This window comes from Equus caballus, chromosome X (genome assembly GCF_041296265.1).
Source record: "Equus caballus isolate H_3958 breed thoroughbred chromosome X, TB-T2T, whole genome shotgun sequence".
Taxonomy (NCBI): domain Eukaryota; kingdom Metazoa; phylum Chordata; class Mammalia; order Perissodactyla; family Equidae; genus Equus; species Equus caballus.
The window spans coordinates 15367658-15656015 of NC_091715.1; the positions used below are offsets into that span (position 1 = coordinate 15367658).

At 41.0% G+C, this 288358-nt stretch overlaps 4 protein-coding genes across 50 annotated transcripts in view; all 4 read right to left on the reverse strand.

Moving 5' to 3' along the window:
* Positions 1–16664: 16664 nt before the first annotated feature.
* On the reverse strand, positions 16665–76870 carry BCLAF3 (BCLAF1 and THRAP3 family member 3). 8 transcript variants are annotated; one of them, XM_070256737.1, is made up of 13 exons: positions 76676–76854; positions 55514–55588; positions 51769–52326; positions 50733–51395; positions 42904–43019; positions 41290–41404; positions 40518–40581; positions 38694–38809; positions 31603–31717; positions 29967–30062; positions 27186–27341; positions 18458–18485; positions 16665–17727 (listed from the first exon to the last, which is right to left on the reverse strand). In XM_070256737.1, the coding sequence occupies exons 2-12, from the start codon at positions 55552–55554 to the stop codon at positions 18480–18482; spliced, it is 2046 nt and encodes a 681-aa protein (XP_070112838.1). In that variant the 5' UTR covers positions 55555–55588; positions 76676–76854; the 3' UTR covers positions 16665–17727; positions 18458–18479. The 8 variants fall into 8 exon arrangements, with proteins under 8 accessions (XP_070112838.1, XP_023490022.1, XP_070112836.1 ...); XM_023634254.2 differs by having other exon boundaries at positions 42904–43079; XM_070256735.1 differs by lacking the exon at positions 76676–76854 and adding an exon at positions 76249–76653 and having other exon boundaries at positions 42904–43079.
* Positions 76871–87889: 11019 nt separating this feature from the next.
* On the reverse strand, positions 87890–185551 carry MAP7D2 (MAP7 domain containing 2). 23 transcript variants are annotated; one of them, XM_023634487.2, is made up of 18 exons: positions 185079–185499; positions 141823–141900; positions 140524–140687; positions 133912–134023; positions 132961–133026; positions 130442–130552; positions 128483–128605; positions 122684–122838; positions 120851–120978; positions 106258–106526; positions 105522–105654; positions 97637–97862; positions 96748–96852; positions 95665–95721; positions 95138–95216; positions 93944–94130; positions 91210–91485; positions 87890–89390 (listed from the first exon to the last, which is right to left on the reverse strand). In XM_023634487.2, exons 1-17 carry the CDS (start codon positions 185203–185205, stop codon positions 91236–91238), a joined length of 2370 nt encoding a protein of 789 aa, XP_023490255.2. In that variant the 5' UTR covers positions 185206–185499; the 3' UTR covers positions 87890–89390; positions 91210–91235. The 23 variants fall into 23 exon arrangements, with proteins under 23 accessions (XP_023490255.2, XP_023490253.2, XP_070112841.1 ...); XM_023634485.2 differs by having other exon boundaries at positions 132961–133059; positions 185079–185428; XM_070256740.1 differs by lacking the exon at positions 185079–185499 and adding an exon at positions 184849–184946 and having other exon boundaries at positions 132961–133059.
* Positions 185552–191576: 6025 nt separating this feature from the next.
* EIF1AX (eukaryotic translation initiation factor 1A X-linked) lies at positions 191577–210307 on the reverse strand. The gene is made up of 7 exons (XM_001492728.5): positions 209646–210307; positions 203450–203533; positions 201411–201514; positions 200280–200330; positions 198745–198826; positions 197483–197574; positions 191577–195414 (listed from the first exon to the last, which is right to left on the reverse strand). Exons 1-7 carry the CDS (start codon positions 209659–209661, stop codon positions 195409–195411), a joined length of 435 nt encoding a protein of 144 aa, XP_001492778.1. The 5' UTR covers positions 209662–210307; the 3' UTR covers positions 191577–195408.
* Positions 210308–214857: 4550 nt separating this feature from the next.
* RPS6KA3 (ribosomal protein S6 kinase A3) overlaps positions 214858–288358 on the reverse strand; it is a 112069-nt gene continuing 38568 nt past the window's right edge. For 17 of the 18 annotated variants that reach the window (XM_070256757.1, XM_070256762.1, XM_070256767.1 and 14 more), the window contains 20 exons: positions 269060–269176; positions 263993–264074; positions 256421–256501; positions 255529–255608; positions 254827–254933; positions 250883–250920; positions 250538–250680; positions 250289–250359; positions 241166–241254; positions 240938–241002; positions 240758–240860; positions 238718–238842; positions 236431–236556; positions 233926–234015; positions 231777–231935; positions 229830–229991; positions 226274–226350; positions 225654–225771; positions 220880–221020; positions 214858–220248 (listed from right to left, as the gene is read on the reverse strand). In XM_070256757.1, coding sequence (XP_070112858.1) covers positions 220126–220248; positions 220880–221020; positions 225654–225771; positions 226274–226350; positions 229830–229991; positions 231777–231935; positions 233926–234015; positions 236431–236556; positions 238718–238842; positions 240758–240860; positions 240938–241002; positions 241166–241254; positions 250289–250359; positions 250538–250680; positions 250883–250920; positions 254827–254933; positions 255529–255608; positions 256421–256501; positions 263993–264074; positions 269060–269176 — 2097 coding nt within the window. In that variant the 3' untranslated portion in view covers positions 214858–220125. Of the gene's footprint in view, positions 220249–220879; positions 221021–225653; positions 225772–226273; positions 226351–229829; positions 229992–231776; positions 231936–233925; positions 234016–236430; positions 236557–238717; positions 238843–240757; positions 240861–240937; positions 241003–241165; positions 241255–250288; positions 250360–250537; positions 250681–250882; positions 250921–254826; positions 254934–255528; positions 255609–256420; positions 256502–263992; positions 264075–269059; positions 269177–277794; positions 278285–288358 lie in introns of those variants that run through there. The other variant, XM_023633597.2, reaches the window with a different exon arrangement.

Here is a 288358-nt window from a genome sequence, read left to right on the forward strand (position 1 = left end):
CAGAGCCCCCGCAGGCTCATAGGATGACCAAAAGGCTTTCAGGTGCCTCAGTGTTCAATATCAACAGTGAAAGATCACCAGACACTTGAGGAGCATTTCCAATGTAAAAGAAAGAGACAAAAAAGGAACTAAGAAAAAAATAAGTATATAGGGAACAAGAGAAGACTTCAGCATCAATGACCAAAACACTAAAAGATTCTCAGAATATTAAAAGAAGATACTGCATCCATGAAACAAGGACAATACATGAATAAAAATAGAGAGAGAGAAAGCGAGGGGGGAAATGGAAAGGGAGGACGGGGAAGAGGAGGCAAAGTTGTTACAATTCAAAGGACAAGAAAGATCTTGGAAATTTGAAATATGAGGGCCAAAATTTAAAAACTGAATAAAAGAGTTGTCAGATAAAGTCAAGGAAATCTCCCAGGAAGTAGAATAAAAGACAATGAGATGGAAAATAGAACAGAAAAGACAGAAAATATAGAGGATCATTCCAGAAGGTCCAATATGCAACTTACAGGCAGTCCAGACAAAAAGTAAACAACAAAATGGAAGGACTGGAATTACCAAATTAATAATACAAGAAAGTGTCCCTAAACTGAAGGACAATTGTTTCCACATAGAAAGGGCCCACCAAATGTCCAGGACAATTAATGAAAAAAGACTCACCAAGGCATATTATCATGAAATTCAGAGCACCAGTGAGAAATCCTAAAAGCTTCCAGAGCGAACAAGCAAGTTGCATAACAAAGGATTGGGAATCAGAACAGTATCAGACTTCTCAATAAGGTCTCTAGAAACTGGAAGATAACGGAGCAATACCTTCAAACTTCTGAGAGTAAACAATCCTCAACCCAGAATTCTACAATGAACCAAACCATCAATAAAATATGAAGGGGGAAGAACGACATCTTCAGACACGTAAGGACTTCAAGTGCACGTACTCTTTCTTCAGAAACATCAGGAAGATGCACTCCAGCAAAAGAAAGGAATGCACTAAGAAAATGGAAGACACAAGACCCAGGAAACAAAGGATGCCATACAAGAGAGCAATGAGAGGAAAATTCCTGGATGATTCGGTTTAGCAGGACCAGAGGGCAGTCAGTCCACCTTGAATAGCATGGAGAGCTCTAAGAGGGAGGTCTGACTTAATTGAGTATGCGGAACATGTTATCAATAAGCTTTGGCAGATTTGGTGGAGGATGTGCCGGGAAGAATAATGGAACCCCAAAGATGCCCACGTTCTAATCTCCAGAACCTGTGAATATGTTAGGTTATATGGAAGAGAGAAATTAAGGTTGCAGATGGAATTAAGGTTGCTAATCATCCAACTTTGGGATGGGGAGATTGTCCTGGATTATCCAGGTGGGCCTAATGTAATCACAGAGGTCCTTAAATATGGAACAGGGAGGCAGAAAAAGAGTCAGTGTGAGAGTGATGCAGCTTGGGAAAGATGTGACCAGCCATTACTGGCTTGGAAGATGGAAGGAGCCATGAGCCAAGGAATGCAGGCAACCTCTCAAAGCCGGAAAAGACAAGGAAATGGATTCTCCCCTAGAGCTTCCAGAAGGAATGCAACCCTACCAACACCTTGATTTTAGCCCAGTGAGACCCATTTTGGACTTCTGGCCTTATTACAGCAGCAATAGGACACTAATACAGAGGATCTGAATGAGTGCCTAAAACTAAGCAAATAAGAAAATCAAGACAGTCATTAACATCAGGAAAAACAATAAGTTGTAAAAAAAGGAAACACTCTCTAGTATAACCTAGAACCTATGTGGTTCATCAAAAAACAATGGTTATGTGATCATATCATGTAAAGCAATTAATAGTGATTAACAAAAAAATATGACAATAATATATTGGGAGACTTTGGGGTTGGAAGTTGGGGAAAGTAATGTAGGAGAGCTAAATCTTCATCTATTATAAGAGAAACTCAATAGATAGTGCCTAAAATTAATTAATCAAGAAATAGCAGTACAGGCGTATTATTTAGATGTAGGGAGGTAAATCTAGAAGAAACAGATAAAAGAGTTGAAACTGGCTCCCCTTGGGGAGTGGAACTGAGGAACACAAGGGGCTAGAGCGGGGACCGCTGCATAGGGAGATAAGCCTTATTTAGGACAATTGTTTAAACTATGTGTGTGCCAGTTTCCTATTGCTGCTGTAATGAATTATCACAAATTTAGTGGCTTAAAACATTATAAATTTATTATCTTACAGTTCTGGAGGTCGGAGGTCCAAATGGGTCTCACAGGGCTGAAATCAAGATATTGGCAGAGCTGAACTCCCTCTAGAGGCTCTAGGGGAGAACCCATTTCCTTGACTTTTCTAGCTTTCAGATGTCACTGACTAACTGCCCCCAAGTAACTCAAAGGAGGTTTCGAAAGCACTTAACTGTTTCTCAAAGTTGTTTTTCAGTTATGTTAAGAGATGCAATCACCAACTGCCCCAAACCAGTTCAAACCCCGCCACAAGAGTGATGCCTATGCAGATGGGCCAAGAAGTGTCCAAAAGTTACCTTTGCTTAATTTTAATGTTAAGATCTCTGCCCCAGGAGGAGCTTAAGCCTTATTAGCATAACACGCAATGTATATGAAAGCATGTTTTCAAACTACGCTTGCGTGAGCTTATACCCACCTCTACATGTAATGATGAAACTCCCCTTTTGAATATTCATTCTCCATCTGAAATAAAAGGTCCCTGCTTTCCCTTGTTTGGGGAGCCACAGTTTTGGGCATGATTCCCTGTGATCTCCTTATTTGCTACAAATAAAATTTACGTTGTGTGACAACTACTTCTGGTGAAGCCTTTGATTTTAACTCACCAAGACGTGAACTCATGTTGGTTTGGTAACACAGAGACTAGAAGCTGCTGGAATTCCTGAGTTCATGGCCTTTTTCCAGTCAGCAATCCCATCACTCTGAACTCTGCTTCCATCATCACATCTCCTTCTGTGTCTCTCTTGTCTCCCAGTTTCTCTAATAAGGACCTTTGTGATTATATTGGGCCCACATGGATAATCCAGAACAATCTCCCTATCTCAAGATCATTAACTTAATCACATCTGCAAAATTCCTTTTGCCAGGTAAGGTAACATAGTTGCAGGTTCCAGGCAATAGGACATCTTTGGTGGAGTGGCTTATTCTGCTTACCCCAATGTGTCTGTATTACTTTAATAAAAATGTTCTAAGATTTTATTTTTTCCTTTTTCTCCCAAAAGCCTCCCGGTACATAGTTGTATAGTCTTAGTTGTGGGTCCTACTAGTTGTGGCATGTGGGATGCCGCCTCAGCATGGCTTGATGCCATGTCCATGCCCAGGATCCGAACCGGTGAAACGCTGGGCCGCCGCAGCGGAGCATGCAAACTTAACCACTCAGCCACGGGACCAGCCCCCAAAAAATGTTTTTTTAAACATGCACTCTTTGACCCAGCACTTCTACTTCTAGGAATTAATGCTAACAGAATAATTAGTCATGTGAATAAAAATCTATGTTCATAGACACTGTTTATGATGCTGAAAAATGATAACTATGTGTTTATGATAAAAAGGCTTAAGGAATAGCCATAAAAGACTACTATGTAGCAATTAACTCATGCTCTACAGCTTTATAACGAATAGAAAAAGAAGTTCATTATATATGTTAAGTGACAAAAGCAAAATATGAAATGGTAAGTTCACTGCTATCTAATTTTTGTAAAAAAACAAGTGTGTATGGGGGCTGGCCCCGTGGCCAAGTGGTTAAGCTCGCAGGCTCCGCTGCAGGCGGCCCAGTGTTTCATTGGTTCGAATCCTCGGCGCGGACATGGCACTGCTCATCAGACCACGCTGAGGCAGCGTCCCACATGCCACAACTAGAAGAACCCACAACGAAGAATACACAACTATGTACCGGGGGGCTTTGGGGAGAAAAAGGAAAAAATAAAATCTTTTTTAAAAAAAAAGCAAGTGTGTATGTTATGTGTAGAAAATGTGAGCGTTTTTGTATATGTATGTACATATATATGTGTGTGAGTACATATATAGAGAGAGAGAGAGGAGAAAAGTGTGTGTGTGTGTGTGTGTGTGTGTGTGTCCGTGTGCACAGTGGGTATATATGTGCCAAAAGCCCATAAGGATTGAGACTGAGCTGTTAACTGTGGTTATCCCTGAGTGGTGGGAGTACAGGTAATTTTAATTTTCTCCTTTATGCTTTCCTGTAATTTCTAGAAGTCTTTTCTGCCGTCAAGCATGCATTGCTCTTATAACCAGAAAAAATGTTATTTCCATTTTGCATAAATAAATAAATAACTTTTAAAAACGAGCATCTGAGGCCCTAGAGACTAACCATAGCAACAGCTGTCACCAAAGATTACACATGTAGCAATTAGGACAGCTAAAAAAGAAGTCAACTACCCTTATTAATTAACACTCTCTAAGACATGGTTTAGCTATATGTGCTCTAGAAGTGTGTTGAAGCCATGAGTATAAATCTCCATCTCTTGTTCTCTTTAGAATCTTGTTTTATGCTAAGGTCCGTGAGGCCAGAACATCTTGGTGGGTGCTGAATCTCAACTGGTTTCCAGGCAGCATTTGAAAAAGGCAACTCAGTTCCCCTCCTTGCCCATTAGGTGGGGCCAGAAAGCTTTAGAAAAGTCCCTCCCAGCTAAAATACGAACAGGAAGAGACCAAATTGCAGAGAAAAACAGGTAGAAAGCCTCAGAAGTCACCCTGGTCCATTTGGGTGGGATGTGTGCTAAAATTTTTCTAGGATAAAAACTATTTCCAGAGAGTTCTCTAGAGAATACCAAGTGGAGAGTCTATAAAACGTGTTTCAGTACCTGATAATCACACCTGTAAACAAGACTTTTTTCTAACATTTTAAAATTAACTCTGGTTGAAATGTAAATTAAACAACACTGAGATACCATCCTTCATAGATCAGATTAGCAGAACTTCAGAAGCTTGTTAGTACACTCCATGGGCCAGGCTGCGGGGAAAGAGGCAGTCTCTGGCATTGCTGGAAGAAAAGGGAACTGGCACAACTCCTATGGAGAAGAGCCGGCAATCTCTAAGAATGTTCCAGCAATCTCATTTCTTGGAATTTACCCTAAAGATTCACTTTCAACAAGATAACAATAAATATGCACAAGTTATTGATTACAGTATTTATTTAAATGGCAAAATATTAGAACTTACCTAAATGTCCCAATATAAGAACATGGTTGGATAATGGCACAGCTACAAGCGGAGTACTGGGCAGCTGCAGGGAAGAATGGGCAGAATCCTACAGTCTGATATGGAGCAATCTCCAGGATTTCTTAAGTGAACAGAGCAAAGTACAAAGGAGGAGATAGAGGATGCTACCTTCTGTGTAAGGAAAAAGGGGAAATAAGAAAGCATACATCTATCTGCTTGTCTTTACCAAAAGAAACACAGGAAGGAGAAGCCAGAAGTTGATCCCCTACAAGGAGTGGGAGGGGGCAGTGTTGAAGGAATACAGGAGGCAGCGACACTTCTCTGAGTATATATTTTGTATAGTTTTGATTTGTGGAAGTATGTTAATGTCCTACATATTCAAACAATCAAATCAAATCAACAAGGATGGGAAGGGGAAAAAAGCTAAAACTGAAAGCCAATCGAAGAAAAAAATCCCAACTGTATTTCAAATGAACAACAAAGCTACCTTCTGGGGGGCCGAGGGAGGGAGAACTAATCCAAGGTATGGAGAACGCAGTGTTGATCTATACACCTTCTGTGTTTAGGGATGTCGGGGGCGGGGAGGACTGCCAACAAATCCGGAACTATTTTTAGTAGGTTTCTTTCCCGTAGTGGTATGAGTGAAGCAGTTCTGAAACTAATTTAGATGTACTGTGGGATTGAGCAAATGACTCAATGATTTGATGTTGTTGGGAGCCAGGATCCTCACTGTGGAAGAGGGACATATAAATATGAAATAGGGGAGGCAAAGAAGAACCCTATGGGGATGGACGAGAGGTATCAGGGTAGGCTCATCATTTCTAAAATATATATGTATATATAATATGCATGTGTGTGTGTGTGTTTCCTAGGTATGGCGGCTGAAAAGGCTTAGAAGCAAAGACACTCCAGTAGCAATGGGCACTAGTGCCCAAATCTTTGTTTCTAATACTATTCCCCACTGAAAGGAAGTGAGGCTCCATGGAGAAATGGCCAATTTCAAGGCAGCGCTTAGGGAATGTCCAAGAAGAGCCTGGAGCATCTTGTTATTCCGCAAAGTAAGAAAGTGCTAAAAATAGTTATGGGGGCATAGCAAGAAGACACAGCAATCAGCTTAAAGGGGCTCCCACTGGCCAAAGCTGGGATAAGTTGAGCACCAAAATAATCAAGGATAATAATGAATCATAAACCACTGAGAAAGTAGGAATGAATCCATATCCACAATAAATAGGCAAATAAATCTGAGAAAAAGGAGGACTCTTGCTTACAGGAGAATGCCAACGCCAGCTGGTAACCGTTGAGGGAGTACTGGAGTTGGAAAATCATCATTTTGCAACCATAACTGTAAAGATTGGTTCAGACAAGAATCATCAATAGATACCAAATCTATGTGGCAATTTCGATGAAGGGCAACATATTTCAAAGTCTGAAAGTGTCTCTTCATAGATTGCTCATTTATTGCAAGGCAAAAAAACACCCAGTAATTATATAGCAGAAAGAATGGACAACTCTTTGACCAGGTGATGGAAATTAAGATCACCAATGAGAGGCAGATGGGCATGGATGTGATACCCTGAGAGGAACACAACATTATTTACATAGTGTTCTGGCCGGGAATACAGTCCGGCCAATACCTCGACTTTAGCCCAGTGAGCCCCATTTCGGACTCGTGACTTCAGAACTATATGAGAATAAATTTGTGTTGTTTTAAATCACTAAGTCTGTGGTAATTTGTTACAGCAGCAATAGAAAACTAAGACACCTGAAATATGGACCAAAAACTACATAAAAGTAATCAATGTTAAATTTTCTGATGTTGATAATTACTATGGTTATGTAAGAGAATGTCCTTGGTCTTAGGAAATATTCACTGAGGTATTTAGAGGTAAATGGGTATGACGTATAAAACTTACTCTCAAATGATTAAAAAAATGTGTGCATATGTATGCATACACACACACAGAACAAATGATAAAGCAAATGGAAAATGTTAATAGGTGAATCTGGGTAAATGGTATATGGATGTTCCTTGTACTATTCTTGCAACTTTCCTGTAAGTTTGAAATTATTTCCAAAAAAAAAAAATTTTAGATAGACAACTGGTTGAAATGTATAATGTCATCAGTTTCTAACTTTGGTGGAGATAAAAAATAACCATACCATCAGACTTTGTCTTCTTGAAAATAACAAGGATTGTTTCCCACCACCAATACTGATCTACTACGAAAAAAATAAATTTCTCTAGATTTCATTGCTCTTTTTAACACCTATAACACTTACCGAGGACTGCTCTGTGGCTGGTAGCCTCCACGCCTAGCAGCGTAAGGGAAATTGCAAGATGTCTGCTCTTGAGATGTTAAGAATCTGATGTGGGGAAAGGTAGATTAAAGTATTGATAGACAGGCCCATCTGGAAAAATAGACTTGGACTGGTGGCAAGGAGGGAAGAGGCCAGGGAGGAGAATGAAGAAGCCGAGGCTTGGGTTCAGGAGAAAGCCTATTGAGGGTGACAAGTGAGACAACTTACCACCGAGCACCTAATACCTGGCACCAAGCAGACACCCAGAGTTGAATGGTTCCCTTCATGCTTCATCTCCTTGTCTTCAGGAAATGGTGAAAGAGAGCTCCTGGGAGAACTCTGGGAGATAAATTTGGGTAAGCAGGAAACCTGAAAAGCAGCCCACCTTCCTGCCTTTCTCTCCAAGTATTTCATAAGCCAGGTGCTGGAATTTGGACATTTTTTCTCGGGTACTGAGAAGCCACTATAAGGTTTTGGTTAATATGGAGGCCTTTAGTCATTCAACAAGTATTTTTTGAGCTGCTCCCATATGTCAGGCAATGAGCTAGACGGAGGGAAGAGAGAAACAGGCTGTGATCCCTATTCAGTGTGCTTAAGGGCTTAAGCAGGGGTGCGTTTAGGTATTCTGAGAGCCCAGAGGAGGGGCAGCTAACCCAGTAAGGCTGGATTGGGAGAACGGCCAATCTGAGTCTTCAGGGTCAGGTATGGAGCAATTAACTAGGCAGATACAGGGAAAGGGCATTCAGGACACTGGAAACCGGGAAGAGCCTATGGCAGGTATACAGGCAGGAGAGTGCGGAACATTTGAGGGGACTTCCGGTGGTTTGGTCCACTGGCTGGAAGAGAGACTAGTGGAGTGGGTAAGAGTGCTGGCAAATAAACACACGAAAAGATGCCCAATGGCATTCGTCATTAGAGAAATGCACATGTAGACCACAATGAGATGCCACTTCACACCTACTAGAATGGCTAAAAACAAACGAAATAGGTGAAACTGGTGAGGATGTGGAGCCACTGGAACTCTCATACACTGCTCGTGAAAGTGTCAAATGATATGGCAACTTAGGACAACGGTTTGGTCATTTCTGACAAAGTTAGACATCTACTTACCATACGACCCGGCAATCTGACTTCTAGGTATGTGCTCAAGTGAAATACCAAGGTATGCCCACATAAAGCTCTGTACTTGATTCAAAATCGCCAAAAGGTAGAAGCAACAACTGTCCATCAAGTAGTGAATGGATAAGGAAATTATGGTACATCCAGACAATGGGATACGACTTAGCAATAAAGACGAATGAATTAGTGAGACACATACAACAACAGGGACAAAGCTTAAAAGCATTACATTAAGTGAAAGAAGGCAGACACAACAGCTACATACCATATGATTCCATTTATATGGCATTCTGGAAAAGGCAGAATTACAGGGCTAGAAAACACATCCTTGTTTGTTTGGGGTGGGAGAGGAGACTGCCCAAAAGAGGCACAAAGGAACCTTTTGGGGCAATAAGAATATTCTGTATTTTGACTGTGGTGGTGTTTACATGACTGTATAGGTTTGTCAAAACTTATTGAACTGTATGCCTAACAAGGGTGAATTTTACTACATATAAATCATACCTTAATAAACCTGACTTTAAGAAACTCTGCCTGGGTCTGAATCCCAACTCTGGCACTTATTAGCTGGTGACCTGGGGCAAGTTACTTACCTCCTCTGTGCCTCAGTTTCCTCATCTGTATAATGGAGACAATGGTAGTACCTACATCAGAGGGTTTCTGTGAGGATGAAATGTTAGTATATGGAGAGTGCTAGAACGTTGCCTGACACAGAGTAAGTGCTTAGTAGACTGAACTGTTATGGTCAGAACAGACGAGTCTGAGGCTGAAGGCTTGGCTGCCAGTTTCACCACTCATTACCTACATAACTTTGGGAAAGTCATTTGGCCACGGAGAGCCTCAGGTAATCTCAAAGCTGTGGCAATGTTATCAGCCACCTACCCTGCACACCACACTGGATATTTACAAAGATCAGATGGGAAAAAAGTGAGATTGAGTGATGGCTGGTCATTCAAGGATGGGTTTTTTTCAAAAATTGGAAAAAGCGGAATCTGAGAGGACTGCCTGGATTCTGAGCCTCTCTGTGAATTAGGGGGCTGTTAACTGAGATCACGAACAGAGGAAGAACACTTTTGGCATTCAGTTCAGTTTCAGACAGGATGAGTCTGAGATGGTTGTAGGACATTCAGGTGGAAATTTCTTCATGACAAATGGAACTAAGTGTGTCGAGCTCAGGAAGAGAGGTCAGGGGTGAAGATAACTGTTTTTTAAACATTAGTGAACACGTGGTATCAAAAGATATGAATCTAAATTAAATCATCCGAGAAAACTGTGGAGGGAGAGAAGAGAGCCAGGGTCTGGGCTCTCAGGGACATCAGCACAAGAGGGCAGACAGACGGCGAGAGGCCTCGGAGGAGATGGAGGAGAGAGGTCCAGGGAAGAATGCCAGGTAGGGGAAACCAAGGGCAGAGGAAAGAATTGAATTCAACAAACAGGAAAACAGCTGGGGGCTATCCAAGATACAAAAATGAATAAAAAATAGCAAAGGGGATGAGACGAGTAAACAAGTGAAAAAGGACCCAGATAGTCAAGTGCTGCCCTGAGGGTTGGGAGGTACGGACAGAGCCTCAGAAGAGAGCTAAGGCAGAAGGGAGAAAATTATCACAGAACGGAGGGCCTAAGTCTCCAGATGGAAGGGGCCCATCAGCAGCTCAGCACAACAAATAAAAGATCCATACCAAAAAGACTCATCGCTGATAAATTTCAGAATATCAGAGAAAAAGAGAAAACCCTAAATCTTTCAGAGATTAAAAAAGGCAAGCAGTTCACGTATACGGAATAGGAGCCAAAGCAATGGAGAAATGTTTTTAAAATAGAAAGAAAATGATTTCCAACCTATTCTAGATATTGCATATAAGTGGAATCCTCTATTTGTCCTTTTGTGACCAGCTTATTTGACTTAGCATGGTGTTTTCAAGGCTCAGGCGCGTTGCAGCATATGTCAGCACTTCATTTCTTTTTATGGCTGAATAAGATTCCATTGTCAGGATAGAGCCCAGTTTGTTTATCCATTCATCTGCTGACGGACACTTGGGTGGTTTCCATCTTTCGGCTATTGGGTGATGCCACAATGAACGTTGATCGACGTATAGTATGTGACTCCGTTTTTTATTATCTGAGTATATATCTAAGAGTGGAATTGCTGTGTCCTATGGTCATTCTATATTTAGCTTTTTGAGGAACCTCTTGGCAGTGTTTTACACCATAGTTGTTACGAGACCATTAAGTTAGCAGCACTGTGTTCCCTGCAATCCCTTGCAGAAATTGTCATCAGTGAGAACTGCCCAACATTAAAGTCAATTTCTTCTTTAATAAATATTAAGTATCATTAGAAGAGATTAGAATTTGAGGTAACAATTTACTTTAGAAAATTATCTGTAAAATTTAATGTAGTTTTGAGTATCTTAAATGATGTGTACAGCAAAAAAACCCAAACAAGCCCTCTAAACCTTAATAATTCAGGATTTAATAGACATTTATAGCTTTCTGGGACTGGAATTCTACCTCTTGTTCTCTAAAATATGTAAACTTGAGGGCCAGCGCTGGTGGCCCAGTGATTAAGTTCAGTGTGCTCTGCTTTGGCATCTGGGTTTGGTTCTGGACACAGACCTAAACCACTGATTCGTCAGCGGGCATGCTGTGGCAGCGACTCGCACACAAAAAGAGGAAAACTGGCAACAGATGTTAGCTCAGGGCGAGTCTTCCTCAGCAAAAAAAGAAAAGATAAGTAAAATATGTAAACTTGAATGTCATACAAACTGCAAACATGTTTTAAACATGTACGTGACTAACTGTAAAGACTGAATATACATACATAAAATATTATCTCAAGTACCAAAAAACAGCTCAAAAAGATTAAGGAAAAATACCAAAATGTTAGTCTACACTAAATATATATGAGCAATGTGATTATGCATAAATTTTTCTTCTTTTTACATACTATTCTATGGACTTTTCATTGTTAGAGAAAAACGGTTGTTTCTTTTTTAAAAAAAGCAGTAAAATGAATTATAATATGTAATTATGTTAAATATTAGAAATCAATAATTTTTATTAAAAAGTCAACACAACACATACTTAAATCAACTTACCCACATCTTATGATGTGGGAGGAAGAATGGCAGGGAGTAAGACCCCTCTGGACTAAGGTGAAGGAGTCAGCCCTTGGAGGTAATGCTGTCTATGTGGCTTTTAATAACGATCTACAATGGACAGGATGAATATCCTTACCATTTTTTTAAAAGAATGACTTTATTTTATGAAAATGATACAATGTTCATTATAGTCAACCGATACAGAAAAGAACAGAGTCACTCATAATCCTGCCACTTAAAAAATCACCAGTGTTAACAGTGAGTGGGCATTCCAGACTTGTCTATTCATATGTACAGAGAGGACTGATGGTGGGAATTGCTATACTTTTTATTTTTAAAAGCTTTAGAGTTAATTTGAATGCTATAGAAAAAAATTAGAAATGAAACTGAAGGGGCTGTTGAACTTCAGATAAAGGTTTCTCTACCATAAGGGCTCTTGTTCCTAAAAGAGCTAAGGAAACCAGTGATGCTCAAACTTGAGCCTGCGTGAGAATCCTCTGGAGAGTTTGTTGAAACAGACTGCTGGGCCCATCTGGAGAGTTTGTTAAAACAGACTGCTGGGCCCACCCCCAGAAGTTCTGATTCAGCAGGTCTGGGGTGGGGCCAAGAATTTGCATTTCTAACAACTTCATAGGTGATGCTGACGTTGCTGGTTGAGGACCACACTTTGAGAACCACTGTGTTAAGGTCAAGAAAAAGACTGTGAAAAACTTAAGGTTGGTCACTAGGTTTCTTTCTATATTGTATAATACAATCTTAGACAATATAACCTGACAGGACACCTGGCCATGAAAGATGAGGTGGTTAGTTCTTAGTTTTTGTCGAACTGTCTCTGCCCCATGTCCCAATTGATCAATATAAGTTAATTTTTCTTTGTCAAGATTTATAACATTTACATTCTATTCTACAACTATGATTCCTCAGTTTTAAAATCTTAGTTCTGTATTTTAATGGACTCAGAGCTCATACCCATTCCTTTTACTGGAACTCCGCTGGGGAACCTGGTATCCCCTCTCTTCTGGGTTCCCATTAAATGCCTAGAACCGGGGCTCACTGGACCCAAACATGTATTTTATTCTGCAGGCTTTGGCTTCCCCAGGCTGCTCTGCCACCTGGGAAGTGCCTCCACAGAGGAGGAAGGGGAGAAGGCAATGGTATGTGACTTATCTAAATGACTTCTCTTCTACAGTGTTTTGCATTAAAGAATTCAAATTGTTTCCAGTCAATGAAAAAAATGCTATGGATAGCCTTTTGTTTAACCCCCACATGAAAATTAGATATTTAGTTCCTAATTAAACATATTCTATTCATTACTCATTCATTCAACTAATATTTAATGAGTTCTTACTATGTGTCAAGTCGGATGCTGGGAGCTGGGAATATTATGGTGAACAAGACAGACTTGGTCCCTGTCCTTATTTTATACTTGAAATCATAAAGTAAACCTTTCTTTTTAGGCTTTAGATCTTATGCACTTAATGTTTTCTGAATACACCCATGCTACAAATAGGTATTTTGCACATAACATGCTTTGCACTTTGAGACAGTGCCAAAAGTATATCCAAATACACCTAAAGAGGAAATCAGTTGTGGAATGATTAATACTGAATCAACCATATTACCCTTAAGTGCTACAAGAAATAAAAATAGAGCTAGAGAATCAATGCTGTTTACCGAGTTACATTTCCATGTTTAATGTCCATTTTCTCTATTAGACTGTTTGTACCATAAAGGCAGCTTCCATGTGTCTAGTTTTCATCCATTGATGTAATTTTAGCACAGAATCTGTACAATAAATGTGTTAACCAAATGGTTAAATATTCAAAGCTCATAACTGTCCTCTAGAATATGGCAATAAATAGAGTAAATTATTTAAAAATTTAACACAGGGGCTGGCCCCGTGGCCGAGTGGTTAAGTTCGCGCGCTCTGCTGCAGGCGGCCCAGTGTTTCGTTGGTTCAAATCCTGGGCGCAGACATGGCACTGCTCTTCAAACCACGCTGAGGCAGCGTCCCACATGCCACAACTAGAAGGACCCACAACAAAGAATATACAGCTGTGTACCAGGGGAGCTTTGGGGAGAAAAAGGAAAAAAATAAAATCTTAAAAAAAAAAATTTAGCACAGATGTTCTGAGTACCTGACATGATATAAAGTTGTCACACTACTGTGCACATGCATTTCTCTCTGACTGTAAGTGGACTGTCAAATATGTTCGGCAAACCTGGTCTGTAGAGACGGTGCACAGCATAAGACAGGCCGTCTGCCTCAAGCTAGCACCCGATTGTGCTGCAGCAATTGCTCTTGCTCCCTGCTTACTGATGCCTCACTAAGGAAATGGCTGCCCTATCTTTTAAAGATATGTAAAAAAAAAATTAACTGTTTGTAGGAAGAGCTTTCATAATCCAGTCATGAAAAATCAAGTTCCTCTACAGGCCAATATCACTGATGAACATAGATGCAAAAATTCTAAACAAAATTTTGGCAACCAGAATTCAGCAATTCATCAAAAGAATCATACATCAGGATCAGGTGGGATTCATACCAGGGACATAGGGATGGTTCAACATCCGCAAATCAATCAACGTGATACACCACATCAACAAACTGAGGAATAAAAACCACATGATCATCTCAATAGATGCAGAGAAGGCATTTGACAAGATCCAACAGCCATTTATGATAAAAACTCTGAACAAAATGGGCATAGAAGGAAACTACCTCAACATAATAAAGGCCATATACGACAAACCCATAGCCAACATCATACTCAATGGGCAAAAACTGAACCCCATCCCCCTGAAAACAGGAACGAGACAAGGATGCCCTCTATCACCACTCTTATTTAACATAGTACTGGAGGTCCTGGCCAGAGCAATCAGGCAAGAAAAAGGAATCCAAATAGGGAAGAAGTGAAACTCTCGCTGTTTGCAGATGACATGATCTTATATATAGAAAACCCCAAAGAATCCATTGGAAAACTGTTAGAAGTAATCAACAACTACAGCAAAGTTGCTGGGTATAAAATCAATTTGCATAAATCAGTAGCATTTCTATACCCCAGTGATGAACCAACAGAAAAAGAACTCAAGAATACAATACCATTCACAATCGCAACAAAAAGAATAAAATACCTTGGGGTAAATTTAACTAAGGAAGTGAAGGACCTATATAATGAAAATTACAAGGCCTTTCTGAGAGAATTGGATGATGACATAAGGAGATGGAAAGACATTCCATGTACATGGATTGGAAGAATAAACATAGTTAAAATGTCCGTTCTACCTAAAGCAATCTACAGATTCAACGCCATCCCAATCAGAATCTCAATGACATTCTTTACAGAATTAGAACAAAGAATCCTAAAATTCATATGGGGCAACAAAAGACCCCAAATTTCTAAAGCAATCCTGAGAAAAAAGAACAAAACGGGAGGCATCACAATCCCTGACTTCAAAACATACTACAAAGCTACAGTAATCAAAACAGCATGGTACTGGTACAAAAACAGGTGCACAGATCAATGGAACAGAATTGAAAGCCCAGAAATAAAACCACACATCTACAGACAGCTTATCTTTGACAAAGGAGCTGAGAGCATACAATGGAGAAAAGAAAGTCTTTTCAACAAATGGTGCTGGGAAAACTGGAAAGCCATATGTAAAAGAATGAAAATTGACCATTCTTTTTCACCATTCACCAAAATAAACTCAAAATGGATCAAAGACCTAAAGGTGAGACCTGAAACCATAAGGCTTCTGGAAGAAAACGTAGGCAGTACACTCTTTGACATCAGTATTAAAAGGATCTTTTCAGACACCATGCCTTCTCAGAGAAGGGAAACAATAGAAAGAATAAACAAATGGGACTTCATCAGATTAAAGAGCTTCTTCAAGGCAAATGAAAACAGGATTGAAACAAAAAAACAACCCACTAACTGGGAAAAAATATTTGCAAGTCATATATCTGACAAAGGCTTAATATCCATAATATATAAAGAACTCTTACAACTCAACAACAAAACATCAAACAACCCAATCAAAAAATGGGCTGGAGACATGAACAGACATTTCTCCAAAGAAGATATACTGATGGCCAATAGGCACATGAAAAGATGCTCATCATCGCTGATCATCAGGGAAATGCAAATCAAAACTACACTAAGATATCACCTTACACCCGTTAGAATGACAAAAATATCTAAAACTAATAGCAACAAATGTTGGAGAGGTTGCAGAGAAAAAGGAACCCTCATACACTGCTGGTGGGAATGCAAACTGGTGCAGCCACTATGGAAAACAGTATGGAGATTCCTCAAAAAATTAAAAATAGAACTACCATACGATCCAGCCATCCCACTACTGGGTATTTATCCAAAGAGCTTGAAGTCAGCAATCCCAAAAGTCCTATGCACCCCAATGGTTATTGCAGCACTGTTTACAATAGCCAAGACGTGGAAGCAACCTAAGTGTCCAGCAACAGACGAATGGATAAAGAAGATGTGGTACATATATACAATGGAATACTACTCAGCTGCAAAACAGAACAAAATCATTCCATTTGCAATAACATGGATGGACCTTGAGAGAATTATGTTAAGTGAAATAAGCCAGCGAGAGAAGGATAATCTGTGTATGACTCCACTCATATGAGGAATTTAAAATTATGGACTAAGAACAGTTTAGTGGATACCAGGGGAAAGGTGGGGTGGGGGGTGGGCACAAAGGGTGAAGTGGTGCACCTACAACATGACTGACAAACATTAATGTACAAATGAAATTTCACAAAATTGTAACCTATCAATAACTCAATAAAAAAAAAGGCAAAAAAAAAAAAAATTCAAGTTCCTAACAGATTTTGACTTAGAAAGTTCTGTCTTTGTAAGTACAGAACAGTATTTTAAACATCAACAGGTCCTACCTAGGGCTGTAATTCTCCTATGAAATTAAAATAATGTTCTCACAAACTGGCAAGTAAGTTCTTCAAGCAGAAGGAGCAACAATATTTTATTTTATTACAAATAAACATTTCACAAAAATGTAATTGGGAATGTATATGTACTATTAAGCAGAACACAGAAAACAAAGAAAAAAGGTATTGGGACCTAAAATATCATTTAAAATTCCGTCAATTTTCTCTTACACAAAGTAGGTACTCAATACCACTGAACTGAAAAGAAACACTTTATAACATGTGCTTGCAAAATGTAACGCTACAGTAGTAAAGTACAACTTCCAAATATGAGATTTTGTCTGTCAAATTTTTAAAAAGCCTTTAAAAATATGATATGCACAAGCTTGCCCTGAGGGAAAGTAAGATGGAATATAGATTACAAAATCTTTACATATTTTCCACAATAGCTTTTTGAAATTGGAAAAGAGCAGATAGTTGTGGAAAAAACTGAATGAACCAATTCCTAAAAATTCAGTGCACTCATAACTACCTGATGGAAAATTTGAAGCACCTTTTCTCTCGCCTTTTTATGTCATCATATGAAATGTATGAATTATATAGGCCTTGATCTTCAGAAACTTAAGAAAACTTCAAGTTAGAAACCAAGGTGTCATCAGAAAAAGAAAAATCTGGTATAAAATTTGCTAGCATAAGGCCACTGCTTCAAGTTCTTTCATGTACAGACACTATACAGTTCAGATACTTTTGTTTTTTGTTTTTATTACATAAGCAAAACTTTCAACATATAAACGTCTGGATATAACTCAGTTAAATTCTCTATGAAACCATGCTCAGAGAAAAACGCATCAACAAATAATGCCCTTTTGAGACTTTTTGCAAAAGAAACTCCATGTAATACAACTTTTAAATTGAATACTGTAATTTAAAAGCAATTGTTAAGTGTAAAAAAGTTGCAGCATTCCACTACAGAAAAATAAAGTTATTTTATCAAGAAAGTTACAGTATTAGTGCTTTAGTGCCAATTCTAAGTCGTGACAAAAAGAGATGCTCCCAAATATCCTGTAGTGTTGCTTCCATTTGTAACAATTCCAGATTAGACTGCTGTGGCCATGTTCGTATATTCCTATGGAGAGAAAACAAAAGAAATACAGACTTCAAAAGAAGCGTCAGTTATAACACCTGAGCTAGAGTTTTGTTCACATTGCAATTTTCAAAATATTTCAATTTATATAGTACTACTTGCACTCAAGATCCCCACAAAGGTATGTGGAGCCCCAAAGACGCAAAGTAACAAGAGAACACATCAAAGCAGATATCAAATGATAGGTCAGTAGGACAAAGAAAACACATGGCGCTTGATACGCTGGTGTTAGTAAGTTGATGAAAACAGCATTCTGCTATTTGGGTGAGTTTCACTTGGAATACCTGGCCAAAAATCAAGACTCTTAACCCTTAGTCCCTCAAGTACGGAGCCTGACGTGACACACACACAACCTCAAACTGGTATTTGATCTTTGTCATCATAAACTATCTTCTAAAACTATATGGGCTCTTCTAGCTTGGCTGATAACAGCAGAGAAAGCTGTTAGAGGGAAGAAAACAGCTTTCTTGCTTTTGAACGGTGACCTACAACAAAAAGATGTAAGGTTTCAACAAACACAGGAAAAGGAATTCATAAGAACAATAAGACTATGATCAAAAGGTAATGAAAGTTGATTCTATACTGTGATGCTATGCAAAATATTACCAACCACACTGGACATACAACCATGCAACTAACAAAAGAGCAAAAGTGGTAGAATGGCATGTTTTTTGGACATTAAAAAAATTTATTAATATATATATATCCTTACCTTTTACTAGGATCTTACTTTATTAAAACTGAAAGAAATTTAAAAGTCAATTTATTTCTTGGCATTTGTATTAGTATGGAAACGTTTAATTCCAAACAAAAGCAATGCTGATAGAAACTTCTTATTATTCTTTCTATTTTGGTTAATGAAATGTTCAAAATACATGCATATACATTTTTGTCAACATCATTCCTTTAAATAGAGGTAGACTTCATTGCATCCTATTTCTTTACTCATATAAAAATTATATACATTGATCTTCAAATAAAATATCTGTTGCCTACTAAAAACTTTAAAAGGAAACTCTAATAATTCTAAAAATTTTTTTCAACTGAAATATCTTGTTTATCAAAATGTACGATAATTCTGAATCACATTCACCTTGACATAGCTTCTTCCACACCCTCTCTTGGACTGATCCCTCCATTCTTCCAATTATTTGGAAACTTATTTTAAGCAGAATGCTGAACTAGATATACAAGCACCACCCTCATCTGGGTTTTCATAACTTGACACTTGGGTCATTGCAAATGTTCCTGTTGGTCTTCCTGCGTCTCATCACCTCCCCAGAAGTCTGCCTACCCACTGCTCACCAAGCGATCATCCTCAAAACACTGCTTTCTCCTTGTCGGTCTAGGAAGGCGTCCTGCTGCTGCCACATCACATCCTCAATATTTTACCCAGCTTTCCAGGCCCTCCATAACTGGCACACCCCTATCTCTACCCAATTCCACCTTCTACTGCCAAACGGGGATCTCTGGCTATAGCCCCTGCTGTGTCCTGCTCTTCTATATGCCTCAGCTTACAACCTACCTCCTCTGTGAAGAGAATAGAAATCAAAGTACTTAGTATACATTCCCTGACCATTCTTAATATATTGATGTTTCCCTCCACTCTTTAGACATCACCATCTGGGAAATTAAGCTCTTCAAAAACATGGTTGTGCAGGAAAGAGTTAATACAGCATACCTAACTGCTGTCCTTTGAGAGGCCCGCTTACAACGTTGGCCCTTGCCTGGCATCTGGGAACGGAGGTTTCGAGAGGGTTCCCACCATTGATGAATGTCTAAACTGTGCAAACAATATGGTCTATGCTGAACACCTGCTTTTCTTCTGAGAGTCTGGAATTTGGGTCCATGCCTGGCAGGGGGTACCTACATGACCAGCCCCCAGTAAAACCCTGGGCACTGAGTCTCTAATGAGCTTCCCTGGTTGGCAACATTTCACACGTGTTGTCACGGCTCATTGCTGAGGGAATTAAGCACGTCCTGTGTGACTCCACTGGGAGAAGACTCTTGGAAACTGGTACCTGGTGTCCTTTGGACTTAGCCCGAGTGCCAATTCTCTGTGCTGATTGTGCTGTGCAGCCTTCCACTATAACACATCACAGCCATGAGTGCCACCACACGCTGAGTCCTCTGAGTCCTCCTAGCCCATCACCGAACCTGGGGGTGGTCTTGGGGACCCCTGACACAATGGCTGCTCTTCACTAACTTTTTAGAGCTACGGATGCATGTGCGTGCGTGCGTGCGTGTGTGTGTGTCTGTATGATTAGATTTGATTCCCTCTGACAAGCATTTTCTAAAGATGGGCTACATATCTGAAAACATATCTGAAAAGCAACAGAGGAAGATATGAAGACTGATGAGGTACCCTCTATCCTCAAGGAGTCGATCATCTGTTTGGGGAAATAGGAAGATAAAGAGCAATAGTTAGAGACTAAATGAAACAAGAGTTAAAGAAGGGGCTTTGGTAAGGCTCTACAGTGGAAAGCAGGGTTTGATAAGGAAAGAATGGGGAACAAGGGGCTATTTCTAGCCAAGAGAACGGCAGGAACAAAGAGAGAAATACGTGAAAACATGCTACGCTTCAAAAAGCAGAGTCCATGGAGAAATGTGGATAGAAAGGTATCTTAGGGCTGGACCTGACTAACAAGTCTGGCCTCTTTTTTCATGGGCAACAGAATCCTTGGAAAGTGCTTGCACAAGAGTGATATGATTCGATCTGTGTTTCAGGGCAATAACTGTGCTAACAGTGAGCGGACGGAATAAGGGAATCACAGGAAGCCTGGAAACGAGTTAGAGGCTCCAAAGGTTCTGAAAACAGAGCAGGAACACAGAAGAGCGCAGCAGGGAGGAAAGGTGGCGCTTTCAATCAGTGGGGAAAGGACAAATGATTCAATAACTAGTGTCAGAAAAACTGACTATCTATTGGAAACAAAATAGATTCTGACCCCACATTGTATCATAAAAATAAATTCTAAATGGAATAAGTATTTATGTGTTTAAAACATTAACCATAAAACCACTTAAAGGAAGCACAGTAAGGAATTTTTATAAGCATAAGCATGATATGAAATCTAGAAGCCATATAGGACAAACTTGACAGATTCATGAACATTTACAAGTTCTGTAATGTAAAAGCCACCATGAACGGCTGACACACACAAAATAAATACCAGGAAAATGTATGCCAGGTTAATACGCTCAGTCAATCAAGAGCTCTTACAAATCAATAAGAAAAAGTGCCATTACTCAACAGAAACACTGGCAAAGCATAGAAATAAGGAAGCTGAGAGAAGAAACACAAATGGCCAATAGACACATAAAAAGTATGCTCCCATCATTAATAATCAAAGAAAGGCAAATGAGAACCATTTTCTGACAACGAATAATGAAGACTGATAATGTGGAGTGCTGACTAGAGTGTAGGTAAACAGGCACTTTCATGCACTTCTGGTGAGAGTAGAAAGGAGTACAAGGGGCACTATGGCAAGGTAGCAAAATGTCAGCATGCCCAGTGGTATTGCCAAAAATAATGCAAACCCATAAGCTATGCATAAGTCATCAACAGAGGCTTGGTTAAGCCAGTCAGCAATCATCAAACTGGGATACGTATACTCTCATATAAGAGGTGTAAGTATAAGAAGACTTGCCTGGGAGTATGTAGATATCGATAGTTTGGAGGGAATTAATTTGTAGACCTTCAAATTCCCAACGTTTGCTTTTCAAAATTAATCTGTCTGTACAACTGTTAAGGCTGGTTCCCCACCTCTCACTTTATACAAGAAAGATAAACCTTCTCATCCTGAATCTTAGTACTATGTATTATGTGGGGATCCAAAAAAGGGGGCAATTGGAAATATTGGTGACAGTGTCAAAAAAGTGAACCAACTCTAGCAGCTAGTGATAAATAGCATACTTCTGCAGGTCAGATGCTTTCCAATTCTTTGCTTTTATTTAGAATTGAAGGATGGTAAAATCGAGTTTTCAGTGAAAAAACATTCAAAATTCCTTCCTTCCTTCCTTCCTTCCTTTCTTCCTTCCTTCCTCCCTCCCTCCCTCTCTCTCTCTCTCCCTCTTTCTGTCTGTCTTTCTTTTTTTTTTGGTGAGGAAGATTGCCCCTGAGCTGATATCTGTTGCCAATCTTCCTCTTTTTGACCCCACTGGGCTGGCCCCAAAATACTTTCTGACGATAGATTACTAAGCGATTTTTTGGCCTATAATTCAGAGTTCAAAGAACCAAGTGGCATTGCTATAATAAACGTCCTTTCTTTCCCATCTATATAATCATTTAAACAAGGTCTCTCAGGACTTACATCCATATAAATAAAAAATACAATTAGAATGGATACTTGAATACTGTATTATTCTACTAGCAATGTTATATTTATCTATGAATACGTGAACTAACTGAAAAGAGAAATGTATTTCCAATAAAACTTCCTCCGTCTAATCTATACTTAACAAAGTATGTAATATATTTATGCTACTTGGATCAACTGTAATGTTAACTCAATCCAGAGGAATTATTTAACACCTAATATTCACAAAAATTTATCAACACTTTGTGTCAAATTTGATTTGGTGATCAATGAAAGACTTTCAAAGATAAAAGTCTATAGGGGAAATAGAATGGAATCCAAATTCAACGCAAAAATGGAATGATGTAAAATTTCTCACTTTGTTAAAAGAGCTTATTTGCATATTTTTAAAAATGTATGATGTTAGTTATCAAACTCCTGTGGTGTGCAGGTTCCACTAAGAAATTTATAAGAATGATGTAACAGTTTTATTTAAGACTCTCTATTTATAATATACCAGAAATTATATCTTTTATAACAACTTAAACTTACGATAAAAAATATTAGATACCAACCTAAAAATGTACAAGGAGGTAGATAATTTTTCAAAATTTTAGGGTAAGCAAAAAAAAGTTTGAGGAATACTGAAATAAACAATACATCCATAGAGTAGAATAATATGCTGCCATTAAAGTGAATCAATTGAATGGAGTAATGAATGAGTGATAGAAGCAGGAAGACTTGGAACAACTGAAGTTGGCAGGAGAACTGGGAGGGTTAGTAGGACAAGTTTCTAGCACGGCTGGCTAGCTGCGAGAGCTATGGATCATGAGGAGACACCAGTGGTCTGGGGAGGAGAGCAAGTTTGATTTTATTTTTAACAGCTTTACTGAGATATAATTCATACATCATACAGCCCATCCATTTAAAGTGTACAATTCAGGGGCCGGCCCCGTGGTGCAGCGGTTAAGTGCACACGTTCCACTTTGGCAGCCCGGGGTTCGCTGGTTCGGATCCCGAGTGCGGACATGGCACCGCTTGGCAAGCCATGCTGTGGCAGGCATCCCACATATAAAAAGTAAAGCAGGATGGGCACGGATGTTAGCTCAGGGCCAGTCTTCCTCAACAAAAAGAGGAGGGTTGGCAGCAGATGTTAGCTCAGGGCTAATCTTCCTCAAAAAAAAAGTGTACAATTCAATGATTTTGTAGTGTAGTCATAGCATTGTGCAACCATCAGTCACTGCAATCAGTTTTAGAACATTTTTCTTTCTCCAAATAAACCCCATACGTGTTAGCAGTCACAACCAGCCCCCTCCCTTTTCCCCTAACCCCCCAGTTTTTGGCAACCACTGATCTACTTTCAATCTCTACGGCTTGGTTTATTCCGAACATTTCATAAAGATAGAATCACTCTATATGTGGTCTTTTGTGACTGGTTTCTGTTACTTGGCATCATGCCCTTAAGTGTCACCCATGCTGGAGCATGTGTCAGTACAAGTTTGACTTTGAACATGCTGAATTTGAGGTGCCTTCAGGACATCCATGTGAGGGTTCTGGGAGGCTGCTGAAAATCTGGAGCTCTGGAGAGTAGTCAGAGGTGATGGTTGAAACCTTGCGAAGAGGTGAGGGCAATCAGGGCAAGTAGGAGGAATAAATAAAGAGAATACAGAATATAACGCTAGGGAACGCTTAACTTACATTTTTAAAGCATGCATGCACGAAGAGAAACCACCAAATAAGACAGAAGAGTCAGAGAGGTAGGTAGCTCCAGATCCTAAGTGTTTGAAGGCGATGACGCCCCTACACAACCCTTCTTTTGCACCCCAGCACACTTCAGCTCGAGGGACACAGCAAGTGTGTAACAGTATTTTTGATTCATCTGATCTTCGTTCCTTTTCTATCATTGTACTCCATGATTTTCAAGGCTTTTTCCAACCCCAAAAGCCTTGAATCCTGGTCTCTAACTACCTTCCTGCTGCGCCTTTATGCTCTCCTTTCTCCTCTTCCTCTCTGTGGGCAGAGCTCTGGTAGGCACCCAGCTGACAGGCACAGGAGGACTGCTGGAGAATCCGTGATCTAAGGAACTCCATGTCTTCCTGACCAAATGCACAACTGCTAACAGTTTTTCAGAGGCCATGTTCCCAGAGGTGACTTCATGAATTCTTACTAGGTTCTCTGTCCTATTCTGGTACATAGACCAACCCTCAAGAGTTTCTGAAAACTTTCTGTGATGAGCAGAGGATATGTAATGGGGGCCCTTGTGAATAACAGTGGATAAAAGATGAGTCTTATTCCAGGTAGTAACAGACATTCCTCCTGTCTCCTCATCTTTTGGCCCAAGCGCAGAATCCAAGAGAAAGGAAACACAGTAAAAGAGAATCTGGGTGCCAGAATGGGATTAATAAGACAAGTGCATGATGAATGAGGAGGAAGAATTCCAGTTCTGTACTTTCCTAATACAACCTGGGAATCTTACTGCTTTGTAGGCAGTTGGCGAGCCAATGCAGTTTTAGGGAAGCCATGATCGTTCTGGTAAGTGGACAAGAGGACGTATTAGGAGCACACCTAGGATCTCCCCCACCCCTCTCTGAAGCTGTTTGGTGTTGGAGACAGGAAGCACCATCTGAAGGCACAGTACCCAGACGATACCACCGATGAGCATCACAAGACCTTCTAGCCATGAATGATCAGCTTAGGCATTTCAATATGGCAGGGGAGCGAAGAGTCCAGACAAGATCAATCTAAACCTTCCTGGTGGACTTGGAGGCATGTGGGAATATGTAGGTTCATATCTGATTTCAGGCTCCAGAAGTTCCAGGATGCCTAGATTAATTAATCATGCATCCTTAATTAATCTGGGTAGTGGTCTAATCACGAAAATAATGAACTCTCTAGAAGGGCAAAAAGCCAAAGCAGTGCACGATGCTGCCCAGACTAAGGTTTATCTCTAGGGCAGGACCTTCAATGTTCCCTCCAATGCTGAAGCTTGGGATAAAAAGCGACGTAAAAGGTACCTCACACCCAGTAACCCCATTTGAGCAAAAGTGTCCCTAATTTAAAGGGAGGGAAGTAAGCAACGTTGGAAGAAACCAGACTCCAGGCTTTCACCTCTTTTCTTTAGGGCATGAAGGCCAAGGTAAAATGGAATAATAGGTCTGTCATCAGTTTATACACATGGAATGGGGTTCCAGAGTAGCACACTACTGGGACAGCTCGAAGGCCAAGTAAGCCCTAAGCACCTTAGTTCAGACATTGGCAGAAACAGGGTAGCTGCAATGCCTCATTCCTTTCTCTAAAGGTTAGGAGAGTGTGGAGCCCAACTGTTAAGTAGGTGCTCAGAGCAGGGTACCTGATTTCATTTTGTAGAGTTGGGCTCTATTCAAAAACAAATCGATAAAAAGCCTGGCTATGGCTCGCTTGCAGGTACTGACAGTAGGCAGACTGGAAAAGCCCATGTCAAAATAGCTATGATACAAAGATATATGAAGTAGCATCCAGAATGGCAGGCCTAAGAAAAAGAGTAGTAGACACTGATTTTTTAAAAATCCCGTGTGTGGGGATTACTTCTAAAGCACTCAGATGGCACTGAAAGGCAATAGGAAGGCGAAGCCATGACCAGCCCTGGACCCTAACTACAACTGCTGTATTTTTAGATGATACAAAAAGCCTAGGCCCTAAAGATTGGAGCCCACAGCAAGTTGTGGCTCCTTCTAGGACATTCTTCTTGCGTCCTAAGATAAGGCCTGATGTCTGGTTTCTATCTGGTTTCTATCACAGGCTGGTAGGCAATGTGGTCTGGAAGAACTGAGTGGTCAGTTGGCATTGGGCAAGCTGAGGCAAAGAAAAGAATGATGAAATGGAGCAAGTCCAACGAGCATACAGAAACTGCAGGCTGAGGCAGACAGTCACATAAGCACTTGGGAGCCTCAAGTCATCTAAAAACAGAGGTGAAAGTGGAGTTAAGTGAAGCTAACACTCCAAGTTCAGCACAGAGCTAACAAGAGAAACATACAATATGTACCTGCAACTCAACCTTGCAATTGAGGAGAAGGCCTGCCTCAGCCTTCCTCCTCAAGTGGAATGCCTAGCTTCCCTAAGAACTGTCAGGCTGCCACCTGTGAATGGGGACAAATGCCTAGAAGATTTGCTGCAAAGAAACTTGCCACATGAGACAGAAGGAGAAGCAGCACCTCGATCCAAGAGTAGAGAGGTACAGGAGAGGGGAAACTGACTCCAACTACACTCCCGTTTTTAAAGAGATGGCTTTCATAACACAAAGAGTGACATACATGGTGAAATTAGAAATCTCTTCTAAGGTACCCACTTAAAATTAGGGGGTGGAAGAGGCTACAGAAGATATTCTATTTAACTCTAAAACTTCAAAAAAATCAGTCCTCAATTCCATTCTACTGGTCCATCTTTCGAAAAATAAGCTTTACTAAAATCACTAAGCAAGCTCAAAGTAAAGCCTTCACAAGGATGAATATTTAAGGTTACAAAATTTATAAAACCACAGTTAGACTATTTTATAGCAACTCTAGAAATACATACATTTCTCAGAAGAAAAGATTAGCCCAAAATTATCAAAGAAGCAATTTTATTAACATTGAGAATTAGCATATAGTGGTAATTGCATAGCATTATGAATGCAATTAATGTCACTGGAGTGTATACTTAAAGAGGGTTAAAATGGCAAATTTTAATGTTACATATATTTTATCACAATCAAAAAACATATGAATGGGGAAAAAAGAAAAGTTAGTGTATTTTACAATAATCTATCCTTTTTATATAGTCAGTTCAATATTTTTTGGTACTTAGATAATTCACATTGTATAAGGCTAAAATATGTCAGCTAAAAGTCTTTACCTGAATTTCCATTTCAAAGATTAACCATACAACAGAAATTCTAAAGCAAAAAGTTCAAACAGCTGGCATGTTCAAAGTATCTGAGGTATTATTTTAAGATTAAACAGTCTCACAGCTCTGTTACCATGACACCTTGAAGTTTTTCTTCAGCTATCGTGCAATAAGAACACTTTTTAAATCTAAATTGTTTCTTAAGTTAAAATTAAATAAGAAACATAAATAATTTAGGAGTTCAAAAGTCACTCAACATTTTTAAATTATCATAACCCAACTAACCTTTTTTTTCCTCAGGAATTTTTCTCTGAATTTATTAGTGACAAATCCCCTTGGGCCAGCGAACCGTAACTGCTGATATTTAGCCTGAATGTACAAGCTCTTCTGTACTAGGCCTGATTTATAATGGGGCTGGAATCTGCCACCTCTAAAGTTGGTCTGCAAAGGAAAAAATAATTGAATGTTAAAACCACTTCCAAATCTACTTTATTAGTACAAGAAATGGAAAAATGTCTGGTACTTAGAGTTGCTCTTAATTCTAGGCACTACAGATATTAAAAGGGAAAAAGTTAATGATGGTAATAAAGCACGTTTTCCTCAAACTAGCCTCCTAGTTTATTTTATATAATAATAATTTTCAAAAAATATTTTACATAAAACCACTTTTTAAAACTAAGCTAAAATTTCTTGAAATTCTTGAAATTTATCACGCTGAGAAAAGTACAACTTTCAAAACCTCTAACAAGCTAAAATTATCCTTATGATTCATAGTGAAATATGTCAAATCCCACATTGGGGGGGAAGGGAAGACATTAAGTATCAACATCTCTTTAAGAATCAAAAAGTCTCTTAACTTTATTCCTGTCAGTACCTTTGAGCCAATCATTCTTCACCATAAAAATCTCATTACAACAAATATTTTCAAGACAAGAGTTATACTTAAAAAGACTATTTCCTGACCTGCATACTGCCCAGTGTTATAATAGACGTAAGAGGACAATGAATATTTGTGTTTCCCATATGGGAAATGTACAAATAGTATATTACAATGGAGTAATTATAAAAACTAAGTAGATTCTTCTTTCCACAATTAATTAACAAATGAGTATGTTATGCATAATGAAGCACATACATTTATAAAAAAATATTTATGCCAGCCCTATTTTCCAATTATTTTCTTAAAGCTACAAAAAATTTCAGGCAAAACAGAATTATAATGAGACAGTATAATTTTGTTAAAACTATCTGCACAAACTTGATACAGTAGAGCTAATCTTGAGATTTACATTGTCCATTTTTACATATCTAATAAGGTGATTACTATCTGGCTTTGAATTAGTCTAATTCATACAAAAAAGTAAATTTTAATGACATAGCTCCTTTTCTTAGGAAGGATTATTTCTTCCTCCCGTTTTGCTATAAAGAATTGTGAACTTCTAAACAACCATATAACATTACACAGCCTTAAATGATTGGTCAAGAGGGAAGATTATGGCATATATGTTGAAAAACATTTTTAAAATAATTAATGTTAAAAAACTTTTCTTAAGGAGAAAGGGTAACAGGAAGTAGATCTTAAACAATCTTAGAAAAATACTACAATCAACTATATCTGACCAATGAGAAGAGCAACATGCAGGAAGCACTTATATCTGAAAACCCATCTACACTGTCTCTAAGTTATTCAGACATCACATTTTCAGTTGATTTTATGCCTCATTACTCAAGAGACTAAAAGACGGTGTAAAACATTTTTATATAGGGGCCGGCCCGGTGGCGCAGCAGTTAAGTTCGCACGTTCCGCTTCTCGGCGGCCCGGGGTTCGCTGGTTCGGATCCCGGGTGCGGACATGGCACTGCTTGGCAGCCATGCTGTGGTAGGCGTCCCACGTATAAACTAGAGGAAGATGGGCATGGATGTTAGCTCAGAGCCAGGCTTCCTCAGCAAAAAGAGGAGGATTGGCAGTAGTTAGCTGAGGGCTAATCTTCCTCCAAAAAAACAAACAAACAAACAAAACATTTTTATATATTCTATGGCCATAGCTATTTTTGAAAACCTAATGTCACACGTTTTTAGGTACATGAACCATTGGCTAAAAATGTTATCTACACAATGCCTACAAATTACATCACTCTCAATGGAAACAAAATCTTTCGACATGTAGAAATTTGACTCTCAAGAAGCCAGGTCAACTACAGAAGCTCACTTAACTACCCTCCTAGTCTGTGGTGTGGGGATAGTTTACACCACCTCTCTGCTCATACTAACTTCCTCCTAGAGCTAACTACTCGATCCAGCCTGCCTGTCACTTTCACAAAAAAAAAAAACCTCAAACTCTTTTCTTTTCTTTTTTTGGGGGGAGGGGAGGGAAAAGAGACACTGTAGAGTGAAAAATATTAATAAAGTACCTATCATAAGCAGGAAATTCAGTCAAATGGATTTAAAATCACCTCAATTTCTGAGAGCAAGGAGAGAGAAGTATAATACTTTGCACTTAAATTCTCATTCCATTTTGGGGGATGAGGTGTTGTGTATAATCAAACATGTTGGTTGATTAAAATTATCACTTACATCAGACATAGCTGTACAAATTAGAATGCAATGAATATGCTTTAACAAAGTTTGCTGGACCAGAATCTTTCTCTGATGATCCAGAAGGCCTCTGAGGGTTGCATGTCTATAGACATGGTTTTTCAATCTGTGAATGCTGGAGAAGGCTCTGGAGCTATGCACTTACATATTAGAGAGAAAGGGGCAGGCTAAAACAGAGGGTCTGGGACCTTGCCTGCCTCCCAGCTAGAGCCACTCCATCTGTATCTGTTTTATGTATTTGTGTTTCCGTGTAATATTTGAAAAAGGGTTCCACTGGCAAAATATATTCAAGTCCTGAGGAAAGAGATCATCACTAAACTGATTACAGTTAACTATAAATGTCCAAAAATACCAGTTAACAGCTACTATTTGAAATATTACAAAAACAGCTTTTAATTTACTAACACTTAGAACATTATGTTCAAAGCATAAATCCAAAGCTGGAGTTAAATGAAAAATAACACTCAATACCTTAAAAGGTCTTTTAAAGCCTCTTGTGTTTTCACTGTTTTCCTCAACTCCAAAAGGTTTGTCAGTAACGTCTTTTCTCTGCATAGTTTGATAATTCTGCATGAAAAAAGTATTACTATAGGTTAACATACTTTAAAGTTTATTTTTAAAAGTTCATTTTGCCATTTTAAAAACACACATTTTAAATGTATAGAATTAAGAACACAAAACATGTATTATGTAACCTAGCTGTAGGACCATACACACATCTTCCTTCACATAACCCATGGTAGTTTGGGAGGGGCTAGTTTAATTCACGACAGTGAGAAGTGTAAAAAAATACTCCTATATAACACAGTGGGTGACTTTTAGAAAATGGACTGTAAATCTAGTATTTATTCAGGAATCCAGAAGAGAAACAAACCTATTATTATCAGGAGTTGCTAAAGAGTTCCTGCTGCCTAAGAAGAAAACAAATTCTCAACACCGCAGGAGGTGGGTTTTGCTGACTCAGATAACTGATTTGAGTAGATGCCCCTGCTATGACTAGGGAAGTATCACAAGTCAGAGTGTTAAGACTGTAACCACAAAGAACCTGAATCCTTTCACGGGAACAGAAAAGATAGGGCCCATTCTGAAGACAGCTTCATTCTTCCAAAATCAAGTATTATAACCTTCTCCTTATTCCATTTGCTATGGAGTCTGTACTTCTCACAAATCTTCCTCTTTCACACCTTTCTCTCTCTCCTCAGTTAAAAACAAAGTCATGTAAAACCCTTTTTATAGTAGTCATCTTGAATTTATACTTGCTATAAATTTGAAAAAGCACATAAAGATATATGTAATGAGATGAGACTTTGGGGGACCTTTGGAGGGAGAGGGTGTATTTTGCCCACGAAGGGATGTGAATCGTTAGGGACCAGCAGGAGGACTGTAGCAGGCAGCTTCCGACCAGGCTCCTAATCATCCCCACCTTCTAGTACCCAGGCCCCTATGTCATCCCCTTCCTTAGACTGTGGGCTGGACCTAGGGATTTGCTTCTTACAATCGGAGTAAGGGAGAAGTGATGGGATGTCACTTCTGAGATTAGGTTACAAACACACTCTGGCTTCCATCTTTCTAGCTGTCGCTTGCTTGCTCTTTTGGAAGCCAGCTGCCATTTGTGAACTGCCCTATGAAAAGGCAAATCTTTAGGAACAGAAAGTAGATTAGTGGTTAGTTGGGGGTGGGAACAGGGAATAACTAAACAGGCATGAAGGCTCTTATTGGGGTCATGAAAATGTTCTAAAACTGGATTATGGTGATGATTACGCATCTCAGTAAATTTATGAAAAGTCATTAAGTTGTATGTTTAAAATGGGTGAATTTTATGTTATATAAATTATACCTTAATAAAGTTGTTCCAAAAGAATCTTAAGAAAGCTAATACTATAATAAATGCAACAAAATCCTGCCGAATCAACTAAGAGATGACCATTTCTTCCATCACAATAACTGAAAGCCTCAACAGAATCTTAACGTCGAACAACAGAATCATAACATGTACTTAATGAACAGTCACAAACGTGAAAAATATTGGTGATCCTTGTACATACAGGTATATGTGAGAAGAAGAATAGAATGCACAAAAATGAAACATTTTGAACTGAAATCTTACCTCATAAGGTTTCTGAATAAATTTTCTAAAATTGGACTTTATAAAACATGTAGGTTTTTCGAATTCATCAACTTGAGTATTCTTCGACCTTGAAAAATTGGATTGCTGATCATTCCTAATAAAATGAAAGAGAGAAAAATAAGAATCTTCTATTAGTTTACCTTTATCCAACAAATAAACAAGAGAAATCAAATTAACCCCTTCAGGGACAATTAAAGCAGCACAACAGTAAAAAAAAACCCCAATCATCTATCACTACTAAAATTCCAAAGCGTAATTTTATAAAATTACAAATCACGAAAATTACAAATGATAGTTATCAGGGCTAAAACGCCCATTTTTCAACCAACATTATTTAGCTAAGTTGGAAGCTGGCAATAGTGGAAAAACAGTATTCCCTGGACCAAGGTTCTCAATCCAGGGTCCAAGGACAGGCGTCCTGAGACCTGTAAGCCCCTGAAACCATGTGGAGAACGCATGTTTTCGGAGGGAAGTGAGTCACAGCTCTCTAGCCTTTGGCAGCACTGGACCCCCCTTGCCGACAGACTCATCAGTGAAAGCACCGGGGAGACAAGGTGTCTGACTGGCTCAGGCCCTCTCACTGGCAGAGCTGGGGCCTCTGATACTGCTGGGCCACAGGAGCAAAAGACAGCTCCCCTTCTCCTGTCGTCACAAGGTCTGGAGGCCACCAAGGGCTCTTCCCAGGCAGCCCTACCTGGGAGGGAAGTCCTTCCTTGGGCTTCTCCTCTGACCCTGAGGCCTCACTGCCAGAGTCCTTGGGGAGTCCTCTCCCTGTCACATCCCACATCTCCCCAAGATGCTCCTCAGACCCTTCCTTCTCTGTGGTGAACAAATGGCTCACTGCCTCAGCTCTGCTTCAGTCCCTCCCACAGGTCCCCCACTGACATGGGGACAAAATCCACATTCCCCATCAGTGACCCCCAAGACCCTTCCTTCCTGCTCTGGCCTTGCTGCCTCTCCTGGCTGCTTCATTCCAATCTCCCCAACACACACTGAGCTTCGGGAACATCTGGCTACGTGCAGTTCCTGGCACACATCACAATCTCTCCCGCTTCCGCACGTTTGCAAGCGCAGTTTCTTCTATTGTAATTTCCTTCCAACTTAGATCAATCTCAAGATTTAGCTCCTTTTGCACTTATTCTGGAAAGGCTTCCCCAGACCTCTGAGGTGGACTAGATACCCCTGTTCTGTGCACGTGTAGCACTCTGGGGTCTTCAAACATATCACTCGTGTCTGTACAGCTGGCGCACCTGTCTGTCTCACCCAGAAAGCGGCAATCCCTGCAGAGGAGGCACTGTGGATGGTCAACTTTGTGGCCCCAGCTCTGACCCCAACCCCTGACATGGAATAGCCACTCAGGGTTTTCTGAAATGTTAAAAACCCCCATGTTCTATCAAAATGCTCATGATAAGATAGTAAGCCAAAAGAGTAGGGTGCAAAGCCATATATTGAGGTTAATTTCAATTATTTAAAAAATATATATATATATGCCCAGAAAAAACAAATGACAGGAAATGTACTAAATATTAACAGAGGTCATCTCTGGTGAATTAAGCATGCTTTATATTTTTGTTTTTACACTTTTTTATATTTTTCCAAATGTTTACCATTAGCATGTACTACTACTTCTATAAACAAAACAGTGGACTTTAAAAAAATCCTCGCAAAGCAGTATCTGATAAGGGAGTACTATCCAGAATATATAAAGAACTCTTACACCTCAATAATAAAAGGATAATAATCCAATTCAAAAATGGGTAAAGGGGCCGGCCCAGTGGCGCAGGGGTTAAGTGCGCACATTCCACTTCTGCGGCGCGGGGTTCAGTGGTTCGGATCCCAGGTGCGGACATGGCATGGCTTGGCACGCCATGCTGTGGTAGGTGTCCCACATATAAAGTAGAGGAAGATGGGCACGGATGTTAGCTCAGGGCCCGTCCTCCTCAGCAAAAAGAGGAGGATTGGCAGCAGTTAGCTCAGGGCTAATCTTCCTCGAAAATAAATAAATAAATAAAAATGGGTAAAGGATTTGAATAGATATTTCCCTAAAGAAGACACACAATAAGCAAATGAAAAGATGCTCAACATCATTAGTCCTTAGGGAAATGCAAATCAAAACTACGAGATACTACTTTATACTCACTAGGGTGGCTATAATCAAAAAGAGTGACACCCCTAATGTTCACAGCAGCATTATTCACAATAGCCAAAAGACGGAAACAATGCACCAACAGAAAAACAGATAAACAGAATGTGGTATATCCATACAATGAAATATTGTTCAGCCTTATAAAGGAATAAAATTTTTTGAAAAATGGAATTTTGACACATGATACAACGTGCATGAAAACATTATGCTAAGTGAAATCAGCCAGACACAAAAGGACAAATATTCTACTTTGTATGTATAAGTATGATTCTACTTATATATATGAGGTATCTAGAATAGGCAAATTCATAGAGATGGAAAGAAGAGAGTTCATCAGGGGCTGAGGGGCTGTGTGAATAGATAAAAAAGTTCTGAAAGTGGATAGTGGTGACAGTTGCACAACATTGTGAATGCAATTAATGCCAATGAATTATACGCTTAAAAATGGTTAAAATGGTAACATTTATTACATGTATATTTTACCACAACAAAAAAAATTTTAACCCTTTGATATTTGATTTTTGACCAGGCAAAGGGGTATCCAGGTTAAAGAATCTATTTCTCCACAACTAGAAGGATCCACAACTAAAAATGCACAACTATGTACTGGGAGGCTTTGGGGAGAAAAAGGAAAAATAAAATCTTTAAAGAAAAGAATCTATTTCCCAGCCTCCCTGCAGCCAGGCATGGCCATGAGACTAAATTTTGACCAGCGTTGCTGAAGTGTCATGTGTAAATTCCAGGAATCTTTAAAGGAAAGGCTGGAATATAAACATGATGGCTAGAGCACAAACAGCCATCTTGGACCATGAGGCAGAAGTCATGTGCAGAGGATATCTGAGGAGCAAGATCTAAGGAGCCTGGTTCCCTAATGGGTCCACCCTATGATGCTCTGACTTCCCGCCTCTAATCTTTTTTTACGTAAGAAAGAAATGATTTTTTTCTCTAGCTCTTACAGTCCATTCTCAACCCAGCAGGCAGAGTGATCCTTTTAAAATTTAAATGAGATTATGTCTCTTCTTGGGTTAAAACCCAAAATGTTTTCTAATCTTACTTAGAGTAGAGTACAAAGTCTTCATGTCCTTCAAGGCCCTTGTGTGGTTTGCCCTGTCTACTAACTCTCTCCCTTTTTCACTGTGTTACAACCTCAATGGCCCCTTTCTATTCCTTAAACAAGAGCAAGTGTGATCCTGCTGCAGGGTCTTTGCATTTGCTGTTCCCTCTCTTGAAATACTATCTCCTCAAAAAACTTTATGGCTAACTCTCTCACTTAATTCACATCCCTGCTCAATTTTTTAAAAAATCCTAAGTGCATTCCATGACTATCCTAAACAAAATCACACCACACATATCACTCTATTAAACTTCCTCTTCTGCCTTACTTCTCACCTATCACTCACCAACATGTATTTTTTTCTATCTCCTACCATTAAATTGTAAGCTCCACGAGGTCAAGGGCTTTGTGTATAGTTTCTCACTGTGTCCCCAGCGCTTAGAATAGGGACTAGGACACAGAAATTAACATATAAATATTTGCTGAATATATGAATAAAAGATCTCTATAGGGGCTGGCCCTGTGGCCAAGTGGGTAAGTTTTCGTGCTCCACTTCGATGGCCCAGGGTTTCACAGGTTCGGATCCTGGGCACAGACATGGCACCACCCGTCAGGCCACACTGAGGCGGCGTCCCACATGCTACAACTAGATGGACCTACAAATAAAATATACAACTATGTACTGGGGGGTTTGGGGAGAAAAAGCAGAAAAAAAATTTAAAGAAAGAAGAAGATTGGCAACAGTTGTTAGCTCAGGTGCCAACCTTTAAAAAAAAATCTTTATAAAGTTAACTCCAGGTCAGCATAGATTATGCATTGTTAAAACAGCAAAAATAAAAACTGATTTTTTTTCTGTAACCTGCCTAGCTAAAAAGAAAGTCTTGGTAGTTTGATGTCCTCTCGGAGTCTATTGGTACTATTTTTGAAGTTGCTTTATCACAGACACACACACCATGCCTATATAACACAACACTTCAATAACCCTGCAGGGAACTTAGTAATGCTGGTTACAAGAGGGAGAACTAGTGTCAGGGGAAGGCATGGAGACAGGGTAAGAGATTGGTCAGAAGTGGGAGAAAACAGAGAACAGGGTCTTAGAGACAAGACAGAAGGCCCTAGTGTTAGGCTTGCCTGGGAGGGATCCTAAGGTATCAGGGAATACATAGTGATCCAGATCTAAACGCATGACCATTTCAGTATCCTCGGTCCCGCCTGCTCCTGTGGAAAGTCTCCATTCATTCAACAGCTACAGATTGAGCTTGAGGCAGTGGGGATACAATGGCAAGCAAACAGAGACACAGAGCCTGCACACAACTTTTGAGGGAAAAAAAGCCACACCAGGGGGAAATCACTACGTCCTATGATTTATGATTTCATCGGTTCCGAATTTCTATGGAAATCTATACATTAACCTGACTAAAAAGGTTTATGCAAAAATATTGAGGTCAATTTTGATAAACTGATTTTCTAAGATAAAAGGATAAAATAAAATGTTGTTCTTATTTTAACAAAGAAATTGAATTAGGATAAAGTGAGCGATTAAAGGTTCTGTGCCATTGTTTCAAAAAGGTGAACAATAAGAAGTACTGGTGAGGATGTGGAGAAACTGGAGCCCTCACACACTGCGGGTGGAAATGTAAAATGGTGCAGCCGCTGTGGAAAACAGCCTGGCAGTTCATCAAAAAGTTAAACATAGTTATCATACGACCCAGCAATTCCAATCCTATGTATACACACAAGAGAAATGAAAACATATGTCCACACAAAAACTAGCACACAAACGTTCATAGCACCATTATTCACAACAGCCAAAAAGTGGAAACAACCCAAATATCCATCCACTGATGAATGGATAAACAAAAGTATGGTATATCCATACAGTGGAATATTATGCAGCCATAAAAGGAATATTCATGCTACAACATGGAGGAATGTTAAAGACATTATGTTACAGAAAAGAAGTCAGTAACAAAAGTCCACATATTATATGACTGCAATTATATAAAATGTCAAGAATAGGAAAATCCATACAGACAGAAAGTAGATTACTGGTTGCCAGGGGCTGCGAGGTAGGAGAAAAAGGGAGTGACAGCTACTGGGTACAGGGTTTCTTTTTGGGGTGATGAAAATGTTTTGGAATTAGATAGTGGAGACAGTTGCACAACTTTGTGACTATATTTTAAAAACCTACTGAATTGTTCACTTCCAAAGGGTGAATTTTATGGTAAGTAATATCTCAATTAAAAAAAAAAACCCTCATGGCTCTACTATGCCACACCAGCTATCCAGTACAAGTAAAATAGTCTAACAGATCTAGCAAAAGATACCATGCCGGAAGACATTTTGGCACGCTGCAACATCGTCCTTAAAGCTAACATTAATAATACTTCACGCTGACCAGCTACTTTGTACCTTACAGGCATCACCCTACTCAATCTTAGTTACCACTGTGAAGTAAGTATAATTCTTCTCTCTCTTTTCCAGCTGAGAAAACAGAGATGAAGTAACTTTCCCAAGGTCAGTCACATAGCCAGGCATCTACCGAGCCAGGCGCTGAACTCAGGCGTAATGCCAGTGCTCAAGCTCTTAATCACTTCAGAGGGGGAAGATATATTCTGAAGTATTACACGGTCTTTATAATATGCTGACTATCTTACATCTGTTTTAAAAATGTCTTTCTTAGGACACTAAGTTTCTTATACTTGCTGAATCAAGAAAAGCGTAACAGAGAACTTGTGCCACTAAAGAGCACTGTCATGCCATGTCATACTAGGAAACTGGAGACTTTCACCCAGCAAGGGACGAGATTTTAACTATTTTATTTTCAATTGTTTTATATGCCTCAACACACAATTTTGCTACCTTTTAATTAGTCTCAAACTTATTGTCAGAATCAAGTCAGGTTTTAAACAAGCTCCATCTATTTTGACTAAGACCTACTTAGCCATAGACGACTTACAAGTCTAGTCAAATATCTTAGCAATCTGACACTAAAGAATATGAAAGAGAATTAGCGCTGGCCCTTCCTACTCATACATTCTCACTTTCTGAGCGATCCAAATAGTTTGAGGACCCTTGGGTGAACTGGAAATTTTGTCCCATTCAATTATACCTCATAATTATATGGGGTCCTAGAGTTGCCATGAGTTCCACATGGTTTTCAGAACTAGAGAGAAACTGGGGCCAATCCAGAATACTCAGAGCTCCTAAAAAGAGGTGCAGGGCTGGGAAAGAGAAACAAGGATCTACTGACAATCAATGTGCCATGCAAAGCGTAAGTACTTCACATGTGCCAGCTCATTTATTATTTCTAACTTCTCCATCACAAATTGGTTATTCTCATTTTAAAGAGGAAAAGGCTCCAGAAACTAAGCAAGTTTGCTCAAGAGCAAAGAGCTTGTAAACTGGCAGAGGTGAGATTCAAACTTGTATCTCCTCTGCATTTTCTGCTACATCTGCCCCGTATCATGGACACACGTCCACGAAGAGTTCTGAAAGAGAAGAGTACTGACCTCAGGAAATTTTGTAATGTTCAAAGAATACCCGAATCTAAAGGGTAGAATGTGTCAGAGTTTCCATCAGCTCAAGCCAAACAGTCCATAACCTTGCTGGTTCTGGCTCCTCTCTAGAATTACAAAGACCTCAAATATTCACCTACCCCATAATTTTCGTTGTTTAAATCAAACAGCATATGAAGATCACTGAATAACTTTGAACTTTGAGTTAATATATTTCACTTAAACATATAAAATGGATTTGAAGGCTTAAATCCCTAAACTAAAATGAAAATTATCATCACACAGAAAAACTGAAAAATATGCTGAAACCAAAAGCTCCCTGATAACAGGATGTTTTTCATCTACTGATTACCTCTCTGCAGCACTAGCTATGTGAAAAATGTGCTCATCTTCATTCTGTAACCGTTCTTTTCTCCTTCTTTCAATGTCATGTCGTAGGTCATTTGGATCTATTACTTTGACCAGAGTCTGAGGAATTTTGACAGAAGACAAACCATTTACATTACTGTTAGTTGTACAAAGACCATATCTAACAAGAACCTTAAGTAAAAGTCCTAAATAAGTTATCTTGTACTCATCCTACTAATGGTACTATAAACTGATAAAAATATTTTGAGACAATTGATAAAACACAATCAGAAAAGTTTATAACATAGAACCAAGAATCCCACTTCTGGGACTCTATCTCAAAGAAAAGGCTATCTACCCAAAAATATTCAAAGTGTTAAACTTAAAATAACAAAAAAATGGAAGCAACTTAAACGTAAGAAAAAAATTTAAAGGGGAAGGGAAGAATGATTTTATGGTAAATTTAAGTCAAAGGAATGATGTACAAGCATTTAAATTATGGTAATATAGACTACGTGGAGGTAAACATGGAAAAACACGTATTGAAAAAAGTGAATTAAAACCTAAAAAGCCTCAATCATAAAAGGTCATAGGCAGTTCAGAGACTTTTACATAAAAGGAATGTTATTATTGTTTAAGTACAGTCATGTGTTGCTTAACGACGGGGATACCTTCTGAGAAATGTGTTGTTAGGCGATCTCGTCGTTGTGCGAACATCATAGAGTGTACTTACACAAAACTAGATGGTATAGCCTACCACACACCTAGGCTATATGGTACTAATCTTATGGGACCACCGTCGTATATGCGGTCCGTCGTTGACCGAAATGTCGTTATGCGGTGCATGACTGTAAAAAGAAAAAAGCATCCAAAACTACATATACTATGATAGCGACTATGTTAAATGCCAGATGTAAGACTGCAAGATAAGATGATCAAATAATATTTTGTGTTAAGTGGTTGAATTAGAGGTGATTTTTTTTAAATCCTCAAATTTCCTACATGTTGATCACAGTACTTTGATGAGTAGAAATTTTCTGAAAATATCACTTACTAATAAACTAACCTATCTCCATAAGTTCAATAAAAATTGTAACCATTTACAAGTAAAAGAAATTATATATTCTATCAGGAATGTATTAAAATCTCTCCTCTACAAAAATTCTCTACTCTCAATGAATAAATTAGCAGTTTCTTCAGAACTTGATATACTTCTAAAACTAGAGCCGGTTTTCTTCCCCTCTGGCTAGTTAAGTTTTTCTAATTAGCAAAGAAATGGGGGAGCAGGCTAGAGAGGTGTTGGGTGGGAACCACCACACACAACACGTGACAATAAGAAAATTCAAGTATAATTTCCATTATTTTGCTAGTCATATTCCATAGAATCTTTCATACACTCTACAGTAAAGAGAAGGGCAATATCAAATGAAACAAAGTTGCTTTCCATTCATTCCACATACAATTTAAAAATATATTCCATATGACTGCTTTGGGAAAAAATAGGTATCAAACATACTTTCCGCAAGCTTTACAGTGTGAAGTTCTGGAGTGAACATTAAATGCTATAATTTTGTGTAAGTTTTACAAAGCTGTTATCCTTAGGGATTGTCTCTCTTAGGGAATATTTTTGTCTTTTGTCTGTGTTCTCTCTGCAACTGGGCCGATAACTAGAATCACTTGGAGAGCTTTGTAAATTTCAGATTCCTGGGTCTCAATCTTTCTTCCTTACCTACTTTTAACTCCTTTTTTTACTCCCAATCACTGGATCCCTTTACCATTAGTATACCAACAATAAGATAGTTTCTCATCAAAAATTATATTCACTTACCTGATCTGATTCATATACCATAGTTTGTTTACTCTGAAGCTCGGCCAAAGACATATCTATTCTCCTAAAATAATAAAGGCATATTACAATTAAATAATTATGTTACACACTGATACCTTGATTCCATTACTACAGAATGGAATTTGAAATAAAGCTGGTGTGCCTTGGAAGAAGCAAAAGAAACTTGCTACGAGGTGGTTTTTCACCTATGTGGCAGTCTCCCAAGACATACATCTACTGTGAACAACATCACAGTGATGCCTTAGTGGTTCTCAAATCACTAGTCTGTGTAACTTTAAACTTTGCCCCGGTGATCTACTGCATTCTAACATTGATTCAATTCCGCTCACAAGACAGGGTGCACCACGTGCTCAGACAGGTGCCAGGAGAAGAAGATACATGTTGTCATCCGACTGCCCTCAGAACAGCCATTTCTGACCACATGAAGCAACCCATGATTTCAATGGCTCGATAACTGTCTTTCATTCTTCCAGTGATAACTTCAGTAGGCAATTACTATAGACACAGCAGAATCAAAGTTAGGTAGGTAAATATTTTCAAAGTCCTACACATTTAAACAATGCTACTCAATGGCTTCAATACAACCTATTCCGTCAAAGTGCACTGGCCCTTACCTACTTGGGTTAGTCCTGTTTTCACAGAGGAAATGCAGTCCAAGAGTCTACAGCAAGCCCAGGAGACAGCACCTTCCCACATCTGTTCTGAAGCTTATTCCCACGAGTTAAATGGGCATACAATAATCAATCATTACCTGTGAATTTCTGGATCTGAATTCAATTTAATTTCATTTACATCTGCAGCTTGTGTCTCTTTCATTTTTGAGAAACGCTCATGTAGGGTAATGTTAGGTGATGGAAAATAATTTGCTGAAAAAGGAAACAAACGGTTTTATCTCAGTGTGAATTCCACATAAAAGATTCCACATAAAAGATTAAATATAAGTACAGGAAGAAGGGACTATTAAAAAACATTCAATCCGTTTTCTCTTGAAAATACATGGGACCTAAACTTATTCAACAGACTAATTTGTGGTGCTCACAAGCTTTTCCAAGCCCGAGCAACAGTAAAAAACACCGGATTTATGAACCCCAAGATTCTATGCCTGTTTGGCATGCCTGCTTACTTGTCGGGGGCGGAAAAGATAGTGGCTCTCTCAAAGCAAGGACCTTTCTTCTCCAACGTAAGACCTTACTGTATCTGAGAAGTAAAGATGGTACAAGCTCTACAGTTCACCTAGAGTGAAAAATAACTCCAAAAACAACCCTGAAACATGAAAAGGATTCTGAACAAATGCTAAATGTTATGTTTACATATCAAAGAAGGCCTCCTAATGCCATTTTACTTTAATTAGCATTAACTGAAGTTCATGAAGACATTCTGAAAGCAGCCATGCTACAGGCTTTTAACAGGATAGAGAGAAAGATAATACAATTGACCCATCAGAAAGCCACTTAAGCAATCCTTTTCCCTAATTTACCGTTCCTATTCTAGGACAATCTCCTGGATTTCTGCCAAGAATCACACTTCCTTTGGGTGAGAGGGGCTGGAACTGAGAAGGTGAACTATTTCAGACAAACTGCCTGCTTTAAAGTAAATATATGCCTTAGTTTGAGGGATGTAGAGAAAATTCATTTTCGAAATATGTTTTATGAAGGTAAAAAAGATTAATGCAATTTCCTAGTAAGAAATATAAAATAAAAATTTTGAAATCCTTGAAGATCTCTTGTTTATAATACCCACAATTGCCTTATTCATGCAGCATCAATGAGGAAAGTTGTTCTACAGGACTAAATATTCCAATTAATGGAAATTGGCCAGAAGCAAAAACAAAACAAAACAATTCAATGCAAATCTTTAAAGTATTTATTATGCAATTCCCTGATGTCATAAAGTATGCCACGTGAAACCGGAGATCTTTTATTGATCATTTAGCATCACTCTTAAGGCATAAAGCCCCAGTAATGCCCTCGGGGCTTTAAGAATATCACCAGATGACCTAGACTTCCAGATTTCTTGAGTTTCTTGAGTTTCATATTGGCTTTTGTAGTTCCTCCTTCCTGTTTGGTTGTCATGGTTTCTTGCTGCTCTCAGTACGCCTGTCTTTTGCGGCAGCCAACCTTTCCCTTTGTAACTTTCAATATCTAATCTACTATGAGTTGAAGCACCAGGTCACCGGAACTACACATAAAGAACAACTAGGCTTGAATTAATATCTTCTACTCTCTCCAACAGATTTCCTAATTAATGATCTAACATAACAAAATATTAATTAGTATTACAATATCACAGATATTTACCTATATCTCGTGAAAAGTCAGTATATTATTTTTGTGTTATCCCTAATGTATGTGCAAAATATACCAACCTTTAACTTGATGGATTATAGTTATGATTTCCTGAGCAAATTCTCCTGTAGGTTTGTTTTCAGTATTCTGAGTTGAGTCAAGATGTTCAAACACTGGATGAAAGTTTTCACTTTTCCTGCCAACAGCAACCAAATCATGTGACATCTGTCTCTCTGTGGAATAGCTAGAAGCAACCCTAGAATAATTTGTAAATGTTTAACTAAATTTGAAACTACTTTACTGAGAAAAGAACTTATTAAAAATTAATCAAGACAGCTATAAAACTAAAAAGCTGTTTATCTTTTCTTACAATTAAGGCACTAAATTGTATGCCATAAAACATGTACAATAATAAGAAGGAGAAAATAGCTATAGATGCATGGTTTTGCATTCTCCTTTTCAAATCAGTGATCATTAAATATTTGCCACTTTAATAATAAAATCCTCAAAGTTCTAAACAATTTTTACTTCAAAAAATACAGCAAGGCATTAAAGACACTCAATATGTAAAACATAATCAATTAGATTATTTTCTATTCCCAAATGTCCATAAAATTGTAAATCTAGCAAGCTTACACTATCTTGAAATGCTACCACACTTTAATAGCTGATATCAAACATAATAACTTCTCTGATTTCATAAAAATCCTTATACCTTTGTATCAGTAATGAGAAACTAACAATAGTATTTTGAAATCAAATTCTGTTGAGACTGATTTAATCACTTACAAAGTTTCCCTAAACTCTCAGTGTTAGTTAGGAGACTTATGATCATTAGAAGCAATTATAGTGTTTACCCTAAATGCATCCTTAAAGAAATGGTACCAATTATTATATAACCCCAACTATCTCACCACTTTCATGCTTTCTGAATCTTTACAACTTTCGTTAAGAGCTCTCCTGACCTTTAGGTACCATTCTAAAGCCATGACATATACCTAACAATTACTGGGGGCTTACCACATGCCAAACACAGGGGCTTACAGCTTACAAAAATTATCTCACCTAATCTTTACAATAGCCCTATGGGGAAGGTGTCATGACACTGAGACAATGGATATCTTGGTTGTTTGGCTTCATTGTTCCCAGAGGTTAAGCATTCATGTGAACATAATCCTTTCAAATGTCAGAATGGGAAACTATACCTTATTCCAAGATTGCTGCTCTTGCTTAAAACTACTCTCAAATTCTTCATCTGGAGGCAGTTTATGCATCACAGAAGAAAATGTCTCATTATTTTATATTTATACCTCATTTGGAACCCAAAATGGCACCAGCCAGCTTATACCCATCTTACTCCTCTGCACTTAACTCTAAATAGCTTTTGGCTCTTCCCAATATCAAGTTCACCATCCAAAGAATTGAGATTTACAACTGCTAGGGTTCTTTATGAGTACGTTACAGGCTCTGAAGATAAATCCAAAAGAGAGACCTGAAATATGTTTTAAATAATAGCAACACCACCGGGAAAAACACCTCCTCATATAACAAAAATCAATCAGATGGATACATTTTGGGGTGTGGATGTACGCATGCAAATATTTACTTAATTATTTCACTTAAGTCACTTAACAGCCATATATCCAAAACTGCTCCAGGGTTATGAGGGGCTTACAGACATTCCTTAACTGAAAATTTTAACTCCTCAACAAGATGGTTTTAAGTGCCGATTTTTAACTTCTCAGAGGAAAGGCTTCCATCTGCCTGTCCATGCTCCCTGCTCTCAAAGCAGCACTGTTGAGACAGCTCCCTGCCAAGGCTGAAACACGGAAAAGTGACCATGCAGCAGGTTGATGCCACTGCCGCAGTCTTCTTGATTCATTAGAAGAACTTTCATCAGAAGGCCCACTTCCCTTCTTTCCTCCTAATCTGCTCCCCGCTTCCCAGTGCATATCTGATGACTAGCTAAGAGACATCTAGTGATAAAGGCCAGAAGCTAGAATGGCCCTGTAACCTCCACTAAGAAAGAATTATACATGCTCTCTGTTTAAAGGGTTAAGTTTAAGGGTACAAAAAGCCTGTTTCATACAAAAAAAATAGCTTTTAAAAACATTTTAAAGGAGAAAAATAAGATATTTAGATAAAACTATAAAAATGGTCACTCATAAGGGGAAATCAGTTGATAACATTTTTTTTTTTTTTTAAGGAAGATTAGCCCTGAGTTAACATCTGCTGCCAATCCTCCTCTGTTTGCTCAGGAAGACTGGCCCTGAGCTAACATTCGTGCCCATCTTCCTCTACTTTATATGTGGGACGCCTGCCACAGCATGGCTTGCCAAGCGGTGCCATGTCCACACCCAGGATCTGAACCAGCGAATCCCGGGCCGCCAAAGCGGAACGTGCAAACTTAACCGCTGTGCCACCGGGCCGGCCCCAGTTGATAACATTTTTTATTGCAGCATCAGTTTCTCCCAAGAGGAAAACAGTTGATAAAGGCTATCAGTTTTTTACTAGGTAATTATTAAAATGTACTTGTAACTTCTTATTACTGGCATAGCTCCTATCCCCAATCCATGCCCAGCCCTCCATCCATAGAAGTGCTGTGGTATACTTGGAAGCTACACTTAATTCCTGAAATTCCAGTGTTGAAACTTGCTATCAGTTAACAAAAATTATCCTAGATTTACCCCACTGCAAAATTTTTAATAAAAAATATTAAAATGATTATTTTCTAGAAAATCTACATGAAAATAGTATAATCTGAAATTTTAGTTTTTTAAAAATAATTATACTTTTGCTATAAGAAAAATTTCTGCTATAAGAAAAACCTTTGAGAATGCAAAATGTTCTAAGTATTTACATTTGTAAATTTAATCACCTCTTGGTTCACATTTCCTTTTTACTATTTCCTACGACATTATTGATCAATAAGTTAACAATTTCAGGAAATAGCCCCAACACAAGCAGTTAAGCTGAAAAGACCAAATGTTCTTGTTTAAGATGCATTTTAGAGAATTTTAAAAACCAAAATATATCCACACATCTGTATTGTGATACTACTCGTGACACTTGTCTGATTAGATCTCCCAGGCTCCTGTTTCCCCCTACTCCACCTTGTATTTTCCTCTGTTTAAGGATGTTTCCCCTGACATTTTGCCTGAGTGTTGTGCATAATAACTAAGAAAACATAAAAAGCTACATTACACCTTAATTTCCTCTTACACACAGTTAAGAGCCATCAAAGAAAAAAAAACGCATCGCAAAACAACAGTAACAAAAAACCCAATAACAACAAAACCAAAGGATAATCCCCTGCCCTCTGGAGGTTTATAATAGATAACAAAATCCATATGACACATATAAAGTTTTCCTCAGTTTTCTTCCAACTAATAACTAACATTTTGTACAGCATCCTCCAGTTCATAACGCACTTTCCTAACTGTGAATTTGCTCCTGTTTTCCAAAGAACACATTTAGAATTTTTGGAATTGAGGGAAAGTTCTACTCCCTTAATTCAGCATCTCATTACTTTTTTCACAAAAGTCCCCTCACTGACCTTGCCAACCCCAAAGCTTTTCCAAGCCACCTTGCAGAAAGCAGTCCTCGGCTGTCAGAACTGAGCCTCCTGCCCTCTCCTAGCAGCTAATCCCGTCAAATCAGGCAGGGAGAGAGGCAGGCTTACCTTCTCAGCCTCCTGTCCCTCTACTGCCTTTCACTGACCGCCGGGAACCACACAGCTCAAAGTTCCTGCGTGTGTTTCCTGCCCTTGTTAACCTACAAATATAAAACATCTTTCATCTTGTCTCCATGTGTCTAAAACACACCAGCCTTCGAAGCCTGGCTCACATATGTCAACTCCTGAAAGAAGGCTTCCCTGAATCCCCCCGCTTCGGATCGTGTGAGTCACGCACACCTCATGTATCACTGACTGTGCCATAATATTACCAAGGTGGCCCTATTGTCTATAAGACCAGAGGAGAAGAAACTTAATCCTATGCCGATTTATAGTCCCAGGGTACCCCAATGGGCTGTCTCACACAGGGTAGCTTCTCAAAAAAAAAAAAAAAATCCTGCTGAATGAATAAGTGATAAATGGAAAATGACTTGGATAATTTGAAATGAGCGTTTCAGCTAAAGATGACAGACTTCAAAATTCTAAGTGAGGCCAATTTAATTTTGTTTTTTAACTTTCTTGGCTTACTTTTTATTTTCACTTAATTTAGAACAATTTAAATTTTAAATATCTCATTTTTTATAATATAAAATATATACAAAAGTTCAAAGAATCCTATGATAAGCCTGTCAACCTAGCTGCAATAGTTATCAACACACAGCCAATCAAAGCAGACTCATAGAGCCAGGAGGAACTGCAGGTTCATTTGGGCCCAAAAAGCTGTGGCCAGGTGACCTGCCCAATGCCACAGAGCTGCTCAGTGACCCACTGGAAGACAAAAACCTATGTACCTCAACCCCAAACAGAATGTTCACCTCCTTGTACTTGGATCCCTAAGAGACACTGAGAGAAGCGAGGGTGAAAAATAGGAAGGAAGGGGAATTTCCTCTCAAGTTTTGATTTTAAAAAATGTATATGAGAAATACTAGGGGGAAAAAACCTTAGTTTTTTGTGATACATAACAGCAAGGTAGCAGGTTTGTGTATCACAAAAATATCTCCACCCACAGCTTGTTTTACTTCCAGCTGAACAGTGCCCATCATAGGTAAACGTGCGTAATTAGGTTACCTTCCTTCAGTCCTCGCTGCGGTTTCTCACAGTTTCCCCACCTGCGTACGCAGCACCCCTTTCCTTGGAGCATCAGGGCTCCATCACCCACTTCAACCCCTTTCAGAATGGGAAAAGACCCGAGGGCGCTAGGGAGGCCCTCTCTGTGTCTCTTCAGTGGGAAATAAAAGGATTAAATGCAAATGTAGCTCATGTACTCAGTCCAACCTTCCCATACCAGATGCCTAGTACCAGCACCCGGGAGAGGTCAATGGAGCTCCGGGTCCCTCCGCACCAGCTTATTCTTCTCCAGAGACTGGCCCGCCCTCCTCCTCCCTCTCACTCCCTTCCTAGCCTTCCTGCAGTCTCTCACCTACTCAGGCCAACACTAAACTAAAACTCCCTCACCTGTCCCAAGACTTCCGGATGTACACAACAGTTAGTGTTTGGGATTCCTAACAACCTTAGCACAAATTTTCACATTGTGACTCCCTAACTTACATTCTGAAACATATAATTATGACTCATACGTAACTCCTACCTCTGATAATGCTGTTTCTGACAAAATGGGTCACTAGAATATAGTCTTTGTTAACAGACGTATTAACTATGCGGTGAACACTCAAGCAAGTGTCTACCTACTGCTGTTCTAGATACAAACTGGAATCTAGAAAAATCACAAAGTGATAACCATATGTTTTCAACTACATTGATAACTGGAAGAACATATATCAATACTTGACCAAAGCTTTAAAGCAAACAAAGGCACAAAATGAACCGTCTTAGTCTTTCCAAAAAAGCGGGTAAACTCTCTAGATTTTAACCAACAAATCAATCTCTCTCCACTCTATGATTACTTTAATCTTTTCAAGCAGAGGAAAACCTAACTGACAGTAAGAGTTGAGAACATGACTCTATTGCGGGCATTAACTACCTCTGCTTTGTGGGCACTCCATCAGTCCACACAGAATTAAATCCAACTCCACAAAACTCCTCCACAACTCACTCATCAGTAAGTCATTAGAATCAGACAGAAAGATTTTGTGGACTATGATACTTTATCACACTGAAAAGATCCATAAATTTATTAAGTGATTTATTCTTCAGGTCTTTGAATAGAAAGGCTCTGCAGCGGAAGCTCTTTATTACACAAGCCATCCTAAAAGTCCTTGTCGGGCAATTCAAACACGTGCTTACAGGCCCCACTGACAGGTCATGAAATTTCACAAAATTGTAGTTTATAAATTCAAAACAAAAGATACAGCAGTCTTGATTTTAGGAAGCTCATTTTTGTGACACATGATGAAGACCAAGCTTCCATTTCTCAATATCAAATTAAAAGATTAACTGTGTTCAATATCTCTAATGAGGTCTACTAAAATAAAATCCTTCAAAATTGGTATTTCTAGTATTCTTTAAAAGTGCTACAGCCAATTTACTAATTCTCTTTTAAGTATAAAACACTTCATTATTAAATATGAGGGTATCATTACTTTTATTAAAAAATTGAAGATTTTTGTGATTTGATTGTATGTAATTTTATCTCAAAAGAAAAAAAATCCTATAAACAAAAATCAAATACGGAAGTATTTAAAGGGGAGTGCACTGCTATCTACAATTCACTTTGAAATGCACTGAAGAAATAAGGTAGAATGATAGGTGAATAGATGGACAGATACGTGATTGCGAAAGCAGAGTACAATGTTAACTGCAGCCTCTAGGTGGTGCGTATATAGGAGTTTACTGCACAGTTTTTCCAATTTTCTGTATCTTTGAACATTTTCATAATATAATGTTGGAAAGAATAAAAGCCTAAGGTAACATCCTTAAACTTGATGCTTACAGCAGCGTTTGTGCTCTTAAGATTAAGAACTAGTAGAAAATATAATAGCGCAAAATGATTTAAGACACATGAAATAGAATACAAAATTATTAATACGGTATTATGACAACCATGTATAAATATACACAGAATAACAAAAGGAGCTATACTAAAATTTTAATAAAATTGTCCTAGGGTAGTAGGATTATGGGTGATTCTCCCCCCTCTGTCTGTCCAACTTTCTGTAATGTAATCATATTTATAAATGCTTTCTGTGCACATATAAATATACATATGTATATTTAAAAATACTTTTTGCAAGTACAATGAATGTAAGTAAAGCACGAGGGAGGGGGACTGCTAAATCTAACTTGAAGAAAAGAAACAAAATATATTTTGTTTAAAAAACCCCCAAAAGATCAGTTTACCTCTCTCCCTGTCACCCAATCCTAATCTTGGATTTTGTTTGCTCTGGTTTTTGATTCAAATGCAGATATGAGTCAACTGTGAATGGCAAATCAACATGTCCATCACTTTTTCCTTCACATACTGGTAGCGTATGAAGGTAATGAGTAGACTTAGCTGACATAGTCAACTGCAGTGCCTTATTATTCTCAGAATCCATAAACAGAAGGAATATTCATAATGAAACAAAGCATGTGAACTGCTTTAGGAGAATATAACTTATTACAACAGTAGTCTATTTTTTTAAAGAATCATTAAGAGCTAAACCAAATGTCTTTAAAATAGGCCTCTTTCTAGACTCTAGCCTAATTTCCTCTACCTAGGAGAATCTAGTCCATAGAACGTCAGTCATTTTGAGGTGGCAGCAAGAACCACCTTAAGTTATCCATCTCCTTGAGTCACAAGGGGTCACACGGATTTGAAGCCAAGGTGCTCTGACTTAGACAAGTTGCTTCATCTCTCAAGGCCTCTCTTTACTCCTCTATAAAATCAGGGCCTCCTAAGGGCCCTTCCAGGTCAAAATTCTCTGAATTTCAGGCAACAGGAAAACAGGCTCTGAGAAACTGAGCAAGGAATAGGTCCCCTTTAACTCCACCCAGCCTATCTCTGGATACAGAAAACCTGGTAGCACAAAAACAGGTAAATTTATGAAGAGGAACAACTCCATAGAATGTCCTGCACCCAAAAAGCATCTTGATATAAAATGTGGAAACAAGCAGACGTGAGATCACCCCATACTACTAATCACGAGATTCATCCTCATTACAGGGCTTTTTTGAAAAGTCCAGGCAATCCCTCCCCACTAGATGGACTCTAAACACACTATTAATTCCATTTTCAAAGCTTCAAATAAGGGTGACAGAAACAGATATTAATTAACATTAAGAAAAAACAAATAATACCTGGATGTATTTACTGTTTTCTTCACATCTACTTTAACTGTCGTCGATTTCTTCCCAAGAGTGGCAGATGAAGGTTTCACATCGGAAAGTTTTTCACTTTTATCAAGTTGGTTACTGGAAGAGTTGCTCTCTTTTCTGCCATCCCCTTCTTTCTTTATTTTGTCCTTCCGTTTGTCATTACAGGGTCTCAAACCAACATCACTTTTACTTGAATGAGTACAGGCAGTACATTCTTTCTTAGATGGTTTAAAAGGTTCTTTGACTTGCCCACCTTCAGTCTCTCTCCCTCTTCCAGCATTAAAACAACTGGACTCTCTGTTTACAGGGCCTTTTTGCAAACTGTATTTTCTATCTTCCTCCTTAGAGTGCTTCTGAGTTCTTCCATCAGAAAACTCCTGGTCCCCATCTGAGGTCTTATGACGTTTGTAGCGATAGTCACAGGATAGCTTTGTTGCTGAACTGGTCTCTGGGGGTTCCCTCTGAGCATGTCGATGAGTTTGGGGCCCAGGGTACCACTGATCTTTCTTGTCTTGATAATGTGAAAAAGAATGCTCAAACTTCCACTCTGGGTTCCTGGCAGGCTCTCTGTTTTCATATCTCTCCAAGTCTGTAGGTCTTGTTGATGTCTGTCCATACGTTCTGAAATCACGATCCTCAGGATACCTGTGTTGACATAAAGCAGTTTACACTTGCACTAGAGAGAAGAAAGTGAGAATTTATATGTGTGGAATATTGGGCAGCATGGCTTTAGATGCAGAAGGCACTGGCAAGTTAACCTATAATCCCTCAAGCCAACTCATAGAAGCATAAGGTAGTTAAAGAGGAAAATACCACCTTTTACAAAATATTCTAGCTATCAACATGATTTACTCTAAAAGTAAATACTTCACTACTACCAGTAGACCGTAACTACATTACAATGCTTTTTATCTTTTTAGACAAAAGCTTTTCAAGGCGGTTATCTTCAACCATAAAATAAACAGACTTTCACTCGAGGCTTTCTAACAAATTACCCAGGGTTAATGTTTTCCTATACCTCTTCTGAAAAGAGCTCCTTTTCTCAAAATCTTCATAGCCTCTTCTAAATGATAGAGAATAGTTTTCATCTTGTATCCTCTGGTGTCTCAACTCATCTTCATGCCACTTTCCTTCGAATCTAAAAGAATCTGCTATTGACCTCTGAGGCGGTTTCCCTCCTTTTCCACTTCCTCTCACTCTGTAGTCATCAGGAGTATACCTTCCTTGCACTTTCTGGGGATAACAATTGTAGGGTACACCTTCTGAGTAGTTGGGCATACACTGAGATCTTCTGTTACCATCCTCTCTTTCTGGTAAATATCCTCGGTGAGGCTTATAAGTATAAAAATTTTCGAAAGAGTTCCTTCTTATATTTGGGGAAGGTGATCTTTGTTCATAAGATCGGTAATGTATATTGCCACGAGAAGGAATCCTTGGTTTACTCTGTCCGTATTTATCACTGTCCATTCCCCAAGCCACGGGTCTTTGGGGATCCTTCCTATATTCACATCCATAATGCTCAGGAGAATGTCTTTGTTTGTAGTATTCAGAATTTCTAGGTAATGGCGACAAAGACCTATGTAAACAAACACAGAAAATTTAGTTCATTTAAAGACAATAAACTAAGTTTGTCTTAACATGATTTACCTACATAAAACGTTTGCTTTCCATTGCTTCTTCCATTCAAATTAAATTCATCAATGTTTTATCTGCATTCTAAATTATCCATTTGGGGGTCTGATTATGCTTCTGCCCAATGCAACAAGTGTACTCTTTCCATCTGAACTAATGTATCCCATGTGCATATCAAAATGGACTGAGTGAACCACCCTGTTGGAGGAGGACTGGCTTAGTTACGCAGCAAGATCCATTTTGGAAGATTGCTGACAGCAAAGTTCTGGCAAAATGGCCAGTCAGCAAAAGCTTACATCAGGTTCAATGGTCAGGTAAGAAACAAGCAGAAGGAGGGCTAGATTCGCACAAACAAATGTGTAGGAGAGTCTCTGGCAAGCTCAACATAGCCTCTGAAATGAAATTAGATTCTAAGAGTTTATGATGCCACAATAAACCCAAACTCAGATCCCAAACTGACCGCACAGTTTCTCCAGGTGATTGTCTATTCTCTACTAAGGCTATATCAAGGAGCAAAAAGTACATACTTAAACGGTGTGCGTTGTGGGGAGAGGGTCTTAAGACTTGAATCTCATGCTTAGTCCCTCCATAAATACTACTAACATAGATAAGTTGCTTTTCTTTCCCAGACTTGTTCCCTTACATATAAAATGAAAGATAGGCTGTTGAAACAGAGCTTGTAACTTTGGTGAACGCGTGCTTTAATGCAGCTATAATATTCTCCAGGGACAGCGCATCCTTTCTGTAGCTACCTTCTCCAATGCCTCAGCATTGCCAACATTGGGCTTTTCATTCCCACTGAGGAGTAAAGCTCCTGTAGCCAGGGAAACCAGTCTGAGTTGCCCAGACTGCAGGATGAGTGGAGCGTCACTATCTGGAATACAAAAAAATTCCATCTTGCACCTGGGGACCTTTCCCCTAGAAGGCTGACCTATCCAGTCTCCCAATCTCCTCTCTGAGGGTTTGATGTCTTCTAATCAACGAGGCAGCTACCCTTGCAGATTTTGTTATGGTCCCCTCTTCAGAGGCTGCCATGGAGTTGGAGCAACCATGAGTAAAACCTTTCCATTTGGTGACACGTTTGTGTCCTCCCCACAAGAAAGGAGGCAGATTTATCTTCCTCATGTACACAGTGGGATTTATATACTGGACTTGGCAATATCTCCCTCTGGAGTCACCAAGCTAGACATAGTACTAGCTAGTGCTTTATTTAGCTGAAGCAGAAACTGTCACCCCGCTGGTTGTACCTCACCACAGGAAGAAGCAACTGGAGCCTCTGAGGACTTCCTGGAAGATTTCATCTCTTCCACAGCTAAGGAGAAAAGCTGGCAGCCAGAGGCTGAGGTCTTCCAGACTAGACGAAATACTCAATCTCTTACTTGAATCCTTACCTCACATTGAACACTGCTTTGATATTATATTTCATGTCAGGGTTTTATTGTATAGAGCCCCTTTCTTCAGAAGGAGATCGCTGGAACAGTTGCTATCACTTTCAGTTTTCTTAAAGGGACAAAAGAGACCCAAGGAGTCTGTTGGGAGACAGTTCTCCATTGGTCTTTCATGTTCCACCTGCCTTGTGGGCAGAGGCGCTGACAGCGTTTGTTCCGAGGCAAACAGCCTGGGAAGATGCAGATAGGGCCTTCCTCAGGAGCAGAGGGCCGGTCTGTTTGCTGTTCAGGAAAATAGATAAAATCTCCTCCTAGGCAAAGGCTGGGCAGGTCTGCTTGTAGCCCCTGATGGGGCTCGGGTTCCTTAGCTGTGTCATCACCCCACTGCTTCACTCTGCAGTGTCTGCCCTCAGGGGACTGGGAGTGAAGGGAACACAGAAACACAAAGCTCAAGCTGCCTGCTGTAGAATGAGTAATAAAGGCCTTTGTCTCTGATCCAGGAGTGCCTTGTGACAGGCTAATGTGTTAGCTTGCAAGTAGGGTACAATATCAGACCCTTCACCGTTTTGACAAAGAGTCCTGAGAAGGAATCCAGAAATCAGGCACTAAGCTTGGCAGGGTCCTTTGTGCCCCCTCACCAGGGCCTACCACAAAAGGCTAAAACAGAACAGCCTCTGTGATGGTCTCCATGTTAAAATCATTCGCTTCTTTATGTTCCCTTTTCTTTCTGAAGCTCCTCCCCATAACAACTTGGTCTTGTGAACTACGAAATGAAAACTGTTGAAGAAATTATTGATTCATCACTGTAGAGCCATAATGAACAAGCATAACGGCCAAATCATAGTAACATGAAAAATTTGGGTCTGCCTTTTGTGTATGTAATTATGGTCCTTTTTAAGTCCTAGAATGTACTAGTCACTTTCACAGCTCTGTGCCTTTATTCCCGTTGTCCCTCTTAACTGCAACACTTTTCTTCTCTCTTTCTGCCTTTAGAAATTCTACCCATCCTTAAAGGGCCAGCTAAAGTCTCATCTCTTCTTTGAAGACTTTCTTAGTATCCTCCTTTCCCCTCCACAAAGCAGAATTATCCCGTCCCTGTGGATCCAGAATACTTTGTCCCAGTCAGGAGCACCGTACTTTTCCCACCATATCATAATTGGCTATTTGTGTCACTCTCCCTAGCCAGCCTGCATGCTTGCTGAGGCCCCACAATATGTCATATTTGCCTTTGTAGCCCCAGAACCTGCCTGTAGCAGGTACACAATAAATACTGGTTGAAATGTTCCAATCTAATTATATATGCTATTGACACTACCAACCAGGGAAGAGAAGAGTTATTCAAAACTCTTAATTCTGCCATGAAGAAGAAGAAATAGGAACTCTCAATTTTTTAACTCCCTAATTTCTTCAAACATATTATGAAAAAATAAAATACACACTAAAGAGTTCTAAACCACCTTCTGATATAAAAAATGTAACACTCTTAAAGATGTTTCTCACTCTCCCTTCCTATGGCCATTGCATTTCTTTTTATTATGGATTAATTCTATCTGCCAGCCATAATTAAAGAAAGCCGCCAGTTCCTAGAACCTAGAAATACCACCTCTATCACTATAAAGCACCTACTGTGAATAACCAGGTCCCATGAGCTTATTAAAATAGGTTTTTAACAGTACCAGTGAATTTGGAAGCCAAAGCACATCCCAAATCCAAGCTTACTCTGCTAAACTAAGAACTGCTCACCTGTGTTTCCACCTGGGGGATCTAGAGCGTGACCGTGCCATCCTTTGACACGTGAGCCACTATCCACTTTTTACACTGCAAAGAAACACAGTATTAGCAAGTTTGTAGAAAGAGCCTACAATCTGCTCTAAAAATAGTGAATGCCACCAACAAAAAGTCACTTAAGCCCTCTGTGCCTCAGTTTCCTCATCTGTAAAATGGGGCTGATAATAATAGGAGCCACCTTATTGGAATGTTGTAAGGATAAAATGAATTAAATCAGAGGTCAGCAAACATTGTCTGTAAAGGGCCAGATAGTAACTATTTTAGGCTTTGCGGGCTATATAAAGTCTCTACCACATCTTTTTCTTTTTTTAACAACCCTTTAAAAATATAAAAACCATTCTTAGCTTAAGGGCCAGACAAAAACAGGCCCCGAAGGCTAAATGCACTGCAGTTTGATGATCCCTGAGTTAAGTCACGAAAAGAGCTTAGAATAGTGCCTGGCACACAGCAACTGCTAAAAAAGTGTTCCAAAAAGAGGAAAAATTACCCGGAATTCCTCTATCTGAACACAATCACTACTACCTTCCTATCTTTCCTCACATACATAAGCACTTCATATAATCACAGTCAAAATGTTTAGGAATACTTGATGATACATCCTGCTTTTTAAATTATTGAATAATAAGAATTACAATGCCTAATTATGGTACTCAATTGCTGCCTAACTTCCACCAGATAAATATACCAAAACTTAATTAAGCTTGATTAGGCATTTAGTTTGTTTCTGATTTTTTTCTAAAACAGATAATGTCAAATAAAGAAATTTCAAAAGACATGTAAACCTGATTTTTCATATATTCTTCAGTCTTTAAAAGAAACTGATAGCTTTAGGAACTGAATTTTAAAAACACGTGACTAAGGTGTAATCTTCTGTACTAGCTATTATTTACATTTCAGTAATCTTCCTCAGTTCTGATACTATAATTAAGCAGTTCCCAACTTACTGGCCCCAAACCCCTGGTGGCTTTCAAAATTATTGCCATGGGTCCATGACTAGTACCTACAGGCACCATGCACAGACTACAGAGTAAGTATGTCTCATATATTATAACCTCTATTTTGAAAATTTCTGAAGATACTGTGGTGACTGTTAAAATATAAATGGCTTCTTGTCACTATGTAGTTTTTCCACTGACTGATACAGAAAGTACAACTATTATTACATGGATATCAGTTTAAAAAGGGATTCCTGAGCCAGCCCTGAGGCCTAGTGGTTAAAGTTCAGCATACTCCACTTTGGCAGCCCAGGTTTGGTTCCCAGGTGGAGAACTACACCACTCATCTGTCAGTAGCCATGTTGTGGTGGTGGCTCACATGGAAGAACCAGAAGAACTTACAACTATACACAACTACGTACTGGGGCTTTGCAGTGGGGGGCGGGGCACGGAATAAAAAGGAGGAAGATTGGCAGATGTTACTTAGGGCAAATCTTCCCCTGCAAAAAAAAAAAAAAAAAAAAGTAGTCCTCATAGTCAAACATTTGCAAATCATTGTTATAATGAATTTCAGAAGCAATAAAAGCATATAAAGAAAGTCAAAGGACTTGAACCAGATCAGATCCCTCACCAGAAGAAGTACATTCAATTCAATTATTTAGTTATGCACTGCCTCTTTCCAAAAAGAATTGAGGCTAGGAAGAACAATTAATTCAGATGTACTATAAAAACCAATGTTACCTCAATAAAAAAAGAAAGAAATGCATAAAGTAAAAAAAAAAAAAAAAAGAGAGAGAGAGAGAGAGACACTAAAGGGGAAAATGTTCACTTAGTACTAAAAATGTCAAAATGCATTCATTCAACATATGTGACTGAGTACCTATTATTTGCCAGGCACTGTTCTGGGGATACAGCAGTGAACAGAAAAAGGTAAAAATTCCTGCCCTCCTGGAGCTTACATTCTACTGAGGGAGCTTATAATTTAGCCAAAAAAGCTTTGAGTATCAGTTTATACCTATTAAATTCAACAAAAATAATAAATCCAAAGGTTGTGTATGTGTCTGGGGGAGACCCAAATATTAGGAAAAAGCCTAATTTTTCTGGAGGGTAATCTTTTTTTCCACTTTACTTTTTTGAAAAACAGATTCATTGAGAAACAATTCACATACCATACAATTCACCCATTTAAAGTGTACAATTCATGGGGTCAGCCCCGTGGCCGAGTGGTTAAGTTTTCGCGCTCTGCTTAAGTGGCCCAGGGTTTCACCGGTTCAGATCCTGGGCGCGGACATGGCACTGCTCATCAAGCCATGCTGAGGCAGCGTCCTGCATGCCACAACTAGAAGGACCCACAACTAAAAATACACAACTATGTACTGGAGTGCTTTGGGAAGAAAAAGGAAAAATAAAATCTTTAAAAAAAAGTGTACACTTCAGTGTCTTTTAGTATATTCACAGGGATGTACAATCACCACCACAATCTAATTTTAGAACATCTTCATCGCCTTTAAAAGAAACCCCATTAGCAGTCATTCCCCATTCCTCCCCTCCTTTGATTAGCCCCTGACAACCACCAATCTGCTTTCTGTTTCTATAGATTTGCCTATTCTGGACCTTTCATATAAACGGAATTGTACACTATGTGGTGTTTTGTGACTGGCTTCCCTCCCTTAGCATAATGATTTCAAGAGTCATCCCTGTTTGACCATGTGTCAGTACTTCATTCCTTTTTGTGCCAAATAATATACCACTGTGTGAGTACGCTACATTTGTTTATTCATTCAGTTCTCAATGGACATTTGGGTTGTTTCTATTTTTTGGTTATTATGAATAATGCCGCTATGAACATTCGTGTACAAGTTTTTGTGTAGACATGTTTTCATTCCTCTTGGTTATATATCTAGGAATAGGACTGCTGGGTCATATGATAACTCTATGTTTAACTTTTTGAGAGACTGCCAAACTTTTCAAAGCAGCTCCATCATTTTACATTCCCACCAGCAATGTATGAGGATTCCAATTTTTCCACATCCTCATCACCATTTGCTACTCTTTTTTTTTTTTTTTTTTGCAGGGAAAGATCCACCCTGACCTAACATCTGTTGCCAATCTTCCTCTTTTTTTTTCCTCCCCAAAGCACCAGTGCATATCCTAGTTGTAAGTCCTTCTAGTTCTTCTATATGAGCAACCACGACAGCACAGCAACCAACAGACGGGTGGTATGGTTCCACAACTGGGAAACAAACCTGGGCCACCAAAGCAATGACAGCACCGAACTTTAACCACTAGGCCACCAGGGCTGGCTCTTGTCTTTTTGATTATAGCATCCTAGTGGGGGTGAAGTAATACCTCACGATGGTTTTGATTAGCATTTCCCTAATGATGGGTAATCTTCAAATATTTAAGAAATTATGAAACTAATTCTGCCTTCTTTCTTTTAATAATTTCAGTTTAAACTTATTATTCTAATATAATCATTTAAAAGAAAAAAGCAGCTATATATACTAAGATGTTTATATCAGCTTTATTTATAATAGGAAAGAAAAAAAAACACTCAAACTTGTTATACCCCAAATGCCCAACAATCAGTAAAAGGCTAAGCAAATTTAAAATATATACATCTATTTGCTTCCTACCTTTCTCCTAGCCTTATGTATGTCTTCTCCTCCACACATTCCATTCGTCTATCACACCACACTACTTGTTTTTCCCTGATCAGGCCATGCTGTTCCTACCACATAGATGGCCTTCCCTCACTCCACCTGACAAATTCCTGTTCTTTCTGGACTGTTTGATCATCACCTCCCCTGGGATTCTTTCCTTAACTTTCTTTCTGTCCCCTCTGAGTTTCTTTCTTCTTGGGAATTCTGAGCTTAGTCTGTAATTATTTCAATACATTGTGATTATTTGGTTACATAATTGTATTTATCTCAATAGGCAAAAGACTCCAAACAGCATATCAGAGAACACAAAACCCAAATGACCTATGGACATCTGAGATGTTCAACTTCATTAGTAATTGAGTAAACACAAATTAAGATTATAACCATTTCACACTCATCAGATTGACAAAAACAAAAAGTGAAAGTTGCCGATCCTGGAGTGTTGGTGAGGATGTAGAACAACAGGGACCCTCACACTGCTAGGGGCATATACCTGAGTATCACCAGTTACTCAAGGACGGGGCTGGCAGTAGTTGTTAACGTTGAACATGCTCACACCCCACAATCCAGCAGTTTCACTCAGGGGTATATCTTAGACTGGAAGTTCTCAACTTTAGTGTGTGTCAGAAAGGCTGGTCCAAGCACAGACTGCTGGGCCCTACCCCGGGGGGCCCCACTGCCAGCAAGGTCCCAGGTGATGTGGACGCTGTTGGTGCAGGGACTACACAACTACTGGTTTAAAGGGAAAGGTGGAGGTCACTCGGGAGAAAAGATTTACAAGATTTACTGATTATGTGATGAAAAGAGGTATTACTTAGAATAGTTTCCTTTGCTAATATTAAAATTAGCTTTATTAAAATTCAAACTATTCACTCAAAAATGGGTGAAGTTTATTGCATTATAAATTATACCTCAAAGCTGTAAAAAAGTTAGCTTTGGGGTAATGAAAATGCTCTTAGATCAGATATGATGGAGATGGTTTCACAACTCTGCAAACATATGAAAAACCACTGAATTGCACACAAACTCGTAAATTATATCCCAATAAAGCTGTTTTTTAAAAAACTAACTTTGTTTGCAATTGCTTAGTGCACATCAACTAGTAATGAAAAGTACTGGCCCAGGGGCTTAATAAATAAGAGAGGAGAGTTCATTTAAACCCTAGAGTCTGAGCTAAGAATGGTTTTTACATTTTTTTTTTTTTGAGGAAGACTAGCCCTGAGCTAACATCTGCCACCAATCCTCCTCTTTTTGCTGAGGAAGACTGGCCCTGAGCTAACATCTGTGCCCATCTTCCTCTGTTTTATATGTGGGACGCCTGGCACAGCATGGCTTGCCAAGCGGTGCCATGTCCACACCCAGGATTTGAACTGGCGAACCCCGGGACACCGAAGCAGAGCGAGCGCACTTAACCGCTGTGCCACCGGGCCGGCCCCACTTTTTTTTTTTTGAGGAAGATTACTCCTGAGCTAACATCCGCTGCCAATCCTCCTCTTTTTGCTGAGGAAGATTGGCCCTGAGCTAACATCCGTGCCCATCTTCTATTTTATATAACGGACACCTGCCACAGCGTGGCTTGATAAGTGGTGCATACGTCTACACCCAGGATCCAAACCGGTGAGCCCCGGGCTGCTGAAGTGGAACACGCAAACTTAACTACTATGCCACCGGGCTGGCTCCAGTTTTTACATTTTTAAAGAGTCATAAAAAAAAAGAACATGTGACAATGCCTAAAATATTTACTATCTTGTCCTTTACAGAAAAAATTTGCCAAACCCCAATTTAAACTAACTTACTTGTGACTAGCAAAGTTAATCAAAGGAAGCAGCATTAGGAGAGAGAAAGAAAAGGCTGAAACACCAGCAGGGGTTGTGACTGGGGAAGAGATGTCAATAACAAGACAAATTTGTACTGCTACTTCAGAGTGAACTGTACAGGACCAGGGGCAGTGAATGAACCCGTCTGTCTTAGAACACAGAAAGATGACAGGACAGCAGGGGCATCCACTCCCAGGAGGATGCTGAAGAGGATGCCAGCGCCAAAAGAGGCCAACCCTACCAGGACAGCAATGGACCATCCCCTCACCCAGCTGAAAGACCAGCTCCAGCAAACCTTCCTTCCACAACATGGCTTTCCCCTCGCCATTAGATCCTTCCCATCGCCATCTAACCTCTTCTAATGCTCCCAGCTCTCTAGAACCACACCCCCTGGGGCTACCACCCTTGTCTCTCCTTTTACAACCAAATTCCTCAAAGAGCTGCTCCTATACCAGTCATTCTCTCTGATTCTTCTCCTCCCATTCTTGCTTGGCCCTTCACCCTCTACCACTGCACCAAACTGCTCTAGTCAAGGTCACTAATGAAATCCATGTTGCTAAATCCAATAGTTATTTCTCCTCCTCCTCCTGGATCTACCAGCAGCACTTACCAGTCAATCACACCTTCCTCCTAGAAACATTTTCTTCACTTGGATTCCAGAATACTACACTTTCCTGGTTTTCCTCCTACCTCTAACAATTCTTTTGTCTCCTTTGCCAGTCTCTCCTCATCTCCCCCCTTGCCACCATGACCCATAAATGATTAACCCAGTCTTCCTCTAAATAGTGACTTCAGTCTTCGGACTTCTCACTGTCTACACTCTCTCCCCAGTCTACACTCTCATTCAGTCTCATATCTTTAAATACCCTCTATAAACTAACCCCCAAGTTTGTATCTTCAGTCCTTACCTATCCTGGGTACTGCAGTCTTACATAACTAAAAGGCTACTGGATGCTGTAAGCATGTCTAAGAGCAAACTCCTGTCCTCCCTCCAAAATCTGCTCCTCCTACGGTCTGCCCCACTTCAGTAAATGGCAGCTCTATCCTTTGAGTCTTCAACAAAGAGGAAACATAAATATCCAATAAACATATGAAAAGATACTCAACCCTACCTAATCAGGAAGACAAAATTAAAACAATAAGATACCATTTTATACTTGCGAGATTTCTCAAAATTTTAAAGTCTGATGATCCCCATGTGTTTACAAGAAAGTGGAAAAGGAGAATTTCTCAACTGAGGAAAATCCCTCTCCAGAAAATCATGAAGCAGAAGAAAACTCTAAGTCTGTACTCCAAACAGAATTGAATATATCCAACAGCATTTAAGCATATTAAAAACAAATCTCATCTTGAATTAGAAATTGAAAAACTAAGAACAGAAATAGACCCAAAAAACAGTGAAATGACAGAAAAAAGTTAATTGAACTCATGAAAAAATGGGAGAAAAAGGCCAAATTATCTCAGAAATAAAGAATAAATAACAAGGTGCCCAAGGGAGAATAAACTCAAAGGAAAATTTAATAAGGGACATTGAAGAAAGGCAGGAAAACAACCAAGAAAATGAAAATGACATTGAGAGAGAAGGAGAGAGAGAGCTCACATCAGAGAGAAACTAGTGGAAACAGAAGATGATACAGAAGGAATACTATTCCTATTATTGTAGTTTCTGAGAAGAAAAAGCAAACAATAGAACTGCACTAATATTTAAAACTATAATTCAAGAAAACTTTTTCAGAAATGGAAAAATATATGAATCTACACACTGAAAGGCTCACTAGATACCTGGGAAAATTAACCCAAAACAATCAACTCTGAAATATAGCTTAGTAAAAATTATTTGAATTCAAAGATAAAGATAAAAATCCTCAAGACTTCTAGATAAAAATAATAAATAACTTACAAATCCAAAATAATTAAAGTAGCACTAGGTATTTCAAAAACAACATACAAAGCAAGGCAACAATGGATCCACATTTAAAATAAAAAAGTAAAATCAATGAAAGTAAGGGTGAGGAGGAAGGCATCAAGATGGCAGCATAGGAAGACTCTGAACTCATCTCTTCCCATGGACACAACAAATTTACAAGTATTCTTGGAACAATTACCCCTAAGAGAGAACTGAAAACTGGATGAAAAGATCCCCCACAACAAGGGACAGTCCTGACTGAGGTAGAAGAGACAGAAATTCCTTTCTGGAGAGAAAAAAGCCACCTTTGAGCCATGGCGCTTCATGACTGGGAGTGATCTTAAGGTACAAAGCCTTCCCTAGAGGAGTGGGGGATCTGAGTAGCAGAGTATTACCACAATAAGCCACTCAGCACAACTGAGACAAGTGTCATACTATGTGGCTTTGCTAGCTATATACTACAATGGGGAATACCCCCAGAAAAGCGATTGGACATAAGGGGGAAAAAAGTCTGCTCTTAAAGGGCCCACACACAAATTCACCCATTTTGGAAAGCAGCCTAAACTTACCAGAAAGAAAGGTGCACAGACCTTTGTTGAAAAGAGACTCACTTCATAGGCTCTGGGTGCATCTCAGTGAGAGGTGAGACCCTCCCAGGGACTAAGACATTAATGGCAGCCATTATTGTGACCTAGTATAGATGTGCTGACAGAGACCCTGGCAGATGCTGTCGGAGTTCTTCCCCTGGCCTGTTAGTGCAGGGGTCTGCCCCACCCACTAAAGCACTGATTTAATCCAGCTCAGCCAGGGCAGGCAGCCCCCCCCTAGGGACTGGCCCCACCCAACAGCAAGCCCTCGAGTAACTTGTGGGCCCACATAGGCACGGTGCCTGAAACCTTTACAGGGCAGGGTATGCATGAGGAGAGGGCCTGCATTGGTGGAGTGTGTGGGGCCTCTGCAGTGGGGTGAGGGGGTTGGCTTCAGGGGGTCAGGGCACGAGCATGGGGCAGGACTGTGTTGACAGGGTGTGTGGCCCCATGGGTAGTGAGGCTTCTCAGCTGCAGCAGACTTGCACTTCTTAAATAGCCACATGGAGGACTGGCTCCACCTTCCAAAGTCTGAAACAACTGGGTGCTCCCATGCCTGGGACCGGCCCCAGTCAGCTGCAATACTGAGAGAGCTGATAACAGCCTTGCAGCCAAGAGGCCTACAACAAGTGTAACCCCCCTGAGCCTAGCAACCAGCCATGCTGGGCACCTACACACTTAACAGAAAAACTGCAACAGGAACATGCTATTAGACATGGCAGCCAAGTGTGCTGGGGCTCCCCATGCCCGATAAAGTGACTGAAGGTTTCACAGCAGCCACACACAGCTGAGCATTACAACCAGCTGGCCAGGGGGACAGCCTAGGCTTCCCAGGCATCAGCAGCAAGAGCAACTCTGACACAACAGAAGGACACACAACAGAAGGGACACTCCTGGAACATTAGAACTGGTGATGAGAAGAAGCACACTGCTGGGCCTCATAAGGCATCTCTTACATAATGCTACCTCTCCAAGATCAGGAGATGTACCTGACCTATCTAATACATAGTTATAAGCACAGAAAAAGAGGCAAAATGAGGAGACAAAGGAATATGTTCCAAGTAAGAGAACAGGACAAAATCCCAGAAAAAGAACTAAATGAAACAGAGATAAATCTACCTGACAAAGAGCACAAACTAAGAGTCATAAGGATGCTCACTGATCTTGGGAGAATAATGGATGAACTCAGTGAGAACATCAACAGAGAACCGGAAAATATAAAAGAGAACCAATCAGAAATGAAGAATACAATTCTGGAAATGCACAACTCACTGGAGGGACTCAATAGCAAAGTAGATGATACAGAAGAACAAATCAGCAAGCTGGAGGAAAGACTAGAGGAAATCACCTAAGCTGAATAGATAAAAGAAAAAAGAATTTAAAAGAATGAGGACAGTCTAAGGGACCTCTGGGACAAGATCAAGTATACTAACATCCATATTATAGGTGTCCCAGAAGGAGAAGAGAGAGACAAAGGAGCAGAGAATCTATCTGAAGAAATAATAGCTGAAAACTTTCCTAACCTAAGGAAGGAAACAGACATCCAGGTACATGAAGCACAGAGAGTACTAAACAAGATGAACCCAAAGAGGCCCACACCAAGACACATTATAATTAAAATGTCAAGAATTAAAGATAAAGAGAGGATCCTAAAAGCCACAAGAGAAAGGCAACAGGTAACATACAAAGGAAACCACATGAGGCTATCAGCTGACTTCCCAGCAGAAACCTGATAGGCTAGAAGGGAGTGGCACATATATTTAAAGTGCTGAAAGGAAAAAACCTACAGCCAAGAATACTTTACATGGCAAGATTATCATTCAGAGTGGAAGGATAGAGAAAGAGTTTCCCAGACAAGCAAAATTAAAGGAGTTTATCACCAAGAAACCAGCCTTACAAGAAATGCTAAAGGGACTCATTTAACTGGAAAAGAGAAGACTACAAATAGGAATTAAAAAATTATCAAAAAAGCAATAAAATCACTGGTAAAGGAAAATATAAGTAAAGGTAGCAGATCAACCACCTATGAAGCTAATATGAAGGTCAAAATACAAAAGTACTAAAATTATCTATTTCCATGATAAGAGGGTAACAGACACACATGCAAAAAAAAAAAAAAAAAGAGGTTAGATATGATATCAAGAACATGAAATGTGGGAGGAGGAGAGTAAAAGAGTAGAGCTTTTAGAAAAAGGTAAAACTAAAGAGACCATCAACATAATATAGATTGCTATATATAGGTTACTATATACGAACCTCATGGTAATCACAAACCCAAAACCTATAATAAATACATACAAAATTAAAAGAAAGGAACCCAAACATAATACTAAAGAAAGTCATCAAAGCACAAGGGAAGAGAGCAAGAGAAGAAGACAGGAACAGAGAAGAACTACTAAAACACCCTGAAAAAAGTAACAAAATGGCAAAAAGTACATTCTTATCAATAGCTACTTTAAATGTCAATGGACTAAAGGCTCCAATCAAAAGACATAGAGTGGCTGACTGGATGAAAAAACAAGACTCGTACATATGCTGCATACAAGAGACACACTTCTGACCTAAAGACACTGACAAACTGATAGTGAAAGGACAGAAATGATACTCCAGGTAAATGGTAAAGAAAAGAAAGTTGGGGTAGCAATACTTATATCAGACAAAATAGACTTTAAAACAAAAACTGTAACAAGAGACAAAGAAGGGCACTACATAATGATAAAGGGAACACTCCAACAAGAAGATATAACACTTGTAAATATCTATGCACCCAACATAGGAGTATCTAAATATATAAAGCAATTATTAACAGACATAAAAGGAGAAATAGACAGTAACACGACAATAGCAGGGGACTTAAAAATCCACTTACACCAATGCATAGATCATCCAAACAGAAGATCAATAAGGAAACACTGGCCTTAACAACACATTAGACCAGATGGACTTAGTAGATATACATAGAACACCCCATTAAAAACCACAGAATACACATTCTTTTCAAATGTACAAGGAACATTCTCCAGGACTGATCACATATTAGGCCACAAAAGAAGTCTCGATGAATTTAAGAAGATTGAACTAATACCAAGAATCTTTTCTGACCACAAAGGTATGAAACTAGAAATCAACTACAGGAAGAAAATCAGAAAAGCCACAAATATGTGGAGATTAAACAAAATGCTACTGAACGACGATTGGGTCAATGAAGAAATCAAAGGAGAAATCAAAAATTCACTGGAGACAAATGAAAATATGACATGCGAAAATCTATGGGATACAGCAAAAGCGGTTCTAAGAGGGAAGTTCATAGCAATTCAGGCCTACATCAACAAACAAGAAAAATCCCAAATAAAAATCTAACAGTGCACCTAAAGGAACTGGAAAAAGAAGAACAAACAAAGCCCAAAATCAGCAGGAAGGAAGGAAATAATAAAAATCAGAGCAGAAATAAAGACTGAAAAAAAAAATAGCAAAATTCAATGAAACCAAGAGCTGGTTCTTTGAAAAGATAAACAAAATTAATTGACAAACCTTTAGCTAGACTAACCAAGAAAAAAAGAGAGAAGGCTCAAATAAATAAAATCAGAAATGAAAGAGGAGAAATTACAATGGACATCTCACAAATATGAAAGATAAGAAAATACTCTGAAAAGCTATATGTCAACAAATTGGATAATCTAGAAGAAAGGGATGAATTATTAGAATCATCCAACCTTCCAAAACTGAATCAAGAAGAAGTAGAAAATTTGAATAGATTGATCACCAGTAAGGAGATCAAAACAGTAATCAGAAATCTCCCTAAAGACAAAAGTCCAGGACCAGATGGCTTCCCTGGTGAACTCTAACAAAAATTCAAAGACTTAATACCTATCCTTCTCAAACTCTTGCAAAAACTGAAGAGGAGGGAAGGCTTCCTAACTCACTCTATGAAGTCAATATTACCCTGATACCCAAACCAGACAAGGACAACACAAAAAAAGAAAATTACAGGTCAATATCACTGATGAATATTGATGCAAAAATCCTCAACAAAATACTAGCAAAGCAAATAAAACAATACATTAAAAAGATCATAGACTATGATCAAGTGGGACTTATTCCAGGGATGTAGGGATGGTTCAACATCTGCAAATCAATCAACGCGATACACCACATTAACAAAATGAAGAATAAAAACCACACGATCATCTCAACAGATGCAGAGAAAGCATTTGACAAGATACAGCATGCATTTATGATAAAAACTCTGAATAAAATGGGTATAGAAGGAAAGTACCTCAACATAATAAAGGCCATATATGACAAACCCACAGCAAATATCATTCTCAAGGGAGAAAAATTGAAAGCTATCCCTCTAAGAAAAGGAACCAGACAAGGATGCCCACTTTCACCACTCATTTAACACAGTATTGGAAGACCTAGCCAGAGAAATCAGGCAAGAAAAAGAAATAAAAGGGATCCAGATTGGAAAGGAAGAAGTGAAACTGTCACTATTTGCTGATGACATTTTATATATAGAAAACCCTGAAGAATCCACCAAAAATCTTTTAGAAATAATAAATGAATATGGTAAAGTTGCAGGATACAAAATCAACATACAAAAATCAGTTGTGTTTCTATAAGCTAACAACAAAGTAGCAGAAAGAGAAATTAAGAATACAATCCCATTTACAATTGCAACAAAAAGAATAAAATACCTAGGAATAAACTTAACCAAAGAGGTGAAGGACCTGTACACTGAAAACTATAAAACATTGTTGAAAGAAATTGAAGAAGACACAAAGAAATGGAAAGATATGCCATGCTCTTGAACTGTAAGAATTAACATAGTTAAAATGCCCACACTTCCTAAAGCAATCTACATATTCAAGGCAATCCCTATCAAAATTCCAAGGACTTTTTTCAAAGAAATAGAGCAAAGAACCCTAAAATGTACATGGAACAATAAAAGACCCTGAATAGCCAAAGGAACCCTGAGAAAAAAGAACAAACTGGAGGTATCCCACTCCCTGATTTCAAAATATACTACAAAGCCATAGTAATCAAAACAGCATGGCACTGACACAAAAACAGACACACAGATCAATGGAACAGAATTGGGAGCCCAGAAGTAAACCTGCACATCTATGGACAGCTAATTTTCTACAAGGGAGCCAAGAACATACAGTGGAGAAAGGAGAGTCTCTTCAATAAATGTTGGGAAAACTGAACAGCCACGTGCAAAAGAATGAAAGTAGATCATTATCTTACACCATATACAAAAATTAACTCAAAATGGATTAAAGACTTGAATGTAAGACCTGAAACCATTAAACTTCTAGAAGAAAACATAGGGAGTATGCTCTTCAACATCAGTCTTAGCAGCATATTTTCAAGTACCATGTCTGACCGGGCAAGGGAAACAAAAGAAAAAATAAACAAATGGAACTCTATCAAACTAAAAAGCTTCTGCACAGCAAAGGAAACCATCAACAAAATGAAAAGACAACCTAACAATTGGGAGAAGATATTTGCAAACCATATATCTGATAAGGGGTTAATATCTGAAATATATAAAGAATTCATACATCTCAACGACAAAAAAACCTAACAACTCAATTAAAAAATGGGCAAAAGATCTGAACAGACATTTGTCCAGAGAAGACATACACATGGCCAACAGGCACATGAAAAGATGTTCAACATCACTAATTATTAGGGAAATGTAAATCAAATCTACAATGAGGTATCACCTCACACCTATCAGACTGGCTATAATTAACAAGATAGGAAATAAGCGTTGGAGAGGATGTGGAGAAAAGGGAACTCTCATACTCTGCTGGTGGGAGTGCAAACTGGTACAGCCACTATGGGAAACAATATGGAGATTCCTCAGAAAATTAAGAATAGAACTGCCATACAATCCAGCTATTCTACTGCTGAGTATTTATCCAAAGAACATGAAAACATGAATGCATAGAGATATACACACCCCTATGTTCACTGCAGCATTAGTCACAATAGCCAAGACTTGGAAGCAACCTGGGTGCCCATCAAGGGACGAATAGATAAAGAAGATGTGGTATAAATACACAATGGAATACTACTCAGCCATAAGAAACGATGAAATTCAGCCATTTGTGACAACATGGATGGACTTTGAGGGTATTATGCTAAGCGAAATAAGTCAGAGGGAGAAAGTCAAATAGCATATGATGTCACTCATAAATAGAAGATAAAAACAACAACAAACAAACACATAAGAGAGAGAGATTGGACTGGTGGTTACCAGAGGGAAAGGGGGAGGGAGGAGGGCAAAAGGGGTGATTAGGAATATGTGTGTGGTGATGGATTGTAATTAGTCTTTGGGTGGTGAACATGATGTAATTTATACAGAAATCAAAATATAATGATGTACGCCCAAAATTTATATAACGTTACCAACCAATGTTACCACAATAAAAAATAAAATAAAAAGTAAAGAAAATAAGGGGGAACCAAGGATTTTATATCAGCCAAGTTGTCCCTTGATATTTGTCCCTCAAACAACAAGACTACAGAAAAAAATAGTTTTCAGCATACAAGAACATAGGGAAGTTCTGCACTTATTAGTCCTTCCTGAGGAAGCTGCTAGAGCATGAGCTTCATCCAACCAAATGATCACTGAGAAAACGTCAGCAAAGGACTGACAGTAAGCATTTAAAAATATGGAAATGGACATATAAGACATTAAAATAAAGATGCAGATGAAGGTGGAGGGGCTGGCCCGGTGGTGCAGCGGTTAAGTGCACACGTTCCACTTCTCAGAGGCCAAAGGTTCGCCAGTTCGGATTCCGGGTGCGGACATGGCACCGCTTGGCACGCCATGCTGGGGTAGGCGTCCCACATAGAAAGTAGAGGAAGATGGGCACGGATGTTAGCTCAGGGCCAGTCTTCCTCAGCAAAAAGAGGAGGATTGGCAGTAGTTAGCTCAGGGCTGATCTTCCTCAAAAAAAAAAAAAAAAAAGATGAGGGTGGAAGACATGTAAAATTGTTGCATATTATGAGAGCAGAAAAATTGCAACTAAAAAATGGGAGAAGAGACAGGAAAAGAGAATAATAGCAAAAGCTCAATGCTGTCTAGGCTGTAGGTGGATTTAAAGCTTCCTGAGGGAGAAACCTGATTAATCACCTCTTGAGAGGTTAAACAAATCAACATATGGTCCCAGGACAAGTGAAAAGCCACAGCAAAAGAAGACAGTTCAATTCTGCCTCACATCATATACAAAACTTAACTCAAAATGGACCAAAGACCTAAACGTAAGAGCTCAAACTATAAACCTGAGAGGAAAACACAAGGATAAATAATCTTTGGGACCTTGGATTGGGCAATGGTTTCTTAGATATGACATCAAAAACACAAGCAAAAAGAAAAACATAGATAAATTGGGCATCATCAAAATTAAAAACGTTTACACCGTAAAGGATGCTATCAAGAAAGTGAGACGACAACCCATAGAATGTGAGAACATTTTTTGTAAATCATATCTGATAAGGGATTCTATCTAGAACATATAAAAAACTTACAATTCAATAATATAAGACAAATAACCCAATTTAAAAAATGGGCAAAGGAAATGAATAGAAGTTACTCCAAAGAAGATAGACAAAAGCCCAATCAGCACGTGAAAAGACACTCAACATCAGTAATCATTAGGGAAATGCAAATCAAAATCATAATGAGATACCACTTCACACCAACTAGGACAGCTATAATCAAAGATAGATAATAAGTGTCGAAAGGATGAGAGATAATGGAGCCCTCATACACTGCTGGTGGGAAGGGAAAATGATGCGGCCACTTTGGAAAACAATTTAGCAGTTCCTTTAAAAATACATGTCCACACAAAAACTTGCATGCAAATATTCACTGCAGCACCATTCATAACAGCCAAAAAAGTAGAAACAACTGGAAAGTCCATTAAAGATAAATAAATAAACAAAATGTGGTATACACATACAATGGAATATTATTTGGCCATAGAAAGGAATGAAGTACTGACACATGGTCAAACAGGGATGACCCTTGAAATCGTTATGCTAAGGGAAGGAAGCCAGTCACAAAAAACATATACTATATGAATCTGTCTATATGAAAGGTCCAGAAAAGGGAAAGCCATAGAAACAGAAAGTAGATTGGTGGTTGCCTGGGTGAGGTGGGGGGCAATGGGGAGAACAGGCACAGCGTTTCTTTTAGGGGTGATGAACTTTGTGAATATACTACAAGACACTGAATTGCACACTTTTAAATGGGTGAATTGTGTGAGACTCAGCATTTACAAATGCAAAGAATGCCCCAGGAAAGCCTATGCAACAGAGAAGCCACACTCCTAACACAGAACTGGACCAAGTCAGAGCCCACAGAACAAGCAGATCAGCAGATCAGAGGAAGCCAGACCCGAAGAGACCAGAGCATGGATTATTCTCTTGGCTACAGCAGCTAGGTGTCATCACCAGTTCTTCAGCAAGGAGGAGCTGGAAGTGGCTACAGAACCCCACTGTTACCTATCATTATCCTGCTTTGATTTCATGGATACAATGTATTTCTCTCTCACACACAAAAGGTTAAATAAGCAAACAGAGGAGTAAGGGCACTGAACAAGGTGTAAGTACAAAGGTTAACCATTAGAACAAAAATACAAACCTTCCTCAATACCCCTCCCCAATTTTTAAAAATAAAATAGCAAAAAATACACCTCATAGCAAAAGAAACAGCAAATATAACAAAACCCACATAATTATAAAACATTATGATAGAGTTGAGACCAAACATATCAGTCCTAACAATAAATGAAGATGACGATAGAACAAATAAAAACATACACATTCACATGAATATAACATAGCAACCACCTCTACGAAACAAAAACTACAGGAGATGCAAGTAAACATAGTAGAAATACACTAATAATAGGAGACTCTAATATACCACTCTCAGTGGAATAGTTGACAGATTAGGTAAACCAAAGATAAGGAGCTAGACGATTTAAACGGCATAATCACTAGGGTAAATCTCAAGAATATTTATCAAACTCTACACTCTGATACTAGAGAATACACATTCTTCTCAAGAGCTTAGATCTCATTCACCAAAAATAATCATATATTAGGTCACAAAGAAAACATCAGTAACTTCCATAAAATAGAAATATTACAAACAATACTCTCTGATCATAGTGCAATAAAACTAGAATTTACTAACAAAAGCAAAAAACAGAAAGGCTCTTCCACCTAGAAATTTAAAAACCTCCTAGTAAACAACTCCTAGATATTCTATAACTGAAATTATAGATTTTTTAAGAAATGATGATGAAAGCACTATATATCAGATTCTATGGGATGCATTTAAGGCAGTGATCAAAGGAAAATTCATTGCACTAGACACATTTATCAATAAAAATGAAAAGAATAAAAATAAGTAAATTTGTTTCCAAAGTAAAAAAAAAAAAAAAAAGCAACTAAAAAGTAACAAGGTAAACCAAAAGAAAGCACAAGGAAGGAAATAATAAAGGTAAAGGAGTAGAGGAAGAGAATAGAAAACTTAATCTAAGGAATAATTCAAAATTCTGTAGTTTTTGAAAAACTTAAAATAGATAAACCACTATATAACTTGACTAAGAAAAAAGGGAGAAAGCACAAATATACAAAATAAGAAATGGTAAGGGAGAAATAACCATTGAAATACAAGAAAATATTTTAAATCACAAGTGATTACTTTGTAGCCCTCTATCTAATGAACTTGAAAAGCCAGCTGAAAGGGACACTGCCAGAAAAGTACAGATTACTAAAATTGACCCCATTGGAGTTAGAAGGCTTAAACAGATCAATTTCCATAGAGGAAATAGAAAAAGTTATTAAGGAAATATCCCATGAAAAAGCATCAGGCCCAGATGGTTTCACAGGGGAATTCTACCAAACCTTCATGGACAGCATCAATGCTCTATAAATTATTCTAGAACTCATCTATCACCAGAAGGATCAAGCCTACAGGATCAACATTTTGGGGAAGATGAACCAACCAAGGAGACTGAGAAGGAACATCCTCTGAGGAAGGAGGGAACCCTGGAGCATAGAATCTCAGAAACTAAAGGAGGACGTTTCAAGAAAGGTTTTCATGGCAAAAGCTGCACAGAGATCCAATAAAAGGAATGAAATGCCTTGAGGACTAAGTGGAAGGTAAGGAGACTGAGAAAACGAATTATTAACAACAACTAACAGTTTGGCTGGAAGGGGAGGAGAGAGACGGAGTTGTGGCTGGGTGATAGGGGTCTAGGGAGGAGGTTCTGCAATGGAGCAACTTGAGTAGGTTTGTTGTTGATAAGGAGGGACTATGCGCCTGGCATCAGGGATATAACGTAGAATGACAGTCATAGTAAAGACGAGTCTAGGTCCAATTAGTTCAGTGTTTCCTTTGATTCCTTAATATTGACTGCAAATAATGTAGGCAATTTCTCCCAATATTCCACATTTACATATTACCTTCTTTAATGGTCCAAACTAAATTTTTATGAGCAATCATATTTTATGTTAAACATACTAAGTGTCAGTGACTGCTCAGGGCAAGACATATAGAGTTGGAAGAGACCTAGTTTCTTTCCTGGAAAAGCTAAGTCTTCAGTGGGTAAGAAGGGTCACACGAGTGCCAATACCTCCTGGTTCACTAACTATCTTGCAAATTCTATCTCATTTAATCCTCCCAACAAGCCTTTGAGGAAGCTGGAATTACCTCCACTTCATTGGTGAAGAAACCAAGCCTCAAAAAGGTTACCCAATCCACCCCAAGCGACAGACCCCACACTAGAATTCAGGTTCTCAGACTCCAATACTACCACTTCTCCACCTTGCAACTCCTATCTTCAGAAGGATGACCCTGAAGAGAATGCCTGGTCATTTGCGCAGATGCTCGGTCAGCAGAATTGGACTTTAGCACACTCCAGAATAGTTGACATCCTGCATCACATCTAAAATTGCCATCTAAATTTGGAAAGCAGCTTGTACGCCCTCTAGCTGACTGGATATTCTGTAGTCTGCAGGACACAAAGACTATGATTTATTTATCATGATCGCAAGGATTGTCTTTTATTTAGCTTTATACCTGTCCCCCTCAGTTTTATATATAGTGTCTTTAAATATTTTCTCCTTCAACATTTGTGCAGACTCATTCGTTCACCTAATTTCATGACTTTGAAATCGTTTTGAATATAATCTAGGGCAGCAGTATAAAACTTCAAATTTAAGGAGTGAGAGTGTGGGGGCAAAGGGTATCACAGAATAGCTTTTTGAATTGAGAAATTTGCTTTTAAAAAATCAAGATGCTTTTGGGCTCTGAAATTTTTACAAGACGGCAATAATTACCAACAAGACAAAGTGTGCTTAAATGTACTGCCCATAAATGTCTCATATGACTCTTAAAATGACCCTGTAAGAAAGGTAAGGCGAATGCACTATAATTCCTAATCCAGAGTTGAGGAAATAGTCCCTTAGGAAAGGAAGCGACTTGTTCAAGGTAATCAGATATAGTGGAATTCAAGGAAGTCCTGACTTCAAATCTCCTGTTCACTCCATGATGCCTCTGCCTTGCCTAGATAAACTGGTAAAGGTGGAAGAAAAGAAGAGAAACTGAATTGCTATCAACAAATAAAAAAAAAAGTGCTAGCTAGAGAAGGATACCTGTATTGTGTTGGAGAGAAGAACATAAATGGCCCCAAACTGTTCCTATAGAAATCCTTTAAATGTTGCCTTTTGCTAGGGTGTGAAAAAGGACACTCACAGATTGTTGGTGGGAGTGCAAAATAGCACGTCCTTTCCAGAGGGAAATTGAGCAATTCACATTTAGAAAAAACAAACGCAACAATTCTATCATCTAGGAATGTACACTAAGGAAGTAATCATGGATGTGCAGCTTTTACATTTCTCCAACAACATAAGCAGTGAAAAACTGAGAAAAACCAATTAAAGAAATTACTACAGCCATACAACGGCATGCTATGTAGTCAGAAAAATATGGTTACCAAAGAGAATCCACTTTGGAAAAATCATGCATTCATCACTGCATAAAAAAAGATGAGAGGTGTCCACCCAGTGTAACCATCTTCACAATGGTTACTTGGAATGGTGAAACAGTGTATCTACTTCACTGTGGTTTGTATATTTTAGAAATTTTGTATATAAATGTGTTACTAAATGTTTCTATACATAAATGTTTCTAATAAGACGTTTCAAAGGCCTGGGGGGGGGTGAAACAGCAGGGCTTTCAAAAGAACATTTTAGTAGCCATTTCTTAAAATACCATTAAAAAATAAAACATTACCATACCATTACCATTAAAATACCATTGACAAATAAAGTATTCATTACGAATCCACACCAAAGCCTTTTCTTTTCAACTTCCAGTCTTTCATTCATACCAATTCGAATTCAGGAAAATGCTAAAAAGGTTGCCAACTCACAAGTCTGAGAGACCTTCCTGATCTCTACCTGTAGTTTTTACTTGGTTCCAGAAAAGAAAAGCAATCACCTAAGAGGCAGCTCAAAAAGCACAGCGGCAGGAAAACATTTGGGATAAGTGGGATAAGTTTCTCTCCCATTTCTCTCCCTCCCGACACACCGACAGGACAATCCTGACAGTGACTGGCCCAGTCTCCTAATACCCCCTAGAAAAGCACAGGAGATACGCCCATTTTCAGGATACGTTTCTAAAAAGACAAGTTTTACTTTGCATTGCAGGCTAAAGAGCAGCCTTCACGACACATTCTGGACGTTACCCGAGGAAGATGCCGCTGCGCGGCGGAGAGCCTCCGGAGAAGGACAAAGCTGGGGGCTCCTCGGCTCGGGTCCCGCAGGCGACGCGTCCGGGGCCACCTCAGGGACGAGGGCACCGTCCCCTGACACCGCCCCCCGTCCTTAGGACACAGGCTCCTAACCGCCGGGGCCGCAGCCTGCCCGACGACCGGGAAGGATCGAGGCCGCGGCAGCAGGTGCCCGGGTCGCCGAGCCTAACAGAAGGCACTGGCCCAGTGGCCTGAAGTAGCGGCAGGGGAGCGGTTCCCCGGGAGTCCGAGGAGGGCCGCCGCATCCTCCCCGCCGCCCCAACCGCCAGCCCAGGAGCCGCCCCTCCCGGGCCACCGACACGCCTTCGCAGAGAGCCGGGGCCTCCGCGGCCCCCCCCCCCCGCCCCCCAGGCCCGCTCACCCGGCCCAGAAGTCCCCGCCGCCGCCACCGCCGCCACCGGCGCCGCCGTCGCCGCCGCCACCGGCGCCACCGGCGCCACCGGCCTCACCGGCCTCGCCCCTCACTCGGCCGCCGCGTCCCCCCGCGCCGGCACCATAGCTACCCCAACCGGGCCGCGAGACCCGGAACCACTTCCTTCCGGAACCGCCTCGCCCCGCCCCCACCCTGGCCCCGCCCACTGCCCGCGGCCTCGCGCGGAGCCCCCTCTACCCCCGACCTCTGCTTCCAACTCTTTCCCAGCGAGGGTGCCCCGCCCCGGCTGCGCCCGCCAGAGCGCCTGCGCCCTCTGCCGGTCGTTCCCACCTCTGCAGCTCTGTCCAGAGCGCGTGCGCCGTCTACTCCCCGCACCCAACCCGCGGGGAAGGAAGAACCGCAGTGGGCGAACAGGTCCGGGAATCCTGAGGGTCGCGAGTCGGGGGTTGGAGCTCACCTCTCAGTCAGGGGCAGGAGCTTGGTCCCGTGAGCCTTCCAGCCTTGTACGCAGGAGGCAAAGGTGGCGGAGGAGATGAGTCTTGGTCTTCCAACCCCTGGCTTGGCCCTCAAAGCTCTTCCAGATCTAACCCACCAGAACCTGCCCTGCTGTGGCCTCTCTCCCTGCCTACTCAATCTCTAACCATTCCCTATGGCCTCGGAGTAAGCTTCTACCCGGAAAACAAAACCTCCCCTCTGGACCTTCCAAGTAGCTTAATGGTACCAACATCTCTCCACCATCCACTTCAAAACATTGACTCATTTTCGTCTGCTCTCTTGATTTCTCTCCTCCCACACTCCATCCCCCAGCCCCAAAGGTAGTATGTCCTCACTCTTGGAGCTTTCTCACTTGACACTTTGATGTTCTTTTTACCCTTTGCAAGGTTTCTCTTTCGGGGTTCACCCCATCTGGTAGTACCCTCCCTTGTCACTGTCATCTACTGACTGAATTAGTTCTCCTCTCCATCTGAATTACTGCAGTCATCCTGATGACTCCAACGCCCATAACTGAGCCATGTTTCCTTAACCCGGTCAACCCAGATGACTTACTTCTATTCTACTTTATCTACCCTTTCCCAGGTACATACTCTAGAAAAATCTAGACATCCATCACCCTATGCCGCTCCATCTCTAAAATCTAAAGTTTACAAATCCCATTTATTTGGACTCACAGTCCTCATCCTTGCAGTCCTCTCTCTCCCTTGGTCCCAATATGCTTGTTCCTCAAAGACCACAGAGCTCTCACATCCCCGAACCTTCTACCTGACTGAAACCCATGGCTTTTGACTTCAACCACTCTTGTAAGCAAAGCCCCTTGAATGGCCCTTTGAAATATCCTAACATCAAACCACTGCCTTAAAACATCCAGCTATCTGCATTTTCCATTCCTACCCCTGTGTTTCCAAGCACTGCTTGGGAGGAAAAAGCCACACAACTACAATAGAATGCTGCCACTGCAAATTTATGGACACCCACCACAGTGGAGAGCCTTGGTGCCTCCTAGGAATTCTTTTCTGTGACCTCTCTCATTTCCAATAATTGCTGTTACTAACCCTTACCACTCTGTCTAAGCCCCATACCAATGATCATTTTCCTCTCTTCGTATGTGATTTTGCTTCCCGTACTGCAGAGAAAATTCTTCAGCATAGTATATAAGGCCTTTCATTATCTGCTTCATACTTAGCTCTCTAGCCTCTCTCCTGCTTGTACTCGATGCTCTCACTTTTCAAGATGATCCTAAAGAGCTAGAAGCAAGAGTTTTTCTCCACTCTCTTCTTTCACTGAATGCATGCCATAGATATTTTGTCACTGCTGTAAATCTAAAAAGGCTGAAAGAAAGATATTTCTTTAGAGCTGGGCCATACCCAAATGTTTGCAATCGAAGACGAATACTGCTTTTGCTTCTACTCCATCGCATATATTGTCCCTTCTGTCTGGTTAAGAGGTGTGAGACCTTTTAATCTGCATATATATGGCTTCGGTCCAGGAAGGTTCTCTTCCATTCTCCCTTCACGAATTGTTTCTGCTCCATTTGTTCTGGTCTCTCTTTTAGGAGGAGCCATTATCTGAGGTAGTTCTCTGTTTTCTCATTTTCATCTCTTTAACCTTTTTTGGCATTCTGGTAGACCTCAAATTTGCTTTCAATATTACTGATAAGGTTTCCAAAAACATTATTTCTGCCTCTGTTTTTGCTTAAATTCTTTTATTGAGATTTTAGTTTCCTTGCATTGTTTCCTCCTCCCTCCCTCTCTCTCCCTCTCTCCCTCTCTCTCTCTCTCTCTCTCTCTCTCTCTCTCTCTCTTTCTCTCTCTCTCTCTCTCTTTCAAGCCATCCTATTGACTTTCCGTCTCATCCTTTCATTTCCTTGTGAATTTCTGTTTGGTTTTATAGAAGGCCTACCTTCTTTCAAAAGGATGCTAAACTGGTCATAAAATTTTTCTTTTGGATTCCATAGTCAATCATTTTCATAAGTATGTTCTTCTCTCTCTTCCAAGAATAGTTTTTGCCTACTTTATATATATATACATCTTTGAACAAGGTGACCTTTGTTCATACTTGTTGATTAACAGACAGCATAAGTAGATGGCCCTCATCCTGTTTGCTGTCTACTTATGTGGACAGAGAGGTTAAGTAATTTGCACAAGGTCACATAGCTACTGGTGTGTATACGAATAGCATGCACACACACACAGAACAAGCCTAAGAGAAAAGGAATATTATCTGCCTTTCCATTTATTTTATTTTTCTTTGGTTTTCTTGCAAAGCCAAATCTGCTGTAGAATGCCGAGTATGCTTCATACAAGGATTCTGTATCAGTAAGAGTAAGTTATGCAACAATAACAATCCTAAAATCTCAGTGGCTTATGACAACAAATGTTTACTTCTCACCTACATTTCAAGTCCATCATGGGTCAGCTTTGGTTCTTCTGTCGGGGACCCAGGCTGAAGGAAGAGACCCTATCAGAGACATTACTGGTGTCATGTCAGAAGAAAAGGAAGAAGAATGAGACCACATACTAGATCTTAAAGCTTCTGCTTTAAAGCTGAATCAGAAGCTCTGGAGGTGGGGCCCAGCACAGTTTCAGCCCTCCAGGAGATTCTGAAGCAAGCTGAAGTTTGAGAACAACTTCTCCACAGCTTGCATTCCCTGTAACCCAGAAGATGGACAAAGACGCTTGATGAAATTCAGGGAAGTTTTTAAACTACTTTTTCTTTTTTGTTTTTTAAATGTAAATGCTTTTATTTTCCTTAGGTATGCTTTTTGTGTTTTTTGCTGAGGAAGATTGGCTCTGAGCTAACATCTGTTGCCAATCTTCCTCTTTTTTTTTCCTCCCTAAAGCGCCAGTACATAGTTGCAGGTCATTCTAGTTCTCCTACGTAGGATGCCTCCGCAGCATGGCTTGATGAGCAATGTGTAGGTCCACACCCAGGATCCGAACCGGTGAACCCCCAGGTTGCTGAAGCAGAGTGCACAAACTTAACCACTCAGCCATGGGGCTGACCCCTAAACTACTAATTCCTAAACCAGAAAAAAAAGCAAACATGTCAAATTGAAAAAGAAAGAGGGAATCAGGCTTTGATACAGACTTAGACCAAGTGCCCACTGTCATTGTCGTTTTTTTGGAGGGACACTGCTTGTGGGGAAACCTGCCAGCTGACATGTATCTCCAGCCATCCTTCTGGATAGCTTTCCTTTTAAAATGCTGATGTGAGAATAAGATAATCAGGAAGACGTAGGACAAATAGCTTTCTCATCCCTTGACAATGCTGTTGGCCCAGATTTTTCTCATAGTGTTGGTGTAGATGGTTTGTATTGTGTTGGTCATGTCTTCAGCATTCCCATTAGTCCTATAACCCAGGACTGCCAGAAACAGGTGAGTTTCCTCTTTCCTTAACTATCTGATTTGGACTGCACTCCTTGATGCTGTCAATGAACATTGGTGTACAGTGCTTAGCTGGCCCTGTTTCCTGTTCCCTGTCTTCTGGCCCATGAGATAGACATGTTTCTGGTGGACGCTGTTCTTTCTTTACCTTTACTTTTAAGGGCTTTGTCAACAGCGGAGCTCAGACAGAAATGATTTTATTGTTTGGAAGAAAATGGCTTCAGACAGGTTTATGCAGCGGATTCCTTTTTGCTCATTCTAGTCACTGCCTTTATGTCTGTCTTTCTACTGAGATGGAGGACAAGTTCTTAACTGAGATTGGGTAGCTGCTACCAGCCCACTGGTCCCATAAATGATTTCTGATGAACTCTTTTGGGATGTAATATGTGAAGCAGCTTGGCCCTGGTTCTGAAAGTCACATCATGTCTGTGGTTTTAAAACAATGTGTCACAACTCCACAATTATTTTGAATAAAATTTGACTGATGTGAACTCCCTACATTTGATGCAAGGCAAAAGGGAACAAGGAGGTTAGGTTTAAAATTTAATTTTACTGCAAAATAGTTTTTTTCAAGTTCATTATTCCCCTTATTTAAATCTTTAGTGCTCCCCCCAAAGCTCTTCCCCTAAATCCTTGATAGATTTCGTTGATATGCCTCTTCCAACCATAGGCAGTCTGCTTGTATGTCCTGGCACAATCCAGACACCAATTGAAAAGTCATTAAGCTCTCAAAAATTTCATTTGCCTGATAAATTTGCTTTAACCCCATATTTATTAGGTACTCCACAGTTTCTTAATTTTTTATACCAATTCTCACTCTTCCGTAGACTTGTAGGGAAAGAGAACATACTGGACTCTCCGGTAGATTTTATAATAATACAATCAGAATATTTACTGCTCCTCTCTTCCCAGGCCCCCTACTTGAAGAATGAAAATAACATGTGGCTCACATTCTATTCCCGTTGGACAGCTCTGGTCTACGTCACTCATGGCATGGCAGAGACAACTATGCACCAAATCACTTGTGCTCTTCTTTGCATAGTATAGCAATATCTCTGGTAAGCAGCAGACCAGTCAGGGACTACACTTCCCAGCATCTCTTGCATCTACGTGGGACCATGTGACTAGTTCTTGCCAATGAAATATGAGTGGAAATGGTATGCATCCCTTAGAGGCCAAGGTGGTTGGAAAGCAGTGTGTCTTCTCCACACTCTTTCCCTATTCTGTTGACTTGATGCAGAAAAACATGATAAAATTGGAAGATGAGAGAGCTATAAGACGGATGGAGCCTGGTCCCTGAATCACCACTCAGAGGGGAGTTGTAATAAAGAACATCTATTTTGGACTTCACATGAAGGAGAAACAACTTCTATTGTATTTAAGACATTCTGTATCTTGTGGTGGGGGCAGGGGGGTGACATTATAGAAGCTAACCTTACCTTAAACTAATATATGTGACCATCTCCTTCCCTTTAGGCAGTGATTAGCTTAGGGGTCAGTGTAAGAGCTAGTCCTGGTCAACGAGAAGTAGAAATTTGCTGGGAGCTCCTGGGAAAAAGTTTCCTCCCTGATAGAAGGAGAGAGCAGAACAAGGAGCAGCCTGCCACTAACTTCTTCATGCCTTTAACCGTGATGGCGTAAGGATGGGACGCTGGTGCCAGAGCAAAATTCTTAATAGCCAGATACTCAAAGAAGCGCTGCTCCAGAATCCTGACATCATGGAGCTGCCTTTGGAGCTCATTATATATTATGTGTGATTAATACTCTTAATATTGAAGCCACTTTCTGCTGTGTGTAGTGGAACCATCCAAACTTGTATACTTATTCTCAATAAAAAAACCCATTCATTCAACAAAGATTTATTGTGGGGCTACTCTGTGACAGGTGCTGTTGTAGGTGCTGGGGATCCGAAAGCAAACACAAAGCCAGGATCCTTGAGACTATCATCTCATGATAGTATGCGCGTCTGGCAGAAAGATATGCAGATCAGAGGCCATGGATTTTAATTCACAGATTTCCTCAGAAACAACTGGTTGTTCACTCACAAATATTTACTGAATACCTGTGTTAGCTAGTAGGAATATGGCAGCCCTGCCGTCAGGAGGTGTACAGTGAGGGAGAGAGACATTAATCAAAGGATCACACAAATAAATGTCTTGTAACAGCAGACCTGACCACATCACCCATCACAATTGCAAATAATAACTTCTTAAATTATTTGTCTACTGTCTCTCTTCCCTGCTAGACTATGGGCTCCAGGAGGGTGGAAACAATATCTAGGCCCATTCTCTGCTCCATCCCCATCCTTAGCAAAATGCTTGGCATGGAGTAGGGAGTAGGTATCCACACATAGTTGCTTAATAAATGAGCATTTACAACATGGGTTTCCTCCTGGATGAGGAAAAAAATCTCATACCAACTGTCTCTGCTCCAAGATGGAGGGTACAGGTATTCTGCTGGACTCGGCAAGAGAAAGATAGATCAAATGCCCTCAACAGAAAATTCCCAGAGATTTGCAAAGTCAACAACAACTTCTGGAAGGGAAGCTGGTTGAGATCAATTGGGGAACTTGCAAATATAGCTAGATGTGTAGACTGGCAAGAGCCACTCGGGGTTGGGTCTACGTGACTTCCCCAGGCAGGAACAGTGAGGTGCAGTGGGCCAGGGCAAGCAGAGGCTCCAAAGCATACCTTGGGTTTGGAGCCCAGCTGTGCACTTCCTGGCTGTACATGACCTTAGACAAGCGATGTCACCTGTCTTGACCTTCATGATAAAGTGAGCATAGCAACAATAGTGCTTATCTCAGAAAGTCGTTCTCAAGGTTAAGGGAGAGAATGCATGGAAACCCCTTAGCACAATGGCTAACTGGCTCCGGTCTGGTTCTCCAGGAGCAGACTCTGAGAACAATTAGCACTCAGGAAGTGCTGGGGGGGGTGGGGTGGTGGTGGTGAAGGAAGCAGGAGGGAGAACTTGGGCTGCAATGCAGTCTCAACAAAGGCCTCAGGGAAACCCAGGGGAGCTCTGAAGCTGGGACAGCCCTTCCGAGTTCTCACCTTGAGGCAAGGGTCTTTGTACACCTGAATTATCCAGTCATTGGATACAGTGTGCCCAAGCGAGGAGGTTTAACCTTGGTGAGGCAGCCTCCTTCAGTCAAGGGCAATTCTCGCAGAGGAGCTCTACCAACAAGCCTGAGCAACTGCACCTCCAGCATCTGGAAGGAGACATCTGGAAGGACAAATCTCTCTGTCATAAAGGGGAGGTCTGTCCAGGTGGTGCACCATGACATCCACTACACTAGCATTTAATACAGGCCTTTAAAGGTATTACAGCAGCTGTTTAAAATTTCCTAAAGACTGCTGAAGACTTCAAGCTTCCTCATTGTCAAAGCATAACTTCCCAAAGGCTAAAAGCATAATTGTGATGTAAATATACAATGAGCATGTGTCAAAAATGCGTGTAACTCTTTAAGGAGCAGGATGGCAAAGCTGGATCAAGGGAGGATATGGGAACCTATTGTTATGTACACATGGAGGTAGGTATACACACAGCAACTCACATGTGTATTTCATAGGGAGAAGAATAAGATTGCAAAGTTAGATACAAAATTGTTTAGGGCCCTCCAGGGACAAATAAACATAACCTTTGGAGTTACCTTTTCTAAAGGACAAAAGTCATCTGCAATTTTCTGTCTCCAAGTGAATAACTCTAGAGACTGGGTCCTAGTTGACAGCACATGGTCGGCCATATAAAGTTATATCCCTTGAGACTCAGCAGTCCCTTGGGCTGCCTTGTTGGGACCAGGCTCTAGCTGGGCTTTGAAAGGGCTCACAGTGATCTTTTGGCCTCATTTCCACATTCTGGATAATGTCTTATCATCAGTGAACACTGAACTTCATACCAGCCACTGGGGCTGTCACAGCACAGGGGTGGCCCCTGAGAACCCTTCTGAAGGCCAGGTCCACTGAGCAAATGGAATTTATTCTTTTCTCCCAGAGATAACGGTAAGATTCAGTTCGTTCTAAAACAACCTTTGAGTCCCACTGTGGAGACCGCATTCCATCCAACAAGCTCTCACATGTCTACTGTGCAGGACCTAGCACTTTCCTAGCTATCACTTCTTTGTCGACAACCTCCTGGTTGTTTCAAAGGTGAGCTTGCACACACTACTGGGAAGATGTGATTAAAAGACTAGCACAGCCACCAGGGAGCTGCAGGCTCTCATTCAAAAAAGAAGTTACTTTACGCAAAGGTTCAATTCCTTGGGACTCTCTTCCTTGCTTTTTGCATTTCCTGGGATAGGGTGAGATGGGGAAGGCCTGCCTGAAGAGATTCTTAGAAGTCCACAAGGATGGCTGCTTTGGCCCTTTCCCCTGACACCAACCATCCCTCAGTGCCAAGTGAAAGGAGTAAATTTTGGCATTTTCTAACTGCTGCACAGAAGCTTCTCGCTTATTTACTGCAGAGCTGAAGGGAGAGGCGGGGAGTGAATTCTCCAGGTGTGACATCCAAAGACTACTAGCTCCCTCTGCCTTTTGCAAGGTGTCCCTCCAGGCTCTAGGCTGTAGAAGGGGTGACTTCTTTCCATAGTGCAGAATGCCCACTGTCTTGGACCCTGACCTGGACCTTAGGAGCAAAAAAGAGAAAAGCCAGCACTGAAACACTCCCTCCCTCCTGGTGAACACGGGTCACCTGTCCCAGAAACACAAGGGCAAGTAGAGCACATCTCCAAGGGATCAGGACTTTCAAAGAGTTTTAAACACCTTCCACCCACTCCAGGTCTCCCGTCGACCTAGAAGGCCCAGGCTGCGCAGCTGATAGGTGAGCCCATCTTGGGCATTTGATCTGGTATTTATGCACAGAGAATGTGGAACGCCACAAAACAGCCCACGTGAATCAAGTTACATAAACATCACCCTAATCTGGCCTCTCCGAATGGGAAGTAACTGGTTCAGGGAAAACTATTTTCAAATCCCACGTTCTTGCTTCCAGGTATGAGAACTTGAACTCATAATCAAGCCAAGCTCTGCTGCTTTGAGTAGACAGATGGATAAGAAACCCTTGCAAAAGCACACTCAGAGGAAAATGTTCTAGAATTAGATAGTGGTGATGGTTGCACAACTTTGTGAATATACCAAAGATGGAGTTGTATACTTTAAAAGGGGCAATTTTTATTGTATGTGAATGATATCTCACTAGCTTTTTTTTTTTAATAAAAGCACACTCAAAGCTAGTTTCCCATGGGGGTTCTGGCCCTTCTCAGCTACAAGCACCTACTCCAGCAAAACACTTCTGCTCTTCTCAGGGGCAGAAGAGCCTGTCAACTCCCTGGAGGTAGGAAAGCTGTGGCCCTGGAGTCAACCCCAGCTCCGCCCAGTTCCAGCTGAGTGTCCTTGGGGAAGTAACGCTGTCCTACCTACCTCATAGCCTGGAGAAGTCTCAGGACCACCTGACGCACAGCAGGAACTCAGGACGTGCTGATCCTTAAGGTCCACTCCCACAGGAGCAGCTTAACCCTCGCCAAGCAGAGGCCACTGCTTCCCATTGCCTGAGATCATGGCACCTCCCAGGAGGCCCATCAGTTCAGGATCCTCGGAGGCTGCTCCTAAGCCTTGCACCAACATTTCCCCCTGACTTACACCTTGAATCATAATTGGCACCCAAACCTTGGACCCCACTCCTGTCTTTATCATTTCCTCACTGACTTCCAGGCCCTTATCCCCACCCCGTCAGAGATGCTAAACTCAACTGACTTTCAGGAAACACTAGACCTAACGCGCTAGCTTTCTACAGGTACAAATGGCCCACCCCCAGCCCCATCATGCATTGAATTCTTACCTCTTGGATATGTCACTGATCTCTAGTTCTAGTCCAAATCTTGTCTATTTCTTTATCGGACTACACTCTTTTAGTTATGGAAATTTTATCATATATTCTATTTGACAGGGGAAATTCTCCCTTTTTAAAAAAATTCATTTTATAGGTTTCTTAGCTTTGTGTTTTCTTACTTGAACTGTACAGTTATATTTTCAAGTTGCAAAAAAGAAATCCAATTGATTGGAACTTCATTTAATTTACAAATACTGCAGAAACATGAGGGCCACCTATTATTGGTCTTCACACGTACAGGTTTTCCCGTTCGGGGAAATGGCATGTCTATTTACATCTATTCTAACATCCTTTGGTCAAGCGTTTGACATAGCTTGTTATTTCTAGGAATTTTATGAGTTTTGTTAGGATCTACTTCCTGTTTATTGTTAATGTTGAAAAATCTGTTGATTTTTCTTTCTTTAGTAGTTGGCTCCCATGAGAAATTATTTAAGAGTTTTTGTTTCTTTTGGGTTCCCCCAATAAAGACTATCTGTAAAGGCTTCTCTTTTCTAATGTTTCTAAGAGTTCTCACTCCATTTTCTGACATCACTGCGCTTGCTGAATGATGCTGAAGGGTGGAGATGGAGGTCACCCGGTGTTGTGCCCCAGTGTAATGAGCATACCTCTGGAAACAAATTAATTCTTTACATTTGCTTTCTAAATTTAGTTTATAAAAGCATTTGACTAATAGGAAACCTGAACATACTAAGAAAAATTTAGAATGTTCGCAAAATAGAAATTGCTCTTGGGAATGAGTGGCCACCACTGTGACCCTCTGGCCAGAGCTCATGATGACAGAAGCTACTTGTAATGCCACTGTCAAAGGCCAGTATATGGAAAGAGTTAGGATGTCCATGTCCGCACCCTCACCAGAAGCTTTGTCAGCAGAGCTGGGGAGGGCTGCGCTGACTGGACCCTTGGCCTCAGAGATGGCAGCCCAGAAGTTACCATGAGGGTTCCAACATCCCTATTCCAGTCCTGCCCTCACCCCCCGGCTCCTGGTCTCAGCTGGTAGTGTCTCCCAGGCTGCAGACAAGCTGTGAATTAGATACAAAAAGCTGGGCTGGGTTTCAGCTTACTGGAAAATAAGGGTCACCATTCCCATTATAATTCTGTTTAAATGCCAGATTGCTATGTGGAATGTTTTCACAGATTACGCTAAGGTTAACTGCACTTAAGCTAGCTAGAAATCCCGCACACATTAGTGGTATGAGAGTACAGCAAGTTGACTGTACTCAGAAGTTCATCAGGTCCTACAGGCAGCTCATCGATTAAGCTTATTCCCACAGTTGGCTTCACTTGGAACTGACAACAGAGGGATCTTAACAAGTTTGACAGGGAAAGGACACCCACGCAGGATTTTTTTTTCCACATAGGTTTTAAAAAATCTGGTTTGGTTTCAGCACGTCTTCACTGAGCCTACAGAAACAAACAAAACACTAGCACGCCATCAGACTCCTCAATGAAAATGTATTTCACGTTAAACACAACGTACACGTCATGCAAACAAGGCATCACCACAGTCACAACAGTACTGTGAGGTCCAAGAGATCACAACAAAACAGACATTTAGCAAAATAAAGCTGGAAGAAAGATGGTGAGGCAGTTTTTAAAAGTGAGACCATGCTATCATTTCCTGTGTGCTTGTCAGAGCAGGGCTTTTCCCCGATACTTGTCAACATCAATGGCACTGCGTGATTGGAGGCATGTATTTTATTTAGTATATACACATACACGAACATACACAGTTTCCATAGCTAATAAAGTCTTAAACTGTAGCTGGTTTTAGAAGCACATGAACAAGATTACTATTGAGACTTCTTTATATCTCCTAGTTGCAAACCTCAGTCAGAACTATGAATCTTTCCAAACTATTGTACAAGTCAAAAAAAAGTTTCAAAGAAGAAAAGGTTGTTTTAATCAGAAAGTCACATTTCACCACAAGAAACAAAATCAAGAAAACAGATTATTATATGGCATAAAATGCATGGAGTATACATTCTACCGTCATTTGTCCCCCATTCAGATGTTTTTATGTTAAAGTCTGTTAAAGTGACATATTGGGTCCAGTTCAGGGCCCCCTTGTTCCAGAGCACTATGATGTTCATTCGTGCCTGGTTTTATTAGAGTTGAGCAAACAAATAAAGCTCCAAGATCCAAGAGGAAAAGAGCAACAACATGAACACCAAGCACCTGTGCAAGAGACACACAATTCATTCAGTCCAAAAGCCACTTGGAGCGATGGTTCGGAGTGACTACAGCTTGGAGATTTTAAGGTGCAACATGAAAAGGTCCTTGCTAGATTCAGGTGCCCATGTCTACAAGAATAGGCATACGGGCACAGAAATCGTTTCACACTGTTCAATGGCTTCTTTACTCTAGACCCCCAAGGAGTAATGTGGGGCAACGCATTTTGCAGGTGGCTAAGCTTAATAATAAAAAACAGCTTCTTGATAGTAACTTCCAACAAAGAAACCCGGGGGTGGGGGGAACCCTCCTGAATTTCTTCTTCTAAACACAGGGACGTATGCAGCCCAAGTTCAGTATATGTTTAAGTAGAGTCTGGATAAATGTCTAGAATATTTACAAGAAAAGACATCTAAATGCTTACGTGCTCCAACTTTGAGAATAAAATGGTTATAAGGTGAATTTCCAAGCCTGAATCACTGGGGTATTCGGAGGCTCACTATGATAATAGAGTAGTTCAGGAAGCACTTTATCAGCAGCTGAAGCTCATAAATAGAACCGGAACATGAAACTTCGCTAAAGCCCAACAAGGCCAAGGTCTCAAGGTTTCTACCAAGAGTGGCCAGTTATGACATACTAACTAGGAATACAGTTAGATTTCACTCTAATAATTTGGAATCCAGTGGTTAAGGACAACAGAAGCTTCTTCAGAGGGCCGGAAGCTCGGGTTTGACTACCAGAATCTTCACATGTTCTCCAAAGACCACCTGTGTCAATTCAAAAACAGAATCAGGTGAGACCAATGACGAGCCTGAGTATTTCGCAATCTGTAGTATCTAGTCTCTCTTATTAAAGTGATCACACAGTATGGGACTTTCTACCTTCTTAGTAATTCTATTTTCTGCTGAGAGTATCTCTCAATGGAAGTGCTGTAGGATTTTGTGTAGGACTATTCTCTTAGGTGGGCTAAATTGTCTTTGTGTGGAACTGTCCTAAAACCTGCAGGATGTTTACTGTCCCAAGCTTTGCTTTCCAAATGCCAGTGTTGCCCCCAGCCACTGTGACAACCAAAAACCCCAACATATTTCCAAATGCCCCCCAGCGGGGGTTGTACCACCTCTGGTTGAAAAGAATTTGAGAACTAGACTATATGACAAATGAAAATACAAGCAGTGTGAATAAAATTATCTAGCCAAGATTTGTTTTTCCTTTTGGACGGGGATTTTACACTAAAGTTAGAGATGTAGGAAACAGATTTGAGGAGCCATGAATACTCTCCTTGGTTTTGTGGATTTTCCGCTCGTTACTGGATAGCCAGGGCGGTGAACTGAAGGGTTCAAGGTATGCTAACAACAAAAGAAACCTCTTACTAAATATTAAGCCATAGAACTGTCAGGGAAATAGAATGCTCAAGTGAATTGTATTTTTTTTTTTTGTTAGTGTCCAAGAAAGCAGTTGCTCTTCCAAACCAGGGATGTGGTTTACTCTCAAAATTACCTGTCACGCATTCCCTCTCAAGTTTGAAAGGACCACAACTGCTTTCCCGAGAGCCGAGAGAAGCAAACTCTAAAGTGCATTGTCTACAGGCAACACTGAGGCCAGGCAGAAATAAGTACACGAAACACAGCAGCCTTGGCCGTGCGGCCTCCCCAACCTGTTTCCCCATGTAAGAAATAGAAAGGTTGGACTACATCACGGCAGGCACTGAAGTTCTGTTATAGCAGTGGAGCACCATAAAAAATAAAGTGGCTGAGACGATGGGGAGAATAGAAAAATGTTTTTAAGAGTTTAAAGTGGGAGGAGCAACTGGAATTAAGTTATGAAAGGATTTGATGATAGATTCTAAAGATGTTTTCATCATTCAAAAACAAGCCCCACACTGAAGTAAATCCAGTGTGAGCTGTGTATAACTAAGTGCACACAAATGCAGAGTGTTTGTAACTCACAGACATAACTTTTCAAATGAGAAGAGCTTCTAGAACCATTTGGGCTAGAAAAAAGGCCAAAGGCGGGGAAGAAAAGCTTCAGGGTGCAAACTTCAGTTCTTCCCCCGACCCACTCCCTCAGGTACGATCCAAGAACAGACGTTTGCTTTGAAAGAATCCAGAATGGGTCAACAGAACAGCAAATCATTTGGCCCAATACTCATCAATGTTTACGAATGATTCTAGATAGTATGTGGATGTCACTGAGTAAAACTAGGGGAGAAATTCATTCTACTAACGCTGCCTGGTACCACCTATTACGTAGAGCACTCTCTCTCTGCCTCTAAAAAAGATGCTACTTGAGACAGATGGTTGGTCACACTTTTAGCTAGTGCTTCTCAACACACACACCCCAGCCACACATCCCAAACAGCAGGGGCGGGCGGGCATGGTGGGGTGTGGTGCTGAAGGCTCCCATATGAAGGATTTACTGGAAATCTATCTCGATTCTTGTGTGTGCTGCAGTATATACCATATATTCATATTCATGTTTGAATTTTTCAAATAAAACTGACCATCCAGGAGGCTGAGTGATGTTTATCCTATGTTTACAAGCCCCAGTTGGAGAGTTATGGATTTAGACTACCATCCACAGATATACCTTTTATTAAAGAGACACTGTATTTGTCAACAGAAGGTGTTCAGAGTATTTTCTTGGCCAGGACTGTTAAATCCTTCGATCAGGTTTTTGTTACAGTCATCCAGGCTGAGATTTTCACTGGATCTCTTGGGGAACATTGGGGGGCCGGTGAAATCTAAGAGATCTTGAAGTGCCCGGGCATTACCAGTTCCATTTTGGTCCAGAGATACCCCAGGAATCATTTCACTCACTGGTGAAAATTCTGGGATGGAGATAAGCTCTTCTTTTGAAACAGGACTGGAGGGCGGGAGAGAAGGGGAGACAGAGAGAGGGAGGGAGATGGAAAGAGAGAGGAAGACAGACAGACAACTATTAATTCTATTTGTAATATTTTGTTACGCTACTTTTCTTTTCTAGAGAAGATGGACTTAGAGTCAGAGCTTGTGTGTAACACATTGCAAAAACACAAGTTAGTTCCAATCTGGGACCTTGACAGACGCAAGGCCCCCATGGATGAGAGCAAGGGAAGTGGACTAAGCAGGGCTGGGAAGGCCAAGCTCACACTGCCCACAGGAAGAAAGAAAATGAAAACCGTAGGCCCCAGCACCACTACAGGGAAGCCAAGCACTTCCAGAACCTTCAAAATGGGAAACCCAAACTGAAAGCAAATGCTAGAAGTTAAAAGTGAGCAGAGAAAGGGCCCTAATTAGCACCAGGGCTCCTGGCGCTGCCTCTCTGGAGCAGTGCCGTCTTGGGGGAGCTGGTTTTCCTTCCCTGGCCTCAGTTTCCTCCACTGTACAATGGGATGAACCATCATTTCTCCCTCCCAGGGCTCCTGTGAGTGTGATGTGATCATGCCAGGGAAGAGCTTGTGTGGAGCCGCCTGGAGTAAGCGCTGAGTTAAGGTTGGGGCCCTTGTTAACAAGGACCCATCCTCCACACAGTCACCTGCAGCGTGCATCTCCCCACCACTCCCTCTCTAAAGCGAGACTTCCACTCCACCCTGGCTGATCCGGCTCCTGCCCAGCTGGGCCTGGTGTTTCCTCTCTCTCTCTCCTCTCCCTGAGATGGGAGGAGGAGTTTCAAGGCTATTAGCCACAGGCCTGGCTGAGTGGTGGGCTGGGATCTGAGGGCCTGTCTCCTGAAGTCTCTCTCAGCAGCCAGAGTAACTCTGCTGTCAAGCTTCATCTGTTCTTTCTTTCCTCGATAAGATCTTGGAGAAGAATCTAGAAAAACCAGTTGAACTGCAGAAGGTCAGGGGATCCATCTCCCTCACAAGTGAGCTTAGTTAGGGAGCAGCAGCTGACCTAACACCACCTCTGGTGGCTGAAGCCTGGGCAAACTGCCTCATTACCTTGCCCCACCTCCATTCCCTGGGTTTGAACAGCTGGTCAGAGGGTGGGAAGGACAGAAAGCTTGGGTGCCGCCTCCAGGAGTGGCCTCTCTAAAGATAGAGGTGGCCACAGGGAGAACTCAGTGCACACACAAAGCCCCTTCACTTTCTTGAACCCTGGCCAGTGTCACGTCTTGTCCCCTCGCTCAGAGACATAAAGAATAAGAACAGCTGGCTCAACACGGGTGGGGGGGTTTGAGGGGATGTGGTGTTAATCCTTAAGATGCCTCAGCTGTGTTCTTCTGGGGGCAGAGTGGTGCCAGTTAGGGGAAGCCTGCCATGACAGTCGGAGGTGGCAGGGGAGACCCAGGTAAGGGCTGAGGACGCCCTGCTGTCAGTCTGTGCAGGACTTGCTCTACCGGTGATGGAGCTGCTGGACCCTGGGTTTTCACATATCTGGCTCAAGGCCAGGGTGCATGAGGTGGGATATTTACAGTCAACATGCCCTAGGAAAGACCTTTCTCCACTCGCCTCCCCTCTCCAGACTAAGCTGAGAACTGAGCCAAGGAGAGAAGGGTAAACTCTGGCAGGCTGGAGCTCTACAAGACACTGTCATACCCCCCTGACTCAGAGAGCTGCCCCAACTCCAACTGCACTGCCAAGGCTCTCGGTTCCGGTGCCTCTGCCCTAACCCCATGCTGAGTTCTCCTTTCATCTGGAATTAATTTGCCAGGTGATGTCATCCACAAACATACCAATTTAAGAACTCCTTGTTTTTAGGATCTGAAAGCAAGTTAATTTATCAAGTCTCCAATGACAAGTTTAGTTAAGTATGAGACACTGCACATATTTGTCCCATACCCCACCCAGATCCCCTTTACCTGTGGGTACATCCATCTCCCAGCTGTGGAGAGACCCAGCTGCTAAGGACTCATAGCTGCCACGTCTTCTCTGGACAAAAGCCTTTGGCTGACGGGAGCCCTATGTCCACAAAAGTTGTACCTGCATCGCCCACCCTGGGTGGCCCAAAGTCAATGACTGATGGATACAGCGGCAAGAAGGCTACCTCCCTTATCCCAATCAGACCACTCTCTGGTGGAAATTCATCCTCCAGAGCTCCCGTGGGACCAGCTGAGACCGCCTCCTTGCTTAGTGACTTCCCTGCCCCGTTCTGCTTCCCTGCCTCCCCTCTCTCCTGAGAACTCTCTCCCGAGAAATCCCACGGCCTAGAATCCCTGTCCCAGGCTCTGCTTCTAGGGAGCCCAACCCAAACACTGATGTTACAACACTGACAGCTTTCCTGAATGGCAAGCGGACCTACAGTGGGTGATCTGGGTGTGTAAGAGACGAAGACATCAACTAAGAGGCAGTGGAGGTGTCTGGGGAAGAGATGAGACTCAAATGCAAAAGAGATGGACTTACCTCACATCCATAGACTGAACCTCTTCAGTTGAATCATCCAGACTGTTTGACTTCCCATCAAGGGCGTCCAGATGAACAAGGCCCCCAACGGATTTAAGCCCATTGGAGAAAATGTCTCGGGGAAAAGTTTCTGGGGCAGTGTGTCCCACACCATTAACTTCTTGGCAGGTGTTCAATCCATTGATTTCTGATTGAGAACACAAGGTCATGCTGTTAATCATCAAATAGCCAAAACAATTAAATAACAGGGGAAATATATATATATCGAGGCAATTAATCCTCTGCTTTACCAACAATGTAATATCTTTTGCAAAAAGAACCCCATGCAATCACCTTCACACAGGGGAAGATTAGACAAATGACATTAGCAGTGTCTGTGCAAGGCTCATGACCCACCCAGGTGGCTTGGTGTCATATACTGCACAGGTCCCCAGGCTCTGTGTAGCATTTTCTTGAGCCACATTGCAAAAGAGAAATGTGAAGAGTGGTTCTAAGATGGATATGCCTTTTCTGACTTTGGCTGCTATGAAATAGTCAAACCTAAGGAGGTTTTTTTTTTTTTTTTTTTTTTGAGGAAGATTAGTCCTGAGCTAACATCTGCCACCAATCCTCCTCTTTTTTCTGAGGAAGACTGGCCCTGAGCTAACATCTGTGTCCATCTTCCTCTACCTTATATGTGGCACATCTGCCACAGCATTGCTTGCCAAGTGGCCTGTAGGTCCACACCCGGGATCCAAACCAGCAAACCCCAGGCCGCCAAAGCAGAACATGTGAACTTAACTGCTGTGCCACTGGGTCAGCCCAAACCTAAGGAGTTTTAAACATACAAGATAGAAAAGAGCTGGACTACCCAGAAGTCTGGAAGACAGAAGAAACCGCCATAGCACAGGATTCAGTTCTATTAAGTTCTATTAAGAACCTGACCAGCAGTTAAGTGCCCTGCAAGGCAGCATGGGCCAGCAGACGGCCAGCTCCTGTGCTGGGATTATTAGAGTAAGCGAGGAACCCAGGGGTTTCCAAATGGACCTGAGAGACCTGTGCTGGCGATGGAGACTCCACCAGGGAAGGGAAACTGCATAGGCCTCCTGTAGCAATAAACGCTCTTAGCACCCAGGGGTGCTCGTCCCCCACAGGAAGTGCTACAAGCCCTCACCCACTGAAAGGAAGAACCCAAGAACCAGACCTCACTCTCACCTATTTTGTTGGGGACAGCTGGTTTTATCTTATTTTCCACATACACAGTAGGCTGAAGCTCCACTTTCGGGTCTTCTTTCTGAAAACAAACAGAGGAAAGGCTGACTTTACATAGAAAGACAAATGCTTTTGGAAAGCATCGGGGGATATCTGGAACTGTGCGGGGCCATCTGCCTATTTCATGGTAATTCTTTGAATCTTCTGAGCTTATTACAAATCAGCTGGGCTTCCCTTCTTAATATGTCACCAATGTCCTTTCTATTCATGGACTATCGTGCTTCTCCCTGCATCCTCACCCCCATTTCTCTGAAGAAATTTTTTATTACCACCCTATCTCAGAAACTCCTCTCTTAGACTCCTCTTTCCTTTCAGGCACCTACAGCCTCCTTAATCTACCCAAGAACAGAGCAAGAAGAGCCCATTTTTTCTGGCTAATCCTCTCTGAGACCTACAATTTCACTGAATGTACTCTGCCATTCTTTTCTTCTCAGTACATGAACTATTAAAATGGTAATCTGAATGCCTACCTTCACTTCTGGAGTCCCATCACTCTTCCTTGTTCTCTTCATAATTTCATCTATTCTCTGGAAACCAAAAATAACCAGGTAAGAAGACTACAAGACTAATAACACATAAAACTAGCTGGGTCTATATGCAATTTCACATTTCTCAGAAAAATAGTAAAAGAGAAATGTCAGCAGAGGATAATGAGTATAGAATGGCTTTCCACTGGTTTTGCAGATGTATACCTCTGCCCTATGAACAAGGTCAAATGCTTGAGAACTGAATCAGTAAGTATCTAAATCAATATTCAATTTATATCCCATCTTTTTCCTTAGGTTGTCTAGAAATCAACAAATCACCCACCACCTGCCACTTGAGAGAACCACCCTATGGAAAGCCAGGCTGAGGTGCAGGAGGGGAGGCCACAGATTGGGCTCCCGGGCCTACAGCAGCACGAAGCACTGGCTGGAGCTAGGTCCATGAGAATGGACTTTTATAATCAGCCTCCTTAAACACAACTTTATCCATAATTACATTAAATGTAAATGGACTAAACACCCAATTAAAAGACAAAGACTATCAAACTGGACTAAAATAACAAGTCCTGACTATATGCTGTATACAAGGGACACACTTATAAGGACACACATAGGTTCAAGTTAAAAGGATGGAAAAAGATTTGAGATGCAGATGCTAATCATAACAAGGCCGACAAAGCAGACTTTAAGACAGGAAGTATTACTAGAGATAAAGAAGGACATTTCATAATGATAAAGGGGTCAGTTCAACAGGAAAATTTAATAATTTGAATATATATTCATCTAACAGAAGAGTTTCAAAATATATAAAACAAAAACTTATAGAACTGGAAGGAGAAATGGACAAATTCATAATCATAGATGGAACTTCTAACACTCCTCTCTCAGTAACTGATAGAACAAGATGACAGACAACTAATAAAGGTATAGAAGATTTGAACAGTACCACCAATAAACTTGACCTAATTGACAATTCTAAGATCACTCTATCCAACAGCTCCAGAACAGAACTGGATTCACTTCCTGTTCCTGCCTAATCCTAAATCCTCCTGATCTCTTAGCCCTTACCTTCTTTCTCTCCAGGCGCTCCTGCTCAATCTGCAGCATGATCTGCTCTCTTTCTAGACGCATCTGTTTAGCTGCCTCCTGGGCCTTTGCTTCTGCTTCTTCCTTCTGATAGGAACAGTTAAACCAAGGCATAGGCTTTACCAAGCTAAGAAAACACTGTAGTAATTGCCTGGGGTTTGCATACGACCCTCCACCTCATCTTCCACCCCAAAGTAGGTGCTGCTCCAATATTCAATGTGGATTTACACAGCCTGCTCTAGGACACAACAGACATGGTTGGGCCTTCCTCAATAAAACTTTGGTCCACTATGCAAATCACCTGCAGACAGTTCCCATACATGGCCAAGGTCTTTTTATGTCTGAGGGCAGTCTCTGGCCATGAAGTGTGCATGTGTCCAGAAGTTTCAGGATATTAATTTCCCAAGGAATAACTTTCAACCCATGAGAGGTAGGATTTGGTAGATAAATAACTCAGTTTCCTCACCCCTCAAAGGGACAATTCTAAGGCATGATCCACAGTCTCCTAGAGAGTCCCAAAGGGAGTGTGTTCCAGTTGACCACGGTAATTCACTCATCAGCGCACTTACATCATCAGCGCACTTACATCGGCTTTCCTCTCACTCCCTTACCAGCTTCCTGGGATCTTCTCCTAAATCAACTACTGGCACCCAAAGTCTCACCCCAGGGTCTGCCTTGGGGCGAACCCGAACTGACATACAGCAAACATTACCAACTTCGCCTTTATTGCCCAAAGTAACTCATATTTAATAACCAGCCCTGTTAAAGAAAAAATTTCAAGTAAATATTATGAGTCATTCAAAGTTAGCTAATTTTACCTAATATTTACTAAGGCCCTTAAGGAAAGTCTATATGAAGACTCATACAACACCTGCTTTTCAATCATGGCTTTTTCTTGCTTTTCTTTTTCTTGTTTTTCTTTTTCTTGCTCTTCTTTCAACAACAGCTCCTCCTTGGCCTTCCGCTTGGCCTCCTCTTCCGCCTTTCTTTTCTCTTCCTCCTCCTGTCGCTTCTTTTCCTCTTCTTGCTTACGGGCTTCCTCTTCCAGGCGAATTCTTTCCTCCTCTGCCTTCCTTTTCAATTCTTCTCTCTCCAGCCTTTTGAGAACATAACTGTTGTTAGAAGATGACAACATGCTCAAAAGGCAAACTGCCAAGAACCGTGTGCTGCCATAGTATAATGCATGACAGAGACACGTGCACTTGAATTAGTACCCACTTAAGAAAATGACTCATCTTTCCCAGAAAGCCATTTCACTCTGTATATTTACACATAAAAAATATTAACCATGGTTGACTTTAAATTCTGTTATACAAAGAGCAATGATATATTGCTTTCTGAATGTATTGTAATGAAGACACACGTGTTCCCTAGTCAACCTACAAATGACCACAGCCCCATCATTCTTATTTAATGACAATTTTTTAAAAACTAAGCAAAATAAATATATAAAACCAATTTAAGCTAGAAAAAAACTAGAACTGTCTCTCAACAGCCACAACTGTGCCAGTGAGAACTGTGAAAGCAGTGACGATGAGCTCAAAAAGTTCCCTTTGGGTTCTAACTGGTATGCGGCCTCCGAAGCAGCAAATGGAAGACAATGCTCAACAGAAACCTGACATTTAATACAGAAATTAAAGCATCTATTTTCCATTTATTTTAGTAATCTTTAAAAATCTATTTTAGCTTTTATTCTTTGGTATATGAAAATTAAATGGCATTTAGACATTTTTCATCCATAGATGAAAGGTTGGTGATGTAATGATAAAGAGCTCTGAGCAGTGAGGGAAAATTCTGTAAGGTCTAAGCACTTGTTGTTACATTTCTAATGTTCTTCCTGCTCACACGTGTCACTTTCCTCATCTATGAAAAAAATGTGAGTAATCATACTCATCTGGCAGTGTGTTACTGACTGGCAATGTGACATATGGGCAAGACCAAGACTGCATTCTGATTGTGCCACTTGCTGTGTGACCTTTCCTTGGAAAGTCATTCAACATTTCTCATGCCCATTTTAAAAATAGGAATAGCTATACTACTGGCTCCATGACATGCTTGTGAGAATTAAAAGAGAAAATGCATGAGAAGCACTTAGCACAACGCCTGGCCCTAGGTAGATTCTTAAATGCTAGTCTGTTTTACAGTTTAAAATAAATCCTCTCTCCAACTCCCGTCTTTTTAAATGCATCTATAAATCTGTATGTTTTCAGAAATTACCTTTATTTGGAAGCAGGTATCACTGACTTACTAGGTGCTGTTATATTGTTATAAATAGATCAAGACTTAAAAAGAGCATCCTTCCATCCTAATGGTCGGCTTCAGGAATCGTGGAGGCCAACAGCCTATGTGTCACCAAAGAAATATTTTAAAAGGTAAAGAAATACTTAAAGACAGTAGCCTAAGACTGTAACAGTACATGATAATATATTCTGTGTTAGCAGAGGTAGCAGTGCCTAAAAGCCTGGAGATAAATATGCTGGAGAACTCTGGAGATGAGCACTATGGGGTCTAATCAGAAACACCAGTTCTTAGATTCCTCAATGAAAGCCTAAGGACGCCCAACACAGGATCATCAAAAATGGACGTGCCGATAACAAGATGTATCCAAAGGTTAATCAGAGCGCTGTCTCAGTTCTTAGCCCTCTTTGAAGGAGCCGGTTGTGACTGTCCCAGAGAAGAAGTTAACACACAAAGGACACACACTGTGTATGAATTAATGCATAAGCCACTTCAACTTTATCCTCATCTTCTGGATCTGAAAAACCACTCTGCCTCTTCTGTTTTACCATGAGGACTTCAGAGATGCCCAATGCACACATACACAGTAACACATCCTCTCGGCCCCTAAGTCCCCATAATCCTCGCCATCACCCACAACATCAACTCCTCCCCACAGGCCCATTAGCCCCTGCTTGTCCCTCCTGTTAGAGACAAAAGGCCCTCCATTAACCACACTCTGCTTTCCCCAAAGTAGGTAAAAACTGGCTTGCCCTGTATGAAACCAAGTCCCTCAAAATCCTCTCCAAGGATGAACATTCTTCCTCTCCCCGCGTAATGAACCAGAGAGAATGTGGATTTGGTCATTTCCCCACCACCCCTCCCTGCAGGCCCCCCAACCCCACTGCCCTTGCCATCATTACTGAGTTCCCTCCAGAGTTCATGCATGCAACTGTCACCCACCCCCAACCTATCCCTATTCCCTCACCAGGTAGAAAGTACCAGAAAACTGGCCATCATGGTCCATTGAGCATTTAGCAGATGCATCCCTTATCCCCATCATCAGCCATCAGTGAGGGTCTTCTGGTAATGACCCCCATCTCTCAACTTCCAGCACCTCACCTCTTCTTGTCCCACCCTTTCACCACATTCCTGACGTAGGCACAGCCTTCAGTTGTTCCATTTGTGGACTATGACATGGGTTTCACCGTTCTCTCTTCCTTATGTGCTTAAAAGTTTTCATTAAAAAGAGCTTAACTTTCAACATCATAAATCCCAACTTCCTTGCTCTGCTCGTACCCCATCCTTGGCTTCCTGCTCTCCTGCCCGGCCCCAGGTAGTACTGCGCAGTCACTTGGGTCTGCTCCCTCTTCTCCCAGTGTCCCCCAGCCTCTGATCCCCTCGTGGGCATTTCTGGGATGGCATGGAGGCCACTCTGTTGCCCAACTCCAGGCCTGGGTGGGCCCCAGGACCTCTCGGGCCTTTCCTGGGCTGCCAACACTCGTAAGACTAAGGCCCAAACAAGGCTGTCCCTGGGCCTCAGCTACCACTCCAGCCTTTTATCCTCATCCTCCAAATCCCTGTGCCAACAGTCCAAACCTCTACCTACCTTCTCTCCGTCTTCAACATCCTCTTTAGTTGATGGTAGCATCAATCACTTTACAGAGAAGACTGGGGCCACCTGATCTGGCCTTCCTAAACTTCTCTCCTCTGTGGCATTACTGCTCAGAAAGTGTCCCCTTTCTTCCTCCGCTTAGATGCAAAGGACTGTAAATGCCACCACTTGTGCTATTAATTCCACACTCCTGCACCTGTGTTCCTTCCACTATCCCCTCTTCCTTCCATCATTTCACCCTTCTACGCATACCCTTCCACGGCCTGCAAAAATACTCAGGTCTCATGCATCGCAAACCACTCTTGTCAGCCCCCACTCCCCTACCTTCTACTCATGGCCTCTTAACTTTGAGCTGACGTTCAGGGTCTCAGCCCTCTCACCTCTTTCAAGCTGACTTATGTCTCCAGCCTTCTCCACAATTTGCCTCCAAAATCTCAGTTCATTTCCTAAACCCCAAGACCAACAGCCTTTCTTCCACCTTGACACGTCTTGCAGGTGGAGACAGCATTAGAGTCCTCCCGTGAGGACCTCTCCATAACCGTGTGTGAGGCTGTACTGCCCCGGCTCTCTCTTCCTGCCTCGGCTGCCACTGCACCCCACACTGGATGGGCCCTGCCTGCCCTAGCTCTCACCCCAAAAGCTTGCCACCTGGAGGTTCCACCAGTGAGACGCCAGGTCTCAGTGGCATGAAGACCTCTGCCTGCAGTGCCAGGCCTGGGGCTAACTCTTGTGTGGACAGTGAGCTTCAGCGTGGCTATGTGACCTTGCTGGTGGGGGCTGCCTAACTTCAATGTCTTTCTATGTGGGCCCCCAGAAGGTATTTTAGCTTCTTAACATGTCTTAATGTGACTCATTTTGGAATCGCAGTAAAATCTCTTGCTTGCTAGGTTTTGCCAGTGCCTTCCCCAGGGTGGACCCAGGGTCTAGGGTTTCTTGCCCCGACTCCAAGATCCTGATTTACATCTTGGGTTATACACATGTCCAAGGGTTCTGCCCTATTCTGTGTGTTTCCAAGAAAGCCCCGATGTCACTGCTAGTGGGGACTGGACCAGCTTTTGCTCTCCTTCCTGGGTCCCAGCTGTCTGGATTCCTTGTCAGACCTTCTGTTCTGAGTAGTCTCATCCCTGACTTGGACGGCGTTTCCCTCACCAGTTTGTGACAATAATTGGCTTTCCACAGTTTGACTCAAGAATCTTTATTTTTCTCTATACTCTCTCATCTGGCAACCACATTTCTGTGGCTTCAACTATTGACTCTAAGCACAAAACAGACGTGAGGATGATCTTATTCCAAGAGGTGTCCACTGTGTTCCAGCCCCAGGTTGTCTGGTACTTTCCTTTCTCACCTCCCACGTGGTGCTAGCAAAGCTTCACATTCTGGTAAGAGAGAGGAAAACTGGTTTTGGGTCAAGTGTATTGTTGTCATTTCTACCTAGGCTCTAGGCTTCAAGTCCATTTCCAATCACCTGGATGTTCTGCAGGCACCTTACACTTATTTTATTCAAAAATCAAATGGAGGGGCCGGCCGAGTGGCGCAGGGGTTAAGTGCGCACGTTCTGCTTTGGTGGCCCGGGGTTCGCTGGTTCCCATCTCGGGTGCGGACATGGCCCTGCTTGGCAAGCCACGCTGAGGTAGGCGGCCCACGTATAAAGTAGAGGAAGATGGGCACGGATGTTAGCTCACGGCCAGTCTTCCTCAGCAAAAAGAGGAGGATTGGCAGCAGATGTTAGCTCAGGGCTAATCTTCCTCAAAAAAAAAAAATCAAATGGATAGGTTTTACCCTCTAAAACCACCTCCTTCTGTCCTTCTTTTATCTGTTACTGGGTATACCATTGTCCTAAGCCCTTAGAATCAAACCTGAGCATCAACTTTGAGTTGGCCCATTTCAGTTGAGCTGTGTGAGTCCGCAGTTTGGAGCTGGAACCCCCGCGTTGAACTCACCCTCACTTCTCCAGGTCTACCTTCACAGCCTGCGTTAGCTCTTGCCTCCTCTTAACCCATGACTGCAATGGTTTCTTAGTTGTGCCTCTTCCTCCTTCCCTGCCTTTCTCATACATTTACTGAGCACCAGCACAGGCAACGCAAAGACTCTATCCCAGCCTTTTTGAAGTGCTTACTAGGAGGAAGTAGCCTGAACAAACAAGGCTATGTTAGTCAGCTCAACAGCTGGCTTTCAGAAGGGTGAAAAGTGGGAGAGGTCGGTTTTTTCCCAGGTGGAGGGCAGAAAGGCTGCAGAAAGGGAGCAAGGCTTGACCTGAGTGTGGAGAAAGAAAGACGTGTCTGGCGAGCAGATGCCCAAATCCACATGGGGCAGAGGAAAAGCAGAGGTGTAGAAGTGTGGAGCTGTGTGGTGGGGGCATGTCAGGGAGCTCTGCACACCGGCACCCACGATGCTGGAGGTGGAGCGCCAGGTGGTGGCCAGGTCATGGCCAGCCTTGAAGGCCTGTTGACAGGTTTGGATGGAGCCTATGGGCAGGGGAGTCGCTGGCTTGTTAAAGGATGGGAGCAGGACAATGACACTTATTTGAGAACAGTCACTGGGGACACAGTGTGGACAGTGAACAAGCTCCAAGAAGTCTAGAGCAGGGAGCTCAGTTGGGATGCCAAAGACACAGTCCAGGTAAGAGACAACAGGGGCTGGAGGAGAGGAGGGCTAAAGGAGAAGGGAGGGGACAGAGGCCATGAGGCAGCCCAGAAGGACCTGACAACTGACATGCTACCGAGGAGGAAGGAGACGCAAGAGCTGAAAGCTGGCTCTGAGACTTCTGATTTGGGTGCCTGGAGAGAGGAGGGTACGGAGCTTGTGAAAAGAAAAGGAAGTTTGGGAGAAAGAGAATAAGGTCTGCTTTGGAAATGCTCAATTTGAGATGCACAGGGGACACACTCAAAGGAAAGCGTACAGCAATTGGAAATATGGTTTTAGACCAGTGCTATCCCATACAAGTTTCTGTGATGAGGGAAATGTTCTAGAGATTTGTGCTGTCCAATATGGCAGCTACAAGCCATGTAGCTATTGAGCACTTGAAACGTGGCTAGTACAGCTGAGGAACTGAATTTTACTTAATTTTAGTGAATTTACATTTCGGTAGCCACATGGGATGAGAGGCTATGGTACTGGGTAACGCAGCCCTAGGAAGAGACCAGGCCACAGGCACAGATTCAGGAGGCGTCAGTACACGTGTTATGTAGTGCCTCCCTTGTATCAGAATGTATTGAAGGTTTACAAAGCAAGATGAAATTAGCTTCAGAAACAGATGGTGGAAGAAGGCAAAGAGAAAATGAGGTTAGAAAGGGAGAGGAGAGGAGAGTTGGTTTAGCACACCAAATTCTCAACATGAAACCGCTGCGTGGAACGTGAGCCCCAAATCTTTTGAAGCCAGAGGAAACTGGCAGCCTGACCGGGGCACTGGCAGAGCAGGACGGAGCACTGCTGTTCAGGGAGGGGTTGTCAGGCGGAGCTGGCCAAGGACTGAGGGTTGGGAGTCCAGGTGACATGTGAGGGGATGAGGGCTGGACTGAGGAGACTGAGAAGGAGAGGCCAAAGAAGCAAGGGCAAGCTCGACAAGGTCAAAGCCAACAAAGAAATGGATTCAGAGTCTGACAATTAGGAGAAATGGTGAGCGTGAGGTTTGAAGACTGAATGTGATTTGAGGAGATGAAGACAGGGAGTACAAACAATTCTTCAGGAGCTGGGCTGTGAAGGGAATGTGAGAGAGTGTGGCTGCTGGAAGGTACAGAACTTCACCATCCTAAGCACAGAGCTAGAATCATGCTACTTACCTGCTCAGGGCCCACAATTACCAAGGCCTATCATTTGAGGTCCTGTGATTCATCTTCATCTCCTGCAACCTCCTCCATGCATCCTGTGGCCCACCCAAAGCAGCCCAAACCCACTACTCAACAAAAAGATCTACCGCCGTTGAGCAAAAGGGTGTTGGGAGGAAAATCATCAAAGAAGTCCAGAATTTGAACAAAGGACCAGCCAGACCTAACCCCCATCCCTTTTAAAAAAATAAATCAGCAAACTTGTAATCAGAGACCACAAAAGACTTGCCAAGGTCACTCAAAGATCAAGAATATTCTATTATTCATGACTCTAAATTCAGTGCTGGTCTTGAAGTGCTGCAGAACAGCTTGCTTCCTGTCATGTTAATTCTCTAAACAGTATTGGATTGCACTCTGCGATCATCCTAAAAGCTTCCTTGACCAATTTAATGATAAAATTTACCTTGTCCTGTTGAACATGCATTCCTCTCTGAATACAAAGATCAGAAAAGGTGGAACTCTGTATTTTGAAGTGCCCTGGTACTAACAACGCAGTGGTTCTCAAACTTTGGCAAGCTATTGAAGGAGGACAGGGCCTGGGCTGCTTTCCCAGGATGCCTTCCCTGGATGGTTCTGGCCCCCTCCAAAGTTGAGGGACCACAGCCAAGATGTCTTCTGCTATGCTCCGGATGGGAGTCCCTGTACCTTGTATCTTGTGGACTATGAGGTTGGCTTCCACTTCATCTAGGGGCATCTGCTCAACCCTCCTCTCGCACTTGGGGGTGCAAGTTAGGATAATTTGGGGAAAAACACGATTCAGAGAGCAGAATCAAGATCTCTACATCCAGAACCTCCTGTCTTTTCAGGAGAACCTCCTCCTATAACAAAGCTCAAACTCCCTTGATAGTTCTACGAGTCCAAGAGGAGAACAGGCGCTGTTGGTAACATTTAGATTCAGGAACTATGAGTTTCCAGGTCGTCTGAAAAGAGCAAAGTTCCATCGCTGTTAATTACATCTAATAGAAGACACAGTCTGCTGAACACCTGCCATGCTTCTGCCAAGCTTTTATCAATACCCAAATTCCAGAAAGAAAGGCGAGTTGTTCTTCCCACCACAGCCTTTACACAAGATCATGACGAAACTCTGAGCACCCCCATACCTGTCTTGTTCTTCCTTCTCCAGCCGTTCCTGCTCCTCCTGTTCCTTCTGCAGTCGGGCCTGTCGTCTCTTTTCAGCAAGGATTTTTGCAGCCTCTCCTGCATTGGTGGTGCCTGCTGTGGGCTTCCCTGAGGCTGCATCAGAAGAAAAGATGAAGGAAAATGAAACAGTGATTGTACTCCCATGGCAGCTGCCACTTAGAAACGAAAAATCCAATCCAGTGGGTGATGGGAAATGCTGCCAGGACTAGCACAATTAACCATGGAGCAGAGAAGGTGACATGGGCTGGCTGTGACCTCGGATGCATTTCATAGTGGAGGGCAGCAGAAAAGTGAGGAGGAGAGACAGGGTCGCTAGCAAGTCCCATAAGAGCCACCACTGCTGTGCCCAACTGGGTAAACTCACCCCATTCATCAAAGAAGTTTAAAAGACTAAAGGAAGACCCTCTCCATGCGAAGTGCAGATGCTGGCTGGACGGAGCTGAGTACCCCGTGGGCTTCCACAGCCCTGAGCAGTGTCAGCCCCTAAGTCTCCTCCACCAGGGGACCCTCAGAAGACCCAGAGGAAGGACTCAGGGGCAACGCGCAAGCCTGAGAAAGCAGCATGAGGCATGAAGCTGTCTTAGGGAATAAGTCCCCTGCTTTCCCCCAGACACAAGACTCCCACATGGATCGGGTCAGAGGGAGAACTAGCTTGGGAAGCCAAGGTCTGGGGCAGCGTCGGCCAGGAGTGCCTACCTCCACTGCTCTCGGCCTTCCCTCCTGCGGCTGCGTGCTTCTCGGTGGCATGCCTGTCTGCCACGTGCTTCTCTAGGACTTCCTCTCCGTGTGCACTGGCTGCCTGCTGAGCCAGGGCACCTTCCCTTTCCTTGTTGCTCTTCTCTTTCTCAGCTTTCTTCTTGGGTGTTTCCTGGCTGGGAAAAGCAGGAAAGCGGTACTTCACGGGAGACCCGGGGTATGGCTGCTTCACATGCTTTGGAGACTGTGGATACGCTTTTGAAGTTGCCCTGGAAAACCAAAAACACGCCAGCAAATGATTACTGGGCCTGACCACAGAACCGTCTGTTCCTAACACACCTGGTTCCAAGATGTTATACAGTTTCATCCTTCAAGAAGAACAAACCTAAGGTTTCACACACACTCAGAAGTCCCTGAAGTACTCTCACCCTAACAGGAACATACAGTATCTGTAAGACGTCCCTGGTGGAAGGGACAATATTTTAGGAAGCCTAGCTGGGGACGTCATGTCCTAATTTCACTGAAGTTTGATGACAACGTAAGGGTGGAGCGTTAGGCATTTTCCCACCTCCTCTTTTTAGATGACCACCACGGTTGGATCTGGCTATAGCACGGCAATGGACGAGCTGGCTTTTTTCTTCTATTGCACAAAATACATGTAACACAAAATGTACCATCTTAACCATTTTTAAGTGTACAGGTCAGCGTCATTAAGTACATTCAAAGTGTGGTGCGACCATCACCACCATCCATCTCCAGTACTCTGTACCCATTAAACACAAACTCCCTATTCCCGCCTCTCCCAGCCCCTGGCAACCACCCCTCTGCTTTCTGTTTCTAGGAATCTGACTATTCCAGGTACCTACAGTATTTGTCCCTTTGTGTCTGGCTTATCTGGCTCAGCATAACATCTTCAAGGTTCCTGCTTCCTTTTTTAAAAAAAAAATTCACCTATACTGAGGTATATTTGACATCTCGTACCTTTTTAAATACTGAAGACCGAAGTCAGCCAAGAGGTGGGGAGGGTCGGGTGTCTGTTTGGAGGTTCTTAAGGTTTAAAAGAATCTCTCCTGCTACTGGGCAGATTCAAAAGGTGAGGACAAGCCCATTTCTACACAGGGAAACACCGCTTTATTCAAATGCAGACCTTGTCTCATGTCTGTTGGAAGAAGGTCCATTATAGACACGCTGGCCTAGGCCTGGCTCCTGGTGAGCGCTGGGTGCTATGATGTAGGTAACAGCTGCTGGGGCCCAGGACGGGCCACCCCAAACTATCCCACAATGGTATATTGACTGTTTCGAATTAAAGTTATTTGAGAAGCAGCCAATGCAGGAAAAAATCATTTTTGACCCTCCTCTCTCTGCTTCACCTGAAAGCAGGAAATCCATCTCCCCTAGGGAAGGCACTCTCCCTGCGTCCTTATCACCACAGCTGAGGGATTCCGGGTGAGAAGGCTGCAGAAACAAACCTTGCTAATTTACTACCTCAAGCCTGGGCTCTGCGTCAATTCCTTACTAATTACGTACCTCAAACCTAAGTTTCTTTGTCCTGTGATTCCTCACAAATTTATTGTTTCTTTATGTAAAAAGATATAAACACAGCCTGTTTTGCCCATCTCAGAGAGCATCATTTTCATGATTCTCCTATGTGCACATAATTAAATTGGGTTTTTCTCCTGTTAATCAGTCTTGTGTCCATTTTATTATTAGTCCAGCCGTAAGAACACAAGAAGGGTAGAAGGGAGAATTTCTCCTTCTCTGACATAGCCAAGCTTCAGATGCCAAGTTCACCCAGAATTTCACACAGGGATGTGGCATTTGTACAGAGTTCCTGTAAGAAGAACATAAAGTAACCTCTACGTAAATTACAAATTGTCACTCTCAATCCTGTAGCAGGTCGAACCATATGAAATTGCTAAAACAAGCATACCTCGACACATTGCAGGCTCAGTTCCAGACCACTGCAATAAAGCAAATATTGCAATAAAGCGAGTCACACGAATTTTTTGGTTTCCCAATGTATATAAAAGTTATGTTTATAATATACCATAGCCTATTATGTGTGTAATAGCATTATGTCTAAAAAATGTACATACCTTAATTTAAAAATACTTTGTTGCTAAAAAATGCTAACCATAATCTGAAGCTTCAGCAAGTCATAATCTTTTTGCTGGTGAAGGGTCTTTTTTTTTTTTTTTTTTTGAGGAAGACTAGCCCTGAGCTAACATCTGCCAGTCCTCCTCTTTTTGCTGAGGAAGCCTGGCCCTGAGCTAACATCCGTGCCCATCTTCCTCTACTTTATATGTGGGACACCTGCCACAGCATGGTTTTTGCCAAGCGGTGCCATGTCCGCACCCGGAATGCGAACCAGCAAACCCTGGACCACTGAGAAGTGGAATGTGTGAACTTAACCGCTGCGCCACAGGGCCGGCCCCAACTAGTGAAGGGTCTTGCCCTTGATGTACACCTGCACTGATCAGGGTGGTGATTGCTGAAGGTTGGGGTGGCTGTGGCAATTTCTTAAAATAAGACAACAGTGAAGTTTGCTGCGTTGACTGATTTTTTCTTTCACGAATGATTTCTCTGGACTATGCGATGCTGTTTGATACCATTTTACCCAGAACAGAATTTCTTTCAAAATTGGAGTCAATCCTCTCAAACTCTGCCACTGCTGTATCAACTAAGTTTATGTCATATTCTAAATCCTTTGTAGTCATTTCAACAATCTTCACAGCATCTTCACCAGGAGTAGATTCCAATTCCAGAAACCACTTTCTTTGCTCATCCGTAAGAAGCAACACCCATTAAAGTTTTATCATGAGAATGCAGCAATTCAGTCATATCTTCAGGCTCCACTTCTAATTCTAGTTCTCTTGCTATTTCCACCACATCTGCAGTTGCTTTCTCCACTGAAGTCTTGAACCCCTCAAAGTCATCCATGAGGACTGGAATCAACTTCTTCCAAAGTCCTGTTAACGGTGATATTTTGACCTCTTCCCATGGATCACAAATATTCTCAACAGCATGTAGAATGGTGACTCCTGTCCAGAGGTTTTCCATCCACTTTGCCCGGATCCAGCAGAGGAGTCACTATCTATGGCAGCTGTAGCCTTACAAAATACACTTCTTAAGACTTGAAAGTCAGAATTACTCCTTGATCCATGGGCTACAGAATGGATGTTGTGTTAACAGGCATGAAAACAGCATTCATCTTGTACATCTCCATCAGAGTTCTTGGGTGACCACGTGCATTGTCAATGAGCAGTAATATCTGAAAGGAATTTTCTTTTTCTGAGCAGATCTGAATAGTGGGCTTAAAATATTCAGCAAACCGTGTTGTAAACAGATGTGCAGTTATCCAGGCTTTGTTCTTCCATTTATAGAGCACAGGCAGTGTAGATTTAGCATAATTCTTAAGGGCCTTAGAATTTTCGGACGGGTAAATGAGCATGGGCTTCAGCTTAAAGTCACCAGCTGCATTAGCCTCTAACAAGAGAGTCAGGCTATCATTTGAAGCTTTGAAGCTAGACACTGACTTCTCTCGAGTTGTGAAAGTCCCAGATGGCATCTTCTTCCAATGGAAGGCTGTTCTGTCCACATTGAACATCTGTCGCTTAGTGCAGCCACCTTCGTTAACGATCTCAGCTGGATCTTCTGGAGAACTTGCTGCAGCTTCTCCATCAGCACTTGCTGCTTCACCTGGCACTTTTATGTTATGGAGACGGCTTCTTTCCTTAAACCTCACGGAGCAACCTCTGCTAGCTTCAAACTTTTTCTCTGCAGCTTCCTCACCCTCTCAGCCTTCATAGAGATGTAGGGCCTTGCTCTGGATTAGGTTTTGGCTTAAGGGAATGCTGTACTTGGTTTGATCTTCTATTCAGACCACTAAAACTTTCTCCCTATCAGCAATAACGCTGCTTCGCTTTCTTAGCTTCTGAGATCAAACGAGCTCAGGTGTGTTCAGGGTGGTATGGCTGTAGAGTGTTTCGCTTTCTTATTCGTGTGCTCACCAGAGTAGCACTTTTAATTTCCTTCAAGAATTTTTCCTTTGCATTCACACCTTGGCTAACTGGTACAAGAGGCGTGGCTTTCGTCCTATCTCAGGTTTTGACATGCCTTCCTCACTAAGCTTAATCATTTCTAGCTTCTGATTTAAAGTGAGAGACGTGTGATTCTTCCTTTCACTTGAACACTTAGAGGCCACCATAGGGTTATTAATTGGCTTAATTTCAATATTGTTATGTCTCGGGGAATAGGGAGGCCTGAGAAGAGGGAGAGAGACGGAGAAACGGCTGGTTGGTGGACCAGTCAGAATACACATAACATTTATCAATTAGATTTTCCATCTTATATGGGCACAGTTTGTGGCACCCGAAAACGATTACAATAGTAACATCAAAGATCACTGATCACAGATCATCATAACAAATATAACGATAATGAAAAAGTGTGAAATATTGTGAGAATTACCAAAATGTGACAAAGACACATGAAGTGAGCAAGTGATGGAAAAATGGCACCAATAGACTTGCTCGACATGGGGTTGCCACAAACCTTCAATTTGTGAAAAACACAGTATCTGTGAAGCACAATAAAGTGAAGTGCAAGAACACAAAGTATGCCTCCATTCAACTGTTTCTGACCTATAGCAACAGCAATAAAAATGGCAACTCAACCTAATGTTAAAGGCCAATTGCTCACCAGAGGCTTAAACAGTTATCTAATTAGATCCTGCTAGTAAGGAAAAAATATGATCAGATCAATATTAAACTTAGCCTTGAGTTGGAATCATCCTTAAGTGGTATGTGGATTGGGTAAGAGGCAGGCTGGTTTTCCAATGATACTCTTATGCTAAAAGGCCAGCTCCAGGTGCCCAGGAGACGTTCTCTCAGTCAAAGACAGACTGAGAGCCACACAGTGGTGTGATCACTCAACCGAATGAACACAATTTGAACTTGATTTGAATTTTTACAATGCAGTTGTTTCAGCATCAACTATTTTACTGAGATGGAATCAGTCTGGATCCCACTTCCAGGGTGGGCTGTCTGCCCCTCTCTGGCAGTCTGCTCTGACTCAGGCCCACCATTCCTAAGGGTCCACTCAGCAACTAGATGTTTCTTTTCAGAGATACTACATAACCCTGGCTTTCTAATTTTGCTCCTAGACTCTTATAAAGTGGTGCACAGAATCCTCCTGCCCCTTCATATATGTATGCATATGTATTCATTCAACCCTGCCATTACTGACATTTGGGGCTGGATCATTCTTTGTTGCAGAGTGGTCCTGTGCACTGTAGAATGTTTAGCAGCATCCCTAGTGGGTCTCTACCCACTAGATGCTAGTAGCAATTTCTGCTCCCATTCCCAGGTTGTGACAACCAAAAATGTCTCTAGACATTGTCAAATGTCCCATCAGGGGGAAGATCGCCCCCAGCTGACAACCACCGAGGTGAGGCATACATACAGCCACCCCCATACACCTTCTATGTGTATAAAGCAGATAAAAGTGGAGTTGCTCTGGGTGGAGGGGCAGTGTCCTAATCCCCATGGTGACCCTGAGGCACGCCTATGGGCTTCCTGAGAGCTTTAGCTCGAGAGGCAATTATTAGTGCCTTATGTGCTCTGACAGTCATGTCTATATCCTTCCCGCAATGATCTGGAGCTCAGACTTCCTTTAACACCTTCCAAAACTACGTCCATGCTTCCTGAGTGCTGTCTACACACCGGCCATTGTGCTAAGTGTATATATACACATACTTGGGTATGTATGTGTGTATACGTGCATCTTTCAGTTGTCGAAAACCAGTATGACACAGGTACTATTATTAGGGTCACTTTACTGATGAGGAAACTGGGCTTAGAGAGGTTAAATAAGCCACGGAGCTGTGGACGGAACCCATGCCTCCCTGACTCCACTTCTCACAACTCTGACCTACTTGCTGTGTTGCAATGGTGGTTAAGCCTGAGCGGGGCACCAAGATCCCCAGATTTCCATTTCAGAACCGGCACAGAGTAAGCACCTTATAAGCTGTTAGATATTGGTGTTGATTAAACATATGAAAAAATAAAAATCTGAATTATCCTTACAGACAAGAACTAACAAAGCCAGGAGGAAGAACTGTAACGGGAAACCACAAGCCCTGCTCCCTCATGATGACAGTGCTCCACTGAGCAGAGTTTTCCATTCAGCGGCAAAAACCTGTGTTTAGGTTCAAATAACCTGTACAAACATATGGCAGGAAATCTTCTGCTTGGCAATGCCCTCCTTTCATGCTGTCGTCCAGGGCTGTAATGTTGCTCTAACTGCCAGGAGGGTGTCTCAAGGGACCTGGTCTAATGCCTTGTGAAGAGCAAAACCCGCCCCCTCCTCCCTGGAATATCCTGTGCACACTATGTGCAGCTCTGGTCCAACCACAGTGTAGGGGCAGGGAACAGCGAAGAATTACCCCTGGATTTGGGATGTGGAGAGAGAGGCAATAGGAAAGACTCCTATTTTACTGTAGATGATGCAGACGGAAACGTTTTCTCCTCCTGTAAGCATTCCTACCTTGACTCATTAAATAGGAATTTCTGGTACTGGAAGGACCAGCAAAAAGCCATCTGCTCGTCTTCCTTGCCCTCATCCTCCTCCCCAAGGAGTGAGGCATGATTTCTCTGATTGGTGAGACTGAGCAAAACTGCTGGGCGCACGCAGCCCAGTCCATTCTCATTCCCTCTGGGACCTGCCTGCAGCGAGCCCACATTCTGAGCTTCTCTAAGCAGTGCCTAGAGAGGCGGGCTCTGCCCCAGGGGCCTGCAGTGTGCTGGCACCTCTGCCCATGAATGGGTAGATGGATGAGGAGCTCTTCTGCAGACACGACTCCCACCATGAGGGTCCCCAGGGCTGGCCTGGGAGTAGTGGGTAAGAGGCCTGAATGGGCTGCAGGTGCAATCCATTCTATAGTCCAGCCTTAGTAGCCAGAAAGCCAGCATCTGGATCTCAACATGACCCCTGGGTCTAGTTTAAATGGCTATCAGAAAGGAATGGAGCGTGATGAAGTCACACCCTCAATCAGTGTATGTGGAGCCCATAGATGGAAACACAGGGCAGGACTATGATCCCGTGGAGAAAAGGGTGAACTGGCCTGGGTGGGGAGGTTCAGAGTCTCAGGTCAGCACAGCCATTAGCAGCCTTGCTCCACCTTGCTTTAAGAGAACAGTCACACGTAGGTTCTGCTCACACCACTGACTGTTAGGTTCTATTCTAAATAAAGCTAGGCCAATTACCCATGAGCACACATTTAAAAATAATTTCTACCTGAGAAATAAGGGTGGATCATTTGAGATAAAACTCAATATATTAAGAAGTCTGTTTATACTCCTCTATCCCAGCCCCTGTTCAATAAACAGAATAAACTAGAAAACACACACACACGCGTGCGTGCATGCACATACAAACGTGACCTTCAAATCAGGGAAGTGTAGGCAAGTCATAGATTTTTTTTTAACAGTGAGTGACCAAAATACAGAATACAGTCTTAGAAGTTCCCGATTTTATCTTCCTATTTGTACTTTCCTGCTCATCCTGCCTCACCACTTCACAGCATGGATTTAGCACTCTGCCGGGTGCCTGCATCTTGAACCAGGCAATGTTGGTCTGGCAGGCCGCAAGGCCTCTCTGCCCAGCCCTGCTCACACTACTGCAAGCCAAACAAAGTCTGGCAAAGCTATTCTTTTCCAATTTCCTAGAGATAGGTATCTTGGCTGATGAAAGAAATGAAACACGAATTAATCAGGGGAACTCACTGTGCTTTCACAGAGTTTCATTTTTAAGTACTTTCTCATCTATTTAATAAAGGTCTATTTGATTGCCACAATAACCCAGCGAGGTAGGTGGGAAATTACTATTAACCATATTTCAGATAAGAAAGCCAAAGTCTGAAGTGCTTAAATGACCTTTCCCAAGAGATGTAAACAAACGAGAGAGCCAGGGCTGGCACCCAAGTCATTTGATTCTTCATCTTGCTTTTTATAGCTTTTCCACTTTGATTTTTAAAAGTTCAGTACCTCCAATGATTAAAAATCTAACAAAGGGGATTTACAAGTTTTGTTGTGTAGGTGAAAATAAGTCTTCCTGGTGCACAAGACAGGATTATATAAACCTTTGAGGTTCCATGACTGGCAGGAAATATGAACAAACACCTCTGTGAGAAGAGCAGCAAGAATAACTCTCAGGAGAGGGCTGTGACGCTTCTAAACTTGAGTTCACTGCAAAGGCGAACCCCAAAGGACATTTTTGCTCCACATCCTGGAATTTAGCTCTGTTTTCTCCAAAGCCACTTGACTCCAGACATGGTGAACACAGCCTACCCATGGATGGGAGGGGTCTGTGGACCTGTCAGCACAGCTTGGCCAACATTCTGAAAAGTCTATGTTTATGGTCACAGTTTATTCATCCCAGAAAGGAAAAAGCAAGTTTATACAGAGAAACCTGTGGATACCACCTTAACCCAGTGACCAAAGTTACCATCACCAGTAAGAAACAACACGCCGTCATGGCCTCCTGATATGATGCACTGAGAAGGAACCAACATCCCTTCCATGAGATTCCTGCCCCAAATACACAACCTGAGTCTAACCATGAGGAAACAGCAGACCGACCCAAACTGAAGGACAGTCCTCAAAATAACTGGCTTGTGCTCTTTAAAAATGTCAAGGTCATGAAGAAGAAAGGCTGAAGACCTGTTCCAAGTTAAAGGAGACTAAGGAAGACAAGACAGTTAAATGCAATATGGGACCCTGGGTTGGATCCTGGACCAGGAAAAAAACGCTATCAAGGGTCTCATTGGGACAACCGGCAAAAGTTGCATACAGATTGTGAATTAAGTAACAATATCGTGTCAAAGTTAAATTTTCTGATTTTCACAATTGTACGGTGGTTATACAAAAGAAAGTCTTCATTCTTAGGGGTAAAGGGGGCTGATGTCTCTAACTTACTCTCAAATCGTTCTGGGAAAGAGCTGTGTGTGTACGCACGCGCGGCTGTCTATGTGTGTCTATGGAGACTGAATGAGAGTGAGAGGGGGATGGGAATGATAAAGTAAATGTGGCTAAAAGTTAACGGAATGAAAGGTATACATGAGTTCTTTGTTCTAGTCTTGCAATTCTTCTGCAGGGTTGAAATGATTTCAAAATAAAAAGGCTTTTAAACATTGGTCTAAACTCAAATTATCCTCTAGTTGGACCAAAAAATATAAGACTACAGACTGGGTGAACATATAAATACAGCTGTGAGGAGGGGGTATAACTTAACATTTTCAATTTTCTTTTTCAAGAAAATTTTCAGGTTAGAATGTAAAAGCCTATTTGAGAACGATGGTGGTGGCAAAAACAACAGTTGAATTGTCAATGCGGGGGCCTTGATCCACTGTAGTCGCTCATCTGTGGGCAGAGATACCCACACCACACATCCGCCAGAGAAGCCTAGAGGAATTGCGCCTGGTAAGGACCACTCAAATGTCCTCAAACACCAAAGGAATTGGCTGGTTTCAGGAGTTTTCCATAAGCTTGTAATTCTGAGTGGGAGGCACTAATTTGGGCCATCCAGACAACTTTGTCTTCATTTTTTCCCTCATATAGATTATCTGTTTTGTTTTCAATGCATGATAAAGTGAAATTAACCTAGGTTCCTGATGCAAAATTGATTTTAGGTATGAGCGATCTCTGAAAGTGATTATCTTTGGCAGACTGTATTTTCCAAACATGGCATGATAATATCTCTTCCCATCCTGCATGATCTTTTGAGTTTAGTTTTCCATCCCCTTGAATCTGGGTTGGCCCGATTGCTTTGACCAATAAAAGACAGCAAAGAAAGAATGCTGCACCAATTCAGGGCACAGTCCTTAACTGATCTGGTAGCTTCTGCTTCCTGTCCCAGGAAATACTCACTCTTGGGGACACTCACCCTTAGAAACCAGCTGCCATGCTATGTATGAGACACCTAAATCCTATGGAGAAACTACATGTGGGCATTCTATTCTAGTTGACAGCCCCAGCTGAGCTCCAGTCAACAGCTAGCATCAACTGCCAGCCAGGTGAATAGGCCATCTCGGACCTCCAGCTCAGTTGAGCCCTAGGATCCTGCAGTCCCAGCTGACACTGGATCGTAAGCGCATGGAAGACCCCAGGTGAGAATCGTCCAGTGAGCCCAAGACAACCCACAGAACAATCACACAAGAGACCCCAAGAGAGACCCTCCCAGTAAGCCCAAGTCACAGACTTGTGAGAATTAATAACAAATAGTTTTATGTCTCTAAATTTTGCAGAGTTTGTACAGCAGCAACACATAACCAAAACATTTCCCGTCATAATGACGCAACTGACTTAGAATATATTTCTAAGAACTTGAAACCATTCGAGAATACTTCACACTGAAGAACTTGGAGTACAGGCAGCACCAACACTCAGAGGCAGAGACAGGCTGGGTAAATCCACTTGGCCACACTTGATTTCCTCTCTCTAGGTTACAAAAAGAAAGCTATGCTCTATCCACCTCTTTGAGAGTGTTGCTGAAGCCAGTTTTCTAAAACCCATACAAGTACCCGACAATGCCAACAATGAAAATAAACTCAAACGCTTAAAAGAGCAATGCCATTAATATGCACAGCCACCCAACAGTGGCTTCATTTATCTGAGATCCTGGAAAAGAATGCAGTCAGAGCATGTCACATGACCTGTCTGGGTTTCTGGATGGGAGTTCAAAGGGACTAAGCCCCCGTTCAAAGTCATGTCACTTCCAGTGTGCTTTAAAGATCATACACTTGGTCTGCAGAGGGAAGGCTGAAAATGCCACTTTGGTCGGGGTTTAGTTTGTGTGACACCATTTTAAAAATCAAGTGTTTCTTTTTCATCTTTCTTCAATATTGAAAAGAATATACAAAAAAAGAATATACAAAAATATTTATAACAAAAGGTATGAACAGTGATATAACAAATGCTCACACACCAACCAACTAGTTCAAAGGAAAGACATGATAATTATGGCAGGATCTCCCGTGTGCTTCCTCCCACACTCAGAGGCCTTCATCACTCTGCATTTTATGTCTGCCGTTTTCTTACTTTTTCTAAAAATCATTTTACCACATTTATATTCTTAAAAACACATTGTTGGGGCAGGCTCAGTGGTATAGTGGTTAAGTTCGCGCACTCCGCTTCAGTGGCCAGGGGTTCACGCATTTGGATCCTGGGAGTGGACCTACACACTGCTCATCAAGCCACGCTGTGGCAGCATCCCACATACAAAATAGAGGAAGGTTGGCAACAGATGTTAGCTCAGGGCCAATCTTCCTCACCAAAAAAAAACACCCCACATTGTTTAGTTTTGCACATCTGGGAACTCAAAATAAATGGAATTACGCTGCTGACATTCTTCTACAACTTCATTCTTCCACCTGGCACTACATTACTGAGATTTACCCACTGGTTGTGGACAGCTGCAGTCCATTCTTTTTCAGTGCTGTATAGTTTTGCTGGATTTTCAGAATTTACTTATGGTCTACCTGACTGCCTACTTTCTCAGACCTGGTCCATACCCAGTGTGATTCAGCCACTAATTTTCACCCAGGGAGAAACTTTCTTTCTTTCTGAACATTTTAAAATCAAGAAACATTTGCTTCTCCTTAGACCTCTGGACTCTGGAATTCTGATTTAGAGGTATCCAAGCAACTTCTACCCCAGGGCACCACTTGAGGAGAAGTGGTAGTTTTGACAGTACACAAGGAAGTCCTGCTGTGTTAGAGTTTGCTATTTTTCCTGCCTACACTACAGATGACACGAATGGGGCTCTGAAAATAAAGGCCATGACACTACTTTCTCTTTGCTGAAGTATCAGGAATATCCTGCAACACAGTATCAAAGATGGCATCCCTTAGCCTTTAAAAATTCCCCAAGTGAAATCCACAGCCCAGAAAAGAGAACATCTGAGGAACCGAGCAGTGGGAGAATAAACCGATAAATGGCCCAGAAGGAAAGAGGAGGCCAGAGTCCTTGGGCAGGTTTGGTCCTGACATTTCCCAAACCTGCCAGGCGAGCCCACTCCTGCCCTCCAGCTTCTCCTTCCTTGCTTGCTTTCATCCCACGGACACATATTAAGCATCTGCTGTGCAGCAATAAACGGAGTCGGTGCCCACCCTCATAGCAGTCTGGCAAGAGAGAACACAGAGCAATGAGGCACAGACGGAGCTGACCTGCTCCCTCACCTCTCGCAGGCTCTGCTCAAAGGTCACCTCCTTAGAAAAGCCTTTCTTGACCACCTTATCTAGCTACTCCCCCCCACCATTCACTGTCATCTGACTCGGTTTTACTTTTCTTCACAGAACTGATCACCACCTGATAGTATATTCGCTGTTCACTGTTAGGTAAGCTCCCTGAAGGCTGAGAAGAGCACCGGACACAGAGTAGGTGCTCGACAGGTACTTGATGAATGAATACATGACTAATAGAGGTATGCATACGACGCTCTGTGAGCACAGGGAAGGGGGCGAATTCAGCTTTGGCTGGTTCTGGAGAGGATGACAGCTGAGCTGAGCAGCTCAAGTTGGGCTGCTCTCTCTCTGGACTAGGCCTGAAACTGTCCTCATCTGCATCCACATCTCCCTCCTACCTCACCTGGGGTCCCTTCAAGTGGAGACTGTCCCACTCATTTGGGGATTCTCTGAAGCATCTGGCACAGTGACTTATATTTATTCATTCCATAAATATTTATGAAGCAACTACTAGACGCCCATTACTGTTCTGGATAGAGTGGAAATTTTAAATATTTCTCTAAGTTGAACTGCATAGAAAAGTCTAGGTTTTGTTCAAGTCTCTTTGGTCAGAGAGAGATTTTATAAAACTCAGATGATGTGTTATTTAAAATACAAAATAGTTCCTGAAACACAATCTTCAAGATTTTCAACTTTAAAGAAATAGCAACAGTGCCCATCGTGAGCTTGCTTCCAAAAATCAAATTCTCCTCTCTATAGAGGGTAACAACCCTCTTGTTTGCCTTAGAGAAATTTACAATGACAATGATGAAACTTGCCAGCTACTATCCATGCAGGGACCATAAGTCAATATCCAGGAAAGAGAGGGGTGGGATCTGGAAAAACTCTAGTATGAATAGGCTTTTCTTTTTGTTAATGTCAATATCCCAAACTAACACTAGAGTAGTGACATGCGAATGGAAGGCTCAGAAATAATAAAGACAAATAGAGACCTTACAGCCCACCTAACAGATTTAGAGTTTGCAAGAGAGCAATACTATAATCAAAGACAGGCAATATGGGCAAAGAAGGATGCAACGGACTTAAAAAAAAAAAAAAAAGCGACCAAGATGCTATTAATTCAGCAAGGCGCTATGGAGGATTTTCCTCATGCAAGATGGATACATCCATAGCAGGTAGTAGTAGTCCATAAAAACCATAGCAATCCCTGAACAAAATAATAGTGAAAAAATCTTTGTTAGAAAGCAATGTCAGAAATAAGCTAATGTCACTTTGAAATATTTTTTTAACATATTTCCAAGTGTTCATCAAATTTGTGTTTTATCTTACATTCTCTGAACCAAACTGATGCACTAAACAAGCTTTATATGATTCTCTCTATATAAAGAGTTTATATAACTTTCTATATAAAAAAAGAGCTTCCGGGGCCTGCCTGGTGGCACAGCGGTTAAGTTCGCATGTTCTGCTTTGGCGGCCCGGGGTTCGCCGGTTCGGATCCTGGGTGCGGACATGGCACTGCTTGGCACGCCATGCTGTGGTAGGCGCCCCACATATAAAGTAGAAGAAGATGGGCACGGATGTTAGCTCAGGGCCAGTCTCCCTCAGCAAAAAGAGGAGGATTGGCAGCAGATGTTAGCTCAGGGCTAATCTTCCTCAAAAAAAAAAAAGCGCTTCATATTTTCCCAAATTAAAATCATATTTTTCTTTCTCTCTCAGTACTGCTGAAGACGTTCCCATTCTACTGCTGAATTAAGTTACCCAGTGAGTCATTCTTGTTAATTACTATCAGTAAAATACTTTAATGACTTAAGACAGTGGTCACACAGTATAAATTTGTTTTTCAGTTACACAGTCTCATTGGTGAGTTCATCCAATTCTTACCAAAAAAATATAATGGTTACATTAAACAAAAACATACTGCTGGTGGTGGCTGACAAGTTATGATTGCCTTTCTGTTTAAGAGATAGATGAGAGAAAAACGTAGAGAGAGAGAGAGCGCACGCGAGCAAGCTCAAGTGCCCAAGCACAATGAAATCACTTCACTCCAGATGCAGGTGAAGGAGAAAGAAGGAGAATGCCAGAAAAGCAGAACGGAAGAGAAAAATGCTGAATGGGTTATCTCAGTAAATCAGAGTCCCATATTTACCGGATGACAAATCCCTTACGAGCCCACCATTTATCCAGAAGATACACAGAGAGTGAACGAGGTAACCTGAAAGTCCAGCATGCCTCCTGCTCGCCTCTTAGGGCTGGCCATGCCTCTCCAGGGAGCAGGAGGCACATGCTGCACCACACAGAGCCCCACCAAACTGCTTTAATTGTCCAACGGTGGCAAAGGGGAAAGATGCTTACTTCAATGTCACGGGAGAAGATGACCTCTTAGAAATGCCTCCTGGAAACTCACATCTTCTCAGAGGGGACCCGAGGCCCACAGTGGGAACGGAAGTTGTTGTTCGTGGCCCCCTCTTCATCTTCTCTGTCTGTAGAGGACACAGAATAGGACAGCCATGGCCCACGAGTGGCAATGCTTCTATAATTTCTAAAAATACCTCAGATGGAAGTGACGCACACACTCTTTCAGAAGGATCCAAACAAAGCCATAGTGCTTCCCACAACGTGAATCTTTGCAGGGAAGCACCACAAGGTCATCGTATTTAGGTCATTCAGTTAAAAAAAATACCTTGAGCTTCTAAATGCAAAGATTTCCTTCTCCTTGTTACCCTGCAAAGAGCTAACAACAGAACCATATTATGGTCCTGGATATACAGAAACTAGACAGACTACAAAGATATACAAGCACTATAAAAAAGTCACAGGTAAGTGCAAATGTGGTTATAACAGCCAAGACAGTGGCTGTGGCCCCTACCAGTGTAATGGGACTGCAACCCCACCCACCCCTCCAGGTCTTCTCTATGGCCTCCCTCGGCAGGAGGCAGGAGGCATGGGCCTCAGTGCCTGGCCCGCAGTGCACTCCACAAGGGTGGTTCCCATCTCTTCCTATCACACTTTTCTGTAGCAAATCCTCCTCTGGCCCCCACACCCACATACATCAGCCCCCTTCCACAGTAATCCACCCTACAGTAAAACTCAAGGGTCTGAAATATTCACTTCTCATGGGAGAACCTCAGGGCCACAGTGGATTTAAAAAAATAAATGGGGTGATATAAAATAAATGCCCAATAGTACAGTAACATCATGGTTTTAAAATAACTCCACATGTCATTTGATGTCCCTCCCTTCAACAGGTGGAACTCAGTTCCCTTCCCCTTGAGTGTGGGTTGGTCTTAGTGACTTGCTCTTAATGAATAGCATATGACAGAAGTGATGGTGTGCAACATCTGAGACTGGAGCTTAAAAGGCGTTGCAGCTTCCCCCTTGCTCGGTCTCTCAGATCTCTCACTCTGGGGGAAGCAGCCAGCTGCCATGTCACTTGGACACGCAAGCAGCTGTATGAAGAGGTCCATGTAGTAAGGAACTGAGGCCTCCAGCCAAGAGCCACGTGAGTGAGCCGTCCTGGAAGAGCCCCAGCTAAGCTCTCAGGTGAGCGCAGCCCTGGCCATCATCCTAGCCACACCCTCGTGACAGACCCTGAACCAGAGCCACCCAGCTAAGCCATCCTCAATTTCTGACCCAAAGAACCAGTGACGCAGTGAACATTTGTTTCAAGCTGCTAACGTTTGGGGTAATTTGTGTCATAGCAAGTGACAACTAACAAAATTAGTATGGTATGTATAATTTCTAAATAAATATACATAATTGGCGGTAACTGCTCAACTTTTTTTTTCACTGATATTGTCAGTGTGACGTCAAAAATGTTTAAAGGCCACTGTTGTGGATGAAGGTTGACCTAGAACCTCAGTTCTAGTTGCCTTTGGAGGCCAACTGGCCCAGACTCAGACATCCTTAAAGAAGCAGTGACACTTGAAACATTCCTTCTGACTCCTGTCCTCTGGAGGGCAGGCTACAATGAGGACAAGGTTTTTAGGAATTTGCTACAAGGCACTAAGATTTAGGAGGGTGCAAAAAGTTAAACGATTTTCAAAGGCTGAGTGAAATTTTAAATCAAATCGGCCCCTTAAGCAGCCCCTGGAGACTGACGGAAACAGAGACGCCAGGTCAAGTGCAGGGAGGAATCAGTGTCAGATAAGCCAGCCCCGAGGGGTGAGTGAGAGGGTTTACACCTACCGGCGAGGCCTCCGCTCCTGCAGGGGCTCCTTTCCCAGCATCTCCTGCGCCAGATGTAGATGTGGTCTTCTTCCTCTCAGTGTTCCGAGTGGGAGAAGACTTATAGGAAGACTTAAGAGGGCCAGCAGGAGCTATACGAGGACAGGCATAGGATACTAGAGAGTTATAGTATAACAGCCAGAGAGACAGGGAGCACAGAGGGAAAAAGTTGGGGGAGCAGGGAGTCAAGAAGACACATTTCTGTTAAAATGTGACATGTGCAACCCACATTTTCCAAATACCACCATACATTTTCTAGTGTATGCAGAATGAACCCTACCTTAGAAGACTTCCATACTCAATGCTCAAGAGTCCAGTTCATTTTAGAAGTTCAAAGTCTGGGCTTTGGAGCCAGACAGATCTAGCACTGTCACCTAATAGCTGGATCACCTTGGGCAGGTTACTCAACCTCTCTAAACGTCAATTTCCTTGTGCAGGAAAGAGTTAATACAGCATATCTAGCTGCCGTCTTTTGAGAGGCCCGCTTACAAGGTTGGCCCTTGCCTGGCATCTGGGAACGGAGGTTTCAAGAGGGTTCCCACCATTGATGAATGTCTAAACTGTGCAAACAATATGGTCTATGCTGAACACCTGCTATCCTTCTGAGAATCTGGAATTTGGGTCCGTGACTGGCAGGGGGTGCCTACATGACCAGCCCCCAGTAAAACCCTGGGCACTGAGTCTCTAACGAACTTCCCTGGTTGGCAACATTTCACACGTGTTGTCACGGCTCATTGCTGAGGGAATTAAGCACATCCTGTGTGACTCCATTGGGAGAAGACTCTTGGAAACTGGTACCTGGTGTCCTTTGGACTTGGCCCGAGTGCCAATTGCCTGTGCTAATTGTGCTGTGCAGCCTTCCACTGTAACACATGACAGCCACGAGTGCCACCACACGCTGAGTCCTCTTAGCCAATCACCGAACCTGGGGGTGGTCTTGAGGACCCCCGACACAATTGGTGTCAGAAGCAGGAATTTTAAGAATGATCTTGATTCACTGATACATGGTAAAAGCATTGTTTGGGAAAAGGAAGGATAAAGGAGTGGAGGATGATGACCCTCTGGTGCCTGGTGGCTAGAGAGTCATCCACTGTATAAAAAAACAGCAGCTGAGGGGCTGGCCCCGTGGCCGAGTGGTTAAGTTCGCGCGCTCCGCTGCAGGCGGCCCAGTGTTTCGTCGGTTCGAATCCTGGGCGCGGACATGGCACTGCTCGTCAGACCACGCTGAGGCAGCGTCCCACATGCCACAACTAGAGGAACCCACAACGAAGAATACACAACTATGTACCGGGGGGCTTTGGGGAGTAAAAGGAAAAAATAAAAAATCTTTAAAAAAAAAAAAAAAAAACAGCAGCTGAGATGCTGTCAGTTGTGAGGGGTGAAGTACCCGCAGAGTTTGAAGATGACCCATCCAACTCCAAGAGTTGGCTTGCTGGATCCTCTGGCTGCTTTTCGTTATGCTGGCTTAAGTGAGGGAAAAAGTACAGTGTACAGCACAGGTGACACCTTTGATTTTTGTTTTCTCCTCCAAGTGGGAGTGGGACATGAGCTCCTTGCTCTTTGGCACCAGTGGTTTGCTGGAATAGTCTGAGTACTAGAACCAGAACAAGTCTCCATACTTGATGATTTTTGCATAATAGAGCCTCTGGAAAAAGGGAGACATAAAAAGAGAGGCAATCTCCAGAGATAGACTTTTGGAGTTTCAAAAATCAACCCAGGACCACTACAGATATAGAACACCCCACTGTGGGGTCTTAACCTGTGAAAACATCACAGATGCTGGTGGACCATCTGGGACAAAGACAACTGCCCACAGGAAAGGGCTTGTTCCCTGATGGGACCATTCGACCTGGAGCTTCCGCTTGGCTCTCGATTTCCAATGCAGAGCCTGCGTGCATTCCTAACTTGTGATTCCTGACAAAGCTCCAAGCTGGGAAAGGGCACTCACAGGGAGTGGGACCCCTCCACCCACCCGATGACCAGACTTGACCCCCTCCGGGGGCTGCCTCACTGTGGCTGACAGGACGTCTGGTGTTTGACTTTCCAAATTGGTTGCAGTTTGTAACAATGGACTGAGAGCCTGACTTGACCTCCTTCACCTTTCTCCCGCTACACAAACCTCAGAAAGGTGATTTGTGCAACACATCTGTCCTCGGGACGGGACTGACCTTTTCGAGGCTGCTCACTGGATAAACAAGCAGGGCAAAAGAGATGAGAGGTACGCAAGCCTATTTTGAAATTCTTTGAACTCGGAATTTTGTCCTAATTCCTGAACATGATGTATCTTTCTGGTTAAGTTGGATAAAATTTTTTTATAAAAATGCTCTTGTCCTTCTTGCATTAAATCTTTTCAGATGAAAGGTCCCAGCGAGAGTAGAGGATGATTGAGAGAATGTAAAGTTTTGATTACTGAAGGGGGCACACTGATAACAATGGAGAAAAACAACAAACCCCAGTACCTAGAGTGGTGCAAAGGAGGGAAAGGGCATTTGTGGTCTTTGTTTTCCAAAACTGTTCCTGGGAACTCTCCCTTCTTCCAGAAGGAAAACTGTGCTGCCTTTGCAAGCACTTCAGATCCAGATGGACTGCAGAGCCCAGATCACATGTGAGTGTATGACTGTGAGGCGGCAGGGGCAGGCCAGCTCCCGTATGGAGCCCAGAGAACACCTCCACATGCAGTCCGTGCTCAGCACGCGATGAACTAGTGTCACAGACAGAACGGTTTGGAACTGACCACTTCAGGTAGTCCCTCTGAAAATAAGGGCTGAACGGAATCACTCGGACCAGACTGAGAACCTGCGGCAGGAGGAACCATGGTGGGAAGCCACACTGTGCGCCGTGGTGGCCTGTACTGCCTGACCAATGCATGTCCTGCTTAGGGTGCCTGAACACTGTAAACTCTTTGTTTGCAGGAGACACATGTGCCCTCTGGGATTGTACTTCTTGGGTGTGTGCCCTGGCCATTGTGATACTGCCTCAGCCCTGGAACACTTTGAGTCTTCATCCTACTGGCCAGAGCTGTGCTGGGCCTGAATTGACGCCTCGGGCCAGGTAGAAAAGGTTCATGTGGAAATGTACAAAGGAAGCCACCTGGCTTTCTAAGACAGACCTTTATATAATGGTTTGTGTTTTAACTGGCTAAGTCCAGAATCCCTAAAGGGCTTAGGTGAAATCACTGCTGTAGGTCAGCCTCAGCCTGCTGTGTGGGGTCCTACTGATGATAATTCTGCTGTAAAGACACCTAGGCCAAGGACCAAGTGGGGACACTGTGCGGAAGAGAGAAAACATAGCGGGCATGACTGCTGTACTTGGAAAGGCCTGCTTACAAGGGTAGCCCTGGCGTCAGGGAACCTGGATTTGGGGAGGGTTCCCACCATTCATTTATAAGAGTGGCTCACTGTGCCTAAGCTGTTTGCACAAACAACACGATTTATGCTGAACACCTGCTTTCCTTCTGAGAATCTGGAATTCAGGTATGTGCCTGGCAGCGGGTGCCTATGTGACCAGCCTCCAATAGAAACTCTGGGTACTGAGTCTCTAACGAGCTTCCCAGGTCGGCAACATTTCACACGTTTCACAACTCATGGCTGGGGGAACGTGTCCTGTGTGACTCCATTGGGAGAGGACTCTGGAAGCCTGTGCCTGGACTTCGTCCCATGCGTCTTTTTCCCTTTGCTGATTTTGCTCTATAGTCTTTCACTGTAATATATCAAAGCGATGAGTCCGAGAGAATCATCAATCCTAAGAGTGGCCCTGGGGACCTCCTGACACACTCCCTGTTCTCAAAATGGGAATACAGGCATACCTCACTTTACTGCACTTCACTTTACTGTGCGTCACAGACACTGCGTTCTCATAAGACCCTGCACCAGCAAAAAACATTATGACTTGCTGAAGGCTCAGATGATAGTTAGCATTTTTTTAGCAATAAAGTATTTTTAAATTAAGGTAGGTCACTTTTTTAGACATAATGCTATTGCACACTTAATAGACTACAGTATGGTATAAACCTAACTTTTATATGCACTGGGAAACCAAAAACTTCATGTGACTCGCTTTATTGCGGTGGTCTGGACCCGAACCTACGATATCTCCGAGGTATGCCTGTACTTCCTACTTCCCAGGAATTTTTTGTTTGTTTGAGATATAATTAATATACTACAAAATTCATCTTTTAAAAAGTGTGCAATTTAGTAGCTTTTAGTATATTCACAAGGTTGTGCACCCATAACTACAGTCTAATTCCACCACATTGTCAACATCCCCAAGAAAAACCCTGTACCCATTACGCAGTCACTCCTCTTTCCCCCTCCCTCAGCCCCTGGCAACCATGAATTTACTGTCTCTCTGGACTTGCCTATTCTGGACATTTCATATAAATGGAATCATACAGTTTGTGGCATTTTGTGTCTGGCTTCTTTCACTGAGCACAATGCTTTCAAGGTTCATCCTGTAGCATGTATCAGTAATTCATTCCTTTTTAATAACTGAATAATATTCTACTTTACGGATATACCATATTTTGTATATCCATTCATCTGTTGTTGGACATTTAAGTTGTCTCTACTTTGTGGCTAATATGAATAATGCTGCTAAGAACATTCATGCACAAGTTTTTGTGTGAACATCTGTTTTCAATTTCCTTGGCTCTATACCTAAGAGTGGAATTGCTGGGTCATATGGTAACTCTATGTTTAACTTTTTGAGGAGCTTGTCAGACTTTTTCCCGAAGTGAATGCATCATCTTACACTGCCATCAGTAATGTATGAAGGTTACAATTTCTCCACATCCTTGCCAACACTTATTTTCTTTTGAATTTTAGCCATCCTAGTGGGTGTGAAGTGGAATCTCATGGTTTTCGTTTGCATTTCTCTAATGACCGATGAAGTTCAGTATCTTGTCATGTGCTTATTGGCTAGTTGCATATCTTCTTTGCAGAAATAGCACAACTACTCGGAAATAGCTAGAACTAGGTAGAGGATTATTTATCATTTATATGTCATCTTCCTGAAGACACCATCTTGGGAAGTGAGACCAGACCTGCGCTGATGCGGACACAAAGCATTACTCATCTGCAAACAGAGAAGGCCAGCCCTCATTAATCTTGCCATGATGATTTGATTCACTTTGGTCAAGGAAGGGCTTTGATGGTGTGGCCCAGCGTTTTTCAGACTCCAGTGTGCAAGTCTGGTGGGCCCGAGAGTCTGCCTTCCTAACAAGCTCCCAGGTGATGCCGATGTTGCTGCTCCACGGACCATTCCTTGAGTAGGGAGGCTCTAGACACTTATTGAGCTCTTGCTGTGCCAATCATTGTGCTATCTCATTTAATCCCTACAACAATTTAAAATAACTCCACCTTCCAGATGGGGAAACTGAGGCTTAGAGAGGTTAATTAACTTACTCAAAGTGGCAAGAGCTAGTAAGTGGTAGAGCTGGTTATGGGACTCCAGAGACTGTAGTTTACAGACTACTTTGCCAAACTGTCTCTTAAAACAAGTCTACTAACCTCCACAGCTCACGAAATGGATTTTTTTCCTAATCCACATGCCCTCAATCATAAAATAATTTACTCACCTTTGTGACACTTAAAAGAAACATAGCAACAGTAAAACACCAGGGGGTAGAAAACGTTATTAACCATTGAAGACATTTCACAAAACCAGCAAATAGGAAGCAAAATACAAAAAGTCAGGAACTCATAGGCCAACCAACATCACTTCAGGTATTTTCCTCAGCGTTACCAGCTTGGCTTCTTTTACCTGAGTCACTGGCCTGCTCAGAGAGCATGAGTGCACTTCTGCTTCTGGCTAAAGAAGCCTGTGTGGGTGTCAACAGTCGCATAACAAGAAAGGTTTCCATGGGACTAAGGTGCGTGCGATGAGCTGAGGAATGGAATCAAATGAAAACTTAAAAAAGCAAAATTAAAACAAAACAAAATAAAATGTTTAAAACAACACAATGCATGATGCAAACTAACTTCTGGGTGGCAGAACCGATGTGGAAAATAAAAATATTCTAGCAAAAGATGGCTTTGGAGTTCATCACAGTAAAATAAAACAAACCATGTGTCATTTCGAGTTTAGAGAGTGTGTTAATTCTCTTGGGGTGCCTTAATTCATTCAATATGTTATTACAGTATTAGAGTATTATCTGTATCACTCAAAGAGAATTAGCCCATCTCCCAAGATGTAATATGGATTCAAGAAACCATTTACTCACCAAGTAGATCTAACATTGAAAAAAAGATTACTCCTACAAAACACTTGTTTTAGGTACTCTGTTAAAAAATATTTCATAAACACACTGATTTTGTTAATGTATAAATATGTATCCTTTCATACTTTCTCCATGTAAATAAGGGAAAAATTAAAAAAAGATACAAAAATAACCAACTGATTATCAGCTTTAATGGAAGTAGTAGTATTCATAATCCAAAATTCAGTGACTGAAATGTCATTTTGATGGTTTTGGAATGTATTATACAGTAATGGATTAACTTTTCCATTACTTTGTATTCTTTGGGTACCCACTAGCCAGTAAATGGTTTGGGAATTAAAATTTTTCAATTTAAAATCCACAAGCAGATAATTCAGTTGCCAACAACATATAATAACATACTGATATCTTTGCGTATTAATCAATGCAAATATGAATTTTACATCACTTTGTAACCACATGAATGAAAACATATGGAACACACTAATGGAACAGCTATAAAGAGTTAAGAACATGTAGATGTTTTCTCATCCAGCTCTTAATCCAAGGTTTCCAGCGCTTACCCATGAACTGCATCAGAGATCAGCAACACTGACACTTGAGGGGTCTCTGACACACACGACCAGCCTCTGTGCTGGGAGTGCAAGGCGATGCCAGTGATAAACAACCAGGAAGGCACACTGGCCTCTTCAAAGTCACAAACATCCTCCTGCTCCCGCCTTGGTGATGACTTGCCATGTAAATGCTCCACGGGCACCTGACACTTCTGCAGTGATGCTCTAAAACACGCATTTAATGCCTGAGGAGCTCCCCTCCCTGCCCTAAGCCACATACTCTGAAAGGTGCAAACTCAGACTTTTAGTGACTTATCTGAGCCTCCATTAGAACACAGGTGGTTTTAAGTCTACTGAGTTTCTGGAACTGGCAACATCCTATACATATCATCTCCCATCTCAAAACAGAGTATCGGAAAAGGCCACCCATCCTTTTCCCCTTTTAAAGGCTTCATCTTAGTTCTAAACCTCTGTTTTCAAAACAGAAATGGGCAGGCCTACAAGCCACAGACAGCAGCAGAGCCCCATTTCTTCACACATCTAAGTCTCCCACATAGCTCTGCCTCTTCAGTTCTGCTATTTCTGGCTAATCAACCATATTGCATCAATAACCAGGCAGTTACTTTTTAATGGTCACATCTGCCCACTGGTCAATTAATTCTGGGGCAGGGAACTCCTACACGCACTGTGGAAAATGGAATAGTCTCTTTCAGACTAGGAGAATATCATTAATTCCTGTCCCTATTCAACAACGACCTGGCTCTAAAGAGCGATGCCACTGTCCAAAGTCCCATTAGTGAGGCCCTGGGGCTCCCACATTCAGACCACAAGGCTAGGGTAACGGGGGATCCGCAGAAGGCTCAAGAGGGGCTCTCACAAAGACTGACGTTAAGACGCTCACACTAGAAAGAAGAAAACTGGAGAGACCAAGTCTGCACGTTCACTTGCCTCGGTCTGGGGAATAGGATATTGCCACGGTGGATGAAGACAGGCGCTTACTCATGGGAGGCTCCGTCTGCTTTGGCAAATTCATGGTTGATGTTGAAAGTTTGTCACATGCTGCAGAGAAATGCATTAAAGACATTGGTATTCACACCACTGTAGACTGAGAAACACATATCCCAAAGTGTTCTTCCTGTCCTCATCCACACGCTCCTAAACTGCTGTGGCACAGCACACTGCTTCCATCGTCCTGCTATCTACCTAGCCTGTCTGGAAATGTCCAGGCCACAGCAGCCACTTGTCTGAAGCAAGATCTTCTCTTCCATTTCTCGACTTTGTTCTTCTCTTCAATTTCAAACGTTCAACCTCACTAAACTGTTCAACTAAGGCCATGTTCATCCCACCAGCAAATCATTTCCTTGTGTCCAGGGACTTTCAAGTACATTCAGACCACACAAAAACAAAACCAATCTGGACCCAGAGACAAATCACCACTGGAAAAGGTCCTATGGTCTGGCTGAAGCTGTGAGCTGAAACTGGACTTTCTCTGCAGGTGATCTACAGCTCAGGCTGGAGAGACAAGTAACTTGTAACGCAAGGAGCTGTACCTACAGCAGAACAAGACTTAGCAGTTAGTTTCTTCCTCTTATCAAGAGATGGGCTCACAAGGGCCCTTTCTCAAATGCTAGGACTGTTCATGGTTAGGATTTTAACAGGTGGTCCTGGGTTTGGTGTTCTTAACGTCTAGCCATTATTTTAGACTGGTTCCTAAATTAAACCATGAGAGCAAATGAAGAGGCACTGACAGTGCCTTGCCAAGCCATACTGGAGCCCAAGGCAAAAGGAAAGAAGCATGCTCTGGGCTTTAAAGGGAGCAAACTCATCAATAATATTTTCAAAATCTACTCTTCTCCTTATCTTGTTTTCAAATGAGAGAATTACCACGTTTCACAATTTCTCCTAACCAAGTGATGGTCTTAAATAATTATTAATTAACCTAAGCCAAAGTAAAACTATAATAAATTCTGCTTTGGTGTAAATAAAATATTTAAACAAAATTATGTAAGTTTTAATAACCAACTTTTCAATTTATCAGTATTTGTTCCAACCACTTTAACATTCTGGAAAAAAAATTAACCGTTAGAAATTACAGAGCCAGCCCTGATGGCCTAGCAGTTAAAGTTCAGTGTGCTTCGCTTTGGTGGCCCAGGTTCGGTTCCTGGGCATGGAACCACACCACTCGTCTGTCAGTAGCCATGCTGTGGCAGCGGCTCACATAGAAGAACCAGAAGAACTTATAACTATACACAACTATGTACTGAGGCTTTGGGGGGCAGAAGAAGAAAAAAAAAAAGAAAGATTGGCAACAGACATTAGCTTAGGGCAATCTTCCCCTGCAAAAAAAAAAAAAAGAAGAAGAAAAAAGAAATTACATAAAACTATATACACATTTCCCCTTTTGCCTCAGGCTCCTATATGGCTTAGCACGGTACTGGTCTTTAGAAATTCGATATTTTGTTCATCATGGATTGCTCGGCATTAACTTTGATTTATTAAAATATTATCGTATCTTGATTACTGAGATTTTTGGTGTCCCCTGAAATTTTGTGCCCAAGTCGAGTACTGCACTCACCTCATCCTGGCCCAGGCTCTGGGTGTGATTTGTAAGAGGTAATTATCAACTCTACCTGCTCCTCTCCGTTGGGGGAAGGCCAGTGCCCACGCTACAGTTAACTCGGTTCGTGCAGCAAAGTCTCTGCTGCTCAGCAACACCAGTAAGAATTAAATAAGCATTCTGCTTCGTCAAAGGAATGCTGGAAACCAAGGACATTTATTCCTACTGCTAGAATTTGACCATCTGCATTGCTGGGAAATACTGCATCCCTTTTACACCTTGTTTTTTCTTTGCCAGCCAAAGATGGGTTGAATTTCTAAAGTCGTTATTAAATGAAAGTAAAATTTTGGTAGTTTTGTTTCTAGACCCTAAGAATTTCCCAGGCCTGTATCCAAAACAGAGGGAACCTCTTAGACAGAGATAACATCAAACCGAAGCCAACTGATCTCCTTGTTCAGATTTTTGGTGTTAGTACTGATCAACTCCTTAACACTCCCTCTCCAACACCTCTCCAGGAACCCATCGCATGAACACTCAGAACTCTGCGTGATTACAGGTTTTGGTAACCAGAAGTGACTGAAACACACTACTACATAATACCTAAAGCCAATGATTAATGAGAGTGTTAGAGATCTAAATGCGCAAGGTCAAACATTGACAAGATTTTCAAGGCAGAAGTCAGTGAGCTAAGGATGAAATGTCTCCAGGGCACTGGGATGTAAGGCATGCACAGCTCCACGATGACAGAGGAACAAAGAAATATGAGCATGTCATTAACATCTCTAGAAAAAAGTTCTAAGGAGTCAGACTACAAAATCAATTGTAAAAGTGCTTGAGACAGACAGTGATGGAGGAGGGTGATCAGAACAGTCATCACAAAACGCCATGGCACGGTGATGCTCAGCTATACCGTTGGTGGACTCGGCAGCGGTGGCGGTAGTCCCTGGGTCCAGAGGGAGGGTGCTGGCTGCTAAACCTAGAGGAGGGGGTGGGGTATTTTCTGATTCACCTACACAGCAAAAAATCAGAGCAAAGAGAGGTAAAAGAAAAAAGTCCCAATTTCTGGTTGACTTTAGTTTCTAATTAGGAAATTAGAAAACGTAACTGAAATGGGTTGTTGACGTCTCAGAAATAGAAAAAATAATGTATATTCACTGACAAAAGATTAAAAGCACAATACAGCAAAGTCAAGGAACTGCACTACATATGTAAACCCATTTGCTCTCAGAAAGAGCTAGTATACAACTCCTGTGTAATAGAATGGTAAGATCACAGAGAAGAAGTAAGACACTAAGAGGGAAAAGCCACTCAGAGACTAGGAACAATCCATACAGTAAATTAAACATTTGAAAATTTAAAGATGAGTATGAACTGGATAATGAAATAAATAAGTCACCTTGAAATAAAACTGAAAGAGCAACAGAAATTAATAATGAGGAGGGAAAGCCCCAGACCCTGTAAGGGGGTAACCGCTGCTCTGCCTTTCAGGGTCATGCTGTAGAGGTGACTTAGCCTACTGCCAGGGACCTGCCCTGAAAGCAGACTATGCCTGGGCTTGCTAGGTGCATCCAGTTAACCAGGCTCTGCATTCATTTTCTTTGCTTTTCTTTTGCTTTACCTCAAAGCCCAGTTATTGCATCAACTGCTATTTGCTACCAAAAGGAATGCACAGACCCCCTTCACGAGAGATGCATACACAGGAAGCCTGGCAGTTTTAAACATCACTTCTGAAAAACGTACCTGCAGACCGCCACAAAGCATCCCCCAGATCCTGCGGGTGCCTGCGATGTCCCTGATCTCCAACGCCTCCCCTCCGATCTCCCACCGGGGCCCTGCAATGCAGGGACGGCTCTACACTCACCCTCGCGTCCTCCGGATGCTGCGGCCAGCGATGCTCCCCATGAGCACTTCTTTTTCAGCTCCAGCTGCTGCGTGCGCTCCAGGGACCGGCGCATCATCGCCTCCAGCCGCTCCTGCCCAGTTCATGCAAGGAAGAGCGAGATTAACCACGCAGCCCCACTGCACTGCCACGCCTCAGTGCTGGGGTGAGTCACCAAATGGGGCTCTCTGTGCTCAGTATCCAAACCCCAGACGCACGTGCTTTCTCCGCCACGCCAGTGGGTGGGGAGTAAACAACGTGGCTAGTGCTGGCTCCCAGCCCCACCACCTCGTCCCCTCCCCTAGGGAGAGGCTGCTGCCGCAGCCAGGCCTTGATTTGTTTAAGAATATGCCAGACCAGCATTAACTCCTTGAGGCCTGTCTCCAGTCCTGTTTTGTCCCATCTAGTAGAACTGGAATTGTGCACTAGAACCAACTACATCCTCTCTAGTTGAAAAGCATAAAGGCTTCTGATTCGAGAAAATTTAAATTAAAACATAATTTGAATTTTTCTAGCCTTATGATAACTTTTTTGGGGTGATACATGACTTTGAGATCTAGTTTGCAAAGCCCCATTCTTATCTGAGACCTCCTTGAAGGCGAATCAATTGTTTTGTACATTGTAACACTTTTCTGCTACATAGCATTCTGAGGATAATACTGCATATTTCAAAATTTAAAAGAGACATGAGCAGGGAACATTCTGGCCACAGAATAAAGCATCTACGCATTCTCAGAGTTCGATGGGGTGAGAGGAAGAAGAACTAAACAGTTTCTAGCCAGAAGAGAAAAACAACAACCAGGCTTTTCTCTTAAGAGTATTTATCAGAAGCACTCTCCTGTATTAACCAAATTGTTAGTTTCATAAAGCTGGGCCTGAATGCTGGTAAATACATCCTTGGCACTGGAGTGAAGCTGTTCTAATCCTGCACGCCCCACCACCCCAATGACGCTGCAAGTACAAATCCTCTCCCCACCTGCAGTGGAGGTGGCCTGAAGCCAGGCAACGGTTCCGCGGACGCTCTTTCACCCTCCTAAAACCCAGCCCTGAGGTACCCCAGGAACTGGACCAATCCTAGACCAACTGCCAAACAAAAAGATCCTATTTTCTCATGGCTTAAATAAGCAAGCAGAGTTAATTTATGGCCACACTGAGTAACCGTGACTTAAGGATCTGGGAAAGGCTCCTTTATTTCACTTACTAGAAACAGAAAGGTCACTCAGGACGTATCTGGATCCATCCCTTTCATCTACCCCAGAGGGATGAGATGAGCAAACTCCACATCTCAGCCTCCTCTGGCATAATTTTTCTCTGAATAGCACTTTGCTAAGACACAGCCTCACCAGGGACCTGTGATCAGAAAGGGGATTTTTTTTGCTCCTGTAAATTTCAGATTTGTATTTGCTCTAGTTTTTGGCTGAACCTCTACAATCATGAGTGTGCACTTCCTGGCAGAGTCCTGTCCTCATGACCCTGGCCCATTAAATTCTGACAGCCAACCCTAGTGGTCCACCTGAGAAAAGTTGGGGGCTTGGAGAGACTAGAACTTCTTGACTCAAGATTGGGGCTGAATAGCATTTCATTGTATGGATTTAACGCAAAGTATTTAACCAATGACCTAATTTAAGTGTTGAAACCTTTCACCTCAATGTGAATTTAGCATTGAGTGGGTTATAGGAGATTTCCTACGTGCCAGAAGGACCTCACAAGACAGTCTCTCACCTACTAGGAGACCACTGAGAATAAAGAACACCAAGATTTGTCAGGCTAACCTTACCACTGAACAGCTGTCTAGGGGCATAACTATAAAGGAAGCCAGAACTACTCCTGGACCATTCAGTTCCCTTTAGGAAAAAATACCTCTGCCATCCACTCCCAATCCACTGAGCTGCTCCCAATTCCACCAGTGGAGATTCAGTCCTCTGAACCATAAGTAGGCTTAGAAAAATGAAGCACCCCTGAGAGAGGATACAATCAGTTTGTGGCACCCACTTTTGGAGAGATGATGAAAAATAGGTGGTTACCAAGCTCTATGGTAAGGGGACTTATGGAACTGAGTCATCAGAATGAGGTAATTCAAACATGTCAAAACCAAAACTGGTCCACTCCACTTTTGTTAGAAGTTAGTCCTATACAGGTCAGTATTACCTAGTACGTGTATCTTTCTGTTCCTTGGTGTAATGAAATGAAAAGAATACTGGATTTGGAGTCAGGAGATATGGATTCAAATCCCACCGCTGCCTGTCACTTTTTAGCCCTGTGACCTTGAGTTAATCGTTTAACAGCCTTGGGCATCAGTTTCCTCATTTATAAAATGGGAATGATATTACCTAAACACCAGATTATTCAAGTCCTCAAGATAATGACTGTATAGCAAGTCCTTCACCAAGGCTAAATGAATCCGAATTTGAAGAGGAGGATTGCTCCTAACAGGGCTGTTTAGAGCAGTGGTTCTCAAACCTGAGTGAGCTTGCATCAGAATCCCCTGGAGGGCTTGTTAAAACACCAATTGCTGGGCCCCGCCCCCAGAGTTTCTGATTCTACAGGTTTGGAGTGGAGTGTGCTGATAATCTGCACCTCTGACAAGTTCCTAGGAGACGCTGCTGCTGCTGGTCCTGGGACTGCACTGAGAGAACCACTGGTTCGAGGAAAGGCTGAGCATGAGAAGGAGCACGCGAGACAGTTCAATCCGATCAGAAGAACAGTGTTAATGAATGTTAGTGCTGCATACTGTGTACCACAATTCCTGCCAAGTTCCTGTTCTCCTGAGTACCATCTGATGATCAATCGAGGATGGAGAAAGAGCAAGGCAGATTCTTGTCCCTAGAATGTCCTCTATTGGGTGGGGCTTAGTGGAAGGAAAGAACAAGGGGACCTCACCTTGACCCCTTGAGCTTTGGCCCTAGATGTGCCTGGATGAACTCAGAGGAGCATCACGACCCAGGTAACCCGCTGAGCTGGCCAAGCAGTATAAAAGGCCTCCAGCAGAGCATGGCCTGGGCACTGCTACCGAGACAGCCGTCTCTAGCAGGAGTGGAGGGCTGGCTGTGCCTTTTCCACTGCCCTTAGTACATGCGTTCAGGGGATGACAGTGTGGGGACAAGCCTCCAAGTGGTCTTTAGCAAGGCACTGTACAGGGCCTTTCTCTCTACAAACAGACAACCATGTCTGACCAGAAGGCCATGTAGTCACCATGGCCTCATGCCAGCCAATGCCCTCCGAGAGTGGCCAGCTTTCAGCTTAGTGAAGTTTTCGTTTAGGTGAGTTCAGAAATTTCTCCTTTTTTACACTCAGGCCCGTGGGTTTTGTTAGGTATCAAGAAATAACAGTACGAGAAGTTGTGATGTGTCAAAATCACTCCTGAGATGAAGCTACTCTTTGAAAGAAGCCTTTCCTGGTTACCTGTTTAGCCTGAGGAATGTGGAGTTGGCTTCACCAGATCCCATTTTCCAGGGCCTCCAGTAAGGAAGCTGTACTCCCTTGAGTGGAGAATGGGTGGGCACATTGTGTTGTCAGCCCTAACCCAGGTAGGTGACAAGGGTTTGTTCCAGAAGCTCAATTCTTGGGAGCTGTGTGGCATGTGAAGCTTGGAAGAACCCACCTGGAGGAGAAGGCAGCCTCCAGCGAGAGAATGAGCTCAAGGACAGGGTCTCAAGTGGACACTGGACAACCCCCCTTCCCCAGGACAGGCCCGCCAGCCTCTAGCTCTCCCGGCCCACCAGCCCTCTGGGAACCAGGCTGTCTTTGGTGCCTACTTGTGCCTCAGTGGACAGGAGGCCTCCTGACCAAGTCTGGGGCTCATCTGCACAAATGTGAGGAGTTACCCCAAGTGACATCCTGGCAACCCTAGGGACATGGAACCAGGGCAGGGCTAGGGGGGAAGTGGGGTGTCAATAGGCCTTGCATGAGCTCCTAATATCAGACCCAGAGAGGTAGGACTTGGTGGGCAATCCAAACACTTCCCAATCAGCTAGGGAAGCAAAATGGACTACAAGGGAACGAACCATCTTTCTGCACAGATTTCTCCTTGGTTGACAGAGACAGAGTGTGACAAAAAGAACTTAAATCTGACACTGGGAAGAGAATGGAGAATCTTCACAACCATGGGCCAAGCAGGCAGCAGCCCTCCCACAGATCTCCACTGAACCATGGGAGCAAATGCAGAAGGTTTCCTTTGGAAAGGGAATTCTGTGGTGTAGATCTATCTATTCTCGCCAAAGACCACCCACGAGAACACCAAAGAGGCCTCTGCACTGGCAGAGCGTTGACACCGACGTAGTTAACAGGCCAGCCTGCATGTGGAAAGTCCCTAAGCTCCACCTGGGTCTTCTGGGGCCTGGAGGGCAGGAGCAGGTGGCAGAGGGAGGCCGTGCTTCCTTGGGTTGCTAGACAACCACGGAGGCCCAGCTCTCAGCCCTGCCCTGCTGTGTTTGGGGAGAAGAGGAAAGCAAGCTCAGCTTGTGTTTGTGCTGACGAGGGTCAGGCAGCATCCCCCATTCCCTGCCATCGCACATTAGGGGTGAAAGGGAGCACAGAAAGCAAACAGAAAATTATCCGGAAGCACAACCATTAAAGATTCAGCTGCATCAGGACCAACCATCTGGCACAACATTCCTTCATCTGCAAGAGGGGGAGTCTGACAGCTTGATTTAAAATGCCTCTGGCACTGTTGTTCAATAGAGACAAATTACAGACAGGGAATGCCTCAAAGGCAGACCCCTGTGACACTGTCAGCTGTGTCAGAGGCTTGGGAAGTGTCCCCCCGACTTCACAGGGCTCCTTCCTGGAAGCAGCAGCGACACACTTGCTCTGGAAGCAGCAATCCCGCAGGATGTCAGGAATCAAGATGAAGAGCTCAAGGAGGAAGGGAACAAGCTGTGAGTCAAGGAACGGAGGATGGGAAGAAAACGGGCGAGTCCAGTGACTCAGACAAACACACACAGGCCGGGAGAGGAGAGATCTGTGTCAGGGGACTCAAACAGCCTATCACAGTGTGGCTGTCTTCTCGGTCTACAGACTGCGCCATAATCTTTTCTGCATAGTGCCCTCTTGACCTTGCTTTAGCCAAGGTCACCTGAAGTCACTGAAGGGAATCTAACATTTCTAAGCATTATTCTGTGCTAAGTGCTTGCTGGGCACTTTCACAAGAGTCACTTCCTTTAACTCCTGTGAGCCCCTGTTTTGGGCTGAGGAGAATGAGTTAGAGGGTGATGAGGGGCCACGTGACTTGCCCCTGGCCACTAGCTGTTAGAGGCAGAGCTGGGATTTGCGCCAGGAGCAGATGAAGCCACCAAGTGATCAGACTGCAGCCAGCAACAGGGGACCATGGCTAAGACCCTTGCTTAGATGTTCATTCCCTAAGAACAAAGAAAGCATCCTTTAAATGAGTGCTTCGTGGGCAAAGATGGATCTAATTGTGTGTGTGCATGCGTGTGCGCATGTTCATGCTTTTTAAATTAAAAAAAGAAGAGGGGTAAAGATATATAGTGATAAACAATTCAGAAATTTAAAAAAATACTGAATTTGGGGCCGGCCCGGTGGCACAGTGGTTAAGTTCGCACGTTCCACTTTGGTTCACCGGTTCGCATCCCAGGTGCGGACACGGCACCACTTGGCAAAAGTCATGCTGTGGTAGGCGTCCCACATTAAAAGTAGAGGAAGATGGGCACGGATGTTAGCTCAGGGCCAGTCTTCCTCAGCAAAAAAGAGGAGGATTGGCAGCAGGTGTTAGCTCAGGGCTAATCTTCCTCAAAAAAAAAAAAAGCTTTAAAAAAATACTGAATTTATACATACATCTCTGTATCCTATAGTGTGGGCAATTAACAAACCTCTATATGGTTCATACTAAATGACGAGTCATTATTACCTTATGAATAAAAAATGATCATCGCCTGATACAAGGCTATGATTACATTCTTAAAATATACTTGTTAAGAAATCTATAGCCCAAATACGCTTTCTAAATATATTTTGAAAGTTTAGTATTAAAGGACCCTGTAGGGGTAATTACATTCCATTTCTTTTTTAAAAGGTAACTGGAGAGAAAAAAGCAAGGCACTGCATTAAAATTTAAATACACTAGTATCTTTGTACTTGAAGTGAGACTGCAATTTTTCAATGTGAATAACAGGATCAAGTCAGCCTCTACCCTCACAGCCCTTCTCTAGCCTCTTGTCTGCCCTGGAGCCATGGACTCCCAGCATAACCCCCAGGTCTAAATCCCCCAGCCCCTATCCACAATCCCCTCCAAATCTTAGAGTCAGAGAAGGTTAGGCCTGGAAGAGACCTTGGAGATTGCCAAATCCAACGTTCTCACCTCAGAGACAAGCAAATCAAAGCCCAGAGAGGCCAACTGGCTTGTCCAAGGTCACACAGTAAATTAACACCTGAATTGAATGCATAAGTCTCTTCATTCCTATCCTAGTGCTGATTCCACTATATCCTGTCCTGCTGCTAAAAGAAGGCACAGTGAGCCACCAGGGAGAAGGGTTAGGAGCACATCTCTCTCAGACCCCTGAGTTGGGCAGGACACCCAGATGCCCTGAACACCAAGCCCTGGGGCCAGTGAGATGGCTTGGGGCTCCCAGACCTTACCTCCTCCTCCCGGAGCTTCTGCTTCCTCTTCTCTTCCACAGCAGCCCTCTTCTGGTCCTCCCGCTGCCGCTGCTCTTCCAGTTTCCGCCATCGCTCCTCAATTTGCTTTTCGTACTGGAGCTTGGCTCTTTTCTGTTTCTCCAGGATCTGCTGCTCCCGGGCAGCTGGGGGAAGGAAAGCGGAAGAGAGGTGTCATTATCAGAGCACCCCACACCGTTTGGATTAAGACCAAAAACGCAGAAGCAAGAGTGAGACCAAAAAAAGAGCCTGGTGGGATCCTAGGCTACGGTCATCGAGATGAAGGGTTCTGGCCCCTCTGCCACTAGCTGGGTGAGCCTGAGCATGGTAACCACGCAACCTCTGCTTCAGTCTGCTCCTCTGTAAAGTGGGGACAGTCATGTTTGCAACACCACAGTGTTGTGAAGATCGAACGAGGCAATGCACGGAAAGTGCACAGTCAGTGCCCCTCCCTACACATGGGAGCCATGACTATTACTGCTATCATTAAGTCAGACTTGTCACAATGGCTAAGCCATACATGTTGAGAAACAAGAGCTGTAAGAGAACATTTGTTCAAAACAATTTAACTGTGCATGCAGCACACACCAGACACTGAGCCAGGTGAGGGCATAAACACATGAAAAGGATGGCCTTCCACTCAGGACATTTACTGAGGGGCCTTAACTCCATCTAGCTGAGTCAGGGAAGGGTTCCCTGGAGGATGCAATGCCTGAGCTGACCAGCAGGAGGCAGTCAAGGGAGAACTTAAAGCTCCTCATTTGTCTCAATTCCGTGGGGAAACCACTATCTATCTACCTCATAGCAGCCTGTGGGGAACGTGCTGTACTTATCTGTCCAGAGCCTGCAAGAGGCAAAACAGCCTTTCTCAACTAGGTTCCCCATCCTAGCACAAAACATGTCTTGAGTTTTGATTTTCTCAGTTCTCCCAAGGACGGTCCTTCTAGATGCCCCAGAGAGAGCCTGAGTGAGTGGACACCTGAGAGGGCAGGGACAGCAACTGTTTCTCATTCTTCACCATTGTATCCACAACCCCTAGCACAGTGCCTAGAACACAGCAGAGGTTCAACGTTTGCTAAGTGAGTAAATGCACTGTTCTGAGAACTATGTAACATTGTGAACGTGCCAGTTGCAGAGTGGGTTCGCCCCCAGTCCTTCACATTCATCTGGCAATTGTCCTAATTCTCTTCCCATTCAGTCACAAATTTCTAAGGATCTTTACAAGAGACATCATCACATCTCCACTCCCTTGGATCTAAACAGCCAAAGCGCACAACTTACCAAGACATTTTTCTCTTTCTTCTCGTCTTTCTTTAGCTAGCCTTTGTCTCTCATCAGATTTTAAAAATCCATCCATGCCTACAAGAGAGAACACACAATGAAATACTTCTCCTTCCCTCTTTCCCTATCCGCTGCGTGCCCGGGGCTGCTGGGCCTGCACCCTGGGTCTGGCTACATGCACACATTGCCCATTGCCACTGATTCGTCCGTGAAGGCCAGATCTATCACCCCCCACTACACGCATGGTCCAGCCCTGAGAGCCAAGGGGCGGCAGCCACGGCTGCCACACTCACCCACCAAGCTGTGCTGTCGTGGCCCCAACACCAGCCCCAGAGAACCAAACCTTAGTCCTCTGTCTCCAGGCCTGGCTTGGGAGGGGTCAGAAAGTGCAATAAATGACAGACAGACCTGACAGTGTAGAGAAAAGTCCACCAGGCCTCCCCCACCCAGGCTCCCAGGGGAGGGGAGAAGCACAAAAGTGGGCACGATTGTTACAGGGAGTGAACGTCCTACTTCCTAGAAGGAGCCAACTGCCGAGGGATACGTGTGAGCTCATGTAAGCTCTGAGAAATACAACACTCAAGTTCGATTCTGATTCTGCTAAGTTTGCTCCAATGTCAATCTTAGCATTTTAGAACCACAAGGAAGAAACACAATATACTCCTGTTGGTTATTTAAATATCCACAACAAATAAAATGGAACAAATGGCAGTTCTCCCCACAAATGTCGGAAACACTCCCAGGAGCTCCACATCTCCACTCATCTTCTACAGGATCCTAAAGGGCCTCCTAAATCAAAGACTAAATGATCTTTATGGTCGTTTTAGGACTGGAAATAATTTACTGCACTTGGTCACAATTGGTCATTCATAAGTATTATTTATTCAGTGTTCCAGCTCAACATTCTAGAAAAACCGGCTTTAGTGTTAGTACCACCAGATCCACTTTGCCAGCTCCGGGGCCTCCTCTCTGGTAGCGTCACACATGTGGACTTCAGAGTGTGCTTTGCTACCACGGGAACCCACACCCCTTCAGGGAGCTTTCTGCCGCCGTCCAGGAGAGGGACTCGGAGGCTTGGGAATGCAGACGGGCATGGACGTGACAAACAGTGGATTGTCACGATTCCCCACAAGCATGTGATTTTGCAGCCTGGAGGTATCAGAGATATTAAAGCTTAAGAGAGAAGTACTAGAAAATCAACCCAGACTACAAGTGCCATTCCTCATGTTTGTTTCTAGCTAACTCTTATGATACTACCAACAACATGAACGCCATCAAGAATTTAAAGGCCCAACTTCTCAGCTCATCATTGCTGGCCCCCACAACCTGACCCCAACTCTCTTCCCAACTTGACCTCCGCACTGCCCCTATCTCCCACGCACCTTCCAGCTCAAACTGCCCCTTTTCCCATCACCCCCCGCACCTGTTTAAACCCCACCCACCTTCAAGACCCCAAGGTTTCCCAGACCCCATGATGCTCTGTGCTCCCACACGGTTGGCAGAACCCTAAATTCCTTCTGCTTGGCTGTTGAGTTCTCCTCTAATTCAATCTCCCCAGGGGAGGGAGAGGCTACTGAGACAACCAAGCGGTGGCTTATGCATCTCTGGGTCACCCAGCTCAGGCCACTGCCCCCACCCCAGTGGCCCCAAGGTACACAGACAATGCTCGAGGGCAGGTATGTAGCCAGTGGAAGGGGAGCAGGGAGATAAAACGTTGCTCTTTTCTCTCAACACTTTCAGGTTCTAGTCTCTACCTCAAGCATCTGATTACTAAGAATTTGTTCTATGTGAAAAGCTACCAAGAGAAGCCTAGGACCCCTGGACAGACACTTGCATCAACCCATCCACCTAAGCAGGACCCGCACCTCAGTCCATCCTCCAGATGTTAATGGGCCTGCCCCATATCTAAGGTACAGCCCGAGAAGCAATGAAGTGTTCTTCAAACAGAAGAGAGAAAAAAACTGGGGGAAAGGGGTCAGGCATATTTGAAACTGGCCACATTACCTTGAGGCTTTACAAACAGAAGGCTGCTTGTTCCAGGGGCGTGCATGATTTTAGGTTGCCCCCTTGTGGGCACTTGTAAGAGTCACACCTTCAAATCATTTGCTTTCCAGAAAATTTCCATTATCATGTTCTCAGTCATCATCACCTGCTTCGTCATAACAGGAGCAGTTACTATGGACCAATGGCACTGCCTGGATTTACTGAGCCCAATCACCCTTTGATGACAGAGGTACTATTATGATCCTCACCTTATAGGTGCAGAAAGGGAGGCACAGAGAGGTTAATTAACTTGTCTGAGGTCACATCATCAGGAAGTGGAGAAGCCAGATTCCAACACAAGAACCTGACTCCAGGACTCATCCTCTTAATTAATGCTTTCCTATGCAGCTCTCCAGCAAAGAGAAAACGTAATCCCTCCATCTTGAGTGCCCATGAATGAAAGCTGTAACACAGGGTCGCATGCAGGGAACAAATCCCATTCTTGTCCCAGGAATGAGCCTGCACATTTGGAAAGGAGAAGTACGAGTCTAACTCATTAGAGAAGTACTAAAAGTAAGCACTACTGTGGCCAAGCACTGGCTGGCTGGGTACAGTTATGGCCACTGCCCAGACAGGCTAATTATTTGCTTCCTCTTCAAACTGATAGTTTAGAAATGTTTGTTCAACCATGTTTTAGAGAGGGTGATGCTGGTGTGGAAGGAGGGTAGCCAGAGGACCCCAGGGGCAACGGTACCAAGCAATTCTGCTTTGGCCCCACTGAAGGGGATGAAGTGACTCAAACAGCCCAACGTGGGCAACCTGGAGTCTCTGTGCTGTCACACGGCAGCCATGAGCCATGTATGGCTATTTAAATTTAACACATCAAAATTAAACGCAATCAAAAGTTCAGTTCCAGCCACACTGGGCCCATTTCAGGCACGTACTTGCCACATGAGTTGGCTTACCATGCTGTACAGCACTGAATGAGAAGCTGGGCAGCTCACTCCTATCATCCTCTCCCCTCACATTTAGTTGCTGTGGGACACGTGCATAAGGAAGATGTCTGAGTTCAATCAGGGTTGAGTTCTGCTGGGTGAGTAAGGCTGGGAAAGGGCCTCATACCTCCACACAGCATCTGCCTCTCCTGATTAAAAGATTTGTCAAGCAAACATTTCCAGAACATCTATTTGAAAAGAAGCCAAATACTTATCTCACATCTCCAACTTCCATCTTATGACTCTTGATGACCCTCCAGGGGCCCCTGCCAAGAGGCCCTGGGCCTAGCCCGAGGAAAGATGGGGTGGAGCACAAACCAGACAGCCTCTATTTGTTAGGGGCCAAGGGCTTGACCAGTTATTACAACTGCAGCAACACAGCCAGAGGAACAGAGGTGGACTATGATTACCAGAGCCAGGGCGAGTGACCTCAACACATGAACACCAACAATATCAGGAGACCCCTCTAAAGACACGGGACACTCGAGGTAATGCCGGATTTCATTCCAAAAGGAAGCCTCTCTGTACGGCCCGAAATCCTAATGTGTTTCATTGTCCTACCCAATCATCCTTTGTCCCTTGTCTTACATATGTACACTTAACGTCTTTCTTTTATTAAACCAGAGACCCAATTTTATCTTTGAACCCCATGAAAACAGATGGAGAACAGATCCGTGCTTGCCAGGGGTAGGGAAGAGGAATGGAAGGGAAGTGGGTGGCTATAAAAGGCATCATGAAGGGTTCTTGTGGTGATGGAAATGTTCTCTATCTTGACTGTCCCCGTGTCAAGATCCTGGCTGCGACAGTGGACTACAGTCTGCACGTTCGTACTGCTGGGGGAAACGGGTGAAGGGTACATGGCATCTCTCTGTAGTACTGCTCACAACTACATGTGACTCTACAGTGACCTCAAAATAGAAGTTTAATTGTAAAAAATCTGGCCCAAGTGTGAAGCCTTGGGAGGGACTCAAAGAAAAGAAGGAGCAAGGGACACCTTCTTGGAAGTGTCCCAACCAGGAGAAGGACAAGGGGCACCCATGTCAGAACCACCTCTGCCCCATTCTTGATGCAGTAATGCTTCCCAGGACAACAGAATTCAGGTCCTGTGCACCCTGAAATGGAGGCCTTTTCCTGGGCAATTCATCCCTACAGGAAATGAGATGAGCCAGGGGTACTGGCAGCCAAACAACTATTTTACGTTAACAGAACAGCATAAAATTTCCTACTTCACTGATTTGCTCTTGCTTGGAGTAACTTCCCGTTATCCTTGGGCTGCAGCAACGCATTTTTAAAAACTAATTCTAAAATGAATTTTATTAGCCTGAGGCACTCTCCCACTTGAATATTAATGAGCTGATATTAGTCAATTATTCATGGTCCTGGTAATAACCATTATCGAAATACACAGTTTTTAGGGGAAGCCAGCTGTGTTTGACTTTTAAAAATTGCATCAAATGAATTTTAAAGTACTCTTTCCAATCACATCACACTCACATCCGTGCAACTGTAATGTCCAGAAAAAAAGAAAGGGAACCAGGAACGAAGAGCTCATCAAATAGCAAGTGCAATGTCAGCCAGCCCCCTCCTCCAGGGTGCGCTCCCCTCTGTGAACTGACAGGCACTGAAGCAGTCACACCTCCGTAGTCACTGTTTGTGCTGTGATGATCTGTCTAAGCGCAAGGAGATCAATGGTTCTCACCTGTGGCTACACAATGGCCTCACCCGGGGAGCTTTCAAAGTTACAGATGCCTGCGCCTCCCTGCCAGAGGCTGACCTAGTTGGCTCAGGTGTGGCCAGGGCCTTGGCACTTTAAAAGCTCCCACGTGATTCTAATGTGCAGCAGCAGGCCTGAGAACGGTCCCAGCTCCTCCCACTCGAGCATGCATCAGAACCACCTGTGAAGCCAGAGGGCGGGGCGGCACTTCCAGAGCTTCTGACGGATGGGCCTGGGGCAAGCCAGAGGATCCGCCTTTCTAACAAGCTCCCAGGTGAGGCTGATGCTGTTGGTCCGGAACCCACTCTTGGAGAGCCGTTGTTGTAGATTATGCTGACTCGGCAGGGCAAGGCCCTGCCTGAGGCTCCTCTCTGAATGTCCAGAGCGCAGCAGGGTGTGGGGCTCACAGAGTGGGCCCCAAAACACATCTGCAGAAGGAATGATCAGCCACCTGCCTGCACCGCCCCCCCGCAGCGTTTACCTTTGCCGTAGCCCCGCGCGCTATCGCCTGGGCCTGTGCATCTGCCCCTTGCCCTCCAAGCTCTTGTCTCGTCTCTGGATCCCCAGCACCTTGCCCATGGTAGTCAAACATCTGCTGAACGAACGGGCCATAAATATTATGTCCCACTGACGGAAACTCTCCTATTTGTAGCGCATTTTAACCTTGTATCAGAAGTGTCTATAAAAACAAGTAACATTTTAAAGCATCTTCTACCCATTATCCTGGAGTTGTGCAAGGAATACAAAGGTAAAGAAAGGAGGGCAGCTTTCCTTGCTGCTCCCCATACCCCCCCCACCCCCAGGCTGAAACGACTCTTTCCTCTAAATTCCATCAGAGGTCCGCTTCTCACAGCCCTTTTCCCTCTTTCATTTGAATTGGGGTCCTTCCCTCCCTCATTCATGGTCCTCAAGCACAGGAAGCTCCACTCTCCATAGGCCCTCTCTCACAGCCCCCCTTTCCAGTCCATCTACCAGTAAATAAGCTTCTTAAGGGCAGGGCCCATGTCCCATTTCTTCTTGTAGCCCCCAAAGGGCCTAGCACAGTGTTCTGTACACATTAAGCACTCAATAAATGCTGAGTTCACAAGCACCTACTGTGTGCCAGGCCTGGAGTGGGTGTTTTCTAATTTCCCACAATCCTGTGACAGCATCAGGACAAGAATGATCACTCCTGTGGCCTCTGTATGGCCTGACCCACTTATTAAACTTTAGAAGCCACAGTTCCCATACTGAAAAGGGCTATGCAACGCTGGCTCTGGGGACGCACCCTCTCGGAAGGCATCACCACACTGTGAGAAGGCCGAGGTACACGGCCAGTCCCACGGAAGTGCTCCAATCCGCAGCTGCAGCCGAGTTCTGAGCCGAAGGCCAGCACCAACTGCCAGCCGCAGAGTGTGCCACCCTGGCCCTCCAATCGCCCCCAGGAGAGAACCAAGTGAGAACCACCCAGCCAAGCCTAGGCAGCACACAGAACCCTGAGAAAGAAGGCAGCATTTTACACCGCTGAGTTTTGGTGTCATTTGTTACACAGCTATATAACCAGAAAACCAGTCCACTGATCAACCAAAAGCAAACAAGCAGCACTTTATGATCACCCCAGATATGAGACCCAGATTACATACCACCCGAGACTGCTCAGTCTCACCAGCTCACTGACCTGGCCCTTGGCCACCTGCCACACTTCTTGGGCGGAACCGTTCTAGTGATGGCTTGTGCAGTTCCCTCAGTCACCACACCCTGGAAGCTGCCCCCCACTGCCCTTGACAGAGGAGCCCCCAGGTGTGGCACTGGCTGACAAGGAGCGACCTCAGCACCTTGACATTGACCAGGCCAGACCTGCAGAGGCTGCCGACAGAGGCCAGGAACCACGACCTGGAGCAAAAAGGAGTTAAGGCCCTATGGCGTACGCTCTGATTGGGAGACAGGAAGGCAACAACAGACGAAGTGTTTGCCCTTCTTTCTACCAGTGAACTGCTCCCACTCGGACGGATTCATACCCTCTCTGGACATGGCCTGTGGGTCCAAGTGCCCGGCTGTGTGTGGCTGTAAGGCCATGGTCAGCTTGGTGACAGAGCACCTTTTATGTCCTCTCCTTCCTCCCCTGGCTCACACTCCTTTCCCCTCACTCTCAGTTCCCTGGGGGCAAACTCCTCAATAAAATGTGGATATGTGAGGGGCCGACCCGAGGCCGAGTGGTAAAGTTTGCGTGCTCTGCTGCAGCAGCCCAGGGTTTTGCTGGTTCGGATCCTGGGCGCGGACATGGCACCGTTCATCAGGCCATGCTGAGGCAGCGTCCCACATGCCACAACTAGAAGGACCCACAACGAAGAATATACAACTATGTACCAGAGGGTTTTGGGGAGAAAAAGGAAAAATAAAATCTTTTAAAAAAAATATGGATATGTGTGAAAAAGGAGGGGAACCTGTATATGAATGTTCACAGCAGCATTATTCATAATAGCCACAAAGTGGAAACAACCCAAATGTCCATCAACTATTGACTGGATAAACAAAATATGGTACGTCCATATAATGAAATATTATTGTCATAAAAAAGGCATAAAAGGGATGATGGGGGAGTTGCGAAGCACTGCTAATGGGCGCAGGGTTTCTTTCTAGGGTGATGGAAATGTTCTGTTATTAAACAGTGGTGATGGTTGCACAACACTGTGAATGTACTAAAACCCACTGAGGTACACACTTCAAAATAGTGAATGTTATGTGAATTATATTGCAATAGAAAAATTTTGCAAAGAAAAAAGCCAAAACATTCAAACTTTAGGGAGGGTTCTACAGCAGGGTTTAAAATCCATGGCCTCGTTAAGCTCATCTCTGGCCTTCTTCCAAGTCTCCCAGGTTACTGGCCTCACTTTTTTTTTTTTTAAAGATTTTATTTTTCCTTTTTCTCCCTAAGCCCCCCAGTATACAGTGGTGTATTTTTAGTTGTGGGTCCTTCTACTTGTGGCACGTGGGATGCCGCCTCAGCATGGCCTGATGAGCAGTGCCATGTCGGTGCCCAGGATTCGAACCGGTGAAACCCTGGGCCGCCGAAGCAGAGTGTGCAAATTTAACCACTTGGCCATGGGGCCAGCCCCTACTGGTTTTACTTTTTCCTCTCAAATATCCAAATGATGATTTCCTCTCAAATATCCAACAAAGCATTTTTAAAAATGTATGTGATTCATCTGAGTGTGTAAAAGTCATATATATCCCTGTAAAGTGGCTTCGCCACACAATCTCAAGAGCTTTGTTGTTATATTTTGTAACACTGGGGAGCAAAATTGAATGTTGGCAAGTTGAGAGAAAAATAAGTCTGCTGCTGTTTGTTAAAGAAAAGGGAGGAGGGGATAAAAAATTGCCAATAAATGATAAAAGTGTTGTGATAAAGTTATTGTGATTACATGAAATGTGTGTGAAGAATTTTCCATTAGAATAAATGCTCATTAAATGTTAGCGGCCATTTTTAGGGGGGTTTTGTTTTAAGATTAAAGAATGGAGACTCAGGGGCTGGCCCTGTAGCCAAGTGGTTAATTTCGTGCGCTCCACTTCCGGCCCAGGGTTTTGCCGGTTGGGATCCTGGGTGCATACATCACACCGCTCATCAAGCCATGCTGAGGCGGCATCCCACATGCCACAACCAGAAGGACCTACAACTAGAATATACAACTATGTACTGGGGGACTTTGGGGAGAAGAAGAAGAAAAAGAAACTGAGACTCAAAAAAGTCAAGTGACCCACCCAATGTCATATTAAGTGGAAGGATTCTCATTATCTCTCTGACCCTTAGTCCACTGTGATTTCTCCCAGACCCTGCTGCTCTCCTGGGGGAGAGGAGGCAGGATCAGATTCACATCAATGAAGAGCAGGAAGGTGGAAATTCCAGGCAGGGGTAATGGTATATACAAAAACATGCTAGAAAATAACAGTTAAAGCCTGAAATCTCACTGTACTTCAATCCTACCAGGGGAACTGAAAAACCAGTTGACAGAATCTGGAAGCTTTTTCATCTTTGCATGAGGATATATTGTTTTTGTTCAGAAAGCATCACATAGGGCTGCCTCACATTTTTCAATTAAAATCTCAAAAACAATTACAATCCCATAGGGTCACTAAACTTTCCATTTAAATTTCTTTCACTGTGGAGCTAAATCTCAATTCCCAGTAGGTCCTGTCAGCATTCATCCATACCTCAGGATGACTGCTTTAGTGCAGTGGACTATGGCGAAATCCAACAGCACTAACAGTTAAAGAAGATTCTTATCTGGCAACCTAATTTTTCTCCAAAATGAAATTCATATCCATTAAAGGCACTCTGAGAATATTTATAAATCAACCCTTAACACTGTTAAAATCAGGGCTTAATTATACCAGGGTACAATGTACAAGACATTCTGAAAAGTAAATTTAATGCATGATTAGCACTGTCAAAATCCCAAATCATGGAATTTCAGGTGTAAGGGCTCTCAGAGGCCCAATTCAACCCTCTACTTGCTTCAAGACAGAGAGATGGGTTTGCTCCCTTTCCTCCACCAGAAAGAGAACTGCCTTTATCCTCTTGGTTTCCTCCATTCTGGCCATCCCATATGCGGGATCCGGTCTTGGGCTTTTGTTACACAGATGGAGAATGTAGATAGAAAGGACTGCAGGACTGCAAGAAGTGAATCAGCTTTGATTAATCAACATTGGAAAGGGGAGCAGAAGCTGCCTGAGGGGGCAAAAGAGAAGTGAGAGATGGGGGACAAGGGAGTTAGGAAGCCATGTTGGGCTGCCTCTGGGGAGAATCCTGCTGAGAGTTGAGGCGGGAAGGGTTTTGAGACTGTCAGGTGTCGGGGTGTGGGGTGTGTGTGTGTGCGCGTATGTGTGTACCGTTGGGAGCCAGAGGAATAAGAATAGACAAAGAGCTGTAGGTTAGAATTCAATCCTCTGACACTTTTCTAATCTCCAGTGAAGATCTGAATTGCTGTTAATCTTTTTAAATACTGAATTCTATTTCTTTGGCTACCATGTGGAGTTCTGGTATTTATTTGGGATATTTACTTTAGAAACAAATACCTGGGTAGAACTAACCTCAGGGGAATCGCAGGATTATGGAGACCCTTCAGTGGCATCTATTCCATTTTCTGTCTCTGATAAGAGCAGAACTAGGTGGCTTCAACTGCAATTTGTGTCTTAGGAAGATGCCATTTCTCCCAATAGCTGAATAACTTACCTGAGAACTTTCTGGAGTGAGGAGGGAGCACTAATCCGGCAATTCTCAAGCTTTAACATACATCAGAAGACTCTCTTGGGGGGCGTGTTGAAACCAGATTGCTTGGCCCATCCCCAGAGCTACTGATGCAATTGCACGGCTAAGAGAATGACCAGCTTTTGTTAAGTGTAGAATCGGATGAAGCCCAAATAATCCCTAAGAGCACAGCACTTTGACACCAAGGTCAAACAACAAGGAGAACGGCTCTCCTCCGGACTGGAAGAAGGCACAACAGAGAAGTCTCCTCTCCTAGAAAATGGAGGCCATGCGGATTAAATGAGAGATCACAGGCACTGCTGAACTGTTTCCAGCGCACAGTGGGAGCTCAATGAATGGAGCTCTTCCGTGTTTGTTATTCTAGGCCGCCTGTTCCTATTGGTCGCTCTTCCTCTTCCACCACTGAGGTCTTCTGCACATATGCCTGAAAACCAATTGTGCTACCTTTCTTAACTGGGGCGATTAGACAGAGTGCATGCAACACTGCCAGGGTAAAATTGGGGTGAGCACTCTTTTTCCATAAAATTTACACTAGGAACAGGTATATATCCCCCTGATTTTTCATCTTCTACCAAGAGTATCAATTACCAATCACTGTGTCTACACATGCAGACATGCCCATTCTGGTCAATCAGTAGAAGAGGGATCCTATCTTTAGCAGGACAAGTAATTTCTTACTAAAAAAATAATACGTACATGACATTTCACAAACGCTAATTGTGAAAGCGGTATATCATGAGGCTGTTCTTCACCATTTCAACAGTAAACTGCCTAATTATACTCAGACACATGTAACTGGCCATCCCAGGAACTCCTGTGCCAGCACTTTATTTTTTTTATTTATTTACTTATTTTTAAAGATTTTATTTTTCCTTTTTCTCCCCAAAGCCCCCTGGTACATAGCTGTGTATTTTTAGTTGTGGGTCCCTCTAGTTGTGGCATGCGGGATGCCGCCTCAGCATGGCTTGATGAGCAGTGCCATGTATGCGCCCAGGATTTGAACCAGTGAAACTCTCGGCCACCGAAGCAGAGCACACGAACTTAACCACTTGGCCAGGGGCTGGCCCCTGTGCCAGCACTTTAAATAAGCTCCCCAGAACCAGATGAAAATGGGCCAAGTTAGAAAATTCCACTGTGCCCAGTTCTGGGAACTGTACACATATTCATGGGCTAGCTTGTCTTTTTCTAAAGGTACCATTATGAAGCACCCATTTCCTGCCAGTCATTACACTCTACCAATGTCATTTAACCTTCACAATAAGCCTAGGAGGTGGGAGGTACCCCCATTTTACAGAGGAGGAAACTGAGACTCAGAGAAGTTAATAAATCTGTCCAAAGTCATAGCTGCTAAGTAGCAAAGCTTGGATTTAAGGCCAGTCTGGCTGACTGCCAAGCTGACAGGCATCCACTCAATACCGAGAGGGAAGGCTACCTAAAGGAAAGAGCATGGACCTAGGGATCTAGGTGTCCAGAAACTGGCAGCTATTCTTACTGGGATGCACAAAGGAGCACGGTGAGAAAATGGGCTCTGCCTGGGTCTTACTGAATCCCTGCTCAGCGTGCACTGAAAAGTGTGACCACTGGGGAAGCATCTAGGCCTTAGTTTTCTTACCCATTAAATAGGGATAATAGTACCTGTGTTGTAATGTGAAGCTTAAAGGAGACTATATGTAAAGCTCTTAGCACACATTAAATGCCTAATAAATATCAGCTAACGGTATCATCATGGTTACTGATTTAGATATTGCCCTTAAATGAGAATGTAAATACAAGTGCCTAGGACATATTAGGCTCTCAGAAAGTATTAGCATTCAACAGCATCATTATTATCACCCCCATCCCCAACCACGGCTACTACTACAGTCTAAAACTAGTCCCTGATGCCCCCGACTTTGAAACTCTGCTTTCAAATCAGTAATGTCTTCAGCTTGCCCCAGGCCTCCAGCAGGCAACCTGTGAGGCATCTCAGGAACTCCTGCTCCTGCCTGGAGCTCTGGCAGGCTGGGCCCTCCACTATTAGAGGACCATTATGCTAATGAGGGGGGCCTGGGCCTTTATCAAAACCCACCCAATAGAATGTGTGCATTTCAGTGTATGATACCTATTTTTAACGTTACATCAACTGCAACAACAAATAGAAAAGGCAAAATTCAGTGCTGGCTGAACTGCCAAATGTCATTAGTGCCCAAGGCTGCAAAGAATAATCCTGGCTCTCCTGGGCAACCACATCCTCCTCACTGTGGTCCTGTGAAGAGGTGAGGGGACTCGGACTCCAAGAGCAGCATGGGAGACAGGAGACAGGCCTCGCCAGGGCCAGTGTGGGAACCGAAGTCAATTGCAATGGCCCAGGGACTGGCTTGAGCGGCAGGACTCTTAAAGAGCACCAGGAGATAAGGAGGTCTAACAAGCCAGCTCCCAGATCCCAGCTACCAAGTGCCAAATGGCCTGGCCCTTTCTACAGCCACCAGTAAAACTGTCTCCATTGGATCACCTCCTCAGTCACGCAAAAATCTCAGCCCTGGGGGCTTCTCCTTGGGTCCATCCCTGTGGCCTACCCAACAGTACCCCAGTCAGGGGACCTTGAGTAAACCGCTTCACATCTTAGGGCTTCGGGCTCCTCTTCCGTAAAGCAGGAAAGTTACTACCTACTTCCCAGGGTTATGGGGGACCTTGTGAAAACACTTGGCAGCAGGAGTACTCACAGTTGGCTCCCTTTCCCTGATGATAGATGAGAACACAGACCAAACAAGTTGTGGCAGACACTCACTGGGCCCCTGAGCCCCGGGCCATGGAATCATAAGCTCCACATCTGTCTTCCCAAGAACCACACAAAATTCCCCCAGGAAAACCCCCACAGCCTTCTAAGAGGTCACAGTTTCCATTCTAAGACCTGCTCTGCCTGGCTGATAACTTACTTAGAAGGTGAGCTGAACAAAGTCAAAGGTAGCTAAAAAGAAGACAACAAAGGGCTAGAAAAATGTAACTTGATTACCTACTACCTACCTACTGAGCACTGTGACGCAAAACTTAACTCCCACTGTGACTCCTCATCTGGGGGCGGAGTTACCTGGATTCCTGTGTTTCTACAAGAAATTTAATGCAAGTATGTATCCTTTCAAAGGGACCCAATATGCACTGCATACTCTACTCACAACATGATTTGCTAGTGAAATGAAACCTACATAATTTTCCCTCTGCCCTTCTGAGTTCTTGGCTGGGATCCCGTGTAATACAAACGGAAGTTTATTAACATGTATACCTCCTGCCTATAGGGAGATTCCCAGTAAAACCTCCAAAATGTCCCAAGCCATCACCTTAAATACCATCTTCAGCTAAAGACAAAAGAAAGATGTTGGAGGGGGGAGCAATTCACAGGAGAGGAGAGAAAATGTTTGTTAAACAAAGGGTGCCCTAATTGCTCAAAAGTTAAACATAGAGTTACCATACGACCCAGAAATCCTACTCTAGGTATATACCTAAAGAACTGAAAACATATGTTCACACGAAAACTTATACATGAATGTTCACAACAGCATTGTTCATAACAAAAAAGTGGAAACAGTCCAAATGCCCATCCGATGAATGGGTAAACAAATTACTGTAGATCCATAAAATGGAATATAATTCAGCCATAAAAAGGAATGAAATACAAGCTACAACATGGATGAATCTTGAAAATATTACATTAAGTGAAATAAGCCAGACACAAAGACCATATATTGTATGGTTCCATCTATATGAAATGTGTAGAACAGGCAAATCCATAGATGCAGAAATTAGATTGGTGGTAGCCAGGAGCTGGGGGAAGGGTTAAATGGGGAGTGACTGCTAATGGGTACATGTTACTTTTTGGGGTGAAAAAACTACTAAAATTAGATAATGATGATGGTTGCACTGCTCTGCAAATATACTAAAAACCACTGAACTACATACTTTAAATGGGTGAATTTTATGGTATGTCAATTATATCCCAATAAAGCTGTTATACAACACGCTGGGGAAAAAGACACAAATGTTGTCCTGCTATGCAGATAAGTCTGTCAGGTGAAAAAGTGATCTCTGGTAATAGCTTTCTTCCTGGTACAGGCCCCCTCTAATGTAAATTTCCTTTATAAATGCAGACTTTCCTTACAAAAGGGTAACATCTACTGTTTTCAGAGCTTCTCTGGTGTCTGTAGTTTCTCAAAATAATCAGCTTAAAATAATCCTTATGCCAAAGAGGCATATTTGGGTGGCATATTCTGCCACCTTTCAACAGCTCAGTGCAGGGCTTGCCAAGGTAACTGGGTGGCTCCGTGCTGAGGTCCGCCCTCCCAATCTTCTTCGCCGTGCACAATCATCTCTCCTCCACCTCCCCACTCCCCTGCTCTGTGCATCTCTGGTCATCCCAGAACTGCCTGCAGCCACAAGAATCTGGACTCTACCCGTCTCATCAAGGGTGATCGCAAAAAAATAGGGAAGTGGGAACTGGCACCAGGAAAGGGAGTGAACATGGACAGCACAGCAAATGCAGAGGTTTCTACCATGGACAGGACACACAAGAACAGGTGTCTGAACTTGGCCTCAGGGTCTTTTAGAGATGGAGAGGCTCCAACACATGGGGCTTTGGGTGAGCATCTGGAGGTTCACCTGATGCAGGGCTTCAATCAAGGGGTAAGGCTCCCATGTGCAGACACAATGACCCTTGAAAAGCCCTCCCACCTCCCAGCAAGTACGGAGAAGGCAGCTGGGTACAGCGTCTAGGAGCAAGAGCTCCGGAGCCAGACAGCCTTGGTTCCATTCCCACAGAGATCACGGAGCATCAACAGAGAAGAAAGGGGTGAGGGAGAAAGGGAGAAGCTGCGGGGGCGGGGGAGGGAGAGTGGGAGAGTGAGTGAGTGAGTGAGAGTGCGTGTGTGTGTGTGTGTGTACACTGCTCAGAACACTGCCTACACTCCCTGCTGCAGTCATTGCTCAATAAATGCTGGGCATCACCACCTCTAAGCCTAACCCAGCCAGCATTCCCTTGCAGTGGCTGGGCAGCAGCGAGTTCAGGAGATGCACACCAGGGGAACTAGTTGTTTGCACTGAGGGCTGTGTCTTGCGAAAATGCAAGCCCCCAACTCACCATCCTGAATTAAGGCCCAGAAAGGCCTTGGACATCTGGAAAGGTGAGACACAGGGGAAAAAGAGGATTTTTCTTGTTTGCTTTTTTTCAGCAACAAAGTACAAGAAACTTAGAAACATCTCTTTGAAACTACTGTGGACAGAATCCAGCAGGTAACAGCTGGTAGAGAAATTAACTGTGGTGTTCCCATTAGTAGTACTGCTATTTGATGTTCTCTTCCGGGGGGGGGAATGTTTAATGACCATGAAAGTAAAAGATATATAAAGGATCCCAGAGGGTCACTGGAGACCCAATCTTTATGCCATTCCTGGCCCAGGTGCCCATATGGTCTCGAGTCTCTATGGTAGAAAGAGTTGCGCCCTTGAGCATGACTGAGGCAGACGAGAGAGCTCCTTGTCCCAAATCCCTTATTTCACCTTTTTTTCCTGAGTATTTCCACACACTGACATGCTCGTGGACACTTGAAGTCCCTCCACCCTCACTGGTACAAGGGGTGGTAGAAGCCTTCAGGTCCCCTCCCTGAGTACAGCCCTTTGTTCCCAGGCTGCCTGTTCCCCCTCTGCCATCTCACTGGGCCCAGACCTGAACTTCAACCACAGCTGAGCAACTCAACCATCCAAAGTGAACCCTCCTGCTCCGGGCCCCTCTGTTCCCAGTCTCTGCTCCTCACAGCTCGGGCCCCCATCAGCGATGGCTCCAGTTCTGTCAGAGATACTGAAACTGAATCCGAGTCCTCAGCGTGGTGCTCAGGCCTGCTCCACCAGCTGGTCTCGGTTTCAAGATCTTTTAGTTGTAAAACAAAATACAAAGGGGAAATAAAGAGGCTAGGAAACAAAAATCACTCTTTGTATTGCAAACAATTTGGAGATGTATTAAGAATTTAAAAAGTTGCAACCTCCTATTCCTTTTCTCCCTGAAAAGTAAGCCCAGCCAGGTTGCTCCGCCTCGCCCCAACCCACCTACGCAGATGCTCTGCACCTGGCATCCTCAGCGCAGCCACAACAGGATTCTTAAACAAGGACAGTCTTCAAGGGCACTTTGAGGCCTTGAGGCAGAACAGCTTCCTGGCTCGAACAGATTCTTTTTAAACCACAAGAACAGAGCAAACCGTGTGCCCTGACTCAATGTCGTTCAGAGCAGTCTGGTGTGCCTTTTTAAACAGCTTGGCAGATATCTCCAGCTTGTTGATTAAATTTACTCCCACCTCATCCCCCTCCAACCCACCCCATCCCATCCTCCTTAAATACCTCTTTGGGAAAGCAAAAGGCATGTGACTCGTAAAGTTCTTCTTACTGCTACCGGTAGTCAAAAGTTTATTTTGAAAATAGTAAGATAGATTGTGATTCTGACAAGAGACAAGGTAAAACAAAGATCTTGATATTTGTTTCTGAGAAAGCTTTTTTTTTTTTTTTTAAGATTTTTTCCTTTTTCTCCCCAAAGCCCCCCGGTACATAGTTGTATATTCTTCGTTGTGGGTCCTTCTAGTTGTGGCACGTGGGACGCTGCCTCAGCGTGGTTTGATGAGCGCTGCCATGTCCGCGCCCAGGATTCGAACTAACGAAACACTGGGCCGCCTGCAGCGGAGCGCGCGAACTTAACCACTCGGCCACGGGGCCAGCCCCCTGAGAAAGCTTTTTGCAAAGTAAAACAACAAGGCCTTCAGAGGTGAAGTCCCAAGGTTTACAAACACGTGCACGCCTCTCTTTTGCCTGTTCCACAGAAAAGATCCTGCCATTCACACACGACACATAAGAAACACCCTTTTGTGCACTACAGTTATGCCTGACCATGGGCGCCTTGCCTATTGTGGCTGTCACTGTTTCTTTTCTTCTTTTTCATTGCCGGAAGATAAAAACTGACATATATGTGTGTGTGTGTGTGTATATATATATATATATATATATATATTCAAAACCTGTATGTTGCCTTTCACCAGCAAAAATCATTATCAAAGAACAACAATATACTGTTGCTATTTAAGCATGCTTACCTATCACAGCAATCAGGTTGTGGATTCACCACATTATTTTAAATTAGCTAAACTGTCACACTTAAAGGCCACTACAAACATTTCTATTACAGCTCACCCAAAATCTGTGCTTAAATGACCATTGCCTTCAAAAAACAGCATGCTACACAATCCTTATACTCTGACACAGTGGTTCTCAACCAGGGGTGACTGTGTCCCCAGGGGACACTTGGCAATGTCCTGAGACATTTTGGGTTGTCACAACTGGGGGGGAGGGATGCTACTGGCATCTAGAGGGTTGAGGCCAGGGATGCTGCTAAACATCCTACAATGCACAAGACACTCCCTCACACACATACACATACACACACACAGAGACACACAGACACACACACACACACACAAAGAATCATCCAGCCCCAAATATCAGTAGTGCTGAGGTTGAGAAACCCTGCTCTAGTAAGCTGCGCTACATGTGACAAGTAGAAAAACCTCCCTTACACTGTGGACACCTTGGTTCATGCCACATCAATATACAGCAGTAAGAAAAAAGCTCGAAAATGATGAATACAGAATAAATATGATTCCCATTTGGGCAGCTTTGTTAAAAACTATAGCAATTTGTAGTAACATCCATCATATTTTTTAAAATTCTTCTTCAAAAGTAAGGAATCAATAAACTCCTCATAGGTGTTTGACATCAATAGACATCATTCATTCCTCTAGACAGGACTCTGACTAAATGCATTAATAGTCGTCGTAAGGATTTTATAACAAGGCCGCCCCATGGAGGGCAAACACATTCCATCTGCCTTTACATGGCCTTCACAGGCCCTACCGTGCAAAGAAGTCCCCCCTAAGGGAGGACAAAGGATACCCTTTTTTTTTTAAGATTTTATTTTTTCCTTTTTCTCCCCAAAGCCCCCCAGTACATAGTTGTGTATTTTCAGTTGTGGGTCCTTCTAGTTGTGGCATGTGGGATGCCGCCTCAACATGACGTGATGAGCGGTGCCATGTCCACACCCAGGATCCGAACTGGTGAAACTCTGGGCCGCCGAAGCGGAGCGCGCGAACTTAACCACTCGGCCACAGGGCAGGCCTTCAAAGTATACCCTTAGTTGTGATCCCTGCTGATGGAAATGATTCATATTGTGTCTCACAACAAATATCCTGCCCACTTAGCGGGGGCACTGGGGAAGGGGTGGAGAAGAGAGATGGATGGAAGCAGCTTTGATTTCTGTAAAATCCAATAAAGCATTTGAAAACTGGGTTTAGTTGAATTGATCAGCACTAAAAGGAAGTCTTATGTATTTGATCAGAGTTATTAAAAAATATAACATTTTCCTTTGGGCACTTTTTTGCCACAAAGAATCAGTAAAATGTAGGTTGCCTCACGACTGCAGACATTGTGTCCCTTTTTATAGTAACAGGAAGGTTGTCTGCGTTCCCAAGGCAACCCAAGGTTTCACTCATCAATACAGCACCAAGTACTTTCATCGAGCACAGTGTCTTCTGAGCTTTCAAGATTGGAGTTCTCTGCTCAGGACAGGGCATGATGGTCCTTCACACACCATAGCCAAGATGGTCACCAAATGTCAGAAACAAAGATCAAGAGCAGGTATTGGGATAAAACACTTTCTGAAGTTTTTCTCCAGGTGATCATTCAAGCTGATAACAAGCCATTTGGTCCAATTCCATCTAAGGCCTTTACTCTATGCAGACAGGCATCCGCGAGGAACAGGCAAAAGCCAAAGGCAGTTCAAATTCAGGGAGGTGCTAAGATGCAGCCTGGTCCCTCTCAGAGCCCTCTCCCACTGTCCTTTCACCCTGCCCCGCACACCGCTGAGGCCCGCCCTTGTACCTAATTCTGTCCTCCCAGCCCACGCAGGTGGGTCCAGGGCCCAGCCCATGGAAACCCTATCCCCCCATTTCAGCTACATGGTAAACGAATAATCCAGATCAGGGTTCAGGAGGATTTGAACCAGAGTAGAATGGAAAGGAAAGAATGAATTCCAGCCCAGAGAGGCAGATGCTACACAAATAGGGAACATAATGGAGGTGGGGAGGAGATAGCCTAAGGAAACCTGAGGTTCTGGGCCTGGGCAGCCCCGAGAACCATGGTTGGCATTATTTGCAGAAATAGGGAAGTAGCCTCAGGAGATGTGGGGGGAAGGTGATGAGTTAAGTTTGGTTGTTAAGGAATTTGAGGAGCTTGGAAAATAGCTAAATGGGAGATTTTGTCACTAGCCAGTTTACAGACTAATGATAATAATGATGATAACAATAATAATGATGATGATAACCAACATCGATCATGCCAGGCCCAGTCCTAAATGCTTTACATGTCTAAACTCATTTAATTTCCCCAACAAATCTATGAGGTAAGTACTGTTATTGTCCCAGTTTCCCGGTGGGGAAACTGAGAGGTTAAACACTTTCATGAGATCATACAACTGGTAAATGGCAGAGGCAAGATGCAAACTCAGGCAGTCTGACTCCAGAACTACAGAGTGGAAGGCGGGGGGGCGGGGGGGGGGGGGGTGTGTGACAGTGGCCTAGAGGTGAAAGGCAAGGCTTTGCCTTAAAGGCACTGATGGCAGAGGAAAATATATTCCACATTCACAACAGAAACCTGCAACATGTACTCAACTCTGGTCTTCTAACTCATCTAAGAAAAGGACTTTTAGAACCTGCCTTCGACAATAAAATTTCACAAATCTAGCCCTCTGTATTTTCAAAAATTGCAATATTTCAGATGCATGTGACTGACCACTGCTGAGCAAAATTATCTGAAATCATTTCACCTCTCTCCAAACTGTCACGGCCTAACTCAACCAAACAGCCAGTCCAAGCTCAAAAATATGTACACAAATCAACTCGAGGGTTTAAGAAGGTCAGGATTCTTTTAACTTATGGACTCAGCGACTAATTTCTACATGTTAAAAGCACCTGTAACTATATGATGCATTGTTATGTGACAGAAATACACTAAAAATAACTTTCTGTGTAAAAATAGTTCTGTGCTTGGAAGTCTTGTCACTGGGCCCTTGGCCCAGTAAGGAGCCACTTTTAGCTGAGTCTGAGCATTGCTGCTGCAGGGCTGGTCCAACTCAAGTCTGGAACTCTTTGCAAACTGTAGGTAGCTACCAGTATTGTAAATAAATAGTGTAGGATTGACTATACAGAGGAAAAAGGGAATGTTTTGGGATGACGGAAGTGTTCTAAAACTTGATTGTGGATGTAGCTGCACAACTATACAAAGTCAAACTGTTCACTTAGAATGGGTGAAGTCTACAGACGTAAATTACACCTCAAGAAAGCTGTAACAGAAAGAAAGGGAGGGAGGGAAGAATACGGGAGGAGAGGAGAGCAGAGGAGAGGAAAGGAAGAGAAATAGAAAAGCAAGCACATATATATAGGAAGGGTAGGCATTGTTTTGTAAAAACCCGTTTCAGCTACATCGATATGTACATTGTAGTATGTGTTTCTAATTGGGGAGTTATTCATCATCCAAAAAGCCAGAAAGTTCCTGCTTCAGGGGAATGACATCTAGGGGAGTGCTGTGCAATCTTGGCGGGACTCCCCCGGGGATCTCGTTATAATGCAGGTTCTATTCAGTAGGTCTGGGGGAAAGTCTGCATTTTGAACAAGCTCCCAGGTAATGCTGATGCTGCTGGTCTGCGGACTCCACTTTGAGTAGCAAGGAGCTGGGCTATAAACTGAGGCTGAGCTGGTGGGAATACAGACTTAAGACTGTCATCATTGGAAGGATCCTTACAAAAATCTAGTACAGCGTTTCCCAAACAGACATGAGCGTGAGAACCTTCCAGGGGTATTTATTAAAAATAGATTCCTGTAATCAAGACAGTATGGTAGTGGCATAAGGATACACACATAGATCAATAGGACACAATGGAGAGTCCAGAAATCGACCCACACGTATATGAGCAATTGAATATTTGACAAAAGCGTCAAGGTAATGCAATGGGAAAAGACTCGTCTCTTCAATAAATGGTGCTGGAACAACTGAACATCCGTATGGAAAAAAAAGGAACCTCAACCCATACCTCACAGCATAGGTAAAAACTGACTCAAAATGGACCTATAAAACTTGTAGAAGAAAACATCGGAGAAAATCTTTATGACCTTGGGGTAGGCAAGGATTTCTTACAACACAAAAAGCTCAAACTATAAAAGAAAAAAATTAATAAATCAACTTCATCAAAATTTAAATCTTCTGCTCTTCAAAAGACACCGTTAAGAAAATGAAAAGGCAAATCAGACAAGGAGAAAATATTCACAATACAGATGTGTGACAAAGAACATGTATCCAGAATAAAAAAAAAATTTTTTTTTAAATACTTAACCCTAATGTAAAAAAAGAAAACTATTCACCAATCTTACTTGTGAATAAGGATGTAAAATTCTGAAATAAAATTTAAAAACTCTTACAGCTAAATAAGCAAACAGCTCAATAAAAAAATGGGCAAAAGACATGAACAGTCACTTCACATGCCAAGAAGCACATGAAAAGATGCTCATTGTCTTTAAACAGCAGGGAAATGCAAAGTAAAACCGCAATGACATACCATTATATAAGGACTAGAATGGCAAAAATTTTTTAAATCCCACAAAAAACTAAGCATACCAAGTGCTGGTGAAGATGCAAAGCAGCTAGAACTCCCCTATGCTGCAGGCGAGAACGTAAACCAGAAGAACCACTGGGGAAAGAGCCTGGCAGTTCCGTTCCCCATGAAAGCATACATCTGTCATATGACCCAGCAACCCCACTCTTAGGGATTTACCCAAGAGAAATGCAAACGTGTGTCCACAAAGCAGTTTGTACATGAATGTTCCCAGTATATTTGTCCATAACTGCCAAAAACTGGAAACAAACTTCCTGTCCATCAGCAAGAGAATGGCTAAAAGAGCAATGCACCATTATTTACAATAGCCAAGATGTGGAACCAACCTAAGTGCCCAGCAACTGATGATTGGATAAAGAAGATATGGTATATATATACAATGAATACTACTCAGCCATAAAAAACGACAAAATCGTCCCATTCACAACAACATGGATGGACCTTGAGAGTATTGTGTTAAGTGAAATAAGCCAGACAGAGAAAGATGAACTCTATATGACTTCACTCATAGGTGGAAGTTAACATATAGACAAAGAGAACTGATCGGTGGTTACCAGGGGAAAGGGGGCGTGGGGGGAGGGCACAAAGGGTGAAGTGGTGTACCCACAACATGACTAACAATAATGTACAACTGAAATTTCACAAGGTTGTTAACCATCATAATCTTAATAAAAAAAAAAGAGCAATGCAGCAAAAACGTAGTATGTTCTCAGTGAGAGGAATACTCCTCAGCAATGAAAGGAAGGAATTATTTACACACACACCCAACATGGATGAATCTCAAAAACACACAAAGTGAAAGAAGCCAGAGAGAAAAGAGTACATCCTATATGATTCCATTTATACAAAAAGTTAAAAATGGAAAACTAATCCATAGTAACAGCAAGCAGATCAGTGGTTGCCTGAGGCTGGGGGTGGGGAGTGTCCAAAAGGCGCAGCGATGGCAACATCTGTATTTTGACTGTGGTGGTGATTTCCAGAGTGTATACGTTTGCCAAAGCACATCTATCAGTACATTTAAAATGAGTGCATTTTCTCGTAAATTATACATATTAGTGTATGTATGTACATACATTATATGTATATACTCAATAAACTTAATTTAAAACATACAGACTCCCAAACTCCTCCTCAGACAACTGGTACCTCCCAGGACGAGGCAGAGAACCTGAATTTCCAACAAGCAGTCCAGAGAGTTCTTAGGATCAGTAAGTGAGGGAAATACTGTTTTAGTCCACTTCACAGGAGCAGAAAAGGGAGGCGTAGTGAGATGAAGTGGCTTTATGAAGGTCCCAAATAAACAGTTAGCAAGTGCCTCGGCTCACAGGAATGAGTATCTATCAGTATTTTGCCAGCAGCAAAACGTAGAGGGAAGAGGGCAGGATAGGGAGGGGAGATGAAAGCAGTGTCCATGGCATGGCCCACTTTGTCCAAGCAGCATTTAGCAGGCCATAATAAAAAGTAAATAAATTATTTCCATTTCAGACAATAAGAGCCCAGTTCACATTACTAAATCATTTAAACATCGTTCTGCCTACATCTGAACCTGCTTCTCAGATGTGGCTCTGGGTCTGAGGGCTTGAACAGAGCCATTTCCCAGGGCACTCTGCCCTCCTGCTGCACGGAGCCCCTCTTTTTCACAGGAGCCAGGGTTTCTCTCACTTCCTGGCCTTCGCACACGCTGCCTCGGGCACCCTCCCCCGCACCCTGGCGCACACACCTGGAGTACTGTCGGGTGGGCAGCTCCTTCCTCCAGGAAGCAGTCCCTGCTCTACCCCAGTACCCCAGGAGGGAATATCCTGCGTCCCCACAGCCCCTATCCCTCCTCAGCATGCAGTTGTGACACAGTAGCTGCACCACATCCTTTTAGCTTGTCTATCACTGTCTTCCCAGCACAGGCCAGAGCAGGCTCTCAGGAAGTAAGTATCTGCTGTCTGAACACCTCAGATACCATTCCATCTGTCTATCTGTGAGACCCTTAAGTCTGGTGTCTTCTCCATCAGCCTCTACTTATTGGATGAGATTTCTTTTCCTCAGGGGAAATGAATAAATATCTATACCTGTCACATTCAGTTCTGAGGGCAAAGTACTTCTAGGGCTCCCCAGGGAGTGGCAGAGTGTGGGGGCTCAGCTGGGCTCAGAGAGCTGCCTGCAGACCCAGACACTGACGCCCCAGGACCCAAGCAGGTTTGACTGGGGTCCCCTGGGAAGAGCATCATCAAACCAATTGAGTCAATAGATCTGTGTCACAGCAAGTGGCATAACTTGGCTGCCAGTGTAGACAAACTTGGTTGTCACCTGGACACGGAGAACTGACTGGTAAATGGCAGCTCTTTCCTGATGGACCTGGATGGGATCAGTTTTAGGAAAGCTACAATGGCTTAAACCACTGGTCCTCAAACTTGAGTTTGCATGGGAATTGCCTTGAGGGGTTGGTTGTAAAAACACTAGTGCTAGTCTTGACACCCAAAGATCCTAATTCAATAGGGCTGGGGGCTGGGGTGGGATGCGTGAATTTGCATTTCTGACATTACGTTGCTGGTCCATGGACCACACTTTGAGAAGCCAAGGCTTAAACTGCTTAAACCACAAAGACATTTTTTATCTCATTTATCAAGAGGTATTTAGGAAAAGAATCTTGGGGTTCCTTCAGTGGTTGGAAGATGAAGGACCCAAGATCTTTTTGCTTTTCCACTCAACCATCCTCAGTGTGTCTCCACTCATGATCATGAGATGGTTGCCACAGCTCCAGAATCACATTCTCACAGCAGAGCAGGTGAACTGGAATGAAGAGGGTAGGAGCCAAAACAGGGTGGAAGGGTCTCTTTCCTCATCCTCATTTCTCTTTGATCCAAGAAAGACCCCTAGTTATCTTCCCCGAAGTCTCCTTGTCTGGTACGGGGTGAGGGTGTTTATTTCTTAGAACAGAAAATGGTGAGCATTCTGATGGTTTTAGCCTCAGAGAACCACTTTTGACCTGACGGTGGATGATCAGAGTTGGCTGGGGTCTGGTGCAGGCTCCGCCTTGAGACTCCCAGGAGGCCAGGGTCGGGGCTGGGCATTAGACTGCCTCCCAAAGGAGTCTTCAGGGCTACAAGGGAGGCCAGGAGAGTGATACATGACAAAAGGAATGGAACCACCAAGGATGACTTAGGCTTGAAGTGACTCATAGCCTGGCCCCATTGCTGTCTACCCCGATACTTGAGCTCTGTAAGAAGGGAAGAATGGCTATTGGGTAGGCAGTCAACAGCCCGCCCCACCACTCATGCTCCTGTGTGGATGCCCCACTGCCAGCCAGTAAGAGGGCGCCCCCAAACAAAGCCTGCACCAGCATGCTGCTAAAAACCAATCTAGCTCCAGCACCAGCTGTTTAACAAACTCAAACAGCTCTCTTGGCCTCCTTTTCCCTTGTAAAACGAGGTTATTTCTGCCTTTACCACAGGGTGGAGGGGAGAATTAAATAAAAGAATGCGTTTGTCCACTTCTTATCTTTGCCAGGCTGAGCTCTGGAAAGCTGGGGGCTGTGCTGGTTCTATCCCGCGTCACAGGTTGGCATGTGTCAGGCACTCAATAAATGTTTGTGGAGTGGACCAAGAGCTTCTTTTAAGTACCTGTCCTTAGACCCTGTCAAGGCCATTAACAGAAATACCTTCTGGGGATTTTCACACTAAAGGAGATGCTGCTGAAATAGAAGCTGAAGGAAATGTGGACTACCACCGATGACGCGTAGAAGAGACCAGCTGATGTGAAAACAGAGCAGGTGCTGGAGAGTGGTGACTCAGCCAGGCTCGTGTTTACATAGGTGTCGTTCAAAGACACTGCTATGGAGGAGTGGGAGTGCAGGCCAGCAACCTCGCCCACACGACGTGCTGCAGGGGTGACAACCAGGCTGCATTTCTCCTGCCGACCTTGACTGACTGGCAGTGGCTGCCTGGAACATGGCGTCGGAAGGATGTTGAGATCACTTCCAGGTGATGACTTGGGTCTGGCATGGGGCAGACAGGATAGGGGAGTGTCAGCATATGTGTCACACACGTTTTGCAATCCTGGGATGAAATAGCCGAGGGATGTTTGTTTTGATCAAAAGAAATTGGCTGGCCTGGACTTTGTGCTCACTTGAAGGCGCCACAAAGCAAACTCGCCAGGCCTAAAACGGCTACTCAACAGCTCTGACCCATGAGAGGCAGCATGCTGCATGCTTTCGATGTATCTGCTTTAGATGTATTTTTTCTAATCCTTAATGCAATCCCAAGAAGTAGGTGTTATTAATCCCATTTTACTGATGGACGCTGAGGTCCTGAAAGATTTTTTTCGAAGACAACACTGAGTTAAGGGGCTAGGCTATATGTGAAGACCCCTCTGGGAGGCACTCTAATGCCCAGCCCCGACCCTGGCCTCCTGGGAGTCTCAAGGCGGAGCCTGCACCAGACCCCAGCCAACTCTGATCATCCACCATCAGGTCCAAAGTGGTTCTCTGAGGCTAAAACCATCAGAATGCTCACCATTTTCTGTTCTAAGAAATAAACAAAAACCCAAAGTTCCTCTCCAAACAGGAGCTTATTATATTTTTCTCAACTAAAGTACACTCTGGAACGCAAGGAAAGGCAGGACAGATCTTGTTCTCAGAGTACACTGTGCTTCTCTCTCACGTGGCTCAGAAAATGCTACAGAAAGGGCCTGCTGGTACTCGTTCTGTCCGCGGCAATATGGAGATGGAATCGAACGGAAGATATATATAGCATGCCCAGGAACGAACACTGCTGCTGTCTTTTAGTATCAAAAACAATTAGTAGATTCATTAAGTAGGACTCTGACTACCCATTTTTGTCAAGATTCTTTGTTTTGAGCAAGATGGTTTACCTTGATTAAAGCTACCAGCGGCCAATAGTAAATGATAAATGTTTTAATTTGCCCACAAGAAATTACAATGTCCACCATTCCCAGCAAAAACCTAAGCTTAGCCAGATCTTTTCTGTGTTGATGTTTATAATCAACACAGTATTTTATAAAAATTATTTAATAAAATTTATAGATCTAAAGAGATGAATAAAACGCAGATGCCACTCTGCCTCTGCTTCCCCGGCATCAACCGCCGAGCTCCAGGCACGAGGGGAACATAACAGGGCTCAACTTCCACCTCGAGGCTGTGGCTTATTCCTCACAGAACCTAACCTGGTGCCTTGTATACAGCAGGCACACAATAAAATATGGCCCCTTATACTCCTCTCGGCCAGGCGCTGTAAAATAGTTTGCAAACATTATCTTATTTCAATTTCACAACAACCTCATACAGTTGGATTTATTATTCTCCCCTTCCACAGAGAGGAGGTGTCCAGAAAGGTGAAGTGACTTACTCAAGGTCCCCTAGGTAATAAAAGGAGCAGAACCAGAATCCAAACTTAGGGCATCTGGCTACAAAAGCAAGCAAAATGCTACACTGAAGGAATAAACCACTCACGCCCAAGCAGACCAGTATCTTCCTACTGCCAGTAACAGTGTCCTACTGCCAGTAACAGTGACCGGCATGCCGCATACTGATAACAGTGACCGGCATGCCGCATACTGATATTTGCAGATATTTTTTTTTAAAGATTTTATTTTTTTCCTTTTTCTCCCCAAAGCCCCCCAGTGCATAGTTGTATACTCTTCGTTGTGGGTCCTTCTAGTTGCGGCATGTCGGACGCTGCCTCAGTGTGGCTTGATGAGCAGTGCCATGTCCGAGCCCAGGATTTGAACCGACGAAACACTGGGCCGCCTGCAGCGGAGCACACGAACTTAACCACTCGGCCACGGGGCCAGCCCCATGATATTTGCAGATTTTGAACCTGCTTTACCATTAGTTTCTATTAAATACTGTTTTTGTTAGAGAAGAAGTGACTGAATTTACACATCTAGAACCCGTGCATTTGATTTCAGTCCTGGCACTCACTCACACAGGATGGCCATCATTCTCACAGCAGCTTCCGGCCCCACGGCTCTTACTGGGCTAGCTCTTGAGGTCCCTGCAGCCCAGCCAGTGAAAAGCAAGCCAGCCTCAGAGTGACAGAATGAAGGCAGGTGACTTAGAAGGGCATTCCAGAGCTCAACAGCGACTATCAGTCCGTCTCTGCTCTGCTGGATGAATTCCCGCAGCTGCACCCAGCCAACAAGCCATCCACTCTGAGAGCTATTTAAGGAGGATTTACAGCTAACCTGCCAACATCAGAAGAGTTACAAAAGGAAAGAAAGAAAGGAAGAAACGAGTGGCAAATGACAAGAATGCAATAGGGAGGAAAAGAAGTATGGGTGGCTTACACTATAATTTAGCAGGAAAAAACATCACTGTTAAACATGGATGCAAGAAAGCTGGCCCCAAATCTGTAGAGACCGAGTAGATTAGTGGCTGGGTTGCCTAGGGCTGGGGGTTGGGAGGAAATGGGGAGTGACTGCTAATGGGAGTGGGGTTTCTTTTGGGGGTGATGAAAATGTTCTGTAAGGGACTGTGGTATTGGTTGTACTTTATACAACTCAGTGAATATATGAAAAACCACTGAAGTATATACTTTGAATGGTTGAACTGTACAGTATGCCAAAAAAAGAAAGAAAAGAAAGCTGGCCAAATATCATAAGACCACAATAAAACCATTCCCAAAGCATAAAATACTAAACCCACAACTAGAGAATGAGAATGAGAGAAAATCAAAGCACCCTGGTATGTACGATGGCATATAATAACAGAAGTGGGTGAGTTTTATTATTTGCTTCAAAGCCAAAGCAGAGCAATCTGAAAATCAAATATTAATGCATTTATTGTAAAAGATCTGTTTTATGTTTGGAAATGCAAATAGTTGCAGAATTTGGGATGAGAACTAGAGAAGGAACAGACCAGTTCCAAGGCAGGGAAGGACATACAACAAAGCAAACATGGGAGTTGGGAGAAAGCAGAAAGAAGCCACATAAAGGTCTGTCTGATCCTACAGAATCAGGCTTCCAGAGCTTTCCTGAGGAGTCTGACCCATTTGTAAGGTTATTCAATATCCCGTTCCATAAAACAAGGCCTCATAAGTAGCTGAAAATATGTCAGGTAGCAGGGGAGTCTTTCTGAATTTCAGTCTGAAAGCCTCACAGTGGGCAGAGGATTCTTGGTAAAGACTGCACGGCATTTCGAGGATTTGGTACAAATAGCCTCCTTTTTTTAAAGAATCTCATACTAACCCTGAAAGCTCCCTTCCTTACACTCAAGCCACCTTCAAGATTCTCTCTCTATCCCTCCGGTTCCCAAGAGGCTGTAAAAATCAGTGACTAGTGGGGATGACTGCACAAGCTTGTGGATATACTAAAAACTACTGAACTTTGCACTTTACAAGAGGGAAAAATTTAGGTCATGCGAATTATATCTCAATTCTAATTTTTAAATTGTTTAAAAAAATCAGGGCCAAACACAGAATTACCACACAACCCAGCAATTCCACTTCTGGGTATATACCCCAAAGAATTGAAAGCACAGATACCAACCGATACTTATACACCCATGTTCACAACAGCCAAAAGGTAGAAGGAACCCAAGTGGCCATTGACAGATGAACGGAAAAACGAAATGTGCTATATCCATACAATGGAATATTATTCAGCCTTAACAAGGAATGAAATTCTGATACGTGCCACAAGATGGATGAACCTTGACGACATTATGCTAAGTGAAATCAGCCAGTCACAAAAGGATAAACACTGTATGATTCTGCTTAGAGCATCCAGAACGGGCAAATGCATAGAGACAGAAAACAGAATATTGGTTACCGGGGACTAGGGGGAGGGGATAATGAGGAGTTATTATTTAATGGATACAAAGTTTCTGTTTGGGATGATGAAAAGTTCTGGAAATAGATAATGGTGATGGTTATATAATATTGTAAATGCATGTAATGCCACTGAATTGTACATTCAAAAATAGCTAAAATGGTAAAGTTTATGTTATGCCTATTTTACCACAATAAAAAACAATTTAAAAAAAATCAGGGCCCTCTCATCTAAGAATCCACCTTGACATCTGCTTCAGGGTAATAAGGCAGTACAAAAAAGACCAGAAGTGAACACCTTTTTTGCATTATAGATTTGAGGTCAAAACATTTTAGTTGCCTTAGTCAAGTTTCAGTTGATTTCGCAGATAGAGTTAATGCTTATTTATCCATGCAACTTGGTCATTTGGAAGATGGATCAAAACCATCACAGCATGGGTGAAGTCTACGTTTTCCTCTCTCTATTAAGTAGCCACAACTGAAGATAACCCTCTACATCAGCGCTGTCCCATGGAACTTTCAGCAATGATGGGAATGTTCTGTATCTGTGCTGCCCAATACAGTAGCCACTAGCCACATGGGGCCATCGAGCACTTAAAATGTGGCTAGTGCAACTGAGGAGCTTGATTTTTAATTTTACTCAATTTTAATTAATTATAATAGCCACACGTGGCAATTGCCTACCATACTGGCCAGCATAGAGTCTAAAATCCTAAACTTAAAAACTTATAGCACGCTACACAACTCTCTTGTCTTGCCAAAAGCCATGTGCAGTTTCCACAGTTCCAGAAAGTCGGATGATGTCTTGAGCTCTGAGCCAATTTGTGGGGCGAAGCATCTAGCATTGGGTGTCAAAAAGGGGTAGAGGGCAAAAAGTGAGTGTCCCTCTGTTTTCCTGGGTCCTCTGTAGAAAAATGCTAAACACACAAAGTGGGAAGAGAAAGCTCACCTAGGACAATGAGAAACAGGACCTAGGCTGAGACTCCGACATAGGAAGAAAAGGAATGTCACTGGCTGTACAGGCTCCCGAAGAGGGCACAACTGTATACTTCAAGAACTTCAATATATAAATTAAGCTCTGAGTGGGAGAAAAAGAAGCACCAGTCCTGTGGAGAAACCGGAGAGCATGGCCAAAGACGGGCCTCCAGTAACTATCTGCTGAGACCCTGGCAGTGCTGTCCCGCTATCTCCGGGGCACCTAAGTGTGACTGTGGGGACTCACACATGCACAAAGACTGTCCTCAGTCCTCCAGCCAGAATGAAGGATTTGCTCATCTATGGCCTCATGGTCCACTTTTATAGTCCCACTTATGGTACTTTGCAGTGCTAGACTTGGATTATAGTAAGTTAGAGAAAGCCTATCATACCAGGTCACTAGCGCCTTGGAAGGCAAAACCAGTATATAGATATATCAATGTATATATATTGAGAGAAATGTACACTATGTACACAAATATATTTTAGGTCCATAGACATCCGGTCTGGGGCCTTGTACTCGAAGCACAGAAGATGATAACCACACCTCCTACCTCAGGAGCACCACCTACGTGCAAGACACTGTGCTCAGCACTTTCCATGCATTACTTCATACAATCCTCCTGTCAACCCCGTGAGGAGTTTCTGTTATTGTCCCCATTTTATAAGTAAAGAAACTGAGGCTACAACAGACCAAGAAACTAACCCATGGCCCCACAGCTATTTAGTGGCCAGGCCAGTATCTGAGCAGATTAAGGTCTTAAACGGTAAGTTCTTTAAAAAATTTTTTTTATTTTTTTAAATTTTATTTTATTGTGGTAAGGACACACACGAGATCTACACTCAAACTTTTAAGTGTACAATATAGTACTGTTGATTGTAGGTACAATGTTGTACAGCAGATCTCTAGAATTTATTTATCTTGTTTAAGTGAAACCTGCCTGTTGGTTAGTAACTCCCCTCCCCAGGCCCGGCAACCACCATTCCACTCTTTGATACTATGAATTTGACTACGTATTTTAAACACTTCACATAAGTGGAATCATGTGGTATTCACCTTTCTGTGACCAGCTTATTTCACAATGTCTTCAAGGCCCATCTATGTCATCGCATATTGCAGAATCTCCTTCCTTTTTAAAGCTGGATAATATTCCATTGTATGTATACATCACATTTTCTTTATCCATTTGTCCACGGACATTCAGGTTGTTTCTACATTTTAGCTATCGTGAATAGTGTTAATCTCTCTTTGAGATCTTGATTTCAATTCTTTTGGACAAATACCCAGAAGTGGGATTGCTGGATCATACGATAATTCTATTTTTAATTTTCTGAGGAACCTCCATACTGTTTTCCATAGCGGCTGCACCATTTTGCATTCCCACCAACAGAGCACAAGGGTTCCAATTTTTCCACAACCTCACCAGCACTTGTTGTCTTTTGGTTTTTGGATAATTTCCATCCTGACATGTGTGAGGTGACATCTCATAGGTAAATTCTTAACTGAAGAAAGCGGCGAAAAGGCTACACTCTGGGAAATTTGTGCAAAAGGTTAGAGAAGGGAGACACCAATGTCACAGGAGGAAACACCAGACAAAAAGCCATGCGAGGAGGGGTTAAGGAACAGGCCCCGCAGAAGGCCCCAGGCCTCCTCATGGAGGCTGGCAAGTCTTGTGAAAAGGATGCCGAGTGGTTGTTCTGCCTATCCACAGAGGGCACAGCAAGAGGAGAGAGCTTTGTATGAACATAAAGGACTTCTTGACCCAGGAGGTGAGGGGTGCCCCTCCAGCCTCAGAGAATGTGGAGCAAAGATCCACTACCTGTCCCAGAAAGAGTTAACGTGCCCCTGCTGACAGCAGGGAGCTCACCCCACATTCTCTTGAGATCCCCTCTAGACCTGGAGCCTGCAGAGAGGAACTCCAAACGGCCAGGCCCTCGGCCTCGTTTGTCCAAGATGATGGGGAACAACAAGGAAGCTGGGCGCAAGTCTTGGAGGGATAATTCTCAGCAGGAATGCGGCCATTTGACCTCTTCCACAACTGGAATACAGCAGGCAGAGAGAGGCGAGGACATCCAGGAAGTCACCAGGCCTCCATAAACATGCAGCCACGGCCCTGTTCAGCCCGTCCCAACCCTCCTGGTGTGTGCGCTGGCCACACCACTCAAGGCCTGGGCTTGCCTCCATTCTGGTACAGCTGGCTCGTTTCAGATCAGCCTGTGAATCACATGTGTACCTATTCAAATCTCTAAAGCTGTGACATTGTCAGTATGTTTTTAAACAGGGACCAATAACCCCAGCATAGGCCTGACACAGTAACTCCTACCCTGAGAGAATATTTCTCTCAAAAGACCGACTCCTTAATGATCTACATACCGACCAGCCAGGTCTTGGTCGACAATAGACCAAAGGCCGAAGAAGTCCTGTGCCACATCGATGGCAAGGTTTCTCACTTACACACCACACCCCATAGGGTCAAAGTAATGCCAAGCCGCAGGAATGCTGCCAACACCTTGGCGGCCCGGAAAGATAGGACTGAGGCCCTGAAACCTTATAGCCCTCATGAAACCAGGTGTTGTAAACTGGAGAACAAACCAGAACACAGAAAGTGGTTACTCACATCAGGACGTTCTCAAAGGAAGTCACGATCCTGTCTGCCTTTGTCTAATACTAATCTCGCCTTCCAGGTCTCTCTCCCCAGTGCCAAGACATTTGCACCCACGACCCTGTGTCCGGGGCATCGGAAATTCACTTGTACTCTGGCTTCACCTTCCTCAGAAATTCCAGCCTCAAGTTTCCAAGGCGGGTTTAAGTCTACACACACGACATTCCCTGAAACCAAGACTCACCTACTTACCTTCCAGTCTTTCCTTCTGCAACCAAGAAGCTGCAGGGTGTTGCTACATGAGCAGAGTCCAGGGAAAAGGAACACCTGAGTCTCTGCAAAAGGTCCAAGATCAGACTCCCCAGAAGCCTGACTGCCGGAATTGCATTTCTCTCTCATTTACATATAGGGTGAAGTCATTTCCAACCAACGCCCTCAGGAGTTGAGGCCTACAGCTCCTTCTAAGGCATTACTCACTTATAGGTTCACTATCCTGGGAAAGACAGCAGCACGCAGAAGCTACAGACCAGCTTCTTTGCTCTGGTCCAATTTTTATTTGGGATAAACCCTACCTCGAGCCGGAGATGGGACTGTAAGCACAGTCTTTCACTTACATCTTTAGCTCTGCTCACTTCTCTGTTGAAAACTGTCCTCAGTCACTTCCTACCATCCAAGGAGCATTTATTGAGCCAGTTACTACTATATAACCTGCTTCATGAAGGAGCATACAGTTTGGCCAAGACAGAGGCATGCGAACAAATATTTATAATATAATACTGACAAGTTGCAATAAATTTATATCAGAGCAAAGGAGGGCACACTGCCTGGGGTGCCTCCACATCCCCATCAGAATGGCTAACATTAAAAAGGCAAAATGGTACAGCCAAGTGGTAGGCAGAATAATGGCTCCCCCTCGGAGATGTCCATGTTCTAGTCCCTGGAACCTGTGAAAATGTTACCTTATGTGACAAAAAGGCCTTTGCAGATGTGACTAAGTTAAGGCTCTTGAGATGGGGAGATGAGCCAGGGTCTTCCAGGTGGGCCCAATGTAGTCACAAGGGTGGCAGGAGAGAGCGAGAGAGAGGAGATGTAACAATGGAAGCAGCAGCTGGAGAGAGAGAGACTGCAAGATGCTACGCTGCTGGCCTTGAAGACGGAGGATGAGGCCATGAGCCAAGGAACACAAGCCGCCTCGAGAAGCTGGAGAGGGCAAAGAAACTCATCCCCCCCACAGCCTCCAGAAAGGCTCTGCTAACACCCTGATTTTAGGACTTCTGACTTCCAGGATCAGAAGATGAATTCATGTTGCTATAAGCCATGCAAGTTGTGGTAATTGGTTATAACAGCAATAAGAAACTGCTTCCAACCGTTTGGAAAATGGTTTGGCACCATCTGCTAAAGCTGGACACATGCCTACCTTACACGCCAGCAATTCCACTCCTAGGTATGTAAGCAACAGAAACACATCTGTATGGGCACCAGGAGATGCGTACAAGCATGTTCACAGCAGTTTTAGCCAAAAGAATAAAAAACTGGAAATAATTGTCCATCAGCAAGAGAACGGATCAAACAAATTGTAGTGTAGTCACACAATGAAATACTACTCAGAAATAAAAAGAAATGAACCACTAACATCCGCAACAACATGGGTGAATCTTACAGACATAACGCTGAGTGAAAAAAACAGACAAAAAAGTACATACTTGATGAAAAGGTTCTGCAGGCGGACGGTGGTGGTGACTGTACAACAATTTGAATGTACTGAATGCCACTAAACTGTACACTTGGAAATGGCTAAAGTAGTAAATTTTACGTTATGTATATTTTGCCACAATAAAAATGTACATACTACATGAATCTATTTTAATAAAATGCACAAACAAGCAAAACTAATCTATTGTGAAAAGAGGTGGGAGCAATGGTCACCTTTAGGGGGGTATCATCTAGGAGCAGGCACGAGGGAGCCTTCTGAGAGCTGGAAATGCTTAGTGTTTTGATCTGGGTGTTGGTTACATGGGTGTATATGCAAATATTCATCAGACTGTATGCTTAAGATGTGTGCACTTTAGTTTCCAAAGACCAAGCCCAAGGTTATTTGCACATGATTTCATTTACCTGTATTAGTGTTATCAACACTGTAATGGAAATGGAAGAAAAAAGAAAAAACCACCAAAAGTGTGTGTGGTCAGGGAAGGCTTCAGGGAGGAGGTGAGGTGTGAGCCAAGTACTAAAGGATGAACATGGCAGACACAGAGAGGAACAGAATTCTGGGCAGAGGAAAGAACACGCACATGGGCAGTGAGGTGCAAGCGGGTGCAGAGTGTGCTGCCACTACAAGCTGGGGGTGGTCACTGCCAGAGCGAGGAGGCTGGAGGGGTAAGCAGGAGCCCTACCTCAACACACCTGGGAAACTCCGTCTCCGTCAGCAGTTCACACTGTACTCACACTAGGCAGACGTCAGAGGAGGTCAAGCAAGAGCATGACATGATGGATCCATGACAGGGAGGGTGACATGGACAGGACAGAAACCCCTAAGGCTCTTGTGGTAATGGTCAGGCACTAGATGGCAGGGTCTGACCCAGGCATTGGCAACGGCAATGGGGGCATGAGAGATGAAGGAGGCAGAACCCCTTGTCTTGGCTGTAACGCAAGAGTGGGAGGGGGAGGCTGTAAGTCAGCTGGCTCCAAGCCTACGTGGCTGGTGATCCCGCTAACAAGCAGGGCAAGACCAGACTACCCTTGCCTCCGCCTCCGCCTCCTGGGCCAGCAGTGGAGGATCACAGCCTCTCAGAGTTGGAAAGCACCAGTCAGACTACCTAGCACACCATCTCACTTACAGACCAGCAACCAAGTTCTTCTCATGGGCCAACACCTGAGGCCACAGTTTGTGAGGAACAAGCCGGAACCAGAGGAGCTGAGGCTTATCTACTCTGGCGAGCATGTACTAGAGAAGAGGGAACGTGACTCATTCAGCTGTGGTGCCCGATGCCCCAAATGCCCTCCCCAACCTCACCTCCCACCACGGCGTTCTCCAGCCTGGCCTATGGTCTCAGTCCCTGCCAGCCTCTCGCTGGAAAAGGTCTCCCCCGCCCCACCCAGATCCTGTATAGCTGATGGCTTCATCTGTCGGTTTGGTCATGCCTTGAAGGTCAATCCCGTCTCTCCTCCTACCAAGCTGTGTAACCAAAACCGAGGCAGGAACAGAGAGGGGTTCACTGACCATGGACAACCCTGGGCCACCAGGAGCCAGAAATAAGTCTTGGCTACTAGGTTCCATCAAGGCCCTACAGGCCTGATACGAACCACAGGAGCTAACTGCCAGCTCTGTTCTTGGTGGCTTGCGCACATCTGAGAGGGAGTAAATGACGAGCGTAGAGGAGAAACCAAGACTAGATGGGTCTGAAGCAACTTGTTTGAGGCCTGAAACTCATTCCTCATTTCTGATCATAATCTGGCAAGGTTAGCAACATCTAGTTAACTGCACAGTCCAATTCAGGAGCCACTACCACATGTGGCTACTTAAATTTAAATTATTTAAAATCAGATACAATTAAAAATTCAGGTCCTCAGTGCTCAAGAGCCACATGTGGCTGGTGGCTACCACATGGAACAGACGTAGAACATCTCCATCCTCACAGAAAGTTCTATCAGACAGTGCTGTACCTCGGGTGCAGTATCTCCTGCTTGAATTGGCCTGATTATAAGAGGCACTCACTCTGAAATCATCTTTACACACCAAAGTGGCAAGAATTCTTTTAATTTTTAACTAATAAAGATAAAATCATGTACCACAAGAGACATTCAACATTCCCTAAGGCACCTAGACTTCTCAAGTCCCTCGGTTGAAACTGAGAGAAGGTAAAAGACAACTAAGACAAATGACAGCTGACCAAGGGAGAGGGAAACAGTCTCTCCTGCTCTCTTGACTGTTCTGCTATGGAAGGAGTTAATCTCATCCTAGAAGATTAAGGATATGTGGAAATTAATGGACCATTAGCAAGAAGCAATTATTCTTTAGAAATAATTCGTGACTGATGAAAACAAAATCAAGTGGAAATTTAGGTGGGTGAGGAGGGGAACAAAAGGAGAGCAGGAACATGTTTTACAGTTAAGAAAATTGAAATTAGAATTAGTAATTTTTTAGAGAGCTTTGAGTCTGAAAGTGTAAGTAAAACTGCCTAAATAATATTAGTTACTAGCTAATGGAAATGATCAGTGTTAAATTTTGTCCATAACACATATCTCTACTGGGGGAAAAATTACCCAAGCGCAAGGAAAGCTTCCTCTAAAGGCTGTCATAATATTTCACCACCAACTGTCACCCTTGACTGGTGCTCAAGAGAACAGAGCACACACAATTAATAAGGTAGAGGAGAGCACAAACTCCTTGGAGGCGACACTGCCCCCACACACAAGGACGGCTCCCTCTCTGGTAAGTGGAATGCTGAAAACGCATGCCTGGTGTTAAGGGAAGAGAACACACAGGGATCTTGTGTGTGTGTGTGGTGGTGGGGGGGGGTGTTTTAAAAAAATAGCTGCCACACGGCGAGGAAGTCCAGGACAGACACCTGGACCATGAGCAGCTATTTTGGACATTTCAAGCCCAGCTGAGCTCCCAGCTGACTGAAGTGGCATGAGCGACTCCAGCTGACATTGCATGGAACAAAAGAACCGCTTAACTGAGTCCAACGACCCCCAGAATCATGAGAAATAATAAGTTTGGAGTGGTTTGTTACACAGGAATAGATAATTGAAACATCTCTAAAATGAGGATAAAAACATACATATATATACACACATAGGGTGGTTGTGGGGAATAAAGTAAAAGAATGTATGACAAGTGCTTATAATGGTGCTTGGCACGTGAAAGCTCAACAATCAGCAGCTGGTACTATTTGAGGAGCTAAAACTAACACAGGCACAGTCTATAGCTGCAGACAGGGAGGTTACATCCAGGTTCTGAGTGCTCTGCAGGCCCTGAGCAGCGGAATGCACAGGAAGTGAAAAGGCAAGACTGTGTGGAGAAAGCAAGTCTTGGACCTGAAGGATGGAGAGTGTAGAAGGATGGTTTCTCAACCTCTGATGTATGAAGACCCACCCGTGGACTTCTGGGCAACCACAACGCATGCATGCACCAAAGGCTGAAGACCGCCATGGCCGAAGCCTAGAGGTCTCTATAGAGACACAGTAGATTGCTGGCGGCTGGGGCTGGGGCCAGGGGGGTGGTGGGCGGCGAGGGGGAATGGGGAATGACGGCTAATGGGTATGGGGTTTCTCTGTGGGGTGATGAAAATGTTCTAAAATTGATTGTGGTGATGGCTGTACAACTCTGTGAATATACTGAGAACCAGTGAATTGTGCGTTTTACGTGGGTGAAATGTATGCATGTGAATGCCATCTCAATAAAGCTATTAATACATAAACAGGCAAGGGGAGGGTAAAAAGGAAGAGATTGAGATGACAAGGGAGCAAGGAGCATTCCACAGGGTTGTCCGGGGCTACAAGCCCCCAGCCTATTTGGCATCAAGAGGAAAGGCGGGTATTTTCAGAGAGTGAATGAACCTAGTGCCAGCCAGGAGCTATGTACCCTGGGGACAGACCCTGCCATTTCAAGGGATCACGGGCATCTGGTATGACTGCTGACAGCTGTTCCCTCAGACACTTCATCTGTGTGCGGCTCCCTCATACCTGTTTTCCCTTCACTCAAATCACAACCTGAACTCCACTAATCATGAGACATTTAAAAAGAGGAAAACTTCCCAAGCAAGAGGAAGGCAAACGCTTCCAAACAGAAAGGCAGGTCCAGGTGTACATTCAGACAGACCTCAGAGGCCGAAGAGGGGGATCCCAAGGCCTAGCCCACCCCAGAGCCTCGGATGCCCAGCCACAGACCCCATATTCGAAGGTGGTCACCTCAAACGGCAGGTGGGCAGTGAGTAGTCCCTCCCGGGCCACAGTGCCCCAAGGGCAGCCACTCTCAACGGTCACCTCTTCCTTCTGGTGTAATTTGTTCAAAAGAGCCTGGAGGGCAGAGCCACGGAAAGTTTTCAAATCCTCCCACTGCTGCCAGAACCAACTCAGCACACAGACGGCCCCTCAAAACTAGGCAGTATCACCGTCAGCGTCAGGCCATCTGCCCTGTGAGCAGCGGCTGCTGAGCACAGTGCAAGTCATATCTTGTCAAATCCTCCCAACAAGGCCCACCAGACTACTCACCAGCACCCCTCAGAAATCCCCCTCTCCGTCTGCCCAAATCAGCCCTGCGAATCCTACTGTTTTATATGTCAATCAGCATAAATACTACGGAAGACGAGACGTTCTTTAGAAACGAACCACTGCAGAAGATGGGGTATCTGAATGAGTGGAAAACATCCTTGAGTCTTGGAGAGGAAGAGAAGTTAGAAATAGAAATGACCGACTTTGATCAGCTGTGTCCCCAGGGCCGGGACACCAGAAGAGAACCCGTCGAGGTCAGGGAGACTTGCAGCAGTCTGCCCCGAATGTCCTGCCAAGTCCAAGTCCTACCGCACCACCACGAAACAAAGCCAGAAGCCCCAGACCACATACAGCTCTGGGTCTTCCCCTGCTGCCCCAGGGATCCTCCCCACGGCCAAAGGGACTGGAGACGGTAACACTCACGCACAAACAACCTGCTCTTCTTAGGGCCAATCAGCTCTAGGATTCAAGTGTTCAAGAACGGTTTTAAATGCAACTTTGAGAAAGGATGAAGAAGTCGGATTTCTTGGGGACCAGCTCTCAGCCTTTCCTTCTCAGCCCCAGCCCACTATGGTTCCTGGGGGGAGGCTCTCCTGAACTTCCAGTGTGCGCCCCTCCCTTCTCCTGACCTCCGGCAGGGGATGGAAGAGACAGCAGGGACCGTCATCCTACCTCAAAGCAATTCCCTCCTTCCTAGGGAACAATGGGCAAAGGAGTTCAACTCCATCAACAATATTTACCCGCAGAAGGCAATCAGAAGCCCAAGAGGGCTCAGGAAACATGCTTTGTAATTCCACCATCTCAAATTCCTCCACCGACACACTTCTTTAATCCAACTCATGAAGATTTACTGAGCACTCAAGCCAGTGTAGCTGCTCCCAGGATAATGCAATCGTCAAACATCAGTTACAGACTTACTGTGTGCAAAAACCCTGAGGAGGGGTAGGGTAACCATCCGGCCACCTTCTGCACCAGGTGGCACTGAGGGAGGCACCTATAACCTGGGCCCAGGCCTTGCCCTCAAGCTGACGATCTAGTAGGGGAGATGATGGCGAAACAGTCTGAGCACTTACCGTGCGTCGTGCACTTTACAGATATTAATCCCTTCCTCCTCAGAGCAGTGCTTCTGTCCTCCTGCGCTGTTCTTAAGCCCATTTTAAAGGTGAGAAAACTGAAGCTCAGAGATGTCAAATAACCTCCCTGAGGGGAGACAGCAGGCAGGGGAGCGGTGGCATGCATACCCAGGCAGTGGGGATCTCAATCTACTCAGCTCCAGCGACAGCAAGAGCCACCAGCACAGGCTGCTGCTTACAGTGGGCACCCGAGGAACGTGTGCCAAGAGAAAGTGGAAGGGTAACGTAACAGGCGGGATAAGAAGAGCGCCCCACCGGGGGTGCAGCAGGCACAGACAAGAGGCAGCTCCTTAATGCTGACTGCAAGGAGCCTGGAGGAAGTGAACTCCTCAAGGGAAAAGCGGAGAAGGGGCATTTCAGGCTGAGGGGAGCACGGGACCTGTGTGACACTGAGGCAGTCTGACAGCTAAGATCTGGTGACTCTCCCTGCTGGCTAAACGTATTTAAGCAGATCTAAGCAACAGGCACTTGCTCCTCATTCATTTTACCGTGCATATAACACAATCGCTAAAAACAACAGTACATTTGGTAACTTCCACTCCGGGGGTAATTAAAAGGAAAGAAATCATGGTGGGTGATGGGAACACGCACAAGATTTCAGTATCAGAAGAACCTGATGCTGGAGGAAACCACCAGAGGTGTTCCCTTGCCACCTTCTACAACAGCTCCCAGGAAAACGACTTGCCAATTCATGTCCCCCAGCTGTGCCGACATGAAATTGTCAGAGAACCTAAACATCTCAGGCCGTTCTGTCTTTTCTGGCCCTCATAACACCCAGCACAAAGCTCAGGAACAATGGTTGACCCTTAAGAAATGCAAGTTGAATCTTATTAGGAATGGGTCCCGAATGAAGCCTCGGGTGACCAAGAATGATCAGTACTCAGGATGGATTATAATAAAACCTCAATAATTAAGACTTTTCTGAGGATGACACTATTTTTCTAAGTACCTGGCATCACTAACCCTCAAAGAACAAACCGTGGTACTACCTGGCATCTAAATTGAACACTCCAATTTCTCCAAACCGATTCTAATGCACGTAGAAGTTTAATATTTTAAACCTTCACATAACATGTATTTCTATATTTCCAATTTCAAATGAAGGAAAATAGCTTTAAGCTACTCTTAAAGATTTTATTTTTTTTAAAAGATTTTATTTTTTTCCTTTTTCTCCTCAAAGCCACCGGTACATAGCTGTATATTCCTCGTTGTGGGTCCTTCTAGTTGTGGCATGTGGGACGCTGCCTCAGCGTGGTTTGATGAGCAGTGCCATGTCCGCGCCCAGGATTCGAACCAACGAAACACTGGGCTACCTGCAGTGGAGCACGCGAACTTAACCACTCCGCCACGGGGCCAGCCCCTAAGCTACTCTTAATATCAGTAGAGACTCCATTAAATGGTTCTACCATAAAGTCTCCAACTAGAACTTAATAGGAATGCCCCCTTATTAAGTTCCTACAAATAAATTGAAATCCCACAGCTAAATTGCAGGCCCAACCATACAGCCTCTCCCTGCCTCTAAAACATCGAAAGAACCTATTATTTAAAATCCCAATCAAATAAAAATCTGAGCTTCAACAACCTCCCCGTTCAAATGTTTTCTTCTCCCCTCTCCCCTAAGGCTGATTCCGGTGAGTGGGTGGGTTCTGGGTTCTTCCCTAGGAGATGCAGCCAAGTTTCTCAAGCAAAAAGGATGAAAACAGAAGTACATGTTTATAGTATTTATATCCCTATCTTGTGATATTTGTTAAATTCTGTCTTAAAAAAAATGCATGATGAAAAACGCAAACTGGGAAAGATTTAAGCCACCTCCTCCTCATGAATGATGCAAATGAAGGTCCAATCAGAAAATGCCCTCCCCTCACGAAAAGCATGTTTTAGGTGACTGAAGAACATTGCCTTTAATTTCTTTCTCTTCTTTGGTACACCTTATATTAAATACTGAGACCTTCACTACGTGATAATTCTTCGAATCGTATACTTAAGATCTGTGCACTTTTGTGTTATGCATGTTATACTGCAATAAAAAATGTTTTAAAAATAGCTCACATTACCTTAAAAAAAAAAAAGGTGTTGCCAGGAAAAACAGCACGAAATCGGCTTCCACGTTGCTTACACCCCCGCACTACCAGCAACCACTTTACAGAACATCAGAAGACGCGAGACCCGCTCATCTAAAATTCTGCCAAACGTCTTCAGGACCTCCCCCTGCTTCGCTCATTAGCGGGCAGCCAGTCCGGGGACCAGCCCTGCACAGCTCCCAGCAGCTGCAGCCTCGAGCGTTGGCAGGCTCATTCGTCGCGGAGCCTCGGGGGAGCGCGCGCGGGCGTTAGGGGACCCAGGCCACGGGCTCACGTCCGGCCGCCCAGGCGGCGCTCAGTCGCCCCTGCCGGTGGGTGCCGCGCCGGTTCTCCCCCCGGGACGCCGCGAAGCACCACGCTGGGCCACCTTCACGGCGGGCTGCCGCTGCGGCAGGGGGCGCGCGCTTCCTAAGACGCAGAGTGGGCGGGCGCAAGGCCCTGCGACCCCCGCAGCCCGCTCGGTCCTCCCCAGGGACCCCCACGCCGGCTGCTCCGGGAGGAGGGGGCCCCTGGGACATCAAGCTTGGGCTCCGGCCCCCCACATCAAACACTTACCACCCACCCTAAGCTACCCCCAAACGCACCTACTCAGGCCACCCGAGAGGAGACCCTGCCACCAGCCCGCGAGGGGCGCGGCCCTCGGATGCTGCGCCCAGCCGCCCCGGAGCCCGGGAAGGGCGTTTATCCAGGCTCCACGCCGCGCCCCCGCCCCGCGCGCTCCAGAGCCGTTGCCCTGCGCCGCCCGCGGCGGAGCCGCCCCGCCCCCCGGGGGACCTGAAGCCCCCAGGGGCCCGCCGCATCCCGGGGGACCTACCTGAAGGCCGGTGGTTGGGCGGCGAGGTCCGCACCGCACCCGGCTCGGCCATCTTCCCGAGGAGCGGGAGGCCCCGCGAAGCCCCCTCCGGCCCGGCTCCCGCCCCGCAACCGCCGCCGCGCTCCATCGGGACGCGCCGGCCGCACAGGCGCACTGCCCGGGCCGCCGCGTCGCACCGGACCCGCACGCGCACGCGTCCTCACACAGCGCGCACGTGCGAGGTGCGCACCGGTTCTCACGCCGCGCACGCGCACCGCGTGCACATGCGAGATGCACCCCGGTCCTCACGCAGCAAGCGCACACCTCGTGCACTTGCAATGTGCACGCCGGTCCTCACACAGCTCGCGCACATGGCGTGCACAGGCAATGTGCGCACTAATTCTCATAGAGCGCGCGCACAGACCGCGTGCACACCGGTTCTAACACAGCGCGCATGCACACACGGCGTGCGCACGGTGCCTCATACAGTGCTTATACGCAGCATGCACACGCCACTGTAAACACACCTCCCCACACAGTGCACTCTATAGCGTTATAGGATGCAGCTTCTCACAGTGTGCACACATCCTCACACTGCGTGTGAACAGAGCGCACACACACTACGTGCACACGTGCTCACCCAGCACACACATGTTCTCACACACCGTGCACACAAGTCTTCACACGGCTCACAGACGTTCACACACACTAGGTGTCCACACATACTCAGCGCTGCAGCTCTGGAAACAGTTCTGGCTGGGGCCTCAGGCAGGGGCCACTTGGGCCCGAGCCACGTGTGCAGACGCAGGTGGACCCCCCCCACCCCCACCTCCAAGCACAGTTGCGTTCCAGTTCTCGAGGAGCATGGCTGGCCGGCGCTCAATCGTCCCTCACCCGAGGCAGGCTTGCGGCCAGCCAGGGCGGGACCCTGGCAAGCTAGCCTGGTCGACCTTCAAGGAAGGGTAGGGACACGCAGTCGGATGGACCTCAGCCTTCCAACCATGCCCTCACTCCCGGGCTGATTCCACCCAAGGGCTACTCGATGGTTCCTTTTTTCCGGCGCACTTGAGAAATCTCTGCAAGGAGGACGTCTCTGGAAAGACACGAGAGGTCTTTAACAAGAACTGCTAAACATGTAGCCTCAGAAGTAGGGGTCGGGAAGGGTGTGTGTGAGTCGGGGGGAGGCGTTGTCTTTCCCCTAGACATCCTTTTGCCCTGCCATGAGCATTTATCATCTTTCAAAAACATACATATTGAAAAAGACATTTTTGCATAGCCAGCTCAAACGTCCAGGTGTTTACCCAGGTATAGCCTGCCAAGTGATAACCCATCCCAGTGGAGCCCCAGGCTGCACGTTTCTCTGGGAGGTTTTAACTCCCACCCCTGGCGGAGAGAAATGCATGATTAAAAAGCTGAGTGAAGCTGAATAAGTGTGCAAGGTTTCTTTGGGGGACGGTGAAAACGTTCTAGAATTAGATTATGATGATGGTTGACTTTATAAGTATACTAAAAACCATTGCATTGTATATTTTAAACTGGTGAACTTTATGGTATGTAAATTATACAATAAAAAAAAAAAACCCACCAAGTTGAAACCCTCAGGAACCTACATCCGGATTCTTAGCAAAAAGCTTGGAAAAAGTTCCTGTGGCACAAAAATGTGAACGTGTTTGTAACACTCCCAAAGGTGTGCTGGGACTAGGGCGCAACTGTAGCAAGAAAGCCAGAAAGGGAGTTTAAACAGAAATGAGCAGGAAAGCTGGCAAGTCGGGGCTGGTCCCTTGGCTGTAAGGAAGGCTGTTTCTAACCCAATAAGACTGAGCCAAGTTAATTAGGGCGTGGGAGCTGTTTTCACTGTTTTTCTTACAGACCTTGGGTACGGAGTTTATAATACGTGCAACACTTGAGCTCATGGCTTGCTGATATGTCAGAGTAGCACTCCTCTCTGGTTTTATTCTATTTTTGCTTTCGATTGCCACTTCCATTCCTCTCTTTAATCCTCTCTCTAGTGACAGACACCTCCTCTGTTTAATATATTTTTGTAGCTCTCTTTTTCAAATATATAGTGTTGTGAAAATATGCACGGTTTTAATTTATATAAACGATACTGCACAAAAGCTATCATTCTGTTTTTTCTTGCTTGAAATTGTTGTCAACATCTATCCATTGCAGCTGTATGCTGCAATGTAATCTATCAGAAATGGATTAGCCATTCATTCTTATTTACTCTTCTATAAATTGCATACTCAATCCTTGTCCATCTTTCTATCGGGCTACTTGTCTTTCTTGTTGATTTCCGGGAGTTTCTTGTATTCTAGATAATTCCTTGTAGGTTTGAATGTTGCAAGTATTTCACACGAGTCAACTAACCTTTTCTTAGATTAGCAAAACTCCTTAGTGGTTTTTTTGGGGGAGAGGGATTAGTCCTGAGCTAACATCTGCTGCCAATCTTCCTCTTTTTGCTGAGGAAGATTGGCCCTGAGCTAACACCCATGCCCATCTTCCTCCATTTTATATGTGGGACGCCTGCCACAGCATGGCTTGATAAGCAGTGCATAGGTCCGCACCCGGGGTTCTGAACCAGCAAACCCCAGGCTGGGGAAGTGAAGCGTGCGAACTTAACGCTACACCACCGGGCCAGCCCCAAAACTCCTCAATTTTTATGCCAAAATCCACCCGTTTTAAAAGCTTCTTAAATGTAAATAATCTCAAACTTATAGAAAAGTTGCAAGAATGAGTTTACAGGGGCCGGCCCCGTGGCCGAGTGGTTAAGTTTGAGTGCTCCACTTCGGTGGCCCAGGGTTTCGCCAGTTCAGATCCTGGGCGTGGACATGGCACTACTCATCAGGCCATGCTGAGGCGGCGTCCCATGTGCCACAACTAGGAGGACCCACAACTAAAATATACAACTATGTACTGGGGGGATTTGGGGAGAAAAAGCAGGAAAAAAAAAAAGATTGGCAACAGTTGTTAGCTCAGGTGCCAATGTTTAAAAAAAAAAGTTTACAAAGACCACTTACATGCGTTTTACACAGATTCACCTATTAACATTTTACCCCATTTACTTTATCATTTGTGCTGCTATCTATCTCTCTAATATTTTTTTGATCCTCAACTATTTTGAGTAAATCGCATACACATGCACGGCCCTTTACGCCTAAATACTTGAATGTGTGTTTCCTAAGAACAAAGATATTCCCTTACACAACCACATGAGTTATCAACTTCAGTAAATATAACATGGGTACAATAATTTTATCTAATTGGCTGCCAGTTTCTCCACTTTAGAGATACTATTCTTTTGCAACTAATAATCTGTGGGGTGGCACTTTAAGGCCATGCAAATATCCTACTCCTAGTTGAAACTTCTCCCTACATTTAGCCTCCATTGATAGTTCTTGCTTGATCCAATCTTTCCCATGGTTACAAAATAGAAGCTATCAATTTTTCACCTTACAGTTTGTGCTTTGAGGTGTTTTTTAATGCAGATAAAAAAGGTCAAACTGTGGGATGTTTATTGCAGCCCTTCAACTCCAGTGGAGATGGGAGTCAAGGGGGAAAAGGACAAACTCAAACTGTAGCATCATGTAGTCAGTAGAAGGGAGGAAATAAAGATCAAAGAGGTCTGGTTATACTCCCTAGCCCCAATAAAGTCCATATTTTCCTCTATTAGTTTATAGACTTACCTTTATTCAAATAAAGCAATTTATTTTCTGTATATTGTGATAGGGATCCACATCTAGTCTTCTCTGTAGTTTTCCCAGCACCACCTATTAAATAATCTATCCTTTCCCCAATGACTTGGAAACCACTTTTATCACATAGCAAATTCCCATATGTACATGGGCTTGATTCCAACCCCTTTCTGATCTTTCGGTCTGTTACTGTATTATTTACTACCATGACTTACGGTGTGACTTAATATCTGATTGAGTGTTCCTCTTTGATCTTTTAGAGTTGTCTTAGAAATTCGTAATTTCCATACTGACATTTTAGAATCAGTTTTTCTGTTCCCCTCCAATCCTGGTGGAATATTAATTGGAATTATATTGAAGTCAGAGATTAACTTGGGGAGAACTGGCATTTTTATAACGTCAAACTATCTATGAAAACAATGTCTATCTAAGCCATTTGTTTTAAAAAATATTAGTTTGCTGAGCTTTTTCCACTAGGTTTTCTTTAAAATCTAGCTATAGTTGAAAGGTATCTTAAAATCTATTATACCATCTAGTTGTCAGTCTAGTGCAGTTCTCAAATTTCTTGTCTCAGAGCCCCTTTTCAGCAGGGGTGAGCAGATTGCCCATGGGCCCAATGTGCCTGCCACCTATTTCTGTTAATAAAAGTTTTATTGGAAGATAGCCACACTCATTTGTATGTGTTGTCTACAGCTGCTTTCTGCGCTACAATGGCAGAATTGAATAGTTATAAGAGATCATATGGCCTACAAAGGCTAAAATATTTGCTATCTGGTCCTTTAGAGAAAGTTCACCAAGTCCTACTTTACTTTACAATTTACCTAAAATTGAGACTCCCAAAGAACTTTTTAATCTGCTAATGGTGGTGGATGTTAAGTTTGCCCAACTCTTTAATTTTTACTTGAAAATGCAAATGTAATATTGACAACACACACTGTTTTCCTTGAAATGAGAAGCTCACTTGTGGGTTATTATCTATGAATATTGATGTTTTAGAAATGTAAAAAAACATTTAGTGTTTATTAATAAGCCCAATGCTTTAACATAAATAACATGCTTTTAATGAAAAGTAACAGAAAACCCAAACAATTTATTGAGTGTCATTGTTTCACATTTTTGCAAATCTCTTTACTGTCCGGCTTAATAGAAGAGAGTCTCATATCTACTTTTTTATTCAATGTGTTGCAATATGTTGTTTTGGTTAAAGCATATGAAGAAAATCTGGCCTCAGAGGTATGTAGGTTGGAAAAGGGAGAAATATTTTAATAGCCTTGTCAGATAACTGTGTATGTTCTTTGACACTACACCCAATCTTGACAAACGGTAATTTCTTAAAGGTTAGTTTCAATGTGGAATCTAACACTGAATCAACGAGCTTTTCATATTATTACATTAAAACCCACTGATCATTTAGAAAATAGTGACTCAGCTATGAAAATCTTCCAAATGTCAACACATTTCATTCTGCAATACTAAAAAGTCACATCAACAGCATCACTGATTTCTCCAGAAGTCTTTACTATGAAGCTGTCAATCTAATGGTAGCAGGTACTAGTTTTCCAAAACTCTTAATTTTCACTTGAAAGCTCAAATTTTGTCACCATCAACAAATGCTCAGTTGTTTTCCTTGAAGCAACAGGCTCATTTTGTCCATTCTTGAGGAAATGTGGACCATATATCCAAGTTTGAATAACCAGTCTGTCAGTTGTTCGTTCAAGTAAACACGTGTTCCATGAAAAACAGTTCAGTTTGCAACTCAAATAATCGCACAAGTGCTTTTCCTTGAGACAACTGTTGAACTTCGTGATACATCAAGAAGTGCTTCATGTAGCACTTCCTACTTTGTCACACGAAATAGTAAAAAGATGTGTACTCAAGGGCTGGAATTAATGAGATTAATAATTTTTACTGCTTGTCAGGGACATTCTTTTTTTTTCTTAAGGAAGATTAGCCCTGAGGTAACTGCTGCCAATCCTCCTCTTTTCTCTGAGGAAGACTGGCCCTGAGCTAACATCCGTGCCCATCTTCCTCTACTTTCTACGTGGGACGCCTACCACAGCATGGCTTGCCAAGCAGTGCCATGTCGCCCAGGATCCGAACCGGCGAACCCTGGGCCGCTGAGAAGCAGAACATGAGAACTTAACCGCTGCGCCACTGGGCCGGCCCCAGGGACATTCTTAAGTAAAACTAGCTTTAAAATTTTTTTTTTGAGTTTCTATGTTTGCTTTGGTAGGTAACTTTTATCAAGTTAAGAAAATTTCAATTATTCTTAGATTTCTAAGAGATATTTAAAATCACAAATATGTATTGAACTTTATCAAATTTGCAAAAATCCAACTAATTCTACAGCTGATGGTCCAGCGAATCAAATCAGCAACAGACTTACCTGGACTCCACCCCACTTTCGGCCTGCCATTATCAAGCTGCGGCCCAACAAAGCCTGGGCTGCAACAGACAAGACTGGCTCTGTAAAAGCAAGCAAGCTGACGAGAAGATAAACATCTACTTCACCTACATGTCTTTGCACAGTACAAAATAAGGTCTGCTGAATGTGATTTTGGCAATTTGAGGTCATTCTGGACAACTGATTTACCATTAGAAAATGTCATCTTCAGTACAGATTTGTAACAAATTCACTCACCCAGAAAATGCAACCCCTATATTTGGAGTCTGGCCAAACGGATTCATTCAAATCAAACAACCAAAACCACAAAAATAAAAACAGAAAAAGTATACATTTCCCTCATATATCACTCTTAAAAAAAATTTTCAGAAGAATCATGAAAAAATGTCATAGTTTGAAAAGAATCAATTGCATACACTGTTCAAAGTTATTTCATATTTTATTTTCTAATTGCAATAGTTTGCATCTGATTTCTTTACATCATTCCAAATGATGAGAAAGGAAACCTCCAAATCAGTTAGTACTAATTAACTGTCATGAATCTAAAGTAAAAGGACATAAAGGGACTCATTAAAGACTTAAGAATGAAATATGACCAGAGCTATCCACATTAATAACTATAAACTTTCTCTAAAGAAATATAGAGCAGTCGGTATTTTGACAGACACCTTAAAGCAATTTAGAGACTTTCGTCTGTTAGTCTTATGCTGAATTAAATGAGGGTGATAGCAATTATTTTAAATACTGTGTTGACATGAATATACAAATATATATTCCACACATTTCTTTTCTTATAGGAACCAAAGACTGCAAGTAAAAGAAATGGTTAACTAGAGAATATAAAAGACGTGCATGTTCTATCTTACACAGTCCTGGGGATCAAGTGAAGAGTGGCAGACATTACTTTAATTTCATTACACGTATGAACACATAAATTATGAATCCTCTCAACAATTCTGCGATTCTGCAGGTAGTGCTCTCATCGGCCCCATCTTACAGGTGAGGAGCCTGAAGCTCAGACAAGCTGAAGAAGGTGCCAGTGGTCACTTGCAGGTAAAAGGCAGAGTGGGGGTTGGGGCACAGGCCACCTGAGCCCAGGGCCCATGCTCATCCCTCTCCATCCCACTGCCTCCTAAGTACCTGGCAGCTGAGGGGAAGAGAGAACACTCTCCAAATTCCGCCAATACACTCTCCAAATTCCTTGGTTCACTCTACACCTGAGAGGCTAGTGCCTATCACACTTGTAGCAAGACTTAATTCAGATGATGTTCTTTTCTGAATAGGAAGAAAAAAGCAAGGAGAAAAAGGATGGTAGCTTAAGGTAAATCAAAAACACAAAGTGGTGTGTGAAAGTTCATGGGAGCCTGAACAGTGTAAATGAAACTTCCCCTTACTAAGCAGGATGAAGATTTAAACATCTCGTACCAACACAAATCTGTTCAATCTTTATGAGAGCCAAGTAACAAAGAACCTCACTTTCATTCTGATGCTTGAACTGTCAGGCCACAGTTAATGTTGAATGTTGTTAAATCTGTACACAATACAAATAAAGTATAAACCCAGCTAGGTATTTTATTTGAAACATGCTTTTACCTATTTGATTACTCAGTTGCTCTGAAGTCAATACTGACAGCAGTTTATACCTATTAAAGATGTCACTCAACATCCTATAATTTAATATTTACACAAGATAAATGAGATTAAGTTAAACTACAAGTCACAAGGAGTTTTGTATTTATAGCCATGATTCCACAGATGTAGTGAGTAAACCAATGGCCATTCCATAACAAAATACAAGAATTTTCATCATGCATAGTTTACAGGCTCCTTAAGAGGTGGTCTGTTTAAGAGGCTGGATGTTCAAGAAAGATTCAACAGCCAAACAATTAAATCTTGGCAAGCCTTTTTTTACACGAATGCTTGGTTTGGTTATTTAGCCACCTTAGTAATACAACATATTTAAACTCTAACTGGAAGTGGAATAAACACTGCATGAAAAATATAAGCCTATTAAATTCACTAGTAATAACTATTATACCCTCTTAGCAGTAAGAACCAATATTCTTGGATTTCAAACATTTTATTTTTTTCAGGGTACACCTTATAGCATTGCATTATAGGAATCAGAGAATAACGAAAAAAAAAAAACCCAAACTAAAACAAAACAAAAAACCTTTTCTTGAGGACCACTTCCATTCCTCATTTGAAATATAATCAAATCAATGAAACTATACAATTTCCACATTACAGACAAGTTAGTAAAATAACTCCTCCAAGTAGTGTTGCATATGAGCTACCACTTTGCCCTAACTATTTTAATCATTATGATTCGAGATTTTCCAGGAGGCAACAACAGTAAACAGAGCTGTTACTACCTAGGCCAAGAAAAAAAAATCACTAGCAAACACATGAACTGGGGCCATAGTTGTAATTTTTACAGAACCTGTAGACAAACCATATTTGTCAGAGAAGTAGAAAACTAATGTTTGAGTTGCACCACCCCTACCATGAGTTGTCTCACAGATGCAGAGTTAAAACGTTTCTCGGTAAAATAACGTGAAAGAAGGATCTATATATACTACAAATTTAGCAAAACACTTTTATGTACAGAAGCCTACATCTCAGGAGATTTAGAATACTGATGAAGACAACCACTAACTCAACTCCTCAAGGTTGGTTTCTTACAAGTATTAAAAACCAGCCCACAGTTTCAGATGTCTTCCACCTAGGTAGGTGTTCAGGAACTCCACTGAGTAAGAAACATGAACTCCAACTGTCCACTCACTTTTCTATTCCTCGATTTAATGTTTTATCGTACCTCAGATTTTGACTCCAGTGTGCACACTTAGAAAAGGAAATTACACTAAGTGTGGGATTAGAGAAGATTTGCTTGTTTTTTGAAGCCACATTAATGTTTATCCCCCTTTGTATTACTTTTCATCACTGACAAGTTTTCTGGAGATCAGTAGCATAAAGGCTTCACACGTTACATGATGGATCTCTTCTTTTAAAGCTGCGTATGATTTTAATGTGGCTAGTGAGGTCTAACTAGCTCAACCCTTAATTTCATCTTGCTAGAGGTGATAATGAAAAACTAAATAAGGAAGAGTAAATCTAAATTTCCAATACAATACAAGCAAAAAAATCTGTACAAACAATAAAATACATCCTAAACACAAAGTAAGGGTATAATATACTCTGCAGCATGACATTGTCTTTATTATATTTCTCAGCTGTAGCTCTTGCATTCAGAAACTGGAGACCATCTTTTCATTAAGTTGTTATTCCCTCCTCTTTCCCCAGCTTAGGGAGAGTTTGAAAAGGCTCAATTTGTACAAGTTGTCATGAAATTAAGTTTTCATTTATATATAATTTAAGCATTTATAAAGCACTTAAAATTGTAGCTTACATGTATTATGACTTCTGAAATAAAATGACAATCTTTTTCTGTAAAAATATTCTACATACATGCATATGGTCAAAACAATCTTTTCTTGTTTGGGAAATTTCCTTTGCAAAGTAAAAAAAAAAAAGTTGACAATATTTCCAATGTTAAGATAATTGGGTGCCACCTAGTGTTCAATTTCTGCAACTACTAACCATACAAATTCAAAATTGCTATTAAAACCCAGGTTCTAAAAACTGCATTTTGGAAATGCTTTTTTGTTGATATGTTTATAGTGGCAAAAAGATGATGAAAAGAATGTATATGATATCAAAATTAGTATAAAAATAGCCACATGCTACTTGAATATGAAAAACAGACCTAATCATTTTTTACTTCAAATGCAGATTTCTGCCTTTCTTAAATTGTATCAAAATCTCAAGGGAACATCTAGGTAACTGGAATACACAGAAAGTCACTGTACAGACAACAGGCTAGTCAAAACTAGGGCTTAATCATAACTCATAACGAGTGTAGGGCAAAATGGTTTATTCAAAACATATATTTACTTACTGGAAGTGGTCAAAGTAGGAAAGGCAGTAATGCATTTTTTTCTCTTTTTTAAAACAGCAGATGTGGTCTTTTACCCATAAACTCCATTACATTAAAAGAACAAAGTGGGCTTAACACTTTACTTAAGAGAATTCAGCATTACCAGTTTTTAAAGAAATACCTTAGAAACAAATCAGTCTGCTTTAACAAATCGCACTCATGCTAATGAAATTTTAATCTTCAACAGATCACAGCCAAAATCCAAATTGTTGAACAATCCTCAGAGAAACTGGAATGTAAAATGTCGAGTTCAACTTAGATCTGGAAGGGAAAAGAACAGTAGATCAAACAAAAGAAGAATTCCGATATTCCAGTAGTCTACGACTTAGAAGGGAACTTGTACCCCCTTAGGTTATCTGAGAAACAAATCTAGTTTGAAGAGAAAATTGTGTACACTTGGTCTTTCTCAATTCCAGTCTGCTGCCAGTAAATCTTTACAACCTCCTTCAGAACGTTAGATGTCATGCAAAATATTCGAATCAAGTTTAGTGTCTCCTTCCTTTTGTGCTAGTGATTAGAGACTTTTTATTTTGGGGGTGGGAGCAGACACAGGGAGCATTATTTCTTTAAGGAAGGGACAAGCGTGATACTGACCCAATTCCCCTCCTCCGAGTCAACCTGGTTCTAAGAATGAAGGCTACAACACCTATATATCATCTGGAGAAATGTCTTAGGAAGGAGTAGGGTTCTTCGGTGACAGACAAAGCAAGCTCTACAAAAGCAATGTTCAAGATAACTCAAATTCCTTTAATAACCACTGTCTTTATCATCTCTTTCCCTGCCAGTCTGCTGGGCCCAGTTCTGAAAAGTGCTGGCAGAAATTCAGAACATTTTTTCTTAGAAAATCTTGACTCTACTTGACCTATCCCCTCTGTGTATGTGGCTTCATGTTCAGGCATGATCTGTGGTTAGGGTCTTAATTTCCTAAACAGACCTAACCCCAGCTCAGTTAAAATGTTCAGATTACCCCTTAACCTACAACACAATAGCTCCATGTCAGGTTCTTGTCACAGAATATAATCCATAAGTCTACTGTCAAAGTATCACTAACAGTTTAGTCACAAGAATCCTCTGGCTCAGGGTCTCCAAAGGAAAGTACATTAACAAAATAATAGAATGATGTATTTATTCCGTATCCTTTTTTGTTTTCTATTTCACGGTATGCTTTAAAATGTACATAGCATTAGTAGAGTAATACTCTATGTTTAAAAATTCATAAACACATATACACATTGGGGATATGTACTTAAATTTTCCTTAATTCATGGTGTGAGTATTCTAAATGGTTTGGAGATGCATCAAAATAGAAGCTGGATTGATGGATGAATAAAGGTATAGACAGACGTGATAAATCAAGCATAAAAAAATGAACTGTAGAATCAGTGGTGGGTATCACTTGTGATGCCTAACTCAGACTTCCCCAAGACCAGCCTTTGTATTTTTGAAAAGTTCTGGTAATTCTGTTGCACAGTCTTGGTCAAGAACAACTGCCATAGGTATACTAAAATTTCATCTTTGGATAAAATCGAACATTAGTAGTATTATTTTCAGATTTATATACATGAGTGGTTTCTCAACTACATTTTTATTTAAACAGAGTTGAAAAGAAGAATTCAAACCAGATTTAAGAGTAACTTATAATACCACCCCAATTATTAAATAAATTTATACTGCCAAAAACTAGGTTTGAATTTCATTTAAACATTGTAACAGCAAAAGGGCAATGAGGCATTTACTCTTGTGAACATCACTGCTTTATTGTTAGGAAAAACAATACATTTCCCTCAAAATAAACACACCAACTCCAAACCAAGAGTCTGCCAATAGTGTATATCCAACAGATAAAGTAACATAATTGGCAAAAGGCTTCCAGTGAGAAGGCCTTTAATGTATGTTGTAATTCCAATGCTTCATCTCAAGCTGTTTCAAACAAGATTCTTCTTTTAACATACTAGTATTCAATTGAGAAGGCCTATTTCTTTGATAAGATCTTATATTTCTCACAACTCTCTGCTAACTTTCCTCATAGCTATCTCTCTAGACACTCAATTTAAAAGTTATGATTCCAATGCCTAGCACTTCATATTGCCAAAGCAAATATTGATCTTTTCAGGCAGAAGTGTTGAATGAGATTATAAAGAATTCTCAAAGTATAAACAGTTTGGTTGTCTTCTAAGTACTGAATATTTTAATTCATGGAGAAGTCTCAAAATATACCCTTAATTAAGTGTTCAATAGTCTTACATTAAAAGATGCTAGGGGAAAGAGCTGGTTTCTCTGTGGATAATCCACAAACAAAAGTTGAAAAATGCAAGGTACATCTACTTACGTCATCGATGTCTTCATCATCATCTCCAATGTCATCAAACTGGATTTCGTCATCATCTCCAGGACCAAATGTATCAGTTTCATTGATTTTAGCTAAAGAAACAATAATATACTCATAACCAAATATTATTAAAATGAATAACTGCCTCACTAAAAGAAGTGCGCTGATACCAAATGTTGAACTATAAAAGGAGACCTCTTACAAGTCAAACTTGTAATTTAATTTCACCTAAGTTTCATTATCATAAAGATCCTAACTTCCACCTAACAACCCTACTATACAGAACAGTATTTTATACAACAAAATCTCTGACAAAGTCACTGCTAAGTCAAGATGGAAAGCGTGTGTACAATTTTCTTTTGCTTGCAAAGGTATTTCTAGTTAAGGCAAGCTCTAATTACTCCAACTTCTGAAGCCATTCCAGCTCTGCTTCAAAAAAGGTTTGAGCACATGCTAACAACTCACCAATCACCAGATAGACTCATCAATCAGAAAGATTTGGTCAAATCATGCTTATCCCTAAGCAATGAAAATGAACCAGGAAGTGCTAGTCCTATGTTCTATTTCCAGATATATTAGCAGCTCCTAGATTGGAAATGCCAAGTAAATAATTTCAGCAGGGTTTTCAGGCTTATGTAAAATTATACTGTTTTCATGATAATATGCAACAGAGCCAAAAAAAAAAAATTACTTCCAAGTGAAAAATGTAGACTTACAAAACAGTACATAAAGTACATATCTCTTTTTATGAGGTTATGAGGGACTTATTTTTGTTTTATTTAAATTTTCTGTATTAAGAACACGTAACTTCTGTATGGGGTGGGCAAAGAATACTGGTTTTAAAAAAATCCTATAGGATACTATGCTACTAGGATAAGATGAACTAAAAACTGACTTTTTAATAAACAAACAACAGTATCCAATTACTATCCTTGCTTCACATTTAAAGTAGATGAATATTGATAGTCCCTTGACAAAGGAATTTTAAAATAAATACTATAATAAAATTATTCCTTTGACTGGTATTATGCAGAAGTCTGGGGCTTAGAAAGCATAACTCCTCAAATGTGACACAAGTATATTTATTAGGAACAGAATCCCAGTTACTTTTTTCTTAAGGTATCTAGCGTTATGAAATATAAGCAGGCATACTTAAAACAAATCATGTAAGCACAAAAGTAAATATGCAAAATCCACAAAATTCTATCAAAATCCCTTCACCCAAATACCACCATGATAGGTTGATATAACTCAGACATTACCATGTTCTGGAAGCTCGCCATATGCCTTCAGACTTCTAGCTTCATCTGCATTGTATTTTAAAATTACATCAGCTTTATTATCCTTAAAAAGACACAAGTAACTTTTAGAACTGATTATGCCAAAATCTTACGTTATTTCATAAATTACTTTCAAATTGGATAAAAAATTAAATCTCTCTGTTCTGTTACAAACTTTTCTTTTTTTAAATTTTAAAGTTTTCTCCTACCTTCTGAAAAACATCCTTGGATTTAACCCAGTATGAAGCAGCTTGTATGAATAAACGAACACTGATCAACAAGCTTAGGAAGATATTTACAGATCTCAGAGCAAAACTGTGCAGACCCAATCTTTTAGATTATTTACTATTACCCTTTGATTATAAGTCTTCTGAAATACAAAAATTCCCTGCAACTGAAATTTATAGGGTGATTAAACACTCTAATTAAAAAACTAAGACTGGTATAATGACCTAAGGAAATTAACACACTTTTCCATGTATCAGTGGTTCTTAAGGTATGAGTTGATCAGAATCTCCGTGGAGCTTTCGCATCTCTTGAAGACAGATCAGTAAATGTGAAGCCCATGAATTTGTATTTTTAAAAGCTCTTTGGGTGTTTCTGATGCCAATGTCCCCCTGAAAACTACTGCCTTAGAATGTTCACATTTCCCCATTTGAAAAGAATCTGCCTCAGTTAAGAAAAAGGGTTGAAGCTGATTGTTTCAATTTCTTCCCTTAAATACTCATCTCAATTTAGAGCACACATTTCTATCATGGTTTGTACTGTAATTACTTGTGTGCCTGTCTTATTCTCTCCACTACCAGGCCATAAGCATTTTGCGGGATGGGAGCTTGACTCATTCAGCTGTATCTCTTAGAAAAATGGTTTCTAGATTTTGATTTCAAGATGCAGAAACTAAGGGGAAAAAAAAAAAAAGGGATGGGAGGGAGGTCAGACATAAGATTACATTTTTATTTTGCCGAGTGGTTAAGGTTGCGCACTCCGCTTCAGCAGCCCAGGTTTTTGCTGGTTCAGATCCTGGGCGCGGACCTAGCACCGCTCATCAAGCCATGCTGAGGCAGTGTCCCACATAGGACAACCAGAAGGACCTACAACTAGAATATGCAACTATGTACTAGGTGGCTTTGGGGAGAAGAAAAATAAAAAAATTAAAAAAAAATGCAGAGTGGTATCTTCTATAAAAACATAATACCACTCATTCAAAATAAAGGGAACTTTTTAAATATCAAAAATAGGAAAAAGCACCATTTAGCTTCATAAAAAATTAACACTGTCTATATTTCTTCTATAGTGAAAATGTGGACTCCACAGACTGGCATTTGGGAACCACACTCCCTGGGGTACCTAACACAATGCCAAAGACATAACTGGCTCTTAAGAAATGTTTGTTGACACAATGGTGAGCAGCATACCGGGCTGGAACTGGTCAAATATGGTTATGACTTACGTTCTAAACATTAACGGCTCATCAAATTCAAGCAAGTGACTAACGAAAATTTTAATTTTGTTTTTACCTGGTAGTCTCGGAGACCGACCAATATGATGTCTGAGGTATTTATCCAAACCTATAAAAGAAGTTACTGCATGTTATATTTAAAATAAAAATAAAGAATCAGGAACAACATTGAGTCAGTCCTCCCATAAACTATACATACTGTTCATCCAACTGTGGGTGAAGTACTTGTATTTAGAATTAGGAAAAGAACCTATAGCAAGCAACTGAGCCTGTTTCAAATTTTCTGTAATTTGCGATGTTAAAAAAAATAATTTTATTTAACTACTTGACAATTTAATAATCCCAGAGGAACGATTAGTTTAGAAATTAAGGGATTTTTAATAGCGAACCAATTCAAGTGGTTAGTTATCCATCCACTACATATGAGAATAGAAAATTAGAAATGTGGTTTTATCTCCCTCCCTCTCATCCTTCCTTCTGCTCACCCACCCACCCACATACAGACAGCTGGCAAAACCCCCTTAGTTTGGTATCAGAAGGGTTAACAAACCAAATTGAAAAAAAAAAATCATACAATCAGAGTTGGGGGGACTTTTAACCAACTTGATTAATAAATTTGCCTGAACATCTACCGTGATGGGAAATTAGTCATTACTTTCCCCAAGCCAGCCCATTCATAATCACAATTCAGAAAATTTAACACTTATTTAACACAATATTCAAATTTTCTTAATAACATCCTTTACAGCTATTTCTCAAATCAGAATCCAAACAAGGGCCACCTACTGCATGCGACCATTAGGTCTTTCTAACCTCTGTCAAACTGGAATAGCCTCCCCCAGGCTTTTTTCCTTTCATGACACTAAAATACTGTATTTAAGAGCCAGGCCATTTGTTTTGCAGAGTGTCCTTCAATTTGGATTTGTTAACTGTTTCCTCATGATTAGATTCACGTTAAACATTTCTGGCAGGAATACAACATAGGCGATGCAGTGAGTCTTTAAATAGAATTTGTATAACATTACCATCAAGGATCTTGCTGTTTTGATTTATTATAGGTCAATTATCATTCTACTGAAATCTTTTGGGAGCTTACAAAAGTGAGGTCCTTGGTCCATAAAAACTGTTGAGCCGTTTTTCCCTCTTAATCACAATTTTTTATTGAAGTCAAACAAATCTCTACACCTACCTTTTTTCTCAATTTCCCTCTGATGTGACATAACCTCTTTATGCCATCAAAACACATCGCTTCTAATCGTCCATTTCCCAACATTTTGATTACTTGAGCATACTCTGGGGGAGGGAAAAGAAAAGGGTATAGAGTATTATTCAATTTTGATAAAAGCAACTTAAAAGTCCACATAAATTGACTAGAACACATAGGTGTATTGGCTGGAAATAAATATGTGCAGTAAAATAAATACAAGGGAGAGACACCAACCTAGTTAATAGCAGAGCGAGAACCAACTCTGCAATGCCATTTCTATGACAAGCTATCTCTGCTATCAGAAATGCCTTATCTACTCACTTTGCATAAGCAGACCGACTATTGTCTTCATGATTACATGCTCTACTTTTGGAGATGAAGGTGACCTGTCTCAAAATGTACACTACCTCTCATTAATCTCTCACATCTGGATCCTCGCCCAATTTGGATCTCTCTTCCCTCAAAACCTTTAGAGGCTAATCTCAACACAATTTTTGGTACATGTGGCAAATAACAGTAGCTTAAATGTTAATAATGTCTTTGTTAAATTAGAATACCTTAGTGATTATTCTAAAGGCCAGAAAGATGTTCTCAGGCAAAATGCCAAACTTTTAATCAAAATCTTTCCAAAAGGGTACCCAGGAAGCCACCTGGTTTCAGTGCCACTTGCAAAACTGAGAGGAGGCGGAGATTACAAGCATTAGCTTGCACGTGGGCCTGTCTTCTGTCATTAAATGACAGAAAACACGGGGGAAGGGTGGGCACATCACTTCAGAACCCTTAGCTCACTCAAGTTGTACGGAAGACTGACCCCCAAAGAGGATATCCACTAACTTGTAAATACACTCAAATGTAACTTTGAAAGGCTCAAGTGCAGGGCTGACATGTGGAAGTGAGTTACTCAGGCTACAGTGAACCTTGTGCCTCAACATGGCCAGTCACTTCAAAGGCAGCCTCTCTTCCAAAGTGGGGAAAAGATATGAAAAAGAAAAAGTAGTGGCGGTCAAAATAAAGTCAACTGCTAATGGAGGCAAGAATGACTAAGGCTAAGAAACAACAAGGCCTTCTAGCCAGAAAATATGTTTCATTTTTAACAGCTTATACATACAGCATGAAACAAAGCCACCAAAGTTGTACAGAAAGACAATCCAAAAAAGTTCTTTGTTAAAAAGTGCTGGAATTATCGGGATAATTGGACAAATTTGAATACGGACTAGATAGTAGATAAATAATCCATTCATGTTTAATTACCTGAATGGGATAATTCTACTGCAGTTATATAAGAGACTACACTTGTTCTTAGGAGACACACGATAAAGCAGTAAGGGAAAAGTATCATGATGTCTGCGACTAATTTGTAAATGGTTCAGGAAAAACACACACAGATGAAGGGTTTAAGGGAGTTCACTGTACTAATACTGCAACTTTTCTGAAGGTTTGAAATTATGCAAAATAAAAATATAGGCAACTAGTGTTCCATACCTTGGTCTGGCACTTACAAACTCTTAATTGGTTTGTTTGAAAAGGTCAATCAACTGTTCAATTTCATTTTATTCTATTTTGTGAGATTATGTGCTAGTGGCACTGGAGAAGTGAGGGAAAGGCCTGGATTCGTCCCTCAAATATCCATGGTCTACTGAAAATACTATGTAGCACCATTTACCATGAAAAAAGGTCTACTAAATCATGGAATTATCAGCCATAGCTTTTGAGGCTTAATTCTCTCTGAATTGTACAATTTACTCTCAGTTACAACACGAGTGTTCATGCAAAACAATGAAACCTATATGTTTAAAGAAATGCCACCCAACCTTAATGCAGCCTGAACATACCAAGAAATGATTACCAAAAGACAGGCTCTGGAGAAGTGTGGGGGAGGAGAAACGGAGAAGAGCATAAAGGGACATGTGATTTATTGCTCAGGATTATGAATAGTATCTCTTTTATATCCAGAAATTGAAATTCTTTATTTAAAAAAGAAAACTATTACTCAAAGAAACATAACTTATGAAAACACTTACCTTGTCCATCTTCTTTGAACACCAGCTCTCTTTTTTCAGATTCATTTTCATTCTTACCTCTGCGTCTATTTTTACCTCCTTTACCTAATGGTTTTAAATAAAGACATTAATTATCTGCAAAACAGTAGGAAAAGAAACTAAACTAAATTAAGGCTTACAAAATATTTTTCAAAAATCACTTAAATTTAAAACTTCACCTAATTTGGTCATGCAATCATATTACATACACATATCATCACTCCCCTACCCTTCTTGAAAACTCTTTTTGGGATATTTCTGACATAAAATAGAAACAAACAAATCAAAAGCAGGTATTACACACAAGTATACAAATCCCTTTCTGAGGACATCTGCATTCAATGACCAAACTGCCCTGGATCATAAAGATAATGACCATTTGGTTGAGTACACTGTTTACTGAACCCCTCCTACAGTGGCCTACATGGGCCAAGGTGGGAGATATAATGGGTCTTGATATGTTTTATTAAAATGTCCTGTCTCTCCTATACCTGACCCCCGCCCCCCAGCCAAAGGCCCGAGTGCAAGTAGGAGATGACTGAAAAATAAAAAAAGGAAAAAAGGTAAAGTTACAGCTACTGGAATGGGACACACTGATTTTGTGGTGGTGAAGGGAAAGCAACACTCTGGCAACCCTGAAGAGTTTGAATTTTATCCTACAGCTGTGGGATACACTGAGCAAGATACTAGAAACTAAAAAGCAAGGTGTTAATTGCCTGTACTTGGAAGCAACCAAGATGTCCTTCAGTAGGTGCATGGATAAACTGTGGTATGCCCATACAATGGAATATTATTCAGCAGTAAAAAGGAATCAGCTCTCAAGCCCCCAAACATGGAGGAACCTCAAATACATATTGTTAAGGTAAAGAAGCCAATTTGTAAAGGCTGAATAGTATGATTCTGACTATATAACATTCTGGAAAAGGCAAAACTATGGAGATAGTGAACAGATCAGTAGTTGCCAGGAGCTGGTAAGGGGGAAAGGAAAAGCAGATAAATAGGTGAAGCACAGAGGATTTTTACGGCAGTGAAAACTATTATTTTGTATGATACCATAGTGGTGGACATATGCCAGTATACATTTGTCAAAACCCATACAACGTACAACACGAAGAATGAATCAATGTAAACTACGGACTTGAGTTAATAATAATGCATCTATATTGGCTCACGAAGATGTTAGTAATAGAGAAAACAGGGGCCGGCCCAGATGCTCAGCCGTTAAGTGCACATGTTCCGCGTCAGAGGCCTGGGGTTCGCCGGTTCGGATCCTGGGTGCGGGCATGGCACCTCTTGGCAAGCCATGCTGTGGCAGGCGTCCCACATATAAAGTAGAGGAGGATGGGCATAGATGTTAGCTCAGGGCCAGCCTTCCTCAGCAAAAAGAGGAGGACTGGCAGCAGATGTTAGCTCAGGGCTAACCTCTCTCAAGGAAAAAAACAAAAAATAGAGAAACCAGTGTGGGGAGTATATGGGAACTCTGTACTTTCTGCTCATTTTTCTGTAAATGTAAAACTGCTCTAAAAAATAAAGCCCATTTAAAAAAACAATAAAAAGCAAGGTGCAACAGGGATGCAATCAGCAAAATCTAGACTGGGGGGCAATTCTACATGACAAAGAAAATGTATTTTCTTCAACAGATACATTATGAAGGAAAAAAACCATAAATGGATGGGGAACCTACATATTAAAAGAGACTTAAAAAGACACATCAATCACTGGCAATGTGTAGACAACATCTAGATCCTTATTTGGTGTGGATGGTGCACGTTTAGCCATGAATTGATGGTGTCCAGGGCCAGGAGATGAGTACATAGAGATTCATCAGTCATGTGCAACACAATGACGTTTTGGTCAACAAAGGATGGCATATATGGGGCACAATGGTGGCCCCATAAGATTAGTACCACAGAGCCTAGATGTGTAGTAGGCTATACCATCCAGGTTTATGTAAGTACACTCTACGATGTTCGCACAATGACGAAATTGCTTAACAAAACATTTCTCAGAACATATCCCTGTCATGAAGCGACACATAACTGTATACTAGTCTACCTTTGTAATATATTCAAAATTCTTCATAATATAAGTTTAAAAATAGAGGAAGAAGAGTATAAAGCTACCATTGGTGTAAAAGAAGGAAATGTATATTCATATTTTCTTATATATACATAAAATAATCTCTGGAAGGGCATTATAGAAAAAGGTTAACAATGATTGCCTGGCGGAAGGAGAACTAGCTGGCAATGGGACACATGTAGGAATGACATTTCAATTTCTACACTTTTCAAAATTGGAATTGTGAATATATTTACTATTCAAAAATTTAATACTTCGACAAAAAGCAGAAGTGTGACATGATCCTCTGGGTGGGAAAACCTGGTAAGAAGGTCACTGTCCTTACTACACGTAGAATGAAGTAGGCCTAGCCTAGCCAAGAAGAGGAAGGGACAAATAACAGGAATACTTCTGAGATGTTAACAAGAGAATTGAGACTAGATGGAGAGGGAAGGAGGAGTAAAGAATATATGGAACTTTTACAGAAACCTCTCAAGATCTCAGTTCCGGCCTCTATAAAATGAAGGCATTAGAACAGAAGATCCAAACACCTCTCTATTCTTTCCACCATTTAGGATTCTAGAATTCTTCTATCTACTGTTGTCCTTAAAAATCTGTAATTCTCCTCCCCTTGTTTTTCATACTTTAAATAATGACACTGCTGATCACTTCATTTCTCAAAGATTTTTCTGACTTTTAAAGGGCCACCTGCACTATTTTGACCTTTCGTCAGTTTCCCCCACTTACGTCTATCCCTTTGAAGCTTCAGTAAGTCCAAATTCCCACCTTCTGCTCACCCACTTTCTAAGGAAATTTATTTTTCTCTCATCTATCACTTTTATGCTAATAATTTAAAACTCAGTTTACTTTTTTACAAAGCTGGTTCTTAATCAACATCCTTGTTTCTGTTATTGGTAACATAACTACCTTAAAGAATATAAATCTCTCAACCTATGAACACGACACCAATCTACCTCTCAATACTTCTCTTCCACTACCTCATGCTTCAATCCAAAGTTGACTTCTCACTGTCCCAGGAACTCGCCCTCAACACGCCTATGAATATGAGATAGGTACTATTTTGTCTTTATTTCACAAGGTTAAGTGGCTTATCCAAGGACACAGCACGTGAAGTGAGATCTGGGATTTGAATTGGGCACTACGACCCCAGTGAGTAGGCTCTTAACCACTATGCAAATAATGCCACCCATTTACTTGTCACAATCACCCCATGAGGTAATAATAGTCATTTATCCCCAGTTTACCAGTGACTTCAGTGAAGCTCAGAGAAGTAACTCACTTAACATTAATCAGTGAGTGGGGGTGACCAGATTCAAACCTAATTTTTTGTCCCTGGTCCCCACATTAGGGTATCTCTCCCCAGCATTTTGTTCCCATTCCAGAACCTAAAGCACATTGGCAGCCATTTCCAAAAGACAGGAGAAAGGCTGTAAGTGGTAGTGATACCAAGGGCCTCATGGGAAGAGCCTGGCAGCAGCAGCAGGTTCACAGCCGAGTAAAGGGTGTGCACCTGGCCCCTGCAAAGGCCGACATGTAACTTCTTGAATCAAGTGCACTTACTGGGGGCTGTCTCACAATGCTCTGTGCCAGTGTTAGGTGGGCCTCTACAATTTCCCGACCTACCCGGAGTCCTTAGAGTTCAACATTTGAGGCATTATTGAGAGAACACCCAAACTAATTTCCCAGGAGGAGAAAAGTATCTTCTGCTTCAAGCCATTAATCACGCTGGATCTCCAAACCAGAGTGCAAGCTCCATCAGGGCAAGGATCATACCTGCTATGTCTACTGAGTTACACACCCGAATTAGGCAATTCTTTGAATGAATCAGTCAACAGTAGCCCCTACATTCCGAAAGGAGTGACGATTTTAAAATTAAAGGTAGTAACTTTCCCAAAATGCGAGAGTACTTTACCCTAAATGCTTCCTGAGTGGGTCAAAAGATACTCTTTTTCCTGAGGTATACACTGATAGAATCTAGAGGATTCTAGAGGAAATAAGCTGGTAAAAATCAGTCCAAAGCAAAGTCATTCAATACTCAGTTCATGGCAATTTATATCCTGACTTGTGTAATCATCACAAGATTATATTCACAGGGCTTCCGGCTTTTCCAATGAACAAAAACGGAAAAATAGGAATTTAGTCCTACATTAGTAAACCTCATCTCATAAAACTCAGGGATCTTGAAAAGTACTGTCCTTCTAATTAAGATAACGACTAAGACAACACATTGGTTTCACATGTATAGGAACGATAAGCACCAAACTGAGAATGGCAGTTACCTCCAGAAAGAGAGGAAGACAGGGAAAGAGGATGGGGGAGGGGAACACAGAGGGCTTTAACTGAATCTGTGTTGTAATTCTCAAGTTCACAGTAATGGCGTCCCAGGTGTTCAGTGCATTATTTCTATTTTTTGTATGCCTCAAATGTTATTTATAGAAGAATGATTCGCTGCTTGTCAATTTACCAGAATTAATGATACCCTGATCACCCCCTTCTCTATTTTATTGCCATGTAATGAAATGAACTTTAAAGGAGGCTAGTGAACTAGACGTGACTTAATGTAGGAGTCCCGTCCCCTTGGAACCAAAGGGGAACCTATTATTCGCCTGAGGGTGGAGTCAACAGAAGGGAGGTGACTTAAGCCAACAAATATTTATTGAGCATCTACTAAGTGACAAGTGCTAGCAACCCAACATGATTGAGACAGATACTATTACTGCCCTTTAGAGCTTACAGTCTAGTGAGGGAATTGGAAATCTCATCGCTAGAAATAAAGGTGACAATAAGAAGCCTACTTAAGTGATCCAGCTACCATCTCAGGGGAAATAAAGAATTATATAGGTTACAAGAAAGCTATGACTTCTAAAACCCTATTTTAATCACTCCATCTTTCCCAGAATATTCAACAGTAAAACCCTTGCTACAAAAGGGACCTGCAAGTTAGATTTCTGAGGGCAGTAAGATGGAGAGCCCCAGGGGAAGTGCACCACATCTTGCACAGAACTGCAAGCAAATACCCCAAGGGAAAAAATGAGTAGTGACAGCTACAAAGAGGAAATGAGGTAGCATCCCTGGAGCCAGTTGTGAAGTAGAAAAGAGAAAAGAAGTAGGCCTGGGTCAGGCTGGGGGTCTCAAGGATGAATAATCAAAGGGAATTTCTTGTGGGTTGTGAAACATGCTCCTCTCCTGTAGGAAATAAATGTTTTCCCTGTTTCTACTTGCACAATTTCCTTTGAGAAATTATAAGGATACTTAAAAAGATAGAAACATCCTTAAGTCCAAAACTAGGAGAATTTCTTTAGGACTGTTCTGTTTCTACCTAGTTTAGGCCTTCTATTTTGGAAATTCCAAATTACTTTATCCTGAAGTCTGGTAATTTGCGAACGTTTAGCTTCAGAATGGAAAGAACTTAAAGGTCTTTCCTTCCACCACAATATATACATGACCTGAAGCAAAAGGAGAAAACTTGGCTAAATACGGAACTACTGTTCTGCGGGAGTTAAAAAAAAAAAAAAAGAAAGAAAAGAAAGATAAATCCTGTAAAGGGATGGGGAAGAATAAATCTCTAGAGATGAACCTTAAAAATGCATCCAGGTTTCGTCCACTGTTTATCAGGGAGCGGGAGTAGTCTCAACAATACCCGACAACTGTCCATAAAGAAGCCCATACTGGAGTACCTGATGGCCACTAAAGCAGGCATCACCCTTTGAAAATTAAGAACTGCCTCCAGGGCTTAACTCCCCTTGCCCGGGAGGGCCAAAGGAGTCTATTTGCAAAGCCCCGCCGCCCCGGGGGAGGTTCCCCCACAGGTTCCCATCGCGCCGCGGCCGGTCTGGCGCGAATCAGGAGCAAAAGCCCTCATCCTCCCGCAGGAGGCCCCACAAAAATGGCGTCGGCTCCACCCCAATGTGACCACACTGGAAGACAGGAGGAACTCCCCAGCTCCTCTCCCGAGCGCAGAAAAGCGTCCGGATCGCCCAGCCGCGGGCACGCAGGGCAGACAGGAATACACAGCAGCCTGGGCGACGCGGAGGCGGCGGGCAGGGCCGGGGAGACCGGGCCGAGAGGAGTCGTGGTCCCGGGGACCAGGCGGCATTACCTTTATTCTTGGGCATGGCGGTGAGTGCGGCCTCGCGGCGTCTCCGACTGCTGTCCGGGTGGCGGCGGCGGCGGCGGTGGCGGCGGCAGCGACTCCTCCGAGGGGCGTGAAGGCCGACGCGTGGGACCGCGCGGAACCAAGCAGAGGCGGGAGGACGGGCCGCGTGCGCGGGACTCTCACGACCGAGTTCCGAAATCCGCCTGCGCCCACGCTCGGCCGCAGCAAATGGCGTCGCGGCGGCTTGCGTCGCTTTTCCCCGCCTCCCAACGCCGACGGGGCCCGCCCCAGACCCTACTGCGCAGGGAGCGGAGGGAGACGTGCTCCCGGAACGTCCGCGCAGTTCGCAGAGTCGCGCCGGGGGCGGGGCCGTGGCCAGGGAAGAGGCGGAGTCAGGGAGGGAGGGGCCGAGACCCCGGCGTCATACTCAAGGGCGGGTTCAGGTAGCGCCCGCTGATGGCTGACGCCACACTTTTGCAGCTTTGCGACGGACGCGTGTGGGGTTTGAGCTGCTGACTCAGGAACTCACGGCTCAATTTTAACTTGGCTCTTTCACCCTCCCAACCAGGTTGGGAGTCTGAGGGGAAGGGCAAGGCTTTCCTGTCATCCCTATTACTAAAGGATAATATTTTGCGTGACACTTGTTGTTACTGTATAAAATATCTGTCTTCCCTAGCTCACTGTAAACCTTATTAGGCAGAGACCACATCTGTTGCTTACTACTCCCAGCACTTGGGGGAATGTCTGCCACATAGTAGGCGCTCAATACACACAGGAAGGGAGGGAGGGGAGAAGATATGGACTGAATCGTGTCCTCTCAAAATTCCTATGTTGAATTGCTAACCCCCAATACCTCAGAATGTGACTCTATTTGGAGATAGGGTCTTTAAAGAGATAATTAAGTTGAAATGAGCTCATTACAATAGGCCCTAAACCAATATGACTGGTGTCCTTACAAGAAGAGGAGATTAGGATACAGGCACAGAGGGGGAGTGCCATGTGAACCGGTGGCTATCTATAAGCCAAAGAGAGAGGCCTCAGAAGAAACCAACACGTGGACACCTTGATCTCAGACTTATAGTCCCCAGAACTGTGAGGAAATAAATTTTTGTTGTTTAAGCCAGCCAATCTCTGGTATTTTGTTATGGTAGCCCCAGCAAACTAATACAGCTCACTCTGCAGGACAAATAGCTTCACTTTTAAGTAAGCTTATTTTAAATAAATCACCTTTCTGCAAACATTAGGGTTTCAACATTTTCTTTCTAGGGAAATGGACATACCCAAGCGACAGAGAAATAAAGTACAATCGTCCAACACAGTGGTTTTCTCCCAGGGACGTTTAACAGTATCTGGAGCTACTTCTAGTTGTCACAACTGAGGAAGGAAGGGATTGCTGCTGGCATCTAGTGGGCAGAGGCCAGGGATCCTGCTAAACATCCCATAGTGCACAGGACAGCCCCCCACCCCCCAAACAAAGCATTTTCCAGCTCAAAGCATTAATAGAGCTGAGAATGAGAAACCAATGACGGATGTACTTCTTAGAGGGAAACTGGAAGATGATGAGGACTTAAAGTTCTAGGTTTCTCTTTTCATTTGCAATATTTTGCAATTTACACAATTGAGGATGAAAGGATGTCTATGAAATTTATTTAAATTTTGCTTCAAGGCCAAATGATTATGAACTTGTTCTTTGAGTGAGAGAGATCTGGATTCAAATTCAGCTCTGCAGCAACTTATTTCTCTGATCTTGGACAAGTTATAAGTCTCAGTTTTCTCATCTGTAAATTGGGTTTAGGAATAGTACTTACCATGTTGGGTTGTTGCGGGAATTAAATTGATATAACGCATTCAGTGTTTAATAATTATGCCTAGCACATGATAAGTAATCAGTTAGACTCCAAGTATCTGGAAGTTCAAATATTTAAAAATCAAAAGTCTCCGTCAATTACCCAATATAAAACCCCAAAGGAGGAAAAACCATCAGGCTTTATTTCTCTATTATAGGATGGTTCCCACATCTGACTGATCATCAGAAAAACTTGGAAGGAGGTGAGTCATGGGAACATTTGGGAGAAATGTGTACTAGCAGAGGGAACAGCAAGGACAAAGACCTTGAGTGGGAGCCATGCTTGGTGTATTCAAGAAACAGCAAGAAGGCCAGTGTGGCTAGAATGCAGTGAGCTGGAGGGGGCGGGGGAGGGGCGGTGATTGGGGATATGAGATCAGAGAGGTACGGAGACCAGATCACTTGTTACAATTCTTAGTAGGTTTTGGACAGATCATTTTGGCTTCTGTGTTAAGAATAGACTGTAGGGGGCAGGGGAGGAAACAGTCCCCATGCAGGAGGCTACTGCAATAGTGCCCCAAAAGACAATGATAGCTTGGACTAGAGTACAAGGTTTCTTTGTGGGATGGTGAGAATGTTCTAAAATTAGATTATGATAATGGTTGCACAACTCTGTAAATATACTAAAAAAGATTGAATTGTATGCTTTAAATGGGTGAACTTTATGGTATGTAAATGATATCTCAATAAAGCTATTCAAAAAAAAAAGAAATGGGAAAATGGATCTGACCAAGGAAAAATAAAAGAATTGACAAATGGTACTGACAGCTTAGCTGAGATTAGAAAACACAAACTTGCAGTGGTATCAATTTGCATAATTGTATGGTTTCCTCCAACACATCAGTTACTGTTCAATGGGTGCTGTATAAAGGTGAGGACGTAAGGAAGTTCAGGGTGCTTCTGAGAAAAGTTCAGGGGATCAACTATAGGGCCACGAGTTTCAGTCTGGTAGCAGAGGAAATAAAGACTGGGGGGGGGAAAACCAAAAGAATAAAATTCAAATTCCTTAATATTATGTCTGATGGTCTGGCCCTGCCTATCTCTTGAGCCTCATGTCTTGCTTCTTATGTTTTAAGTTCCATTCGTAGAGATTTTTTATTTTCTTGAGTGCCTCTAACTCTGACTCTCTGTACATTCTGTGTTACCCTTCCTTCCCCTTTTTTTAGGTCTCAGCATAATCATTGTTTCCTTAGAAGGTCTGCCCTGATCCCTAGGCAACTCTGCTACACATTCCTACAGCATCCTGCACTTCCTTTACTTAGCTTTGCTAGGGTGTGTCAATTCTATCCATTTAGGGTGCATTAACAGAGTTTAATATCTGGATCTACAAAGCTGCAGAAGAGTGACCAGGGCAAATACTGCTATTCCATCTTGGCCTGTCTGAGGAGCCAGGCGTTTCTCTAGATAATCATGGTAGGCCGGCTAATGGTCCCCAAAGATCTCACATCCTAATCTCTAGAACCTGAGAATATGTTATCTTACATGGCAAAGGGAATTAAGGTTGCGGATGCAATTAATGTTGGTAATCAGTTGACCTTGAGATGGGGGGATTGTCCTGGGTTACCTGAGTGGGTCAAATATAATCACACGAGTCCTTAAAAGTGGAAGAGGCAGAAGAGGGTGGTCAGAGAGATGCATGTGAAGAGGACTCTACCCACCATTGCTGGTTTTGAAGATGGAGAAAGGCAGCCACGAGTCAAGGAATGCAGGTGGCCTTTAGAAACTGGAAAAGGCAAGGAAACACTTCTCCCCTAGAGCTTCCAGAAAGGAATACAGCCTGGCCAATACCTTGGTCTTAGCTCACTGAGATCCATATTGGACTTCTGATCTCCAGAACTGTAAGATAATAGATTTGTGCTGTTTTAAGCCACAAAGTCTGTGATAGTTTGTTACAGCAGCGGTAGAAAACAAATACATACAGTAACATTCCTATATTGCCTCCATATGAAACCAAGTAGACCTTGAAGCTCTCCATCTTAAGCTGAAGATGTACCCACATTGAACCAAGTGGATAGCCCCTAAACCATCTGTTTTGGGCTGAATTGTGTCTCCCTCCAAATTCATATGTTGAAACCTTAACCCCTAGTACCTTGGAGTTAAGGTCTTTAAAGAGGCAATTGAGTTAAAATGAGGCTGTTACGTTCTGCTTCAGCGGCCCAGGGTTCGCCGGTTTGGATCCCAGGCGCAGACATGGCACCTCTTGGCAAGCCATGCTGTGGCAGGCGTCCCACATATAAAGTAGAAGATGGGCATGGATGTTAGCTCAGGGCCAGTCTTCCTCAGCAAAGAGGAGGATTGGCAGCAGATGTTAGCTCAGGGCTAATGGTCCTCAAAAAAAAAAAATGAGGCTGCTAGGATGGGGCCCTAATGCAATATGACTGGCATCCTTATAAGAAGAGGAAGAGACATGGGCGGGGGTGGGGGGGGGGGGGAATGACCACGTGAAGAGGCAGCAATGGGGCAGCCATCCTCAAGCCAAAGAGAGGCCTCAGGAAAACCCAACCTTGCCGGCACCTTGATCTTGGACTTCCAGCCTCCAGAACCGTAAGAAAATAAATTTCTGTTGTTTAAGCCACCCAGTCTGTGATATTTTGTTAGGGTGGCCCTAGCAAACTAACACACCATCATAATATAAAACTAAAAATGTCAGCTGGGAAGGAAAGGGCTAACTGCAGGCTTATAGCTCCTTCCCTCTCTACCAGGAATCAATGCCCTCAAGCAAATTTCCTTTTAAATGTGCTAATAATATTTACCAGCAGAAAGAAAATGAAGTCCTTATCTCTAAAATGCTTCTAGCAAGATACACTTGGTCTATAGAGATGGCTTATTATAAAAGCTGGAATTTATGGGTTTATGAGGCATGGTTGGCTGGAGAACAGGGCTTCATCATTTAAATTGTGTAACTAATGAGGTATAAAAAGGGGATGTTGCAAAACCAAATTACTCCCTTTGTTTAAACAACGTCTCTGCCTACACTGCTTAGAAGGAAACTTGTCTTTTAATTCTGAATCTAAAATGCATGGTAATGAGGGAGAAAAACGACATTTTGGAATTAAGTCTGATAATTTTGGACTTCTCCAAGAAAAGATTGTTTCATCTGTGCCTTGTGATCACCCCGTATCCTTTGAATCATTAATCAAGTTTGGCATTAAGTGAGATGCGTGACTGACGTGAGTCTGATTTGACAAACTCTGGGCTTACCAATACTTTGCATAGAAAAATTATTTCGCAGTTCTTATTAACTCAGAAACATTCCTGTTTTAAGTTCTATCAATCCAATTTGATAAATTTATACTTTGGATAGAATAATTTGGTAATATGAAGGATTAATTATCATATAATTAAAATAATCTGATAAAGGGACATACATGCATTTATTTGAAACTTTATTATATAAATTTTCATTTCTTTTAAAGATTACAAAACCTGTTCTGTGACAGGAATACAAGCAATATTGTTCCAGGATTATTCATGGATACGTCTGAAAGAGCTTAGATTACACATTAATAGTATGATTTGAAAACTTCCCAGATTAAACTCTTAAGTAAAACAATTTAAAGTATTCAGTGATACTTAATCCTTTACAAGCACTTCATAATTATGGCAGCAGGGCCAAGCATCTGATGCGATTTAACCACCAATGAAAGGTACAATACATGTGAACTCATGATATGGTACCTTGGGCTTCTGGCATGCCTTACTAGAGAGAAACTAGTACAAAGTAAGATCATATGTCATAGTAGAAAAATATTTGTGATTTTTTTCTTTTTTAAAAACTGTTTAAGTAGATACCCACCCCATTCCCACCCATGGCCAAAAATGCAAAATAATTACATCCCTTAGGTGTACACCTTCCCTTTTGCTTAGGGTAAGAGTTAAGATAAACCTAATACACGTACATATTTTTAAGAGTTAAAAACTCATCACCCATAATTATTAAGGATGCTAAGGAATGGCAATACCTTGAAGCTTTTTTAAATTAAAAAACAAAGCTTTAGGTGGTAAACTACACTTAGAGAAACACACCAAAACCTTTATCCTTATGCCCTTGCTTTGTATTAAAAGTTCTACTTTAAATACTTGTTTGAAAAACTCAGTATACAGTTCATTCAGTACTATAGTGATAATAGGAGTAAAGACTTTCACTTCCATTAGATATTGAACTAATCTACTTAGGACTACTATAGCGACTCTCTTCTCACATACGTTTACATATACTGTACTCAAATGGTATGTGCTCTAAAGAGGTTTCTTGAGGTTTGCACCTCTGAACTTAGTCTCTAAATTTTCCTTTCCACTAATCTCTATTCAATGTCATATACTTTGCTAGTTGCTCTGGGAGAAGTCATGGACATTTAAACAGCTTATCATGCACTTCAAGGTTACATGGCAAAATAATGAGGAAAGTGCCTTAAGAGGTAGGAAGTAGGCTCTCATCCCAACCCTTGGTATGCCCTATTATGAACAGTTAAAAGACTGGAATCGAAGTGGTAAATGTGAGACTCATAGTAATACAAGGCTTAAGAAAATTAAGTCGACTTAGTTACTAGAATTCTTTGAGAACACTCAGTCACATTGGAACCAGTTACAAGTCACTCAATCACACAGAATACAGCAGTGTCAAGAATACATAAAGCACATTGTAGATACAAATTCTTCTTGGCCATCCATATTTAGGTATTGTCATTCTGTAGATTCTTCACTAGAAAAAGTGGTTAAGCGTGGCTCTGCAGAATACCACAGTCCCAAGAAAGCGAATTTCATTCCTTCATTAATTGGTCTCCACCAATGGCCACTTGGGGAGACCAGCAAAATGTAAGCAATCTGGAGGTGAAAAGAGGACTATTTTCATTAACTGAAATAACAATACTGAGTTAAGTCAACTTATCTGTGAATTGAATAAGGCTCAAAGGACACATCCAGTTTGTTAGTCACATGGAGTTGGACCTTTCAGAGGGACAGAACTCAAGGACTAGATTGGAACCTCCTGGTTTAAGCACCAAGGGTCAGCCATGGAACCTATTGTATTTATTAATCACAGAAAACAGACCTGACACTTTACATTCCTGAGATATCTGTCCTAATGCCTTCATAAAACTCGATACCACCATAAGAGAAAATTTTCTCTATAAAATATAGTGAAGCAAGCTGAAAAACTTTAGGTCATTTATAAAGGCCAGGAAATAGAGAATATCAAAACCATGTTGAGATGTGTATTGCTGGCTTCCATGGTGGTTAAGCACATCTGTACCAAGGCCCCCAAATCTTGAATGCTTTTCTGCTAACTCTTCCAGGCTGGACCTACCTTAGCCCCTTTCTTATCCAACCCCTTCTGCCTACTCGTGAAGCCTTTGCACCCCTCTCCCACTTCAAGTCTTTCCTGGACTGAGGGTACGGGGCACAGCTAACAGGCCAGCCCCACCTTCAATGTCCCCTTGCCCCAAAAGCAACCACTTCTTAAAAATAGATGGGAAATGGTTGACCCAAACCTGTTCTTTGCAGCCCACCGCATGTGAAATGTGGAATCTCTACCACATACACACCACACCCTCTCCAGACACTCGCTAAGTGACTTTTCCCAAGTCAACCTCACAGCATCTCAACTCTGTGCCTTGTCAAATTATTACATTTTTGGAATTTTGGAGTTGCTTGTGAATAAATGAATCCATATCAAATCTGATATGAAAAAAGACATCTCTATAAATTAGAGCTGAAATAATTTATATAAAAAATTAAAAGGATAGAAAACTTACCTTAACATCATCACTTGAAAGGGAAGATATAAGACACATGGTAGTGTAATCCATATTTTCCAGTATGTGCTTGGCAATGTTAAATGCAATCTACCATTCTGGATTATAAGCTAAGAGGAGGTTTGCAAAAGTGACCTGATAGTTTAGTTCCTTCTTTCATGTTGAAATATCTTTAAGACTGAACTAAAACGTCTTGGGACAAGCCCTGGTAACCAGCAGCACTAACTGGGGAAGGACTTCACTACCACAACGATAGGGGCCTGGAGGAATTGGACTTGGAGAAATTAATGGAAAGGTTATCCCAGCACAAGCACTATATTCAGAGCACACTGTTGGCCAAGTTTGTCTGCTGTACGTCAAAGGCAATAGGAACACTAGAACCACAGATGAAAGAAATTATGCTTATGAAATGCTTTTTAGGAAGAAAGCCTTCAGTTTTGTGAACATATAACTCACTTTTCTCCAATAAAACTGGCAGATGGACTAGGCAAAGAAGGCAATATCTTTGAAAGCAGTAAACTTGGCATTCATAGACCAGTAGAGGACTGCCCCGAGAAATATGTAGTTTTTGAACAACTCAGCTCCTGGTCAGGTGATAATATGAAGGGAAGGCAGCATGGTGTTACGAAGAAAAAAAAATGAATGGGAAGTTAAGGATTCTAGTCTTTCAGTCTCAGGTTCTTTACATGCAATATGAGAAAGTTGGACTAGATAATTTATAAGGATTTACACAGTTACTTCTGGTTCTAAAAGACTGTGAGAGACAATACACCTAAGAAATTATGGAATAGCATCAGTGTCAAAAATCTGAAAATATATCTTTTTTCTGCCTAGAGTTACATTTACATTTTAAAAGTGACAAGAATTTGCGATGACCATGGTTTGAAATGCTGAAGAGAGGAGAGAGAAAGGGGAAAAAAAAGCTTCTTTCCAGGCAATGGAAAGTGGCTTTCAATAGTTAGCATCCACACACTCAAAAATTTTTAAACACTTACTCTATGTAGATCTTCTGAAATCCCTCCTCCTATACATTTTTTATTTAGAAGATAAACATACATTTGATTTCTATGCAATAATTATTTTGTGTCACTTGGGCAAAAGGAATGCCATAGATTTTCCCTTTCTCTTTAATTGCATAGAGGAGAAATTAAGGAATAACAAGTGGTTTCCAAGACATTTAGATAAACCATGCTTTCTTGGCTTTGTACTTTCAGGGGAAGATTTAAAGCCTCTGGCAGGAAAAAAAGATTTCTGATGTAAATGCCTTCATACATGACTAAGAAAGATCTGTTTGGGCACATTCTTGATGAGGTAAGTTAAATCACTTTTTCCTTGCTCATATTTTTTCATATTACATATTGATGTATGTAGGGAACTTGGCAAAGATACAGGTATGATGGATACAGAAGTTTCTTTAATTGAAAAAAATTGTGCAAACTACTAAATTAGATGTAGATAAGGAATACTGTAATCTAAGCAGATTCAGTGACCATTATGAAAAGTGATCATTTCTGAAGTTAAAGAAAGCATTATATGGCTATAAATCATCAGGAGGAATTCAGAAAACACTTAATGCTGAACGTTCACTTAGGCTACCTTAGCTATGATTTCAGGTTAGAACAGATATTGTTTGATCAAGAATGTTTTATTCCCTAGAATAATAAAGTTTAAGTCCAATTTCATATAGAGGCCCATGGCCTTTATTACATTCAAATTAGTGTTTAATATAGAGCATTGTAATGGGATAGAACTCATTATGATTTACCTTTTTTCCAAAAAAGCATACTTTTCTTGCAGGTATACAAGAACAAGTATCCTGTATTCATATGCTAAATTCTGTAATTTGATTTATTTAAACATGAAATATGCAATGGGACTTGAACGACGGGTTGCTAAATTTTCCTTCGCCAATCTCTTCACTATGACTCTTAAAGGCCTTTGATGTATACTGGCAAAATCCCAAATTATATGCCAAATACTAAGCAGGGGTACTATTTAAGATTAAAAGTGCAAGGACTACTTCCTTTATTAAGGAAAAAAGAACCTTAAGGAGTTGCAAAGTATATGGACTAACTTCATAGGTGTACTCTTGATGTCATGCCACACACATATGATAACTTTCTCTACCGTAACAGCTCTCTAGGTTAGTCTGACAGAGCACCTGACTTTAAGAAACAAACGAATGAACGAACCAGTGAAACAGACATGGGGAAAGATATGTACATTTTGGAAGTATTACATTCAACAGCTGTTCCACAATCTGGCCTTTTTTAGGGCTGTCCAACAATACTGTTATTCCAGGTGAACTATTTAACCAAATTTAATAGTCAATTGATTAATAATAATAGATTCCAAGTTAAACAAGGCATGTATACATTAAAGAAAGCAGTACAGAAATGTACTGTATATGAACTGTTTACAAAAACATACAAAATGTTGGATGGCACAAGGGATACAGTGCTAATATAAACGGATTGTTTAAGCTAAGTGCTTAACATAAACTGTCCATCCCTATAACTAACAAAGAATATTTAAGGGACATGAAATATTTCCTATAAAAATAATGCTATATGGTGTAGAGTACTTTATTCAGTGTATTTTTAGGTGGTATTCATATGTTCATTATTCTTCTTGTTGATTCAGTGAATATATCTTCGTCATGTTTCCATTTTCATTTCATCCGAAGCTCCAGGAAAATCTAACTGGCTAACAATCATTTAAAGCGAGAAGAGACGAAAGCAGGAGCAGCAGCAGGAGCAGCAGCATTATGGGTACCAGCTGGGACAGTGTGTGCTTGCAGGTGTCTCTCAGATATGTGCTACCTGTCGCCAGAACTTGTGCTATCAGCTTACACCACGGTACCAAATATCCCACTGAGGTCACTTCACAGGGCTGTGGAGGTGATTTTTTTAATACCTCTCCGCTGAGCAAGAGTAGAGCGGCCTACTGGTTCCAAAACTGGTGACTGATTACGGTTTAAAGCAGAATATGTAGCTGCCATGGCACCCTGAAAACAGGAAAGAAAGGTCACAAGAAAAATGACAAGAGGAATCACATGTACACAGAATATGAAATGAAGGTTTTTTCCCTCAGATAATTTCTTCATATGCAAATTTATATAGATTTTATTAGGCTCATAATGAAAATAACCACACTAGTCAAATCCTCTGATTTAACTGAAATTGACGAGGTCTGTGTGGGAGGTTGAAATTACGAATGAGAGAGGACAGGGATGGGCTCATAACAAGCAGTCCCTACTTTTCTTAGGACTCCCCCACTCTTTTTTTCTTTGCAATCCTTTACTGTAAGAGGCAGCAAGGCATGCTCTTTCGGAACCTGTGTTTTGCCAAAGAGTTTGCATTAGGTTGTGCATAAGAAAGAGAAGTATAAAGAAAAGTTAGGAAATCCATAAGCTTATCTGATTAATAAATTCAGAAGTCATTCTTAAACTAGTTTTATTGTGATATTCTGGCATGCCTTGATTTTTCTTTTCTAAATCACCCACTGTATGAGAATCCCACACAGGAAATGGATGCAGGCTGAGGGGAAAGGGAAAGGGAAAGGTGCTGGGCACAGAGGTGTCTCCTGGTCTCTTCTGGAGGACATGTGGAAAACAGCGCCGGGATGCGACTGCTCACCTTGACTAGATGTGGTGCATCCTGTCTGTTCAGTTGGTATTGTGGCAGTTGGTCCCAGTGGACGATCCAAGGGTGTCTGAGCACAAGGGCAGCAGTCAGTCTCTGATGAGGGTCCACGTGAAGCATTTTTGACACCAGGTCCTGTAATGGGAAGAAGAAGAAAACAAGCTTAAACCTTTTTGTTTTCCTACAGCACTCAATACTGCTGCACATTCTTACTTAGTTTATAAGACACTATTTTTTTCCCAGTAGCAGACCTCTGGGCTCAAAGCAATTTGGTCAACATGACAATTTGTTAAAAAAAAAAAAAAAAGGCGAAAACTTAAGTCTCTGTTTTCTCCTCCGTGAGTTACTGTAATTTGGGTGCATTACAAAGGGTTAATTGACCACATTTTATGTATCTTTAAGTGATTTGGCTCTTTTTTTCCCTCAGATATTCTGAGTTTTCTGCATTTTTTTAGGTTAATTTCTAAGTAATTTTCAGCTACTTAAGACTTTTTTGTGCTGCTGGTAATATTGGAAAAGCAGAACGTAACTGTTCAATAATAGGAATTTAATTGGAGGGCCCTAAATGCCCCTCCAAAAGATTACAGAGTTCTTTTTATTTTTCACTACTTCAGAAGCAACTCATGGGCATTATAGAGAAATCAGAAATACATAGAAGCAAAAGAACATGAAGAACACCCGGAAACCCACTCTTCCAGAGACAAATGCCTTCCTATGCATGGAATAAAGATCCATATAATTGCTATATAATTTTATACTCTCCAAAATAACACAATTGTTGATTTATAAAAGTTATCTACCACTTGTTTAATTTTTTCATTCAAAATATATCTATTGAGTATCCATTAAAGCCCAGGCATTCTGCTAGGCACCGGGTATTTAGCAGTGAACAAGGCAGAAATGAACTCTGACCTCATTAAGCTGTCAGCCCAGTGAGGGAGAGACAAAGAATTACAAAGCAAAGAGTAAGTTCTTTGATGGGACAAATAAATACAAGGTGCAGCTAGAAGAACACAAAGAGAGTTCTGAACCGAACAGGGTAGGGTGGCTTAGAAGTGACTTCTTTAGAGGAATGTGAGACCTGAAGGATAAGAGGAACTGGATTAGAGAAGGGAAGGGGGAAAGAGAACATTTCAGGGAGATAGAATGGAGTGCATTTGGAGGAAAGTCCTCAGGTGTGAGAGAACATGCCTCAATTAAGGAACTGAAAGGAGTGCAATGTGGCTGTAGCATAAGTTGTAAAGGAGAGCATGGCAGCAGTTAAAGTGGGGGAAGTGAGGAAGGACCAGACCATGAAAGCCCTTGTAAGCCATATTAGCAAATTTGGGCTTTTTTGGAGGTGATAAATCATTTAAAGCAAAGGAGTGATGTGGTCAGGTTTGCACTTTAGAGAGATTGCACTCACTTAGTGTTGGGGGGGTGGGGGGGAAATGGATCGGAGGGAGCAAGCCTGGAGACTCCAATTTGAGACTGGCAAGAGATGATAGCCTGGGGGAGGGGGTGTGGAAGAGATGGAGAAATATGGATGGAATTGAGGTACTTAAGAGAAAGAACCGACAGAACCTGGTGGTTGACTGGAGGTTGGGAACTGGGGAGATGTTATTCCAAGTACTCCGCTGCTACTAGATATTTACTGTTTCTTATTTTTAGTTATCATTAACAGCTAAGAACAGGAATAAGCTACTGAACAGAATTAGAAATAAAAAAAGAAACAATTAGGGACTTCCCCTTCCAAATTCTGAAAGTGGGCAAATGTGATTCAAATGCATAAAAGGTTGCAAAACTGCCCAGAGGCACAACAAAACTCAATTATAATTTTAATCAAATCTGTGTGTTAACCAGTGCACTTCTGGCCAAGTCACTTAGAACCACTTCTCCTTCTACTGCTACCCTTCAATGCTTCCTCCTCCTAAGCTTTCTCTTTAAATGGTGATGCTCCCCCGAGTTCCCTCCATGGCTCTCTTATCACTCTGCTTAGATAAGCTCATTCATGCTTATGGCTTTAGCTACTATGGATGAGAACTCCTAACTTCAATGTCCACATTAGACTTCTCTCCTAAGATCTACATTCATATAGCCAGTTGCCTAATGGACACATATCTCTTAATTAAATATCACAGAAGCATTTCAAATTCATAACGTCCAAATCTGCAATCATCACTCCTCTCAAAACTACTTCTTTTGTATTCCACATCTTGGTGAAGGACACCATTACCCGACTCATTTGCCCGAGGTGGAGATGTGGACTGCACGCTTGAGATCTGCTTCTCCCTTGCTTCTTATGTCCAATAAACCAGTGAGTCTATTCTGCCTCCTAAATTTCTCTTCCATTTGGCTCAAATCCCGCTATAACTGCTCTAGTTTAGGTCCTCATCATTCATGACCTGAAATAGCGCAAAATCTTACAAGCAATGCCCCTAATATTAGGTCAGTGAGAACTGAATGAAATAACGTAGGTAAAAGTGTTAGCACAGTCCTTGGCATGTAAGTGCTCAGTGAATGTTCTTCTCAAAGCCACATATGACACATATGGCCCATAAGACTGATGACACATGTACAACTTGCTCTGGAGGGGACACACCAGATGATAGAGCCCTCCCTCCCTATTTTGTGGGTATTTACTGTATTACGTCATGCTTGTAATCACAAGTCTTACTTGGACAAATTAGTAAAAGTTATTAGTAATAACATGGCATTTATAAGATTGGCTGTGAGTTGGATGCAATTTTTTGTGCTCTATTTGTCCTCACCTGTCTTTCTCTTTCACTCAAAAAAGCATACTGGAATGAAAGTGAATGAGAACCAAATTATAGAAATTAGAGAGAGAACCTTGACTTGCTTTAACTTATTGAAAAAGCAGGCAGTGTGTAAGCTCTGATACTTTATATGGTAACATTGCTTGATATGCCTCCCAACTGATCATGACCAAGTTTGTGGCAGCCTCCATGGATACAAATTACTGCTCCACAGAGTGAATTTGAAGAAGGAAAACCTGATCACTACAATGCTTACTATTTGTCAAAAGTTCTCAATACCTAGAGTACACCTCAAATGCTGAACGTGATCTACAAAGCCTTTCCTAATCCCAGTTCATTGGGTACCCTCTCACATGTATCCTGCACCAGTGATATCAAACTACTTGCAGCTCTCTGGAGGCATTCTGCCATTCCCAGGCCACCATGACCATGAATAGCATGTGCTGTTCCCTCAGCCTGGGATGGATTACATCCTTCTGCTCCCCAAGCTGCCTGGCAAATCCCTTCATTGCTTCTGGAGAGCCTCCCCTGAAATCTTTCTGACCAAGCATCATCTGTGAACTTCTTTAGCACAGAAAACAAACCACTTTCACAGCACATGTGACACTGTACTGTATATTTTTGGCCATCTCCCAACTAGACGGTGAGCTCCCTGAGATCAAGAATTCTATGTGAATCACATCTTTTATCCCTGGAGGCTTCACTTATTAAGCGCATTGCAGGTGCTTAACACATGAATTAAAAAGGAAACAAGTGCCCAGAAAAATAAATTATCTGGTTAAAGAAATTCTACTGTGAAAAAAAGAGAAACGCTAGCATTTCATTTCATTTTTTTTAAGGATTGGCCCCTGAGCTAACATCCGTTGCCAGTCTTTTTCTTTTCTTTCTTTTTTTTCCTTCTTCTCCCCATAGCCCCCCAGTACATAGTTGTATATTTTAGTTGTAGGTCCTTCTGGTTTTGCTATGTGGGATGCCACCTCAGCATGGCTTGATGAGCGGTGCCAGGTCCACGCCCAGGATCCAAACTGGCGAAGCCCTGGGCTGCGGAAGCAGAGTGCACGAACTTAACCACTCGGCCACAGGACCAGCCCCAGCATTTCATTTTAAATGCAGTTATAAAACCAAGTATTATCTACATAGACATTAAACTGGTTAACTGAGGCTTCATCTCTGTGCCAAAAGTATCTCTATATATTTTTGGCATGCCTGATTTACTTATGCAATTACCTCAACTCAAGCTTCCAACTCTAAGAAAAGTCAGCAAGCACTTTTACCAGTATGTATCTTCTTCATCTCTCTATGCTTTTCTTATTTTAAAGTGGAAAACTTTGCTTTTCTTTTTAAAAGAGAATTTTCTATGAATAAAGTGAAACTAGAGCAGAGTTGAGAAGCAAGTCAGTGCTAGTCAGGGGATGGCAGATCTTCCAGTGAGAAAGGCTTTTCAAATGGATTTCAAGCAGACATTACAAAACTATACTACTGTCTATTGTGAAAGAGATGAGACCCCTTTCTTCAAAATATGGAAGAAAAATAGAACATGGTATAGTTATTCTAGGGAACAAGGGCTTTGGAATCAGCTATTTAGTTTGAAGTGCCCACATGTACCTGGTGTGTAAACACAGACAGGTTCACACTAAAATTCTGGGCCTTGGTTTCCTTCTATGAAATGGGGATACTACCATCTACTTTACACAGTTGTTAAGAGGATTAAATGAGATAATTTAGGTAAAATGCAATGTGAGGCACAGAGGAGACACAAATCATGAAGACTACCACCGTTATTACTCATGTTTGTCAGCAGAAGTAGCTTTAGATGTATAGATAATAAAGCCAAACCAATGCCTTCTGGAAAAGAAACACAATAATTGGTACATTTTTGAGTTCAAGTTATTTGGTAACATCATTTCAAAATACTACTTTATAAAGGAAAGTTTCTAACTGATATTATTTCTTCTTACCACGGATTAGGAAAATTATTTTCTCAAGAGCTTATAACAGGAAGCCATACTTACCTTTGCTGTGTCTGAAACAGAATTCCAGTAACCACCACTGAGTGAGAATTTTCCACTGCCTATCCGTGCCAATATTTCCTCTGGTGTATCATCAGGGCCATTTGCAAATGGAGTGTAACTAATTAATAATAAAATTAAAATGTTAATGAATAAAATTTCTTTTTGGTTGGTAATCTATATTTATTTGCAGTATCCAAAAGTACTCTGGAGTAATTCAGTTAATATAATACTTTATTGCAATCTACTAAACTGAAGAATATCAACAACGTGAAGCTCCATAAAGTACCAGGTCAAGGAATAAGTTATAAAATATTAATTAGACTTAATATACAATAATATATTTTTAAGATATGATACATTATAGAATAAAATATTTAAAGTAGTGTATGTTTATGATATAACAAGAATACAAAAAAGGTATGGAAAAAATCAATTTAAGACCACAAGGCATTAATAAATAGTACATTATAGAAAATCAGTAATGATACAGCTATAAATGTGTTATATATGAGAAAACATGGAAAGAAAGATATTACAGCATAGAGATTAAAAAAACAGACCTAGATATTTTAAACAAAATATTGATGAATAAATGTTTACAACACATGGCACACACTCACCCAGTAAGCATTGTATAGAGGAGGACACCAAGACTCCATATGTCACAAGCAGCATCATAGCCTTGTCGTTTTAAAACCTAGAAAAAGTAAAAATTAGTATTAACACACTGTTTATTATATAGATTTAGATAGGCTGTGAACTGAATTTTATCTCCTAAATCACTGCATATAAGAAAAACCTGAACAAAACATGATTAACAAACAAGGCAATATATTAATCCTATTCTAGAACTTTATACTAATAATCCATATATATAAAATTAAATTTTGGTATATGAATTAACATTTATTGAGTGCTGCTGTGGCACACAGAGGCCTATAAAATAAATTGAAGGTAAGTTTCTTATTTTAAAAAATTTATATTTTCCATGCGGCTGCAGAGATGGTTACATAAAACTACTTTTAAGAACACAGGGGCCCGCCTGGTGGTATAGCAGTTAAGTTCACACGTTCCGCTTCTCAGCGGCCTGGGGTTCACTGGTTCGGATCCTGGGTGTGGACATGGCACCGCTTGGCACACCACGCTGTGGTAGGTGTCCCACATATAAAGTAGAGGAAGATGGGCACGGATGTTAGCTCAGGGCCAGGCTTCCTCAGCAAAAAGAGGAGGACTGGCAGTAGTTAACTCAGGGCTAATCTTCCTCAAAAAAAGAACACATATAACAGCACAGATGATATAGTGTAAAACTGTACTTTTATATATGTATACAATTTGATTCACTCAAGCATTTAATAATCACCAACTATTATCAGGCATGAACTGTGACAAATACCAAACAACTCTGGTTTCCTTAAGAAAATCAGAATCTGGCAGGGGAAATAAAGATATATAGGTAACAATTCAACATAAGTATTACAACAAAATTATGTCTAAAGTGCCATGGATATAAAGATGAGGAAGGAATTCATTCTTCATATGGGGAGAGAAGACCAGGGAGCAGCCTGCTTGTATTGGGCCTTGTATTGTAAGTAAGAATTCAGGAGGCAAAGGGAGGAGGTGGGGGAGGGCAGAGGACACTCAAAGGGCCGAGGCAAGAGAGTAGAGCCTACTTAGCGACCGGCAAGGAGTTCAGTGTGGCCAGATCTCCAGGTAGGGGATACTAGAAAGACTGAAGGGCTTTAAAAAATATCTTGTGACGGGCCAGCCCCGTGGCCGACTGGTTAAGTTCGTGCGCTCCACTTCGGCGGCCCAGGGTTTTGCCAGTTCGGATCCCGGGCACAGACACAGCACTGCTCATCAGGCCACGTTGAGGCAGCGTCCCGCATACCACAACTAGAAGGACCTGCAACTAAAATATACAACTATGTACTGGGTGGATTTGGGGAGAAAAAGCCGGGGGGAAAAAAAAGAAGATTGGCAACAGTTGTTAGCTCAGGTGCCAATCTTTAAAAAAAAAATCTTGTGAAGAATTTAGACTTTTTTTCCTGTAAGCAATCAGATATCATTTAAGCATTAAATAGAGAAATAAAGAAGTAGATGTGTATACTAGAAAGATAACTCAAGGTATAGAGTAAATGCTGGCAAGAAGAGAGACTGGAGACAAGGCCCTCTGATGTGAGGCAATTTGTAGCAAACTAAGTGAAAGGCTGTGAGGATCTGAACTAAGGCAGGACACGAAGAGGAAAAGACACAGAGAGAAACAGGAAGGACTTAGTAGAGACTGGATGTATAGCGTAAGGGAAGAGGGGTCTTAAATATTCAGGAATCAGAATGGAAAGGATTTGGTGACAGACTGGATACGGAGAAATGATGATAGAGAAGGAGAATTTCAGAAGGATTTCTAAGGGGTTTTTCCCCCCACTTTTCTGCTTTTTCTCCCCCAATCCCCCCAGTACATAGTTGTATATTTTAGTTGTGGGTCTTTTTTTTTTTTTTTTTTTTTTTGGTGAGGAAGATTGGCCCTGAGCTACCATCTGCTGCCAATCTTCCTTTTTTTTCCTCCCCAAAGCCCCAGTACATAGTTGTATATCCTAGTTGTAAGTCATTCTAGTTCTATGTGGGATGATGCCACAGCATGGCCTGATGAGCAGTGTATAGGTCTACGCCCGGGATCTGAACCAGCAAACCCCGGGCCACTAAAGTAGAGCACACGAGCTTAACCAGTTGGCGATGGGGCCGGCCCCCAGGACTTCTAAGTTTTAACTTGGACAACTAAATGGCAAATAGGAGACAAAGAGTTAAAAGGTCAATTTAAGGAGAGTTTAATCGTGGAAGGTTTCCTGAAGAAGATGAATTTAGAGGTAGGCTTTAAAGCCAAAAACATTCCAATGTGCCAAGGCATAACAGCTACATGGTGATTTCAAGAAGCAGATTGCTTGTATGATGCAGGAAACACTCATGAGGAAAAATGAGATGGCTAGATTAAGTGACCATGCTTGGACACCAAGATGTGTCAGAGGCTGTGGATACGGAGACAGACAAACAAAATCTGTCCCTCATCAGTTCTAGTACCATAAGGAGAGCAGATGCAAGCAGTCTTTTAAAAAGTATTATTTTATATCTAAAAAGTAACAAAATCACAAAAAGTTTGGAAAACACAGGAGGGAAATCCAACTCTCTAATTCAACCATCCTAACATTACCACCTATTATCATTTTTGTGAAATATCTAGCACCTGGTAAAGGCACAGACTTTGCAGCCAGAGTGCCTGGGCTCAAATCTGGATCTGAGCACAGGCAAATGACATAACCTCTCACTGTGTACCTGGTTTCCCGTAAAACGCAAATAAAAGTACTCACCTCACTAGTTATAATGAGAAGGAATCATTTTATGTAAATTCTATGTTGTGAGGATGAGATCAGTTAATATATGTGCCTGGCATATAAGCCCTATATGAGGGTTAATGATTGTTTTTTATCTTGTTCATAGTTACATTTTTTTTACATAGTGATAATAGGCAAGCAATCTTGGCGGCAAAGCAGTGGAGAACTGCAATTTCTTAGGAAAAGAAACAACTTGATCAAAGCAGTGCTTAAAGATGTCAGTAGCTTTGTGGCTCTTTTGTGGAATGATCACAGAATGACAAGAGGGAGCAATGTGCACCGAGGCTGTGGCAGCCACCTGGGGTGGTGAGGGAAGCAGGGGCTGCGATAGCAGTTCTGTGAACAGAAAAACCCCAAACTGGTTTTAGGGGATAAGAGAGATGGTAACTAGTTATGCTACCACCTTTTTGCTAAAGGCAAGAAGAGACCATGATGTTTTAGTCTCGGAAATACAGGAAGATGGTGACAAAACCAGGAAATTAGAAGGGTATTCGAAAAGGAGGAGAATAAGCTACTTTCCATCTAATTCCATGCACTGACAAGCACAAAAGTGTTAGTGATAGCAGAAGCTACAGATATGTGAGTATGCAGAAAAACAGAAGTCAGGGCAGGAAAAGTATTATGGGTAGTAGTGGGCTGATGACAGAATGAAGTACCAATGAAGAGAAAGGGCTGACATATTATTCTAATTATTTTTCAGTAAGTCTTCAATCAAATAACTATTCTATATTAAACGCAGCAAATGAGTTTTTAAATATACTGAAATACCACAAGCAAATGCTTTCACAATTACCTCTGGTGCAACAAAATTTGCAGTATAACAAGGAGTCATCAGAAGACCATTTTCTGCTCTTAGCTGTTTGGCAAATCCAAAATCACAAATTCGAATAGATTCTGGATTGCCAGATTCATCCACATAAAGAATGTTGCTAGGTTTCAAGTCTCTGTGAACCACCTAATTGAAATACAAATTAAAGAGATACATTAACAATACATTTCCATTACACAAAATTCTTTATTCACAAACTGTCAAGCAATGCACTTAACAAGATGATGAGTGCTGACCTTTAAATTACTCTAGCATTATAAAATGCTGATGATGTAAGTATAACTCTAACACAAAACTAGGGCAAGGAGAGGAGGAAGAAAGAATGGCATTAACCTTGCCTCTCTTTGTCCAATTGAGTAAGTGGGTTAAGAAGAAAAGCAAATACCAATATCTGTCTCCAGGTTATTCATTCATTCAACAAATATTTATTGACCGCCTACCACGTGCCAGGGTGTTATATAAGGAGCTGCAGATACTATGGTGAACAAGACCCAGAAGATCTTCGCCTTTACAAGCTAGGAGCTTACACAGTTGTAGGGGAGGCAGAGAATAAATAGGTGAGAGACGGGGCATAACTAGGGAGGTCAGGGAGGGTCTCTAGAGGAAGTAACATCTGATCTCAGACCTGAAAAAAATAAACAAGCCAGAACCGTGGGGGACCATCATTCTAAGTACAGGGAACGGCATGTAGAATGGATGTACATAATAAAAATGTGCTGACAGGCGCAATGGAACAGGCATGGGGTTTAGGAGTAAAAAGGAAAAAAAAAATCCAGACTTTAAGTATTGCTTATTTGATATCTAAGTGACAATGCCACACACACAAAAAGATAATACTCCTTTAGAGTTTTGTATTATTTTCCTCCTTTAATCACTTACTTGAATACTTCTTTTATCATAAGCCCCTCTGACACACTTTATTAGACTTATGTGTTTCTTCCATCACCAAATTCTGAGTCTATATTCTAATCAATCACCTCAGTTTAATTCCTAACATCCAGAACGTTACTTCTCCAGATCGTTTTAATAACTAATTACTGCTGAGGCATTGGGAAAAGAACATAGAAGACTCAGATGACTGCAGAGTCATAAACTCTTTGGTGAATATTGAGTTCTGCTAGTTTCTAGCTACATTACTAGGTGTATCTTGACCAGCTAGAAGTTAAGAAACTCTAGAATTAAATTAACACATCCCACTTGTTAGCTTCTAGGGGCAAAGACAAACAAAACAAGAATAATATATTGCAAATGAACTCCTTAAGAAGTGATCTCTTTTTTTTTTTTCTTGCTTCCCATTCCTCTCCACTTCTCTGCTATTCTCCTTTCCTCCCTCCCTCCTCCCATTTTCACCTTTACCCCCCTTTCCCTCTCAGATTTCTCTTCTTTCAAAAATATGATTTTTTGTTTTTTGCCAATTACTTAAAATCTGTATGCAGGAAAAAATAAGGAGAGCACCCACCAGCCAGAAGCCAGGTGATAATCTGGCCTCATCTGTTTGAAAGATTTCCTTTTGTAAATGAATACAACCCATGATTCTCTGGCTCTGCTTCTAAACTTGAAATGGGCCCAGTTCTCAAGTGTACAGAGTGGCCTAGCAAAAATGGTGCTATGTCTTCCAGGCCACAAAAATCACACTTTTTCTTGGGAAGCATAAGAATTTACTATAAACAAACTAGGATTTCAAAGCTAGCATTTCAAGCTCAATGGGAGAAGTTTATGTCGAGGAAGAAAGTAGGATAATTAAGCTAATAGTAGTTATTTTCCATTACACGTATAAAGTAACTTAAGCCTTTGTAATTTTAGCTCAAACGTTAAGAAAAGATAAGAAAAAAGGTATTTATGTGTGTGTATGTAAGTGTGTGTGTATATATATGCACATATAAATATATTACAAATGTTAAAAAGACTTACCCCTTGTGCGTGAAGATATTCAACAGTTTTGGTTATAGTAAACAGGACAGCACTGGCCTCTCGTTCAGAGAAAAATTTCTGTCTAAGAATTTTATCCAGCAATTCACCCCCTTTCATAAGTTCTGTCACTACATACACATATTTTCCATCATCATACACCTATAAAATTCAACACCAAAATGTAAAACATTATTTAAAGCTTTATGTGTGCTCAGAACAAAGTTTATATATTAAAGAGAAATTAAAACTCATTTTATATTCAAGGAAAATTTTACTTATCACAACCAATGGAGGATATAAAATTTGCAAACAATTTTATACACAAATAGTATTAAAACAGGAATTGATGAAATTGAATGTCAGAAAAATAACTTGCAGTTTCCTCCAGTGAAACTTAATTCATGGCAATCAAAGTTACTATGGGCATTGTCTAAGAAGGGGCTGTCAACTTTTGCTCTTAGAGTTCACTCCTCTTATCTTTCTATCTACCTATGAGGGCAGGTAAGGTATAAAGACACCCCCCTGTGATTTTTCTGGAACTTCTGCAATGGCAGAACTTCTATATTTATATACATGGTACAGTGAATTACTCTGGTTTTGATTAAACTGAAAGACAAGTTGTGGCAAGAATTAAGACGGAAGATTAACAGAGACATGTCATCCAGTCACACAGAAGCACACCAGTTTACTCTAATGTAGAAATAGAAAGCTCACTGTAATTTTGGATTTGTACTCCAGGCAATCTCAAACTAAAATAACCCCTTTATTAACCTTCAGTCCCTTTCATTCTCCCCTCACCATGGAGTTATTGCACACCTTTCTTTAGCTGCATAAGAGGTACCGTGTGTGGGGTCCCAAATATGGAGAAAATACAGTACCTGTCCTCAAAGGTTTTACTCTAGTAGGGACAAACAGACATAGAAATAAGAGTTAAACAAGTGTTGGAGATGCTGTAATAAAAGTGGGGAAAATTTTAGAGACTTTGGAATTTGAAATAAAGGAAGGAGCAAAGACGTAAAAAATAGTGACAGCTTAGGGAGTTTCCAAGGCAAGGCTGAAAGAAAATATTTTCTACACTTCCTTTTTAATTTACTTGGCTGGATTCTTGGAGGTTATATTAATTAAAGAGTCACTTAAACAGCTTCTCATTTTAACGGGACTAAGTTAACATTCTCCTTCTAACAATGAGCAGTGATAAATTAATCTGAGGAAATTGGAGTTTGGGTTAGGAAGGAGAAGGGAGGGTAAACTTTGCAATTCACAAAATCTCAGAGATGAAAGGTGAAAGGTACCTTAGAAGTCCTCTGGCTTAACTGGCCACGTGACATATCTGGTCTACAACATCCAGATATGGCTTTTGAGCCTATGTGAGCACCATCAGCGAGAGAGGACTTAATGCTGCCTGGGGAGTTCACATCCTCTGCCAACAGCTCTGTTATGACAAAAGTCATAGATAGCAGGAAAGGATACTTCACTTGCCTGGGGGAGGGGGTGATGGGGTAGGGCAAGCTTTCTGGAAGACGTAATGCCTTAGCAAAGCCTTAGATGTGAGGTAGTTAGCCAGGCAAAGAAGGGAAACAGTGTTCTCAACTTGAGGGAACCATAAATTCAAGACAGAGCAGCATAAGAAAACGAGGCATGTTCAAAAATTTGTACATACTGGAGCATGGCTGGAGCACAGGGTGTGTGAGGAAGTGTGAAAACTACTATGGATGGAGGAAGGAGGGGACCAGAGGTGATGGGGGCCATGAACTGTAGGCAGGGAAGTAACATGGTAAGATATGAGTGTTAGCTCTCTCTGGTAGTACTGTGGAAGACAGTTTGGGGAGTCCATGGAGCGTGAGACTAGCCAATCCTGAATATTAATTAATACCCATGTTCCAGTAAATACAGATATTAAAAGCAATAATGTCAGCAATACTTTTTTTCTTAAAGCAAAAGTAGAAAAATTAACACATATATAAACATATTTTATGTTTATATAAACATTTTTCTTTATAATTGGAATTATGCTATATATGTTATCTTCTAATCTATTTTTTTTTTACTTACTATATCGAGTTCTTTGTCTACCACATGATATTTGAAAACACTCCAAATGTGAACTAGACAACTGATTCAAATGATCTCTGTTAAAGAATCTACTTACATCCTTTAGAGTAATAATGTTTGGATGCTGTCCATAACGAAGAAGAATTTCAATTTCTTCTGTTGGGTCTCTCTTGCTTTTATCAATAATCTAAAAGGCAAATATTTATCACAAAACGTTACGAACTATACAGTCATAAAACTTAACTATTTACAGCTACAGACCCTGGGTATTATTTTAGGTAAACACTGTATATATAAGCCATTTATCAACCAATTTTATTCAAGTACCTGGCCAGACTGTTTAATCAAAATTCAAAAGCCAGTCTTGATACAGACAGAAAGGTTGTAAAGTAAATTCTATGCCATGAGTCACATTCCACCAGGTCTCTCCAGTTTAAGTTTGTAGTAAGCTTAGGACTTACTAAAAACTCAAAAGCCTCAAGAAAAGGCACCAAGAACATAGTTAAGATATCTTTCTTCTATCCTTGAATATCTTAAACCTTTGGGAACTCAGTCAATTTCTAACCCCTATCAATACAGATAATTAAGAGCAAGATGTATGTATAATACCACCACTAGCATCTGCTTACTGAATTAACTTTAATAAAATGCTTTGATGGAATATCCCATTAGTTGTAAGCTACTTACAAAAAATTAATTAAGTTAAGTAGAACAAGCTTATTTTTGAAGCTAGGCAGAAAGCTAAGCAGAAAACCACACCTAGAATTTTACTTGGCTAGAATTAAGTTTAATTATTATAATAAAGCCCTTTAAAATACTAATGTAGCTTTCCAACCCTTTTATGACAGCTGCTTCTTAAAAATACTTCCTTAATGTTTTAATCTGTTAAAGTAATATTATCTTTTTAAAAAAACAAGTTTTGCTTTCAGTTCATGCAAAAGGTAGTCTGAAATGAATTTTGTGACCTTCATATTTTCAATTTTAAAACAGCTTAGTAATTAATGTATGCAATAAATACCCAAATGTTCCAGCAATCTAGGAAAGAGATGGCAGCTCTCAATATGAGCCAAATCTAATATCTGAAATGGATTTAGCTGTAAAACAGTTCTGTATTTGAAGAACAGGGAAGACAAACATATAGGTGGTTCACTGCAATCAACTGCAAATCATAGTGTGGAATTAAGCAAATGGATGATTAAGAGGAAAGGTATATGAAACAGACATGCTAATTCAAGGGAGATGATCTGGGGCTAGTCTTTTGAAAACAGAACACACTGGGAGGTGTTATTTTTGGCAACATTCTCTCTGATCTGCTAAAATGAGCCCAACTTACACAGTATCCACACTTGTGCTTGTGGATCTTAGATCTGTGGTAATTGCAGTAGAATCAAGTTGTGCTGGGATTGGTTTTATGAAACTAATTTAAGTCGCAAGAATCCACAAATAGCTTGAAGAAATTCTCAAGATTTTGGTATAATGCTCCTGGTTTCTATAACTCAAAGGGGGCCTCAGGACATTTCTGCTTTTTTCTGATGTGTTTATGGAGGCAAGATACATCCTTAAATTACCTAGCAAGTACATTATTCATCTTTTCTCCTTTCATGTAATCAATTTGAAAATGTCTATGTACTCAAGATTTCACGATGAGCAATGAGCACAAGAGCAAATTAAAATGTATTTCTATGGTTCATCCTTACATCTGACAGAAAGCCTTATGGACAGTGAAGACTTTTTAATGCAATTACATCCAAGTTTAGAATAGTAAAAATTTTTTTGTGTGTCTTCCCAGATATTTGCTATGCATATATAAAACATTCATTTTTATTTTTACACAGTGAAATCATACTAGATCTAGAAAGACAGATGGATGGAAGTAATAAGAATTAATGCCACTATCCCACTAACTAAACATGAACTACCCATACTTATAGACTAGTTCTAAGGTTCAAGGTAAGTTGAAAGCTTGAGACATTACTTGAATTGCTTGCGATGGGAGAGCAGAGGCTACCATACCAAGAAGTGAAAACGCAGAGATTTGAATATAATATTTGTTCACTTATAACTAAAGGTTTGCAACTCAAACTTGATCATAGAGACATATGCCTTGGTTTTTGGCATAGAAAATTCTTATTTTCTTAGGACACCTGATGAAACTAAAAAAGCTAATGATAATAAATTTTATGACAGTGATTCTTATTCTTTCATAGGTTCACAGATCCTTTTAAATGTGAAGGACAGCATCAACATTTTTGCCAGAAAAATGTAAACATACAAAATTTGGCATACAATTTCAAGGAATTCCCTGACACCTTGACCATAAAATGAGAGACTCTGAGAGTAAAAGGGGTGTAACTAAAAATCAGGTCAGGTGTACACTGGTACTGTCCTAGCAAACCGGATGTATGCTACCTTACCTTTAGCTCACCCAGGAATCCATGGTTCCAGATGAAGATCCCTGAAGATCACTAGCCACATATTTAAATTTACCTTACCTTTTTATAACAAAAGGCACATTTACCAAAGAAGAGTGTAATTTTTAATTGCTACTGACATGCATGAATAAGAACTGTTAGAGTTGCATTTTAAATCTAAAAACATTTACCTTCACTGCAAACTCCATGTTTGTGGCTTTATGTATACATCTTTTGCAAACGGAGTAGGAGCCAACTCCAATATCTTCTTTTACTTCATATCCATCAGTAAACTGAATGCTGTTCCTGTGCAGCTGCTACAAACACAATTATAAATTGATGAAGAGTTCTGTAATGACTTTGGTACACTTCATAATAGGGAAATATGTTACTCAGTATGCACTATTGATGTTAATTATAAACACACATGAATATCAGTAAAAATAAAAATGACTCTTTACAGCATTTATTCTTCTACAACTGCATATTTTAGAAGTGTCTACAATAAAATGTACAGCAAGAAATATGCCTTTAAAAAAAGCTTATGTTAAAAAGAAAAACTTGAGTATGTACAACAGAAAACACGGAGTTCCTTGATAAGCGGCTGACAGCCTTGCCTGGGATGGAGCCCCATTATACTCCCCAACTGGCTAAAGGTCTTTGAAATACCTTTGCAAATGGGGAGAAGTTTGAAACTTCTGATATAGAAGAAAAGATTTAGGAGGATTCAGAATCAGAACATCTGGATTCTTTTTTGTGTGTGAGGAAGATTGGCCTTGAGGTAACATCTGTTGCCAATCATCCTCTATTTTATGTGGGATGCTGCCACAGCGTGGCTTGATGAGTGGTGCTAGGTCTGCACCTGGGATTTGAACCTGTGAACTCCGGGCTGCCAAAGTGGAGTGCGCAAACCTAACTGCCACAACACCAGGCCAGTCCCTAGAACATCTGGATTCTTGTCTCAGATGCATCACTTGTAGGTCGGGTAACCTTGAACCTGTGTTTTCTCAGAGGATAATGGTGAGGATTAAATAAAACCACGTATTTGAAAGTGATACTTATTACTGTCATTTTGGACTATCAGTAGCCATGCCCTCCCTTCTCCACCCTCAAGTCACAGCTTCAATACAACTTCTAGAGAAGTTGCTAGAGAAGCCATTAATGGGTTATAACATGTGGTAAGATGATGAACAGCAAATTACTGGGGGAAGTTGTGCTACCCTTGGCTACACTAATAGGAGACCACCCTCCTCCATGCCTCTAAGCTTTGTATAGGTTAAAACTTGAATCCTGTAGCATATGTTTGTGATTTCTATGTTAGGTACAGAGATTATAACTTAAAAACTTGCCATACATCACATGCTTGTCATAGTAAAAGGGACAGACTATTTTAACATGAACTTTGTTTGAAAACCAGTGTTTAAATTGGTTTTCTAGAAAGTGGAAAGCAAGATGACTAACTTGTGAAAAAACTTTACAGCAAAAGCAACTTAATCATCAAGCAAATTCAAACACTAATTATACCCTGAAAACAATTCAACACTTCAGAAGATATATCTAGTTCCCTCTATGACTAGGAAGATAAATTAATCTTTCCATGATACTAGGATGGGAAGAAATAAATGTAATGGTTTGTACTAATTGTGTTCCTCTAATAACATTTAATTTACTAGTCCAATCTCCTGTTACAAACACACACACCTAGAAACCTGCTTCCATGGCTTTTACCTCCTTTTTCTCCAACTCTGATAAACAGATGGGTTAATGAGGCAGGGGGTACACTCAGGCAGTACCCACAACCATTTTTTCCTAACAACAAAGGGGGCTCCAAAAGAACAAGGACACAAAACCTGGAAAACTTAAGTTCATTTTTATTTCTTATATATTTCCATAGCAGAGGTTGGCAAACTATATGGCCCGTGGGCCAAATCTGATTCACCACCAGTTTTTTGTAAATAAAGTTTTATCAGCACACAGTCATGCTCATTCATTTATGTATTACTTATGGCTGCTTTTGTGCTACCATGGCAGAGTTGAGTAACTGCAACAGACATCATATAGCCTACAAAGCCTCAATTATTTATTATCTGGTCCTTTATAGAAAAAGTCTGCTGACCCCTGTTCTAAGGCATCAGGGCACCAAGAGATCTCAGTTGATCATAGTTGACCTGACAGAGGCAGAGGATGAAAGAATCTAGGCCTAATAAACATTTTGAGGCACAGGAGCAGGGAGAGACAAGATGGTGACATTTATCTCAACTCTTAGAATTCCACTCTCAAGTCAGATAGGAATCCAGGATTCTGGTGTACACAACCTTCTCAAAGGCATATGAAGAAAATTTCTAAGAGTAATGTCAATGATATAAAATGTATTTTAAGTTGCTCACTTAAAGTCAGCAGATCAAATCTAATTTAATTATTCACACAATGAACTATATCTTAACAACATTTCAAATTTAAAATTAGACATTTACTCACCTGAACAATTGAATGCACACCAACCGTCTGCATAGCTTGGCTTTCATCATCTGAGGTAATAGCAACAAAACTAAACCCCCGAAAAAGCTGATGTGCATTAGCACTAGGTGGAATGCCAGGTGAATCTGAAAAGAATAATAAATTACTAAGAAGGTAATTACTTTGAAAGGTAATTAAGGGAAGAATTGTTGACAATATGACCTTTTCCACTTATTCTGTAATTCTACTCTTCAGGCACCCAGTGCTTCCAGGATAACTCAATGAGGCACTGTATCAGATCTGTCCTGATGGCTTATTGCCTCTAACATCCTAGTCCCTCAGAGCCCAGAAAAGAGCTAATTTACTGAAGGATATAATAAATCAATGAATTACTGAATTAATGCTATTCTAAACTAGCACTGTCCCATAGAATTTCCTTCAGTGATGGAAATTTTCTTTATCTGTGCTGTCCAATATGGGAGCCACCAGCCACATGCAGTTACTGAGCATTTTAAGTGCGGTTAGTGTGACTGAGAAACAAAATTTTTAATTTTAATTAATTTAAATTTAAATAGCCACATGTGGCTACTGGCTACCATATTTGACAGTGCAACCCTAAATGATAACCTAACAATGCTATGGCTCCTGGTTAAGGGGAGATACAAGATTGAACTACAGATAATTTAGGAGGAAGGAATTTAGTCCAGTGGTCCCAATATATGTGAGAATCTGGAAACCTAAACTACATGTTAAAAATTATTATATTTATATACATATTTAAGGATCAAAAGTAACTTCTAGGACAATCATGGTATATAGTCCTTAAAATATATTTTATGACATGACATGTATTGTTATTCAAATTATTTAAGTGGGATCTATTGGCATTAAGAAAAATAGAAAAATATTTTTACAATATAGTTAATGTTCACTATAAAAACAATAAAAGTATAATAAATGTGTTACTCATAAACATAGACACACAATTAAGCATAGTAATATTTATAAGTATACTCTAAAGGCTAAGGGTAAGCAAAAAACAAATAGGCAAATCTACTTAAACATCAACTCCAGATAAAGTTCTTTTTTAACATCAGCTTGATATTCTCAGCAATGCATAATGTTTAGTGAATTTTAAATCAATGTGACAATATTATACTGAAAACTTCTGCTAAGAGAACCTATCTGGGCAGAATGCAATGTAGAACTGCTCTATTCTGAGATTTTTCCCCTATCAGGACAAATTGTATTGAGAAAGGAAAGTAAAATATCACCACGTATCATCAATTCTATGCATGTCACTGTCCAGGTATTTGATAAAATTTTGTTCACGTATTAATCAAAATTTCTAAGATTGTCTTATAAAAATAATAAACACCCATCAATGCTTAATTTAGATTGCGAGGATTGTGAATAATGTACTCTATGGAAAATATATGCAAGTAGACGTTCTATTTATTTGCTTGTCAATGATAAACCTGGGGTCTGGTACACCTAAATGAGAGAGCATTAGAGTGCAAAACACATCATTATGTATATACATACACTAATTAATAAAATACAGGTTACCATTTCAAAGATTACTTCTCTGTAATCATCACTGTTTATGCAACTTTAGACTAAAGCATGATACAGAAAATGAAATCATTTTGAAGTTATCACACCTCATATAAAGCTTAAGTTATGTTTGGGATTTGAACTTTACAAGTACTTCCAGAATACTACCTAATATTAGAGTTTTAAAGAGCACTATTTATACTGAAGAATATTTCATGTAAAAATAGTTACAGGTAAATAAATGCACAACCAAATAATTTTTCCATATAAACAGTATCCAAGTTTAAGGCACAGCATAATTTGCTAAAAGATTTTACAAGGATCTTAACTGCTATAAAATGCTGTAAAGGATTTACTAATTGTCTAGTTATTGTGGTAGGGATATGGTATGAAGGGGAGATATGAGGATAGAATAAAGAGTTATACTAGAAAAGATTTTCTGATTGAACAAGAGAAAAAATATGTATTATCTTATATATTCGGGTTTTCACGTTTTCTCCTTACCTTTGGGAGTTTTTGCAGTAAACTCAGGATCAAAATAGAATGTATCTTCAGGCCTGCCAGTTGCAGGTTTAAAAGGTGGATGAATTTCTCTTCTGTACAGTTTCTGGAGGAAAGAAGAGAGACTTAGACATGCGTTAATTATAAAAAAATATTTCAGGCAAGTTTTCATTCTATACTTACATTCCAGTCAATTGTTGAGAAAAATGAATGTCTTTTAATTTCTTCAACTCCATCTGGTCCTGCGCCTATCAAAAATTAGCTAGTTTTGATTAAATGGTAATTTTATCTCAAGGAGATATATTATTTGTCTTCACTTTTAATATTTATCCTAATATTCTACAATCCGACAATAAAAATACCCACCTCCCCTCCTAAAAAGCAAAGATATAAATTAATTAAAAATTTTACCTAATCGGTTTGCAGGATTTCGTTTGAAAAGCATTCGTAAAAGACTCTGAGCTTCAGGACTCAAAAACTGCGGCATTCCAAGTTTGGCTCTAAATAATAAATCCACATAATAACATTTTATTTTTTGGAGGTATCTGTATTTTGAGATTTTTTTAAACTTTTTATTTTAGGATAATTGCGGATTCACACCCAGTTCTAAGAAATAATATGGAGAGATCCTGGGTACCCTTTACCCAGTTTTCCCCAGTGGTAACATCTTACAAAACTACAGTACACTATCACTACCAGGACAATGACACTGATACATTCACTGATCTCATTCAGATGTCTCCAGTTTTAACTGCACTTATTTGCATATCTGTGTGTGTTTAGTTCTATGCCATTTTATCACATATGTAAGTTCTATATTCACCACCCCAGTAAAGATACTGAACAGTTCACCACCAGCAGGATCCCTCATGTTTCCCTTTATAACCACACCCACTCCCCTCCCTCTCCAATTCTTAACCTCTGGCAACTATTAATCTATTCTCTATTTCTATAATTTTGTCATTTTAAGAATGTATGTAAATGGAATCATATAATATGTAACCTTTTTTCACTCAGCATAACTCCCTTGAGATTCATCCAAATTGTTGTGCGTATCAATAGTTCCCTTTTATTGCTAAGTAGTATTCCATTGCATGGATGTACCACAGTTTGTTTATCCATTTACCTGTAGAAGGACATCTGGACTGTGTCCAGTTTTGGGTTATTATGAATAAAACTGCTATGAACATTTGTGTATAGGTTTTTGTGTGAACACATAATAGAATCTTAGTCCATAATCTAATAAACTTTTTCACTTTTTCAGAATTTTTCAAAAAGCACTACTGTGAGAGTAAGATCACATGAATCTTAGTTCTGGCTTAGTTACTAAGAACTTTGTGACTCTAGGAAAGACAATCCCCTTGGGCCTGTGACCACTTCTTCATAAGCAAGGGGACTGGACATTAGATCAATGGCTCCCAAACTGTAGCCTTAGAATCCTTTTTCAAAAGGAACTTAAGTGGCCGGCCCGGTGCCGCAGCGGTTAAACGCATATGTTCTGCTTTGGTGGCCCAGGGTTCGCCAGTTCGGATCCCAGGTGTGGACATGGCACCGCTTGGCAAGCCATGCTGTGGTAGGCGTCCCACATATAAAGTAGAGGAAGATGGGCACAGACGTTAGCTCAGGGCCAGGCTTCCTCAGCAAAAAGAGGAGGATTGGCAGCAGTTAGCTCAGGGCTAATCTTCCTCAAAAACAAAAACAAAAACAAAAGGAACTTAAGAAATCCAACATTTAAAACTGCTAAAAGAACACATGCTTCATATGTCTATTTTTCCTCCTATTCCCCTTTATAGCCCTGCAGGGAAGAGGAGCTGGTAGGAAAGGGGTCTGTGGCACATCTAAGAGTCTGTGGCACACAGTCTGAAAAAGCACTAGCTTGGATGAGTTTGAAGGTCTGTTTTAGCTCTAATATATAATTTTATTCTTTTCCCCAACCTACAAATTAAGGAAACCAATGATCCTGTAAGTATGAAAATAATAACAGAGCTGGGGAAAACGGCTAGCAGAGAAATTTCTATTTCAGAAATAGATCCATTTATTATTCAGTGAGTTGTTATTGAGCTACTATGTGCTAGACACTGCTTGATGCTGAGGATACAGAGATAAAGATAGCCCCCATGGTAAGTGGGCAAGATAGATACAGACAACCTTAGTAGATTAAGAGACAAATTCAGAAGGACATGTGGGAACTGTAGGAGTTATCTAATTTAACATGTCCCCCTCATTGAAGACATAGAATAAAATACATTGCATATATAAAAGGCTGAGAAATCTAGAGTAAAGAAATCAGCATTTTTTTAAACATTTGTTTCCAGCACCTCTTTTTCAGAGAATACCTATTAACATCTTTTTGTGTGTGTGTGTGTGAGGAAGATTTGCCCTGAGTTAACAACTGTAGCAAATCTTCCTCTTTTTGCTTGAGGAAGAGTGGCCCTGAGCTAACGTCTGTGCCAATCCTCCTCTATTTTTCATGTGGGATGCCACCACAGCATGGCTTGATGAGCAGTGTGTAAGTCTGCACAGGGATCCAAACCCAGGAACCCCGGCTGCCGAACTGGAGCATGCAAACTTAACCACTACACACCATCAGGCCAGCCCCACCTATTGACATCTTGTAGAATTAGGGTTCTGTTGAACAAATCTGGGGAAATGGTGCCACATTAGGTAAAAAGGATATAGCAGAAGTCTTTAAACAGTGGACTAACACGATCAGATTTATTTTCAAGAAGGTAACTCTAAGAGTAGTATAGAATGCTGGAGAGTGGGAGGCAGTGGTAGATAGTAGGCATTCCACTTAGGAGCCTGGCCCAATAGTGTGGGTAGGAGATCACCATGATCTGAGCAGTGCAATGCAGAGGAAAGGCTGGGACACACTTCTGAGAGTGAATTTGGTGAATACCTGCATATGCAAGAGAGAAGAAGAAATCAAGAATGATTTTCCAGGTTTCTGGCTTGGGAAATAGGGTGCATGGAAATGCTGCTAATCGGGAATACATGAAGAGGAAAAGAACCACAAACAGAGATAGATTCAGTTTAAAAATGTTAAGTCACATATGCTATAGTTTTGGGAGAGCCATGCAGGCAAGTAAATGAAAATACAGGTCTGGAGTCTGGTAAGTTAAGGTAAGAAAAGAGTGATTTGGGAATAATTAAAATGTTGAGAGTAATTATAGGAAAGACTGAGGTCAGCCAGGAAAGTGAGCGCAGAGCGGAAGAAAAGTATATCAGAGATGGAACCCTAGGGAACAATCATATTTAAAAGGTGGTCAGAAAAAGAACAATTTAGACATTAGAAATAATGAACGCAATTTGCTGAATCACACTGATTATTAAATCCCACAAATTCATTATAGTAAAAAAAAAAAGTCAAAACATAAAAACCCAACTCATTGGATACCAACCCCACTGGAAGTAACTGACAATTGGAAATAATTAAGAAAAGAATTAGACGTTTACTCTATGTTTTTATTTGAGCCTTATTTCAAGGTAACTAAATAGCTCGAGTTGATGAGTGATAGTTCATTGTTTCAGAAAATACCAGCTAATAAATGAAGAAGGAATAATAGTAATAGAAAACCACCATTTTTGAATCCCTAATAAAATAATTGTTTCAAGTAATGATTATCAATAGATGAAACCATTAGATGAAAGCCTTACAGGGAACTTTTCAATGGAGGGATCAGCTGTAACCATGGGAACTCATCGCTTAAAGGGGGGCAACCAGGTGTTGTAAGCCTCTTGATGCCTGTTGTGATGCAATAGGGTACAAGAGCACAAGCTATGAAAATTTTGCTAAAAAAGTTTAACCAAAAATGGGATAAAGGAACAAGTTAAACAATATCACAAGGAGAATAAAAATATTTCCACATTCCTAGGAAAATACTAATTGTTACGTAACCATGGTAACAAGAGAGCCACCAGAACTGGTTTTTAAATCCATTCTGTTGGTTTTATATCCATTCAGCTGATCAAAGACAACTTGCCTAGGTGAACTAGGTGAACATAGTTTTTTTTTGGTTGCAAAAGAACCAATCAGTAACTGCTCTTCATCTGTGAAAATTAGTCAAACAAGAATGGACTGACTCCAATAACCACACCTGAGTGCCAAGTGATTGACAACAGTCCCACCCAAGTAACCACACTCTTGCAGAGGATGTCAACCCACTTAAGGCCCTGAAAATCTGCCAATTCTTGAACTGCACCCTTCTCCAAAACTCTATATAAGAACAGTAGTCTATACGTCAGACTAAAGAGCTTCTGAAGGCAAAGGAAACCATGAACAAAATGAAAAGACAACTGACCAATTGGGAGGAAATATTTGCAAATCATATATCTGACAAGCGGTTAATTTACAAAATACATAAAGAACTCACATAACAACAAAAAACAAACAACCCAATCAAACAATGGGCAGAGGATATGAACAGATATTTTTCCAAAGATATACAGATGGTCAACAGGTACATGAAAAGATGTTCAACATCACTAATTATTAGGGAAATGCAAATCAAAACTACAATGAGGTATCACCTTACACCAGTCAGAATGGCTATCATTAACAAGACAAAAAGCAACAAATGTTGGAGAGGATGTGGAGAAAAGGAAACCCTCATACACTGCTGGTGGGAATGCAAACTGGTGCAGCCACTATGAAAAACAGTATGGAGATTTCTCAAAAAATTACCATAGGATCCAGCTATCCCACTACCGGGTATTTATCCAAAGAACATGAAATCAACAATACACAGAGATTTATAGACCCCTATGTTCAATGCAGCATTATTCACAATAGCCCAGCTGTGGAAGCAACCCAAGTGCCCATCAATGGATGAATAAAGATGTGGTATATATATATACAATATATACAACAAAACATATACTACTACTCAGCCATAAAAAAAGACAAAATTGTCCCATTTGCAACAACATGGATGGACCCTGAGGGTATTATGCTAAATGAAATAAGCCAGAGAAAGATAAGCACAGTATGATTTCACTCATATGCGGAAGATAAACAAACACATGGGCAAAGAGAACAGATTAGAAGTTACCAGAGGGGATGGAGGTGGGCAAAAGGGATAAAGGGGCACATATGTATGGTGATGGACAAAAACTAGACTATTGGTGGTGAGCACGATGCAGTCTACACAGAAACTGATCTATAATAATGTACACCGGAAATTACTCAATTTTCTAAAGCAATATGACCTCAATAAAAAAAAAAAAAAAAAAACCACCACCAGTAGTCTACTTTGCTTGGAGAGACTACTGATCCAGCATCGCTCTCCCTTACTGTAGGAAGCAACAGAATCAGCTTTAGACTTTTTGTTTCAGATATTCTTTTTTTTAAATATATATTTTATTTTTCCTTTTTCTCCCCAAAGCCCCCCGGTACATAGCTGTGTATTTTTTTTTTCAGTTGTGGGTCCTTCCAGTTGTGGCATGTGGAATGCTGCCCCAGTGTGGCCTGACAAACGGTGCCATGTCCGCGCCCAGGATCCGAACCTGTGAAACTATGGGCCACAGAAGCAGAGCGCGGGAACTTAACCACTCGGCCACGGGGCCAGCCCCTTGTTTCAGATATTGAGAGGTGGTCTCATCTTTTGACAAGATAAATTCAGAAAGTGGAATTCTATAAAACTGACTTGGTTTCTACAAGTAAATGGCAGGGGAAAAATAGGAGTAGACTGTTCTAGACGAATAGAAGCTTAAAAAATACAACCAAACGAAATATGCAGACTTGATTTGGGACAGTCAAGACACAGTTTTGGAGAGAATCTGAAAAATCTGGTTAAGGATTGGTATTAGATGATATCTAAGCATTACTAGTTTTGTTAGATGTGGTTATGTAAGAAAACATCCATACTTTTTAGCAATGCAAACTGAAGAAGGTGAGAAATGACACGTTTGGAATGCTTCCAGTACTTCAGTAAAGAAGAAAAAAAGAAAAAAGGAATAGATGAAGCAAATGCGGCAAAATCTTGATGACTGTTTAATCTGGGTGATTGCTATATGTGTGTTCACTGTATTACTCTATTTTTTGTGAATTTATGTTTGAAAAATTTCATAATTAAAAAGAGAAAAGCAGGCAGAAAAGGAATGGTCAAGTAAAAAGAGACCAAAAGAGGAATGGTTAGAGAGGCAGAAGGAGATGAGAGTAGGAAAAACTAAGCAGGGAGGGAGTGGCCAACGATGTCAAACACTCTTCAGAGAGACCTTCATTAACTGTCCCATCTAAAATGGCTCCTGCTCTGGCCTCTTCCCTCATACTTCAAGAGTACCCTGGTTTATTACCCCTATTGCTCCTATTACTATCTGAAATTATTATATTTTTGTTTAAATATTAATTACTTGCCTCCCCCACTAAAATGCAAGGTCTGTGAGACCAGAGAAGATCCTGCTGGTCTTGTTCACATTGCATCCTAAGTACATGTGGCAAGACCTCAATCATCTGTTGAATGAACTGTGTGAACAAATGGACAGAGGCACCCTTCCAACAGGGGTGTAAGCAACCAGGAGATCACCGATGACCGTAGTGAGAGAAGTTTCAATAGAGTGGTGGGAATGAACAACAAACAAGCTGTGGAATAAAAGTAGCCAAAAAATGGTAATAGAAAACGGAGACTACTCTTTAAAGAGGGTTTGTGCCGAAAGGATTCAGGAAGATGGTGCAAAAACTTCAAAGGAAGGCCAGGTCAAAGAAAGGGTTTGTTTTTTCCAACACTAGAGTGTGTTTGTTAGCTGAAATGAAGGGGCCAGAGTAGATGGAGTGATGAAAGTTCAGTGAATATTCATTTACACAGCACATATTTTTAAGCCATTTTTATTGTGAAGAATAACATGAAGTGTAAAAAAACAAAAAAACACCCCAAAACAAAAGTACACAGCTCAATGATTTACCACAAAGTGAACAGTCATCGGGCCGAGAAATATAACATTCCCAGAACCCCTCATCCAATGTAGCCACTTTCCTTATTTTGCCTCAGGCTTTTGCCATCTAAATATGGACGCTAAAACCCATGCTTTAGTTTTGTCTAGTTTTAAAATTTTATAAATAGAATCATATAGTATTCATTCTTTTGTGTCTGAACTGCTTTTGCTCAACATTCTTGTGAGATTTACCCAAGCTGTTGCATATCACTGTGGTTTGTTCATCTTCTTTGCTGTACGGCACACTACACCGATGGGCCAAAGGCCTCAGCCTGTTTTTGTATGGCTTTCAAGCTAAGGATGGTTTTTACATTTTTTTAAGTGTTGGAAATGAACAATAAACAATAAGAATATGTGACAGAGACTTGTGTGGCCTGCAAAGCCTAAAATATTTACAGATAGTTTGTCAACTCCTGGGTATTCATTCATTGTATAAATATACCATAATTTACTAATCCATTCTAATATTAATGATACCGTTTCCACTTTTTGGCTATTAGAAATAATGCTGCTATGAACATCTTTGTACTTGTTTCTTGATGTGCAAGTACCTTGATGCATATAAACTTGGTGCGTGCCTAGGAGTGGCATTAATGGATGAGGGTATACATATATTTGACTTTAGAAGATAAAGCCAAAAACTGCTTTCTAAAGTGGTTATATGAATAATTATATTCCTTCCAGCTATGTATGAAAGTTGCCACTACTCCACATCCTGTCAAGCACTTCATATTGTCAGTCTTTTTACTCTTAGCCGTTCTGGTGGGTATGCAGTTGTAGCTTATTGTGGTTTTAATTTGCATTTTCTGATTAATGAGGGTGAGCATCTTTTTATAAGTTTATTGGCCATTGAATATCCTCTTTTGTGAAGTCCCTACATCTCCTACTCATGTTTCTATCACACTTTTTTCTTATTGACTGGAGTTCTTGATATATTCTGGATAAAAGCCCTTTGTTGGTTATGTGTCACAGATTTCTTCTACTCTCTCTTAATGGCATCTTTTGAAGAGCCTAAGTTATTCATTTTAATGCAGTAATAATTTATCAATCTTTTCCTTATGGCTAGTGCTTTTTGTGTCCGAAGACTACTTTTCCTACCCCAAGGTCATGAAGACATTCTCCTATATTCTCTTCTAGAATCTTTTTTTGCCTTTTTACATATATATGTAAAAAGATATATATATATTTATTTGTAATATACTTGGAAATGATTTTTGTGTACGGTGTGAGGTCGAGATTGTTTTATCTTTTTCTACGTGAATACCAACTTTTCCAGCAGGATTTTTTTAAAAAAGGCTGTTCTTTCCCTACTGCTTTGCAATATCCAACGGCTGTAAATCAAGTGTCCATAGATGTATAGGTCTGTTGCTGGGCTTGCTATTCTATTGCACAAGTCTACTTTCTATACTTGTTTCAATGCCATATTGTCCTAATTACAGTTATAGTAAGACTTGATACTTGGTAAAGCAAGTCTTCCTATCCTGATCTTCTTCAGGAGTGTTTCAGCTATTCTTGGTCCTTTATATTATCATACTGGAATAAGTTTATCAAGCTCCACAGAAAAAACTTGTTAGGATTTAAATTTGATTTGCACTGAAACTATAGTTATGCTGTCCAATATGGCAGGCACTAGCCACATACAGGCACTGAGCACTTGAAATGTGGCTAGCCCAAATTCTAAGTGTAAAATGCACAGTGACTTTCAAATAAGCATGAAAAAAATAATGTATATCTCATTAATCACTTTTTATTTTTGAATACATGTTGAAATGATAACATCTTGGATATATTTGGTTAAATAAAATATATTACAATTAATTTTGTGGGTGTTTTTTAAACTTTTTTAATGTTGCTACTAAAAAGTTTAAAATTACATATGTGGCTCACACTATATTTTATTCAATAACGTTGATCTAGAGAACCCACATCTTTATAAAACTGGGTCTGTCATAATGTGAATAGAATACAACCTTCCAGGTTATTATGATCTTTTTAAATTTCTTTAAATAAAATTTTCTAGTTTTCTGCATAGAGTTCTTGAATAACTTTTGCTAGGTTTATCCTTAGGCATTTGATATCTTTTATACTATTGTAAACAGTGTCTTTTTCAAAAATTCCATTTTCTTTTGCTAATACACAGACATGAAATAGATTTTATTTATTGACCTTTTATCCAGCAACTTTGCTAAACTCTTATTAAGTCCAAGAATTTATATGAAGATATGGATTTTTTATGGACATATTCATGTTATTTAAATAATGACAATTTTATTTCTTCTTTTTAAACCTTAAACTTTACTTCTTTTACTTGCCTTACTGTACTTGCTAGTACCTCCATGACAATGCGAAGAGAAGTGGAATAACGGGCATCCTTGTCATATTCCAAATCTCAAAGGTAAAGCTTTCAATATTTCACCATTAAGATGAATATGAATACTCTAAATCTATGGGGTTTGTTCGTATTTAAACCACATAATATTGATGTTGTATCAATGAATTTCTTAGTTACTTCTTGTACTATAGCCAACGGTCTAAAATCTCATTTTTTAGTTTGAAGATTTTTAAAAAAATCTCATCAAAACATATCCACTAGGGACTACTTACTTAAGAATCATAGTCATTGTTTCCTTTCGATCTTTTCCTTGGAAAGGTAGTGTACCAGTGAGCATCTCAAACTGCAAAAAGGCAACCAGAGGTATTAGTCAATAAGTATAAAATCTTAAGGCCAGAAGGTAAAAAAGCATCATTTTAATTACAACCAAATCATCTAAAATTGCTATATAATAAAACAAGTGATTTGTATTTCTACAATATTCATTACTGAACTTCTCAAAAAAATGCCCCAAACCTTACCATTAATACACCAAAAGACCACCAGTCTGCACTCTGAGTATGACCTCGACGATTAACTACCTCTGGAGCCATATATTCCACAGTTCCACAAAAAGAATATGCCTTCTTCTCATGGTCAATAGACTCTTTACTTAGGCCAAAATCTGCCAAAATAAATATCGAATTCATAAATATCCTACAATAATTTGCACACAAAATTTAAACTTTGAGTTCCAATAGTTAATTAATAAAAAATTATAATCTAAGTTTTTAACACAATCGTTACTCAATATTTGTACCATGATCAACCTTAAAGGAAATTATATAGCATAGGAGAGAATATTTTAATAAAATGAGGATTTTTACCTGTTAACTTGATGTGACCTTCTTCATCAAGAAGTATGCTGAAAGAAAACAAAGTCAGAAAATCTTTTCAAACACTAAGTAGAGATTTATAGAAGCTAAAAACTGAAATTACTTTGTTAAGCATCAGATCACCACATTCATTCTAAAATATTGTTTTAGACTGTGAATAAGAAGGCAAAGGTAAAAGAGGAAAAAAATTATTTTTTGGACACACATATATAACAAATCCCAAAGGCAAAGCCTTATAAACTTGTATTAACGAGCCAGGGGCATTTGAAAACTATGAAGAAAAGAACTAAAACCCATACTCTTCTAAGTTGCTCTTTCTAATGCCTGTCTGCAGAGGTGGGCTAACTAAACTCTCTAGTGCTTGCACAACAGACAGATGGTCTACATATTTAAGTCAAATGTGTTAGAGTTGTGATTCTCTTGGTCATTCTTAAGGCATCTGACTAAATCATTCTTTCTTTCTTTTTTTTTTTCAGAAGCCAGATATGCTCCCTCCCTGACACAGGCTTCATACAGACCTGCACATACCCAAGCAGGCCACAGAGAGAAGGCTCAACTTTCAGTCCAACTTGAAGATGTGACCATTTAGGGGGACTGAACTAAGACTCTATTTAGTGACTGCAAATGGTTGTAGGATGTGTGTGTGTGTGTGTGTGTGTGTGGAGAAGATTGGCACTGAGCTCACAACATCTGCGCCAATCTTCCTCTATTTTATGTGGGATGCTGCCACATCATGGCTTGATGAACGGTGCTACGTCCGTGCCCAGGATCTGAACCTGTGAACCCTGGGCCACCAAAGCAGAGCACGTGAACTTAACCACTATGCCACTGGGTTGGCCCCTTTCCTAGCTTTCTTTCTGACACAAACTACACAATCCTCTTCTCGTCAACAAACCTTGCTCACACTCCTTGTTTTTCATTGACCCATCCCTTCACTGTATACATTCTCCAGTGTTTTCTCTCTCTCTCAGTAAACTGTGAGCTCCTAGAGTGTTTGACCTTATTCATCTTGTAGCTCAGTGCCTGGAAGAGCACAGAAAAATAAGAAATGTATGTTGAATAAATGGGGCCAGTCTACAAAGGGCAATAAGGCATTCCAAATAGTTTGGGCTGCTTCTCAAGGGCACTGAAGACCAGAAAAGTTTTACATGCATAGAGGGTAGAAATAATCAGATCTGCAATTTTAGGAAACAATTTATAGGGAAAAATAAAAGGTATTTAGTGAGCTCTTAAATACGGGTCACGATGAAGAACAACAAATGAAGACACTCAGGTTTCTGGCTTTAGCAGATACTTGAGTGGAGAGTAATGTCATTGATTAAGGAGTTATGGAAAGGGCTAAGTACTAAGTTGTAAGCCAGTAATTGTATTTCTGGATAGGTATTTTAGTATACTGACTTGAAAGGTCAAGTAATCATCTGCTTCTCTTATATTCAAAGCTATTCCATAATATAGGCACTTCTTTCAACTCTAACTAAAAAAAGTACAAGCCAAGTTTTGTTATGATAAAATTTTACTATGTCAAAAATGCTATGAACCTTCCTATGTCATCAATTCAACTATGATTACAATAAAGTTTACCACTGAGGGTAATTCAGTAGGGACCTATTTTTCAAGTCTCTTTCATAACAAGGGACTGGTTATGAAAAAAATACTCATCTTGATTATGCTTGATTAAGAAGCAGACCGCTTGATTAAGAAGCAGACCAACAGATTTAGGGAATATAAAGGGAATTATTACGTATGGTGGAAATCATTCTCCCTTCTGTCTAATAAACATGTGAAAGACAGTTCTAAAAACAAAACAAAACAAACCTTAAGTCATTCTTGGTAATTTTGAGGAAAAAAGAAAACACGGCTACAATGGCATTACTTATGCCTTCTATAGCAAACGTAATTTTAAGATAACCATGCTTATCCTTTATCTTTGAAAGAAAAAGTCATCTGTATTACTTTCAATAAGCAAAGTTCCCTTTCAACTACTACTAATTATTTTTAGCCATACTTATTATAACAGAGTTCTAGTTTAAAAGAATCTGGAAAACCCCTTAGAGTGCATAAAACAATTGGCCTAAAAATTTAAGTTTCTGTAAGTCTCTATATGATGGTATTTACTTGGATCACTTACCAATTAAACGTTATTTCAATTTAACAGCATCATAGACATCTACGTGAAAGATCTCACTATAAGTAATCTTACCTACATTTGATCTTATTTGACCTTTGAGACAGGGCCCATGCTTTATATATAATCTTATGACCAATGCCAATACAATGGTCTACAATAAATACATTCAGTTAAATGATATAAAACACTAACATATTTTTATTATGAATGTTTAATCTTATGTTTGTAGTAATTTTTTCCTTCTAAGGACTATATGCTTGAATATTTATTCTCACCAGGAATTATATTTTATGTCATGATAGTTAGAAATTGGGAAAATGATGAGAAAAACTCAGCAATTATCTGGGGAATAAAAACCGAACCATATGAAATTTATTTAAAAACAAAATATATGGAAAACAAATGTAAAATGTGGAAGTATAACAATTTCTAAACAATCACTTAACAAGATTCCAAAGGAGCATTTCCTCTGTTTCCTGCTGTAATCTATAATATAAAATTTTCCTATAACATTTTAATGTAAGTCATATCCAAATTCTTGATAAAGATGATGGTTGTACAACATATCTGTGAGTATACTAAAAATCACTGAATTGTACACTTTAAAGGATAGACAGTATAGTATGTGAATTACATCTCAATAAAGCTGTTTAAAAAACTTTTTTTTATTGAGTTAATGATAGGTTACAATCTTGTGAAATTTCAGTTGTACATTAATGTTTGTCATTCGTGTTGTAGGTGCACCACTTCACCCTTTGTGCCCACCCCCCACCCCACCTTTCCCCTGGTAGCCACTAAACTGTTCTTAGTCCACATTTTTAAATTCCTCATATGAGTGGAGTCATACACAGATTATCCTTCTCTAGCTGGCTTATTTCACTTAACATAATTCCCTCAAGGTCCATCCATGTTATTCCAAATGGAATGATTTTGTTCTGTTTTGCAGCTGAGTAGGCTCTTGTTTATATCCTTAAAAAAGGGCAAAAACCCTTTCTTATTCAAAGTGGTAGATAGTAAACACTAACAAATTAAAACACAGAAGTGTGTACAATTTAAATAATATTAGATTCTTGATAACTGCTACTATAAAAGCAATGGGAAATTTGCTCAACTCACACTTAAAATATGAAATCATGTGGAGAAGAAAATATTCAATAAATGGTATTTAGAGAAAATTAGCTCTATTTAATAAATTATGCCATCCCTCATGCCAAAAAATTTCTAGATGAAGTTAAAAGTAATGAAAGGAACCCGAAAATTAGAAGAAAAATATCTGATCAGGGGATTGGAAACCTTTCTAAGAATAAAAGTCATGGAAGAAATCACAAAAGAAAAGATTGGTAGGTCCGACTAAGAAAAAAATACTTGTGTAGGTTAAAATAACATAAATAAAGTTAAAATTAAAAGATAAACTAGAAAAATGTATTTGCAATATATGTCAAATGATTAAATTTTTAATTTTGTGACAATCTCTTACAAATCAATGGGAAATAAGAACATTTCAAAGAAAAATGAGCAAAGGTCATAAACAGAAAAATCACACAAAAATACAAATTGCCAATAAACATATGAATATAGATTTCAACCTCATTAAAAATCAAAGAATGCAAACGAAAGCAAGATAACATTAACAGAGATTTTGATGAACAGGTATTTAAAAAGTATGAGAATACACAGTATTAGCAGAAATGTGAAGCACAAGCACTCTCATGCAATGCTCATGGTAGTTCTATGAAGTAATTTTATTTTTATTACCTCCTAAATAATTATATTACATTGTATTCAACTTAGTAGCAAGATTCCTTACTTTTCTGGTTTTAAGTCTCTATAGATTATTCCCAGGCTATGTAGATGGTCTAAAGCAAGTGCAAGTTCAGCCAAGTAGAATTTGACATCTTCTTCTGTGAACATCACCTAAAATAAAATAATAATTTTTCTGTTTTTATTTTCTTTTTGTGTCTATGATTTTTATTTAAAGTTCTACCCTAGAGCTTAAATATTCAAAAAATTATAAATATGCTAACTACACGTAGGTTTAGCCACAATCTACTTATGAAAGGAATTTGCAAAAATGAACCAACTAGTGAACTAATCACTTACTAAATGCTAAATATGCACTGTGGGGAAAATAATTTTACATTTAGTTAGGTAACAACTATATTCAGTTTGTGCCATTGTTGCCTCACAAAATCTTAGAAATGAAAAGTGATCTTTAAAATGCATGCTGAATTTCCACTACTAATTGTTTAAGGATATCTTATTGATATATTAAGCTTCTGAAAAAACTATAACCAAAAGAAGCAGGACAAAAGACAAAGATAGTTTATCAAGTCCTACTTTCAGAATAAACTCAAAAGGCAGGAAAAGAACTCTTTTTGGGTCTGATTCTTCAATGTAAGAATCTAATGCCAGTAGAGAAAATACAATAAGCATAATATTGAAATATAACAAAGCTTTAGTTGAAACAGGATGTGTATAAATAGATTAAAAATAGAGATTAATTATATACCTCTTTGGATAAGCGTGTAAACAAATCTCCTCCCCTGAGAAAATCCAAAATAAGATACAACTTCCCTTCAGTTTGAAAAGCTGAATGAAGAAATGAAAATTTCCGTTTAATCCATCACAGTTTATTGTTTTAAGCTTACATTAGGTCAACTCATTTACAAATTAATATTATTTTTAGCAAATTAATGATTATGTCATAGATCTAAATTGATTTTTATTTAGAAGATAACCACTGATTTCTCTTAGTTTCCACATAGAAATATTAAATACAATGTTTCTTATTATGGAAGCACCAGAACATTTGTTAGATTTTCTTCAGGCAACAGTCTTTCAGGAATACAGTAGTTCTAAAACATGTGATCAATAAGAAAAATCCCTAACAGAAAAAGACTTACTTAACCATAAAACAAAAATACAAAAACCACGTCACTTAACTAGAGAAAAAATGTGGATTGGTTAAGCTTTAGTTATACATAATAAGAATCACCACACCTTTACCCACTGAGAAAAAGCATATATGCCTTCGGGGAAAAGAAAGGCAATAAAAGTTTAAGGACATTGACATTAGGGATCTTTCTTGCTTTATAAGTTGGGCTAACAGAAATGGACTATAAAATGCTGGTACACTATTATTAATTATTATAGTAAAAAGCTGATTATTATTACCTGTTCCTCTGGCTACCGCTCAGAAACTATACTGCTTAAAAGAAGTATAAGCTAAATGCAATAAAAGCTTCTAAAGTTTGTCTAAGGAGTAACGGTTTAATTTCCATGACTTTACTGTATGTGTCTGCTAAACACATATAAATATACACAAATAAATACTTATATATATCTGAATGCACACAGGGAGTGGGGAATGAGGTGAAGAGATGAGGTGGTACATAACTTACCATAATGCAACTTGACAATAAAAGGATGATTAACTTCTACCAAGATATCACGCTCCATTTTTGTCCGAACACGGTCTCGAACTATAAAATATTGCACATTTGGCTACATTGCAATAGTTTTCAGAGACAATCTTTAAAACAAAATCTCTTTGGTGCCTATTTTAAATAAAATTTTGCTTATACATATAAGCATATAAATAAAACTATACATATAAATAAAACTATTACTCTTGAATTTTCAAAATTAATAACTATATTTTTTACTAAATTATAACAAGAAACTGTATATATTTATAAAATCTGTGCTTTAAGCTAAAGAAAATACAGAGAACATATTGGATATTGGCTTTAACATCAAATTTACAAGTATTTTAATTAAAGTTATTAAAAATGGCCAAAAAAATAACTTTTTAAAAACAAGGCATACCAATGAAATGTTAAAACAAAAAAATGGAATAGGTTTCAATACCCCTACCACCTCTATTAACTCAATTCAACAAATATTCATTAAGCATTTATAAAATGTGGCAGATAAAGTAAAAGATGGATACAACAAAAAAGGTCTATTTTGAGGGAGAGGGAAGTGGGAGAGGAAATACCACGGGGCAGCTGAAAGGGCAAAGGCTTTTTGGAGTAAGAAAGATCTGGATTCACATCTGTGTAATCTTGAGCAAGTTACTTATTTAGAATCTCTGAGCCTCAGTTACTTCTCATCTATAAAATGGGGTAACACCACTGTACCTTTGGGGACTGTGTGACCATCTGAGATAAGGTTGCACATCCCAGAGCCTGGTATGTAAGAGATATTTAATTAAATGGTAGCTATAGCATCACGAATATGATAAATGGATAAAATGATTTATTACTAGCAATAAGTAGTACAGGAATTCAGAGAAGAGAAAGATCAGTTTTACATGCATGGTAAGGCCAGAGGGAAGAGGTATGGGGTTAGGGACATTTAGAGTGGAATTCAGATGAGTGGGAAGGATCAGGCCTGGAGAAGAAAAGTCCAGATATGGAACACCAGTCCAAGCAAGGATATGTAGGCATGTATGATGAACAGGAAGGAACCAAATCAATGTGGAAACTGGGGAGGTGAAGTAGGGAGGATCCAGATTCTTGACAATTTGGAATGTCAGTATAAATTTACATTTGACCCTGTAGGCAAAGCTCTCTTTTACCAAGCAAACATTTCCTGAGCAAATCCTATGTGTCATGCACTGTGAGATACAAATAAAAATAAAATAATCTTCAAGAAGCTCATAATCTGGCGGGAATGACAGACAGGTAAATAAATGATTAGAATACATTCTGGTAAGTACTCTGATTGTGTTGGTATCTCAATGGATTTCAGTGGTGAAATGATCATTAAAGTTTTTATTTTTTTTTCTATTGCATAAAGGATAGATAATAGATGACTTCTATTTTTCAGGCCAGAGTGACTGAATGGTTGTGCCAAAGATTAAATAGAAAGAATGGGAAAAAGAGTCCTTTCTGGGAGGGAGGGTAGCGACAGAGGGAAAGATGAGTTGGTTTTCTCTACAATTGAAGGTGACCAGAGATATTTAAAATACAGAAATAAGACCTCTGGGAAAAATAAACAAAGCAGCTAAAAAAAATTGTATGTTTCCCATTTTACCAGTTTTCCACCTCCAACTGGGAGATTTTGGTGCCAGTGACTGAAAATGGGCAAACCAGGAATAGGAATTGATGGCTCCTGATATTTATGCAGCTCTGTCTTTTTAACTGACTTGTCTAGCTGGTGTACCAAATTCAGTATCAGTCTCTGATTTCATTATCTTGTCCTATCACTACAACTCTGGTGTCTTATATCCAACAGGCCCTTTCTATTATTTATATGAATGAAGTTCATCACCTAGGCCTGCTGATAATTCTGTTCCAGTCTAGGCCAAATCCACTCTTTTTCCACTGCTACCTATACAATCTTGGATTAGGTTCCTATTACTTTAAAGCTGGATTCCAAATTTTTACCTTTTTCAATAATTATACAATGTCTACAAAGCTTATCATTTAAAATCACTCCTCTGCTCAGTAAGCACCAAAAATATCCATCACTATATTTACTGCATATCCCTCTTCTATTATTCTACCACAATGAAAATAAGAATTATTTAGGAGTCAAGAGCTATAGTTTAGTGGCTACGCTAATAATTAGATGAGTTACCTTGGTCAAATCCTTTCACTGCTCAGGGACTTCCTGCTCCCTTTTCTATAAAATGAGAGGCTAGAACACAATGATTTCCTTTCTGATTATCTTGTAAGATAATTTCCTCATATGTAACACTGATGAGACCTTGTTTAGTTGAAAATAAGCAGTGAGAGTCACTCACTGAGCAATTTCTTCATTTTGTCTGAGGTAGAATTATGATAATTCTAATCTGCTTTCTTTTACTTATGTAAATACCTTGTGACAAATGTAAATCATTCTACAATCAGGAATTTTGATTAGGATACACTGGTTCAGAAGAAGGTATGTTTTATATTGGTTAAACTCTAAATCCTAAAATAGAATTTGTTAATACTGACTCATGCTGGCAAAGCAACTACATTCCTCTGAAATAATTTTTCTTATATAGTAGTTATTAGATTTTAAACCTTCCTTGACTTGAACATCAGAGTGAAAAAGAAGAAATGCTGTTTATGTTTCCAGGATTATGTATTAAGATGCCTTTTTAAGCAATGGTTTACAAAACCTTCTAAGCCCGCAGACTACTTTATTAGGACAAAAATCCCCATAAACTTAACCTAACGCTACTGACTTCTATTTGACTCCATTTGTTGTATTAATAGGATCTTTAAAATGGAAAGAGACTTCTGGTTAAACATGGATGTTTTACTTTCTATTTTCTTCCAAAACTCCATTGAAATTACAATGATGGAAAAAATTATGCATAAACTTACAAGGACAAAGAACAGGTGAGGAAGCAGAGATGAGTAAGTGGTAACTTACAGAGCAGATCAGAGAAAGCTAAAATCTAAGCCTAAGGGAAGGAAGTCAATGAGCAATAAGCAAATTTTTGCCATAGGACTCTTTCCAATTAGTTTTTTGGTACCTTGCTCTTAAGCAAGGAAAAGATAGCAAAGGATCCCCACACATTTGAGGAAAGGCTCTAAACGTGAAAAACAGCTATCAAAATCAACAGAAAAAAAGGAATAAAGGGGAAGAGACAATACCAACAACAGAAGAAAACTTAAAACAAAAATCAACCTTGTAATTTATATCTACTGAGAGAGCAAAGACCATATGGCACCCATGAAACAAGCAGCTTTAAAAGGGGTAGGGAGGAAGGAACCAGAATCTTCAACAAATAAACCACAAAGAAAAAGAAAGAAATGGAGACAGAGCTCATGGATTAAAAGACTAAAGAGATATCAACCAATTGCTAAATATAGACCTTATATGGATCCCAATTCAAACAAATTGCAAAAGGAAAAATGAACTATAACAACAGGGACAAGTGGAAAATTGAACACTGATTAAATATCTGTATATTAATTCTTTTTTTTTGGTGACAAGGATTCACCATGAGCTAACATCTGTTGCTGATCTTCTTTTTTTAGCTTGAAGAAGATCAGCCCGGAGCTAACATCTGTGCCAGTGTTCCGCTCTTTTGTATACGAGATGCCTCCGCAGCATGGCTGATGAGTGGAGCAGGTCTGTGGCTGTGATCCAAACCCATGAACCCGGGCCACCGAAGTGGAGTGTGTGGAATTTTTTAACCACTTGGCCATGGGGCCAGCCCCTGTATATTAATTTTTTATGTATAATGAAAGACTTGTACTATTTCTTTTAAGAGTCTTTATCTTTTAGAGATACACACTAAAATATTTATGGAAGAAATTATACAATGTCTAGAATTTGCTTAAAAATATCAAAAGAGGGGAAGGTGAGAACATAGATGAAAAGAGACTGATTATGGGTTGAGACTTGTTGAAGCAGAGAGACTGGTATATGGAGGTTCTCTATATTCTGTTTCTTTCTGTAAATGTTTGACACTTTCCATAATAAAAAGCTTTAAAAAAATGGAATAATTAGAGAACAAGGAAAATCCAGGAAATTAAAAATGATGGTAGAAACAAAAAGGTCAATAGAAGAGTTGGAAGATAGTTGATAAAATTTCCTAGAAAATAGAAAAAAAAGACAAAAATAGAAAATAGGAGGGAAAAAATAAAAATTAAGGAACAATCCAGGAGGTCCAACATATTCACAGAGTAGCAGTTACAAAATGGAGAAGAAATGACAAACTACTTTCCCAAAACTGAAGAAATGAGTTTCTAGATTGAAAGAGACCACTCCAAATCTGGTATAATGAATTTTAAAAACCAATACTAAAGAAATACCACTATACAAATTTCAGAACACCAGAGATAAAGACTAGATTCTATAGACTTCCAAAGAGGAAAAGCAGCTTACACACAAAGGACTGGGAATCAGAATGGCAATAAACTTCATAATTGGAACACAGGAAACTGGAAGACAATGGGAACAACGCCTTCAAATATCTGAGGGAAAATTATTTCTGACCTAGAATTTTATGCCTAGCCAAATTATAAATTAAGTGAGGGGGTAGAATAAAGGCATTTTTAGACATGTAAAGTCACAAAAAAGTTACCATCCATTTGCTCCTTCTGAGGTAGCTACTAGAAGATGTGTTGCACCAAAACTAGAAAGTAAACTGAGAAAAAGGTAGACGAAGAATTTAGGAAAGGAGATCTAACACAGCAAAGATGTGAAGGAAATGTGACTCCAGTATACTATTTGGCTCAGCTAGGAACAATTTTTATAAAGCTGTAATAACGAAAACATTACTGGGAGGACATAAAAAGGAAAATCGCGTGTGGGGGTAGTATAAGAGAAGTAAATCCTAATCTTCCATGTTAGGAAATCAATAGATTATGTCTCCAAATGAAAATAATAAAAGTATTGCAACATAAGAGTATGGAATGTGGAGGTAAATGGTAGAAGCAGCAGCTAAAGGGATGAAAGTCATTGTCTCTGGGGGTCAAGAACTGGGATAGGGAGGAGGGTAGGTAAAGCACTGCTATTTTATAAGACTATACACATATAATTTGATAAAAATAAAAATTAAATTTAAGACCACATTAAGAATTATCTAGCAGCCTACAATTCCAATACATCAAATATTTTCACTTTTCTGTAGTCTCTTCTATAGTTTATATCTATATAATTTTACACACTTGTGGTAGCCAAATTTGTCATAATTGTTCATTTACATATTTTCATTGAGTTCATTTTTCTGATATTTTAAATATTTCATTTAAATAACACCCTATTAAATGGTATATCATAATTTTCTAAACATCCCTCTATTTTTCAATATTTATGTGATTTCTAAATTCTTGATATTATAAATAATGTTCTAATGAGAATTTTCAAGCACATGAACTCCTTCTTTGAGATTATTTCCTCAGGTTAATTTAGCAGCAATAATGGCTCTTTGTACTTATTGCAAAACTGCTTTCCAATTTATATTACCATCACATGAAATAACTCATTATTTTATATGCATTTATTTATCAGCAAAACAGAACAGTTTCCCAAAGATTATTTCTTTTAACCCCTAGTACAAAATTATTCTGAAATCCTTTAGGTAGAGGTTGTAATGTTATTTCTTAGCAACTCCTAACTCAATCATTCTTTTTGCATTTATTAGTTGGAATTCTACTGTAAGGGAGAGCTTTCCTTTGTTCCCCATTAATTAATTTATGGATTAACTCAAGGATTCTTATTTTATTCATGGGTTGTAATCTATCACTATCATTACATAATATTGTAATGTTCAAATTGTCCTAGATTTGGCCAGTACGAACCCTTTAATCAACTCCTTATACTAATATTCTGTAATATTTGAGGAAAATAACTTTCTGATTTTCTATTTATACTATTTTTCATTGTATAAAAGGCTAAAATTTTTTATTTTGTCAATTTCTTTGTAATATGCTCAATATCTCTTTACAAGATGTGATTCGCAACATTCCTAGATGTGTTAAGTTGTAAAATTCAGTTAGATTGCTGTTTATCATGGCTTGGGTTTAAGAGAAGACTAATTTTTTTCCAGGTTGCTCAGGAGTATTTCAAACAAAATTTATGAAATCATTATTTAATTTCTCATTGAACTATATTACCTGCTTTGCACAGCAAGTACTCAATATTTTTGTAATACATTAAAATTTAATATATAATAATTTGCACTGTTTTGTTCCACTGATTTATATGTTTATACTATTCTCCCAATAACACACTGAATTCTTACTGCTTTAAATAAGCCTTAAACCTGATAGAGCTTGTTCCTCTCTCATTAGTCTTCTTTTTTAGAATAGTCTTTGAGGCGTATGCTTTTCAAATGAAATTCTGAATATTTCAAGGAAAATGAAACTGGAATCTTGAGGATATGGAGGTAATTGGATGGCTAGAGGAATATTGAGATTCTTAACAACAGTTGTCCTTCTCTAAAAGCAATTCAGCATTTATTTCCTTTCCTGCTATCTTTTAGGTTTCTCAGAGCTTCATAGTTTACATATAGTATGCACAATACAAATCCTGTTAAATATATGAAAACAAACTATTTTTGTTGCCTATGCGAACAAACTGTCTTATGTAAGTTCCATCTATGAGGTTTTATAACATGGGATTCATGAGTATAAAGTTATAAAGTAGTGATATAAAGTAGAGCACTGAGGATATAATTTAATTCCCTGGTCCTAGCAAGAATCAAGTAAGTAATGTGCAAGGAGGTAGAGACTGGATAGGAAAGAAAATACATTCAGGAAGGGAGCAAGAGAACAAAGCACAGGATGGTGTTTATAGAGGAAGGTGAAATTTCTTGGAATGATGAAAATACCCATGGTGGGCGACTAACTGGGAAGAGTAACATCAGAAATAATAAACGATCATCAAAAATATTCCATCCAGGATATTTCAAAAGCTTTAGAAATTACAGGTAAATTGAAGAGGAAAAAATGATGCTAGGAATCAATACATAAAACAACTAGAGGTTATGTGGTAAAATAACTAGTACTACTAAATAAAAGGAAGATTTAGGTATTTTAAAATCTATGTACAATTTCTTCTAAATGACTGTTTACCTGTAAGAGCCAAGTCCTACATTAGATTTTTCAAAATCAGAGGCTTGGAATAAAAACTTATTTGGAAACCAGAAGTCAAGATGATAAAGTCCTTAGAATAAAAGCTATTTTGCATCCAGTCAATCAGTAAGTTTTCAAAACATTAAAATAATTATATTAATTTGAAGATGACTCAAACCCAATTTTAATCTTCTAAACTTCCACTTGCCTAAAGCTCCAGATGACTGTATAATACTTCTTTTATAACATGGCCACTCCCATTCTCACTAGTCATATGATTCCTAGCTCAGTAGGAGAAATTCACTAAAAGAAAGGCTAAATTTGAAGACAGTAACAGGAACAGATTCAGAATGTAAGTAACTGGCCTAGGAGTCACATGAGATCTTTTGAGACTTTTCAGTTTGTTTATACGACACGAACATTACAAATAGCAGCAGCACTTACCTTTCAATGTGGCCTTCTTCAATACTTTCATGGCATAAAGCTGTCTAGCATCAGAGCCTGAGATTTTTTTGACTAAGAAAACCTGTATTTAAATAAGAGAAAATAAGTTTTATGAAGTATCACAAACTATGCCATTGTTAAAATAAGACCCTACTATAATATAGTTTATTATTAGAAAGATTCTGATACCTCCTAGATCAACTATTTTGCTTATAATGTATCAATTATAAATTTTTTCTTTCTTTTTGTTGTTTGCCAATTCCTATAGAGTAGGTAACACACAAGACAGAAACAAAAAACTTTAAACTATGTCGCAACTAGAGAAAAGCCTAACATGTTTAAAGCATAACAAACATTCTTCTGATTCCATTTATACAGGAGTCTGCTTGACCACAATTTTCTGTTGATACAATTATTCATTGATAAATGGTCTTTTCTATATACGAAAACTGCACATAAATTTCTCACTGCTGGGGGCCAGCCCCGTGGCCAAGTGGTTAAGTTCTCGCGCTCCGCTTCGGGGGCCCAGGGTTTCACCGGTTTGGATCCTGGGCGAGGACATGGCACCGCTCAGCAAGTCATGCTGAGGTGGCGTCCCACATGCCACAACTAGAGGGACCCAAAACTAAAAATATACAACTATGTACCGGGGGCCTTTGGGGAGAAAAAGGAAAAAAAAAATTTCTGACTGCTGGGCAGAACAATTCAAAACACTTACATCGAAGAAGCCTATTCAGAAATATTTAATGTGACTTAAGTTGGAACCCTACCTCCCTACCTTTTAAAAATCAAATTATCACACATACCTAAACATTAAGAACACAATTCCCAGGTATGTCACTGAGCATCTTGATTTTCCGAATACTTTCAGCTGCTTTCAAAATGTAGTGTGAGACTTAAGCAAAACGAATAAACCCTGCTCTAAATAATTCACGGTCATGTTATATAACATAGCTAATACAAAACTATCAATAAATCCCTTCTATTCATTTTGACCATCAGTTTCATGATCTTTTCCATCAAACCTTTAAACAGACCTGCTAAATGGACCTGAATTTCAACTCTTTTTCTCCTACCCATTATTTCCTAGCAGTGTTATTGAGCTGCCACAGATGGGAAGAAGACATACAATTACAATCAAGAATTAACTTTAAGGTCAATTCTCAATTATCAGCATTAGCATGCCAGGCTTAGCACAAAATAAAAAAATGATTCATTCAACTGATTCTAGGGCAAGGCAGAGTTCCTCAGTTAGAGAAACCGTGCTAAAGGCGATGGGCAATGACCTCAAGTGAAGAGCACTGTAACTTGCTCAGAAACCCTGATGTAGGGTATGTTCCTCTCCCCCAAATCATGCCCCTCACCCCCCTTCACCATGCCCCACCCTTTAGTTCCCTTCAGCCAGTTAGCAGTGAGCCAACCTAGGGAGAGAAAAGCATTCTTTTTTTTTTTTTTTTAGATTTTATTTTTCCTTTTCTCCCCAAAGCCCCCCGGTACATAGTTGTGCATTTTTAGTTGTGGGTTCTTCCAGTTGTGGCATGTGGGACGCTGCCTCAGCATGGCCTGACGAGTGGTGCCATGTCCACGCCAGGATCCGAAGTGGTGAAATCCCGGGCCTCCAAAGCCAAGTGCGAGAACTCAACCACTCGGCCATGGGGCCAGCCCCGAGAAAAGCATTCTTAATCAGGGTGGTTCCTAAGGTGGAATGATGTTCAAATGTTAAAGGTTATTAATATTTTTGAAATAATTAATAATTAGAAACAAATTCTAATTAGGTAAAGATAATCAGGATTTATCTGATATTTATTCATTCTTAAGATTCCCTAATCAAGCTTCTTTGTGCCATTATACAAGAAAAATTCTCCTTGTAGATTTCAAACTTTCTTCACCCTTCTTTGAAAGCACCTTCTTAACACTTTCCAGCACTACTTAGTCTGCAAAGGACCTTCACAAGCATTTGTAAAACATCACGATAATTTTGTGAGGCAGGCCTACTAAGCAATGCCTATTTTACAGCTGCCCAAGCTAGGGCTTAGAGAGCTTAAATAATTTGCCTAGCGTCACAGTAGAGGTATTGCGACAAGAATGGGGCCAGCCACCCAGTTCTGTGCTCCTGCTCAGGGTGCTCTTAATCTGCTCCCTCTGGCTGGTCACCAGTCAAGCATAACAGGAGCAGCAGCAGTCCCAGATGCCATTGGATCTTCCCCCATCAGAGCGTTTCTGACCTTTCGAACTCCCCCATGAAGTTATTCTAGGCTCTGACAGGTCATCCCTGTTTCCTTGGCTTAGACTGGCTTTTTAGGATGAGTAAGAAAGGAGACGCCCTATTTTTAATGTTTGCTATTTATAGTAAAGTATTTAAGTTACTTTTAAAGAAATAAAGGGAGAAGCATGTTAACTCCTGGAAACTAAATACTGTGCTCCTTGAAAATCCAATGTATAAAAATAAACCCATCTACTTGGGTTTATCCATAATACATTACATGATAATACAATTTCATGGCAGATATTATGTGCTTGGCCTTATATCATTTAATGCTCACTATTACCCTATGAGGTCAGGACCATTATTTATTCATTAATTCTCTCCAGAATTAGATGCTAGGTACTGTGCTACCGGTTCAATGCTGAGACATGGTACAAGGCATGGCCCTTGCACTCATGGAACATATAGTCTAGTGGGAGAGACGGCCAATAAACAGTTACATAATCGAAAACCTGCAATTGTGGTGAGTGCTGTGAAGATGAGGTATAATAACGTTCTGAGAGGGTAAAATAGAGGAATATGACCTAGTCAGGATGGCGAGGAGGACTTCTTTGAGATCATAGGCACGAGAGGAACAAACCAGATGAGGAAGGGGTAGGGGGTGGGGTGGAGTGTTTTAGGCAGAGGGAACTGCATGTGCAAAGGCTTTCTAGTAGGATGGAGCCTGGTGCTTAAGGACTAAAAAAGAAGGCCAATGTGGCCAGAATACAGGTAGTGACAAGTATATAAAGCGATGTTGCTGAGGTAGTTAGGGGCCAGACTGAGGGGGCTCCTTGGCCACCTTAAGAATTTGACTTTATTCCAAAAGCAAAGGGAGCTACTAAAGGGTTAAGGGGGTAGAGTATAAGATTAGCTCCTCTTGGCTGTCATGTAAATAATGGCTTGAGGCAAGAATAACTTTGGGAAGCTCCCGTTACAGCCTCTTTCAATAGGCCAGGGAGAAATGTTAGTGGCTAGCCTGGAGGAGTGGCAATGGAAGAGGAGAGAATGGGCACATTTGAAAAGTCTTCACTAAATCAACAGAACTTGCTGACAGATCAGATTGGTGGGGGGAGTGGGGTGGGGACTAGAAGGATATGTCAAGAATGCCTCCCAAGTCTCTGGCTTGCTTAACTGGATGCCATTCACAGTGACAGAGAAAAATGAAACAGGACAGGTTTAGGAGGTAGGGGAAAATCATGAGTTTGGTCTTATACATGTTGAGTTTAAACTGCCTTTGAGATATGTGAAGAGAAAAAAATAAACAGCTGCACACAGAGTTCAGAGTTTGGAGGTGCGATCTATATTGGAGATATAAATCTGTTATGTCAGCAGTATGGGGGTTGTAATTAAGATAGTGGGCATAGAGAAAATAATTAGTAGAGAGTATAGAGCGAGGAGAAGGTAGCCTAGAATGGAACTTTGAGGAATTTCAATACTTAATGACTGGCTAGAAGAAGAAAATGGGGCTCCAAGAGCTTAAGTAACTTGCTCAAGCACACACAGCAAGTAAGCAGAAGAAAAAGAAAATTGAAGTCTGGCTGACCTAGAGCCCAAATTTGAAGCTGTCACGTTCTGCTGGCTACTTAATCTACATTTGGATTAGAAGCATCACTTTGGTTTGAAAGAGGTTAACAGCTGTAACAAATTACGTGTGTTAGCCAAGAACTGCTAAATAGTCCTATTAAAATACACGAGAAAGCTCAACTGATGTTGTTTTGAAGCTTGCAAAGCATGATATCTTCAAATGTTTCCTTACAGAGAGGTGGTAAGGAAGCACTGAAATGTGAAAGTTGAAGGCAATCTTAGAACCTTCCTCTTGCTGAGAAATGAACTAGACAGATCTAGTAGTAGTAACGATAATGCTGTACTTCTCAAAATGGAGTACAGGATGGGCTCCAGAGGTGTAGAGCAGAGGGACAAGGAATACTCAAAGGAAAATCATAAAGATGTTGCATCTTCTGGAGCAATGTTTAGTTGGTGCCTTTGGGAAATATTTTTTGATATTAAAAACAAACATGGAGGGGCTGGCCCAGTGGTGTAGTGGTTAAGTTTGCGCGCTCTGCTTTGGCGGCCTGGGGTTCGAGGGTTTGGATCCCAGGCATGGACCTACACACTGCTCATCAAGCCACGCTGTGGTGGCATCCCACATACAAAATAGAGAAATATTGGCACAGATATTAGTTCAGCAACAATCTTCCTCAAGCAAAAAAAGAGGAAGATTGGCAACAGATGTTAGCTCAGGGCCAAACATCCTCACACTCACACACACACAAAAAACAAAAAACAAAAACACAGATATCATTGAATAGCATGAAACCTTTGCATTCATTTTAAAGACAAGCTGTAAGTCCCCCAAACCCCATACTTGTAGTGGTAACCCCCCACCCTAGTTCCTTGGGAGCACCCATTCACTTCCTTCTGGAATTAGGGATACTCGAGGCAAGACTGGGATGCACTGCTATAATGTATTGCAAGATCACCTTCCAATTCTACATGAAGACTCAAAAAGAGGTCAGTGTATCAAGGGAATATTTTGTGATTTTTACTTTTTGTGATTCAGGAAGTGCAATTAGAAAGGTCATATGGTCTTGAAGATAAAATGAATATGAAGTGAATATTGCCAATTTACGAGAGTTTCCAACGTACTTTTGAGTGACTTTATTCATTTTCCCACACTTAGTGAGAAATGTAAAAACACAGAAAACACTGCTTGTAGGGAGATCAGTAGTATTTCATAAAATATTTTTGTTCCTCATCTCTATGAAATACACATGAATTCCAAAAAACAACTTTTTAAAAAGCACACACTCACGACCTACCTTTCCAAATGATCCCTGCCCTAATACTTTTAAAAGTTCAAATTGGGAAGGATCTGCCTTTTCGTGTCCTTCCTTTACATGATGTGTGATTGCAATTTCTTTGATACTGCCTTCTTCCTGTTGATGCAAATAGAAGGGGAGAAAACAGAGTCAGAGTTACTTTCTCCAGCTATAAATCAAGCAATATAAATTTAGCGTATCATATTAGAAATCCTCAAATTAACATGCACAAATCACCTTTACTGACCCACCAAATAAACAGAAAACACATGCCAAGTAAATACACTTTCAAGTTAAATGTCAGAGACAGAATAATACCAGCCTACCATGTAGGCCAACTTAACCTCTACATAAGATTACCACTGAGTATTTCCAAGTCTTTATTCTTCCTACTGGAGATACATAGAATAAACAGTTTCATGGGTGAGAGCAGAGGGTGTAAAGAAGTCTGAAAATAGATCAGAGTAATCTGCTGTGCTCTGAGATGTGGTTGTATTAGGTAGAACCAATGCTATACATAAAAAAGCCCTGTTTATTGGGGAGAGGGGTTGAAAGATATTCCAGGGTAAACGTGGAGATTTCTACCCTCGGCAAGGCTGTTTGAATTAGTATGCTGAAGTTTATTGTGTTTGAAATATCTAAGTTACTTTCTGTTTCCAGGACTACCTGAGATCTGAGAGGGAAGAAAGGAATAACCCTAAAACACAAAATCAAAAAAGATCCAACATTTGGATGGAGGATTAGACACAGGAAAAAAAAGACTATCTCGCATGATGGAACTGTGGAAGGTCTTGGGGTTAAGAGGAGTTTTAAAGATAGTGGACACTTTAGTATATCTGAGGGAAAGTGTTAGAAGAGAGAGAAAGGTTGAAAATATATGTAAATATACATAGAATTTCAATTACTTATTCATCCTGAGATCAGCAGATTAAGTACACCTTATTTAATCAAGACATGTACTATATGTTACAGCCAAAAACTACAACAATAAAACAAAACCCAGTAAAACCAGAAAACATAAGCCTGTCAAAGACTCTTTTCTTTCTTTCTTTTTTTTTGGCTTATAATGCTATATTTTTTTCTAGAGCATAAGGACTATTAGTAGAATCTAAATGTATTATATAAACATAAATAATTCATTATTTTTACTACCATTGTATTCCATATAAATGTTTGAGCCCAATTAACATTTTCGGAGACACTAACAGAATGCTGGCAATACAGGGAATTACAAAGATTTCTCAGAAAGATATACCAGGGAATCCTAACATGGTAGCCTTCAAAAATGAGTAGTAAAAGAAAAAAAGTTTCTGTAAGAGCACAAAAAAGAAATCCAGGCCCACCATTTCACTCCGTAAAACGGAGGCTATAGTTTGTAGATTGTCTTACTACTGAGGCAGTTTAATCATTTTGGACTCTCTTGGAATTTTGGCAACAAAAATAAAACAACCCTCTAAGATAGTTTAGTCCTTTATTTTGTAATTTTACATGCACTATCTCCTTTAATTCTCACAACAATTGTGTGCAGTAGGCACTAGGGTAGAATCAAGCATTAGCTGACTCTAAGATTCTACCCCCTTCCTGGGCACTCCTTCTCTCCAAACGAGACGTTTCCAGGGCTTGAGAGTGATAGCCCTTCATAGCTACATTAGGAAAGGCCAGAAGCAAATTACCAAATTCTTTTTTAAAAAAAACTTTCAAAGAACCATGTATATGTGGGATTGATTAAGTAGGATTTAGATTAAAACTCTGCAAATATTTATTAAGTACCTACCATGTATCAAGCCTGGGTTAGGTGCTTTCTCACCTTTTATCTTATATTCATGCTTCACAACAAATCTTCAACTACTTATCAATATTAGAGAGGGCTGATGATAACATAGAGTGAAGTATACCCCAGAGCAAGCAAAAACATTTCAGAATTCTCTATGGACTCCTCCATTTACCACTAGAAATTTGACAGATCTTTTAAAGGCAAAATGGTTTGAATACTCTACAGTCTGAAGTTTGAGGAGATTAAGTAAAGATCACAAGCCAGTAAGTGGCAGATTTAGGGCTCAATTCCAGGTGTTCTGACTTCTGATGACTTCTAAAACAAGGCTCTTACCATTACACCACACAGACTGTCAGAGGCTCCTGGTGGTTCCCTGTCTAAGATCAAAAATGGGAACATACAGACTTATTCCCCTGGTCTTTGTAACTGGTCTGTATCTCTTAGGTCAGTTAGTTAAATTGATTAGAGAAGCAGTCTCTGAACTTTTGGTAGCACATCTTTATCAGTAAAAAATAAAAATTTAGCATATATCCAATATTTGCATACTTATTGGCTTATAAATTATATACATGTACTTTTTGTACTACTAAATGACATACATTTTTACATGGACATGAAACTACAAAGAGGTTCTCCTCTTTCTGTATCTTAAAGTGCTGTCACATCACACTTTGAAGACTAGTAGATTACAGACTTGAACTCATGCAGCCAACTTCATGGAGCGGATTCCAGCATGCGCCGGTTAGCTTCCTACGGAAAAAACTAATCTGCTCAAGAGCCTCACTGGAATCTAATAGCCATTTATGCCCCTAAATCATGAGGCTGTCAAGAACTATACTCTGTTGCGTTCCATATGTTTTACCACTTTTCTTTCTTGGGTAAGTGGTATGTGATTTATTAGGCTGCAATATTTTTTTGTCTTGTATTTCATAGCAAATACCTACTACAACTGTCTGTCACAAATAAAGGCACAACACAGGCAGGGAAGGATCACTTAATTACAAACATTTTGCATTCTGTAGCAGGCATACAGGATCAAGTCTTACCCTCATAGTGTGAGCTACGATCAGGCCATGGATCTCAAAATAAACATCAGTTACTATTCAAGAAAGATTTCATCTTTGATGACTACCCTTCCTTTCTTCTCTTGTCAAACAAGTTACTAAAAACTGCAGAGTCTCCCTTTGATCTCGTCACTCAATAAACATATACTGAAAAGACCTACTATGTCTCAAGCATGGTATTGGGAATACGTTTCTTCTTTCTCTTTCTATTTCCAATAGCATCATCCAGGTATGATCTTTCATTACCTTTCCTGTACAAAACTGAAACTAGCTTGGTTACTCATAATGCCCCTTTCTGCCACTGTCACTCCAATTCATCTTCCTGACAAATTCATTTTCTGAAAGTAGAAAGCTCTAGTCAGATGACCAGCTTGCTCAAAAACTCCTCCAAGTTTTCCCACATTAAAAGCACTACTTCACTTCAGTATCTGAGGCCCTCTACGATATGGCTTCAACCTACTTTTCCAATATTATCTCCCAACATTCCCTTATACATAGCCTTTTGTCACTTTGGGCTATTTCCTGTTCCCTAAATTTTTTGTTTCTATAATCAAAGTAATAGATGCACATGGGTAACAACTCAAATAGTGACAGAATAGCTTATGATGAAAAGTAAGTCTCTTCTCATTCCTATACCTAGGCTTTAAAAAAAATTAGCTCTTTCTGCACTTTGATAATTTCTTAGTTTATCAACTTTAAGACAATGTCTATCGATTTAAAAATAAGAAAGATGAGGGTCTCACTTATATTATACCCCTTCCTTCCATCATCTTCCTCTCGGCACTGTTTGATAATTACATTACTTTTACGTAAACCTCTTGTCTTTTCTATCAGTTTTAGATAGACTCCTAACTCTCCACTTTGTAAAGGGAGGCTAATAGTGCCCATATTCTTTCTCTCAAACTTTCTCCCACTTGCTGCTAGCTTTATTTTTACATTTTTATTAATTTAAGGCTATTAATATTAAGAAAACTAATAGTCTCTCTTGTATTCACAACCAAATCCTTCATACTGTCTCCATGGCCTGATTCTAAAAGCTGAAAGCCTATACATTTTCCCAACAATATATCGTTCAAATGCACGCTAGGTAGTATATTAAATCTCCTCTTACATGAGCCCATAACAATGACTTCTAGTACAACCCACAGGAACGTAAAAAAAGAAACCCACTTGATCAAATGCTTAAATTCATGATACATTTTATTTTGATTCCTATCTGGACCATGAATTTCTTGTAGTTTGCAGTTTTTCCTGTTTCTAACAGCCCCCCCATCATTCTGGGGGGGAGGGAGAGAGAGGTTAATTTGACCCTTATTCTTAATCTTTTCTTAGCCCTTAACCCTATTTTCCACTCCTCTGAGAGCCCTCTCTCACCCTCCCACCAGGACTGATTGTTCTCTTGGCTTTGCTACACAGCGATTACCTCGGGATATCTCTTCAGTGCTTTCCTGGTTGAATCCATTATTTTCAATTTCCCATGTCTCTCTCTTTCTTAGATTATTCCTTTGTAACTTCCTAAGAAAGGTGATGTGGAAGAAAACTTTCTGAACCTCACACATCTGAAAATGTCTTTATTTTGTCTTCATATTTGCATAGTTTGGCTTGGTACCAAATTCTGGAATAAAAACAATCTTGCCTCAGAATGTTGACGCCACTGGTCTATTGCATTCTAGCGGCCAGGGCTGCTGATGAGATGGGTGATGCTAGCTGATACACACTTTTTGGTAGGTGACCTGGTTTTTCTTTCCAGAAGCTTTAAGAATTTTCTCTGTTCTTGTACTTCTGAAATTCCACACTAGTGAGATAAATATGGGTCTTCTTTCCTTCAGAATGCTAGATGCTTGGTGAATCTTTATAATTAAAGACTCAACTTCTTTGGGGGAATTCTAACATTTCTTTGATAATTTCCTTCCATCCATTTTTAGGGTTTCTCTTTTTGCAACTCCTTTACTAGTTGGATATTGTATGTCTGGAACGGAATCTTTTATGTTACTTATCTTTTTTCTCTCCTATTTTCTGTCTCTATTTTCTAAGAGACTTTCTTGACTTTATCTTTCCAACCTCATACTGAATTTTTTATTCTGGCAAATCTTATTTTTAAATAAATTTAAGTGCTCCTTTTCTCAATGTTTCTTTTTTTTGAATAGCAACTTCTTCCACTCCCTGTCCTCTCTCCCCAAAATGGATGCAATCATTCCAAACCTCTTTGAGGATGCAAATTAGAATTTTAAAAATCTTTTTCTAAATTAGGCCTCAGAGAGTACAGAAAATCTTCTTGGTGGTGGAGAGGAAAAATCAATGTCTATGCCCAAGTTCCAAAAACTTGCTGCTGTTTTATCCTCAACACATTTTCTGCTCCTTCCAGGTTTAAATTTTCTAAGACCTAAATTTTTATAGTCACATCAGTAAACTATTTTCTATCTTTTACATATAGGCGAAGTCACAGTAGCATAACAGGCAAAATGTTCTTGGTTGGTATCCTGATGCCTAGATTGTGCTTAATGTCACCAGTTTTCCAAGTTATGAGAGTGTGACTATTTTAGAAATCAATCTGAGATTCAACTAGGACATACTACTAATACTTAAACAATCTTGGATAACAGGTAGGAAAGCCACAATGTGCTCTTCTAGCTCATACCTAGAATCCAACGAGATGGATGCAGAGAGGAATATCAAATTTCTGAAGGCACTGATAACCCAAGAACAGATTGACATTTGCATGTGACAAACCTATCTTATGTCACTAAATCACCTGTTACTGAAATAAATCTGTCACATGGAAACACAGAACTATGGCTTGTAGTTTGTAAAATTGTGTTTTTGCCCGTATGCTGTGAACAACTATAATTTTATGGAAAAAGAATTTTGTCAATGAAGGGGAGCATAGATATAAATTATATCCATAATAATTATTCTGTGAGGCTCACATATTTTTACATTCTCTGGCACAACTGTATTTTAAAATGACACATGGATATCTGTCCATTCATTACCACAAAAAAACTTAGTGTATTTAAAACACAATTATAATAAATTCCATATTGTTATTTTTACAAAATCTATGTTTATTTGGTAAGTAAAGGCCTAACTGTAGGCAGAATTGTGAGGCTGGCAGCTGGTCTACATCACAGCCCTGTATTATTCGTCTATGCTCCCACCACTTTCAGACATTTGCCACCCCCTCCTAGGCATTCAATATTCTCAAGCTATGGATGGGAATTCATTCATTCATCCATTGAAACATTTATTTATTGAGCATCTAAAACATGCCAGGCACTCTTCTAGGTGCCTGAGATATATAATAAATAAACAGAACAAAATCTCTGCCGTTTTGGGGAGAGACCTAATAATAATAGGTAAATTCATGTTAGAACAGGATAAATACCAAGGAAAAAAGATTCTAAGTTGGGTAAGAGGGATCAGAAGTGCAGGGATGGAAAGGAGGATTTGCCATTTCAAATAAAGGCAGCAGGGTAGGCTTTATTGAAAAGGTACTATTTGAGCAAAGACCCAAAGGAGGTGAGGGAGCCAACCATCTGGGGGAAGAATATTCCAGGTAAAGGAATAAGCCAGGGCAAAGGAACAAGCCAGAGCAAAGGCCAGTGTGGGAGCACACATGGAGACCAGTGTTTGTATCAGAGAGTGCGAAGGGAGGAAGAGAACAGGTCCAAGAGAGGACTAAACCTCAGGTGGCTCTTGTGCTTTTGCTTCTTCCCAATTGCCTGGTCCTACTGGACATGATTCTGATCTATGACATAGTCTCTTAAGCCCATTCCTTTTCGTTAGAAGGTAACACAGATCATGGGCCTAGGTGTTAGAGATACTAGGATAAAGAGTATCTGCCCTCTAGGAATTTACTTACAGTTTCAAAGATTTATTATTGGATAAATATCTGTTGGATGAGCCCTGACAGATAAACAAGGTTAGTTCAGTTAAAAAATATATAATTTTAGGGGCTGGCCCCGTGGCCAAGTGGTTAAGTTTGCGCGCTCCGCTGCAGGCAGCCCAGTGTTTCGTTGGTTCGAATCCTGGGCGCGGACATGGCACTGCTCATCAGACCACGCTGAGGCAGCGTCCCACATACCACAACTAGAAGAACCCACAACGAAGAATATACAACTATGTACCGGGGGGCTTTGGGGAGAAAAAGGAAATAATAAAATCTTTAAAAAATATATATATATATATATAATTTTAGGAATTCTGTAAAGAGTGCCATTTTAGACATCACAGAAAAATGGCAGAACAAAATTCATGGACAAGTAGATCTTTTGGTGTTCCTTCAGGCACACAGAAAGCCATCTCATTTGTTTCCCAGGACCAAGAAAAGGCTCGTAGGTTCTCTCTTAAACGGTCTTTAAGGTTCACTCTTTAATGGGAAAGAAATTAATGTTTCCTTTTCAAGTTGAGAGGGGAAAAATACAACTTTGTTCTTAAAATGTAAAAAGGATTAAAGAAAAGTTACTGAAATCGATGCTGTCTATTTGAGTTATAGAAAACCTAATATTATAACATGCTAATATTAAGAAAACAAACTGGGTGATATTAATTGATTTTAAAGAATGATTCAACATTTGGCATTATGCCCTGCCTTGTATACATAATTTCCTTTTTCCTCCCCTCCCTTGAGGAAGGAAATGTGTTCTTAAGGCATTTGTATTTTCTAAATTGTTTTGAATGTCAGAAAATACTGTTGAGGCTTGAAGTAAAATATTTAAATGTTCCTTGGTAAAAGCCAACAAATAAGTATTTCTAATCATGGATATGTAACCATTATTTGGCCTAACATAAAAATGATCTTACAAATGAAAAATGTATACTTTATCTCTTAAATGTAACTCCAAATTAAAGTATCACTCTCTATATAGATACCTATAGTTCTATAATACATAGCTTTTTATTTTAAAAAGATATGTTAATTTTTTAGATGATCAAGATACATAAAAACTACTTGGCTGTGACACATAATTAGGCTGGTTATCAAGCCATGGTGAGAAACCACATTTTAATTTATTCTAGATTACAATTCGACCAAATCCAATTTACTTGATTTGTTAACAGATGATAAATATGCTCAGCATTTTTCCTTTAGCCAAATTCTTTAAGAGACTGTTCCAAGTCAGCTTCTTGTATCTGTTTGAGAAAATAGCATTGCTGGTTCTCCAACCTAACATTCTCAATCAGTGCTGTGAAGAGCACAGAGTTTTCTCCCAGTCGAGAATCCCAATCAACAAATTTAATTCTCTTTAAAGAGCAGCAGGATAGCACCATTCTCATGGCAAAAATCAAGTGATTTCAGGATTTTAGATTAAACATAATGCAAACTATCATTTACTAAGCACACTTTAACACAGTAATGCTTTGAAAATTTTGCCTACCTTAAGTTAGATAAAATTACTTGCTTAAAGTTACTTATATAGTTGATTAAAAACTTCAAATTTTTAAAGGAACCAATTTCAACAAAAATCCGATTTTAAGTTCTTGACTGTTTAAAATAATACATTCTCCTGTCCGTCAAAATATTGCTTACATTATGGGAATCTTCTAAATATTAGTAAGTTCACAATTTTGCTCATGCCTGGTTTAATACTGAGAGTTAGTCACTCGTTTTATATACAAAATTACAAACATTAGCAAGATAAAAATTACTGTAGCACTAAAAAGCCAATGTAAAAATAACTTTACAAAATATACAGAGTTCAAATGTATAATACACATAACTGGCTTACTTTTAGTAAACAGAAATATTATCCTTTAAAAGTTCTATAAAAACTGGCTTTGAATTCTGAAAAGGTTCTTAAAAGAAAATATAAAATGAAATAATTGTTTAATTAGGATAATTATACTTAGCTCCAACTAAAACATTTTAGTCTTTAAAGAAGTTGAACAAAGCTTACCTGTATAGGGCGAACACGAAAAGATAAAAATTTAAACATGGCTACGAAACCATGATGGTAACAAAAGAATTTCTGACCGTAAAACTTAAGTTAGAAAGGGAAGGCCAAGTCCCTGCAAAGTTTTCTCCTACCAGCTGTTCCGGCAATTAAAAAATTTCCTGTCAGGCGGGTCCTGAAATGCTAGAAAAAGAGGCCTGACAATTTTCCTGTGGTAAAAGAAAGGAGAAACGTAATGGCGGGGGCACTAATGTAGCTGATAGGTAGGGAGGCCAGAACAGGAAACCAAAACAGATTTGCTGATAGCAAAATCCTGTTGAAATGTTCTTTACTCCTGGTTCCCAGCAATCCAGACAATTTTCACGAGTGAAATGAACATTATTTTATTTCAGAGTCCTGAGAAATGCCAGTATTTCTTAACCAGACAACTCTTTAAAAGCAACTGAAACTAGGCAGCACTATTAAAATCATAATAGTCATTGATGCACAAAGTGAAATTTTACCCTTCGTAATGTTTATATACACACTCCAAAGGATAGTCTGAAGACTATTTTAAGGTTATATATAGACATGCCATGGGTGTTCCCTATCAACGAGGAAGAGTTTCATAACTACGGGAAGAAAATGAACACACGCAAGAAACTTTCTGATTGTGATGTAAGGATAAATTTCTTCCTTTCTTAAATGAAAGTAAATTACATTTAAATTCACACTGGTTATAAACATCAATTATCAATCAAGTTACAGACTTCAAGATCCACAGCTAAAACTCTCATTCCTAGTTGATAAAGTCTAAAAAAAAATAGAAAAAGTCCAATCCCTTGGTTATTAGCAAGCAAAAGGAACACACTGAAGAAGCCAACCTGGAAATGGAAGGGTCAAACTACCAGACAATCTCTTACTCCATTTCATCCTCTAATAGGTTCTAGAAGTTCTTCTAAGGTGTTTTTGCTTTGGAAAATTTTTCTTAAAGTATGCCAGTATTCAGAATGTGATCACCAAGATAGTGGCATTTAAACAAAACCAAAGGACAGAAGCATTGAGAGCTGTGGGAAAATGCTCTACTTAACATTTATTTAATCTATGTGGAATCATCAAAACCCTCAAGTGTTAAACTACATATCCTATACGAATTTAATAAAATCACTGAATTTTCAAAAACTGAAGAGCCTCTAGAAAACACCACAATCACCTTGCTTTCTGAATGAAGGAACTATGGTCAAGGTAGGCACATATTTAATGATGGAGCTATCTATAATGGGAACTCAGTTCAGCACTCCTGTATTGAGCAAACATTAGAGGGTCCATTAGGTGCTACAGGTACCATATGAAAGGCCAGGGCTCTTCCTGCTATATTAAATTTTTATGGCAACGTTTTATCAACATTCCTGCTATATCAAATTTTTTATGGCAATGTCCTATAAATGACCTAATGGAAAGTAAAGAATTAAAAAAACTGCCCAGTTAAAAAATTATCCTATGTAAACAAATACATTAGAATCAACTGGGACTCAAATAAATATCCAAGATAAAACTATGAATTCTTCCTGGGAAATTGTGCACGCTTTTTGATTAAAAATGCATGCCTAAATTTTTTCAGTAAGGAAAGCACTTAGAAAGTTTTTCATCAGAACACGAACCCTCCTATCTCCCCAAAGGAATTACTTAAGGCTCCTTACAATGCTACAAAGGGGCAGCAAGGCTAGGACAACCACCTAACACAGAACTGCAGTCTTAACATGAGGTGCCTCTTAAGACTGTCAAGAAGCAGCAAACGTCATGGTTACTGCTCAACCGATTATGACGTACAAAACAACACAGGAGCATCTCTGGACAGAGCAGTCATCAACTTTATCCAGTAATACTTCAGAACAGGAACAACCTTTTTTGAATTTAAAGGATTAGTCTAAATTGGCTTTAATGACTAGTGATGCTCAGGTCAACAATTTACACTATGCTCTGTGTTGTGCTTTCTAATATTGACACTAAGAAAACGAAGCAATATTTCAGATACCCAAATCTGAAATAAGTTTCTCTGAGTTGAAATGATGCCTTAATTAAAACAGCATGGTACTGCTGTATAAAAGATAAACAGAGCGACAGAAAAGAATGTAACACACTTTACATCTGAGGGAGATGTTAGGACATTTGGCTACCAGTTTGGAAAACGCAGAAGCCATAAAGGAACATACTGATGTAGATTTGATTATAAAACTTAAAAACTTCTCTACATCAAAAGGCACCATAAACAAAGTTAAAAGACTAACTCATGTGATTGGAATCCCTTATAGTCATGTTACAACTCATCACTGAGCAACTGCTTTATTTGGGTGTGAGCTATCTCCTAACCAGAACCAAAGCTCTTAAGGTCTGTTGATACATTGCTTATAGCATTTATTACTGTTGAAGCACATCCTATTGCCCCTACCAGATTAATCTTCAGAACAGGCAACATACTTACCTTTATTCCCATAGCAAATAGCACACAGTAGGAATTCAAACAATGACTGCCTGAATAAGTATCATGCTGAAAACTGAAATGGACACTACTTATATGGCTGTGCACATGAAATCATATATTACTGTTTATACTTTTCCTGACTCTTTTAACTTTCTTTAAATTTATCTTATTAAATTTTCAGCTAGTTTTTCTTCATTTTTATATCTTATTGGTTTTATCATGTATCTTTATGTTTAAAAAGTAAATTTTATTATAAAAATTATGCATGTTCATTATAGAAAACAAATAATAAAGAAAAAAATCACTATTTTGGTTTTCTTTCCTTTTTCTGTATGCATATATGCACACATTTGGACCATACTATACATATTATTGGTTTTTTTCTGTAAAGGGCCAGACAGTAAATGTTTTTGGCTTTGCAGTTCATACAGTTTCTGTCAACCCTGCCACTGTGATGAGAAAAGGAATGGGTGAGGTTGTGTTCCAATAAAATTTCACTTACAAAACCAGGCAGCAAGCCTCAGGTATTGTTTGCTGACCCTTATTTTCTATTATTAAACAAGCTTCAATGCATTATAATGACTGCAGAGGATTCTACTCTACAAATCCTCTATTGTTGGGTATTTGATCTTCTCTACCACTGGGATGTCTCCATTCTTTGTGCCCATTCACAATCATTTAGAAATAATTTCTAGAAGTGGAATTGCATTTCTAGAAGTAGAGTGTACAGCATTTTAAAGTTTTTTGATCCTAACTTATTTGCCAAGTTGTCATCCAAGAAGAACCTAAATAATAATGAGGGAACCACACTAAGACCTCAGGCAGGGGCAAACTACAGCCAGGCCCGGCCAGGCAAGGGCCAAATCTGATCATGCTCATCTCTGTTTACATATGAGCTCCTGCTGTTTTTGCCCTACAATGGCTACGGCTGACTTGAGTAGTTGCCACAGAGATCATATGGCTCACAAAGCCTAAAATATTTATACCTAGCTCTTTATAGAGAAAGGTTGCTGACTCAGAATGAGCAGCAAATGCAAAAGCCGAATCAGCTTAAAGAATTCAAAACACAAAGGAAAGACCTCAGTGGCTAGAATGTGGGGGACACAGGTGAACACTGAGGAAAGGGGAGGAGATGGGAGGTAGGTTGCGGCCACATTAAGTAGGGCCTTACAGACTATCAAGAAGTTTGGATTTGGATTTTATTTCAAGTGTAACAGGAAGCAGATCTTTCCCATTTTAGGCAACTGCATCATTACCAATCCCCAAAACTTGTAAGTCCTTTTTGGCTCTTTCTTTCTTATCTAATTTCCTTCCCTTTATATTTAATCCATCAACAAATTCTACTTATCTCGGAAATAAACCTCAAATCTGTCTATTTCTATTTCCTCTGTCACTCTCAGTACAAACTATCATTATCTAGTGCCACCTAACTGGTTTTCCTGCTTCTAAATCTTCCTCGTGCAATCCTTTCTCTTCATGGCAGCCAGAATAATCTTAAATCAGAAATCAGACCGGGTCATGCCCCTACCTCAAATTCTTCAATGGCTTCCCATCACAGAAGAAAACCCAAATTTCTCATAGTCTATGGAGCATAAAGCAAGCACTAATAAATCCTACCTTGATCCTGACTTGGGAATATACTCACTAAATCATTCAGATATGTCGATATTTGGTTTTGGATATATTTTATCATGTCAAGATCAGACTATTTCCTCTTTAGTAAAAGAGGAATGAACATTCAATTTTATAAAATGTCCTTTTATTATCTATTAACATGGTTACTTAAGCTTTCTCCTTTGACCTACTGATTTGATAACTTGGATCAACAGATGTCTTAATATGCTTGTATTTCTGGGAAAAATTCATTGTTTTAATATAAGCCTGTATCTGATTTGTAAATTTTTAAAGGATTTTTGCATCTATATTCATAAATTAAATTGGCAGAGTTTCCTTTTCTGTGCTAACTTTCATTTTCAGGGCTACGCTAACTTTATAAAACAAACCAGAAGGCAATGCAAATTTTTTCTATGCTTTGGGACAATTTAAAGACCACAGGAATGATCTATTTCTTGAAAGTTTCAAAGATTTCTCCTACAAAATCACTGGGGTCCAGCACTGTAGTTAGGGGTGGAAGTGGTGGTGCTTGTTCTTTAATAACTTTAATTTCCCCCTCGCTATTGCTATATTCAGTTTTTATACCCCTTCCTAAATGATATCATTTAGATTTTCCTAGAAAACCATGTGTTTCAGTAAGACTTTCATATTACTATATAGTTACACTTAGTATTCTGTCTTTTAAAGTAAACCTAAGGAAAATTTCAAGCATATCTAAAAGTAGACAGCATAGTATAACAAACCCTCACATACCCAGCGCTCAGCTTTAACAATTATCAACTCATGGCCAATCTTGCTTCATACACTCACTTCCCCCCACTCCCATAATTAATTATTTTGAAGCAAATCCCAGACATTATATCACTTCATCTGTAAATATTTCAGTTGTTATGATGTTTTAATCTCCTTCCTATCTGTGGTTATATCCTGTTTTGCTTTTCTAATGTTGTGCATTTGCTTTTGGTTTTTTTTTCCTGTTTTCTAATTCACTGATTTTAGAATTTATATTTAATTCTTTCCTCTTTCTTTTTATAGGTTTACTTTGTACTTCTTTTTCTAGCTTCTTTCACTGAGTCCTTAGTTCCTTAATTTGAATTCTCACTTATTAATAAATTTTTCTTTTAAGTATAATTCTAACAATATCATTTAAGATACTACTATATTCTAAGCACCATGCTTTCCATGCAATTATTTCAATTAATTCTCATGACAATGAGATAAGTACTATTATCCACACTACAGATGAAGAAACTGAGGCTTAGAGGGAAGTTAAGGAACCTGTTGCTCAAGTTCATACAGTTTGGAAGTGGGAATGGCTGTGACGGTGGTGGGAGCATGACCAGGCAATTCTATCTGGGGAGGGAGTGTGTATATGAATGGCCAGTGGCTGACTTAGGTCAGAAATCAGGAGGGGCTAAACCTTCTGGTAAGACTCTGAAGGAAGACAGCTCAGTAGAGGGTCCATAGCAGAGTTCCTGAACACTTCTCTGCATCATGCATTATATTTGTCTGGTGAAACCCTCACCCTGGTCAAATCCAATTATCAACCATCTTCATGGCTCCATGATGGCTGAATCCTGCTGGAGAAAAATCCATCCCTATGATAAAAACTTACAGTTAACATGTTCTTAACTGATTCCTTTGGGTATATTTTTTTGTATGCATCATTCAATTTTTCAGACACTAAAGGGTTTAATCTCTAAGGGTTTCCATTTAAGTACAGGAGAATTATTCTCTAGCACACATCCATCAATAGATAATGTTATAAAGTGTTAAGGTTCTGAGGTTTTAAATCAGGGATGAGAAATAAGTTGCATGGTCATTAATTTGAACCAAATGGTAGTGGCTTCCTAGAGTAACTGAGAGAGGTTGCTTCTAAGGTCCTGTCTCAATGGAAAGTGAGCTATGCTCCACTTGCAATATCTCCCATGAGCAAGGAGAGAGGGTGAGGGGGCAGCAGCACTAATGTTGCCCAGGTTGGAATCTTGCAGTAAGCAGCAAAATACCCTAGGTGGTATTGCTCGCCTCCCTACCCACATATTTTTTTTATGCTTAGCCTGGAGTTGTTTTTACTTAGTTATGTTTGTCTAAAATGGTTAAGTTAAGAAGACTCATTTAGGTAAAGAGGTTATAACTTTCAATATGCCAGTATCTCAGGCTGACTCAATAACCCATTAATACTTGAACAGAACTTAATCAAAAGAGTTTGCACTCTTTCCCATTACGGATTAGATCACTCAAACAAAAAAATGGGTATTGTGATGCACTGACTCGAGAGAGGAGAAGCAATTTTGGATCAGAGGCAGCATATGAGTTACGCAAGCCACGATAAAAAAAAAAGTGGGGGGTTATTTTTGAAAAAGCTCTTACAGGTGGAGGAAAGGGACACTAGGAACTAAAAAACTAGCCCTGAAAGAGAGTCAAAAATGTACCAAAGGAAAACCTTACATGGCTGGAAAATTTGTCTATTATACACATACTCCATTTTAATGCCACCATGCAGTGCTAATTATGCTGCTATTTATCTTAGAAATATTTTCTAAGTGCTATATACTTAAATCTACTAAAGTATATTTTTCCCATGCTCTGAGTGCTAAAATATACTCTCAGCCAATGAGGGTTAGAACAACAGACAATACACAATTAGTCAGTAAGGGTCGTTACTGTGCCACTCCACAAATGTTCCCTGCCAATGAACACTCCATTGTACTTTCCTGTGTTGAGTGGGTCCTTCACTGTCTCTTGTCTCCTCTGCTAGGGCTTCTCTTTCTATAGTTTATTTTGTGTTTGACCCTGGATAACCGCAAGAGGTGCGCAAATGTGTGTTGGACTCACGGCTATGAGTATCATTTTGGATGTTCAAATGCAAGTTTTAAGGCAGCTCAAGGGAACGTTTAAGGAAAGAGGAAACCAGCAGACAACTGGGAACTGATGAAATTCCCTGGATATTGTGAAGGCCATCATACACATCACTGCAGCCCTAGGGTTACCACATGAATGGTAGCTGGAATAACAGCATGTGTGGAAGTTGGAAGAAACTACTGCTAAAGACCCATCATGACTTCAAGGGATTTGAAAAGAACAAGGCACTGCCTGTGTCCTTCATAGGGGTGCCTCTCCTTAACTTGGCATTTAAAGTCATCTACGACCTATCTTCACTTTATCTTTTTAAACCATTTTTATCACTACTACTGTCAACAAGCTTTCTCCAATTCTTGAAAATCATGAATGTGACCATGATAAAACAGCTACAAAGACTGAGTTGATAAATACAGTGTTTAGGATTGTAGTAATATAATATGTACAAAGTTGATGTTATGAGCAATTAATGTATGCATGGTCATTAGAAATAAATGATACGGGGACAGAAGGGTCAAAGGACCAAGTTAAGAGAAAGTCAATTCATTTCATAATTTTGTCTGAGGCCAGGCCTATTGTCACTACAAAATAACTGAATACCATCCTAGTTACTAAGGGGCACACTTTATCCCTGGGGAATAGTCTGAGAGAGCAGGATCAGCCTCTGGAAGGAAGAGGACAGGAAAATTAACACTTACTGGCCTCTTACTTTGTGCTAGGTACTTATTTATCTCCTTTAATTCTTAAGCCTCAGAAGAACCTTTGCCTGGTACTGCAAGAATCATTAAGAGAATTATTTCCCCACTAAGCAAGAAACTGCTTTAATGATTCTTGGACGACTATGGAGACCTAAACAGTCAAGATTCCCTATTTCTTCAGTATGGATCATGCAGAGGATGGAGGCCTCTGGCCACCTGAGAAAGGATGGAAAATTCTGGGGTCCAGGGAGATATCTTGGCTTGAGGTGCTTTATGGCACTCTACCTTCTGCTATGAAGGCAGTCTCTCTCCCACCACAATAAAGGATAAAAATAATCAAGTTTCTCCAACAGGGAAGGAAGAACAAAAGACACTGGCTAGAGCAAGTTAATTGGTGAGAAATTCAACTAATTACACATAAATATGGATTAATATGCAAACATTCCTAGGGGAGGGAGATAGCTAAAGGTGATGATTATCTGTTATATTCTGGTATGAATCAATTTAATCAGATAAATTTTCTTATATTTTATGAGATACGTGGAGGAAATTAAAGTTTTTACTTTAGGTGAGTAAAGACAAAAAAGGATCGTGTCTTTAGAAAGCCAGAAGAAAGGAAGATAGTGTTAAAATTCCAGAAGATGGGAAGGGAAGCAGATCTAGGATAGGGAAGGAGGCAGACTGCAGGGCAAAGCACAAAGAGAAATGAGGGACAGATGAGGTGTGAAGAAGGGAAAAATCCAGCCAGAATAAAATGGCTCTACTGCAAATAGAAACCAGGGGACATGTTCAAGAGACATCACAGGGGCAGCTTCATATGGCAAGAAAGGCTGAGTGAAGGTATTTTATGTTTAGGTAAAATTCAGCTCTTCTTTATGACTATCATTCCAGTCAAATTGATTTAGCTACCTCAAACACATCTCACTTTTTCCCCCTTTTGGCTTTTGTTTACACTATTTTCACATGAGAATGCCTTCACCCAAATATTGACATTTACTTCTCAAAATTCTATACCTAAAATTTCATGTGTTCTGTGAATTTTTACCTGATTATGCCAGTCACAATTAGTTTTATTTTAAATTCTACTTAAATTTTTATCAAAGGTTAAAGGGTCAAATAGTACCACAAGGCTTACACAACAAAAAAGCAGCAGTACCCAGTACTCACGGTATCCTTTTAGCTGTTTTGGTTGTTCCCCCTGGTATTTATCTCTGTATGATAAATAATAACTTTACACTACTTTCTCTTGATTCATCAACTTCAGATATTACCTTTAGACATCCTATTATGGATGACTTAACTCTCACAAGTTTTGCTTAAATCAATATTTAGTCTTTACAATTATTATGGCTATGTAAGCAGTGTTCACTGCTGATGTAAGGAATATATTCTAGTTACATTTCTTGTATAAAACTTCTGTTTTTTCTTAAGTTTACAGTTGCTTTGTTTTTAAATTTGCTTTCTTTTCCTTGTACTTATCTCAAATTCTTTTAACTCTGCCTCTCAAGTGAATTTCCAATACACAAACCTATTGGATAATTCATCACTTTTATTTTTTATTTTTCCTGGAGACAGCCTTCCTGGAATCATCTGTCTGTTTCCATCGGGACTGAGTACTCACTAGGCCTACTGAGTGAACTAGCCTTCTGAACCACACTTTATTCATCATATGGGAAGGAACTTCCTTCATTGTGCTTGTAAATGTTGGATTCTTTGTTGCCTGAATGCTATGTCCCTTTTTCTTAGTTAATAACCCTCTAGTGTTGCAGAGACCATTTTCCAGCAACTTACTAAGAATAGGCATATGTCAAAAAATATCTTGGTTGAAAATCATTTCCACCAAGCATTTCAAAGGCATTGTTCCTTGTCTTTTAACTTCCCATGTTGAAATGTCTGATATTATTCTTATACCCAGTCCTTTATATATGATATTTGAAAAAATCTCTAAAAGCTTGTCTTAGTCCATTTGGGTTGCTACAACAAAATACCGTAGTTTGGGTGGCTTATATTAAACAACAGAAATTTATTTCTCACAGTTCTGGAGGCTGGGAAGTCCAAGTCCAATTTGCTAGCAGATTCAGTGTCTGGTAAGGATCTATTTCCTGGTTCATGGATGCCCATCTTCTCACTGTGTCCTCACGTGGCAGAGGGGACAAGGGAGCTCTCTGGGATCTCTTTTATAAGGGCATTAGTCCCATTCATGAGGGCTCCACCCTCATGACATAACCACCTCTCAAAGGCCCTACTTCTAAAGACCATCACACTGGGGATTAGGCTTCACTATATGAATTTTAGGGGGATACATTAGTCCACAGCAAAACTTTTAGGGTCTTCCCTTTATCCCCGGTGTTTTGATATTTCATAATAATGATCCTTCTTGAAGGTAGGGATTTGTTTTTTATTAATAAGCTTTCAGTAGGCTGTTTTAATCTGGAGACTCATGGTCCTCATGTTGGGAAAAAGTTTTTTTGGTATTTTAGTACTCCACCTAATCTAAGAGCATGATTACCACTCTACCATTATGAAAGAAAAAATGCTGCCAATTAAAATGTGTCACACCACTGATTATAACAAACATTCCAATTTTGGAGATATTAAAATGTGGAGAAAAAAACATGTATCTTATGGTATTTCTTTCCTCATTTCTTCCCCTCCATTTCCCTTTTGTCTCTTTCTGGAATTCCTATTAGGTAGATGTTAGACTGCTCCTCTTTCTTTTTCTCTCCTATTTTCTATCTCTTTGTCTTGTTCTATTTTTGGGGGAGGTTTCCTCAATTTTAGCTTCTAAATATTCTACTAAAATGTAAAACATTCCTATCGTATTTTTAATTTTTAACAGTTTGTTCTTTTTCTGATCTTTTTTTTTTTTAAATAGCATCCTACTCTTGTTTTAGGGAATCTATTTAATCTCTTAACACTCAGAGGATATTAATTT

Coding starts and splice junctions, on each gene's coding strand:
- MAP7D2 (XM_023634485.2), bottom strand. CDS start 185,205: ATGGAGCGCGGCGGCGGTTGCGGGGCGGGAGCCGGGCCGGAGGGGGCT. Junction 122,839..128,482: donor TGAGCAGGCCAGTGACTCAG/GTAAAAGAAGCC, acceptor ATAACTCTCTAG/TATCCTATGCCTGTCCTCGT. Junction 120,979..122,683: donor CAGGAGCGGAGGCCTCGCCG/GTAGGTGTAAAC, acceptor TGTCCTCTACAG/ACAGAGAAGATGAAGAGGGG.
- EIF1AX (XM_001492728.5), bottom strand. Junction 201,515..203,449: donor GTTCAAAGAAGATGGACAAG/GTAAGTGTTTTC, acceptor TCCCTCCCCCAG/AGTATGCTCAAGTAATCAAA. Junction 200,331..201,410: donor GAGGGAAATTGAGAAAAAAG/GTAGGTGTAGAG, acceptor CTTCTTTTATAG/GTTTGGATAAATACCTCAGA.
- BCLAF3 (XM_023634252.2), bottom strand. CDS start 55,554: ATGGCACGGTCACGCTCTAGATCCCCCAGGTGGAAACACAG. Junction 51,396..51,768: donor AGGAGCTCTTTTCAGAAGAG/GTATAGGAAAAC, acceptor ATGTCAACACAG/GTATCCTGAGGATCGTGATT. Junction 30,063..31,602: donor TTATTCAGAAACCTTATGAG/GTAAGATTTCAG, acceptor TTTTTCATGCAG/AATTATCAAACTATGCAGAG.